Genomic DNA, 269608 nt, shown 5'->3' with positions numbered 1-269608 from the left:
TGGCTCATAAAACGGGAATTGCTCCAGCTGGGAGGAGCCCTCATCCCATTCCCATCCCCGTTCCCATTCCCATTCCCGTTCCCGTTCCCATTCCCATTCCCATTCCCATTCCCATTCCCGTTCCCATTCCCATTCCCATTCCCATTCCCATTCCCATTCCCGTTCCCATTCCCATTCCCATTCCCGTTCCCATTCCCATTCCCATTCCCATTCCCATTCCCATTCCCACTCCCATTCCCACTCCCATTCCCTGCCTCCAGGTTGATCTCCTGGTGCAGAGCAGCTGTTCCCAAACCTCTGGCACAGCTTTTGGAAGTGCTGAGGATATCCGGAGGGAAGGGCTTGGATCCCAGGGGGATGCAGACAGAGCCTGGACCTTCAGGAAAATTCCAAAATCAGCTGGAATCACTGAATCCAGGGGGGGCACACAGGGATGCCATGGGAAATGCTCTGATCCCAAAGACAGGCAGATCCTACATGGATGCGGCAGCTTCCCAACGATCCCACACAAAATCCACAGGCGGGCATGGGTGGGCACGGAAAAGCTGCTCCCAAGGGAATTCTGCTGCCCTAAAACCAGGAATTGTGGCTGTTACCACCCATTCCCTCCTTCCAGGCATCTTTCCACACTCTGAGCCCTCATCGCTGAGTGCTGTGGGAATGGGAAGGATCCCGGAAAAACCCCGGAACAAACGGCACCACCAGGCTTTTCAACGAGGCCTTTTCGATCTTTTTATGCCAAATCCCCCAAAGACTCGATCCCAATTCCCCTTGAAATGGGCAAACCAGAACATTGTGGAATTGTGGTCGTGGGAATTTGCCATGGATCCGAGATGGATTGAGCTCCTCCATCCAGCAGCGGAGCCTCCTTTTACAGGGAATTTATCGGTGCCATAAATTCCTCCAGCTGGGATTGCAGCGAGTGCCATAACGCATCCTCCAGCCAATCTTTTACCCATCAGCCTTTGTCCTGCTTTTTTTGGGGAATATTTATGGACTAGGAGATGTTCCGGGAAGAGGGATCTCTCCTGAGGGCCTCTCCGGCTCTCCCTGGCCATGGATAATTCGCAGGAATGCTCAGCCCTGCTCCAGGCTCTGCTTTTGAGGATTTTTGAACTTAATTCAGGCTCAAAATTTGATTTCAGGGACTCCCGGAGCTCCTGTTTTCCCTAAAAAATAACTTCATGGAAAGGGGGCTCCTAAAGCTCCAACTAATCCCGGCAGGAGACTTTAAACCCCATTTTCCTGCACTTTCCTTGGATGGGAAAAGGAAATGGACTTGGAATGGGTGAACAGAGAGAGGAATTTTCCCGGATTGCAATTCCCATTCCCGTGGCTCCGTCCCAAGGCTCCTGTCTGGGAAGAGGAACAGAATCCAATCCGAGCATGGCTGCTTCCATGAAAAGGAAGGAGAAATCCGGCTGGAAAAGCACCCAAGGCTCCCAAAATTTAAATTCAAGCTTCTCCTTGCAGCCCTGTCAGCAGCCAGGGAGCTCCATCTGCTCCCGAATCCCGCCTGGAGTCAGCTGGCAAATCCCACCTTCCTTCTCCACGGCAGGTGCCAGGGCTAAAAATATTCCCAGAATTGACCCTTTCCTTGGCAGCCTCCGGAAAAGCTGGAACTGCAGCAGGATGAAGTCTGGGAAGGAGCTGAACTGGAGTTTTTAGTGGGATTGTGATCCAAGATTTTCCCTGCTCCTGGATCACTTTAATTAATTCCAGTGAATCAACAAATCCCATCAGGAATAAACAACCCCAATCCCAACCCCAGTGCAGTATTCCCAATGATCCCGGAATGTTTTCCGTGTTCCCATCAGGAATTAAAGCTGGATGGCTGCTGAGGGAGGAAATCAAATTTGGGATTGATTGATTCGAAGTTTGGGGGAATGAGCTGTTCCCACACGGACTCCGGATGATCCCTGGAAAAAATCTGGATTCCCATTTTCCAGCCAGGCCGAAATAACTGGGAAACGTGGGATTTCCATGGTTAAATAAAATAAAACATCAAATAAAATGGAATAAAATGGAATAAAATAGAATAAAATGGAATAAAATCAAATCCCTGGACTTGCTGCTGCCTGAACCATCAGTGTTCCCGGGAGTGAGATCCCTATCCAAGGAAAGTGAGAGGTTTTGGCTGCACAAATTAGATTTCCCCAGGCAGCAGCTTAATTAAAACTATCGAGTGTTCCCAGCTTTTGGAAATTAACTTGGAAAGTGTTTGGATAAAAAAAAAGCCTGGATAGGTTTTTTGTTCCTTTTCTTCTCCCCAGAGTCAGGTAAAAAGAGAAAAAATGGGATTTTTTCCCTCCCGGATTCTTTGGAGGGCAGGAAGCAGCAAAGTGGGGGACAGTTTTTATTGGGATAAACTCGGATTTATCAGGATCTTGGGTCAACCTTCTCCAAAATATTTTATTTGGAGCTGCTTGGATTTTTTGGGATGGTTCCTCTGGTTTTAATCCTTACCCCGTGCTCCAGAACACCGCGAAAATCCCTAAGGAAAAATAAAAAACCAGTGGGATAACGCAGCCAAAACCTGATCCAAACAAGAGGAGACAGGAATAAAAATAAGAGGGAAAAACCACTCGGCAGCGGAGCAGGAGCCATTAGGGAGCATCAGGAGGAATCAGATCCGCCGGGATGAGGAGGCTGCTCCAAGGAAACAGCAGCAGGATGATCCGGAGCGGAGCCATGGCCTCCTTCCCTTCCCACGGGAATTCCCGGCAGGTTGGAGGTGAATTATTCCCAGCTGTGCTTCCTCGGCTCCGATTTCACGGCCTGGTGGTGATGGAGCTGCTGATATTCCAGAGGGGGATGTTCCCACCTGGAGACTCTGTGGGAAGGAGGATGTGGAAGTATTCCATGGCTGAACACACCATGGATGGATCCCGGTGGGGATTTATGGGATAAAACACATCCAAAGGAGCCTGGGAAAGAGGAGCAGGGAATGCTGATCCCACGGAGGGATCCTGGTGGGGATTTATGGGATAAAACACATCCAAAGGAGCCTGGGAAAGAGGAGCAGGGAATGCTGATCCCACAGAGGGATGCCGGTGGGGATTTATGGGATAAAATGCATCCAAAGGAGCCTGGGAAAGAGGAGCAGGGAATGCTGATCCCACAGAGGGATCCTGGTGGGGATTTATGGGATAAAACACATCCAAAGGAACCTGGGATGGGGATGTGTCACTGGGAATGCTGATCCCAGCGGGATCACCCTGGGAATGACCAAGGTTTGGGACAGCACCGGAATCTTCTCAGTGCCAATGTGGATGGGCTCCATGAGCCTCAGTTTTCCCAAAATCTCACCCCATTCCCTTTGGGACGGGACACTTCGGAGTGTCTGGCTGTCCCTCCATCAGCATTCCCAAATCCCAGCAGGGATGCAGGGAAGGGGCTGGAATTCCCTCCCAGAGGATCCCACCCAACACAGCCCCAAATCCCAGGAAAAAAGAGGTGATTTTCCACCATTTCCCACAGGGAAAAATGCCCAAATCCCAGGAGATTAAACCCAAACCCCTTCCAGCACCCACTTTCCATGGGCACCCACCTGGATCCAGCCCCAGCATTCCAGGGAAAAGATAAAACCAGCAGCAGGGTCGGATGGAGGGAACAGAAGTGGGAAAGGAATATTAATAAAAAAATCCTTGGATAAAACAAAATCTCCTCCCTGGAGGAGGATTCCAAAGCCATTTTTAATTAACTCCGTGTTCCGCCGGAGCTCAGCACGGAATTATTGTCCATTAAATAAACAGCGGCTGATTATTGGGAACACATTCCCAGGGCTGCAGGTCACGGCTGCAAGCTGCTCCCGCCGCTTGTTCCCGGGAATTCCTGCTTTGCTTTACGTTTCTAGGGAAAAGGAGCCAGTTTATGGGGAAAATCAATCCCTGATCCCGGGAAACCTCAGGATCTCCCTCTGGCACAGGGGCAGGGTGGGAAAGGAGCCGGTTTAGGGGGGGAAAACCATCCCTTATCCCAAAAATCCTTGGGATCTCCCCCTGGCACAGGGACTGAATGGAAAAGGAGGAAGTTTAGGGGGGAAAACCATCCCTGATCCCAGGAAACCTTGGGATCTCCCCCGGCACAGGGAGTTGGATGGAAGAGGAACAGTTTTAGGGGGAAAACCATCCCTGATCCCAGGAAACCTCGGGATCTTTGCCTCCGCAGCATTTTTCCACAAGCCAGGGAAAGGAGCTTTTATTTTTTTCCCCTTCCATAAATTGTAATTGATTTCTTTTTTAATGGAATATTGTAATGGAATATTGTCCAATGTGCTCAGACTCCCAGGATAAATTATTCAGCAGCACATTTTTAAATAATGCAGCCGCTTCCTGCTCGGATTTCCTGCTCCTTAAAACTCGGGATGGGAAGGAACCTCCACCTCTGGAGTCTCCATGGCTCCATGCTCTGAACGAAGCTGTTGGGAATTAACAATTGGAAAGGTGAAAATTCATTCAGGTCATTATCCAGAGTCTGGATTCACTCCTTGCTCCAAGAGCTGGGGGTGGGAGAGGAGCAATTCCCGCTTTTCCAGAGGAATGCTGGATCCAAGCATGAGGGTGGCGAAGAGGAGATGGAAGTGGAGGAAAATCCAGGCAGGTTCTGGGTGGAATCCAAGTGAGGATGAGGTGATCCGTGGAGAGGGAAAAACCCTGTGTGGGAATTCCTGACTCCTGGAAATTTGTTGTTATTCCAAATTCCCGTCAGTTATTCCATGAGGAGCAGTGGGAAAATGGGGGATTCCGGGCACGGGAGATTCCCACACCCCTCGGATGTTCTGGGAATGCTTCACTCCCTATTTCCCAGCCCCTTCCTGTGAACTTCCCAGAATTCCAAGCCCAGGGCTGAAATTCCCTCCACAGCGGCCTGAAGGTGGGGGTGGGGGCAGATTCCTGTCTCATTCCCACATTTTCCAGACCTGGATATTCCCATGATCCACATCTGCCTCAGTTTCCCCTTTCTATAATCAGGGCATTTCCTGTGATCCCTGGATCCAGGTGCCACCATTCCCACATGGAAAAGAGCTCTGGGCTGCTTCAAAGGCTCTCCCACATCCCAGGAAGATCCTCGAGGAAAAGGCACTGGCGCAGTCCCAGGGAATTTGCTCCAAACCCCCCAAATCAATGGATTCAATCCCAAATTTTCCTGCTGGGACACTCTGAGCTCCAGCACATCCCAAGAGATGAGTTCTGCTCGTTCCGCTCCCCTTCCCAAATCCAATTAAATCCCTTTATTGGTTCCCTTTGGACACAACTCCTGGCACAATTATGGAATCGTTTCCAAGCACAAAATAATTGCCTCGTTCCATCCTCCCTCTCCAAAGATTTCAGCTTCCATCCCACTTCCCCTTTGTTTTCTTTGGGATGGAGAGGGAGGAGGAACTCGCCCAAATCCCTAAAAATAAGGGGGAAAACCCAGCTGGGAGCTCTGGAATGGGGCTGGAGCCTGTGGAAGGGAAGAGCTCCAGCAGGATGCGGGAACTGGGCTGTGATCCCGGATATCCAGGAGCTTCCAGAGCTCCTCTCCTCATCCTGAGGTACAAATCCCTCATTTCCTCAGCTCCCAAGGACCTGGCTTGGCTTCGGTTCCCTGATTTTAAGCGAATTCCAGCTTTTGGCTCCTCTGATTTTGGTTCCTTTTGGATCCTCTGGATCCACCTGGGCTGTCCTGATGGATCAGGGACTTCCCAACCAGCACCCGTTGGATCCCTGATCCTCATTCCTGGTTTTGCCCATCCAGGCACATTCCAGCTGCTTTTCCAACAGGATTTTTCCTCATTACCACCCCACATCCACCGGGATTCCGGGTTGGACACGGAAGTCGATGCCACCTGTTCCCTCTGACAGATTCCTGAAGCTCCAGGGATTCAATCAAGGGAAGAGACATAAATCATGTTAATTAAAGAATTCCCAAACCCCTTCCGCAGCCCTCGGAGTCTGGCCATGGAATGGGAATGTGCCCTCGGCATTCCAAGCACTGCATGCTGGCTCCTAGAATATGATCAAATATTCAAATCCTTGTAATAATTGATTTCCTGGGCCCAATTTTTATGGATGTCACAGCCCCGGGAGCATCGGAGCAGGGTCGGATGGGTTTAATCGGCAGCCCTTTTTTGGGAATTGTGGAGTCATGGAACTGGGAAGGGATCTTAGACCCCATCCCTGGAAAAGGACACCTTCCCTATCCCAGGATCTCCAACCCGACCTTGGACACTTCCAGGGATGGCAGCAGGAATCAGGATCCGCTATGTTTTCCCGGGATCTCCAGCCGTGTCTTTGGTGATCCAGGATCCCGTCTCTTGCTCCTTAAATCCTGGGAATCTGGGTGTTCCGGAGCATTTTTAGGGATCAGAATCACAAACTGATGGCTGGGAGGGAATTCTGCTCCCCAAGGTGGTCGGAGGAGCTTTGGCATTTGGAATGTGGGATGTGGGGTTTGGAATGAGGGATGTGGGGTTTGGAATGTGGGACGTGGGGTTTGGAATGAGGGACGTGGGGTTTGGAATGAGGGACGTGGGGTTTGGAATGAGGGACGTGGGGTTTGGAATGAGGGACGTGGGGTTTGGAATGAGGGACGTGGGGTTTGGAATGAGGGATGTGGGGTTTGGAATGAGGGATGTGGGGTTTGGAATGAGGGATGTGGGGTTTGGAATGAGGGATGTGGGGTTTGGAATGAGGGATGTGGGGTTTGGAATGTGGGATATGGGGTTTGGAATGTGGGATGTGGGGACATCCCTCGGCCTGGAGCTCCCCCAGCCACACCTCCATGGAGCTCCGGGCTGGATTTTTGGGATTGTGGTGGGATTATCCTGCTCTGCTCCTCCCTGGAATGCCATCAGGCCTGGCCGTGTAATGAGCTTGCAAATCCATGGGAAAAAAAGCCGGGACAAATCCAAGGCTGCTCCAGGATTTCACCGGCGGCTCTGATGGGATGAATCCCAGCCTGAGGGAGACCTCCCGAGACTTGGACTCCGAAGCCTTCCCGGGATGGGGCAGCCACAGCTTGGGATCCTCCTCTCCAAGTTTTTTCCCTTTGTTTTTGTGTTATTCCCAAAATTTCTTCCCTCTCACATTTGGGAAGCTCCTCAGGGCTGGGAAATCGAGGTCGCCTCTGGGATCCCACGCTTCCAACTGGCAGCAATCCCATCCAGGGATTAGTGAGGGATTTGGATGTGGAACAGGACTGATAATTAATTAATGAGCAGGAGGGATAATGAGAACCAGCAAGCCGGGATCATCCGATCCAGGTTTTTAAGGGAAAAAAAAAAAAACATTGGAAAAGTTCTGCTGGCCCCTCATCCCTTTTGTTCCCCTGCCTCCAGAGCCAGATCCTGCCACCATTCCCTGCTCGATAAACAGGGAATAATCCCACAAGGAACGTGGTGATTCCAAAGTGGAGCGGAGATCGGAGCCTGTGGGATGCAGCTCCAAGGGGATTCCAGGGATTTGTAGGAATCCTGAGGCCAAAATCCAACATCCTCCAAATTTTGGGACACACACAGGTGACAGAGATGTCGAGAGCTTCTGCTCCGAGGATGGGAAGTGAAGAACCCCATTCCCGGTGGGAATCCCAATCCCAGCTCCCCACAGAGTCCGGGACAGTGAGGAAAAGCAGGAGGGGAGCAACGCATGGGAGTTCCTGGGAATGGCTCCACAGGATCCAGGAATTCTGCTGGAGACACTGGGCTGCCTAATTTGGATGGATCTGCCACCAAATCCCAGTGAATTTGGATGGATCTGCCACCAAATCCCAGTGAATTTGGACGGATTTGCCAGTGAATTCCTGTAAATTTGGGTGGATCTGCCACTGAATCCCAGTGAATTTGGATGGATTTGCCACCAAATCCCAGTGAATTTGGATGGATTTGCCACCAAATCCCAGTGAATTTGGATGGATCTGCACCAAATCCCTGTGAATTTGGACGGATTTGCCAGTGAATTCCTGTAAATTTGGGTGGATCTGCCACTGAATCCCAGCGAATTCTGATGGATCTGCCACTGAATCCCAGAGAATTCTGATGGATCTGCCACCTAATCCTGGCACTGCTGGAAGAGACAGGAGCTGGAGAATTTCCCACTGGAAAACTGCACCTTACGCAGGAATTCCTGGGGCTCAGAGCCTCCCTGCTCCTGCAATTCCTCTCGGGAGTGAGAATTCCAGAGCCCAGCAGGAATTCATTATCCACCCACCCGAGATCCATGGGGTGAGAAGGGCTGATCCCGCCTGGAAAAGAGCAGAGCTGAGTATCCACCTTCTCCTAGTGGGAAAAATAATCCCCAGCGCATGGAAATAATCAGGGAGAAACAGAATTCCCATGTTCCAGCTGGATCTGGCTCCAAAAGGACAATTCCCATCCCAAACATCCAGCCCTAGCCATCTGGATCCAATTCTTTTCCTGGAATTTGTCCTCCAACACATCCCAGGAGTTTTTTTCCCCTGGCCCCACAAGCTGCTCTTGCTCCTGGTTTCTCTCTGCCCTATCCCTGTTTTTCCAGCTTATTTATGGAATCATCACACCATTGATTTCCTGACAGCTGCCCTGACCTTTAGGATTTTATAAAATCCAGCTTTTTCCACAGCTTTTTTCCCTGGGCCTTGGCAGCCCGGCAAAGGTGACGCAGGGAATTATTGTGGATTTTTCCGGCTCCTGGGAAGCGACAGGATCCGTGTGGGAAGGGACTGGCAGCGGGAACAGCATCCATCACCTTTTCCAAGCTAAGGGCGAGCGGCGGGAGGTGGATGGAGCCCTGCTGGGACGCCAGTGAAGCAAAATATTCCCTGGAAAAACAGCTTGCACGTGGAATTAACAGGGAAGGTGGCAGCTCCCTCGGCACAGATCGGCCGAGTGGTTTGATCCCAAAAAAAGCCCCATCCAGGCTCCAGGAATCTTGCTTTGCTCCCACTTTTCCTCTCCAGGAGGACTCTCAGGGATTCACAGGGAATTTTGCCCCTGGAAAAGGGAAAGCGGTGGAAGATTGAAGGGAAAGCAGAGCCAAGGGAAAAGGAATTAAATCAGCTCCATATGGAAAGGTTTTTTTTCCCAGAATTAGGATTCCAGTGAAAACACATGGAAACAGCCACAATTCCCAGCCGTGCGGAAAACCACAGCGCGGGAGGAGGGGGGAGAAATCCCCCAATCCCACTTTCCCTGCTGGTGGCTCAGCAGGAAATCGGGAATGACGCCAGTGCCGGGTGATGGACAGGGAAGGACAGGGGGTGGTTTTCCAGCCTCTGGAATCATGGATTTCCTGGGATTTCTGGGAGCCTCCAGCACAGCTCTTTGGGGATCCCAGGAGCGGCTCCGTCAGGTTGGAAATCCCTGGAATAAATCAGGATGGCACCTCTGAGCAGCAGGAATTGCACGGGCGAAATTAAAATTGATGCTCAGCTCCCGGCTCAGGGAGCTGCTCCTGACCCACTTCGAGCTAGGAAGAATCCTGGGAAAGGTTTGGTGGAGGTTGGAATTCCTGCCAGACTTCAGCTGTCCCTGTGGGGAGGGGACCTGTGCCCAGAGCTGTCCCCAGTGCCACCAACCCCTGGAGATGGTTTGGGGTGTCCCCAGTGCCACCAACCCCTCCGTGGGGAAGGTTTGGGGTGTCCCCAGTGCCACCAATCCCTCTGTGGGGAAGGTTTGGGGTGTCCCCAGTGCCACCAACCCCTCCGTGGGGAAGGTTTGGGGTGTCCCCAGTGCCACCAATCCCTCCGTGGGGAAGGTTTGGGGTGTCCCCAGTGCCACCAATCCCTCCGTGGGGAAGGTTTGGGGTGTCCCCAGTGCCACCAATCCCTCTGTGGGGAAGGTTTGGGGTGTCCCCAGTGCCACCAACCCCTTGCAAAAGCCACTGACCCAGCTGCACTCGCCCTTTGAGCCAACCCAAAATTCCTTCCCTCGCTTCCCCCTCTCCCCCAGCTTTACCCTTTGGATCTCTCCAGGATTTTTGTGGACGAGCCCCACCCTCCCCTGATGAGCAGTGCTAATTACGGATCTCCATTAACCCAGGAGCAGCTGGGGCCGGCTCTGACCGCTCCGCTTTTCCCTCTCTCCAAAATCCCATTTTTTTTTCTCCCTGCTCAGCAAAACATCCAAGAGCGATCCGCAGGGCCCCGTGGAGAGCGCGAACCTTCCCGTAATTGCCCGTCCTTCCCGGGGCTCTTAAAAGCTTTTCCGAGGAGGAGAACAGAGGCTCCCTGTCAGCCAGCAGCCATTACCTGGCTGAGAGCGGCCGCCCTCCCTCGCCCGCCGCCTTTGGCCTCTGGAAATGTTGGATTTTCCGCTCGTTCCAGAGGCTTTCCTGCCAGGAGAGGCGGCTCTGGGGGGAGCGGGCCAGTGACAGCAACCCCTGCATGGGCAGGGGACCAATGGCTGGAGGCATCCCCAATGCCACCAACCCCAACTTCTGGAGGGGACCAATGGTCAGAGATGTCCCCAGTGCCACCAACCTCTCCATGGGGATGGGAACAACGGTTGGAGATGGCCCCAGTGCCACCAAAGTCTCCATGGGGAGAGGACCAATGGTCGGAGATGTCCCCAGTGCCACCAACCCCAAATTCCGGAGGGGAGCAATGGCCGATGTCCCCACTGCCACCAAAGTCTCCATGGAGAGGGGACCAATGGCTGGAGAGGTCCCCACTGCCACCAACCTCTCCATGGGGCGGAGATCCATGCCCAGAGATGTCCCCAGTGCCACCAACCCCTGCATGGGCAGGGGACCGATGGCTGGAGATGTCCCCAGTGCCACCAACCTCTCCATGGGGTTCACATTCCCGACCCCTTGGGAGGATCAGGGCAGAGCAGGTGTGGATTTTAAGGGATAATTTTAGGGATATTTGAGATTCACACCCAGAACCCCTCAGGCACACCAAACCTGGGCTGGACATTCCTGGAGGGGATTGGGAAGGAGCTGGAGCAGCTCCAGGTGGGAATGATGGCATGGGATGGCTTGGGGTCAGTGACAGCGCCATCCCAAGCATCCCATGGAGTTGGGAATGTGAACCAAAAGGTTTAGGATGCTTTGTTTGGAAAGACTGAGGGGCTTTGGGATGCTCCAGGAGCCTCATTTGCAATCACAACCCATCCTCACCCATGGGATGGAGGGGCTGGAACGGCTTCAATCCAAACCCTTTTCCAACAACTTCAATCCAAACCCTTCTCCAGCATCTCCTTCCTCGTGTGCCTGAGATCAAACTATTGCTGACTCACAACGCCTCATTAACGATTCGCTAGCAATTAATTTATCTCTTGATGCTGCTGGGTCACTCCTGGGTTGTTTGCATCCCTGGATCAGCGCTGATTGCAGCCCCGCACCCCCAGCCCTGCCAGGAATGCGCTGATAGGACAAAAATCCGCATTTTCCCTCATTTTTCCTCATTTTTCCTCATTTTTCCTCATTTTTCCTCATTTTCCTCTTTTTCCTCTTTTTTCCTCTTTTTCCGCTTTTTTCCTCATTTTTTGCTCCAAGAGCTGAGCCCAGAGACCCCCAGGGCTGGGGGATGGGGCTGATCCAGCCTGGAACCGCTGGGGCTGCTCGTATCGGGCACCATGAGGCAAAGGAAATCGGGATTTTTCCCTCTGGAGGAGCTTTCAGGAGCGGGCGGAGGCGCCAGATGGGAAAGTTGTTGCGTTCTCCCTGGAAAACGGGAATTGGGCCATTCACGGAGCTGCAAAGGCACCGGTGCTCCTTTGCCAGCCCCTTGGAGCAGCCTCTCCAGGCAGGAAAGCCTCTGGAATGAGCGCTGGGGCGGAAAAGCTGTGCAGGGCAGCCCCAAGAAGCAGCGGGAAGAGAGGAGGTGAAGGGGGATTTGGAAACCCCCAAGGTTTCACCAGCTGGGCCTGAAAAATTGGGAATTTTGGGATCAGGGGAGGAGGAAAACAAAGGGGAAGCAGAGTTGGAGCAGTCAACAGGGGGAAAACTGAGGCACAGAATAATTCTGTGTAGAAATGCACGTTTTAAAAGCTCAAATCTGGTAAAAATTGATCCCAGCGGAGCAATTCCAGTCCCTGTTTTGTCCTGGGATATTCAGCCTACGGCAGATCCAGTTAGGGTTTGGAAAACTCTGACAAAATTCAGATTTAGGGCCGGAAAGGACCGGACAATGTCCCTTTGTCCCTGCTGCTGTCCCCGGAGGAGCTGGCAGTGAATCCAGGTCCTGTCTGATTCCAGCGGAGGAAATTTCTCTCGGCCTGGAATTGCCTCCATTTCCCTGCCTGATGCTTCCCGAAGGGGTTTGGTGGGAAGGGAATTCCAAGGTGGGCTGGGACAGCCATGGGAATTGGGGGAAGGGAAGGCAAAAACACAGGAAAAGTGATCCAAGGGATGCTCCAAACCCAACATTCCTAGCTCCCAGGGATTTTCCAAACCCAACATTCCCAGCTCCCAGAGATGTTCCAAGCCCAACATTCCCTGTCCCCATGGATGCTCCAATCCTCACATTCCCGGCTCCAAGGGTGCTCCAAGCCTGACATTCCCAGCTCCAAGGGGTTATCCAACCCCAACCTCCCCCTTTGGATGCTCCAGCCCCATTCCCAACCCCTCAGTTCCCAGTGGGATCCTCTTTGCAGGGTCAAGCACCTTCCCTGCAGTCTTTTCCCTGTTTTTTGGGGGGTTTGGGATGAGAATTGCACTCTGTAAGAGCCTCAAGCTCTCCCCTCCTCCTTTCCCCACCAGCCACCCCCATTTTTCCATATTTTCGTGCCCTTCCTTTGTTCCGCCTCCTCCTTTCACACTTCCCCCACTTTCCCCCCCAAATGTCACTTCAGGAGAAGAAAAAGTTGGGCTGAGAACCCAAAAGACTCAAAAGCAACAGGAAAAAACCCAGCCAGGATTATTTTTAACAGGAACAGGAACAATTCCTACCCTAACGATTAGCTTGGATTTTTTTTTCCTACCAGGAACAGCTCCTGGGATAAGGGAGAGGAGCAAAACCAGCAAGGAAAGGGCAGATTTTCCCAGATTTTAATTGGATTTTCCTGCAAGTTTCAGCTGGATCCAGCAGCTCCTCATGTTCCTCTGGAGTGGTGGCACTTCCCATTTTTCCTGGGAATTTTGCTTTGGGCTGGGAGAGCCCCCAGCAGGGGAAGATTTCGGGCTCTGTGGTGGAGGATGAGGGAACTGGGATCATTCCCAGATTTTCGCAGAGCTGGGTGGCCTCAATCAGCTCCCTTCCATCCTGGATCCCTCTGGAAGGCCTCAGTCATCCCTGGTACCTCCCAGATGAAAAGGAACGGGATAAGGACAGCGGGAAAATGGGATGGGATGAACACAATGGAATGGGGATTCAGGATGGGAGAGGCTGGAGGGGCCACAGGCCCCCCAAAAAACCACACTCTGCCTTCCCATGGAAATTCCAGGCTGGAAATACATTCCCAGTGCCTGGAGATCATCAGGGATGTTATACTAAACTGGGATAACACATTCCCGGTGCCTGGAATGTTAAACCTGAGCCCCTAAACCGAGATAACCGAGGGTTCTACATCCAAGGATCCCAAATCCAGGCTCATCCCTCCCTTCCCGTCCCCACTCCCTCATCCTGACCTCCCTGCTCCCGCTTCTCCCGCGGCTCAGCACTTTTTCCATGTGAAATAAATGTTATTTTCTCCCCGGCCGGAGCCCAATTCATCTTCTTGTCAGGGGGAATCACGGCGAGAGGGCGAGAGCAGAACCAGCGAGTGCTTACACACGGAAAAATGGGATAACACAGCTCCCAGAAATCCTCCCTCCCCTGCTTAATCAGCCCCGAGCTCAGCTTGGCAGAGAATTTAACTGGAAAAAAAATTTAAAAATGAAACTGGAGGTGGAAAAAGTGATCCCCGTCCCCTCTCCGGCCCCTTTTGTTTCGGAAAACCCTGGGAGATTTTTATCTTTCCATAAAGTTTTATTGGAGCTGAAGGCGGGAGGGCAATCCAATTAAACTCCCCCTAATCCTGCTCTCAACTCCACAGCCCCGGTGGGAGATCGGGAATGGATCAAGGTGACAAATGAGGGGAGATAAATGGGGGCAGAGCAGGAGGAGGGAGGGCATGGAAAAAACGGGATTTAACTGGAATGTTGATACCCCGGAACTGGGGGTTCTGGCTTTCTGCAGTGGGAGATGGGAAAGCTGGAATTAAACATATCCAGGGATTTTCCTGCTGCCAGGTGGGGACAGGGACGCCCCAGGTGAGCTAAAATAGAGTAATTAATAGATTCTTAATTAATATCTTTAATAGAATTAAAGTTTCTAAGATGCTTCTCTGGGGTCTCACCCCCCAAGGACCGGAGCAAACAAATCCAGGGATGTGTTTATCCAGCTGTGATCATGGATCCATGGCATTCCCAAATCCAGCAGCCCAGCCCTTCCTCATCCTGCATGGAAGGTGAAGATCAAGGAATGAGGGAACACTTTGGGTTGGGAGGGACCTAAATCCCACCCAGTTCCAATCCCAACACTTCCCACTATCCCAGGTTGCTCCAGCCTCACCTTGGACACTTCCAGGGATGGGACAGCAGCAGATCCTATGGGAATTCCAGGATTCCCTCATCACCCTCCCAGAGAGGAGTTCCTTCCCAAAATCCCATCTCACTGCTCCCTCTGGGAAGCCATTCCCTGTGTCCTGGCACTCCAGACCCTGCTTCCCAGCAGATTCCCAGTGTCCAGGGCTGTTCCTGCAGTACCCACTGATGGATGGGAAAACAAAACCATGGAATGGTTTGGGTTGGAAGGACCTAAAATCCCATCCACTTCCAGCCACAACACCTCCCCCCACCCCAGGGTGCTCCAGCCTGGCCCTGGACACTTCCAGGGATCCAGGAACAGTCACAGCTTCTCTGGGAATTCCACCCCACTTTGCCTCACACCCCAACCCCGCGCTCCAACTTTTCCAGAAAACCCTGGGAAGAGGGAAAATGAGGTGAATCCCCCCCAAAGCCGCTCGGGGCCGGTTTCCTGGGAACAGCTTCCCTGCAATCCACGTGCTCCCCTCCCATTCCTCGGAGCAGAACTGAGCTTGGCCTTGAGCAGGAGCTGCTGCTTTTAATTCCCTTCCCACTGAGTCACCCTTCCCTTCCCTTCCCTTCCTTCCCAATCCGCGCGCGGCACTCCAACGCACCGCAGCTATTTTGACACGCTGAGCAAATATCAATTAATTCGCCTCTCGGAGAGGAAAAAAAAATAAAACCCCCACAAAACACACACACAGAAAAAAAACCCTGAAAAGAAAAGCTTAATTGAAAAAACTCCCGGGCCAGATTGGCAGCCTGGCGTTTGCTGCGGTTTCGGGCTCCGCTGTTCCGCGAGTGCCGCGGATTTTGCAGCTCCCCCGAGGAAAAGCTTTCTCTGGAGGAGCTGCGTGAGTCACCCGAGTCAGAACGGGGGGAAAAAGGGGGAAAAGAGGCCCTTCCAGAAGGGTCTCACCTCCCGCTGGCTGATCTGGGATAAGGGAGGTCATGGGAGGACCCCAAAGCTGGGATCCATCCCAAGGAGGAGGCAAAAGGATGAGGACACGGATTTGGGGACCGGGGACGCTGCAGTTGTTGGGTTCCTCCCCAAACAGCCCCAAAACCCCAAATCCACCCCAAACCTCGGGGGTCCGAGCAGCTTTTGTGGGCTCGTCCCCGCATCCCCTGGCAGGAGCTGCAGGAATTTAATGGGAATAACCAACCCCCAAATCCTCAGCCCCCGCAGAAGGATGGGATTGAGTCGATCCACGGCTTTGACTCACAGAATTATTTTGCTGTTAAAGCTCAATTAACTGACGGCTCTTGGCTTTGTTTGGGGGCTTTTCCTCTGCACCAGCACCAGGAGGGGACACAGACACTCCTGGCCCTCCTGCCAGTGGATTTTTGGAACAGGAAAAAGCACCAGGAATGAAATTTCAGAGTGATTTGGGTGGGAATGGACCTTAAATCCCATCGTGTTCCACTGGGCCACTTTCCATTATCCCAGGTGATTCCAACCTGGCCTGGGACGCTTCCAGGGATGGGCCAGCCACAGTTTTCTCTGGGAATCTCCCAAAATCCCATTGATCCCTGCCCTGTGGCGGTGGGAAGCCATGCGCCTCATTCCGAGCACGATCTGCTGCTAACCCCCACCCCCCAAAAAAAACCCTGCGGTGGGAAAATGGGAATAAAAAATCCCCACACCCCAAAACAATCTGTTCACGCTCCGACACCCTTAATTAGGGCCACCCTTGGAGCAGCACAGGAGGGATTTTGAATTCCAAGGAAAAGGCAGAACGTGCCAGACTCGCCGTATTTTTAGCCGGCACAACCCCACACTTCCCACCCTCCCCTCCCGCCCTCTGCTCTTCGCAGCTGCCCCGAGCCGGAACGTCAGCGCTTCCCAAGTGAGAACGGGAGCAGGGAAAGGTTATCCAAGCTGTCAGGAAGGGTTTTTTCCCGTCTCCCAGAGATGGGAAAACAGCGGAATGTGTTCGGCGTTGGTGCTAACGAGGAGCCGGTCCTGACGCTGAGCGCGGGTGACACCGGGGATGGCCCTTGGTGGCAGCGAATTCCCGTGGTGCCTGAACGGATTATCCCAAGTGTCTGGCGCTGGAAAGCTGCACTCAGGGAATATTCCAATGGTTCGAGCTCGGCTCGGCATCCCAGCATGGTTTGGAGAGGGGAATTCCAATGGGAAGAGAGGGATTTGGGATGTTTCCTCACCAGGTACTTATGAAATGACTGGGAAAATTTTGGTCAGATTCCCATTAAATGTTTGTTCCTCAATTTCAGGGATTCGTTTTCCCTCGAACTAAAATCCCCCAGAGCTTGGTGTCAGAGCAGGAATTTGTGGTTCCATGTGGGACCTTGGAATGGTTTGGGTTGGAAAAGGCCTTAAATCCCACCCAGTCCCATGGGCAGAGACACCTCCCACCACACCAGGGGGCTCCAAGCCCAGGAACAGTGTCCAAGGAACAGCTTGGACAAGGAATTTGGGATGTCGGGGGATGGGCAGCTCAGTTTGACCCAGAAATCCAATGGAGTCCTGGGATGAGCAAAGACTTGGAGTTGCTGGAGAAGGGAAGGATCCAGGGAGAGCTCAGAGCCCTTTCCAGAGCCTGAAGGGGCTCCAGGAGAGCTGGAGAGGGACTGGGGACAAGGGAGGGAGGGACAGGACACAGGGAATGGCTCCCACTGCCAGAGGGCAGGGATGGGTGGGATATTGGGAAGGAATTCCTGGCTGTGAGGGTGAGGAGGGGCTGGGATGGAATTCCCAGGGGAGCTGTGGCTGCCCCTGGATCCCTGGAAGTGTCCAAGGCCAGGCTGGAGCAGCCTGGGACAGTGGGAGCTGTGGTGGCTGGAAGTGGAGGGGATTTATGGTCCCTTCCTACCCGAACCACTCCGGAATTCCATGACTCCATGATTCTCCCTGAGCTGTTGACATCCAGGCTGCCACTCCTCTATCCCCGACCCCACATCCCTTCTCCAAATCCCATTTTTCCAGGCACTGGAAACAACTCCCGGGCACTGTTCCTGCTCCTGTTCCCGGATTTCGGAGCCCGTGGGCAGCTGCGATTTCCCAGCTTTTCCCACACGGCAGCAGGTGGTGCCAGGGAGGATAAAGGATAAACAGGGATAAATATGTACACAGGAGCCTCTGGAATTCGCCCGGATCCAGGAGCTCCGGCCTCCAGGCTCCGCTCTGGAATGTCACCAAACCCAGCATTTAAACCTTTCCTATCCTTGTCTTATCCATTCGGAATTAAGCCCAGCCACAAACTCAGTATTTAAACCTTTCCCATCCCATCCAGAATTAAACCCAGCACCAAACTCAGCATTTAAACCTTTCCTATCCATCCAGAATTAAACCCTGCACCAAATCCAGCATTTAAACTTTTCCCATCCTGTCCAGAATTAAACCCAACCCCAAACCCGGCATTTAAACCTGTCCTAACCCTGCCCCACCCCTCCAAAATGCGGCCCAGGAGCCAAACCTAATATTTAAATTTTGATTACCCCGACTCCCAACCCTGATTACTTTTAATTCCTTTTCCATTTGTGCTACTGGAGACTTTCTCCTTTTGTTGGGAATTAATTTGCTCTAATTTAGGAAAGCGTTTTTGATTGCTTTTGATTAAGTTTAACAAGCAGGGAGGGAAAAAAAAAGAAAAGCTTCAGCTTTAGACATCAAAGCAAACAAATCCTTGGGCTGGGCTTAATTAATAACGGCTGGCACTCCCCGAACAGGGAATTTATCCATTATGGAACAAGAAATTCCGTGTTGGAATCATTAATCCACACAAAAACACGGCCTGGGCAAATCCACGGATTTCTGGACGGCGAAGGCGCGTGTTGGTTTAAAATCTGGGATTTGGGGTGACACTCAGGAGTTCAAAAAATGGGAATTTTCTATCAGAGAGGAGAGAAGCCACACACGGTTCCCACTGGAAGGACAGAAATTCCTGATTTTTCCTCTTCCCTGCAGTCCCAGTTCCCTGCTGTCCATGAATCCTTTTATAACTCCCAATGTAGGGCAGGACAGAATTCCAGGCTCAGTTCTGCTCCAGCCAGGAGTGGGAAGCAAAAATCCCAGTGTTCCAACACCTTTTTTTTTTTAGGAAAACCTCCCATAACCCAGGCTGGTTCCTAAATGGGGAATTGGATCCTACTCTGGGAAATGGATCCTTACCTGGGAAATGGATCCTTACCTGAGAATTGGATCCTAAAATGGGGAACTGGATCCTAATCTGGGAAATGGATCCCAACCCAGGAATCAGATCCTAACCCAGCTTCTCCCAGAATAAGGCATGGAAGTCTCTGGAAGCTGCTCCTCGTAATTACCCTAATTAGAGGAGAAGCTGCCCCAAATGCTGCTTTTCTATCTTTCCCAAGGAAATCTGTGGATTGATCCCTTTGCCATTGGATTTTATGGATGGAGAGAGTGGGAAATGGTGGATGTGGGGGAATAATCTCCCAAGGCAAATCCTGGAAAAAGGGAAAAGCCCCGGAGAGCCGGCACCAATTCCAAGCACATGGAATATTTATGGGCCTCACCTGTGAGGAGCTACAGATATTGAGCAGAAGCTTTTTCCAGGGAATCTGAAATGGAGAGGGACGGAGGGGAGGGTTTATGGGGAGCCGTAAATCCGCAGCTTCCAGGAATTTTATCCCCCTGGACCCATCCCACTGGATCCATCCTGCTTCCATTACATCCCATTTCCACTGGATCCAGGTTTTATCCCCCTTTTTTTTCCCAACTTCCATGGCCCAGAGATCCCTTGGAATGCTGGGGGGACCTTTCCGAGGAGAAACCGAGCTCTTGCCTTGGTTCTTCCCCTTTATTCTTCTCCCCCACCAGTTCAGCAGATGGAAAATCCCTTTCAAACACTCCAAGGAATCCCCAAAATCCCTTTCAAACACTCCAGGGAGTCCCGACATCATAGGCAGCTCTTCCAAGAGATTTATTCCCAATTTTCAACCTGGGACAGGGTTTGGGAAAGGGAAACCATGGATCTGTTCATGTTTTGGGAGCAGGAGCATGATTTGGGAAGGCAGCTGGGATAATTTGGGATAAATCCCGGGAAACCCAAGACTGTGGCATGTGGATGCCTGGCCAGAGGTTGAGGAAGGAATTTTTTATTCCACGTAAGGAATTTTCGGTGCTTTTTAATTCAAGGAATTGGAGGGGGAGCGAAAACAAGGGGGGGAAAGTCGGGAGAGAGGGAATGGGGAGAATGGAAAGGGAAAGGGGGAAGGAAAGGAGGGGGAAGGAAAAGGAGATGAACAAACAAACAAAAAAAAATTCCCAAATCCACCCGAGCGGAGGCTCCAAAACAAATTAACGTTGCCGTGGCAACGGGGGCTGTGTGGGCAGCTCCAACGCACGGAATTAAAACCGGCGTCATATTCAGCGCTTAATTAAACCCCGGCCCAGCGCTGCCTCCCCGGGACACCGGGAATTCGGGAATTCAGGATATCGGGACACCTCCACACTGCCGACGCCAGGAATGGGGCTGGGAACGCATCTCAAATCCTCGGGATCAGCACCAGGGTTGATTCCCAAATGCTCTGGGTTGCGGTTGATGCTTGACCCCCGGCCCCATCCAGGCACAGAGAGGGGTTGGGAGCAGATCCAGTGGGGAAATTCCAAAGTTTTCTCCCCCTTCCCGCTTCCTATCCACTTGATTTTCTCCAGGAGTGGCTGCGCGAGGTCATCCAGAGGACCCCAGGCCCCAGGGCCGATGGAGACAGCGGAGCCCTTGTTCCCACCCAGGCTCCTCAGGGATCAGCCAGGGCCTGGAGCATCCTCTGGAAAATGCTGCCTTTATGCCTCGAGGTCTGGGAATGGGGCCGGGAGAATTCCTGGAGCTGAGGGATCCGACCCCATTTATCATCCCCGAGAAAAACAGGGAGCAGGACACCGTGACCAGTTCAGGGCCAGCCTGGGGGGAATTCCCTCTTTGGGAGCACTGGGAAGGAGTTTTCCATGCTGCCCTAGGGAAGTCGGGATGCTTTTGGGTTCAGGAATTTTCCATGCTGCCCCAGGGAAGTCGGGATGCTTTTGGGTTCCATTCCAGAGGGATCCATCAGCTTTTCCGTGCACGGGTTTGAAATCCACCTGTGACTTCCCAGCTCCTGGCTTAATCCTCCTTGACATCCCAGCTACTGCTGCCGCTTCCATAATGAATATCCAGACAGGGAATTAGGGCTGGGATTCATTTCACCCACCGAGTCTAATTAATGGATGCAAAGATGCAGAGCTGGAGCGGGAGGCAGGGATAATTCCAGAATAATTCCTGAATAATTCCGAAGGACACGGAAAAGGCTCCACGCAGGCCTTGCCCCGGCCATGACAGCGACACCTCCCCCTACAGAGGCTTGGGAGAACTTTCCCGGTTTTCCAGCCCTTTAAAAGGGACCCAAATCCAAGGAATTGGAAGGCAGCGCCCTGGGATCGTGGGAGGTGTCCCTGCCCCTGGCAGGGGTGGGATGAGAGGAACGTCAAGGTCTCTCCCAACCCCAAGCATTCCATGATTCTGTGAATTCCTCTCCTGGAAAAGGCTGCCGCTTGTGCCCCCACTCCCACTCCGGGGTAGCGTCCCAGCTGGCAGGGAATTACTGCCGGCACATTCCAGGATTTGCTTTATTTAACCCCGTGTAAATCCCGGGAGCTTTTCCTCATCTTCGTGGGTTTCTTCCCGTGGCCGAAGGTTAAACGGGAGCTCTTCCATAGCTGTCATTTCTCCTGGGTTTTTATTTTCCAAGGAGCCTCCAGAGAGGGATTTTACTGGAATTTACTGGGATTTGAACCTCCTCCACTGGAAGGTTTGGTCTGTCCTGTGAAGTTGTTGGAAGAAGAGATCATGGAATCCTAGAATGCTTTGGGTTGGAAGTGGCTTTAGGGATGAGCCACTTCCAGCTCTGACAGCTCCCACTCTCCCAGATTATCCCAGTCTGGCCTTGGACATTCCAGGATCCAGGAGCAGCCACAGCTTCTCTGGGAATTCCATCCCAGCCTCTCCCCCCCTCCCAGCCAGGAATTCCTTCCCAATATCCCATCCATCCCTGCCCTCTGGCAGCGGGAAGCCATTCCCCGTGTCCTGTCCCTCCATCCCTTTTCCAGCTCTCCTGAATTCTCTGGATCAAAATCCAGCCATGCTCCCCCTCCAATCCCAAACAGTTGCAAACCCTCCATCCCTCTCCCACATTTTCACCCCTTTTCCTTGGATTTTCAGGACTTGAAGCTGCTGGGAGAAATCCCAGAACACCAAGACCCCCTCCAATCCTGCAATGAATTGATCCCAATTTTCCAGAAAATTCTTTCCCCCCTGGTCTGAGGCTCCCTCCTGACGTCTTCCCAGATTTCTCCTCCAAAGATCCTCTATTTTTAAAACCCTCCCTAAAATCCTTTTCCATCTATTTTTTCCTCCCTGCTCCCACTGCTTGGCATTTCCTCCAAGGAGCACGGGGACTTTTTAACCGCTCCAAAAACCTGGATGCAAAAAAACTCCTGGAATATTCCCTTTGGAAGGGCTGGGCTGGGATTTACAGCTCTGGGAAGAGAGAGAAGGAATAAAAACACCTGGAGAGGCAAAAATTCCTTAAGGAGACAAAATTCCCAAGTGTTCCTGGCTGCTCCCAGGAATCTGGGCATGGCCAGGAGGGAAAAGATTGGGAATTCATGTAGAGTATTCCAGGAAATGCTTTGCTTTCCAAAGAGGTTAAATGGATTTTTATTCCCCTTGGAATTGCTGCTCCAAGGAATGTCTGGGAATGGGGGATTCCAGGTGGGAAATGGGGGAATTCCTCATGGAATTATCCATTGTAATTTGAGGATTTGCGGGAGTTTTGGAAGAGGCACCACAAAATGACCCCAGCGACACAAAATATTCCTTTAAAGTCCTCCAAAATTCCAAATGATCCCTCAAAAAAGCCTCACTTCCCAGCAATTCCTCCTTGGAGCAAACCCTGTGACATTCCCACTCCAGCTGATCCATCCTAGAAATCCCAGAATTCTCCTTTTAGCCCCAAACCCAACATTCCAAGGACAGGAGGGCGATGCCAAACTGGAATTCTGGAGCATTAACTGGGATTTATCCTCTCCTTTATCCCAGGAAGGAAAAGTTCTCCCAGGAAAAGCTTGAGTGGATTTTTTTCCGTTATTATTTTTTGCCGTGTCCCAAAAAAAAAAATAAAAACTGTGTTTTCAGCACTTTCTCCTATCGGGAAAGTAATTGAGTCCAAATGAAGAGGGAATTATCTCCGGAGTTAATTATCCATCCCGGCAGCCGGGGTTTTACATCCCAGCATTTTCCACTTCCACACAAAGCACGGGAATTCTCCTCTCCTGTAATTAACGTGCTGGGAATGTGGCATAGGAAGCACCAGGGGCTGGGTTTTGGGTGGAGTTGGGGAGATTTTGGGAATCTGAGCGGAGAGAGGATGGGAAGGACTCCAAACCCCGGCACAGAGAGGTGCTGGAGTCGCCATTCCTGGAGGGAATATTGGATCAAGACCACACTTCCCGTGCTGGAACAGCCATTCCTGGAGGGAATCCTGGAATCACCATTCCTGGAGGGAATCCTGGAGCAAGTCCTCATCCTGGAGGGAATCCTAGAGCAAAACCCACTTCCAGTCCTGGAATCACCATTTCTGGAGGGAATCCTGGATCAAGACCCCGTTCCCAGTTCTGGAATCACCATTCCTAGATGGAATCCTGGAATTGCCATTCCTGGAGAGAATCCTGGAGCAAATCCCCATTCCCAGTAGTTCCCAGTAACCCCAGGATCTCCACAGATCACAGTGGATAACTCCGGAGCAGGGAATACTGGGAATACTGGGAATACCGGGAATACCGGGAATACTGGGAATACTGGGAATACTGGCTGGTGCCCAGCTGCTGGATGGAGACGCTTTCCTGACCTTCCCAAGCAGTTCCTACTCCTGGAAAAGCCCGGTGCGCACTCTCAGCTTTCTCAAGGAAACACCCAGGGATCCACACTGGATTTCCAGCCTCTTTCCCAAGGAAACCCGGCAGTGCTCAGGGCTCCAAGCCCAAACTGGGAAAGCTGGGAACACCCGGGATTGGGAATCACCCCCAGGAGCAATCCCAGATTGTGCTGTGCAGCTCCCAAATCCCTTTTTTCGGCCGCCCCACACCTGGCTCTGGCTCAGATCCATCCCTTCCAGGGATGGAAGGAATTCCAGGAGAAATAGGATTTATGTTCCCAGTGCCAAATCCCACATCCCCGCCATTGAACTTTCCATGCTGGGAAAGGGAATGTTCATCCCTCCCTCCCCTCTTCGTCAGCTCCAGCTCCAGCTCTGGGATCCTTCCATGCCATTTTCCACATCCCTGGAATGTCCAAGGCCTGGCTGGAGCAATCTGGGATAGTGGGAATTGTCCCATGGCAGAGGCTGGAATGAGATGATTTTAGGCTCCATCCCAACCCAAGCCAGTCTGGAATTCTGTGTTTCCACAATTTTACCATCCCCAGGCTCCCAAGATTCCCAAAATCCCTTTTTCCTTGGGCACAGCTGGATGGGAATTGACATTGCTGCTCCCAAAACATCAAAATAAATAAAAATCCCAAATAAATAAAAAATTCCGGACCCTCGCTCTTCCTGTGTCCCAAATCCCAACATTTCCAGCACTGCCAGGTTTTCTTGGGAGAAAAAATTTCCCAACCCCATCAAGGGAGGGGATGGAATTTGAAACCTGAAATTCTTGTACATAAAAATTCCCAAAATACCACCAAAAATTGGGAATGTGGCAGCTCCTTGGGAATGTCTCCCTGTTTGTTGTCTCCTGCAGGAAAAAAAAAAAAGCCAGGAATTGTTGAATTCCAACCCAAATTTTGGTATTTCTGCAGCTGAAGGATTCCCGTTTCCCCCCCCACACCGGATATCAGGATTTTTATGGAATCTTGGATTTTGGGGCTGTTTCATTTCTTGGTTTGTTCTCCTTGGTTTATTTTGGTTTGTTTTTTGTTTTTTTTTAACATTATAGACATCGTTAAAAAAAATAAATTTTCCAAGAATACATTTGGAAGTTGTGGGAATCGTAGGAATTGAAAGAAACAAACAAACAAAAAATAATTTAAAAAAAAATCAAGAAAATGAAGAGAAAAATGGGAATTAAAATCCACAGGATGGGTAGGGTTATGTATATGGGAATATCCGTATGTTATGTGTATATAGGAAATAAAGTGGAGAGGGAAAATAGGGAATTCTGACCCTGGATGGGTCAAAATCCACTCCCAACCCAAATTCCAAATCTGAAAAAAAAATAGAAAGAAGGAGAATGGAACCTCTCCCCCGGAATGATTGAAAACATCAGCACAACCTCACACGTTTCACACCGGTTTCTTTTCTCTTCCATTCGGAAACTCTCCGAGGAAAAATCCCAACCAAAATCCCCCAAAAACCAGTGGGAAGAGCTCTGGGAGTCCCCTCCAGGTGGCTCCCGATGGCACCTTCATCCTCCGGGATGTTCCCATGCAGAATCCTCGTTGTCCCTGTGGTCACCCCGGTACAAAAAATCCTGAAATTCTCCTTTCCCAAAGCTTTTCTCCAACATTTTTTCCCTCCCCGGTACCGTTGGCAGCTCCAGACCCCAATTCCAAGCCCTTTCCAAGGAGTTTTCCCAGGAGCCTCTCCGGAAAACCGACCCAGAAAAGACCAAAACCAAACAAAACTGGGAAAAATGAAAAGTAGGAAGAAAACCACCAAAGTTTCCCAGCGTGGTGAGGGCTCCTCCTGCCTCTCCGGATCTCGGCATTCCCGGGATTTGGGAGCGTTCCAGTCTCCGGCGCAAGCGCGGCACCGGTGGGCGCCGGTCCGAGCGTCCCCGTCCCACCGGCCGCTCCTTCCCGCCCCTCTATAGTCCCAAGGCCGGGATCAGGATGGGAATGAGGAGCAGGATCCGGCTCTCCCGGCGCCGGCTGCTTCCCCCCTTGGGATCCATGAAAGTCTTCTGGTCCGGCATCACGTCTGTGGTCAGCTGGGCCTGGGAAGGAGGGACAGGGATGGGATTTTAGGGAAAAGCATCCCAAAGTTGGAAAACACCTCCAGGCGGTGAAGCCGGGATGTCGTTCCCAAGCTGTTTGCTTTGGGATGGAATTCCCGGCCCCGGGATCCCCTGAGTACCTCGGAGTAGCACAGGCTCTGCTCCTTGGATTTGTTGGGCTTCAGGCCTTGTTCCTGGCAGGAGAAACGGGAATGGTTAGGGTGGGAATGTGCCCCTGGATTGGGGAGGTTTGGGGTCCCAAATTTCCCTGCAGGAATCAGATTGGAGAGGGTGATGGAGCTCAGGGAGATTTGGGAAAGGCTCATCCCATCTCCACAGGCAGCCCAGGGGCTTCAGTAGATCCCGCTTCACTCCCACTGTGGTCCTGCCTGGAATCCTGCCTGGAATCCTGCCGGGAATCCTGGGACACCCCACCAGTCCCCATCCCACTCCTCTGCACTCCTGGAATATCCCCAGCCATTCCCCAGTCCCATTTCCCTCCCATTCCTTTTCCACCCACGGAGCAAAACATCGATGCCCAAGCCCAGCGCTTGCGGATTTTCCAGATTTCCCAAAAAACCCATGGAATTCCAGCTCCCAAGCGAGGAGCAGTTGGCCTCAGGGAGTCACCTCAGCAGGTGAGGGGGGAAGGTGGGTGGGGAATCTCTCCCTCCCCATTCCAGACCCCAACCAGTGCCCAGATCCTTCCGGCCCTGGGATGAGTCGGACATTTTCCCATCCCATGGGATGCAGCCGATGTCCCACCAGTGCTCCCAGTGCTCCCAGTCTGGGGCCGCACCTGGAGGGAGGTGCAGGTGCTGATGACGCTGGTGTCGTACGCGGTGTTGCTGTCGTTGACGTCGTCCGGCAGCACCGGGCTCTTCTCCGCCTTCGGAAGCACCGTCACTGGATTGGGATTTTTGGGAGCCATGTTCACGTCGGTGCCGTTCCCAAAAGCTTGGATGGCGTTTCCTGGGAGCGGGGTGAGATTTAGGAAGGATGGGGGCGATAAAACAGGGTGAAAGGAGCAGGGCAGGGAAGCGCCTTACGGAGACAGGGATTTTCCGTGAAATCCCGCAGGAATTTCTCGCACTCCTCCTCCATATTCCCGCTGCCTTTGCAGGAGCACCAGGGCGAGATGGTGATGCTGGTGGTGCTGGCGTCCACGTAGTTGGGGGTGATGTCAAATCCTGGTGAGGAGGAGGAGGGAGCAGGAATGAAATCCCAGCGGGAAAAGCCATTCCCGATCCCGACTCCCGGCACTCACCGATGAGCCCCGCGTAGGAGCCCAGGCACGCCTGGAAGTTGTCCCCGGGACAGCTGGTCAGGGACTGGAAGGTGGCCTGGCAGTTGGTGTGGAAATCAGCCAGCCGGGATCTGGAGAGGAGGAAAAGTGGGAAAACAACGGGATTTCAGCACCGCCTCCACAGACAGAAGGAATTTTTGAACGGAATAAAAGGGCCCCATTCCCAACATCCCCACGCAGGCTGTGAAATTCCAGGGAAATTCGGGCTCTTTGGCTGGGTTGTCCGAGTGCTCCCAAGAGGAGACAGGATCCAGGGAATGGCCGTGCTCATCCGCACCTCAGATCCCAATTAAACACAGCCGGAATCTCCTCGGGAAGGGAGGGAATTGGGGTGGGTTTGAGGGGCTGTGCCATGATGGGGATGGGAGGATGGGGAAGGAGAAAGAGCTCGGGATAAAGCAGAAATTCCAGGAAAAACCAGGATTCTGCAGCTCTGCTGTGGTGCACAAGGCAAGGAGGAAACTTCCTCCCTCTCCTTCCTGGAAATAAAACTCCCTCATCTTGAGAGCGCTGTTTCCACCTTTATTTTCCTTCCTTGAGACTCGGCCCATGGAAAACTCCCCACAGAGCTGAGAGGGTCTGGCAGCTCCCATCCCACTCCCATTCCCAGGGCAGATTCTCAGCTCCTGGATGGGGATTTTCCTCACACAAATCCCTGAAAAGCTTTCCCAGGGTTTTTTTTTTGAGGGGGATGCTCCACCCTCCCTGCAGCCAAACCTCAGCTCCAGGGTGGGAATGGCAGAAATCCAAAAACCTGCTCCTTCCCCAGCCTCTCCACGGGAGAGGAATAAAACTTTCTGACAGCACTTCCCTCTCTTCCCAAATCCGAGGCGAAAGGACGTCAATTCCCCGCAGGAAGCGCGGCGAGTTCAGCACTGAGCACCAGCAAAATTTGTCACCGCTGCTCCCTGGGGCTCCGCTCCCAGCCCGGAGCATCCTCTGAGGCAAAAGTTATTCCTTCCATAATCCATGAGGATGCAGCTGGGAAATCCTTCAGGAATATCCAAGCCAAACGCCACCCTTCCCGCTGGACTTTGGGAGCTGCTGGATGGGATTCGCTGCCAGGAACAAAGGCTCAGCCTCAGCACAGCAGATTTTGGCTTTTTAAAGGCTCCGAAGAAATGAAAAATAGGGAAAGGGAAGGAGCCAAGTCCATCTTAGCGGGAACACGGAGGAATCGGTGCCAAATTGCTGCTGGCAGCTGGAGGAGGCAGGTGGGGATGGCCTGGAAAGGTTGGGAAGAGCCGGCTCTGGATGAGGGATGGGGGAGGAGGACTTTCCTAAGAGTTACCCCAAATAAAAACCTGAAAAACCCCCAAAGGAGTGGAAAAGGGATTAAAAAAATTAATTCTGGGCATTGTCCCATCCCAAACCCTCTCCAAGGGCTGGATTCCCAATTAGGGGCTTCCAAACTGCTCCTCTTGGATTCCCAGAGGAAAAGTGCCAGGAAAAGCAGCCCCAGGATCCCAAGGTTTAACAGGCCCTGCTCCCAAATCCAGGCGCTTCCCAAAGATCCCTGCAGGGCACCTGGACTTCAATATCCTGAATTTAGGAGCCTTTTTAATTCCATACTTGTATTCCCAGTGCATAAATCCCAAATTTAGGGGACTTTGTGCATTCCTACACATACACCTGGTGCAGATATCCCAAATTTAGGGGACTTTTTGTGCCTGTAAATATATTCCAGGTGCCTAAATCCCAAATTTAGGGGCTTTTTGGTACCTGCACATTTATCCCAGGTGCATAAATCCCAAATTTAGGGGATTTTTACTCCTGTCCTCCCACCCCCAGCACACATATCCCAAATTTAGGGCACTTCAAGCATCCCCTACAGGGACCACCTGCTTCCAACTCCTCTCCCATTCCCTGTTTTCCTGCGGGAATTCAGCACCACCAAAACCCCACTGGCTCTGACATCAAAATTTACCAAACACGGAGGTTTTGGTGGGGGTTTTTTTGGTGATTTTTTAAGCGCTTAATTGAGCGTTAATTACTCCCATCCCCCCGAGCCGCGGTGATAACTCAGCACGCATCCAATCCAACAGCATCCTGCTCCTGAATATTTCATGGAAAAGACGCCGGGATTCCTCCAGAGGTGGAAATTTTTTTTTTTCACGGGCAATTTACAGGGGCTGAAGGGATTTTTTTAAAAAAAAAAGCTGGGAAAAATCCGCTCTCCCTCTCCTGCCGAGCTGAGCATGTTCAGGAAGCTGTGACAACACGGAAAAAACTCGGCGAGACACAAAAATCCCGCTGGGCATCGCCCTCCCAACATTCCCGTCCTGCTGGAGAGGGATTCTTTTGAAGCCGGGAGATGCTGAGATTAAAAAAAATTCCCCTCAAACGCTCCCAGGTAAATTCAAAGAGTCCCAGGGAGCTGGAGCAGCTGAAGGAATGAGGGAAGCTGGAATAAAACCCGGCTTTTGTGGATGACCCGCTGCCAAATCGAGCAAGGAGTTCACAGGGGAGGGAGAAAAGATCAATGGATGGATTTGTTTTATCCAGGAAAAGTTGTCTGGGGAGAGGAGTCACCTGTTCTGGGCTGAGCCACGGAGGCTTTGAGGGAAAAGGAATTCTTGTCGTCATCCTGAGGCTCTCGGCCTAAATTCCAGAGGAATTTCCTCGTGGAAAAGGGGTCAGGATTTGGAAGGAGCTGCCGGGGGGGGGGGGGGGGGGGTTTGGAGTCGCCATCCCTGGAGTGTCCAGGGAGCCCCTGGAGGTGCCCAGGGAATGCCTGGAGGTGTCCAGGGAGCCCCTGGAGGTGCCCAGGGAATGCCTGGAGGTGCCCAAGGAACCCCTGGAGGTGCCCAGGGAACCCCTGGCAGTATCCAAGAAGTCCCTGGAGGTATCCAAGGAACCCCAGGGGTGCCACTCAGAGCTGGGCTGGGGACAAGGGGGGGATCCAAGGCTGGACTCTGATCCAGAGGGCTTTCCCAACCTCTGGAATGTCCATTCCTTGCTCAGGGATACGGACACAGCAGGAAAAATCCAAACCCACAACAAACCAACTGAAAAATTCCCAAAGCAGAGGAAACCCAGCGAGAGGGAAAATAATTAAGACAAGAACCCAGCACAACCTCCAAGTTACTAATTAACAATTCCCTTCTCCGTGCACGGTTCCGGCCGCCGCGTTCGGACCCTGGGCGCCTCAAAGGCGTTTTTTGGGTGGGATTTTTTTAACCCTGGAGCCCCGCGGCTCCCCGGGAAGGGGAGGACGGAGCGAGGCGTGGTTTGATTTTAATTGCGGGCCCGTTCTGTGCCATTGAGCCGCTAACTGAGCCCAACAGGAGATGGTGTTTACACAGCAAAGCCCGGCTCGAGCCAGACTCGCTGCTGTCACATGAAGTCAATACTTGGGAAGCCTCTCGAGTTAATTATTCAGCGAGGATTGATTGATTCTCGTGCTAAGAGCCTGGCAAGCCCGCAGGGAGCTGAGCCCGAGCCCAGCCGCCTCCTGGTGCTGGGGAAGCCCCGGGTGCTGCCCCTCCGCTTCCCAAATCCAGCGGATTTGGGGGTTTTCACTGATTCCCCAATCCCAAACCGGCTTTGGAGGCTCCTCCACTCCCTGTCCTGTCCAAACCCGAGCTCTCCCAGATCCCATTAAATCCAGGAGCAATTTTTCCCTGCTCCTTCTTCCTTCCCCTGCTCCTTCTTCTCCCCCAGCCACCTCCACACATGGGGGACCCTCCGGTGCTGCCTCTCCGCTTCCCAAATCCAGCAGATCTGGGGGTTTTCACTGATTCCCCGGTCCCAAACTGCATTTGGAGACTCCTCCACTCCCTGTCCTATCCTAGCCCAAGCTCTCCCGGGTCTCAGAAAATCCAGGAGAAATTTTTCCCTGCTTCTTCTCTTCTTCTTCCCCAGCTGCATGCTCATGTGAGGGACCCCCCAGTGCTGCCCCTCCACTTTCCAAATCCAGCACATTTGGGGGTTTTCTCAGATTCCCCAATCCCAAACTGTCCAGCAGATTTGGGGGTTTCCACAGATTCCCCAATCCCAAACCGGCTTTGGAGGCTCCTCCACGCGCTGTCCTCTCCGAACACGAGCTCTCCCAGCTCCCATTAAATCCAGGGGCAATTTTTCCCTGCTCCTTCTCCTTCCCCGGCAGGCGAGCGCTGGGCTCTCGTTCCAGGGAGGAATGGGAAAGTGGAGCTGCTGTTTATCCAGGGAACATCCATCGCGGCTGTTTGCGCTAAACAAAGGCCGCGTTCTGTTCCCGTGTTTGGCGTTCCGTCAATTCCCAGCCAGCCTGAATCCCGTTCCTTCCTTCCCGAGCCAAAGCTCCAGCCCAGCCCTGGCCAAAATCCTTGACAAACAAATATCCCGGGAGGGGCAGCATCCCTGGCCCCCTCAGCTAAAGCTAAACACAGCAAAAACTGGGATAAAAATCCGGGAAATGACCCAACACCCCCACTCCAACCCCGGACAAAATTCACGACTCCCAAATACCCCAGGGAGGAGGAGCATCCCTGACCCCCCCTGGATTTAAACACAGCAAAAACTGGGATAAAAACCCGGGAAATGATCCAACATCCCCACTTTGGATGCCAAGGAGCTCCAGCCAGTGGAGGCTGGGAATTTCTTCGGCACCGGCACCACTGGAGCGTGTAAGAGCAGATTATTTGTGTTCCCGACTTGCTGATGCAAGATGAAAAATCCAGCGAGCTGCAGCTGCTGAAATCAGCTCTTTTCTCCCCTTCCCTTCCCTTTCCCCTTCGCTGAGGTTTGTGCTTTGCCAAAGGTTTTTGTATTCCGGGAGCTAAAACCTGTCCCTTGCAATCAGCCGCAAAAACTCCGGGACTTTGTCAGGCTCCTGCGAGCTGGGAAAAGCTTCCTGAGCTGGGAAAAGCTGGGAAAAGCTGGGAAAAGCTTCCCGAGCTGCACAAATCACGGCTCGATTGCTCCAGGAGTCCTGGGGCAGCTCCCGCGGGATTTGTGGCCAGGTCAAGGCTGCTAGAATGGATTTATATAGAGCAAAAAACCTGGGATTTCAGCCCAGGATAAGCCAGATCCTGCACTCCAAAGGTCCTGTGCCCTTGGCAGGGTGTGAGTTCTTGAGGGGACACGAGGAGGGACATCCTGGAGTCTCTGGAAGGACAACAGGGAATGTTGTCCCCTCCTGCATCCAGAACATTCCACATCCAGAGCCATTCCCGGCAGGATGGAGCATCCCGTGGCTTCCTTGTGACCTTTGTGGCCGAGGGGACAGGGCTGGTGTCCAAGCCCAGCAGCCCCACACAGCTGGAAAACAGCACGGAGGGCCAGGAAAAGCTCTGGAAGGGCTGTTTTCCATGCTGGAATAATCGTTTTCCCTCTCCTCCAATGCCTCTGCTTCTTTTAGGGGTGGAAGTCTTGTCCTGCAGGAGCAGCAGCTGCTGGATCGACCTCCATGCAGGAAAAATCCCTCTGGAAAATCTTATCCCGGCACAGAGGGTTTTCCCTCATTAGGCTTTGAGCCAGGAGGGTTAATTAATTACCCTGGCAGGTTAATTACTCTGGCAGGAGAATTATCTCATCTCCTGTCACCTCCGGCTCTGGGAGCACTCGGGATCTGCTCCGGCTCCAGTGCTCTCGCCAGGCCCCTGTCGGATCGGGATGAGCATTGGGCTGGGATGTGGGATTGAGAAACTCATGGATAACGGGAAATGCCACGGCACAGCCTTTTCCTTCGGGATGAGGAGACACGGAGGGGTTTTGTGTCCCATCATTCCCAGCAGCCGGAGAAGAGCGGATAGGATGGGACTTTCTCCTGAAAACCCAAGGAGTGCATCCATGCCCCATCCCAAGGAAAAAAATATCCCGGAAGTTACAGCAAAACCAACACAAATAAATCCCAGATTTGGGTATTTTCCAGAGCAAGAGCCCCCATCCAGCTTCTCCCATGCTTCTCCCAAAAAAACCCCACATTTCCACCTTGGAGCAAACGCTCCCAGCAGCTGCCGCCCTTTCCCCCTTTCCCTCCTTGTGTGGGGATTTCATTCCATGCAGGAATTAAAGCTCGTGGCCTCTGCAGCCCCCCCAGCCCCGTTATCCCTCTCCAAGCGCTGATGGAGAGGAGCTGCCATTCCCGGGTATCTTTTATTCATGGACACCGGCTCCTTGGATTACTTTTTGATAAAAAGCCACATTCCCACATTTCAAACATCTCCACTCGCAGCCCGAGGAAAACCCGGAGCTCGCATTTATTTCCCTGCCGAGCGCCAGGAAACTCCATCACCTTGATGGGAGAAAGATCCCGCTGCCGGCAGGAGCCGGAGCCGTCGGGAAGCGGATCTGGCTGCCGAGGGGGGCGGGAGGGGTTGTGCCCTGTGACAAATGGGTTTCATAAGGAACTGGAGACTCGGCTCCCAGCTCTGCGCTTCCAACGGGGAATGAGCAGGAATTCGGCAGCCGGGGAAGGTTTTGGGGGATGCAGCTCCATCCCTGTTTCCTGGGATTTTCCCCGTGGATCTCCCCAAGGCATTGTCCCGGTGCCGCTTCCCAAGGAAATGCAGGGTAAAACAGAGCTGGGGGTGACACCGATGCTGGGGGGGGTGACATTGATGGGGAAGGTGACATCAATGCCAGGAGGGTGACACCAACGCCAGGGTGGTGACACCAACGCCACGGTGGTGACACCAATGCCAGGCTGGTGACACCAATGCCAGGGAGGTGACACCGACACCAGGGTGGTGACACCGACACCAGGGGGATGACACCAACTCCAGGGAGGTGACACCAACGCTGGGAGGATGACACCAATGCCAGGGAGATGACACCAATGCCAGGGAGGTGACACCAATGCCGAGAGGGTGACCCCAACACCTGACCCATGCCAGAAGAACCCCCCCGCACCCTTTACCTGCACAGGTGATCCATCCGGCAGGCACCGCGCAGGTCCAGGCAGTTGGGCTTGTCCTTGTCCTCGTAGGAGCAGGAGGGGACGATGGTCTGGCGGCGGCGCTCGGCGCACGCCGGGTCCTTGCAGGAGCAGAAGAGCAGGCGGAAGGTGAACTCGCCGGGCACGCGGTCGAAGAACTGGCGCAGAGCCTTGTGGCACTTGCGGCGGCTGCAGGGCTCGGTGGCCGACAGCTCCCGGCTGCAGGTGGAGATGTAGCCCGAGCGCAGGCGCTTGCAGTTGTCGTTGAGGTTGCAGGCCTTGGCCGCGTCCAGGCAGTGGTTGCTCTTGGAGGTGGTGGCCGGGTCCATTCCTGCCCGGGGACACCGAGGGAGACGGGTCAGGAAGGTGGGGACGGAGGGGTGGGACGTGGTGGCAAAGCTGGGGAGGTGCCCTCAAAGGTGGGAGGTGGTTTGGGATGATGGGGTTGAGGTGGGGGAAATGCTCTTGTCCCCAGGAGATGTCCTCGAGGCTGAGGAAATGTCCTTAAGGCTGGGGAGATGTCTTCGAGGCTGGGGAGATGTCCTCGAGGCTGGGGAGATGTCCTCGAGGCTGGGGAGATGGTGTCCTCAAATCTGGGGAGATGTCCTTGAGGCTGGGATGGGAAAACTGCCTTGAGCTGGGATTGGGAGATTCCCTCAAGGCTGGGGAGATTCCACCAAAACTAGGATGGGAAGAAGCCCTAAAACCTGGGATGGGAAACACTCTTGACACTGAGATGGAGAGAATTCCTCATACCTGGGGAGATGCCCTCAAAACTGGGATGGGGAAATGCCCTTGAACTGGGATGAGGAGAAACCTTCAAACCAAGGGAGATGTCCTCAGACCTGGGGAGATGCCCTCAAAAGATGCCCTCAAAACTGGGATGGGAAGAAGGCCTCAAATCTAGGAAAAATCCCTAAAACCTGGGGAGAAGCTCTAAAACCTGGGATGGGAAACACCCTTGAGCCTAGGATGGGGAGAATTCCTCAAAACCAGGGTGGGGAAATGCCCTGGACCTGGGGAAGATGTGACGGCACCAGTGCCACCCCTCTGGCATCGGTGTCACCTCCCTGCACCTCCAGCCCAGCCCGGGATTGATCCCATCCCATTCCAGGCACAATCTGTAGGATCAACACCCCCCAAGCCCTCTGGGCAGAATCCAGGCTGTGAATTTGCAATATTTCTTTCTTCTTGTCAATTCTTCAAAGAAGAATTAATTATTAATTATTAATTAATAATTATTCAGCTCCAAAAGCAGAATAATCAACCCAACTCTGCTGTGGCCCCCACAGCCCCTCCTGGGGCTCCCCAAAACTGGGACAGCTCCAGACAGGGATGAAAGGGATGAGAGGATCAATCCCGTATCCATCCCGGGAATTCCTTCCCTCAGGAGAGGACGGACGAGGCCGAGCCCCAGCCTGGAACAAACGCTGAATTTTCCTTTTTTTTTTGCTCAGGATGATGGATCACGCTCCGTGGCCCAGGTGCTGCTGCTGCAGCCACCTCATCCCTCATTCCCTCCCCTCCACAGCCCAATCCATGGATTCTCCTCCGCCGGCTCCCAGCTTCTGCTGGCTCCTAATTGGCCTAATTGCAGGGTGCTGCTAATTAGCAAATGGCAAATCCTGGGTGTCCCCCAGCCACCCTGAAGGGGACAGTGCTGGGGAGGGGGCTTTTGTTCCTTTGTCCCCAAGCTGAGAGCCATCAGCACAGCCCTGCTGGGGATACCGAGGGTCCAGGAATCCTGATGGATTCAGGGATCCCGAGGATTCAGGGATCCTGAAGGATCCAGGGATCCAAATTAAAAGGCAAAGCCCCTTCCTGGTGCCATCCCGACCTCCTGCTGCCCCTGGGGGACATTTAGAGTTTTTTGAGGCTCAGTGCCACCAGTGCCACCCCACGCTGTGACACCAGAGAGGTTCCCCTGTCCCTTCACCCAGGCTGTGCTGCCAGGAGATCCCAAATCCAGGGGGAAAAGCTGTTTGGAGACAGCCCTGGATGTGCCAAAGGCGCCGTTCCAGAGCTGCACACCCCTGGAGATGTTTGAGGGTTCACCCCTGCCCTGGCAGCCAAACCCCAAATCCGGGAGGGCGCAGGGATGGATGGTTTGGATTTTCTCCAGAGGATGGAAAGAGCTGGAGGGGAAAAAGGGGATTGAAGAGGTGGGGAAAGGAGGATTGAAGAGGTGGGGAAAAGGAGGATTTAGGTTGGGAAAAGGGGGATTTAAGAGATGGGAAAAGGAGGATTTAGGTGGGAAAAAGGGATTGAAGAGGTGGGAAAATGGGGATTAAAGAGGTGGGGAAAAGGAGGATCTTTAGGTGAGGAAAAGGAGATTTAAGAGATGGGAAAAGGGGATTTTAGAGATGGGAAAAAGGGATTTAAGAGGTGGTGATATCTGGCTCTCTTCACTTCCCCTGGTTTTGGGGATGCATTGAGCCCTCCCTGCAGCCCAGATCACCCCGGCCCCGAGCCCTGGGAATAGCGAGCAGATTTCCGGCACAAAGGCGGGATTTTGGGATCCGTGGGAAGCTCCAGCCCTTGTCTCATCCTCGGGAGCATCGCTGCTGCCCTGCCCGAGACCTGCAGGGACGCGGTTGCATTTTAATGAAGCCGCGGCTTTGGAAGCTCCGCGCTCCTGGGGAGCTCATTAATAAAGCACGAGCATGAAAATTTCATGAGCACAGAAGGAAACGGGGCCCGAGGAGCGGGGCCGGGGGCTGGGGCCACCAGCTGTCCCCTCTGAGGGTCCCCACGGCCGCCGGGGACAGCGGCAGAGGAGGAGGAGGAGGAAGCGCTGGATGCTCACCCAGAGCTTGGGTGTGGTGCCCGCAGGGAGAATTCCCAACGGGAGCTCGACAGGCTGTGATTTCCTCGGGATTCACATCCCGGGATTCTCTGCCCCCGCTGCCTGGGGCGGGTGATCCGCGCTTTTTACACGCTGGTTACGCAGGGGTTACACGGGGGTTACACGGGGGTTACACGGGGGTTAAGCACCTCTTAAATCTCCTTTTTCCCACCTAAATCCTCCTTTTCCCCACCTCTTAAATCTCCTTTTCCCCACCTCTGAAATCCCCTTTTTCCCACCTAAATCCTCCTTTTCATCACCTCTTCGGTTCCCTTTTCCCACCTAATTCCTCCTTTTCCCACCCAAAACCTCATTTTCCCCACCCAAATCCTCATTTTCCCCACCCAAATCCTCATTTTCCCCACCTAAATCCTCATTTTCCCACCTAAATCCTCCTTTTCCCCACCTAAATTCTCCTTTTCCCCACCTAAATCCTTTTTCCCCACCTAAATTCCCGTTCTTCCCGGCAGCTCCAACGTTTTCCTGACTCCAATGTAATCCCAAAAAGGAGACGGGAGAGGGGGGTGGCAGCGTCATCCCAAAAACCCGCTGGAAAATTCACCTGGAAAAGCCGGGAAAATTGATGGAGGGGCCTGAAAGGCAGCGGAGGGAGGTGCCAGCCCCGCTCCGAGCCGTCCCCAGCTGAGCTGGGGTTGTCCCCAGGTAAGCTGGGGGTGTCCCCAGGTGAGCTGGGGGTGTCCCCAGGTGAGCTGGGGGTGCTCCAGGTGAGCTGGGGTTGTCCCCAGGTGAGCTGGGGGTGCTCCAGGTGAGCTGGAGGTGCTCCAGGTGAGCTGGGGTTGTCCCCAGGTGAGCTGGGGGTGCTCCAGGTGAGCTGGGGGTGTCCCCAGGTGAGCTGGAGGTGTCCCCAGGTGAGCTGGAGGTGTCCCCAGGTGAGCTGAGGGTGTCCCCAGGTGAGCTGAGGGTGTCCCCAGGTGAGCTGAGGGTGTCCCCAGGTGACCTCGGTGTGCCCCAGGTGAGCTGAGGGTACCCCAGGGTGAGCTGGAGGTGTCCCCAGGTGAGCTAGGGTTGTCCCCAGGTGAGCTGGAGGTGTCCCCAGGTGAGCTGGAGGTGTCCCCAGGTGAGCTGGAGGTGTCCCCAGGTGAGCTCGGTGTGCCCCAGGTGAGCTGAGGGTACCCCCGGGTGAGCAGGGGCTGTCCCCAGGTGAGCTGAGGGTGTCCCCAGGTGAGCTGGGGCTGTCCCCAGGTGAGGCAGGGGTGTCCCCAGGTGTGGGGACAGCAGGATCCCCCCCCCATCCCAGCGTTGGGAAGGGTCAGGAGGAGCGAGGAGCAGCCAAGACAGCGCCCTGAGGATTTGGGAAGGGGCTGAGGGGTGACCCGGGAACGCCGTCACGGGAATGGGTGGGAAAAACAAAGTTCCCGGTGGTGGCGGAGTTTGAGTTCCCTGGAAGAGGAAACCGGGATGCTCCAAAGGGCTCAGGGATGCTCCAAGGGGATCAGGGATGTTCCAAGGGGATCAGGGATGTTCCAAGGGGATCAGGGATGTTCCAAGGGGATCAGGGATGCTCCAAAGGATTCCAAAGGGCTCAGGAATCTTCTATGGGGCACGGGGATGTTCCAAGGGGACGCTGGGATGCTCCAAGGGTTCCAAGGGATGCAGGCATGCTCCAAAGATTCCAAAAAGGCTCAGGGATGTTCCGAGGGACATTGGGATGCTCGAAAGGGACACTGGTATGTTCCAAAGGGTTCCAAGGGACACAGGGAATGCTCCAAGGATTCCAAAGGGACACAGGGATGTTCCAAGGGACACGGGAATGCTCCAAAGGGACACAGGGATGCTCCAGGGGTCTCAGCACCCCTCTCCCAGCAGAATTCCCAGAGCTGGGCTCGAGGCTGCTGCCCCAGGCAGGGAATGGGACCCCCCCAGCCCCACCCCATCCTGAGGGTCCCAAATCCTCCGGAATTCCGCGTGGAACAGGAGCAGCTGCACCCCGCTGGAGCTGGGGCTGGGGTTGTGCAACACGGATTAAGGGAATTCTGGGAATTCCAGGTTTTCCAGCAATTTTGTATAAACCCAACCTGGCAGCAGCTGGGGCCAAGAGATAAAATCCTAAATCCTGGCCTGAAACAGAAAGAATCCACCCCAAAATGCATCCAAGCCCCAAAAATTATTCTGGGGAGCCCCAGATCTGGGGAGAACGGGAGAGAAGGAGAGGCTGGAGGAGCTGGAGGAGCGAGGGATGAAGGCCGGGGAGGGAGGGGGAGGTTTTCCCTGCCTGGGAACGGCTCTGCCTCGGCAGCAGGAGATAAAACACGGCGCTTTTATTACCTGAGAAAATTGAAGCGAGTCTGAATATATCAGAGAGACGAGAGGTGACCGGCTCGTACGGGGAGGCTTCATAAAATTCCTCTCCTTCGGTGGGAGGAAAAGAAGGGGAAAAAAAAGGGAGGAAAAAGCAAATTAAAGCTGGCGGTGAATAATCTCGGGCGGCTCCAGGGACAGGCACCCCCCATCCTGCCCCGGTTCCTGGGGAGGGGAAAGCAAAATGGGTCGGGAATTAAAGGAAAAGGGGATTTGGGATTGGTTTGGGGGATTTGGGCTGCTTGGGAGGTCAGGGCTGTGTTCTGACACAGGGTTCCGGGAGCTGAGGGAACTGGGATTGGGAATTCCATGGGGATGGGCGCTGAGTTCCAGGCTGGAAGATTTGGGGTTCACACTCAAGTCTGGGTTATTTTATTGTTACAAAATTCCCTAAAACCACTTAAAACCTAAAAAAAAACCCCTAAAAACCTAAAAAAAAACCCTAAAAACCATTGTAAGTACCTAAAAACCTAAAAAAACCCCTAAAAACCTAAAAAAAACCTCTAAGAACCTAAAAAAAACCCTCTAAAAACCTAAAAATACCCCTGAAAACCTAAAAAAATCCCCTCTAAAAACAAAAAATATCCTAAAAACAAAACAAAACAAACCCTAAAAACAAAAAAAATCCCTAAAAAACTAAAAAGCCCTGACTGCAGGATGGTTTTCCACCCCATTCCTTGGGAAAATGGGAATATTTCCGTGCCCCTCACCACTGACCCCTCAGTTGGGTTTATCCCAATCCACCCCTTCCAGAAGGACCCTGATCCAGGCAGGAGAAAAATCCGCCCCTCTCCCACCTTTGATTCCAGGGTAAATCCAGCGGGTTTTGCTGGGTTTAACTCCAGGAAAGAATTGGGAAAAATCGGATTTCAGGACAAGGAGCTCTCGGGGGAGGAAAGGCTCTCCCCAAACCCCAGCAGCCACAGAAAAATCGTAAATAATGGAGATAAAAATAGAAATACACAAATAAATAATCGTTGGCTGGACTTTGAAAGCTCCAGCTTGGAGGCTGCTGGAATATCGATCCCGCTCTTCCAGGCATGCCTTCCCCAGAATCCCTGCATGGATCCCAGATGGTCCCAAATCTTCCAGAACACAAAAAATTCCACGTGGAGTGGGAAGGGCTGGATCCTGCTGGAGCCAGAACTGGGATTGTGCCTCCCCTTCCTGCCCGCCCTGGTGCTGGGGATAACGGGAATTCCGGGAATTCCAGGTTTTCCACAAAAAGGATCCCGGAGTTGTCGTTGTCCTGAGGCAGCAGCGTTTTTCCTGCAGAATTCGGGGATCACTTGGAAACCATCATGTGGGAAAGGAGAGGGGGAGCAAAGCGGAAGGGTTTGCTCCGAGCCCAGCGACATTCCCGGGAAATCTGGGAGGGAAAGATCCCGCTGGGATGTCCCCATTCCCCATGGGATCCCAGCGGTGTCACCGCTGCTCTCAGGGAGATGGAATTTGAGAATTTGGGAGTTCGTGAATTTGGGAATTCAGGAATTCGGGAATTCGGGAATTAGGAACAGCCTCAGGGTGGCTCCGGACACTCCTGATCATCACTGTAATGGGAACAGGATGCAAATCCCGCTCCGCAGCAACATTCCTGGGAAATCTGGGAGGGAAAGATCCCGCTGGGATGTCCCCATTCCCCATGGGATCCCAGTGGTGTCACCGCTGCTCTCAGGGAGATGGAATTTGGGAATTTGGGAATTTGGGAATTTGGGAATTTGGAACAGCCTAAGGGCGGCTCTGGCTGCTCCTGATCATCACTGGGAATGGGAACAGGATCCAAATCCCACTCTGCAGCAACATTCCTGGGTAATCTGGGAGGAATCTGGGAATCTGTGGGATCCCAGCGGTGTCACTGCTGCTCTCAGGGAGATGGAATTTGGGAATTTGGGAATTTGTAACAGCCCGAGGGTGGCTCCATCCACCCCTGATCATCACCGGGAACGGGAGCAGGATCCAAATCCCTCTCCAGGCCATTCCCTCTGCCCTCTCTGCCTTTCCCACTTTATCCAAGCGCGTTCAGGCGGCCCCGTGCCCTCCCCTCCATCGCGGCCATAAATAATGGAACACCCGCTTGACTCCTGCTGCTCGCCAGGGAAATTAGCGAGCGTTGGAAGGGCACCGGGCCTGCCTGGAGCTCAATTAACCCCCAGGAATGAGGCTGGAGCTTCCCAAACAGCAGGGAGAGCTCGGATGGCAGCGGGGGAACCCCGGAATTGCCGCTAAAAGGCCCAAATTTGGGTTCCCGGCGGCTTTTCCTGGTTTGTGTAAAGGATCGCAACAGAGCTTCCACCTCTCCTTAATCCCTGCCCTTTCCTCCTCCTCCAGGTACAATTCCCATCCTTGTTCCCTCATTCACTCCCGAAAAACCCTGGGAAAAGGTTGTTAATGAGGGGGAGAAAACAATTAAGGCATAATTCCCGCTCTGGGCCGGGTTTGGGGCTCGCTGCTTCCTGCGCTGACCCAGATTGGGAGGGAATTGTGCCCAGGGGAGCTCAGGTACAGCTCCCACACATCCTCTGGAACAGTTTTCCCACTCTCTGGAACAGTTTCCCACCCTCTGGAACAGGTTTCCTACATCCTCAGGCACAACCCCTTCATCCTCAGGTCCAGCTTTCCCATCCTCAGGCACACCTTGCCCATGGAATTCCAGAATTCCCAGCCTGCTTTGGGCTGGGAAGGGGCTTAAAAATCTCATCCCAACCCCCCTCCCACCTCTTGGGGCAGTGCAGGGGATTTTGGCACAACCTCAGGTGGATTTGGGGCTCCCCAGTGCTGAGTCTGAGGTGCCCATCTGAATTTCCTGGGGGTTTCATTGGAATTTCTTGGGGTGTTCACTGGAATTTCCTGGGATTTTCACTGGAATTTCCAGGGGTGCCCATTCCTCTTTCCTGAGGTGTTCATCTGCCCTAGCTGAGCTGCTCACCTGGGGTTTTAAATCTGAATTTCCTGGGGTTTTAATCTGAATTTCCTGGGGTTTTAATCTGAATTTCCTGGCCTGCTCACCTGCCCTGCCCGAGCTGCCAAACCACGCCTCACCCCATTTCCCCCAGCTCACCCAAACCCCTTCCCCATCCCCACCACCCCCAGGGTGCTCCCTTGGGGACCCCTCTGTCCTGGGGTGACTTTTCCCGAGCCAGCCGGGAGCGGGGCCGCTTGATTCTGATTTTTAGAGGTGCCCCGTTGGAATTTTCCTTCCAAATTTGTCCTAAACCAGGACAGGACCCCTCTCCCCATCCCCATCACCCCAAGGCTCATCCATTGGGTTCTCCCCATCCCCAATCACCCCGGAACTCTCCACTGGGGACCCCTCTCCCCATTTTCAAGCCCCTTTCCAAGGCTCTTCAGCAGGACCCCTCTCCCCATCCCCAATCACCCCAGAACTCTCCACTGAGGATCCCTCTCCCCATCACCCCAAGGCTCTCCATCAGGCTCTCCCCATCCCCATCACCCCCAGGGAGCTCCATTGGGGTCTCCCCATCCCCACCACCCCACAACTCCTCACTGGGACCACTCTCCCCTCTCCCCATCCCCAGAACTCCTCACCAGGATCCCTCTCCCACCCCCACCTCCCCAAAACTCCTCACCAGGACCCCTCTCCCACCCCCACCTCCCCAGGCTGCCCCGCCGCGCTCTGAGGTACCTTCGGTCAGCCCCAGGTGGATGCTCCAGTAGATCTGAAGGCACTGCAGCTCCTTCTTCATGCCCCTCTTGCAGCGGCAGTGGTACAGGGCGCTCTCCTGCAGCACCTCCAGGGCCGCCTGGCACTCCTTGTTGGCCAGCATGGTGTTCCTGTCGCGCCCGGCCAGGCACTGCCGCAGGGTGCGGTAGCGGGAGCTGCAGCCGGGCTCGCCCGCGCACAGCTCGTTGGCTCGCACGCAGTCCACGGGCACTCGCCAGCCCGGCGGGGCGGGCGCTGGAGGCGAGGGGGGCCCGGCCAGCGAGCGCAGGATCTCATCTGGGCCGGGGGGAGGCGAGGGAGGGACAGAGAGAGGGAGAGAGAGGGCACAGGTGAGGGAGGAAGGTGAGCGCCGTCTTTCAGGAGCAGCCTCACCTCCTGATACCTTCCTTCAGGAACATCCTCACCTCCTGGAACATCCTCACCTCCTGGAACATCCTCACCCCTTGGAACATCCTCACCTCTCTGGAACATCCTCACCTCCTGGAACATCCTCACCCTCAGGAACATCCTCACCTCTCTGGAACATCCTCACCTCCTGACACCCTCCCTCAGGAACATCCTCACCTCCTGGAACATCCTCACCCTCTGGAACATCCTGACCTCCTGGAACATCCTCACCCTCTGGAACATCCTGACCTCCTGGAACATCCTCACCCCTTGGAACATCCTCACCTCTCTGGAACATCCTCACCTCCTGACACCCTCCCTCAGGAACATCCTCACCTCCTGGAACATCCTCAGTCTCTGGAACATCCTCACTCCCCGGAACATCCTTACCCTCAGGAGCACCCTCATCTCCTGGCACCCTCCCACAGAACTCCCCCAGATAGGGCAGATGTGGACCCCGGTGAGAAAAAAATGGGCACCCCAGGAAATTCAGATGAAAACGCCACAAAATTCAGATTAAAACCCCAGGAAATTCAGATTAAAACCCCAGGAAATTCAGATTTAAAACCCCAGGTGAGCAGCTCAGCTAGGGCAGATGAACACCTCAGCAAAGGGGAATGGGCACCCCTGGAAATTCCAGTGAAAATCCCAGGAAATTCCAGTGAACACCCCAAGAAATTCCAATGAAACCCCCAGGAAATTCAGATGGGCACCTCAGACTCAGCACTGGGGAGCCCCAAATCCACCTGAGGTTGTGCCAAAATCCCCTGCACTGCCCCAAGAGGTGGGAGGGGGGTTGGGATGAGATTTTTAAGCCCCTTTCCAGCCCAAAGCAAGCTGGGAATTCTGGAATTCCATGGGCAAGGTGTGCCTGAGGATGGGAAAGCTGGACCTGAGGATGAAGGGGTTGTGTCTGTGCCTGGAGGTGGCTGAGATTATTCACCACAGGTTTTAATTTGCTTTTTTCCTTCCTTTTTTCTCTCTTTCCCTCTACCATAGGAGAGGAATTCTGCCAAGGATCCCGCCCCGGCATCCCACTGGTGTCACCTGAGGTCAGCCCAGCCTGGCTAAACCCGGCCTGGGAATCTTGGAATTGTCTGGGTTGGAAGGGATTTTAAAGATGGAGCTGAAAGCCTGGGAATGCCACGGAATCTCAGGACAGTTGGGCTTGGAAAGGGTTTTAGAGGTCAAACTGGAAGAGCCTGGGAATGCCACGGAATCTTGGAATGGTTGGGCTTGGGATGGGTTTTAAATGTTGAGCTGGAAAAGCCTGGGAGTGCCAGGGAATCATGGAATTGTCTGGGTTGGAAGGGCTTTTAAAGGTCGAACTGAAAGAGGAGAAATTGAGGTTGCAGAAATTGAAGGAATTCCTCTCTGGGAAGGCGGGGAGGGGCTGGGATGGAATTCCCAGTGGAGCTGTGGCTGCCTCATTCCTGGAAATGCCCGAGGCCACCTTGGAGAAACCTGGGCTGGTGGAAGGTGTCCTTGCCCATGGAGCGAGATCCGACAACCATGGGACGCTTTGGGTGGGAAGAGACCTTAAAACCACCACGGGCAGGGACACCTTCCCTATCCCAGGCTGCTCCAAGCCTTGTCCAGCCTGGCCTGGAGCACTTCCAGGGATGCCACTGGCTCCTCCGGCAGCTGAGATTCCCAGGTGTGGGCTGGGAAGGAGCGGGGTTAACCCCACACCTCCGCTCCGGGATCTCGCGCTCCATATTCCATCCAAACAAATCAATAACCCGGCGCGTTCCCGGCGCTCTCCGGAGTCACGGGAAGCAGCGAGTCCATCCCAATTCCCTGCACACGCCGCTCTTCGGCTTGGATTTGGCTGCTCATCGTTTTCAGCCCCGTCACGGGGTTTTTAGGGCGTCTGACTCATGGCTTTTGGAGCGCTCGGCCTCGCCAGGGCCGCTGGGCAGCTGCGGCTCGGAACAGGCTCTTCCCTCCGGGATGGCACCGGGCCAGCCCCGTCCCCTCCTGCCCCCCGCATTCCCACAGCTCTCCCACCATTCCCATCATTTCCGTGTTAGTTTTTCCTCCTGGAAATAGATTTCTGCTAAATCCAGGACCAAGCCTGGCTTGTCGCCTCTCGGGGGAATTGGGGACAGGCAGCGCCTGGGCAGGAGCCGCTGTCACTCCTGGCCCCCCTCCTCCACCCTCCAGCTTCCAGGGAAAGCCCTGGAGCAGCAAAAATGGGAATGACAAGACCCGGAGGGGACCCTGGAGGGGGTGATGGGGAGGGGACCCCGCTCTGTGCCCGCCCTGGTGCCCCCCGAGGGCGGAGGACAGGGGTGACCCCTCGGTGAGGGTCCCTGGGAGCCCCGTCCCAGTCCCCTCCCGCCTGGCACCATCCCGGCCACCGCCGGCAGCCCCTTCCCAGCCCGGGTCTGGCAGGGGGACAGTGACACCTACAGGAACGCGACAGGGGCCACCCGTGTGTCCCCCCCTGCCACTCCCGGGGCTGGGCACACGTCTCTTCCCTGTGCCCCACGGGAGCGGGTGGCACTGGGGCTGGTGGCACTGGGGCAGGTGGCACTGGGGCCCCGCTGTGCCCCACAGGAGTGGGTGGCACTGGGGCTGGTGGCACTGGGGCAGGTGGCACTGGGGCTGTCCCTCCCTGTGCCCCACAGGAGCAGGTGGCACTGGGGCAGGTGGCACTGGGGCAGGTGGCACTGGGGCTGTCCCTCCCTGTGCCCCACAGGAGCAGGTGGCACTGGGGCAGGTGGCACTGGGGCAGGTGGCACTGGGGCAGGTGGCACTGGGGCTGTCCCTCCCTGTGCCCCACAGGAGCAGGTGGCCGTGGCCAGCTCTGCCCACCTCGGCTGCCAGGGGAGCTTTGAGGAGGGACAGGGCTCAGGTGGGGACACCTCTGCTGGCTGCGGTCACTGCGCGGAGCAGATCCCAGAGATCCCAGAGATTCCAGAGATCTCAGAGATCCCAGCGATCCCAGAGATTTCAGAGATCCCGGCAATCCCGGTGTTCAGCCGATGTCCCCAAACAAACCCCGCTGGGTTCCGAGAGGTCTGGAGAGCGTCCAGGAGCCCCCACATCCACGTTAGATCCAGTCCGGAGCAGCAGATTCCCCTCGGGAAGGCCAGGCCTGGCCCGCCAGGATTATATTCCACACAGGAGGCAGGCGGGATCCATGGCAGGATCCGGGATCCATGGAAGGACATTCCCGGCACACCGGAGGAGACACAGGCACTCCCAAAGGCTGATCCCGGGGGCGGGAACGCCGGAGCCTCGGCACACCATGGATGGTGCTTTGGGATGAGCCTTTGGAACTCTGCGCCTTCACAGGCCGGGAAATCCCATCCCGAGGCATCCAGCTGGGAAAACCCGATCCTGACACAGCTGTGGCCACAGGGAAACCGCTCCAGGGCCTTGGAGACATTCCAGAGTGATCCACCGGGCACAGAGAGCTGTCCCAGAGTGATCCACTGAGCATGGAGAGCTATCCCAGAGATCCACTGAGCATGGAGAGCTATCCCAGAGATCCACTGAGCATGGAGAGCTATCCCAGAGATCCACTGAGCATGGAGAGCTATCCCAGAGTGATCCACTGAGCATGGAGAGCTATCCCAGAGTGATCCACTGAGCATGGAGAGCTATCCCAGAGTGATCCACTGAGCATGGAGAGCTATCCCAGAGTGATCCACTGAGCATGGAGAGCTATCCCAGAGTGATCCTGCAGGCATGGAGAGCTATCCCAGAGATCCACTGAGCATGGAGAGCTATCCCAGAGTGATCCACTGAGCATGGAGAGCTATCCCAGAGTGATCCACTGAGCATGGAGAGCTATCCCAGAGTGATCCACTGGCCATGGAGAGCTATCCCAGAGTGATCCTGCAGGCATGGAGAGCTATCCCAGAGTGATCCACTGAGCATGGAGAGCTATCCCAGAGATCCACTGAGCATGGAGAGCTATCCCAGAGTGATCCACTGAGCATGGAGAGCTATCCCAGAGTGATCCACTGAGCATGGAGAGCTATCCCAGAGTGATCCACTGGCCATGGAGAGCTATCCCAGAGATCCATCTGGAACGGAGAGCTATCCCAGATCTCCTTCGGGAACAGAGAGTTATTCCAAAGCTCCACTGGTCTTGGAGAGCTATCCCAGAGATCCATCGGGCATGGAGAGCTATCCCAGAGATCCATCGGGCATGGAGAGCTATCCCAGAGATCCATCGGGCATGGAGAGTTATTCCAGAGCTCTTCCAGACATGGAGAGCTATTCCAGAGATCCACTGGCCATGCAGAGCCATTCCAGAGTGATCCACTGGGCTTGGAGAGCTATTCCAGAATTCCATGGACATGACAAGTTATTCCAGAGCTCCACGGACACAGAGCCTTTCGAGAGCTCAGCTGGGTGTGGAAATCCATCCCACAGCTCCACCAGATACAGAGATTCATCCCTCAGCTCCAGTGGGCGTGGAGAGCCATTCCAGAATTCCATGGACAGGGAGAACCATTCCAGAATTCCATGGACACAGAGAACCATTCCAGAATTCCATGGACACAGAGAACCATTCCAGAATTCCATGGACATGGAGAACCATTCCAGATCTCCAGTGGACACGGAGAACCATTCCAGAGCTCCACCCGGTGTGAAAAGCCATTCCAGAGCTCCAGCAGACACGGAGAACCATTCCAGAGCTCCCCCACATTCCATCCTCTCCCAGCTCCAGCCGTGCTTGCCCCAAGCCAGCTCCCAGCTCCACACTTCTCCAGAAATCCCAATTCTCTTCCCAAAACTCCCCTCCTCTGGCCGCATTCCTGTCTCCACAGGCACAGACACATCCTTGCCCTGATGCCCGAGGACTACCTGGAATATCCTTGTGTGTCCTCAGCAGCACATCCCGGTGCCAGGACTGGGAATGCCACGGTAAATCCACCCTCTGGAAGCAGCAGGGATGGGCTGTGTGGCCCCAATCCCGGGCTTTTGCCGTTTTTTCCACCTTTCTCCCACAGTTTTGCAGGGAACAGGGTCTGGGAGCATCCGGCACTATCAGGGGCAGATCCTGGAGCCGGGCACATCCCGCTGGAGCAGGAAGGGCAGGCACAGCCCTTTGTCGTGGGGCCCCCAAATCCCGCAGGAATCAGCCCGGGCTGGGGGATTTTCCCGGAGCCCCCTGCTCCTCCTGCTCTGCATTCCCGGCGAGGCTCCAGAGGGGAGTTTGGATGGAGGGGGAAACTGAGGAGGGGCATTTTCTATCCCCAAAAATCCCCTCCCGGCAGAGCCGCCCTCCCCGAGCTCCCCACGCTGAAACATCTGCAGAGAATTCCCGACTAATCCTCGGCAGGCTCGGGGTGCCGGAGCACGATGAGGATTTGCAGGAGGCTGCACAAGGCCATGGCCCCTTTTCCTGCCTCTCCCACAGCTTCTCCCGGCTCCAGCCGCCTCTTCCCGAGCTCTAATCCATGTTCTCCTGCTCTGCTTCTGCCGGAGACCTTTGGACACCCAAAGGCAGCTTCAGAGGGAATTATTTCTCCTGGCGAGGATTGCTCCGGAACACGCAGCTCCCCAGCCAGGAGCAAAGGGATTTTCTGGCTTCCCAGGAATGATCCCAGATGGGAAGAGCTGGATGTTCCCTGCTCCAGGATCCTCACCTCGAGGCCACACCATGGAAAGTGCCGTGGTCACCTCATCCCTAAACCTGGGGGTGCAGGGTCCCTGCTCGGGGTCCAGCTCCTCATGGTCTCCCTGCGACCACAGAGCCAGGGGGACACCCGGGAATGGTGTGGGGGACACCCGGGAATGAGGGTGTGGAGGGACACCGTGTCCTGCTCCGATGCCAGCCCCACTGTGAAAGTGGGTGGGCCCCAGTTTGGATGCCTGAGGTGGGGTGACCCTGTCCCTGCACCCCAAATCTCTCCATGAGCCATCCAGCTGTGCCTGGACACGCGTCCAGATGCCCAGCTGTGCCCCCAGCCAGGCTGAAGCACCTTTTCCCCCACTCTGTCCCCACTCGTGTCCCCACCCCGCCCCACGAGCACCCCTTTCCCACTGTCTGAGGGCACCGCCCGAGCCCCCCGACCCCGGCACCCCCCGGGCAGGGGCTCCCCCCACCCAGAGCTCGACCCCCGCCTGCTCAGCTCTCTGTCCTCCCCTCCCCAAAGCTTTGGGGCGCACGCAACCCCCGGGCACCCCCTCGAGGGTACCCCCACCCCTCCGGGTGCCCCCTCCCCGTTTCGGGTGGAGCCGGGAGCAGGGCAGAGCCCGTGCCCCCCCATTCCAGCCGGGAGCAGAGCACCCCCAGCCCCGCGTCCCTCTGGAACGAGGCCGTGCCAAGCTCCGAGCCTTCCCCGGCGGCCTCGTGTCCCTGTCCCCGTCCCTGGTGCCCGTCCCTGGTGCCTCGTGTCCCTGTCCCTGGTCCCTGTCCCTGTCCCTGGTGCCCGAGCCAGGCCGGCTCCGCAAAGTTCTCCGGGCGCTGCAGCGAGCTGGGATAGCTTCCCAGGCAGCCGCGGGATGCGGGAGCCGGGAATGGCACCGGGAGCGCGACACGCCCGATCCGCGGAGGGCAGAGCCCGAGCATTGCCCATTTCCTCTCCTTTTCACCCCAAAGGCAGCGCGGGCTGCGGGCGCTCCCCTTTCCATCGTCTCCTTCCAGAGGAGACTGCCCCGGGAATTGGGAGCGTTCTCCCGGCACAAAGCTCCTCCTAGCCGAGCCGCCCGCGGCTCCGGCGCGATCCGGGCGCGATTCCCCAGCGCAGGCACCCGAGCCACGAGCTCAACTTTCCCAGCCGAGTCTCCACGCCGCGTTCCCAACCTCTGGAATGGCGCGGAGGGGTGGGGGGGAGCAGCCAGGATGGAGGGCAGCGGGAGACACGGGGGAGAAGCGGGGAGATCTCCCCCGAAACGCCGATCCGTGCCGGTTTACCGAGGGGAGAAGGGAAGGGAGACGGGCAGGGCTCGGCTCCTGGGCGATCCGGCCCCGAGGGGGGCGGCTGGGCTTGTGTCCCCCGTGTCCCCCGTGTCCCCCGTGTCCCCCTCCCCATTTCAAGTTGCCGGGGAATAGGAAATGAAGTTAAAACCCTCTCCGTGCCCCTCTGGTGCCGCAGCGCCCGTGCCAGCTCGGAGGGGCTCGCTCGCTGGCTCAGCCCCTCGCCCCGGGGGGGACGCGCCACCTCGGCCAGGCGACAGCCGCCACCCCCCTCCGGCACCCCCGCCGGGGCCACTCACCTACGAAGAGGACGATGCAGAAAGCGTTTGCCAAGATCATGGTAGGAAATCCACGCGCTCCTCCACGTGTGCAAAAAAAATTAAAAATGTTAAAAATCGGGCAAAAAAAAAAAAAAAATAAAAATCAGAAAAAAAAAATTAAAAAGGTAGGGGGGAACAATAAAAAAAAAAATTAAAAATTAATAAATCCCAAGGCGGTCAGGTAGATCCCAAATCCGGTGGCCTGGAAGCGAAGGGAAGGGGGGTGTGCTCCGCCCGGCGCGGAGCCGGGTCCTCAGCCGCTCGCCGCCTCCCGCATCCCTGCCGGGCTCCGCTGCGCGCTCCGGGATCGGCGGCTCCGCCGGGCTCCCGCCGGCTTCTGCCGAGCTCCGGCTGCCGGGGAGGGGGCGCGGCGAGGGGCGGCTGCGCTCCGCCGAGCCCCGGCGAAGGGGCAGAGCCGGCGGGGGCGCCGTCCCCTCCCCGCCCCTGCCCCCGCCCGCCCCTCCGCCGGGGCCGCCCTTCCGCCCGGGGCGGGGGTCGGGGAGGCTCCGCGCGGACCCCCCGGTTCGCCGTCCGCCTTATCCTCCGTCTCCATCTCCCATCCGTCCCTCTCCTCGCTGGGATGCACCTGCCGGCCCCTCCGGGGACCCCCGGCGCTGCCGCAGAGGCGAAGGCGAGACCCCCGCCCGCCCCAAATTCCATCCCCGGGGTTACATCCGAGGGAGGGGGAGAGGAGGGTGGGGTGGGAGGGGGGCACCGGGGGGGCTGCGGGGACACAGTGCCACAGCCCTGGGTGGGTGACGGCCACGGGAACGGGGGACCGCTGGGGTCGCAGGGGGACCCCACCCGTGCCAGGGGGACCCCACCCGTGCCAGGGGGACCCCACCCGAACGGGGGCACCCAGCGGGTGCTGCGCCCTCCCCACTGCGGGGTTTTATTTTGGGAGGGTCACACCCACATGTGACACGCCCCCAGCCCAGGGAACCCAAAATTCCCATCGGAAATTCCGTTCATCCTTCCCAGTCCCAACCCCTCTACGCCACACCGGGAATGGGGTCACCACCCCACTGCAGGAACACGGTGCAGCCTCCCCGGCTTCCTCCTCCTCATCCTCCAGCCCCCATGGGGTGCCCGAACATCTCACCCCTCTCTCTGTCCGTGATTTGGGATCAGGACGCCACAAGCCCCGGGGATGGTGGATCCTATCCCGGGAAGCAGGAATGGGGAGGATTCTCCACTTGGATCACCCCACAAAGGGGCTGGGGAGCAGGAGGGCGTTTGGGGAGCTCTCCCCATTCCCGGGGTGGAGCCGGCAGTGACCGGGCTCCTTGTTCTGGGTGTTACACCCGTCCCCCTGCAGGCAGAATTCCCAGCAGTGCCATTCCCGGGACGCGGATCCCGCTCTTCTCCCTCCCCTTCGTGCTCTGATGCGACCCCAGGAACAGCGGGAGCTGCTTCGGGCCATGCCCAGGGCCCTCTGCCCTTTCCTCAGGAGAGCAAATTCCTGCTCGTTCCCTGCCGGGATCCCTGGATCAATCCCACCTGGATCCCCGGATCAATCCCACCTGGATCCCTGGATCAATCCCACCTGGATCCCTGGATCAATCCCACCTGGATCCCTGGATAAATCCCATCTGGATCCCTGGATAACGCCTGCCTGGATCCCTGGATCAATCCCACCTGGATCCCTGGATCAATCCCACCTGGATCCCTGGGTAACACCCACCTGGGCCCTGGATCAATCCCACCTGGATCCCTGGATCAATCCTGCCTGGATCCCCGAATCAATCTGCCAGGATCCCTGGATCAATCCTGCCAGGATCCCTGGATAAATCCCACCTGGATCCCTGGGTAACACCCACCTGGGCCCTGGATCAATCCTGCCAGGATCCCTGGATCAATCCCACCTGGATCCCTGGATAAATCCCATCTGGATCCCTGGATAAATCCCATCTGGATCCCTGGATAACACCTGCCTGGATCCCTGGATCAATCCTGCCAGGATCCCTGGATCAATCCTGCCAGGATCCCTGGATCAATCCTGCCAGGATCCCTGGATCAATCCTGCCAGGATCCCTGGATCAATCCCACCTGGATCCCTGGATCAATCCCACCTGGATCCCTGGATAACGCCTGCCTGGATCCCCGGATCAATCCTGCCAGGATCCCTGGATCAATCCTGCCAGGATCCCTGGATCAATCCTGCCTGGATAAATCCTGTCTGGATCCCTGGATCAATCCTGTCTGGATCCCTGGATAAATCCCGCCTGGATCCCTGGATCAATCCTGCCAGGATCCCTGGATCAATCCTGCCTGGATCCCTGGATCAATCCTGCCTGGATAAATCCTGTCTGGATCCCTGGATCAATCCTGTCTGGATCCCTGGATAAATCCCGCCTGGATCCCTGGATCAATCCTGCCAGGATCCCTGGATCAATCCTGCCTGGATCAGTCCTGTCTGGATCCCTGGATCAATCCTGCCTGGATCCCTGGATCAATCCCGCCTGGATCCCCGGATCAATCCCTCCTGGATCCCTGGATCAATCCCACCTGATTTTCTCGTTAATTCCTGTCTCCGTGGCACCTCGGAGCCAGGGAGAGAATTCCCAGAGCAGGGATCCGCTCCTGTCCCAACTCCTCGGCCTCTCCATTCCCTCCCTGCCCGGCCTTCCCAGGCCCAGGGCAGTGCCAGGGGGAACCTCGCCCCCCCCAGGTGACCCCTGAGCTTTTTTGTCCCCTCAGCGGCTCCACTCGGCTCCAGCCGCCCTTTCCCTGGATTTTATTCCCTCAGAGCCTGCTGGGGGTGGGAACAGCGGGATCCAGCGGGAAATGCCCCCCTCTAATTACCTGAGCACATTAATTGACTCTGCCCGGGAGGGAGGGGTGGCACGGGGTTAATCCCGGAGCGTTCCCAGCTCGGGACTGATCGCGGCGCCTCAGCAGGAGCAGGCGGCTTCCTGGCCTCTCCTTTGGGATTTATTCCAGCCGAATTCACATCCCGGGAGCATCTGGGATCAGGGGCAGCACCCCTATGCCCATCCTCGCTCCTCACGCGGCTTCTGTGGGAAGGGGAGGTTGGATTCTCCTTCGGGAGAAGTGAGGATGGTGCAGGAGGGCTCGGGGGACGGTCCGGGCCCTTCTCAGCCCTGCCGGCACAAAGAGGGCTCTGTGTGGAGCTGCTCAGAGGGAAAAGGGAGGGATTAGGATGGGATGCAGAGGGGTTTGGGATCAGAGGACATCGGCAAGGCCTCGTCGTGCCGGGGGAGAGCAGCGAGCGCCCACAGAAATACTCGGATTTGGGGGGGAGGGAAAAACAAAACACCCAAGAAACTCCACAGCTTTATTGGCGGCCTTTTGGGGATGACAAGGTTAATCAGCAAAGCCGATTGCAGGGACACAGGCAGCTCCCAGTGCTCCCAGTGCCTCCGGCAGGGACGGGCACCCCTGGAGCACTTCCAGAGGATCCCGCTCCAGCATTCCCTGCGGGATGGAGACCCCTCCGTGGCGCGGCTTTGCTCCCGCACAGGAGTTGATTCCTCCCCTCGCTCCCTTTAAATCCCGTTGGGATGGGCTGGATTTGCTCTCCCTCCCGGCTCCGGGCTTTAATTCCGATCCCATTAACGGCGGCCGAGCTCGTTCCCGTGCTGGATTAGGAATGAACAGTGTTATCCACAGGGACAGAGCCGTGCTCCTCGTCCCAAAAGCACCGGGAGGAGCCTCAGCACCTCGGCTGCGGGCTGGCTTTGTCCCCGGCAGGGTCACCGGGACGAGCAGAGGGGACATCCGCACCCCGGGGCCGCTTCCCCTGGCTCTGCCCTCCAGGAAATGCCCCATTTCGGGCACCTGCAGCAGCCTGAGCCTCAAGTGGGGTTTTTATAGCACCTCTGGGAGTTTTTAGGGTCTCAGGGATGGCTGGAAGGCCGAACCTCACCTCTGCTCCCAGTCCCAGGGCTCCTGAATCCCAGGGATGGAGCGGGACCAGCGAATCGCCTCCCTGAGCTGCTGCTCCGTTTGCAGAGCCCAGTTTGGGGCTGGGAATTCCAGGATCAGGGCTTTGCCCTCCCGGGATGTGCAGCAAACCGAGCCCCCTCTGATTATTCCCTTTGAGCTCCAAAACCCTGGAATTCCGCCCATTTTAGACCCACTTGGATTGGAAGGGACCTTAAAGCCTTAAAGGCACCCCTGCCATGGCAGCGACACCTCCCACGACCCCAGCCCGGCCTGGAATTAATTTCCTGCCCTTGCAGATGCGGCTCCAACATTTTCCATTCTTTTTCACTCTGGGCAAGGTTTGCCCCAGCGCTGGCAGCGCGGAGGGCACGGCGAGTTCACTGCGGGCACAAGGACACCCTTGGGGACATTCCCTCCCCCTTCCCAGAGCTCCTCCGCACTTCCTGCTGCCGGGGAACCTCTCATCCTCATCCTCATCCTCATCCTCCCTCCAGGGCCCGGCCAGGGCTTTCCACTCGCACTTCCCGCGGGTGATTCCTCAGGGATCGCGTTCCCAGGAGGAGCCAGCAGCCGCCTCGTGGCGATGGGAGTCCTTGGAACACCCCGACACTGATGGACCCCGACAGCTCCACGCAAAGCCGAGGCTATTTTTGCCCTCGCTGCTGTTTTCTGAGCTGATTTTGCCTCTTTAACCTCTGCCGGGGAACCCAACCCCTTCCCTGATGCTTCCTGGCGGCTCGGGAACCACGGGGGAAGAAGGAGCCGGGATGAAAAGGAACTCGGCTGATTCCAAACCCCCTCTGGATAAAGCCCAGGGCTGGGGGGAGCTCCCGGAGGTGCCGGCTGGGTTTGGTGGCTCCCACCCCAGCCCCGGCCTGCCCGGGAGCACCTTTTGGGAATTCGGGATTCTCCTGCCCATGGAATGTTCCGGCACGGGGCCCATCCGGCTCCGTGAGCGTGGCAGGCCCTGCCCTGCCAGAGATTCCCAAACCTTCCCTAAAATTCCACCTCTCTGCTTCCAGGAGGGACAAAGGCACATCCCACAGATTCTGCCTATCCCAGCATTCCAGCACCAAACTGGGACGGTGCCACCAGTGACGGTGCCAGGGGATGTCGCAGCCACCTCCTCCTGTCAGTGAAATTTTGGGAATTTGAGGTGACTCCTGTCACCGAATTTTCGGGAATTTGCGGTGACCCGCACACGGCAGAGCCAATCCCCTGGTGGCTCTGAGAGGGGACAATCCCAGTGCCACCAGAGGCGCTGCAGCGACCCCCTCCTGTCACCAAATTTTCGGCAATTTGAGGAGAGTCCTGTCAGTGAATTTTGGGGAATTTGAGGTGACCCGCACACGGCAGAGCCACAGCGCTGGTGGCTCTGAGAGGGGACAGTCCCAGTGCCACCAGGGATGCCCCAGCCACCTCCTTCTGTCACCGAATTTTTGGGAATTTGGGGTGACTCCTGTCAGTGAATTTTGGGGAATTTGAGGTGACTCCTCATGTTCGGAATGTTCGGAATTTTTGGGAATTTCGGGTGATCCGCACACAGCAGAGCCACTCCCCGGTGGCCCAGGGAGGGGACAGTGCCAGTGCCACCAGGGATGCCGCAGCCATCTCCTCCTGTCAGTGAATTTTCGGGAATTTGAGGTGACTCCTGTCACCGAATTTTCGGGAATTTTGGGTTACCCGCACACGGCAGAGCCAATCCCCTGGTGACCCCGGGAGGGGACAGTCCCAGTGCCACCAGGGATGCCACAGCCACCCCCTCCTGCAACCGAATTTTTGGGAATTTGAGGAGAGTCCTGTCAGCGAATTTTTGGGAATTTGAAGTGACTCCTGCCACCGAATTTTCGGGAATTTCGGGTGACCCGCACACGGCAGAGCCGCTCCCTGGTGGCCCGGGGGAGGACAGGCGCAGCCCCTCCCCAGGGAGCGGAGCTGTCACCTCGGCTGCTGTCACCGCCGTCAGCCCCAAATCGCAGCTGACATTTCCAGCCCAGCCCTCGGCACCTGAGCCAGACGCCGCTGCTGGAAGGGAAGCGCTCGGGAATTTTTTGTGCCAAGGAACAGATTCCTGCTCGCTCTGCCCTCGGTGTCCGAACGCGGATCCAGCCCCGGAGCCCCACGGCGGGAATTCAGAGAGGGGACGGGCGGGATTTGGGACCAGGAGCCTCCTGGGATGGACTGGAAGAGCCTTCCATGGACAACCAGTGTGTTCCCATGGGATGGAGGGGGCAGGGATGGGGGAAAGGAGAGGGAATTGTTCCTGTTGGATTGAGGGAGCAGGGATGGAGGAAATGCAGAAGGAATTGTTCCCATCAAACAGAGGGACCAGGGATGGAGGCAAAGGAGAGGGAATTGTTCCAATCGAAGGGAAAGAACAGGGATGGAGGCACAGGGAATTGTTCCCAGGGGATGAGGACACAGGGATGAGGGCACAGGGAATTGTCCCCAGGGGATGAGGACACAGGAAATTGCTCCCAGGGGATGAGGGCACAGGGATGAGGACACAGGGAATTGTTCCCAGGACAGGGAAGCTCGGGAATGACGCAGGAGCAGCTGTGGAGCGGGACCGGCTCCAGTCCCGCACCCGACCCAGGCAGCGAGCGCAGCAAATCGAGTTTCGCTAAAAGCTCGGCCGGGGCTGGGCGGCCGCTCCCGATGCCGGGAATGAGATTTCCATGCACTCCCGGGATGTTAAGTGAGTAATTGCGGGAGCGCTGGGCTGGACGCGGCGTCCTTGGCTGCTCTTCCCGAGCCTCCACGGCTCCAGTGGAACAGCAGGACTGGGAAATGTCTGGAAAAACGTGACATTCCTGTGTATAGGCAGAGGAGGATCCATCCATCCCCTCGTTCCTTGGGGTGCCAGGAGAGGATCCCCATCCCATGGAAAATGGGAATTAGGTGCTAGAAATCCTTCCCTGGGAGGGTGGTGGGATGGAATTCCCAGAGCAGCTGTGGCTGCACCATCCCTGGAAGTGTCCAAGGTCAGGCTGGATCCAGCGGGATGCTGCGAGATGTTCCCGGCCGTGGCAGGAACGGGATGGGTTTAAATCCCTTCCAAACAAAACCATTCCACGATTTCCATGGATGCCACTTCCCAGCAGCGTCTGGCAGCTTCCCACCTCCCACCGGGGAAAGAGCGAGGAAAACCCTTTGGAAAATGGGGATGGGCAGGATCGCATCCTCGGGAAAGGCCGAGGCGGGAGCTGCCAGCCCGGGGTGAGACACCGGCTTCAGATCCTGGGAAAACACCTCGGGAAGCGCCAGGCGGGAGCTGCCGCAGCCTCTCTGGCACCGAGGAACTTGGCGAGATCCCCAAATCCCTTTGGATCTGTCTCATCCCGGCAGGAACACTTGGAGCCGCGGGATCTGCTCCTGCCCAGCGCTCCAGGCTCCTCCAGCAGCCGCTTCTCCTCCCCGGCCAGCTCCGTGATCCTCATGGAAAAACATTCCCGGGGCCTGGAGCAGCGCTGGGGACGGAGAATCCCTTGGGAACATCCCGAGGGGAGGCACAGGGCAGGGATGAGGTCGGGACTTTGGGGATTTGCCGCTTTCCTTTTCCAGTTTAATTTGGGATGTTTTGGTGCTGGGAGTCGGGAGCGCTGCTCCCATCTCAGTCCTCAATGGGAACGGGTTGGATCAATGGGAAAAATGGGACTTAAGGAGGCTGATCCCATCCCCAGCACGGGAGCTGCTCCATCCTCTTCCTCAGGGAGGCAAATTCCCATGGCTTGGGGTGTTTTTCCTGCTCTTTAGGCCGTTCCCAAGGGAAAAGAATCCATGGGGAAAGCATGGAGAGCTGGGTTGGGCACAGGGATGTTCCAAGAGCTCAAGGAATTCATCCAGGCCTCCATCATCCCCATCCCAAATCCAGCCCCATTCCCGTCTCCATCTGAGGCAGGAAATCCCTGTTGGAGAAACCTTGGAAAATTCCTCCCTTTCCACAGAGCAAAGGCTCCACATCCCAGAGCTCACGGGTGGGAAAATCCTGGGATTTTCCTGTCACTCCTGGGTTCCGCTGAGGAACGTTCCAGGAGGACAAGAGGAGGCAGTGAGAACATTCCAAACCCTCCTGGAAAAGCAGATCCTGCAGCTCTCTGCCACTCTCCCTTGGGAATGACGTTTCAAGCATCATCCAAAAGTTCAAACCTGTCTTTTCCAGGAGAAGATCCCTTCCCAAAGGAAAACTTGGCTAAAAGTTAAAAAAAAAAACAAAAATACAAACAATTCCCTGTGGATGCCAGAATGGAATTTCCATTGGAAGCTGAATCAATCCATCCTTCCTTCCTTCCTTCCTTCCTTCCTTCCTTCCTTCCTTCCTTCCTTCCTTCCTTCCTTCCTTCCTTCCTTCCTTCCTTCCTTCCTTCCTTCCTTCCTTCCTTCCTTCCTTCCTTCCTTCCTTCCTTCCTTCCTTCCTTCCTTCCTTCCTTCCTTCCTTCCTTCCTTCCTTCCTTCCTTCCTTCCTTCCTTCCTTCCTTCCTTCCTTCCTTCCTTCCTTCCGCCACTTCCTTCCTTCCTTCCTTCCTTCCTTCCTTCCTTCCTTCCTTCCGCCACTTCCTTCCTTCCTTCCTTCCTTCCTTCCTTCCTTCCGCCACTTCCTTCCTTCCTTCCGCCACTTCCTTCCTTCCTTCCTTCCGCCACTTCCTTCCTTCCTTCCGCCACTTCCTTCCTTCCTTCCGCCACTTCCTTCCTTCCTTCCGCCACTTCCTTCCTTCCGCCACTTCCTTCCTTCCGCCACTTCCTTCCTTCCTTCCTTCCGCCACTTCCTTCCTTCCTTCCGCCACTTCCTTCCTTCCTTCCGCCACTTCCTTCCTTCCTTCCGCCACTTCCTTCCTTCCGCCACTTCCTTCCTTCCTTCCTTCCGCCACTTCCTTCCTTCCTTCCTTCCGCCACTTCCTTCCTTCCTTCCTTCCGCCACTTCCTTCCTTCCGCCACTTCCTTCCTTCCGCCACTTCCTTCCTTCCGCCACTTCCTTCCTTCCTTCCTTCCTTCCTTCCTTCCTTCCTTCCTTCCTTCCTTCCTTCCTTCCTTCCTTCCTTCCTTCCTTCCTTCCTTCCTTCCTTCCTTCCTTCCGCCACTTCCTTCCTTCCGCCACTTCCTTCCTTCCGCCACTTCCTTCCTTCCGCCACTTCCTTCCTTCCGCCACTTCCTTCCGCCACTTCCTTCCGCCACTTCCTTCCGCCACTTCCTTCCGCCACTTCCGCCACTTCCTTCCTTCCTTCCGCCACTTCCTTCCGCCACTTCCTTCCTTCCTTCCGCCACTTCCTTCCTTCCGCCACTTCCTCCCTCCCTCCCTCCCTCCCCCCAATCCCAGGTCCCATTTGGGATCCCCTCCCCTTTAATCCCAGTTTGGGATCCAGGTTGGGATTTTAATCCCAAACTCTCCCGTTTTTCCTGGAATGGATAAATTGGGATCCTTGGAGCAGCTGGGGGTGGCTGCACCCGGCCTGGGGCTGGCAGCTCACCGGACAGGCCCTGGGGGTGTCCCCAGGAGTGTCCCCAGTGTCCCCGGGGGTGTCCCTAGTGTCCCCAGGAGTGTCCCTGGGGGTGTCCCCAGGAGTGTCAGGAGTGTCCCCAGTGTCCCCAGGGGTGTTCCAAATGTCCCCGGGGGTGTCCCCAGTGTCTCCGGGGGTGTCCCAGTGTCCCCAGGAGTGTCTCCAATGTCCCCGGGGGTGTCCCCAGGAGTGTCCCCAGTGTCTCCGGGGGTGTCCCCAGTGTCCCCAGGAATGTCCCCGGGGGTGTCCCCAATGTCCCCGGGGGTGTCCCCAGTGTCCCCAGGAATGTCCCCGGGGGTGTCCCCAGTGTCCCCACAAGGGCAGAGCCGCTGGCCGTGGCCCAGCCGCTGACTCCGGGTGAATTCTGCCGCTGCTTTCCCTGCAGGAGCGGAGGCTGCAGAGTAATCGAATTAGGGAAATATTATGGGCAGGAAAATGGGCAGATAAGTGGCTTAAAGTGATCGAAATGACCTGGAGGTGCCCGCGCAAATGGTCTGGAAAATATCCTGGAACAGCCCTGGCCAGGCAGCTCCCGGGAGCCGGAATTCCAGGAACAGGGAATGCGCTGAGCCTCTGCCTCCGTGTCCTGGCCCCTCCGGGCGGGGGCTCAGCCCTGGGACCCCCTCCCCGTCCCCGGGCACAGGGAATTCCATCCAGCCCTGGAATGGGGGATTTTACTGCTGGGATGGTTTTTCCCCCCGATCCGTGGATTCCCCTCCCCAGGGATGTTCACGGGATCGGGCTCAGCCGGACACCGCATTCCCAGCTCCTGGAGATCCCAGAGATCCCGGAGATCCCGGCGGGGATCAGTGCGGGCTGGAGCAGGCCGAGAGCTCAGCCCCGCCCTGGGGTGAGGGAAGCTGGGCAGCAGGAATTCCAGGCACATCCCAGGATGGGGCTGGAAGCCGTTCCCATCCCGCTCCCCGCAGGTTGGGAAGCTGCGAGCTGTGGGAGGAGGCGTTAAAAATAAAAATAAAAATAAAAATCATCCTTTCCCCAGCGCGAAGGAGCCAGAGCCATCAATCCCCGCTGGCCCCGGGAGGGGTGGCACCGGCAGAGAGGCCCGGGGACCTTTTCCCTCCCGCCGTGCTGGAAATCCAGAGGAAACCGCTGGAATTGGAGCAAAACCAGCGGTGGCTGCAGACGTTTGTGTGACAGTGGCTGCCGTCACCCCCCGGGGACAATTTTCCTGACAGCATCCCCTGCTCCACCGTTGGGGTTTTTTTGTCGCTGGAGCATCCAGAGGTTGGCAGGTGGCTCAGGTGGGAGCCTGAGCTCTGCCAGCATCCCAAAACAGCAATTCCAGCGTCCTGCTGGAGCGAGGCACAGCCAGGACAGAGCGTCCCTCCTGTTTTTTTGGGATTTCTCACATTCCCAGAGCTTCCCAGGAGGGATCCCGGCCCCGCGCCCGGAATTTTTGGGTTTCCATAACGATGTAACCAGGAACAGCTCCTGGAAACGGGGTCGGATTGTGCCGCTGGATTTTTCATCTTTTAGGGGAAACCGAGAGCATCAAAACCCACCCCAAAAGTGATTTGTTAAAAAGGCAGGAATGATCCATAATCCAAAGTGCTTGGAGAAGCGGCTCTTGAAGGAGATTGACTCTGACAGCCCAATAAACGTCAGCTCGGCTCCGGGATGAATATTCCCAACTTTAATTGGAGCCATGATGCTCCCATTACCCGGGACAGCGAATCCCCACCTCCCCATTGATAAAATTATCCTGGTTTTTATCCTCTAATTGATGGCAAGGCCGCTCTTCCCCCGGAGAATCGGCTCCAGCAGCCTCGGAGGGGGATGGAAAGGTCCCAGCGCAGCGTGGGGAGGGGCGGGGGGCACAGACAGACCCCCAAATCCTTCAGGATCCTCGGCTGCTTCCAAGGAGGAGGAGGAGGAGGAGGCAGAGCCCGCCAGGAGGGATGGGAAGGGAAGAGGGAGCGGGGAGAGCGTGGCAAAAAGGAGCTGATAACATCTCCCTCCCCGCCTGGCGTTATCCTGCCGGATTTAGGGAGGCGGATTTGGGATTTCGATCCCGCTCGGCAGCAGCTGACAGGAGCAGATTAAAGAGGTTGAGCCGGGGCCGGGCTGGAGGCTCCAACCTCCATGGGTGAGGGGAAAAGGGGATTTGGGATGGGAAAGGGAGCGGGAAGAGCGAGCACCGGCACCGCTCCAGCCTCTCGGATTCCGGTTCTCGCTCCCGTTTATCCCTCCGGAGGAGCGGGAGCCGCCCCGGAGCTCTGCCCGGAGCCAGGACGGGGAAGCGGCCGCTCCTGCTCCGGGCTAATGGTCCAGATTTGCTTTTCGCTCTCCATTTTCCCATCTGAGCCCATCCCGGCTCCTCTCTCCTCGCCGCTCCCGCCAGCGATTATTGCCCGTAATTTACATTTAATGATAAGGCTGGGATGTCGGGGAGATGTCCCCGCGCTGCTTTAACAGCGACACGAGGGAAAAGGGACAGAGGAAGGGGCGGGACGGGATTCCAGGTGGCAGCGCTGGGGTCCCTATGGCGCATCCATGGGATTGGCACCCGCGGTGCCACCCCCCCCACAGCGAGGCAGGGCTCATCGTTAATGATTTATCCTTAATTAGCTGTTCTGGCCAGGGCCAGCATTCCCTGGCATCCTCGGCTCCGAGGGTCTGGGAGCAAGCGGGGGTGGCAGGAATTCCCTCCTCTCACTCAGGAACAATCCCGCAGCCCCTGGGGCACCTCGGGTTCAGGGATCTGTTTTGTCCACCGGGCTTCCGATTCCAAAACGCTGCCGGTAACGGATCCACGAAATCGGGGATTGGGAAGATCCCAGGGAAGGCTCTACACCCCCGAACTCCTCGGTGGGAAGCGGGGGCCTTCAGCACCCCCGGGAGAGCAAAACCCCCCGGAACGCGGGCTGGGAGCTGCGGGGGGAGCCTCAGACCCGAAATGTTGGGAAATGAGGGGGGAATGACCCCAAATGTTCCCTGACAGCCCCTGGGCCCGTTCGGGGTTGGTCGTTAATGACCCTGGGATTAATTGCGGGGAGGGAGCGCCCGGAGCCCTTCGAGGAGCGGGGTCAGAGCGGCTGGGAGGGCTCTGCGGAGCCATGGGATGGACTGGGAACATCCCAGTCTCCACCACAGAATTCCAGAGGCAGCAGCTCTCCCACAATTCCCATTCCAGATGCAATTCCTGGGGAGCTCCCTGCTGCCCGAGGCCACAGCTGGGCCTGGCGGTCCCCGAGCTCCGCTGAGCCCTGGCCTGGCTCCAGGTGCTGGAATTCTGATCCTGGAATTCTGATCCTGGAATTCTGATCCCGGGAGCAGGAACAGCAGAGAGAGGCTCCCTGCAGGACCCGCTCCCATCCGTGCTCGTCCGTCAAATCCGGGATCCTGGGGGGATCCGGGGGTCCTTCCCCCTTCCCAGAGCTGTGACATTTCCTCCTCTTCCAGCGGAACCGGATTTTGGGGTTCCTTCCACTCCCCCAAGGGCCTGAGGGTCCCTTAAACCCCCCAAACCTGTGACATTCCCCTGAAATATCCTTTTCTGACCAGGCTGACTCCTTTTTGGGGAGTTTGGTGGATTTTGGGGGCTCCTTCACCCCTCTGAATGTCTGGAGATCCTTTAACCCCTCCCACCCCCGAGACATTCCCCTAGGAGATGTTCCTCTAGTGTTGACACCAGTCTGATTTTGGGGGGTTGCCTCCACTCCTCCGAGTGTCTGGAGATCCTTTAATGCCCTCCCAAACCTGCAACATTCCCCTGAAGGATCCTTCTCTAAGCAGTCTAACTCCATTTGGGGGAGTTTGGTGGATTTTGAGGGATTCCCTTTGCCCCTCCGAGTGTCTGGAGATCCTTTAACCCCTCCCAAGCCTGTGACATTCCCCTGAAGGATCCTCCTCTGACCAGGCTGACTCCATTTTGGGGAGTTTGGCAGATTTTGGGGGGGGTTCCCTTCACCCCTCGAGGATCCGAAGATCCTCTAACCCCTCCCAACCCCTCTCCAATTCCCTTCCATCCCCTCCCACACCAGCACAACCCCCGAGCCCTCCCAGGCAGCTCGGGACCCCCAACCCCTCCCCGTGCGGGGGCTCAGCGAGGCGGGGACAGCGCGGGGGGAGCTCCCGGTGGCCCCGGAGCCCCCCGAGGCGGCGCTGGCGGGGCCGGGCGGCGGAGCAGCTCCTGCGGGTGACAGGTTTATGCAAGATGAGTTATATAAGCCTCGCCGAGCCCGAGTCAGCCGTAATGAGACGCCTGTGAAATCTTGCAGCGATCTGTGTCAGTGCCCTAATCGCGGGCGACAGCCGGGCTCTGCGGCTGCTCGCGGATGATAATATTAATGTCAGGAAGCATCAAGCGCAGGATGCGCCTTTCAAAGAGGGGATTACGCTGCTCGGCGGCGAAAAGGAAACAGCCCTAATCTTCCCTGCCGCATCCCGGGCGCTGCCGGGGGCCTGCGGGAGCAGCGCAGGGGTGCGGTGCTGGAGGGAGAAGCGGGGTGGGAGCGCAGGGCGCTGCCTGTCTGCGGTGGGAAGGGGAAAATCCGCTCTGAACCCCATTCCTGATTCGCCTTCCACACAATTCCTTCATCCCACATTCCGTGTTCGAGGTGGGAACGGGAAAATCCGCCCCGAACCCCATCCCTGCCTCACCTTCCACACAATTCCTTCATCCCGCATCCTCTCATGCCCTGTCCTGTGTGAGCGCCCTCAGCCTTCCCCAAACCCCATTCCCGGCTGGTTTTCCCCCATTCCCGGCTGGTTTTCCCCCATTCCCGGCTGGTTTTCCCCCATTCCCGGCTGGTTTTCCCCCATTCCCGGCTGGTTTTCCCCCATTCCCGGCTGGTTTTCCCCCATTCCCGGCTGGTTTTCCCCCATTCCCGGCTGGTTTTCCCCCATTCCCTGCTGGTTTTTCCCCATTCCCGGATCCCACAGCCCCACAGGAGCTCTCCGGGCCCTCGCAGCGGATCCAGGTGGGGCCGCCAGGTTCCCTTTGTGATTCCAGCCGCTTTTCCCTGCTGCGGGTGCCGCTGCCGCTCCGGAATTGATTTGCATTCATTCCGCTCCCGTCTGGGGTGCGGGGGGAGGCCGAGCTGCCAGGCAGCGCAAACAAACAAACTCCAGCGGCGCGGGGAGCCTCGGCATCCTCAGCGATCCCAGAGCTGGGAAAAAAACCCCAAAGATCCCGATTTCCGCCTTTTTCAGCAGGCTCCGGCAGGCTGGCGGTGCTGGCGGAGCCCCCCGGGCGTCCCTGGGGGTGACACCGGGGGGTGGCCGCGGACAGCCGGGGTCGCTGCCACCATCCCTGCCCCTGGAGCTCAGCCGGGAGCAGCTCTGCATCCCAAATCCCAAATCCCAGCCCTGGGACACCCAGCTGCGGGCACCGAGGAGTTGGGGAGGAGTTAAAATTAAAGGAATTTCATTTTGGAGAGGAGTTAAAATCCCAGTGGAGGGGTTCAGGCTGCTTCGGGATTTCTGGGGTGTGGCAGGGTGGGTTCTGGAAATTTCCCCCCGTTTTCCAAAGGAAACGCTCCCAGCACTGGTGAAACCCGCCAGGGTTTGTCTGGAGCTGTCTCCTCTCCTGCTCTGATCTTCGCTCTCCAAATCCTGGAATTCCCAATCCTGGAATTCCCAATCCTGGAATTCCCAATCCCGGAATTCCCAATCCCAGAATTCACAATCCCGGAATTCCCAATCCTGGAATTCACAATCCCAGAATTCACAATCCCAGAATTCACAATCCCAGCCCTTCCTGCTCCTGTTGGATGCAGCCGGGAGGGGGGAATGCCGTGGGAATGTTGGGATTGGGGGGATTTGGGATCAATGATCCAGCAGGAAGAGAGGGAGGAGCCCTGGAAGGGCCTGGAACCAGCGGGGCTTTGGGAATGGGAAAGGGACGGTGGCTGCGATGGTGGGATATGGGATATGGGATATGGGGTATGGGATATGGGATATGGGGTATGGGGTATGGGATATGGGATATGGGGTATGGGATATGGGATATGGGATATGGGGTATGGGGTATGCGATATGGGATATGGGGTATGGGATATGGGGTATGGGATATGGGGTATGGGATATGGGATATGGGATATGGGATATGGGGTATGGGATATGGGATATGGGATATGGGGTAAGGGATATGGGATATGGGATATGGGATATGGGGTATGGGATATGGGATATGGGGTATGGGATATGGGATATGGGATATGGGATATGGGGTATGGGGTATGGGGTATGGGATATGGGGTATGGGGTATGGGATATGGGATATGGGGTATGGGATATGGGATATGGGGTATGGGATATGGGATATGGGGTATGGGATATGGGATATGGGGTATGGGGTATGGGATATGGGATATGGGATATGGGATATGGGGTATGGGGTATGGGATATGGGGTATGGGATATGGGATATGGGATATGGGATATGGGATATGGGGTATGGGATATGGGATATGGGATATGGGATATGGGATATGGGATATGGGATATGGGGTAAGGGATAAAGTGCCATGAGGGAGCACTGCACTCTCCGGGAAAAGTGGGATTCAGCTCCTGGGCCTGGAAGGGGCAAAGCCGGGCGGGGCAGGCTGGGGATGGGAATGTCGGGCAGCAGGAGCAGCTCGGCTGTTTCCTGCAGGAGCAGGATTCCCTTTCCAGGCTCTCCTCATCCCCACGGGGCGCGGGGGGTTCCATCGAACCTCGGGCACGGCCTGGGGTGGAGGGAGGGGTCCCTGTCCGGGTGGGGTCCCTGCCCGTGGGATTGGGGCTCCGTGCTGTTATTCCATGATTCTGCTCCCCGCTTTCCCTCGGGGCTGGCACGGGGTGAGGATGATGAGAACACAAATCACCTCGGCACGGGGCCAGGAGAGCCGGGCTAATTGGAAACAGGCGGGAGTCTGGGGTGTCCGTGAGCCGGGAATGATGGAAAAGCGCATCTGGGAGCCGCTGATGGAGTTTTTAACTCGATTACTGCGGGTGCTGGTGGCTCATCCCGGCCCTCCCGGCTCCCTCCCGAGCAGCTCCGTCGGGATAAACGCGGTGCTGCCGCTCCCGCTCCTCCATCCCTCCCTGGATCCAGCGGGATCAGCATTCCATGGCCCGCTCCCTTCCCCGGGCGCTCCTCATCCCAAAACCAAGGGCGCCCAGAATCTCAGTTCCCGTTTTCCCTGGGTTGCATCTTCCCAGGAAAAGCGGGAGCTGGAGGGAAGGCGGTGCCGAGCCCTGAGGGATGTGGGGGAGAGCCGGGAAGGTCGGGAGCTGCGGCCGCACTCCATAAATCCCGAGGAGACGATGGATTTGCTCCATCTCCATTACTGCTTCCTTCTGCATAAACGCGCGGCAGCGCCGGGGCCGTGAATCATCCCCGGGCTGGCTCAGCAGGATCGGGAGCTGCTCCATGGATCTCCGAGCCCTCCCTTCCCTCCCGGGGCTCAGGAAATCTGGGATCGGAGATTTTGGAGCCTCCCGCCTCGGGGATTTGGTGCGATGAGTTCCCCCCGTGCTCAACGCTGGGGCGAAGCATCGGATCCTTCAGGCTCAGAGCCCGCCGGGATCCCCCGGGAAGGGTTGGGAGCCGGGCAGATCCAGGGAAAAGCAGGGAAAAGGCAGATCCATCTGGAAGCTGCCTCAGATTCTGCTCCTTTCACGCCCCGATATTTCTCCTGGGCCTCTCTCAGCCGCTCCTCTCCCCACTGTCGCACCCTGACGGGACCGAAATCCCGAGGTTTTCCCGGGATCAGGAGCAGGAGGGAGCCGTGCCCATCCCCCCTCCCCCGCCATGGATCTGCCCCCCACAGCCCCGTTCTGCTCCTCCCAAACCCTCTTCTTCCTCCTGCTCTTCCTCGTTTTCAACTGGAGCAGTCCCGGGTGGGAAGCGGGGCCTGGCATTCCAGACTCCCGGAGCGGGCGGGATCCATCCCGGGATGGAGGGCAGGGGGGTGCCAGGGCAGCCCAGGGCGCTGAGGTCTTCATTAAATTTGGGGTCCTCATTAAATTTGGGGTCTTTATTAATTTGGGGGTTTTCATTACAAATGGAAATGAAAACAACGGCTCCGTCCCCCGGTGTCAGCTCGGCTGGCAGGGCTGGAATTCAGATGTTGATGCTGTTCTTTCCCTGGCACGGAGCAGCTCCTTCCTCCTCCTCCTCCTGCTCTTCCTCCTCCTCCTCTTCTTCTTCCTCCTCCTCTTCCTCCTCCTCCTCCTCCTCCTCCTCCTCCTCCTCCTCCTCCTCCTCCTTCTCCTTCTCCTTCTCCTTCTCCTTCTCCTTCTCCTTCTCCTTCTCCTTCTCCTTCTCCTCCTCCTCCTCCTTCTCCTTCTCCTTCTCCTTCTCCTTCTCCTTCTCCTTCTCCTTCTCCTTCTCCTCCTCCTCCTCCTCCTCCTCCTCCTCTCCCATCACCCTGGTGCCCTCAGGGACACCCAGCGCTCCCATCCCCTCTGGATTTTCCTTCCCAAGGCTCCGGATCCCGTCGCTCCATGCTGGGAATCTTCCTGCCGGTGTCAGCCCAAGCCCTCATTAAGTGCTGGAATAATTAATTATTCCTATTTATAACGAGCGCTGGGCCCTGCCCTTGACAGAGCCCGGCTGCTCCCGAGGCCGCTGACACGGAGTTATTTTTACCCCTCTTCCCTGGAGAGGTTTCGCTCCCGATTCCAGCGAATCCCTGGGATTTAAAGGGCCACTGACGATCCCTGCACCCCCTTCCCGGAATTCCGGGGGGAAGAGCGGGAAGGGCTCCATGATTCCAGGAAATTCGGGAGCTGCTCTGGGTGCAGGATGATGCGGGATCGGTAATCCCGACATCCCGGATTGATCCTGCCCTGATCCCACAGGATCTCTGGTGCCCCTCGAGGAATTCCATCTATCGCTGTCTCCCAGAGATGGGGAAAAGTGGGAATTCAGGGAAATCGATGCAAAATTCCCAAGGAAAAGGGTTGGAAGTTGACGATGGAGATGCCCAAAGGAAAATCCCTTTTGGAGAGAATCTGTGTCCAAACGAGTCCCTGATCCTGTGAATCCCTTTTTTCCCTGGATTTCTGCTCCTGCCCAGGGTCAGGACACAGAATGGGTGCCAAGGGATCCCGAGGCACCAGCTCCCAATTCCCAGGAAAACCAGAACCCATCCCTCACTTCCACTCCAGCTCCTTGGGATGTGGCTGCTGCGATCCAGGAGGAAAAGCTGGATTCGTGTTAATGCCTCTCCCGGGGATTCCCGTGGATTCCCATGGTTCGGGAAGCGCAGCAGAATTCCCGTGTTCCACAGCCTGGGTGCCAAAGGGCTCCCACAGGGCTCTGGGAATCCAAGATTCCTGCTGGGAAAGGCTTTGGGAATCCAAGATTCCCAATGGGAAATGCCCCACACAGGTTTGGAATCCAAGATTCCCAATGGGAAATGCCTCACATGGCTTTGGAATCCAAGATTCCCAATGGGAAAAGCTTTGGGAATCCAAGATTCCAGCCGGGAAATGCCCCACATGGGTTTGGAATCCAAGATTCCCAATGGGAAATGCCTCTCTGGGCAGGGCAGAAAGGAAAACAATCCAGCTTTTATGGGAATGTAAATCCAGGGAATCTCATCAGGGAGCAGGGCAGGGAGAGTTTCACATCCCATGGGATGCTGGTGGGATCTGCTGGGACAAAACCTTCCCTAATTAACTTTTATCAGCACATTTATCCTTCCAGAACATTCCTTATCATCCCTGGGGATCTTCCCGCTTTCTGGAGCCTCCACATTCCCATTCCCCGCCTTTGGGGACACCGGGATGTTCATTCCCACCGAAACCCTGGGCTGGGTCCCTGCGGGGAACGTTCCCTTCCCTCATCCCCTCCAGCAGAGATCATTCCCGGCAGGAATCTTTCCCGGCACGAATCATTCCCGAGGCAGGCTGAGCCATCTGGATGGGCCGGGGCTCAGCATATGCTGGCTCGGAAATTCCCGATCATTCCCAGCTCTCGCCAGCTGCTGGGAATTGGCTCCCGCTCGGAGGAGAGAGCCGGGAAATTCCGCCCTTCCCGGCTCCAATGGATGGATGGATCCCGGGAAAGGTGAGGCCGGATCCGTGTGCCCGGTGCCAGCGGGATGGGATCCCCTCGGGAACGCCGGGCAGGGAGCGGATCCAGCCCGGAGCACACTGGGATGGGAAGGGTCTGGAATGGTTTGGGTGGGAAGAGACTGAAATCCTGTCTGGTTCCAGCCCCCGCTGTGGGAGGGACACATTCCATGATCCCAGATAATCCAAACCCGGCCTTGGGCACTTCCAGGGATCCAGGAGCAGCCACAGCTTCTCTGGGAATTCCATCCCAACCCCTCCCCACCCTCCCAGCCAGGAATTCCTTCCCCAAATCCCATCCACATCCCTGCCCTCTGGCAGTGGGAGCCATTTCCTGTGTCCTGGAATTCCAGGAAATCCCAGTGTCCGTGGTTCCTCCTCCTCCTGCAGCACCCCCAGAGCGATGGGGAAACAAAACCCTGGAATGGTTTGGGTTGGGAGGGAATTTAGGGATCTGCCGGTCCCAGCTCTGACACGTCCCGCTATCCCAGATTATCCCAACCCAGCCATGGGCACTCCCAGGGATCCAGGGGCAGCCACAGCTCCTCTGGGAATTCCATCCCAGCCCCTCCCCACCCTCCCAGCCAGGAATTCCTTCCCAAAATCCCATCTCACCCCATTCCGGGCAGTGGGAAGCCATTCCCTGTGTCCTGGCACTCCAGACCCTGCTTCCCAGCAGATTCCCAGTGTCCAGGGCTGTTCCTGCAGTACCCACTGATGGATGGGAAAACAAAACCATGGAATGGTTTGGGTTGGAAGGACCTAAAATCCCATCCACTTCCAGCCACAACACCTCCCCCCCACCCCAGGGTGCTCCAGCCTGGCCCTGGACGCTTCCAGGGATCCAGGAACAGCTTCTCTGGGAATTCAGGGCCTCTCCACGCTGCAGAATTCCCGGCATTCCCAGCAGTGCCGAGGGTGGAACTGTGAATCTCCGGCTGCAGCCTCAGCCCGGGCAGGTGGGTGTTGTGGATATTTATATTTTACATTTCTATTTCCTGACAAAATCCGCCCGCGGAGCAGCTCTGGGAAGCGCACGGAGCAGGATTTTGGTCCAAACATTGCGGATTAAGGCAAAGGAGCACAGGAAACTTCCACTTCCATGGAGACTTGGGAGAGCTGAAGGCTTGGAAAAATCCCGGGATTCAAGCCAGGCTTTAAACCCTGAGATGGGGGAGCAGGCTCTGGAATTTGGGATTCGGACACATCCTGCCTTCGTCATTAGGGTCTGGATGATGCTGTTAATGAGGTTCCCATAATTAATTCATTAACGGAGAGTTGGATGCATGATCCAAAGAGCTCCAGAGTTTTCCCAGGCTCTGGACAGAGCTGTCCTCACACAGCTGGAGCCTCCACTGCTGGAATTCCACATGGAGGGATTTGGGGTGGGGACCCTTCCCCTGCTCCCATGAACCCCCAGCCCAGCGAGGGGATCCCCCCAAAACCTGGATCTGGCAGCAAAATCCCATAAAAGCAGCAATTCCCTGAACCAGAACCAGCCGGGAATTGCCTTTCCAGAAGCTTCTCCACACCTTGGAACGAGCCCTCCTCGTCTCCTCCTGTTCCCAGCAGGAAATCCGGCTGCTCCTTTGATCCAGGTTTTCCTTTCTCCACTCTCCCATCCCCTGGGATCTCACATCGGGATCTCATCCCCATCCCTCAATCTCATGGATTCTCCCCAAACATTCCCTCCATCCCTGCATCCCTCAGCAGGGAATTTGGTGCTGTGGGATTTGGGATGTGCCCCTTGCAGCAGCAGCTGGGGGGTGTTTGGGCTTCTTTTTCCCAAAAAACAGCCATGGGAAATATAAATATAAATATAAATATAAATATAAATATAAATATAAATATAAATATAAATATAAATATAAATATAAATATAAATATAAATATAAATATAAATATAAATATAAATATATATAAATATATTAATATAATTTTTCCCAGATATTTATATGGACAGGAAGGAAAGGGAAGACAGAGGAATCTGGGAATTTGGTCCCAGCATGAGCAGGGGGTGGGGATGCTCCGGGCTGGGATTGGAATGGGAATTTACTCCCAGCAGGGCTCAGGGATGCTCCAGGCTGGGATCAGAGTGGGAATTCAGTCCCAGCAGGGCTCAGGGATGCTCCAGGCTGGGATTGGAATGGGAATTCAGTCCCAGCAGGGCTCAGGGATGCTCCAGGCTGGGATCAGAGTGGGAATTTACTCCCAGCAGGGCTCAGGGATGCTCTGGCCCTGCCCAGGTGCCGGGATCGATGCCCAGTTGGTGCCCCCGGCTGCTCCGTGGGCAGCAGAGGCCGCGGGATCGATGTGGGATGAAGGAATTATGGCTCTGGCCTTTTATGGCTTCCTTCCCACCGAAGTCCGGCTTTAGGGACTCCCGTCGCTGCCAAGGAATTCAGCTGGGGCAGGACCAGCCCAGCTCCTGCAGGACAGCCATGGACCTGTTTTTTCCCAGGTCTGGAATGCTGGAATTCCCAGGAATAACCGCTCTGGGAATCCTCAAACTGCCGAAAGGATGAGGAAAAGCAGGATGGATGATTTCAGAATTCCCCTCTGTCACCTCCACCTTCTCCTCACTCCCACCCATCCCACATCCCGAGAAGCTCCAGGAACGAGACAGGCAGAGACAATCCAGACCTTCCCAATTAAGCAATTTTTTCCTGAATGAAGAGCCCTGCTCCTGCTGGCTCCGGGAATGGGATTTCCATCAATCCCGGCCTGACGAGCTCCTCGTCACTCAGCACCTCTAATAAGGCTCCCTAATTCCGTTAGGGGCTCCTCGGCATGGCTCTAATGCGGTTTCCAGCTCCTGCTGGCGCCTGGGATTCGGCCGGAGCGGGAGAGCGAGCGCATCCCTAATCCGAGCAGACAGTAATGGGAAAACGAGCTGGGCCGCGGGAAAAACGGGAGCGGCGTCTCTGGGCCATGGGAAGCGCCCCCATCCCGCTTTTCAGTGGGTTTGTTCCTTGTTTCACCCATCCTGGAGATCCCTGGATCTTTCCGTGTCCTGAGCAATCCAGGCCTTGCCAGCCCAGCTTTCCCTCGGGATTATCCCAGATTTTTCCACAGGGCTGCGTTCCTGGTCTGTTCCCAATCCAAATTCCCCATCCTCTCCATTCCCACACCCCTCTTCCCGTGCCTAATCCAAGCTGGCCCAGCTTTCCCTTGGGATTATCCCGTTTTTTTTCACAGGGCTGCACCCCTGGTCTGTGCCAACTTCCCCATCTTTAATTCCCGTTCCTCTCCATGCCGGAGATTCCCACACCCCTCATTCCTCATTCTGCCCCTCCAGCCCATCTTTTCCTTGGGATTATCCCAGTTTTTTCCACAGGACTGCATCCCTGATCTGTTCCCAATCTTTATTTCCCCTTCCTCCCCATCCTGGAGATTCCCTCATTCCTCTCTCTGCCTCTCCAAGCTCTCCCAGCCCAGCTTTCCCTTGGGATTCTCCCACTTTTCTCCCCAGAGCTGCATTCCTGGTCCATTCCCCATCCTCTCCACCCCGGAGATCTCCTGATCCCACTTTCCTTGCTCTGCTCCAAGCAGCCCAGCTTTCCCTTGGGATCATCCCGGTTTTCTGCCCCAGGGCTGCATCCCTGCTCTGCTCCCAGGCCCAATTTTCCCATCCCAGATCCCATTTTTCCTTGCTCTGCCCCCTCCGAGCATTCCCAGTTTTCCTTTGGGATGCTGCTCTGCCTCTCCTCCGCTCGGGAGCCCCTTGGAGCTCGGAACAAATCCATGCTCCCATCATCCCTGCTCCTGGATGATTCATAACCAGCAGAATTCCATCAGGACAGAAATTCCCAAATCAGATTAAACCTCTCCGTTCTTCTGGAGCTTTGGGCTTCCAGCTCTTCCCTCCCTCTTTTCCATTCATTTTTGCCCAGCCCAGCCCTTCGCTGAGCTTTTCCAAGGGTTTTTCCAGCTTGGAATTCTCCAGGCTCTTTTCCACTCTAAACCCCATCTGCGGGGGCGGGGCAGGCAGGGGATGCAATTCCAGAACCAAAATTCCAGGGATTTCACCCAAGCCCTGCTGCTGCCTCTAAAACTTGATTGGTTCCATTCCCAATGATCCCTGCCCGCCACTGCAAATCCCACAGGACTGGGAATTTTTGGGAAGTGTTTCCATGTTTTTACAGCGCCATTCCCGGTGATCCCTCGTTCCCTGGCTTCCCATAGAACTGGGAAATCTGGGAAGCATTTCCATGTTTTTACAGCATCATTCCTGGTGATCCATCATTCCCTGGTTTCCCATGGAACTGGGAAATCTGGGAAGCATTTCCATGTTTTTACAGCATCATTCCTGGTGATCCATCATTCCCTGGTTTCCCATAGAACTGGGAAATCTGGGAAGCATTTCCATGTTTTTACAGCATCATTCCTGGTGATCCATCATTCCCTGGTTTCCCATGGAACTGGGAAATCTGGGAAGCGTTCCCATTCCTTGGGTTAAGGCAGGAAAGCCGGGAGGAGCAGGGATGCAGCAGGAAGCTGGGCTGGAGGAGGGAGGGTTGTGTTAACACCAATTAATAATGAATAAGGCCCTAATGAGTGTTAATTAATTAATAATAACATGTGCTCAAGCCATCGATTCCCTATGAACGGCCCCAAGCTGCCAGAAGTCCCCAGCTCGGGAATTCTCCTGGATTTCCCCGGCTCTGGGGATGGGAACCAGCCCGGCCATGGACAGGACCATCCCGTTTTTCCATAGGAATGGGAAAAGGGAAAGGATGGGAAAGGTTGGGAAGCATCTCCTGCCCCTCAGTTCATCCTAAACCCCTTCCAGCTCCACCCTGCTCCGTGATTTTCCTTAGTCCCACGTGGAAAATCCTGCTGGAAGCTTTTCATTCTGGACCGACCACCTTTAGGTGTTTCTCCCTGTGTGATCCCGCCTGGAGCAGGATCCCACTGGAGCAGGATCCCATTGGAGCAGGATCCCTGGAGCAGGATCCCTGGAGCAGGATCCCATTGGAGCAGGATCCCTGGAGCAGGATCCCATTGGAGCAGGATCCCATTGGAGCAGGATCCCTGGAGCAGGATCCCTGGAGCAGGATCCCATTGGAGCAGGATCCCACCTGTGCATCCCATTCCCTTCAATCCCGCCCGTGATGCAGCCATGGATCCAGAGCTTTAATCAGCATCTCTTATCAAAACCACTTAATTTGGCTCATTAAAACCTGCCAGATTCCCAGGATCCAGGAAATGAACCGGAGCACCTGAGCGTCGCCTCTGATTGGGAGAGGTTATAAATAATTCATGGAATGTCTGCGCTTTCCATGGAAAACCTGACGGGAGAAGCTGCGATCCCAGGGTGCGGATGGGGCTGGGGGGGGTCTGAGCTGGGCCCTGGGCACCGACGGATCCCGGGAAATTCCATGGGGAATTGGGATGGGTCTGGCTGAGGGGCCGGATGTCCCCGAGGAAAGGAAAGGCTGGAGGTGGATGGGAAGAGGAGGGGGAGGAAGATGAGAAGGAAGGAGAAGGGGAAGGGGAAGGGGAAGGGGAAGGGGAAGGGGAAGGGGAAGGGGAGGGGGAAGGGGAAGGGGAAGGGGAAGGGGAAGGGGAAGGAGAAGGAGAAGGAGAAGGAGAAGGAGAAGGAGAAGGAGAAGGAGAAGGAGAAGGAGGAGAAGGAGAAGGAGAAGGAGAAGGAGAAGGAGAAGGAGAAGGAGAAGGAGAAGGAGAAGGAGAAGGAGAAGGAGAAGGAGAAGGAGAAGGAGAAGGAGAAGGAGAAGGAGAAGGAGAAGGAGAAGGAGAAGGAGAAGGAGAAGGAGGATGGCCCAGGGGCTGTGTACTGGTTTGTACTGGTTTGTACTGGGAGGACTGGAGCCAGCGGTGAACATCTCCATGGAAATAAAGCCCAGTTTTCCATCTGGAATTCCGAGGGGCTGGAAAGGGGCGCTCTATGGGGAATTCCAAACAATTGGAGCAGCCAGAATCTGAGATTGCTGAGCGAGGAGCAGGAGGGAGCTTTGGGCAGGGAAGGAGCGGCTCTGCCAGGGCACTGGAACATACTGGGAGCACTGGGGGCTGTGTGTGGGCACGGGAGGGATCCGTATCCCTGGAATGAGCAGCGTCCATCCCATGGGGTGGGATCTGCATCCCTGTGGGATTTGGGATGTCCATCCTGTGGGATTCGGGATGTCCATCCCTGGGAATGAGCATTGTCCATCCTGTGGGATTCGGGATGTCCATCCCTGGGGAAGCGCATCCAGCTGAGCCGCCCAGGCCCATTCCTGCTCCAGGCGCCTCTGGAAGCGCATCCCAGGAGGATGGCCGGGGCAGAGCCGGGACTCCAGGGTCCGAGCGGGGCCGGGGCTCCCGGGGCCGGAGCGGGGCCGGGACTCCAGGGGCCGGAGCAGGGTCTGAGCGGGGCCGGAGCAGGGGCTGAGCGGGGCCGGAGCAGGGGCTGAGCGGGGCCGGAGCAGGGGCTGAGCGGGGCCGGAGCAGGGGCTGAGCGGGGCCGGAGCAGGGGCTGAGCGGGGCCGGAGCAGGGGCTGAGCGGGGCCGGAGCAGGGGCTGAGCGGGGCCGGAGAGCGGGGCCGGGGCTCCCGGGCACGGTCGCTGCGCGGGCTCGCACTGCCCTCCAGCGGCACGGCTCGCTCCCGGGCTGCCAGCTGGCACTGCCACCCTCGGCTGCCTCCTGACAACCCCAGGTGTCCCCTGCCACCTTTCAGGTGTCCCCTGCCATCCCCGGCTGTGCCACCCCGCTGCCCAGATGTGTCCCCATGGCCCAGAGTCAGACCGGGGCATTTGTGGTGTCGCCCCCTCCTCTGTCCCCGCTGCTCCTCACTGCAGGTTCCTCCTCCTGGCCCCCCTGAGGGCCACGTTGTCGTAGTCGCAGTGGCCGAGCCGCTCCGAGCCGGGGAGCAGGAAGGATCTTTTGGGGACGGCGTAGTCGTCGCTCTGGGCGTTGTAGGGACACCCCAGCCCGGGGGGCTCCTCGGGGGCCGCCTGCAGCCTCCAGGCCTCCCCCTTCACCTCCTCGGGCTCGTCGTAGAGCGCGAGCGCCGCGAGCCCCTCGGGCTCGTCATAGATGTGCTCGGCTTTGGGGGCCGGGGGGCGGCCGGGGGGCTGCCCACCCCCTCCTGCATCCCTGGGGACCCTCGGGAGCTCGGGGACCTCCTCCTGGGGCCGGTCCAGGCCACCGAACCGCCGCGCCAGGAAGGCCTTGGCCACGGCGTCGAAGGGAACGGCGTACTCGGGCTCCACCTCGGCGCCGTCCGGCCTCAGCCGTGGGGAACGGCGGGGCTCGGCGTGGGGAAAATCCACACCCCGCGAAGGCTGGAGCGGCCCCGAGCGCTCCCCTGCCCCGGGGGGCATCGCCGCCTTGGCCTTGAGCCCTTTGGCCTCCCCAGAGGGGCCCTCGTGCTCCTCGCGGCCCTGCGCCCGCCCGGCCGGAGCGGCCCGGTCAAGGCCCTCGTCCGCGGGGCCTCCCCGGCGCGGCTCCTCGGTGCCGCGGCCCCGCTGGAGCTCGATGGCCGCCTCGATGGCCGCGAAGATCTCGTTGCCTTGCCTGGTGTCGAACTCGAAGTTGCCCTCTCCGGACTCGCAGCGCCGGCCAGCCTCGAAGGAGAAGGTCACCTGTGGAGGGAAGGCAGGGCTCGGTCCCCGCGGTGCCCAGGCCAGCCCGGGCCGGGCTCCCCGAGCACCGCTGACCTTGTCGCGGCCGAAGCGGCGCAGGAAGCGGTAGGGCCAGCGGAACAGCGGCTTCCGGCTCCTCGGATGCCGCAGCTCCAGGGATTCCTCAGCGGCCCGCAGGATGCAGCGGCCCCGGAGCTGGCAGCGCTGCGACGACGGCGTCGGCCTCACTGTCACCTCGAACTCCTGCTCCAGGCCGGCTGGGGAGGGACACGACATCGGACACAGTGCCACGGCACACAGGGGCTGGGATGGACTCGGTGCCACGGCACACAGGGGCTGGGATGGACACAGCATCGGACACGGTGCCACCCCACAGAGAGGCCAAGAGTGACCCCCAGGCCAGAGGCTGGGATGGACATGGTGGACACTGGCCATGTGTCCCACCCCCCAGAAGGGCTGTGGATGACCCCTCCAGCCAGGCCAGCAGTGACCAGCCGATAAGGGCTGGACAGCTCCCGCCACTGCTGATAGCGCAGCCAAGGCAGCCCCACAAACCACAGCAGGAAGAGGAGAAGGAGGAGCAGGAAGAGCAGGAAGAGGCTTTTGGGGGGAGATTTCCCCACCCCGCAGCAGCCCCAGTCCCGCTCCCACCTTTGTCCCGTGAGCTGTACAGGGAATTTTCCTCCATGGAAAACTCTCCCTCCGTGCCCGGCGAGCTCAGCGATCCCTCCTTGGCCACTCCCGGCTCCTCCTGGCTCCTCTGCCCGGGGGAAGAGTGGGAGGCGAGGGTTCCACCCATCCCAGGGGATCCCATCCATCCCAATGGATCCCATCCATCCCAATGGATCCCAACCATCCCAGGGATCCCATCCATCTGAATAGACCCCATCCCTCCCAACAGATCCCATCCATCCCAGGGTTCCCATCCATCCAAACAGATCCCATCCATCCCAGGGATCCCATCCATCCCAACGGATCTCATCCATCCCAATGGATCCCATCCATCCCAATGGATCCCATCCATCCCAGGGATCCCATCCATCCGAATAGATCCCATCCCTCCCAACAGATCCCATCCATCCCAGGGTTCCCATCCATCCCAACAGATCCCATCCATCCCAGGGATCCCATCCTTCCCAACGGATCTCATCCATCCCAATGGATCCCATCCATCCCAGGGATCCCATCCATCTGAATAGATCCCATCCCTCCCAACAGATCCCATCCATCCCAGGGTTCCCATCCATCCCAACAGATCCCATCCATCCCAGGGATCCCATCCATCCCAACAGATCCCATCCATCCCAACGGATCCTATCCATCCCAGGGTTCCCATCCATCCCAACAGATCCCATCCATCCCAGGGTTCCCATCCATCCCAACAGATCCCATCCATCCCAGGGATCCCATCCATCCCAACAGATCCCATCCATCCCAGGGATCCCATCCATCCCAACAGATCCCATCCATCCCAACGGATCCTATCCATCCCAGGGTTCCCATCCATCCCAACAGATCCCATCCATCCCAGGGTTCCCATCCATCCCAACAGATCTCATCCGTCCCAGGGATCCCATCCATCCCAATGGATCCCATCCATCCCAGCAGCTCCCATTTCATACCGGGAACGCCAGCTCGCACAGCCGCCGGATCCACTCGTCCGCCTCGGCCGCGGGAGCAGCCAGCAGCACGCGGCGCTCGGCCGTGTCCAGCAGGATGGGGACGGTGTCCCCGGGACAGGAGGTCTCGGTCCCCGCCGGGACCACGCGGACGCAGTCGCGGAGCCGCAGCGGGCGCCGGGCGGGCTCGGCCTTGCGCGGCCGCTCGGGGCCGTCCCGCAGCTCCAGGTGCGCCGGGGACCCACGGCTGTCCCGGTACAGCACGGCCCAGAGCTTCTTCCACCTCTGCCGCGGGGAGAGCACCGCGTCGGCATTCCCGGCACGGCCTGGCCTGCCCGGGGGCTTGACCTTCCCAGGGATTTGTGTCTTCCCGGGAATTTGTGTCTTCCCGTGAATTTGTGCCTTCCCGGGGATTTGTGTCTTCCCGGGAATTTGTGTCTTCCTGGGGATTTGTGTCTTTCCGGGAATTTTACCTTCCTGGGAATTTTACCTTCCCAGAAATTTGTACCATCCCAGGAGTTTGAACTTTCCAAGGTGTTTTTACCTTCCCAGGAATTTTTGCCTTCCCAGGTGTCTTTACTTTCCCAGGTATTTTTACTTTCCCAGGAGTTTTTACCTTCCCAGGAGTTGTTTTTTTTCCCAGGAGATTTTACCTTTCTTTGGGTGTTTTTATCTGCCCAGGATTTTTTACCTTTCCTGACGGTTTGACTTTTCCTGGAGTTTTTACCTTCCCAGGAATTTTTACCTCCAGGAGTTTTTGCCCCCTTGGAATCACGCAGGAACCCAAGGCAGGACAAAGCCCCTCACCACACCCAGGAGTGATGGAAATTGGGATTTCAAAATCCCTGGATAAACATTCCCACCCTGCAGCGAGGCCTTCCCAGCCCCGGCCTCACCCAACCCCATTCCCCCACAAGCCGCCAACAACTTCCAGCTCCCGTTTTCCCTAAAATCCCCCAACTTTTCAGCTCAGCAGAAGCCGCAGCAGTTCCGGGCTCGGGGTGCGAGGGAGGCCCCACGGCGGAGGGGAAGTGGGGGCAGGGAAGTCACCCCAAAACCGGCCTGGGGCTCCCTTTTCCCGGGATGCGGTTTTGGGATCGCTGCCGTTCCCGTGGGGTGGATCCCCCAGGAATGGGCTCTGTGGGGAGGAAGAGAAGGGAGAGGAGCAGGAGAGGCCCCTCAGCTCCTTCCCCTGGGCAGCCATCGCCCAACCCCGGCCGTTATCAGAGCCGGAACTGCGCGGCTTTGGGGCCTCGGCCACCTCCCCCAGCTGGAGCTGTCCCCAGATGGGGCTTTGGGGTCATTTCTGTCATCCCCTGAGCTGGAGCTGTCCCCAAATGGGGCTTTGGGGTCATTTCTGTCACCCCCTGAGCTGGAACTGTCCCCAAATGGGGCTTTGGGGTCATTTCTGTCATCCCCCGAGCTGGAGCTGTCCCCAGATGGGGCTTTGGGGTCATTTCTGTCATCCCCTGAGCTGGAGCTGTCCCCAAATGGGGCTTTGGGGTCATTTCTGTCACCCCCTGAGCTGGAACTGTCCCTGTATGGGGTTTTGGGGTCATTTCTGTCACCCCCTGAGCTGGAACTGTCCCCAAATGGGGCTTTGGGGTCACATCTGTCAGTCCCAGGTCACTTCTGTCACCCCCAACTCTGCAGGGTCTCTCTTGGGGGGTCTCTATAGAGTGTCCCCAGCAGCTCCTGTCCCCCCGCCGTGGATGAGGGACAGTGGAGCATCCAATGGCTGGGATCACCCCATTCCCACAGGATTCACCCCATTCCCACAGGATTCACCCCATTCCCACAGGATTCACCCCATTCCCACGGGATCCACCCCATTCCCATGGGATTCACTCCATTCCCATGGGATTCGCTCCATTCCCAAGGGATCCACCCCGTTCCCGTGGGTTCCACTCCATTCCCACGGGATTCACCCCATTCCCATGGGATCCACTCCATTCCCACGGGATTCACCCCATTCCTGTGGGATCCACTCCCCTCCCGGACCCCCGAGCCCCCTGACCTTCCCGAATGGCTGCTGGAGCTGCAGGTAAATCCAGCCCTGCTTCACCACTGCCTCCTCCATCCCGGCATGTCCGGAGTGTCCGGAGCGTCCAGAGTGTCCGCAGTGTCCGGGGTGTCCGCAGTGTCCGCAGTGTCCAGGGTGCCCCCGGGGGTCCGGCGGGGCCGTGTTCCCCCCGCAGTGGCAGCGGGGCCGGCTCAGCCTGTGCCACTCCCAGCCCAGGCTCTGCCGCTTCCTCTGCTGGCGGTGGCTTCCTGTGAGCGCCGCGGGGACAGCGGCACTGCCGCGCGGAGGGCGTGGCACTGGGTGTGGCACCAGGTGTGGCACTGCGGGTGTGGCACTGGGTGTGGCACTGCGGGTGTGGCACTGTGGGTGTGGCACAGGGTGTGGCACTGCGGGTGTGGCACTGTGGGTGTGGCACAGGGTGTGGCACTGCGGGTGTGGCACTGGGTGTGGCACTGCGGGTGTGGCACTGTGGGTGTGGCACTGAGGGCAGGAGGGCGTGGCACTGCGGGTGGCATTGTGGGTGTGGCACTGGGTGTGGCACTGGGTGTGGCGCTGTGGGCAGGAGGGTGTGGCACTGTGGATAGGTGGGTGTGGCACAGTGGGTGTGATGTAGTGGGCATGGCACAGTGGGTGTGGCACTGCCAGACACACCCGTGTGTCACCCTGTGGTGCTGATGGGCACTGGGCAGCACGGCCGGACCCTCGCACAGGACACTGAGCACTGCACAGGGCACCGGGGACACCGGGGACAGCAGTGACACTGCTGGCACCGCTGGCACTGCTGATGCTGGTGGCACCGGTGGCACTGAGGGCTCTGGTGGCGCTGGTAGCACCAGTGACACCGGTGGCGCCAGTGGCACAGGTGACACTGCTGGCACTGCTGGCACTGGTAGCACTGGTGGCACAGGTGGCAGTGGTGGCACTGGTGGCACTGGTAGCACTGGTAACACCGGTGGTGCTGGTGGTGCTGGCGGCACTGGTGGCGCTGGGTGCACAGGTAGCACCGGTAGCAGTGGTGGCACTGGTAGCAGTGGTGGCACTGGTTGCACAGGTGGCACAGGTGGCAGTGGTGGTACTGGTAGCACTGGTAGAACTGGTAGCACTGGTTGCACAGGTGGCACTGGTAGCACTGGTAGCACTGGTGGCACAGGTGGCAGTGGTAGCACTGGTGGCACCGGTGGCACTGCCCGTGCAGGTGTCGCTGCTCTCAGCGCTGTACCCACTGTCTCCGGGGTGCGCGGCCCCTTTAAGGCGGTGTCAACAAACCGAGCTCGCGCCCCTCCCTCCTCCCCCCGCGCCGCGCCGACGCCGTGACGTCAGACGCAGCGCGCCGCGGGCGCACAGGGGCGTGGCCAGACCGTCATGGGCGTGTCCCTCCGTCGCGCGCAGGCCCCAGACAGACACGTGGGCGTGGCCTGAGCTGGATGGGCGTGGCCTGAGTTGGACGGGCGTGGCCTAAGCCAGCGCTCTCGGAAGAAGGGGCGTGGTTTACGCCGCGTGGGCGTGGCTCACCCCTGGGGGGCGTGTCCTTTGCGCGCGCGCAGGCGCCGGATAGGCGGGGCGGGCGCGGAGGGGGCGTGTCCCGCGCGCGCGCGCAGGCGCAGGAGGGGCGGGGTCGCGGCGCGGCGCATGCGCGGTGCGGCCGGCGGCGCGGGGGGACGCGGTGGCGCCGGGCCCGGCGCAGGCGGGGGCGGAGGCGCGAGCGGAGCATGAATGGGGCAAGATGGCGGATCATGTGCAGGTGAGCTCCGGCTGCAGCGCGGGGCTCGCCCGGGCCCGCTCGCCCCCCTCCCGGCACCCCCGCGCCGCCCCCCCGGCCCGCGCGGCCGAGCCCCGCACGGCCAGGCCCGGCCAGGGCCGGCGCGGGCCAGGCGCGCAGGCCGGGCTTGCCGGGGAGGGGGGGCCGCCGCTGCGCTCTCCCCGTGTGGCTCCGAGTGTCCCCGGTCTGGCTCCGAGTGTCCTCCGGTGTCTCTCTATGTGCACTCGGTGTGGCTCCGTGTGTCTCCCGGTGTGGCTCCGAGTGTTCTCCGGTGTCGCTCTATGTGCACTCGGTGTGGTTCCGTGTGCTCCCGGTGGGGCTCCGTGTGTCCCCTGGTGTCGCTCTATGTGCCCTCGGTGTGACTCCGTGTGTCTCCCGGTGTGGCTCCGTGTGTCCCCGGTGTGGTTCGGTGTGTCCCCGATGTGGTTCGGTGTGTCCCCGGTGTGGCTCCGAGTGTCCCCGGTGTGGCTCCGAGTGTTCCCGGTGTGGCTCCGAGTGTCCCCGGTGTGGCTCCGAGTGTTCCCGGTGTGGTTCCGTGTGTCCCGGGCGCTCCTCCCGGGCTCTGCCCGCGGCCCTGCCGGGTCCCCTCGGGGCTCTGTCCCCGCTGCTCTGCGGGAACCCCGCGGGAAGGGCGGCAAAAGCTCGCTCAGGTCCCGTTTTCCACTTGGAAGCAGAGGCCGGGGCACCCCCGGTGCCTGCGGGCTCCTGACAACGGGGCCCGGCGGAGCCGCTCCCGGCCCCGGCCCCGGCCCGGGGAGCCGCGGGCTGGGCAGCCGGGGGATCCCGGCCGGGCTCGGCTCCTTCCCCAGCCGGGTCTGGGATCCTTCTCCAGCCGGGTCTGGGATCCTTCTCCAGCCGGGTCTGGGATCCTTCTCCAGCCGGGTCTGGGATCCTTCTCCAGCCGGGTCTGGGATCCTTCTCCAGCCGGGTCTGGGATCCTTCTCCAGCCGGGTCTGGGATCCTTCTCCAGCCGGGTCTGGGATCCTTCTCCAGCCGGGTCTGGGATCCTTCTCCAGCCGGGTCTGGGATCCTTCTCCAGCCGGGTCTGGGATCCTTCTCCAGCCGGGTCTGGGATCCTTTCCCAGCCGTGGGAGCTCTCCGAGTTGGGGAAAGCTTTTCACGGGTGTTCCGAGGGAATCCCAGCGTGGAGAAGTTCATGGGGTGGGAGCCAGCAGGGAAATCAGGGATGGAAAAGTTCCAGGTTGGAGTGGAGGGGACAAAACCCCTGGGAAAGAGCCCGAAACCCTCTGGAAAGGACCAGAAACCTCTGAGGGAGGGAAGCGAAGGCTCAGAGTGGGCTCAGAGCCCTCTGAAGGAACCCAGACCCCTTTGGGAGAGTTCCTGACGTCTAAACCCCCTGGAAGTGACCCCAAACCCCCTGGAAGTGACCCCAAATCCCCTGGAAGTGACCCCAAATCCCCTGGAAGTGACCCCGAACCCCCTGGAATTGTCCCCAAACCCCCTGGAAGTGACCCCAAACCCCCTGGAAGTGACCCCAAACCCTCTGGAATTGACTCCAAACCCCCTGGAAGTGACCCCAAACCCCCTGGAATTGTCCCCAAACCCCCTGGAAGTGACCCCAAACCCCCAGGAATTGTCCCCAAACCCCCTGGAAGTGTCCCCAAATCCCCTGGAAGTGACCCCAAACCCCCTGGAATTGTCCCCAAACCCCCTGGAAGTGACCCCAAATCCTCTGGAATTGTCCCTGACGCTCTGGAATTGTCCCCAAACTGCCTGGAAGTGACCCCAAACCCCCTGGAATTGTCTCCAAACCCCTGGAATTGTCTCCAAACCCCTGGAATTGTCCCCAAACCCTCTGGAATTGTCTCCAAACCCCTGGAATTGTCCCCAAACCCTCTGGAATTGTCCCCAACGCTCTGGAATTGTCTCCAAAGCTCTCGAGGCGCAGCTGGGGACGTTTTCCATCAGATTTTGGTGGATTTGGATTTGCACGGAGCCCAAAACCTGGGATAAAGCGGAATTCCCGGGAATTATTTATTATCTCTGGAACTTCGGGATCAAATCAATTCCCGGGAATTGCGAGGGCAAGAGGAGAGCTTGGGAGTTCCACAGGGAATTGAGGAAAATGGGGATCAGGAACAGGGATTTCCATGGGAAAAAAATCCTCATTTTCCTTGGAATTCAGCTCCAAATCCGGGATTTCCGTGTGAAATCCGGGATTGAGCGAGGTGGGAGTCGGGAAAGCCGGAGCTGGAGGGGCTGGGAATGCTGAGCTCGGCGGGGTTAAAGTTTAACTCAGAACTTCGGGAATTTTTCCACGGCTGGAAAAGGGATTTGGGAACTCGCAGGAATTCCAGGAATTCTGGTGAGGATTGGGAAGGTTTGGAGCAATGGGAAAAGGGGTTGGAAGTGGGAGAGGTTTGGATGGGACTTTGGGATGAAATCCTCCCGTTATTCCAGGTTATCCCAACCTGCTCTTGGAAACTTCGGGAATTCCATCCCAAGCAGGAATTCCTTCCCAAAATTCCATTTAAATCCCCCCTTTTCCAATGGGAATCCATTCCCTGTGGCCAGCCCACCTCTCCTGGAAGCGGCTCCAGGTTTTCCCTGGAATTTCCCTTTTCCGGGAGAACATTCCCAGCAATCCCAGCCTGGCTCCAGAGGCGTTTTTAGGGAATATTCTCTGGGAATGCTTGCTTTGGGAATTTGGGAATAAATCCCAGCTGGCAGCAGGGGTTGGGAAGTCGGGAAAATCCCTCTGGAACTTCCCAAGAGCTTTGGTTTGGGTGGAAAAAAATTCCCAGAGGAATTTCAGGAATTGCGGCAGAGCCCAAACGGATTTTCCATGGATTTTACTGGATGTGATGGAGCCTGAATTGGTTTTTTATGGATTTTTCCCGACGTGTTGAAGCCCCAGAAGATTTTTTATGGATTTTTTCTGGAATGACAAAGCCCAAATCCGTTTTTTTGGGAATTTTTCCGGGTTTGGTGAAGCCCAAAAAGATTTTTTGATGGATTTTACCTGGAGTGAAGAAACTTCCAAAACGTTTTATGGATTTTTCCTGGAATGAAGAAGCCCAGACCCATTTTTCCATGGATTTTACCCAGATTGATGAAGCCCAGATTAATTTTTCATGGATTTTTCCCGGTGTGAAGAATTCCCAGACCTTTTTTTTTATGGATTTGGACCCGGAATGGTGAAGCCCAAATGCTTTTTTTATGGATTCTACCTGGTTTTCATCCCAAAAAATCCAAAATTCTGGGAATTGCGAGCGATCCCTTTGGGTTTTCCTGGGAATATCCCATTTTTTTCCCCTTGGGAAGCAGATTTTTCCTTGGATTTTTGGATTGAAAACTGAAATTATAGAAATGATGGATGAAAATTCCCAAATTATGGAAATTTGCTGGAAATGATGGGTGAAAACTCCCAAAATTTTGAGGGATTACAGCTTTTCCTGGGATTTTTCCCCCCATGGGAATTCTGGGTTTGAATTCCTGCGTTCCTCTGGGGATTTTGGGAATTGATCCCGGATCCAGGGAAAGGCGGCTCTTCCTTGGGAGAATTCCTGGGATTCCTGGGAGAACCTCGATCCCGGCTTCTCCTGGAATTCCTGCAGAATTCCTGGAAATTCCTGCTAAATTCCAGGAAATTCTTCCAAAATTCCTGAAAATTCCTGCTAAATTCTCAAGAATTCCTGCAAGATTCCTGGAAATTCCTGGAAATTCCCGGAAATTGTCGCTGAATTCCTGTAAATGTTGGAAAATTCCTGGAAAATTCTTATAAAATTCCTGTAAAATTCTTGCAAAATCCCTGGAAATTTCTGCAAATTCCTGGAAAATCACTGGAAATTCCTAAAAAATCCCTGGAAATTTCTGGAAGTTTTTGCTGAATTCCTGTAAATATTGGAAAATTCCTGGAAAATTCTTGCAAAACTTCTGAATTTTTTTTTAAATTTCTGCAAAATTCTTGGAAATACCTGTAAAAGCCTGGGTTTTATCCCAGAGCCGGAATTTTGGGAATTTTGGGCTGTGCTCTCTTCCTGGCCCGAGAAGGAAAGGATTTGGGAAGGGAATGAAGTGACACACTCAGGGCAGCGTTTTCCAGGAGTTTATTCCCAGAGAAATGGGAATTCCAGGGAATTGCGGCTCTGAAACGGGATCCCGAGGAGAGGGAGGTTCCAGAGGGAATGTTGAATTCCCAAATTCCCGAATTCCCGGTGCTTTGGGGCTGGAATTGCTGTGCAGGGAATGTCCCAGGTGTTGGGATCCACCGGCTCATCCCGAAGGAATCCGATCCCGAAAGGGAATCTCTGGAAAAGGGGAATCCTTGGAAAAGGGAGAATCCACTGGAAGAGGGGAATCCTTGGAAAAGGGGGAATCCTTGGAGAAGGGGAATCCATTTGAAAAGGGGAATCCTTGGGAAATCCCCACTTTGGTGCTTCCCATCCCAAACCGCTCCTGGATTCCAGGAATCCCAGCCCAGGGAACGGGAGCTGGGCCTGGGAGGAGTTTCCAGCCCAGGAATTTGGGATCTTGGGATGGAATTCCCTGGGATGGGGGAGGTGTCCGTGGCCACAGAAATGGGAATGGGATGGGATTTGAGGATCTTCCGGGGAAAAACAGTCAGAGATTCCAGGGAAAAGCTGGGAATGAGAGGAATGGCTGGGGAGGGAATGTGGGAGTCTGGTGGGGGGGAGGGGAAAAGGGAAAGAGGGAAGGGAAGGGAAGGTGCGGGAAGGGAAGGGAAGGGAAGGTGCGGGAAGGGAAGGTGCGGGAAGGGAAGGGAAGGGAAGGGAAGGGAAGGGAAGGGAAGGGAAGGTGCGGGAAGGGAAGGGAAGGGAAGGGAAGGGAAGGTGCGGGAAGGGAAGGTGCGGGAAGGGAAGGGAAGGGAAGGGAAGGTGCGGGAAGGGAAGGTGCGGGAAGGGAAGGGAAGGGAAGGGAAGGTGCGGGAAGGGAAGGTGCGGGAAGGGAAGGTGCGGGAAGGGAAGGTGCGGGAAGGGAAGGTGCGGGAAGGGAAGGGAAGGGAAGGGAAGGGAAGGGAAGGGAAGGGAAGGGAAGGGAAGGGAAGGGAAGGGAAGGGAAGGGAAGGGAAGGGAAGGGAAGGGAAGGGAAGGGAAGCTGAGGTGAGGTCTCGGCAGTTCCGCTCCCCGTGCACACAAACACGGCCCCCGCTGTCCCCCAATCCCGTTTTTCCCACATTTTCCGTGTTCCCCGTTTCCCCACATGTTCCCTGTTTCTCATTCCCTGTTCCCCATTCCCTGTTTTCCCATGATTTTCCTGTTTCCCCATTCCCTGTTTCCCATGTTTTCCCATCCATTCCTGTTTGTGTTCCTGGTGTTCCCATTCCCGTTTTCCCACCATTCCCATTCTCGGTGTTCCTGGTGTTCTTGTTCATTCCCATTCCCGCTGTTCCCGGTTGTGTTCCTGGTTGTGTTCCCTGTTTTCCCACCATTCTCTGCTGTGTTCCCTGTGTTCCCATTCCTGTTTTCCCACCATTCCCATTTCCCGTTTTCCTGGTTGTGTTCCCGGTTGTGTTCCCGGTTGTGTTCCCGGTTGTGTTCCCGGTGTTCTCATTCCCGGTTGTGTTCCCGGTTGTGTTCCCGGTGTTCCTGGTGTTCCCGGTGTTCTCATTCCCGGTTGTGTTCCCGGTTGTGTTCCCGGTTGTGTTCCCGGTTGTGTTCCCGGTGTTCCCGGTTGTGTTCCCGGTTGTGTTCCCGGTTGTGTTCCTGGTTGTGTTCCCGGTGTTCCTGGTGTTCCCGGTGTTCTCATTCCCGGTTGTGTTCCCGGTTGTGTTCCCGGTTGTGTTCCCGGTTGTGTTCCCGGTTGTGTTCCCGGTTGTGTTCCCGGTGTTCCTGGTGTTCCCGGTGTTCTCATTCCCGGTTGTGTTCCCGGTTGTGTTCCCGGTGTTCCTGGTGTTCCCGGTGTTCTCATTCCCGGTTGTGTTCCCGGTTGTGTTCCCGGTTGTGTTCCTGGTTGTGTTCCCGGTGTCCCTGGTGTTCCCGGTGTTCTCATTCCCGGTTGTGTTCCCGGTTGTGTTCCCGGTTGTGTTCCCGGTTGTGTTCCCGGTTGTGTTCCCGGTTGTGTTCCCGGTGTTCCCATTCCCTGTTTCCCATCCGTTGTTCCCGGTTGTTTCCGGCAGAGCCTGGCCCAGCTGGAGAACCTGTGCAAGCAGCTCTACGAGACCACGGACACGGGCACGCGCCTGCAGGCCGAGAAAGCGCTGGTGGAGTTCACCAACAGCCCCGAGTGCCTGAGCAAGTGCCAGCTGCTGCTCGAGAGGGGCAGCGTGAGTCACAATTCCTGAAATTCCTGAAATTCCCGGAATTCCTGATCCCAGACATCCCCCAATCCAGGGAATTCCCTCCCATGGATAGCCAGTGCCAGCTGCTGCTCCAGAGGGGCAGTGTGAGTCATGCTTCCCAGAATTCCCGGAATTCCCAGAATTCCTGATCCCAGACATCCCCAAAAACGGGGAATTCCCAATCCTGAACATCCCCAATGCCATCCATGGCATCACTTATCCATGGATCCCTGGATAGCCAGTGCCAGCTGCTGCTCGAGAGGGGCAGCGTGAGTCAGAATCCCCGGAATTCCGGAGACTCCCAGAATTCCCGATCCCAGACATCCCCAAAAACAGGGAATTCCCAATCTTGAATATCTCCGAAAGCATCCACAGCATCGCTTATCCATGGGTCCATGGATAGCCGGTGCCAGCTGCTGCTCCAGAGGGGCAGCATGAGTCATCCAGCCCGGAATTCCTGAAATTCCCAGAATTCCTGATCTCAAATATCCCCAAAAACAGGGAATTCCCGATCCCAACATCCCCCAATCCAGGGAATTCCCTCCCATGGATAGCCAGTGCCAGCTGCTGCTCCAGAGGGGCAGTGTGAGTCAGAATCCCTGGAATTCCTGGAATTCCTGAAATTCCCAAAATTCCGGGAATTCCTGATCCCAAATATCCCCAAATCCAGGGAATTCCCAATTCTGAACATCCCCCAGTCCAGGGAATTCCCTCCCATGGATAGCCAGTGCCAGCTGCTGCTCGAGAGGGGCAGTGTGAGTCATCCAGCCTGAAATTCTCGGAATTCCTGATCCCAGACATCACCAAAAACAGGGAATTCCCGATCCTGAACATCCCCAATCCCATCCACGGCATCGCTTATCCATGGATCCCTGGATAGCCAGTGCCAGCTGCTGCTCGAGAGGGGCAGCGTGAGTCAGAATTCCTGGAATTCCCAGAATTCCTGATCCCAAATATCCCTAAATCTGGGGAATTCCCGATCCTGAACATCCCCGAATCCAGGGAATTTCCTCCCATGGATAGCCAGTGCTCCAGAGGGGCAGCGTGAGTGATCCAGCCTGGAATTCCTGAAAATTCCCCAAATCCAGGGAATTCTCGATCCCAAACTCCCCAAATCCATGAAATTCCAGATCCCAGACATTCCCAAATCCAGGGAATTCCAGATCCCAAACTCCCCAAATCCAGGGAATTCCCTCCCATGGATCCATGGACAGCCAGTGCCAGCTGCTGCTCGAGAGGGGTAGTGTGAGTTCATCCTGAAATTCCCTGAAAATCCTGGAATTCCAGGCTTGGAGAAAGGAATTCCAATGATCCCAAGTATTCCTGGAAATTCCTGCAAAATTCCTGCAAAATTTTTTAAAATTCCCTCAAAATTCTTGAAAATTCCTAAAAAATTCCTGTGAAATTCCTGCACAGTTCCTGTAAATTCCTGAAAAACTCCTGCAAAATTCCAGAAAATTCCTGTGAAATTCCTGCAGAAGTCCTGGAAATACCTGTTAAATTCTTATGAATTCCTACAATATTCCTGGAAATTCCGGAAAAAATCCTGCTAAATTCTTGCTAAATTCTCACGACTTCCCACAAAATTCCTGTAAGTTCCTGTAAAATTCCTGTAAATTCCTGCAGAAATCCTGGCAATTCCTGCTAAATTTACAGGAATTTTTGCAAAATTCCTGTAAATTCCTGTGAATTCCTGTAAATTCCTGCAAAATTACTGAAAGTTCTTAAGAATTCCTAAAAATTCTTAAAAATTCCTATAAATTCCTGCAAAATTCCTGTGAACTCCTGTAGAATTCCTTAAAAATTCCTGTAAATGCCTTTAAAATCCCTGTAAATCCCTGTAAAATCCCGGAGCCGTTGGAATTTCGAGCTGTTCCCCCTCCCCCTCCCAAGGCATTCCCCTCCTCCAGCTCCAATTCCTGGGGGATCCTTTCCCTGTCCTGGGTCAGGATTTTTCCCGATCCCGGTTTTTTTATGGATCTTTTCCCGTTTTTCCCACTTTTCCAGTCCTCGTACTCGCAGCTGCTGGCGGCCACGTGCCTGAGCAAGCTGGTGTCGCGCAGCAGCAACCCCCTGCCCCTGGAGCAGCGCGTCGACATCCGTGAGTATCCCGCAATTCCCGCTGTTCCCGGCGTTCCCGAGCCATTCCTGCCATTCCCAGCTTCCTGCTATTCCCGGTGTTCCCGGCGTTCCCGAGCCATTCCTGCCATTCCCGCCATTCCCAGCTTCCCACAATTCCCGCTGTTCCCGGCGTTCCCGAGCCATTCCCGCCATTCCTGCCATTCCCAGCTTCCCGCAATTCCCGCTGTTCCCGGTGTTCCCGAGCCATTCCTGCCATTCCCGCCATTCCCAGCTTCCCGCAATTCCCGCTGTTCCCGGCGTTCCCGAGCCATTCCCGCCATTCCCAGCTTCCCGCTATTCCCGCTGTTCCCGAGCCATTCCCGCCATTCCTGCCATTCCCAGCTTCCTGCTATTCCCGCTGTTCCCGGCGTTCCGAGGCCTTCCCGCCATTCCCAGCTTCCCGCCATTCCCGCTGTTCCCGGCGTTCCCGAGCCATTCCCGCCATTCCCAGCTTCCCGCTATTCCCGCTGTTCCCGGCGTTCCCAAGCCATTCCCGCCATTCCCAGCTTCCTGCTATTCCCGCTGTTCCCGGCGTTCCCGAGCCATTCCTGCCATTCCCAGCTTCCTGCTATTCCCGCTGTTCCCGGCGTTCCCGAGCCATTCCTGCCATTCCCGCCATTCCCAGCTTCCCACAATTCCCGCTGTTCCCGGCGTTCCCAAGCCATTCCCGCCATTCCCAGCTTCCCGCTATTCCCGCTGTTCCCGGCGTTCCCGAGCCATTCCCGCCATTCCCAGCTTCCCGCTATTCCCGCAATTCCCGCTGTTCCCGAGCCATTCCCGCCATTCCTGCCATTCCCAGCTTCCTGCTATTCCCACTGTTCCCGGCATTCCCGAGCCATTCCCGCCATTCCTGCCATTCCCAGCTTCCTGCTATTCCCGAGGCATTCCCGGCATTCCCGAGGCATTCCCGCCATTCCTGCCATTCCCAGCTTCCCGCCATTCCCGGTGTTCCCGGCGTTCCCGAGCCATTCCCGCCATTCCCAGCTTCCCACTATTCCCGCTATTCCCGCTGTTCCCGGCGTTCCCGAGCCATTCCTGCCATTCCTGCCATTCCCAGCTTCCCGCCATTCCCAGTGTTCCTGGTGTTCCCGAGGCATTTCCGCCATTCCCAGCTTCCCACTATTCCCGCTATTCCCGCTGTTCCCGGCGTTCCCGAGCCATTCCTGCCATTCCTGCCATTCCCAGCTTCCCGCCATTCCCAGTGTTCCTGGTGTTCCCGAGGCAGTCCTGAGGCATTTCCGCCATTCCCAGCATTCCCGAGGCATTCCCAGCTTCCCGCCATTCCCGATGTTCCTGCCATTCCCAGTGTTCCCAAGGAATTCCCAGCATTCCCGCCATTCCCGAGGGATTTCCGCCATTCCCGAGGGATTTCCGCCATTCCCGAAGCATTCCCGCTATTCCTGAGGCATTCCCACCATTCCTGCCATTCCCGAGGCATTCCCAGCATTCCCGCTGTTCCCACCATTCCCAGAATTCCCGCCATTCCCAGTGTTCCTGCCATTCCCGCGGGATCCCTGCCCATTCCAGGCTCTCTGTGGGGTGTTTTCAGTGGAGTTCAGGGCTAGATTTTTGGGATAACAGGGAATGGGATCCATGGATTTGGGAGTGAACCGCTTGGATTTGATCAGTTTTCCTTGGAATGTAAAATTGGCTTTTCCCAGGATGCGGTCGAGACTGAAAGTGGCCGGAAAATCTCTGGGATTTTGGGATTTTGGGTGTCTGGAATATCACTGGGATTTGGATTTTTGGGATTTTGGGTGTCTGGAATATTTCTGGGATTTGGGATTTTTGGGATTTTGGGATTCAATCAGTCCCGCTCTCCTTTTCCCCAATGATTTTCCCAAGGAAAAGTTGGGAATGTTTGGGTTCCAAAGGCTTTCCCAGCCTTGGATCAGGTGGAATTCCCATCCTGGGAAGTGCAGGAGGCCCCTGGGCCTTGGGGGGCTTTTCCAACCTCCAGAATTCCAGGATTTTTGCAGCTGATGGAGCTGATGGGGCGAGGTTTGAGGGTGGGAACGCGACCCTTTCCCAGGGCAAATCCAGGGAAAATCCAGGGCAAATCCAGCCCTTTCCCAGGGGTATTCCAGGGTAAATCCAGCCCTTTCCAGGGATGTTCCAGGGCTAAATCCAGCCCTTTTCCAGGCTTAAATGCAGTTCTTTTCCTGGGTAAATCCAGCTCTTTCCCAAGGGTATTCCGGAGCTAAATCCAACCCTTTTCCAGGTCTAAATTCAGCCCTTTCCCAGGTGTATTCCAGGGCAAATCCATCCCTTTTCCGGGTCTAAATCCAGCCCTTTTCCAGGTCTATTCCAGAACTAAATCCATCCTTTTCCCAGGTGTATTCCAGGTCTAAACCCATCCCTTTTCCAAGTCTATTCCAGAACTCCATCCTTTTCCAGCACCTCCAATTCCCCCATCACCCCACATTCCTCTCCCCTTCCCTCCCTCCACCCACGCCTCCCCAAACTCCCTTTCCCTTCCTCCCTTTCCCCCCTGGGGGTTGGATTTTTCCCACAGCTCCAGCTTTTCCATCTTTTCCAGGGAATTACGTGCTGAACTACCTGGCCACGCGGCCCAAGCTGGCGACGTTTGTGACGCAGGCGCTGATCCAGCTCTACGCCCGCATCACCAAACTGGGCTGGTTCGACTGCCAGAAGGACGAGTTCGTCTTCAGGAATGTCATCAACGACGTCACGCGCTTCCTGCAGGTCCAGGGATCACATTCCCGGAATTCCTCCAAATCTGGGAATTGCCGGGTGTGAGGGGTTTGGGATTTCCCTGTTGGTGATTTGCAGTGGGGGCTTCTGGGGGTGAGGAGCTCCTTAAAAATTCAGGGAGCTGGGACTTGTTCCTGGGTGCTCCCAGCTTTAGGAACCAGTGGTCAGATCCATCTTTTCCTTGCTCAAAATTCCCAGGATTCCACAAAATCCCGGAATTCTCAGGAGGAAAACGAAGGAATTCATGAAGGACTTCAGGATTTTGGTGCTTTGCAGTGGGGGCTTCTGAGGGTGAAAACTCCTTAAAAATTCAGGGAATTGTTTCAGGGAGCCAGGATTTGTTCCTGGACGTTCCCAGCTTTAGGAATCAGTGGTTGGCTCCATCTTTTCCTTTTCCAGAATTCCCGGGATTTGCCAAAATCTGGGAATTGCCGGGTGTGAGGGGTTTGGGATTTCCCTGTTGGTGATTTGCAGTGGGGGCTTCTGGGGGTGAGGAGCTCCTTAAAAATTCAGGGAGCTGGGAATTGTTCCTGGGTGCTCCCAGCTTTAGGAACCAGTGGTCAGATCCATCTTTTCCTTGCTCAAAATTCCCAGGATTCCACAAAATCCCGGAATTCTCAGGAGGAAAACGAAAGAATTCATGAAGGACTTCAGGATTTTGGTGCTTTGCAGTGGGGGCTTCTGAGGGTGAAAACTCCTTAAAAATTCAGGGAATTGTTTCAGGGAGCCGGGATTTGTTCCTGGACGTTCCCAGCTTTAGGAATCAGTGGTTGGCTCCATCTTTTCCTTTTCCAGAATTCCCGGGATTTGCCAAAATCTGGGAATTGCCGGGTGTGAGGGGTTTGGGATTTCCCTGTTGGTGATTTTCAGTGGGGGGTTCTGGGGGTGAGGAGCTCCTTAAAAATTCAGGGAGCTGGGAATTGTTCCTGGGTGTTCCAAACTTTAGGAATCAGTGGTGGGATCCGTCTTTTCCTTGCCAGAATTCCCAGGATTGGCCAAAATCCCGGAGTTTTCAGGAGCCTTGAAAGGGTTTGGGGCTTCTGAGGGTGAAGAGCTGCTTAAAAATTCAGGGAATTGTCTCAGGGAGCCGGGAGTTGTTCCTGGACATTCCCAGCTTTAGGAATCAGTGCTAGGATCCATCTTTCCCTTCTCCAGAATTCCTGGGATTCCCCAAAATCCAGGAATTGGGGGATGTGAAGGAGTTTGGGATTTCCCTGTTGGTGATTTTCAGGGGGGGTTCTGGGGGTGAGGAGCTCCTTAAAAATTCAGGGAGCCGGGAATTGTTCCTGGGTGTTCCAAACTTTAGGAATCAGTGGTGGGATCCATCTTTTCTTTCCTCAGAATTTCAGGAATTCTGCAAAAATCCTGGAATTTTCTGGGGGTGTGAGGGAGTTTGGGATTTCCCTGTTGGTGATTTGCAGTGGGGGTTTCTGAGGGAAAACAGCTCCTTAAAAATCAGGGAATTGTTTCAGGGAGCTGGGAATTGTTCCTGGGTGCTCCCAGCTTTAGGAACCAATGGTCAGATCCATCTTTTCCTTGCTCAAAATTCCCAGGATTCCCCAAAATCCCGGAGTTTTCTGGAGCCCTGAAGGAATTTGGGATTTCCCTGTTGGTGATTTTCAGCAGGGGAGGGCAAACAGCTCCTTCCAAATCCCGGAGCAGGGAATTTTCCCGGGATATTCCCATCTTTGGGATCCAAACTCAAATCCACCCCGCGGACGGATGGAAAATTCCGGAATTTTTTGTTCCCTTTTTCCCGTTCCCATTGATCCCACTCCGTATTCGGATCCTTAAAATCTTCAGCCAGCAGGGAATTCCTTTCAAATCCCAATTTTCTCCTCCATCTTTTCCAAAGCTTTGGATATTCCCGGGATTTCTTTCACTTCCCGCGTTGATTCTTTCAAACCTTTCATAAATTCCTCATTTTTCTGTTTTAATTTGGATTTTTAAGAAGGATTTTAAGCTTTTCTAGGCACGATTTTTTCCCAAAAAAAAGGAGGGATTTTTCCCAGAAAACGGGGGAATTCCCAAGGGATGAATTCCCGGGAAAAGCCGTGTGTTTGTCTCCGCAGGACAGCGTGGAGCACTGCATCATCGGCGTCACCATCCTGTCCCAGCTCACCAATGAGATCAACCAGGTCGGTGCTTCCCCACCCTCCCCTCTCCCACCTTTTCCCGAGGTTTTTTTGGGAATTTCGCTCTCTGGGAGGGATTTTTTTGGGATTTTGGGTTTGGTTTTCTCTTTGTTCCCTTGGTTTTTCCTGGGATGAGAACGGGATAAGAAAAACTGGGTTAAGGAATTGTTTAATGTGGGAATTTCCTGGTGGGAAAATCCCGAATTTCCCGTCGTCATTGAATGGTTCCTTTCATCCCGGATGGAATTCCGAGGGGATTTCTGGGATAAAATTCCCAGGAATGCTGCTGGATTCTCCCTGAGTCCTGGCCCAGCTTTTCCAGAGGGTTTAGGATCCCTGCGGGGCTGGGCTCTGGAATTCCCTCTGGAATTCCCTCTGGAATTGCTGCTGGAAGTTGGGATCGGCACCTTCACCTGCTGTATCCCGCGTCCCGTGGGTTTTCCATGACTTCCCATGTTTTTTCCATGATTTTCCAGGTTTTCTCCATGGTTTTCCTTGGTTTTTCCATGGTCTTCCCTGTTTTTCCATGGTTTTCCTTTTTTTTTCATGGTTTTTCCATTATTTTCCCATGGTTTTTCCATGGTTTTCCTCGGTTTTTCCCTGTTTTTTCCATAGTTTTCCCATGGTTTCTCTATGGTTTTTCCATGTTTTCCTGTGGTTTTCCTTTGGTTTCTCCATGGTTTTCCCATGGTTTTCTATGGTTTTTCCATGATTTTCCTTGGTTTTCCCATGTTTTTTCCATAATTTTCCAGCTTTTTCCATGGTTTTCCATGTTTTCTCATGTTTATTTCATGGTTTTCCCATGGCTTTCCATGTTTTTCCATGGTTTTTCCATGCTTTCCCCTCAGCCAGGCCGATTGTCCCGCAGTGTTTGGAAAAGTCTCTGATTTTCCTTAAAAAACGCAGCTGGAAAATCCCTTTGGGTTTGGCTTTGGTTTCCCTGGGAAGCAGCTCCAGCTTTTCCCGGGATGTTCAGGAATCCAGAGAAATCCTGGCGGGATCCGGCTGTGCCAGACCTGGAAAGGGAGGAGCCAAATTCCCGGATTTAATCCAAGTTCCCAGATTTAATCCAAATTCCTGGATTTAATCCAAATTTATGGATTCAAACCCAATTCCCAGATTTAATCCCAATTCCAGGATTTTATTAAAATTCCAGGATTTAATTAAAATTCCAGGATTTAATCAAAATTCCAGGATTTAATCCAAATTCCAGGATTTAATCCAAATTCCCAGATTTAATCCAAATTCATGGATTTTATTAAAATTTCCGGATTTAAATAAAATTCCGAGATTCAATCCCAATTCATTGATTTAATCCCAATTCCAGGATTTAATCCAAATTTCTGGATTTAATTCAAATTCCCAGATTTAATCCAAATTCCTGGATTTAATTAAAATTCCAGGATTCAATCCCAATTCCCTAGGGAATTTTCCATCCTCCCAAGGCCTTGGAACAGGAATTTCATCCCCATTCCTGGAGCTCCCAGCGCTCAGAGCCGTTAAAATTCCTGAAAATTCCGGGATCCATTGGAGCTTTTCCTTGTCTCCTTCCATGGAAAGAACGGGAATTTTGGGATCCTCCATGGAATCGTTGGGAGAAATCCAACCTTGGATTCCAATTCCAATCCCGGAGGAAAGGTTTGGAGCTGGGAATTGGAGTGAGGAACAGAAAAGCGGGAATTTTTCCCAGCGGATATTCTGCTGGAATTCTGCATCCCGGATATCCCAGACAGGCGCAATTTTCCTGGGATCCGTGGTAAAAATGGGAATTTTTCCTCGTTTTCCCCCTTTTTCTGGGGAATAAAAAAGGAATTTTGCTGTTTCCCAGCTCTGGGATCCGGTGGCAGATCTGGGATTGGGATTTATCCCAAAAAACAGCAAAATCCCGGAAAACTCCTGAAATTCCCTTTGGCTGGAATTTCAATTCCTGGGGTTTATCCGTGTCTGTCCAGCAGCTCCAGGGGGGATTGAACCCTTTAGAGCTGGAAATTCCCATTCCCAAAATCCCCAAATTCCCCATTTTTGGCAAAAATTGAAGGGAACCTGGGAATAAATTGGGAATGAAACACCAGGAACATGAATTTCTCCATGGAAAAGCTCTGGAATTGCTTCCTGCTGATTCTGAGCGTTCAGAACCCTTTGGAGCTGGAAATTCCCATTCCCAAAATCCCCAAATTGCCCATTTTTGGCAAATTTTTGGCAGAAATTGAAGGGAAACTTGGAATAAATTGGGAATAAAGTCAATAAAACTCTGGGAATAAAATTCCAGGAATGTGGATTTGTCCATAGAAAAGCTCTTGAATTGTTTCCTGCTGGTTCTGGGGGTTCAGAACCCTTTGGAGCTGGAAATTCCCATTCCCAAAATCCCAAAATTCCCTGTTTTTGGCAAAAATCAAAGGGAAACTTGGAATAAAATGGCAACAAAGTCAATAAAACTCTGCGAATAAAATTCCAGGAATGTAAATTTCCCAATGGAAAAGCTCTGGAATTGCTTCCCAACGGTTCTGGTGGGTGAGAATCCTTTGGAGCCAGAAATTCCCATTCCCAAAATCCCAAAATTTGAATCAGAATCGAATCAAAACTTGGAATAAATTGGGAACAAAGCCAATAAAACTCCAGGATTGGAGCTCCAGGAGCGCGGATTTCTCCATGGGGAGGGCGGGCCGCGATTCCCGGGATTCCCGAGCTTTTCCCGGATTTCCGAGCGCGCTGTTCCGCAGGCCGACACCTCGCACCCGCTGACCAAGCACCGGAAAATCGCCTCCTCCTTCCGCGACTCCTCCCTGTTCGACATCTTCACCCTGTCCTGCAGCCTCCTCAAACAGGTGGGGACGGCCTCGGGAATGTCCGCGGGAATATCCGCGGGAATGTCCGCGGGAATATCCGCGGGAATGTCCGCGGGAATGTCCGCGGGAATATCCGCGGGAATATCCGCGGGAATGTCCGCGGGAATATCCGCGGGAATATCCGCGGGAATGTCCGCGGGAATGTCCGCGGGAATGGCCTCAGGAATATCCGTGGGAATGTCCGCGGGAATGGCCTCAGGAATATCCATGGGAATGTCCGCGGGAATGGCCTCAGGAATGGCCTCAGGAATATCCATGGGAACATCCGCGGGAATGGCCTCGGGAATATCCGTGGGAATGTCCGCGGGAATGGCCTCGGGAATATCCGCGGGAATGTCCGCGGGAATGGCCTCAGGAATATCCATGGGAACATCCGCGGGAATGGCCTCAGGAATATCCGCGGGAATGGCCTCAGGAATATCCGCGGGAATATCCGCGGGAATGGCCTCAGGAATATCCGCGGGAAGGGCCTCGGGAATGGCCTCGGGAATATCCGCGGGAATATCCGCGGGAATGGCCTCAGGAATATCCGCGGGAATATCCTCCGTGGGAATGGCCTCTGGGAATTGGGAATGGTGGCTGGTGGCTCGGGAGGGAATTCCCACCTGGAATTCCGGGATTCTTCCCTGTTCTGCGTCTTCGCGCTGTGCTGCAGCGGCCTCAGACACCGGGGAAAGGGTGGGAATCTCTCCTGGGAATCTCTCCTGGGAATCTCTCTGGGAATCTCTCCTGGGAATCTCTCCTGGGAATCTCTCCTGGGAATCTCTCTGGGAATCTCTCTGGGAATCTCTCTGGGAATCTCTCCTGGGAATCTCTCCTGGGAATCTCTCCTGGGAATCTCTCTGGGAATCTCTCTGGGAATCTCTCTGGGAATCTCTCCTGGGAATCTCTCTGGGAATCTCTCCTGGGAATCTCTCCTGGGAATCTCTCCTGGGAATCTCCCTGGGAATCTCTCCTGGGAATCTCTCCTGGGAATCTTCCTGGGAATCTCTCTGGGAATCTCTCTGGGAATCTCTCTGGGAATCTCTCCTGGGAATCTCTCTGGGAATCTCTCCTGGGAATCTCTCCTGGGAATCTCTCCTGGGAATCTCTCTGGGAATCTCTCCTGGGAATCTCTCCTGGGAATCTCTCCTGGGAATCTCTCTGGGAATCTCTCCTGGGAATCTCTCCTGGGAATCTCTCCTGGGAATCTCTCCTGGGAATCTCTCCTGGGAATCTCTCTGGGAATCTCTCCTGGGAATCTCCCTGGGAATCTCTCCTGGGAATCTCTCTGGGAATCTCTCTGGGAATCTCTCCTGGGAATCTCCCTGGGAATCTCTCTGGGAATCTCTCCTGGGAATCTCTCTGGGAATCTCTCCTGGGAATCTCTCCTGGGAATCTCTCTGGGAATCTCCCTGGGAATCTCTCCTGGGAATCTCCCTGGGAATCTCTCCTGGGAATCTCTCTGGGAATCTCTCCTGGGAATCTCCCTGGGAATCTCTCCTGGGAATCTCTCTGGGAATCTCTCCTGGGAATCTCCTGGGAATCCTGGAAATCTTCCTTGGGAATATCCTCGGGAATATCCATGGGAATATCCTCAGGAATCTCCTCTGGGAATTGGGAATGGTGGCTGGTGGCTCGGGAGGGAATTCCTGCCTGGAATTCTGGGATTCCTGTCTAATGAGAATAATAATGGCTATAATAATAATAGTAACAATAATTGCAAAATAATAACAATAATAATATTTATGAAATTACTAATAATGGCAGCAGTGATAATAATAATAGTGGTAATAGTAATAATAGTAACAATAATTATAAAGTAATAACAATCACGAAGACAATAATAATAAAAGTAATAATAGCAATAATAGCAACAATAGCAATATTAATAATGTTAATGATAATAACAGTAATAGTAACAATAATAGCAACAGTAATTACAAAATAATAATAACAACAGTAATAATAATGGTAACAGCGATAATAGTGGTGATAGTAATAGCAATAACAATAATTAGAAAATAATAACAATCATAAAACAATAGTAATAAAAACCGTAACAATAATGATAACAAAAATAATAAGATAGTAATGAATAATAATAATTACAATGGCAGTAATAACAATAATAGTCATAATAACAGCAATAGTAACAATAACAAAGCAAATAGTAATAATAGTTATAATAAGAATAATAATAATGGTAGTGTAACAGTAACAATAGAAACAATAATAACAATAACAATAATAATAGAAGCAGATAATAATAAATAATAATGACGACCATGGTAATAGTAGTAATAGTACTACTAATAATAGTAATGACAACAGCAATAATAATAGTAATAGCAAAGCAACAAAATAAAAACAATAATTACAATAAGAATAAGAATAATTACAATAATTACAATAGTAACAACAATAATAACAATAGCATAACAATAACAATAATAATAGCAGCAGATAATAAGTAAAAATTACAACCATGGTAATAGTAATAACAGTACTACTACTAATAATAATAATGATGACAACAGCAATAATAATAGCAATAACAAAGCAACAAAATAATAACACTAACAATAATTACAGTAAGAATATCAATAATAACAATAATAATAGCAACAATGGCAACAATAATTATACTAATGGTAATAACAATAATAAAAGTAACATAATAATAATAGAAACAATAATAACAATGATGGAAATAATGATAATAATAACAATAACAATATTAATAGTAATAATGATACTAACAATAATAATAACACTAAAAAAATAATAAAAGTAACATAATAATAATAGAAACAATAACAATAATAGTAACATAATAATAATAAAATTGTAACAATAATAATAGCAATATTAATAACAAAATAATAATAGCAATAATAATAGCAATAATAATATTATCAACAATAATGATAATAATAATAATATGATGATGACAATAATAATAATAATAGTAATAATAATAATAATAGTAACAACAATTCCAGTGAGGATTGCAGCAGTGTTAATTAGCACTAATTGATTGCAGGCGTCGGGGAAGGCTCTGAACCTGCACGACGAGAGCCAGCACGGGCTGCTGATGCAGCTGCTGAAACTCACCCACAACTGCCTCAACTTCGACTTCATCGGCACCTCCACCGACGAGTCCTCGGACGACCTGTGCACCGTGCAGATCCCAACCAGCTGGAGATCAGGTGAGCAGAAATCCCGGGAAATCCTGGGAAATCCTGGGAATGGGAAATCCTGTGCACCGTGCAGATCCCAACCAGCTGGAGATCAGGTGAGCAGAAATCCCGGGAAATCCTGGGAAATCCTGGGAATGGGAAATCCTGTGCACCGTGCAGATCCCGACCAGCTGGAGATCAGGTGAGCAGAAATCCCGGGAAACCCTGGGAAATCCTGGGAATGGGAAATCCTGTGCACCGTGCAGATCCCAACCAGCTGGAGATCAGGTGAGCGGAAATCCTAGGAAATCCTGGGAAATCCTGGGAATGGGAAATCCTGTGCACCGTGCAGATCCCAACCAGCTGGAGATCAGGTGAGCAGAAATCCCGGGAAATCCTGGGAAATCCTGGGAAATCCTGGGAATGGGAAATCCTGTGCACCGTGCAGATCCCAACCAGCTGGAGATCAGGTGAGCAGAAATCCCGGGAAACCCTGGGAAATCCTGGGAAAATCCAAATCCTGTGCACCGTGCAGATCCCAACCAGCTGGAGATCAGGTGAGACATCCAAATCCTGGGAAATCCTGGGAAAATCCATATCCTGGGAAAGTGAAATCCTGGGAAAATCCAAATCCTGGGAATGCAGATCCCCACCAGTTGGCAATCAGGTGAGGGGAAATCTTGGAAAAATCCAAATCCTGGGAATGTGAAATCCTGGGAAAATCCAAATCCTGGGAGTGCAGATCCCAGCCAGCTGGAGATCAGGTGAGAGGGAAATCCTGGGAAAATCCAAATCCTGGGAATGTGAAATCCTGGGAGTGCAGATCCCGACCAGCTGGAGATCAGGTATGGGGAAATCCTGGGAAAATCCAAATCCTGTGCACTGTGCAGATCCCAACCAGCTGGAGATCAGGTGAAGGGAAATTCTGGAAAATCCTGGGAAATCCTAGGAAAATCCAAATCCTGGGAAAAATCCAAATCCTGGGAATGCAGATCCCCACCAGTTGGAGATCAGGTGAGGGGAAATCCTGGGAAATCCTGGGAAATCCTGGGAAAATGCAAAGCCTGGGAATGTGAAATCCTGGGAGTGCAGATCCCAACCAGCTGGAGATCAGGTGAGACGGGATTCCCAGGGAAAATTCCCGAGAAACACCAAATCCTGGGAAATTTCATAAATAAACCTGAATTTTAACTCTGCTCTAATTCAGTTTGGGGGGATTTTATCTTTTCAAATCCCTTTTCCAGTCTCACAGTGAGGAAAAATAGATTAATAAGAAAAATTAGGGAATAACTTCCACGTGGAAAATGCTGAAATCCTTGGAATTTTTATAAATAAGCCTGAGATTAAACTCGGTCCTAATTAATTTTTAGGAGATTTTATAATTTAAAATCCCTTTTCCCTTCCACTCTTTCAACTCTGGTTCAACCAAGCAGGAGAAATGGATTTTAAATAGAAATTAGGGAATAACTTCCACCTGGAAAAGGCTCAAATCCTTGGAATTTTCATTAAAAAACCCCAAGGTTAAACTCAGTCCTAATTAATTTGGGGAGATTTTATCTTTTCAAATCCCTTTTCCCTTCCAGTGTTTCACCTCTGGTTCCACCCAGCAGGAAAAAAGGGATTTAAGGAATTTCAGGAATACCTCGTCCCTTTTCCCACATCCCGGATTTTCTGCCTTTCCCAGGTCTCCGATTCCCTAAATCCCATCCCTGCCCTTTTCTCCCGGCTCCGATTCCAGGGAATACCAAATCCCAGCAGAGATTTTCCCGGGATCGCGGCTCTTCCGTGGGACAAATCCAGGCGGATAAAAGCGGGATAAAACCGTGGGAATCTGGGAATGGGGATCCAATCCTGTTTTCTCTTGCAGCTTTCTTGGATTCTTCGACCCTTCAGTTGTTTTTTGACCTTTATCATTCCATCCCTCCTTCGTTCTCTCCTCTGGTGAGTGCCAGATTTCTTTTCCTTCATTTTTTTGGGAATTTTCTGGGAGATTTCCCGGGAATGTGGAGTAATGTGGTGCTGCCGAGGGTTTTGAGGCATCTCAAGGTTGGATTTTTTTTGGCTGGAATTCCGACCTCCCAGGAATCTCCTGTTTGTTCGTTCCCTGGAGGGAATAATTCCCAATATTCCTAAAAAATTCCCTAAAAAAGCACAGCGGGAATAGGGAGCAAAACTGGGAGCACCCCAAGGATTGGGATTTCTCCTTCCACCATTTCCAAACCCTTGGGATGAGAGAGCACAACGGAGCTAAAATGGGAATTATTTCTTCTGGAAAAATCCAAAGTTGGATTATTTTGGAAAAATCAAAAATTGGATTATTTTATCTGGAAAAATCAAAAGTTGGATTATTCTGGAAAAATAAAAAATTGCATAATTTTTTCTGGAAAAATCAAGAATTGGATATTTTCTTCTGGAAAAATCCAAATTTGGATTATTCTGGAAAAATAAAAAATTGGATTATTTCTTCTGGAAAAAAATCAAAAGCTGGATTTTTCTGAAAAAATAAATTGGATTATTTCATCTGGAAAAATCAAAAGTTGGATTATTTTATCTGGAAAAAAACAAAAGTTGGATTTTTCTAGAAAAATAAAAAAAATTGGATTATTATGGGAAAAAATAAAAAATTAGATTATTTATTCTGGAAAAATAAAAAGTTGGATTATTTTGGAAAAAATCAAAAGTTGGATAATTTCTTCTGGAAAAACCAAAAATTAGATTATTTGTTCTAGAAAAATAAAATATTGGATTATTTTATCTGGAAAAATCAAAAAATGGGATTATTTCTTATGGAAAAAAATCAAAAATTGGATAATTTCTTCTGGAAAAATAATTTTAAAGAGGCCTTTCAGGCATTTATCCCTGAATTAAAGCTCAGTGAAAACAAGGCTGAGCGGGAAGGGCCTTCAGAAGGAATTTTTCCATGGAGATTCCATTTATTCTAGTGGAGAGTTAATTCCTAATCCTGAATTTCCAGCCTTAAATATTCAGGAGAGTTTTGAGGGGTGAAAATCCCTTTATTTTTTTAATGGAAATGTGAAATTCTTCCCTCGGGATCCAGGATTGGGATCCCAATCCCAGGAAAAGTCTGGATGTGGCACTCGGAGCTCTGTGCCAGGGTGGGGATCAAAGGTTGGATCTTGGAGAGTTTTTCCAACCTCTGGAATTCCATAATTTAGGGAATTTCCATAATTTAGGGAATTTCCATAATCCTGGGAATTTCCATAATCCTGGGAATTTTGGGCTGGAGTTTTGGGCGCTGGGATTTCATTCTCTGTTTGGGAGCAGCAAACTTCAATGGCCGCTGGTGCCATGAGGGGAAAATTCCTTCATTTCCTCGTTCTCATCCCGATTTTTTGGGGCGATTCCCATTTTTCCGTGGCCAGGTTTTATCCTGCTTGGTGCAGATCGCCTCCGTGCGCCGCTCCCTGTTCAACAACGCCGAGCGGGCAAAGTTCCTGTCCCACCTGGTGGACGGAGTCAAGCGGATACTGGAGAACCCCCAGGTGAGTATTCCAGCTGGGAATGGAGGCTCCGCGTCCTCTCCGTCGCGTTTCATCCCAAAAAATTCCCGCTGGTGTCCCCTTGGGAAAGGGGAGGATGGAGCGGCCTTGGCCGGATCTTCGCTTTTCCCGCCCAAGGGAGGCTCCTGGTGGAGATTGGGAAGGATTCCTCCGTTGGAAGAGGATTTAAGGATTGGAAGCGTCCCTGGAAATGCCCAAAAAATGGGAAATGTGGCTGTTCCTGCCCTGGTTTGATTTGGTGGGAGTTTGGATTTGTTCCTGGAGCTGTCTCCAATTCCATGATCCGAGCCCGTGGCAGGAGCTGCTCCTGTAGGAGGAAGTTTTCCATTGGAAGAGGATTTCAAGTCTGGAACCATCCCTGGGAGTGCCCAAACCAGGAGATATGGCAATTCCTGCCCTGGTTTGGTGGGATTTGGTGGGAGCTTGGACTCGTTCTCTCCCATTCCATGATCTGATCCCATGGGAGGAGCTGTTCCTGTAGGAACAACTGCTCCATTGGAAGAGGAGTTAAGGACTGGAACCATTCCCGGGAATGCCCAAACCAGGAGATGTGGCTGTTCCAGCCCTGGTTTAATGGGATTTGGTGGGACCTTGGACTGGTTCCCGGTGCTCTCTCCCATTCCATGATCCCATCCCGTATCAGGAGCCATTCCTGACCCCTCTCCCGTTTTTATCCCCTCAGAGTCTGTCAGACCCCAACAATTACCACGAGTTCTGCCGGCTGCTGGCGCGCCTCAAGAGCAATTACCAGCTGGGGGAGCTGGTCAAGGTGGAGAACTACCCCGAGGTGATTCGCCTCATCGCCAACTTCACCGTCACCAGCCTGCAGGTACCGCCCAGCCATTCCCAAATCCCACATCCTGAACGGAATCCCCGTGGTTGGTGGATTTTCCATATCCTGTTTGTAGGATTTGGTTAGGATTGTTCAATATCAGCAGCCTGCAGGTACCGCCCAGCCATTCCCAAATCCCACATCCTCAGTGGAATCCCGGTGGTTGGTGGATTTTCCATATCCTGTTTGTAGGATTGGTTAGGATTGTTCAATATCAGCAGCCTGCAGGTACCACCCAGCCATTCCCAAATCCCACATCCTCAGTGGAATCCCGGTGGTTGGGGGATTTTCCATATCCTAGCGGGGAGTTATAAAAATGAGGTTGATTTTTAGGATTTGGTGGGGATTTGTTAGGATTGTTCAATATCAGCAGCCTGCAGGTACCACCCAGCCATTCCCAAATCCCACATCCTCAGTGGAATCCCTGTGGTTGGTGGATTTTCCATATCCTGTTTGTAGGATTTGTTAGGATTGTTCAGTGTCAGCAGCCTGCAGGTACCGCCCAGCCATTCCCAAATCCCACATCCTCAATGAAATCCCCTTTGAAAGAGGAGTTGTTGGATTTTCTGTATCCTAGCAGGGAATAGGAAAAGAAAAAATAGTTGTGTTTAATGAGGTTTATTTTTAGGATTTGATGGGGGTTTATTAGGATTGGTTTTAGGGTTAATTGGATTGGTTTCTTATTATTTTTTTATTTAATTTTATTTATTTTATTTATTTTTATTAGTATTATTAGGATTATTTTTGGGATTATTAGCATTATGTTATTTATTATTTATTTTTGGTTTTGTTGTTTCATTTATTTATTCTTTATTTAAGTTTTATTATCAGGACTATTTCTAGAATTATTTTATCCATTTATTTATTTATTTAATTGATTTTAATTTTATTTGTTATTTTATTCTGTTTATTTAATTAATTTATTTTGTTATTTATTTTGTTTTTATTATTAGGATTATTAGAATTATTTTTAGGATATCAGGATTCATTTATTAATTTATTTTTATTTTATTTATTATTTTAGTTATTTTATTTTTTTACTATTAGCATTATTTTTAAGATTTTCAGGGTTATTTTATTTATTCAGTTAGTTACTTTAAATTTTTTTATTATTTTATTTTTAAAACTTTATTATTTTTTTTATTTTATTTTTATTATTAGGATTAATAGGATTATTTTTAGGATTTTTAGGATTAAATTAGGATTTTTTTTTAGGATATCCAACACAGTCCCAGGGATTGGGAGTAATGGGAATATCATGGATGTTCCCACTGGGTTTTCCAGCTCACAGCCCTGCCAAGGAGAGGCTTTAAAAAGCAAATTCCTTTGTGGAACTGGAATTCCTGGGAAGCAGCTGAGAGCTGTGTGTGGGAGCTGGGTGAGGGCTGGGATTCAGCTCCATGTCCCGGGAATTTGGGATAATCTCCCGGTGTTTTCTGAGTGCTGGGAATGGCTCTGATCCATGAAATTCCTGGGTCATTCGGCAGCCGGGCCATTAAAGATGTTGGATGGTGCTTAAAACCCTTCCAGCCCAAATTCTGTGGGAAAAATTTGAATTAAACAGCACAAATCCTAATTCCCTGCCTTGTTTTCCATGTTTTTTCCTCTGGAAGTGCTGGGAATTTGCTCCTAACAACGTTCCTTGAAATTCCTGGTTAATTTGGCAGCCAGGCCTGCAGCAGAAGGTGGAATGAGCTGAGCTTGAAACCCCTTCATTCCAGGGCAAATTCTGTGGGAAAAACTGGAATCAAAGCACACAAATCCTAATTCCTTGCCTTGTTTTCCATGGTTTTTCCCTCTGAAAGCACTGGGAATTTGCTCCTAACAATATTTTCTGAAAATTCCTGGTTAATTTGGCAGCCAGGCCCCAGTGCAAGGCCTGGTCAGTGAAGGAGCTGAGCTTGAAACTCCTTCCAGGCCAAATTCTGTGGGAAAACCTTGAGCCAAAGCACACAAATCCTAATTCCCTGCTTTGTTTTCCATGTTTTTTCCCTCTGGAAGTGCTGGGAATTTGATCCTAACAATGTTCCTTGAAATTCCTGGTTAATTTGACAGCCAGGCCAGTGCAAGGTAGAAGGAGTTGATCTTGAAACCCCTCCCAGGGCAAATTCTGTGGGAAAAACTGGAATCAAAGCACACAAATCCTAATTCCCTCCCTTGTTTTCCATGTTTTTCCCTCTGGAAGAGCTGGGAATTTGCTCCTAAGGGTGTTCCTTGAAATTCCTGGTTAATTTGGCCCCTAGGCCAGTGCAAGGCCTGGTCAGTGAAGGAGCTGAGCTTGAAACCCCGTCCAGGCCAAATTCTGTGGGAAAACCTTGAGCCAAAGCACACAAATCCTGATTCCCTGCCTTGTTTTCCATGTTTTTTCTCGGGAAGCACTGGGAATTCGCTCCCAACAGCGTGCACTACCTGCTGAGCCTGTGGCAGCGCCTGGCCGCCTCGGTGCCCTACGTCAAGGCCACGGAGCCTCACATGCTGGAGACGTACACGCCCGAGGTGACCAAAGCCTACATCACCTCCCGCCTGGAATCCGTGCACATCATCCTCAGGTCAGGCTCCTCCCGCTCATCCCGCGCCTGGGAAAGCTGGGAAAAGCGGGATCGTTCCCCCTGGGAAAGCTGGGAAAAGCGGGATCATTCCCCCTGGGAAAGCTGGGAAAAGCAGGATCGTTCCCCCTGGGAAAGCTGGGAAAAGCGGGATCGTTCCCCCTGGGAAAGCTGGGAAAAGCGGGATCGTTCCCCCTGGGAAAGCTGGGAAAAGCGGGATCGTTCCCCCTGGGAAAGCTGGGAAAAGCGGGATCGTTCCCCCTGGGAAAGCTGGGAAAAGCGGGATCGTTCCCCCTGGGAAAGCTGGGAAAAGCGAGATCGTTCCCCCTGGAACGGCGGCTGAGGGCCGGCGGCTCCGGGATCGCTCAGCGGAGGTCGCGATCCCCTTGGGAGAGGAAACATTGGAGTGGAGCCGCTGGGATCTGAGGGAAAAATGGGAATGAGCCCCCCTGGGAGAGCTGGGAATGTGCAGCCGGAAAGGGGAAATTCCAGGGAGAGCTTCCAGAATATTCCAGGGATGAAAGGGGCTCCAGGAGAGCTGGAGAGGGGTTTGGGACAAGGGATGGAGGTAAAGGAGCCAGGGAATGGCTTCAGCTTGGAAAAGGGATAGGATGGGATTTTGGGAAGGAATGGGAGGGTGGGGAGGGGCTGGGATGGAATTCCCGGAGGAGCTGTGGCTGCCCCTGAATCCCGGGAAGTGCCCAAGGATCAACCTGGGATTGTGGGAGGTGTCTCTGCCTATGGCAGGGGTGGAACAGGATGGGATTTAAACTCTTTCCAACCCAAATCCTTCCATGATCCTGTAAATTCCAAACGGGATGGGATTTAAGCTCTTTCCAGCCCAAATCCTTCCATAATCCTGTAAATTCCAAACGGGATGGGATTTAAGCTCTTTCCAGCCCAAAGCATTCCATAATCCTGTAAATTCCAAACGGGATGGGATTTAAGCTCTTTCCAGCCCAAAGCATTCCATAATCCTGTAAATTCCAAACGGGATGGGATTTAAGCTCCTTCCAACCCAGATTTTTCCACAATCCCATGAAATCCAAAGTGGGTGGGATTTTAACCCTTTCCAACCCAAACCATTCCACGACCCTGCCAATTCCAAACATCTCTAACACCCCTGGAGCAACCAAACCACAGCGACCGTTCCGGCGCTCCCAGGACTCCCCGGATCCATTTTTCCGTGTGTTTTTTGCAGGGATGGGCTGGAGGACCCTCTGGAGGACACGGGGCTGGTGCAGCAGCAGCTGGATCAACTGTCCACCATCGGGCGCTGCGAGTACGAGAAGACGTGCGCACTGCTGGTGCAGCTCTTCGACCAGGCCGCCCAGTCCTACCAGGAGCTGCTGCAGAGCGCCAGCGCCAGCCCCATGGACCTGGCCGTGCAGGAAGGTCAGCTTTCCCGGGAATTCCCATCCCATCCCAAATCCCATCCATCCCAAATCCCATCCCATCCCATCCCATGGATCCCATCCCATCCCATCCCATGGATCCCATCCCATCCTATCCCATCCCATGGATCCCATCCCATCCCAAGTGCCCGTGCCAGCCCCATGGACCTGGCCATGCAGGAAGGTCAGCTTTCCTGGGATTGTAGCTCCTGGGAATTCCCATCCCATCCCATCCCAAATCCCCTCCCATTCCATCCCATCCCATCCCATCCCATGGATCCCATCCTATCCCAAATCCCATCCCTTCCCCCTTTTCCCTGCTCTGGGCTGTGGCTGTAAATTTGTCCCATTATTTTGGGGAAAAATGGATTTCTTTGGGAGAGAAATGGATCATTTTGGGGAAACCTGGCTTTGTTTGGGTATCCTGGATTTCCCTGGGAATCCCATCTCTCTGGGAATCCTGGATTTCCCTGGGAATCCCGTGTCTCTCTGGGAATCCCATATTTCCCCAGGAATGCCGGATTTCCCCGGGAATGCCGGATTTCCCCAGGAATCCCATATTTCCCCAGGAATGCCGGATTTCCCCGGGAATGCCGTATTTCCCCGGGAATGCCGTATTTCCCCGGGAATGCCGTATTTCCCCAGGAATCCCATATTTCCCCGGGAATGCCGGATTTCCCCAGGAATCCCATATTTCCCCAGGAATGCCGGATTTCCCCGGGAATGCCGGATTTCCCCAGGAATCCCATATTTCCCCGGGAATGCTGTATTTCCCCGGGAATGCCGTATTTCCCCAGGAATCCCGTATTTCCCCAGGAATGCTGTATTTCCCCAGGAATGCTGTATTTCCCCGGGAATGCCGTATTTCCCCGGGAATGCCGTATTTCCCCGGGAATGCCGTATTTCCCCGGGAATGCCGTATTTCCCCGGGAATGCCGTATTTCCCCGGGAATCCCATATTTCCCCGGGAATGCCGTATTTCCCCGAGAATGCGGATTTCCCTGGCACGCGCCGTTGCTCGCAGGGCGCCTGACGTGGCTCGTGTACATCATCGGTGCCGTCATCGGCGGCCGCGTCTCCTTCGCCAGCACGGACGAGCAGGATGCCATGGACGGGGAGCTGGTCTGCAGGTCAGCCACATTCCCAAAAATCCCACCGGGAATCCCGGGAAAACCGTGCCCAGAGAGCTGGGAAAGGCGGAATCAGCTCCCACCTGGTGCCGGCGGGAACTGGGGCTCTGGGATGAGGGGAGAGGGAATTGTTCCTCTGGGATTGGGTTGGGAATGGTGGAGATGGGAATTCTGGGAGTTACTGGGAATGCTGGGAGTTATGGGAATGCTGAGTTATGGGAATGCTGGGAGTTACTGGGAATGCTGGGAGTTACTGGGAATGCTGGGAGTTACTGGGAATGCTGGGAGTTACTGGGAATGCTGGGAGTTATGGGAATGCTGGGAGTTATGGGAATGCTGGGAGTTATGGGAATGCTGGGAGTTATGGGAATGCTGGGAGTTACTGGGAATGCTGGGAGTTATGGGAATGCTGGGAGTTACTGGGAATGCTGGGAGTTACTGGGAATGCTGGGAGTTATGGGAATGCTGGGAGTTACTGGGAATGCTGGGAGTTACTGGGAATGCTGGGAGTTATGGGAATGCTGGGAGTTACGGGAATGCTGGGAGTTACTGGGAATGCTGGGAGTTATGGGAATGCTGAGTTATGGGAATGCTGGGAGTTACTGGGAATGCTGGGAGTTATGGGAATGCTGGGAGTTATGGGAATGCTGGGAGTTACTGGGAATGCTGGGAGTTACGGGAATGCTGGGAGTTATGGGAATGCTGAGTTATGGGAATGCTGGGAGTTACGGGAATGCTGGGAGTTACTGGGAATGCTGGGAGTTATGGGAATGCTGGGAGTTACTGGGAATGCTGGGAGTTACTGGGAATGCTGGGAGTTATGGGAATGCTGAGTTATGGGAATGCTGGGAGTTACTGGGAATGCTGGGAGTTATGGGAATGCTGGGAGTTACTGGGAATGCTGGGAGTTACTGGGAATGCTGGGAGTTACTGGGAATGCTGGGAGTTATGGGAATGCTGGGAGTTACTGGGAATGCTGGGAGTTATGGGAATGCTGGGAGTTACTGGGAATGCTGGGAGTTACTGGGAATGCTGGGAGTTACTGGGAATGCTGGGAGTTACTGGGAATGCTGGGAGTTACTGGGAATGCTGGGAGTTACTGGGAATGCTGGGAGTTATGGGAATGCTGGGAGTTACTGGGAATGCTGGGAGTTATGGGAATGCTGGGAGTTATGGGAATGCTGGGAGTTATGGGAATGCTGGGAGTTACTGGGAATGCTGGGAGTTATGGGAATGCTGGGAGTTACTGGGAATGCTGGGAGTTACTGGGAATGCTGGGAGTTATGGGAATGCTGAGTTATGGGAATGCTGGGAGTTACTGGGAATGCTGGGAGTTATGGGAATGCTGAGTTATGGGAATGCTGGGAGTTACTGGGAATGCTGGGAGTTATTGGGAATGCTGGGAGTTACTGGGAATGCTGGGAGTTATGGGAATGCTGAGTTATGGGAATGCTGGGAGTTACTGGGAATGCTGGGAGTTACTGGGAATGCTGGGAGTTACTGGGAATGCTGGGAGTTACTGGGAATGCTGGGAGTTATGGGAATGCTGGGAGTTATGGGAATGCTGGGAGTTACTGGGAATGCTGGGAGTTATGGGAATGCTGGGAGTTACTGGGAATGCTGGGAGTTATGGGAATGCTGGGAGTTATGGGAATGCTGGGAGTTACTGGGAATGCTGGGAGTTATGGGAATGCTGGGAGTTACTGGGAATGCTGGGAGTTATGGGAATGCTGGGAGTTACTGGGAATGCTGGGAGTTACTGGGAATGCTGGGAGTTACTGGGAATGCTGGGAGTTATGGGAATGCTGGGAGTTACTGGGAATGCTGGGAGTTATGGGAATGCTGAGTTATGGGAATGCTGGGAGTTACTGGGAATGCTGGGAGTTACGGGAATGCTGGGAGTTACTGGGAATGCTGGGAGTTACTGGGAATGCTGGGAGTTACTGGGAATGCTGGGAGTTATGGGAATGCTGGGAGTTACTGGGAATGCTGGGAGTTATGGGAATGCTGGGAGTTATGGGAATGCTGGGAGTTACTGGGAATGCTGGGAATTACGGTAATGTTGAGAGTTATGGGAATGGTGGAGATGGGAATGCTGGGAGTTATTGGGAATGCTGGGAGTTACTGGGAATGGTGGAGATGGGAATGCTGGGAGTTATTGGGAATGGTAGAGATGGGAATGTTGAGAGTTATTGGGAATGGTGAAGTTGGGAATGTTGGGAGTTACTGGGAATGTTGGAGATGGGAATGCTGGGAGTTATGGGAATTCTGGGAGTTGGGAATGCTCAGAGTTATTGGGAATAGTAGGCTTGGAAATTTTGGGAATTACTGGGAATGTTGGACTTCGAAATATTGGGAATTATTAAGAATGTTTGGCCTGGAAGTATTGGGAATTATTGGAAATATTTGGCCTGGAAATACTGGGAATTATTTGGAATGTTGGGCCTGGGAATTAATTGGAATAGTGGGCTTGGAAATTTTGGGAATTATTTGGAATATTGGAAATACTGGGAATTATTGGGAATGCTGAGCTTGGAAATACTGGGAATTCCTGGGAATAGCAAGCTCGGAATATTCCAATTTTCTGCTGCCAGTAACTGGATCCTGGGATTGAAATCCAGCGGGAATCTGGGTTTCGGCAGAGAACGGGGGGAGCAAGGAGGGAAGAGGGAATTGTTCTCCCCCTTTTCCATCCCTTTTCCCCATTTTTTTCCCCCTTTTCCCATTCTTTTCCCCCTTTTTCCATTTTTTCCCATTTTTTTCCCCATTTTCCCATTTTTTTCTGCTTTTTCCCATTTTTTTTCCCATTTTTTCCCAAATTTCCTATTTCTTTTCCCAAATTTCCCATTTCTTTCCCCCTTCTCCCATTTTTCCCCCCTTTTCCCATTTCTTTTCCCATTTTTTCTCAATTTTCCCATTCTTTTCCCCCTTTTCCCCCTTTTCCCATTTCTTTCTCCCCTTTTCCCATTTTTTTTCCCATTTTTTCCCCCCTTTTCCCATTTCTTTTCCTCCTTTTCCCATTTTTTTTCCCATTTTTTCCCCCCTTTTCCCATTTCTTTCCCAAATTTCCCATTTCTTTTCCCGTGTCCCAGGGTGCTGCAGCTGATGAACCTGACGGATTCCCGGCTGGCGCAGGCCGGGAATGAGAAGCTGGAATTGGCCATGCTCAGCTTCTTCGAGCAATTCCGCAAGATTTACATCGGGGATCAGGTGCAGAAATCCTCCAAGGTAACGCAGATCCCGGGAATTCCGCCCTTTTCCATGGAAAACCGGCCTCAATCCCTTCACCCCTTCATTTCTCCTCCTTTCAGCCGGAAATCAATCCCGTTTTCCAGGATTTCTCCCTTTATTCCCAAGTTTTGGCTTTCCCAGTGTTGAGCTGAGTTGGGAATGTCGGGAATTGGAGGCCTGGATTTGGATTTTCCCAGTTGTTTTTTATTGTTGGGATCATCCCAAACACCCCCCTGATCTTCCCTGGCTTTAAAATTGGGATAAATCCAAATTTCCTTCATCCCAAGGGATTTGTAACCGTGGCTCAGGAGGTAAAAATTCCTTTTCCAATGAAAAAAAACTGGGAATGTTGCTCTGGGATTGAGTTCTGTTCCTTCCTGGAGGAAAAATTGGATTGGTATCAAATCCATTCCCAGGGATTTGGGAACTGCTGAGAATTCCAGAGAAATCCCCTCTGACCCTGGCTGTGTTTGGAAGTGGAGCGCGGTTAAATCCCGTTTTTTCGGGAATTTTCCCGGGAATTTTCCTGGGAAAAACCAAATCCTCCTCCTTTAGCTTAGAGTGACCCTTCTGGAACAAAGGAAAAACAGGAAAAATCAGGAAAAACTCCAGATTAGGAACAATCCCCGGGAAAACCCCTCCTCCCAGCAAGGGCAAAGCGGATTTCTCGGGATCATTCCCGGTTTTCCTGGCGGTTTGGAATCCTTTTTTCCATGTTTTTTTTGGGCAGCTGTACCGGAGGCTCTCCGAGGTGCTGGGGCTCAACGACGAGACCATGGTGCTGAGCGTCTTCATCGGCAAGATGTGAGTGCTCCGGAAGAATTCCAGGGATTTCCCGGAATTCCCGCCGGGAAAAGCGGGATCCCAGAGATCCCAGAGATCCCAGGGATCGGGCTCAAGAGGAAAACCTGGAATTTGGATCCTTGGGATTCAGGGAGCTCAGAGAGTTCTGGCTGGAATTTTCCAAATTCCACAATTCCGTCCTTTTCCCGGGATGGAATTTCTTCCCGAAATTCCAGAGTGGGGGAGGGGCCATTCCCGGACACATTCCGGCTGGGAAGGGGCTCAGAGCTTTTCCTTGGAATTCCATCCTCGGAGATCCATCCATTTCCTTGGAATTTTCCTTGGAGTGTTGCAAATCGGCCTCTTCTCAGGATCCAGCCTGGAATTTTATCCCATCTTTTGGCCATTTATCCATTTTATCCAGTTTTTATCCATTTTTTAATCCATTTTATCCATTTTTAATCCATTCTATCCATTTTTATTCCGTCTCATCCATTATTTTATCCATTCAATCAAGTTTTTTATTTGTATTTTATCCATTTTATCTATTTTATCCAGTTTTTAATTTATTTTAGCCAGTTTTTATCAATTTTTTATCCATTTTGTCCAGTTTTTATCCATTTTTAATCAATTTTATCCATTTTAATCCATTTTTTATCCATTTTATCCAGGTTTTAATCCGGTTTTTCCCTTATTCATTATTTAATAATTTTTTAATCCATTTTATCCAATATTTTATCAATTTCATCCATTATTTTATCTATTATTCTACCTATTTATCACTTTCTAATGTATTTTATCCAGCTTTAATCCATTTTATCCATTGTTTAATCCTGTTTTAATCAACTTTATTCATTGTTTTATTGATTTTATCCAGTTTTTAGCCATTTTATCCAATTTTTCCGTTATTTTATCCATTTTATCCCATATTTTATCCATTATTTTATCCCCTTTTCCCAGTTTTTATCCATTTTATCCATTTATTTATCAATTTTATCCCATTTTCACCAATTTTATCCATTTTTCCCAGATTTTATCCATTTTATACCGTATTTTATCCCTTATTTTATCCAGGTTTTTTTCCAGTTTTTATCCATTTTATCAATTTTTTTCCATTATTTAATCCTTTTTTCCCAGTTTTTATCCCATGTTTTATCCACTTTTATCCTTTATTTTATCCCATATTTTATCCCTTATTTTATCCCTTTTTCCTCTTTTTTACCCATTTTATCCCATTTTTTATCTATTTTTTCCCAATTTTTATCCATTTTATCCCATTTTTAATCAATTTTTCCCAGGTTTATCCATTTTTCCCAGTTTTTATCCATTTTATCCCTTATTTTATCCCATTTTTATCAATTGTATCCATTTTTCCCTTACTTAATCCATTTTATCCCATTTTTATCCGTATTTTATCAATTTTTTTCCATTATTTTGTCCATTTTTCCCAGCTTTTATCCATTTTATCCCATATTTTATCCATTTCTTTCATTATTTTAACCATTTTGCCAATTTTTTTCCATTATTTTTCCACTTTTCCCAATTTTTACCAATTTTATCCATTTTTTCTATTATTTAATCCATTTTTCCCAGGTTTCATCTGTTTTATCACCTATTTTATCCATCTTATCCCTTATTTTATCCAGTTTTTTCCCAGTTTTTATCCATTTTTATTCACTTTTATCCCTTATTTTATCCATTTTATCCTATATTTTATCCCTTTTTCCCATTTTTTATCCGTTTTATCCCATTTTTTATCCATTTTTTCCGTTATTTTTTCCATTATTTTATCTATTTTTCCTGGTTTTTATCCATTTTTTCCCAGTTTTTATCCATTTTATCCCTTATTTTATCCCATTTTTATCAATTTTATCCATTTTTTCCATTATTTAATCCATTTTATCCCATTTTTTATCCATTTTCCCAGTTTTTATCCATTTTATCTCGTTTTTTTATCCATTTTTTCCCAGTTTTTATCCATTTTTTCCCAGTTTTTATCCATTTTATCCCTTATTTTATCCCATTTTTATCAATTTTATCAATTTTTTCCATTATTTAATCCATTTTATCCCATTTTTTATCCATTTTCCCAGTTTTTATCCATTCTATTCCTTATTTTATCCCATTTTTATCAATTTTATCCATTTTTTTCCATTATTTATTCCATTTTTGCCCATTTTTATCCCATTTTTTTATCCATTTTTTCCCTTTCCCAGCAGCCTCTGGCTCTTTTGGATCCAGTCCAGGGCGAATTTGGGAATTCCAAAGGGCTGCAAATCCCACAGAATTCCCGGAGCAGCCGATCCCTCACCGGGAATTCCCAAAAGAGAATTTCCCTTCCCAGAAATTCCCCCAAAAATTAAAAAAAAAACGGGGATTCCATTCCCAATTTTCTGCCGTGTGCTCCTGGGCATAAAATCCACCAAAATTCCTGTGGAAATGATGGGAAAAGCGGGAAAAATCCCGGGAAAAGGCGCGTGATCCGTGTTTTTCCTTGGCAGCATCACCAACCTGAAGTACTGGGGCCGCTGTGAACCCATCACCTCCAAGACTCTGCAGCTGCTCAACGACCTCTCCATCGGATATCCTTCGGAAAGGGCTCCGGAGCGCCCGCATTCCCGGGAATCGCGCCACGGGATGAGCGTTTTGTTTGGGATGGGAATTCCCGCCGGGGCTCGGCATCCCCCGGGAAGGGTGTGCTGTGTGGGGTGGTTTTCTGGGAATTCCGGGAGTTCTTGGAGTTTCAGGAGCTCCTGGATTTCCAGGAGTTCATGGAGCTCCAGGAATTCCAGGAGTTTCTGGATTTCCAGGAGTTCCTGGAATTCCAGGAGTTCATGAAATTTCAGGACTTCCAGAAGTTCCCAGGAGTTCCAGGAGTTCATGGAATTGCAAGAATTCCTGGAGTTCCTGATGTTCCTGGAGTTTCAGGAGTTCATGGAATTCCAGAATTTCTAGAAGTTCCTGGAACTCCAGGAATTCCAGGAGTTCCTGGATTTCCAGATCCTGAATTTTTCCCCAAGATTTGCGCTTGGGTCGTCCTTGAGAAACCAGAATTCCCAATTTATTGAGAACCAAACAGGATTCCCAACTTCCCGAATTCTCCAGGCACAATCCCCTTCTCCCAGCCTGGCCCTGGATGTGATTTTCCAGGAATTCCAGGAATTCCAGAAGTTCCAGATCCTGAGTTTTTCCCCAACCCGAGATTTTCACAATTCAGGTTTTCCTTGGAAAAACCAGAATTCCCAATTTATTGAATAATCCAGGCACGATCCCATTTTCCCAGGATGTCCCTGGGAGTGGTTTTCTGGGAATTCCAGAACTTCCAGAAATTCCAGCCCCGGAGTTTCCCCAAGCTGAGATTTGCACAGTTCGGGTTTTCCTTGGGAAGAAAAAACCAGAATTCCCAGCTTTCGGAATCTTCCGGGCACGATCCCATTTTTCCAGCCTGGGTTTGGATGAGATTTTTCAGAATTCCAGAAATTCCAGAAATTCCACACATTCCAGACCTGAGTTTTTCCCCAGAAATTTGGGGTTTCCTTGGAAAAACCAGAATTCCCAATTTATTGAATAATCCAGGCATGATCCCGTTTTCCCAGGATGTCCCTGGCAGGGATTTTTCCAGGAATTCCAGAAATTCCACAAATTCCAGACCCTGGGGGGGTCTCCCCAAGCCGAGATTTTCACAATTCAGGTTTTCCTTGGAAAAACCAGAATTCCCAATTTATTGAATAATCCAGGCACAATCCCATTTTTCCAGCCTGGCTCTGGATGTGATTTTCCAGAATTCCAGAAACTCTGGAATTTCCACAAATTCCAGACCCTGGGGGGTCTCCCCAAGCCGAGATTTCCACAATCTGAGTTTTCCTTGGAAAACAAAACCCCCACAATTCCCAACTTTGAACCCCTGGGGCCCCATCCCGTTTTCCCAGGCCGTCCCTGGGAGTGTTTTTTTCCGGGAATTCTGGGAATTGTGGGAATTCCTTGACGGCCGGCACGTACAGCAGCGTGCGGAAGCTGGTGAAGCTCAGCGCCGTGCAGTTCATGCTCAACAACCACACGGTGAGCGCTCCCTTTTCCCGGGAAATCCCCTCCGGAAACCTCGGGAATTCCGGGATTTGGGGGGGTTTGGTTGGAATTCTTGGGGTGGGAGAGGTTGGGATTTGGGAATCGTTCCCGAGGGGTTTCTGCTCTCTGGGGAATCCGGCCTCGTTCCCGGGAAATCCCTGGGGGAGGAGAGGAGTGAGGGGCATTCCCGACATTCCCAGCATTCCCATATTCCGTGATGTTCCCATGGAGCTGGGATTCCCTCGGGAATGAGAGGAATTCCTGCAGGTTTTCCAGGCATTCCCAGGGTGTTTTCCTGGAATTCCTGGAATTCCTGGAGTTCAGAGGTGATTTCCAGGCATTCCTGGAGTTCCCAGGATGTTCTTCAGGCATTCCCAGGATTTTTTCCTGGAATTCCTGCATCTCCAGGAGGTTTTCTGGGTACTTCCAGGGTGTTTTCCTGGAATTCCCAGGGCCTCCAGCCCCAGTTCCCATCCTGGAATTACATTTTTCCATGGAAAACAGCCGGGAATCAGCCTGAAGGGATTCCCCTCCCAGAGGCAGCGCCAGAATTCCCCCAGGAATTCCAGGGGGAGGGAGAAGAGCGGGATTTACCAGCTCCGGGAATTCCAGCAGATTCCATCATGCTTTAAAATCCTCTGGATTTTGGGATCAGCTGGGAATTGTGGATCCCAAGGATCCAATGGGAATTCCAGCAGATTCCATCATTCGTTAAAACCCAGCGGATTTTGGGATCAGCCGGGAATTGTGGCTCAACTCCATCCGCTGCTTCCCGGAATTCCCCAGCAGATTTCCCACCCCCCCACATTGCTCAGGGCAGCTTTTCCAGGCAGGAATTTTTTTCCTGGGGAGGCTCTTCCCGCTTTTCCCATCCCGGTTTTTTCCTTTTCCAGAGCGAGCACTTTTCCTTCCTGGGAATCAACAACCAGTCGAGCCTGTCGGACATGCGCTGCCGCACCACCTTCTACACCGCGCTCGGCCGCCTGCTCATGGTGGATCTGGGTAATTCCCGGCAATTCCGGCAATTCCGGCAAATCCCCAACCTCCCGGGAGCTGGATTTGGGCATTTTGGGAAGGTCGGGGCTGGGAAAAGCCCGACGGGAAAATGATCAGGATTCGGGAATTGAGGAGAAAAAATGGGGAGGGATTTTAACGGCTCGAAATTTGGGATGGATTTTTTCTGTCCCGCTGAGATTTGGGATCAACTTTTCCATCCTAAAATTTAGGATCAGTTTTCCAGCCCACCAAAATTTGGGATTCAATTCTTCCATCCCACCAAAATTTGGGATTCAATCCTAAAATTTGGGATCAGTTTTCCCATCCTGAGATTTGGGATCAATTTTCCCATCCTAAAATTTGGGATCAGTTTTCCAGCCCACCAAGAATTGGGATTCGATTTTTCAGTCCCAAAATTTGGGATTCAATTCCCAAAAGTTGGGATCAATTTTTCCATCACACCAAGATTTTGGGATCAACTTTCCCAGTCCCAAAATTTGGGATCAGTTTTCCAGCCCACCAAAATTTGGGATTCAATTCTTCCATCCTACCAAAATTTGGGATTCAATCCCAAAATTTGGGATCAGTTTTCCATCGCGCCAAGATTTGGGATCAGTTTTCCCAATCCCAAAAATTTGGGACCAATTTTTCCAGCCCAACAAGAATTGGGATAATTTTTTTCAGTCCCACTTTGGATTGATTTTTTTCATCCCACCAAAATTTGGGATTCAATCCTAAAATTCGGGATCAATTTTTCCATCCTGAGATTTGGAATCAATTTTCCCATCCTAAAATTTGGGATCAGTTTCCCATCACACCAAGAATTTGGATTTGATTTTTCAATCCCAAAATTTGGGGTCAATTTTCTGTCACACCAAGAATTGGGATCAACTTTCCCAATCCCAAAAATTTGGAATCAATTTTTCAAGCCCAACAAGATTTGGGATCATTTTTTTAATCTCAAAATTTGGGATTGATTTTTCCATCCCACCAAAATTTGGGATTCAATCCCAAGACTTGGGATCAATTTTCCCATCCCACCAAAACTGGGAATAAATATTCCCATCCCAAAATTTGGGATCAGTTTTTCCAGCCCACCAAGATTCTGGGATCAATTTTCCCATCCCCACATCCCAAATTTTTCCTCCTGGATCCGGGGTCATTCCCAACCCTCTGGAAGTTCTGTTCGGGAAGGACCCGGCTCCACCTGGATCCCTCCGGCTCCGTGGGGCCGCCTGGCCCAGGAGAACGGGGATTCCCAGGGATTTTCCAGGGATTTTCCAGGGATTCTGTGATTTTTTTCCCGTTCCAGGGGAGGATGAGGATCAGTCTGAGCAGTTCCCAGGGGGTTTCCCATGGAATTTCCATGGATTTCCCATGTGTTTTCCATGGATTTTTCAGGGGATGACAAGGATCAGTACAGGCAGTTCCCAGGGGGTTTTCCATGGGTTTTCCATTATTTTTTCTGTGTTTTTCCAGGAGAAGACGAGGATCAGTACGAGCAGTTCCTGGGGGGTTTTCCATGGGTTTTCCATTATTTTTTCTGTGTTTTTCCAGGAGAAGATGAGGATCAGTACGAGCAGTTCATGCTGCCGCTCACCGCTGCCTTCGAGGCCGTGGCTCAGATGTTCAGCACCAACTCCTTCAACGAGCAGGAGGCCAAGGTCAGCTGGGAGAAAATTCCCAACTTTTCCTGCTTTTCCGGGATTTTTCCCGTGGGACTGGGGGGTTTTAGGGAGCGGGGAGCTGTGCTGAGCTCCTGGAGAGAAACGGGAATGGTGGGAGCTTCCCAAGGGGGCTGGGGGTGCCTGAATCCCTCGGGATCAGGTCGGTGGGAATTGGGGGTTCCTGAATCTTTGGGATCAATCCAGAGGGAATTTGGGATTGATCCAGAGGGAATTGGGATCAAACCAGAGGGGATTAGGGGTTCCTGAATATTTGGGATCAATCCAGAGGGAATTGGGGGTTCCTGAATCTTTGGGATCAATCCAGAGGGAATTGGGGATCCCTGAATCTTTGGGATCAATCTGGGGGGAACTGGGATCAATCCAGAGGGATTTGAGGGTTCCTGAATCTTTGGGATCGATCCAGAGGGGATTGGGGATTCCTGAATCCCTCAGGATCAGTTTGGTGAGAATTGGGGGTGCCCAAATCTTTGGGATTAATGCAAAGGGAATTGGGGGTTCCTGAATCTTTAGGATCAATCCGGGGGAACTGAGATCGATCCGGAGGGGATTTGGGATCCCTGAATCTTTGGGATCATTCCAGGGGGAGCTGGGGGTTCCTGAATCCATTGGGATCAATCCAGGGGGAATTGGGATCCCTGAATCCATTGGGATCAATCCGGAGGGAGCCGGGGGTGCCGGGGCTGGGCTGGATTGAATTGTTGCGCTCGATTCTGTTCTTTATTCCGTGTGCTGCATTTCACTGATGGCATTTCGTGTGTCCATGTGTCCGTTCCGTGTGTCCGTGTGTCCGTGTGTCCGTTGTTCCGTGTGTCCGTTGTTCCGTGTGTCCGTTGTTCCGTGTGTCCGTGTGTCCGTTTTTCCATGTGTCCGTGTCCGTGTGTCCGTTGTTCCGTGTGTCCCTGTGTCCGTTATTCCGTGTGTCCGTTGTTCCGTGTGTCCCTGTGTCCGTTGTTCCGTGTGTCCGTTGTTCCGTGTGTCCGTTGTTCCGTGTGTCCGTGTGTCCGTTGTTCCGTGTGTCCGTTGTTCCGTGTGTCCGTTGTTCCGTGTGTCCGTTGTTCCGTGTGTCCGTTATTCCGTGTGTCCGTTGTTCCGTGTGTCCGTTGTTCCGTGTGTCCGTGTGTCCGTTGTTCCGTGTGTCCGTTGTTCCGTGTGTCCGTGTGTCCGTTATTCCGTGTGTCCGTTGTTCCGTGTGTCCGTTGTTCCGTGTGTCCGTTGTTCCGTGTGTCCGTGTGTCCGTTGTTCCGTGTGTCCCTGTGTCCGTTGTTCTGTGTGTCCATGTGTCCGTTGTTCCATGTGTCCGTTGTTCCATGTGTCCGTTGTTCCGTGTGTCCGTTGTTCCGTGTGTCCATGTGTCCGTGTGTCCGTTGTTCCGTGTGTCCGTTGTTCCGTGTGTCCATGTGTCCGTGTGTCCGTTGTTCCGTGTGTCCGTTGTTCCGTGTGTCCGTTGTTCCGTGTGTCCGTTGTTCCGTGTGTCCATGTGTCCGTTGTTCCGTGTGTCCATGTGTCCGTTGTTCCGTGTGTCCGTTGTTCCGTGTGTCCATGTGTCCGTTGTTCCGTGTGTCCGTTGTTCCGTGTGTCCGTTGTTCCGTGTGTCCGTTGTTCCGTGTGTCCATGTGTCCGTGTGTCCGTTGTTCCATTGGTTCCGGGTTCCATTCCGGGTTCCGTTCCCGGTTCCGTTCCCGGTTCCGTTCCCGTTTCCCAGCGCACTCTGGTGGGGCTGGTGCGGGATCTTCGCGGCATCGCCTTCGCCTTCAACGCCAAGAGCAGCTTCATGATGCTCTTCGAGTGGATGTATCCTTATCCCTAAATTCCCGCAATTCCCGTCCTGCTCCGGGATTTATCCCACAGTTCCCCAGCCCAGAGTACCCAATCCCAACTCCCGGCACTCAGCAATGTCAACTCCCAATCCTCCCGGATCCCGGCATTCCCCCAGTCCCAAACTCCCAGAATTCCCAGCATTCCCAGAATTCCCAACTCCCTGATCCCAAAATTCCCACAATCCCAGTTCCCCAATCCCAGAATTCCCACTATCCCAGAATTCCCAGCATTCCCACAATCCCACACTCCCATCGGTCCCTCCATGGGAACACCCCCAGACATTCCGCCTGCCTGGGAATTCCCGGAATTTTCCTGGGAATTTCCCTGGTATCCACAGGATTTAGTGTCCTCCATTCCCAAAAATCCCTCTTCCCAGGAATGCCCTGAATTTCCCTGGGAATTCCCTTGGATTTATGGGATTTAGTGTCCCTCATTCCCAAAAATCCACTTTGCCTCAAAAAATTGGGATTTTCCTCTTCCCTTTCCTTCCAAAAAAACCTTTTTGGCTTCTGGTTTCGCTTAAAAATTGGGATTTCCTTAAAAAATTTGGGATTTCCTTAAAAAAATCGGGATTTCCTTAAAAAAATCATGATTTCCTTAAAAAAATCATGATTTCCTTAAAAAAATTGGGATTTCCTTTAAAAAATTGGGATTTCCTTTAAAAAATTGGGATTTCCTTAAAAAAAATTGGGATTTTCTTTTAAAAATTGGGGTTTTTTTAAAAAATTGGGATGTCCTTAAAGAAATTGGGATTTCCTTAAAAAAATTGGGATTTCCTTAAAAAAAATTTTGATTTCTAAAAAAAAATTGGTATTTTCTTGAAAAAATTGTGATTTCCTTGAAAAAATTGGGTTTTCCTTTAAAAAATTGGGATTTCTTTAAAAAAATTGGGATTTCCTTAAAAAAATCGTGATTTCCTTTAAAAAAATTGGGATTTCCTTTTAAAAATTGGGATTTCCTTAAAAAAAATCGTGATTTCCTTAAAAAAAATCGGGATTTCCTTTAAAACATAGGGATTTCCTCGAAGAGAAATGGGATTTCCTTTAAAAAACAGGGATTTCCTTAAAAAGAATTGGGATTTCCTTAAAAAGAATTGGGATTTCCTTAAAAAGAATAGGGATTTCCTCAAAAAAAATCAGGATTTCCTCCAGAAAAACTGGGATTTCCTTTAAAATTTGGGATTTCATTAAAAAAATCGGGATTTCCTTAAAAAAATTGGGATCTCTTTAAAAAAAATTGGGATTTTTCTTTTCCTTTTCTTTCCAAAAATAAAAAAAGGAAAACAAAACCAGGACCTTTTCCCAAAAAAATCCCTTTTGGGCTCCCGATTTTACCATAAAAAATTGAATTTTTTTCTTTGGGATCCTCCCAAAAAAAATCCCTTTCGGATTTCTGGTTTCCTATAAAAAACATCCAGGATTTTTCCTTTGGATTTCCCCACACCTTTGATTTATCCCAGGATGAAACAATTAATTCAAAATTTAAAAAATTCAATTAATTAAAATTAATTTAAAACCAACCCCAAATTCCATCCTCCGGCGGCGTGGCGCGGTCCCTCTTTGGGATATGTTCCTATTTATATATTTGGGATGTATTCCGCGATACTCCCGTGGGATTTTGGCTCTGGAAAATTGGGAATTCCTTAATTCCATCGGCAGTTATCCCTCGTACATGCCCATCCTGCAGCGCGCCATCGAGCTCTGGTACCACGACCCCGCCTGCACCACGCCCGTGCTCAAACTCATGGCTGAGCTGGTCCACAACAGGTAGGAATTCCCAAAAATCCCTGCAATTCCCAAAAAAACCTGGAATTCCGTCAGCCAACGAGAGATTTCGGCCCTCGGGGTGCGGTTGTTGCCCCAAAAACTCCTCAGTTTTCCTCAGATTTTCCTCATTTTTTCCTCCCCAATTCTCATTTTTGTCTCATCTTTAGTCCCAGTCTTCATTTTTCCTCCCAAATCCTCATTGTTCCCTCATTTTTTCCTAATGTTTTTCTCATTTTTAGTCCAAAATCCTCGTTTTTCCTCATTTTCCCCTCATTTTTTCCTCCAAAATCCTCATTTTTCCCTCATTTTTTCCTCATTTTTCCTCATTTTTTCCTCCCAAATCCCCAATTTTCCCTCATTTTTTTTCTCATTTTTCCTCATTTTCTCTCATTTTCCCCTCATTTTTTCTTCATAATTTTTTCATATTTCCTCATTTTTCTCTCCCAAACTCCAATTTTTTCCTCCCAAATCCTCATTTTTTCCTCATTTTTTCCACATTCTTAGTCCCAAATCCTCATTTTTTCCTCCTAAATCCTCATTTTTTCCTCATTTTTTCACACTTTTCCTCCCAAATCCTCATTTTTTCCTCTAGTCCCAAATCCTCATTTTTCACTCATTTTTCCTCATTTTTTCCTTCCATATCCTCAATCTTCCCTCATTTTTCCCTCATATTTTCCTAATTTTTTTCCCACTTTTCCTCCCAAATCCCCATTTTCCCCTCCTAAATCCCATTTTAGAACAGGCAGGAATATCCTTAACATCCAGGATTCCATGGAATTCTGCTTGGGAGGGGTTTGAAGCCAGCTCAGTATCCCAGGGGAGGGAAAGGTTCTCCTGATCCAGGGGCACTCCCAGGGATCCCTGGAATTCCTTGGGAATTCCCTGTTTTGCGAGCTGAAGGCATTCCCTGGCTCCTCTCCCTCCATCCCTTGTCTTCTCCAGCTCTCCTGGAGCCCTGGAATGTTCTGGAAGCTCTCCCTGGAGTTTCCCCTCTCCTGGGGCTCATTCCCGGGGCTCATTCCCAGGGCTCATTCCCAGGCTCATTCCCGGGCTCATTCCCAGGCTCATTCCCGGGGCTCATTCCCAGGCTCATTCCCAGGCTCATTCCCAGGCTCATTCCCAGGCTCATTCCCAGGCTCATTCCCAGGCTCATTCCCAGGCTCATTCCCAGGCTCATTCCCGGGCTCATTCCCGGGGCTCATTCCCGGGGCTCATTCCCAGGGCTCATTCCCAGGCTCATTCCCGGAGCTCATTCCCAGGCTCATTCCCGGGCTCATTCCCGGGGCTCATTCCCAGGGCTCATTCCCAGGCTCATTCCCAGGCTCATTCCCGGGCTCATTCCCGGGCTCATTCCCGGGCTCATTCCCAGGGCTCATTCCCGGGCTCATTCCCGGGGCTCATTCCCAGGCTCATTCCCAGGGCTCATTCCCAGGCTCATTCCCGGAGCTCATTCCCGGGCTCATTCCCGGGCTCATTCCCAGGGCTCATTCCCAGGCTCATTCCCAGGCTCATTCCCAGGCTCATTCCCAGGGCTCATTCCCAGGCTCATTCCCGGGCTCATTCCCAGGGCTCATTCCCGTTTTTCCCTCAGATCCCAGCGGCTGCAGTTCGATGTCTCCTCTCCCAACGGGATCCTGCTTTTCCGTGAGACCAGCAAGATGATCACGACCTACGGTGAGGATCCCGCCCGGCAGGGCAGAGAGATCCAGGAAAAATCCTGGAATCATCCGGGAAACATCCTGGAAAAATCTTGGAAAATTCCTGGATTTGTTCATGGATAACTTCTGCATTCATCCCGGAAAAATCCTGGATTCATTCCTGGATAAGTCCTGGATCATCTGGGATAAATCCTGCATTCTGCGGGATGAGCTGCTGGAAGCTCGGAGCACAGGGAAAAAACAGGAAAACCAGGGAAAGGCAGAATCGGCAGCCCCAGGGGCAGGGAGAACATTCCCAACCTCGGGATCGCTGTTCCCACGTGGATCAGTGCCCTCCTGTATTCCCAGGAAAATCATGGAATGCTTTGGGTGGGAATGGCTTCGAAATCCCAGACTGTGGGGGTTGGAATGGGTTTGAAATCCCATCCCAATTCCCAGATTTGGGGTTGGGAATGGCTTTGAAATCTCATTCCAATCTTGATTTGGGGTTGGAATGGATTTGAAATCCCAGATTTGGGTGAGAAATGGCCTTGAGATCCCATCCCAGTTCCAAGATTTGGGGTGGGAACGGATTTGAAATCCCAGATTTGGGGTGGGAACACTGGGCTGGGATGATTCCAAGGTGGAATTCCGGTAGGGAACCGCATTCTGACGCTGGGCGAGATGCCGAAGGAGCAGGTGTACGCGCTGAAGGGAAGGGAATGCTGGGGTGGGAATGGGAATGCTGGGGTTGGAATGGGAATGCTGGGGTGGGAATGGCTTCAAAATCCCAGATTTGGGGTGGGAATGGCTTTGAATTCCCATCCCAATTCCTGGATTCCGGGTGGGAATAGCTTTGAAACCATCCAGTTTGGAATTCATGGGATCATGGAAGGGTTTGGGTTGGAATGGATTTGAAATCCTGGCTTTTGGGGTGGGAATGGATTTGAAATCCCGTCCTGTTTGGAACTCACGGGACCACAGAACGGTTGGGGGTGGTAGTGGATTTGCAATCCCAGATTTGGGGTGGGAATGGATTTCAAATCCCAGATTTGGGGTGGGAATGGATTTGAAATCCCATCCCAATTCCTGGATTCCGGGTGGGAATGGATTTGCAATCCCAGATTTGGGGTTGGAATGGGCTTGAAATCCCATCCAGTTTGGAATTCTTGGAATCATGGAAGGGTTTGGGTTGGAATGGCTTTGAAATCCCAGATTTGGCGTGGGAATGGCCTTGAGATCCCATCTCAGTTCCCAGATTTGGGGTGGGAATGGATTTGCAATCCCCGATTTGGGGTGGGAACTCCGGGCTGGGATGATTCCAAGGCGGAATTCCGGCAGGGAACCGCATCCTGACGCTGGGCGAGGTGCCGAAGGAGCAGGTGTACGCGCTGAAGGGAAGGGAATGCTGGGGTGGGAATGGGAATGCTGGGGTGGGAATGGCTTCAAAATCCCAGATTTGGGGTGGGAACGCTGGGCTGGGATGATTCCAAGGCGGAATTCCGGCAGGGAACCGCATCCTGACGCTGGGCGAGGTGCCGAAGGAGCAGGTGTACGCGCTGAAGCTGAAGGGAATCTCCGTCTGCTTCTCCATGCTGAAGGCGGCGCTCAGCGGCAGCTACGTCAACTTCGGCGTCTTCCGGCTCTACGGGGACGACGCGCTGGACAACGCCCTGCAGACCTTCATCAAACTGCTGCTCTCCATCCCGCACAGCGACCTCCTGGTGAGCCTGCGGGAACAACAACGGGAATAACGGGAATAACGGGGTGTCTGGGAATGCCGGGAGTCACGGGGGAATGGGGATCTGGGATACAGAGAGTCATGGGGGGAGTGGGATGTCTGGGAATAGAGACCCGCTCTCCATCCCGCACAGCGAGCTCCTGGTGAGCCAGCGGGAACAACGGGAATAACGGGAATAATGGGAAAAATGGGAATAACGGGGGAATGGGAATGCTGGGAGTCATAGGGAAAAACAGGGTGTTTGGGAATACAGAGACCTGCTCTCCATCCCACACAGCGAGCTCCTGGTGAGTCTGCGGGAACAACAACGGGAATAACGGGGAAAATGGGAATAACGGGAATAACGGGGTGTCTGGGAATGCCGGGAGTCACGGGGGAATGGGGATCTGGGATACAGAGAGTCATGGGGGGAGTGGGATGTCTGGGAATAGAGACCTGCTCTCCATCCCGCACAGCGACCTCCTGGTGAGCCTGCGGGAACAACAACGGGAATACGGGAGAATGGGAATAACGGGGAAAATGGGAATAACGGGAGTCACGGGGGAATGGGGATCTGGGATACCGAGAGTCACGGGGAAGCGGGATGTCTGGGAATACAGAGACCTGCTCTCCATCCCGCACAGTGAGCTCCTGGTGAGCCAGCGGGAACACCAACAGGAATAACGGGAATTACAGGGAAAACAGGAATAACGGGGTGTCTGGGAATATGGAGAGTTACAGGGAAAAACGGGGTGTTTGGGAATACCAAGAGGCCCAGGGAAAATGAGGTGTCTGGGAATGCAGAGACCTGCTCTCCATCCAGCACAGCGACCTCCTGGTGAGCCGGGAATAATGGGAAAAATGGGGGAAACGGGGTGTCTGGGAATGCTGAGAGTCACAGGGAAAATGAGGTGTCCGGGAATACAGAGAGTCACAGGGGAATGGGGATCTGGGAATACCGAGAGTCACAGGGGAATGGGGATCTGGGAATACCGAGAGTCACAGGGGAATGGGGATCTGGGAATACCGAGAGTCACAGGGGAATGGGGATCTGGGAATACCGAGAGTCACGGGGGAACGGGATCTGGGATACGGAGAGTCATGGGGGAACGGGATCTGGGACACGGAGAGTCATGGGGGAACGGGATCTGGGAACACCGAGAGTCCCAAGGAAATGGAATCAGGAATACCGAGAGTCACAGAGGGAATGGGATCTGGGATACTGAGAGTCCCAGGGGAATGGGGATCTGGGAACACCGAGAGTCCCAGGGGAAACAGGGATCGGGAATACCGGGAGGTCCAGGGGAAATGGGGATCAGGAATACGGAGAGTCCCAGGGGGGACAGGGTGTCTGGGAATGCCCAGAGTCCAGGGAAGAGCTGGAGTCTCCAAAAGGTGGAGGCTCCCTGGAATGGCCGGAGCCTCCCGGGACAAAATGGAGCCTCCTGGGAAAAGCCGGATACTCCCAGGAACGGCTGGAGCCTTCCAGGAATGGCCAGAGCCTCCTGGGAGCAGCCAGAGCTTCCTGGGAACGGACAGAGCTTCCCGGGAAATCCCGGCTTCTCCCGGGGACTCCGGGAACAGCCGGAGCACAGGGAGGAGCGCAGAGCTGGGAGGGATTCAGGAATTCGGGCAGGGACAGGAACAGGTGGCACAGCCAGGGCAGGGAGAGGGACCATGGGGAGAATTCACAGATTTGGAGTTGGAATGGATCTGAAATCCCATTCTAATTCCCAGATTTTGGGTTGGAATGGATCTGAAATCCCATTCTAATTCCCAGATTTTGGGTTGGAATGGATCTGAAATCCCATCCCAATTCCCAGATTTGGGGTGGGAATGGATTTGAAATCCCATCCAGTTTGGAATTCATGGGATCATGGAACAGTTTGGGCTGGAATGTTGGAATGAGGGAATGGGAAATGTGTGGGAATGGGAGAGGAGGAAAATGGGAAATGTGTCAGAACATCAATTTTCTGGGATAGGGAATTCCTGGTTGGTTCCTCCTGGGAGATCCATCAGCACATTCCAGGCGATTGACAAAAGGTTGGATTTAGGAATTCACCGCTTTCCAGGAAAACCACCGAGCCTCACCAGCGGATTTTTCCGGCTTTTCCCGCAGGATTATCCCAAGCTCAGCCAATCCTATTATTCCCTGCTGGAAGTTCTGACCCAGGACCACATGAACTTCATCGCCAGCCTGGAGCCTCACGTCATCATGTACATCCTGTCCTCCATCTCCGAGGGCCTCACCGCCCTGGGTAATTCCCGAGGATCTCTGGGAGTCGGGATGGGAGCGGGAAGAGATCGGAGTCGGAGCCTCAAATCCCGTTTTCCGTGCCGGCGTTTGTCCCGCGGCGCCAGGCGGGATTTCGGAGGGAGGGGGAGGTCGGAGCGCTGATCCCTCCCGGAATTCACCAAGCCGGGGATTTCTGGGATAGTGGAATTTTGGAATGCTTTGGGTAGGAGGGGATTGGAATTCCATCCAGCTCCAATCCCAGTCCCGGGAACGCCTCCCCCAATCCCAGCTGATCCCAACCTGGCCTTGGACACTTCCACTTTTTTTCCTCCCAAACTCCGTTTTTCCCATTTTCCCTCCTAAACTCTCATTTTTCTCCATTTTTCCCCATTTCCCCTCCAAACCCATATTTTTATCCCATTTTTCCCCATTTCCCTCCCAAACCCCCATTTTCCCCCCTTTTTTTTCCCCATTTTCCCTCCCCAAAATCCCAATTTCACCTTATTTCCCCATTTTCCCTCCCAAACCCCCATTTTTTTCCCATTTTCCCTATTAAACCCACATTTTTTTCTCTCAAACCCCCGTTTTTTCCCAATCTATTTCCCCAAATCCCCATTTTTTCCCCATTTTCCCTCCCAAACCCCCATTTTTCCCCACTTTTTCCCCCTTTTTTTCCCCATTTTCCCTCCCAAACCCCCATTTTTTCACAATCTATTTCCCCAAATCCCCATTTTTTCCCCATTTTCCCTCACAAACCCCCATTTTTCCCCCTTTTTTTCCCCATTTTCCCTCCCAAACCCCCATTTTTCCCCCAAACCCCCATTTTTTCCCAATCTATTTCCCCAAATCCCCATTTTTTCCCCATTTTCCCTTCCCAACCCACATTTTTTCCCCAAATCCCCATTTTTTTCCCCATTTTCCTTCCCAAATACCCATTTTTTTCCCCATTTTCCCTCCCAAACCCCCATTTTCCCTCCCAAACCCACATTTTTTCCCCAAATCCCCATTTTTTTCCCCATTTTCCTTCCCAAACCCCCATTTTCCCTCCCAAACCCCCATTTTTTCCCAATCTATTTCCCCAAATCCCCATTTTTTTTCCCCATTTTCCCTCCCAAACCCCCATTTTTTTCCCAATCTATTTCCCCAAATCCCCATTTTTTTTCCCCATTTTCCCTCCCAAACCCACATTTTTTCCCCAAATCCCCATTTTTTTCCCCATTTTCCTTCCCAAATCCCCATTTTTTCCCCATTTTCCCTCCCAAACCCCCATTTTCCCTCCCAAACCCCCATTTTTCCTCCCAAACCCCCATTTTTTCCCAATCTATTTCCCCAAATCCCCATTTTTTTTCCATTTTCCCTCCCAAACCCCCATTTTCCCTCCCAAACCCACATTTTTTTCCCCAAACCCCCATTTTTTTTCCCCAAACCCCCGTTTTCCCCCGTTTTCCCCCGTTTCCCCGTTCCCGCTCCCCGACGCGTGTCCGTGCCCGCAGACACCATGGTGTGCACGGGCTGCTGCTCCTGCCTGGACCACATCGTCACCTACCTGTTCAAGCAGCTCTCGCGCAGCACCAAGAAGAGATCGACACCGCTGGCCCAGGAGAGCGACCGCTTCCTGCACATCATGCAGCAGCACCCCGAGATGATCCAGCAGGTGCGCCCCAAAAAACTCCTGGGGGGCCCAGAAATCCTCCTCTGGGGCCCAAAAATCCTCCTCTGGGGCCCAAAAAACTCCTGGGGGGCCCAAAAATCCTCCTCTGGGGCCCAAAAAACTCCTGGGGGGCCCAAAAACCTCCTTTGGGGCACAAAAACTCCTCATGGGCTCCAAAAACTCCTCACAGGTCCCTGCACATCGTGCAGCAGCACCCTGAGATGATCCAGCAGGTGCACCCCAAAAAACTCCTGGGGGGCCCAGGATCCACATTTGGGGCCCAAAAATCCTCCTTTGGGGCACAAAATCCTTTGGGGCCCCAAAATCCTCCTTTGGGGCCCAAAAAACTCCTCAGGGGCTGCAAAAATCCTCCTTAGGGCACCAAGAAGTCCTCAGGTCCCTGCACATCATGCAGCAGCACCCCGAGATGATCCAGCAGGTGCACCCCAAAACACTCCTGGGGGGCCCAAAATCCTCCTTTGGGGCCCAAGAAACTCCTCAGGGGCTGCAAAAATCCTCCCTTGGGGCACAAAAATCCTTTGGGGCCCCAAAATCCTCCTTTGGGCACCAAAAACTCCTCAGGACTCCAAAAACTCCTCAGGGGTCCTTGCACATCATGCAGCAGCACCCCGAGATGATCCAGCAGGTGCGCCCCAAAAAACTCCTGGGAGCCCCAAAAAACTCCTGGGGGGCCAAAAATCCTCATTTGGGACTCAAAAATCCTCCTCAGGGGCCCAGAATCCTCCTTTGGGGCTCCAAAAATCTTCCTTTGGGGCTCAAAATTCCTCAAGACTCCAAAAAACTCCTCAGGGGCTCCAGAATTCACCTGAGGGGCTCCAAAAATTTCTGGGGGTCCAAAAATTCCTGAGGGGCTCCAGAAGGACCTCAGGGGCACCAAAATTCCCCAGGGGAGCCCCAAAATTCCCCAGGGGAGCCCCAAAAGGCCCCTGGGCACCCAAAGGCTCGGAATTCCCTCCTTGCCAGCGCTTGGAGCCTCCAGGAGATTCCCAACTCCCAGCGATGGGATTGGGGTTTATGGGATGGGATTTATGGGATCGGGATGGTAATTGGGATTTGGGATTTGGGCTGGGATCCATAGGATGGGCTGGGATCCATGGGATCAGGATGGGATCCATAGGATGGGATGGGATCCATGAGCTGGAATCTATGGGATCGGGATAGGATCCATGGGCAGGGATCCATGGGATCCATGGGATCAGGATGGGGTCCATGGGATTGGGCTGGGATCCATGGGATGGGATCCATGGGATGGGATCCATAGAATCAGGATGAGATCCATGGGATGGGTTCCATGGGATGGGATCCATGGGATGGGATCCATAGAATCAGGATGGGATCCATGGGATGGGTTCCATGGGATGGGATCCATTGGATTGGGCTGGGATCCATGGGATGGGATCCATGGGCTGGGATCCATGGGATGGGATCCATGGGCTAGGATCCATAGGATCAGGCTGGGATCCATGGGCTGGGATCTGTGGGATCCATGGGCTGGGATCCATGGGCTGGGATCCATGGGATGGGATCTGTGGGATCCATGGGCTGGGATCCATGGGCTGGGATCCATGGAGGCGCTGCGTTAACCCCTGGCTGCCCATGCAGATGCTCTCCACGGTGCTGAACATCATCATCTTCGAGGACTGCCGGAACCAGTGGTCCATGTCCCGGCCCCTGCTCGGCCTCATCCTCCTCAACGAGAAGGTACGGACGGATCCATCCCGCGGGATCCGCCTGCGGCGGGCTGGAGAGCGATCCCAAAAAGCCTTGGGGTGATCCCATGGCCAGGATGATCTTCGGGGTGATCCCATGGCCAGGAAATCTCCTTGGGGTGATCCCATGGCCAGGAAATCTCCTTGGGGTGATCCCATGGCCAGGATAATCTTTGGGGTGATCCCATGGCCAGGATAATCTTTGGGGTGATTCCATGGCCAGGATGATCCTTGGGGTGATTCCATGGCCAGGATGATCCTTGGGGTGATCCCACGGCCAGGAAAACTCCTTGGAATGGTCCTGTGGCCAGGATGATCCTTGGAATGATCCCTCAGCCAGGATGATCCCAGGATAGTCCCATGGCTAGGATGGTCCCTGGAATGTTCCCAGGATGATCCTGGGATTATCCCTGGAATGATCCCTGGATGATCCCTGGAATGATCCCAGGATGATCCCTGGAATGATCCCAGGATGATCCCTGGAATGATCCCAGGATGATCCCTGCAATGATCCCTGCAATGATCCCGGGATGATCCCTGCAATGATCCCGGGATGATCCCTGCAATGATCCCAGGATGATCCCTGCAATGATCCCTGGATGATCCCTGGAATGATCCTGGGATGATCCCAGGATGATCCCAGGATGATCCCTGCAATGATCCCAGGATGATCCCAGGATGATCCCTGGAATGATCCCGGGATGATCCCTGCAATGATCCCATCAATGATCCCAGGATGATCCCTGCAATGATCCCGGGATGATCCCAGGATGATCCCTGCAATGATCCCGGGATGATCCCTGGATGATCCCTGCAATGATCCCTGGATGATCCCTGGATGATCCCTGAGCCAGGAAAGCCCCTCGGAGCTGCTCAATCCCAGCTCCATCACCCAAAACCCAAAACCCGGGATGTTCCCTCCTCGTCCCCCGTGGGGTGGGGGTTGGGATTGCTCCGTGCCCAATCCCGAATCCCGCGGGAACGGCTCCGGAACGGCTCCGTGTGTTGGCAGTACTTCTCGGACCTGCGGAACAGCATCGTGAACAGCCAGCCCCCGGAGAAGCAGCAGGCCATGCACCTCTGCTTCGAGAACCTCATGGAGGGCATCGAGCGCAACCTGCTCACCAAGAACCGCGACAGGTCAGCCGGGAAACGGGGAATGAGGGAATGTGGGAATGTGGGAATGAGGGAATGTGGGAATGTGGGAATGAGGGAATGCAGCGGGAATGAGGGAATGTGGGAATGTGGGAATGAGGGAATGCAGCGGGAATGAGGGAATGCAGAGGGAATGTGGGAATGAGGGAATGTGGGAATGAGGGAATGCAGTGGGAATGAGGGAATGTGGGAATGTGGGAATGCAGCGGGAATGAGGGAATGTGGGAATGAGGGAATGAACACAGTGGGAATGTGGGAATGTGGGAACACAGCAGGAATGTGGGAATGAACACAGCAGGAATGCATTGGGAATGCAGCGGGAATGCAGCGGGAATGAACACAGCAGGAATGCATTGGGAGCGCAGCAGGAATGTGGGAATGAACACAGCGGGAATGTGGGAATGCAGTGGGAATGCATTAGGAATGAACACAGCAGGAATGCATTGGGAGTGCAGCGGGAATGTGGGAATGAACACAGCGGGAATGTGGGAATGAACACAGCGGGAATGTGGGAATGAACACAGCGGGAATGTGGGAATGAACACAGCGGGAATGTGGGAATGAACACAGCGGGAATGTGGGAACGCAGCGGGAATGTGGGAACGCAGTGGGAATGTGGGAATGCAGTGGGAATGCAGTGGGAATGTGGGAATGCAGTGGGAATGCAGTGGGAATGCATTAGGAATGAACACAGCAGGAATGCATTGGGAGTGCAGCAGGAATGTGGGAATGAACACAGCGGGAATGTGGGAATGCAGTGGGAATGCATTAGGAATGAACACAGCAGGAATGTGGGAATGCAGTGGGAATGTGGGAATGCAGTGGGAATGCATTGGGAATGAACACAGCAGGAATGTGGGAATGCAGCGGGAATGAACGCAGTGGGAATGCAGTGGGAATGCGGGAACATGGGAATTCAGTAATGTGGGAATGCAGGAATGAGGGAATTTGGAAATGTGAATTCAGGAATGCGGGAATGCGGGAACATGGAAACTCGGGAATTCAGAAACTCAGGAATTCGGGAATGCAGGAGTTTGGGAATGCAGAACTCAGGACTGCACGCGGGACAGGCAGGAACTCAGGAACGCAGGAATGTGCATGGGAATTTGGGAACTCGGGCAGGAATTTGGGAACACATGCAGGAATTTGGGAACACGTGCAGGAACTCAGAAATGCTCACAGGAATTTGGGAATTTGGGAATTCAGAAATGCTCACAGGAATTTGGGAATTCAGGAACGCTCGCGGGAATTTGGGAACTCAGGCAGGAATTTGGGAACGCACGCGGGAATTTGGGAATTCGGGAATTCAGGAATGGGATCAGCCCAGGGATGATTTGGGTGGGGAGGGAGGTGAAGCATTCCCGCCGTGCCGGGGGATCCAGCCTGGCCTGCCCCACTTCCAGCTGCAGATTTTCCTCTGGGAATTCCATCCCAGCCCCTCCCAGCCTGGAATTCCTTCCCAAAATCCCCATTTCAGTCTGAGAATTCCCACGGGATTCCTTCACGGATTCAAGGATGGGCTCACGGAAGGGTTTGGGTGAGAAGGGACTGGAATTCCCACCCAGAGCCGTGGGGCCCTTCCATGGAAGCAGCCATGGACAAATCAGGGATTTTCCTCTGGGAATTCCATCCCAGCCCTTCCCCACCCACCCAGGCAGGAATTCCTGGATTCATCCTGGAAAACTCCTAAATTCATTCATGGATAAATCCTGGATAAACCCTGGATAAACCCTGGCTCTCCCCATTCCGGTGGGATCCAAGCCCTTCACGGAGGTGCCGGATCCCCGCCCTCGCTGCAGCGCCAGCGCCGAGCTTTGGGTGGCATCCCCCGGAACCCCCCGGAACCTCCTCAGAACCCCCCAGAACCCCCTGGAATACCCCCTAGAACACCCCCAGAACCCCTTGGAATCCCATGGAATCTCCCTGGAACCCCATGGAAGCCCCCAGAACCCCTCAGAACCCTCCGGAACCTCTCCCCCCGCCCAGGTTCACACCGAACCTCTCAGCATTCCGGCGGGAAGTCAACGACTCCGTGAAGAACTTGAGCTCCCCCAGAACCCCCCCAGAACCTCCTCAGAACCCTCCAGAATCCCCCCAGAAACCCCCAGAACCCCTTGGAATCCCATGGAATCCTCCAGAACTCTTCAGAACCCCCTGGAATACCCCCTAGAACTCCCCCAGAATCTCCCAGAACCCCCCAGAATTCCATGGAACCCTTCAGAACTCCCCAGAACCCCCTGGAACCCCCTGGAATGCCATGGAATCCCCCCCAGAACCCCTCAGAACCTTCTGGAACCTCTCTCCCCGCCCAGGTTCATGCAGAACCTCTCGGCGTTCCGGCAGGAAGTCAACGACTCCATGAAGCTCCCCAGCTCCCCCATGACCCCCCTGAACCCCCCTTAGAACCCCCTCAGACCCCTCCAGAACCCCCTGAACCCTCCAGAACCCCCAGAACCCCCCCTAGAAGCTCCTCAGAACCCCCCAGAACCCCCTGAACCCTCCAGAACCCCCAGAACCCCCCCTAGAACCTCCTCAGAACCCCCCAGAACCCTCCAGAACCCCCTGAACCCTCCAGAACCCCCCCTAGAACCTCCTCAGAACCCTCCAGAACCCCCTGAACCCTCCAGAACCCCCTGAACCCCCCTAGAACCTCCTCAGAACCCTCCAGAACCCCCAGAACCCCCCCTAGAACCTCCTCAGAACCCCCCAGAACCCTCCAGAACCCCCTGAACCCTCCAGAACCCCCCCTAGAACCTCCTCAGAACCCCCCTGAACCCCCTGAACCCTCCAGAACCCCCCTAGAACCTCCTCAGAACCCCCCAGAACCCCCAGAACCCCCCCTAGAACCTCCTCAGAACCCTCCAGAACCCCCTGCACCCCCCCGAACCTCCTCAGAACCCCCCAGAACCCTCCAGAACTCCCTGGAATCCCCTTGAATCCCATGGAATCTCCCAGGAACCCTTCCAGAACCCTTCAGAATCCTCCCAGAACCCCTTGGAACCCCCTGGAATCCCATGGAATCTCCCTGGAACCCCCCAGAATCCCATGGAATCCTTCAGAACCCCTCAGAACCTTCCGGAACCTCTCTCCCCCCCTCCCAGGTTCACGCAGAACCTCTCGGCGTTCCGGCGGGAAGTCAACGACTCCATGAAGAACTCGAGCTACGGCGTCAACAGCAACGACATGATGAGCTGACAGCTCCGAGCCTTCCTCCTCCTCCTCCTCCTCCTCCTCCTCCTCAGCCAGGCCGGGCTCACCTGGGCAGGCGTTTTCCCACGGGAATGGCACGATCCAGGTGCAGGAATTCCGAGGTTTTATTATTTTTATTTTTATTTTTTGGGGGTTTTTTTGGGGGGTTTTTTGTTGTTTTGTTTTTGGTTTTTTTTTTGGTGGCGCCGCGTCGGGAAAAGCCTGCCTTGTATAAAAATATGGAAAAAAAACAAAAAACAAAAAAACAAAAGCAGAAGAAAAAAAAAATGGAAAAAAAATAACATGTACATTTTTTCATAACGTTTTGGAGCGAGGTTTATATTGAGTTTCAGAAAAATGAGGTTAAAAAAATTATCAAAAAAAAATAAAAATATTTAAAAAAAAAAAGGATAAAAAAGATGAAAAAAAGATAAAAAAAAAGATAAAAAAAAAGATAAAAAGGGTAAAAAACAAAAAAAAAAAAATACACAAAAAAATAGATAAAAAAAAAGACAAAGACAAAAAAAATTTTAAAAAAAGACAAAAAAAATAAAAGGTGGGGAAAAAAAATCACAAAAAAATTACAAAAAAAATCATAAAAAACCCACAAAAAACAAAGATAAAAAAAAAAGACAAAAGGATAAAAATACAAAAAAAAAAAATACAAAGTGTGATTGAAATTTTTACAGAGTCCTGGTGTGAGGATGATGAATGTGAGTGAGGAAAGCGTGGCCTGAAGCTTTACTGGGCGAGGGGGTGTGAAAGTGCAGAGATTATTAAAGAGAGAGAGAGAGAGAGAGAGAAGCGAAAACTCAAACAAACGCTTAAAAAAAATAAAAAAACCACAAAAAAAAGAATTAATAATAATAATAATAATAAATAATAATTAAAAAATTTTAAAAAACACAGCAAAAAAACACAAAAACCACAAAAAAACCCCAAAAAAAAAGCGTTGTAAAATTCCAAATGTATATTTTTTCTTATTAAGCCCCTCTGAGAAATGATCATTTCCCAGCCCCGGTTGTCGGGAACTCGAAGCCATGACGTGACCCCTCCGTTCGTGCTTTGCTCGTGGCTCCCGTCCCCTCCTTCCCCTCCTTTTTATTCCCAGTTTTTTTTTTGGGATACGGATGGATCCGAGGGAAACTCTTGGATTTCCCCACTCTCGTTGCTGCTACTCGTGTGCATCCTCCTGCTCAGCTCCCCCCAAAACCTCTCGGCCCTTTCTTCTCTTCCCACACGCTCTTGGAATTTGCTTTTGGAATTTGAGTTTTGGAATTCTGTATTTTCCCTTTTTTTTTTAATCTTTTTTTTTTTCCTTTTTTTATTTTGCTTTTTTTCTCCTTTTTTTCCTTTTCTCATTTTTCTTTCTAATTTCCTTGTCTTTATTTTCCTTTTTCCTTTTTTTTCCCCTTTTTCTTTTCTTCTTTCCCCTTTTTTTTTTCCTTTTTTCCCATATTTTCTTTTTCTTTTCTCCCTTTTTTTTTCCCTTATTTTTCCTTTTTTTCCCCTTTTTTTCTTTTTTCCCCTTTTTCTTCTTTCCCTTTTTTTCCTTTTTCCCCCTTTTTTTTTCATTTTTTCCCCTTTTTTTCCTTTTTTTATTATTTTTTCCCCCTTTATTTTTCCCCCCTTATTTTCCCCATTTTTCCCCCTTCTTCTCCATTTTTCCCCTTTTTCTTTCCCCTTTTTTTCCTTTTTTTCCCTTTTTTCTTTTTCTCCCTTTTTTCCCCCTTTTTTTTCCTTTTTTCCCCTTATTTTTTTTCCCCTTTTTTTCCTTTTTTTTTACCTTTTTTATCCTTTCCCCCCCCTTTTTCCCCCCTTTTTTCCCACCCTTTTTCCCCCTTTTTTTCTCCCTTTCCCCCCATTTCTGCCTTTTTTTCCCCATTTCCCCCCATTTTTCCCCATTTCCCATTTTTCCGTGCCGGTTCCGGCGCTGTTCCGGAGGTTCCCGTGCTGGGTTTGGGTTTTTCTCTCCCTGCTGGTGTGTGTGGGCTCCTTTCCCGTCGGCAGGCGCTGGTTGGTGTCGGGTGTTTGCTGCAATCCGTGTAAAAGCATCGTGACTGCAAATAAAACTCCGTGGTTTCTACTCCGCCGGCTCTGCTGCGCCCGAGAGCCCCGAAATTCACCCCAGAATCCATCCTGGAGCCCCAAATTCATCCTGGAGCCCCAAAATTCACCCCAAAATCCATCCTGGAGCCCCAAAATTCATCCTGGAGTCACCCCAGAGCCCCAAAATTCATCCCAAAATTCATCCTGGAGTCACCTGAGAGCCCCAAAATTCACCTGAGAGCCCCAAAATTCATCCTGGAGTCACCTGAGAGCCCCAAAATTCACCCCAAATCCATCCTGGAGTCACCCCAGAGCCCCAAAATTCATCCCAAAATTCATCCTGGAGTCACCCGAGAGCCCCAAAATTCACCTGAGAGCCCCGAAATTCATCCTGGAGCCTCAAAAATTCATCCTGGAGTCACCTGAGAGCCCCAGAATTCACCCCAAATCCATCCTGGAGTCACCCCAGAGCCCCAAAATTCATCCTGGAGACACCTGAGAGCCCCAAAATTCACCTGAGAGCCCCGAAATTCATCCTGGAGCCCCAGAAATTCATCCTGGAGTCACCTGAGAGCCCCAAAATTCACCCCAAATCCATCCTGGAACCCCAAAATCCATCCTGGAGTCACCCCAGAGCCCCAAAATTTACCCCAGAATTCATCCTGGAGCCCCAAAATTCATCCTGGAACCCCAAAAATTCATCCTGGAGTCACCTGAGAGCCCCAAAATTCACCCCAAATCCATCCTGGAGTCACCCCAGAGCCCCAAAATTCACCTGAGAGCCCCAAAATTCATCCTGGAGTCACCTGAGAGCCCCAAAATTCACCCCAGAATTCATCCTGGAGCCCCAAAATTCACCCCAAAATCCATCCTGGAGCCCCAAAATTCATCCTGGAACCCCAAAATTCATCCTGGAGTCACCTGAGAGCCCCAAAATTCACCCCAAATCCATCCTGGAGTCACCCCAGAGCCCCAAAATTCACCCCAAAATTCATCCTGGAATCACCTGAGAGCCCCAAAATTCACCCCAAATCCATCCTGGAGTCACCCCAGAGCCCCAAAATTCATCCTGGAGTCACCTGAGAGCCCCAAAATTCACCCCAGAATTCATCCTGGAGCCCCAAAATTCACCCCAAAATCCATCCTAGAGCCCCAAAATTCATCCTGGAACCCCAAAATCCATCCTGGAGTCATCTGAGAGCCCCAAAATTCATCCCAAAATTCATCCTGGAGTCACCCGAGAGCCCCAAAATTCACCTGAGAGCCCCAAAATTCATCCTGGAGTCACCTGAGAGCCCCAACATTCATCCTGGAGTAATCTGAGAGCCCCAAAATTCACCCCAAAATCCATCCTGGAGCCCCAAAATCCATCCTGGAGTCACCCCAGAGCCCCAAAATTCATCCCAAAATTCATCCTGGAGTCACCTGAGAGCCCCAAAATTCATCTGAGAGCCCCAAAATTCACCTGAGAGCCCCAAAATTCATCCTGGAGTCATCTGAGAGCCCCAAAATTCATCCTGGAGTCACCTGAGAGCCCCAAAACTCATCCTGGAGCCCCAAAACTCATCCTGGAGTCACCCCAGTCACCTGAGAGCCCCAGAATTCATCCCAGAGCCCCAAAATTCACCACAAAATTCATCCCAGAGTCACCTGAGAGCTTCCCAGCGTCACCCCAGAGCCCCAAAATTCACCTGAGTTCCCCCGAGCCCCCCTGTACCCCAACAGTCACCCCAGAGCCACCTCTGCACCCCAAGAGTGTCCCCAGAGTCACCACAGAGCCCCCAGCATCACCCCTGCACCCCTAGAGTCCCCCCACAACCTTGAGAGCCCCCCCAGAACCCTGAGAGTTCCCCCAGCACCCCAAATCTTCCCCCAGCACCCCAAATCTTCCCTCAGCACCCCAAGATCTCCTCCAGCACCCCAAATCTCCCCCAGCACCCCAAATCTTCCCCCAGCACCCCAAATCTTCCCCCAGCACCCCAAATCTCCCCCAGCACCCCAAGATCTCCCCCAGCACCCCAAATCTCCCCCAGCACCCCAAGATCTCCCCCAGCACCCCAAATCTCCCCCAGCACCCCGGGATCTCTCCCTAAACCAAGTTCTCCCCAAGAATTTGGATTTCTCTCCCAATTCCAAGATCTCCCCCTGAGCTCTTGCCCAGAATTCCCAACATTTTCCCCGGCACCCCAAAACCCCCGTGAGCTCTCCCTCTTCACCCCAACACCCCCAGCCCTTTCCCACAGGGAAAATCCCAAAAATCCCCAAAATCCCAAAGTTTCATTTGGGGGGATCCTCGAGCCCTGACCCAAATCCACCTGGATTTGGCCCAAATTCCCCGAATTCCTCCCCCATTTTAGGGAAGGACCCCCCAACACCTGCCAGGGAAGGGACCCCCAAACAGGGATTTGGGATTTTCCAAGGGGGATCCCAACACCAGCATTGGGATTTTAAAATATTTATTTACAGCAGGAGGAGCCGCAGCCCCTCCGAACTTCCAGAGCTTTCCCAAACCCTGGGAATGATCCTGGAGCGGGGCTGGGGGCTCCTGCCCCCCAAAAATCCAGGCTGGGGGTTCCTGCCCCCCTCATCCTTTCCCAAATTCCTGATCTTTATCCCGATCTTCATCCCTGTTTTCCCTGCGGAAAACGGCGTCGTTGCAGCCTTCCCTGTTCCGGGCGATTTCGATGGCGAAGAATTGGATCCTGGTGGCTGAAAAAAGGGGGAGAGGGATCAGCTCCAGGGCGGATCTGTGGGATTGGGGTCCCCTCCAGCTCCCTGCACCCCATTTCCCACTGAAAATGGCGTTTTCCCACAAAAAAATGGCGTTTTTTCCCCACCAAAAACAGTCTTTTCCCACCAAAAATGGTGTTTTCCCACCAAAAATGATGTTTTCCCAACAAAAATTGTGCTTTTTCCCAACAAAAACGGTGTTTTCCCACTGAAAATGCTGGCTTTTCCCACCAAAAATGGTGCTTTTTCTCACCAAAAACAGTGTTTTTCCCACCAAACGTGGTGTTTTCCCACTGAAAATGGTGTTTTTCTCACCAGAAATGGCGTTTTCCCACCAAAACCGATATTTTTCCTACCAAAAATGATGTTTTCCCAACAAAAATTATGGGTTTTTCCCACCAAAAACAGTTTTCCCACTGAAAATGGTGCTTTGCCCAATAAAAATGGTGGTTTTCTCACCAAAAACAGTGTTTTCCCACAGAAACCAGGGTTTTTCCCACCAAAAATGGTGTTTTCCCAACAAAAATTGTGCGTTTTTTCCCAATAAAAAGTGTTTTTCCACCAAAAATGATGTTTTTCCCACCAAACACAGTGTTTTCCCACCAAAAATAGTGTTTTTCCCACCGAAAATGGTGTTTTCTCCCCAAAAATGCTAATTTTTCCCACCAAGACAATGTTTTTTCCCACCAGTAACAGTGTTTTCCCATTGAAAACAGTGTTTCTCCCACCAAAAATGATGTTTTCCCAACAAAAACTGTGGTTTTTCACACAAAACCAGTGTTTTTCCCACCGCAGATGCTGGTTTTTCCCACTGAAAATGCTGGTTTTCCCACTGAAAATGCTGGTTTTCCCACCGAAAATGCTGGTTTTCCCACCGAAAATGGTGTTTTCCCACCGAAAATGCCGTTTTTCCCACCGAAAATGCCGTTTTTTCCCACCGAAAATGGTGGTTTTCCCACCAAAAATGGGGTTTTCCCACCAAAAATGCTGTTTTTCCCACCAAAAATGCTCTTTTTCCCCACCAAAAACAGTCTTTTCCCACCAAAAATGGTGTTTTCCTCGGTGTATTCCCGGCGGGAATCCAGGCGCAGCAGCGTTCCGTAGTTGAAATCCTCCACCACCCCCTCGAAGCGGAGACAGAACGGGCGCCACTTCTGGGGAGGGGAGGGAATGAAGGGGTTAAAACCACCCTCAGCACCCCAAAAAACCCCAGGACACCCCAAAAAACCCCAGGAAAACGGGGGGACCCCCCCAAAATCCCCCCAAACCCCCACCCACCGCCTTGGCCGGCTCCGACTTGAGCTCCTCGGGGTCCAGCAGGTCGACACGCAGGTCCCGGAAGCTCCGGCGGAATTCCTCGTAAATCCGGTCGTCCACCTTGGTCAGGTTGAGGAATTTGGGGTCCACGGAGGAGATGAGCTGCACGGGGAGGCCAAGGATGAGCTGGGACCCCCCAAAAACCCCCCAAAACCCCTTCAGGATCCCCCAGACTCACGTTGAAGTAGACCTGGGCGTGCTGGTGAGCCTTGATGGCCCAGGCCAGCTCCAGGCGGGGCTGGACACGGAGCGGGGACAGCTGTGACACCCCTGGGGACAAACGTCCCCTCCGGGGGTCCCTCTTCCCGTTTTGGGGACCCTCTCCCCCTTTTTGGGGGTTTTCTCCCCGCTTTCATGGGGTTTTCCCTCCCCTTGGGGTTCTTCTCCTTCTGGGGGATTTTCTTCCTTTTGGGGTTCTCCTCCTCCTCCCAGACCCCCCAAAACCGGGACCGAGACCCCCCCCAAAACCGGGACTAAGAACCCCTAAAACCGGGATTGAGAACCCCCAAAACCGGGACTGAGACCCCCCCCAAAACCAGGACTGAAACCCCCCCCCAAAACCGGGACTGAGATCCCCCCAAAACCAGGACTGAAAACCCCCCCCCCCAAAACCAGGACTGAGACCCCCCCCAAAACCAGGACCCCCGCCAAGGATTGGGATCATCCTGGATTGGGGAAACCCCCCCAAAAACACCTCCCAGGACTGGGATGTCCCCCCTGAGGACGGGGATCCCCCAAAGCTGTGACCCCTCAGCTCTGTGAACCCCAAAATGGGAACCCCAAAACTGAGACCCCCCCAGGACAGAGACCCCCAAATCTGAGACCCCCCCCCAGGACAGGGAACCTCCTCTATGGACAGGGACCCCCCAAAACTGTGACCCCTTCCCAGGGCAGGGACCCCAAAAGCTGAAACCCCTCAAATCTGGGACCACCCCCCATGAGGAAAGGGACCCCCAGAGCAGGAACCCCAAAATCTGAGACCCCCTCCCAGTAAGGCTCCCCAATCTTCCAATCCCCCCCAGTTCCCACAGTTCCCCCCAATGCCCCCCAGTCCCCCCAGTCCCCCCCCAGTCTCCCCCAGTCCCCCCCAGTGTCCCCCCAGTCTCCCCCAGTTCCCCCCAGTTTCCCAGTCTCCCCCAGTCCCCCCCGTTCCCCCCAGTTCCCCCCAGTTACCCCCAGTCTCCCCCAATTCCCCCCAGTCTCCCCCAGTTCCCCCCAGTCCCCCCCAGTTTCCCAGTCTCCCCCAGTTCCCCCCAGTCCCCCCCAGTTCCCCTCACGTCGTTGCCGAACGCCTCCGCGGGCAGCGCCAGCGCCTGAGCGGCCGCCGCGGCCTCACCGGGGCCCTGCGGGGAACACGGGGCTGTGACAGCGCGGGGACACTGGCCCAGGGCCCCACAGAGACCCCCAGGGTCCCCCAGGATTCCCCAGAGTCCCTCAGAGCCCCCCAAAGCCCCCCAGAGCCCCCCACAGCCCCCCGGGCTCACCAGCCCCGCCAGCCCCGCCGCCGCCACCGCTGCCCGAAGAGGAGCCGCGGCTCCGCCCACTGGAACGGGGGAGACGGGGGGGAACGGGGGGGGATGGGGGGGACACAGGGGGGGACACTGGGGGGGGGACACAGGGGGGGATGGGGGGACACAGGGGGGGACACTGGGGGGGGGACACAGGGGGGGATGGGGGGACACAGGGGGGGACACTGGGGGGGGGACACAGGGGGGGATGGGGGGACACAGGGGGGGACACTGGGGGGGGGACACAGGGGGGGATGGGGGGGAACGGGGGGGAACAGGGGGGACACGGGGGGGATGGGGGGACACGGGGGGGGACACAGGGGGGGACACAGGGGGGGATGGGGGGGACAAAGGGGACCGAGGGGGATTGGGGGGGGACACAGGGGACTGAGGGGGACACAGGGGGGGACACAGGGGGGACACAGGGGGGACACTGGGGGGACACAGGGGGGGATGGGGGGGACAAAGGGGACCGAGGGGGATTGGGGGGGGACACAGGGGGGGACATGGGGGGACACAGGGGATTGGGGGAACAGGGGGGATTAGGGGGACACAGGGGGGGACAGAGGGGGATTGGGACCGAGAGGGACAGAAGGGACAGAGGGGGGGACACGTTGAGATCAAGGGGGACGCGGGTGGGACATGGGGACAGAGCGGATATGTGGGGCGGGGGGGAAACGAGGGGACATGCAGGACCCGGGGACACGGAGTGACACAGGGGTGACACGGGGGGACATGGAGGGACACGGGACAACCCGGGGGGACACGCGAGGCACGACACGGGGACATGGGAGATGTGAGGGGACACGGGGGTGACACGGAGGGGATATGGAAGGACACGGGCAATGTCAGGGGACACGGAGGGACACGGGGGGGCACCCACGGCACGAGGTGCGGTCCCCAGGGATGTCACCGCACCTGTGACACGTCGGGGGGGACAGGGGCTCCCACGCTCATTAGCACCCCCACCTGAGCGGGTAATTAGCTAATTAACAGCGCGGCTGCCGCTTAATTGGCAATGGGGTGGGCGGGGCTGCTGTGCCCTATAAGCGCCCGCTGTGGGGCGGCCCCGCTGTCTCTGGGGTTCCCCTCGGGCTGAGATTTGAGGCTTTGCTCTGTGTGAGTGTTTTGGGGCCGGGGGAGCTTTGGGGGTGCTGTGAGTTAAGGGGGGTGTCCCACAGTTGTTGGTGTCCCCCCAGGCTGTGCCACCCCCAGCCATGTCCCTGACGGACAGCACCGACAGCAGCTGCGAGAGAGCCGTGTCCATCCTTTGGGGTGAGTGCCCCCGGCCCCAAACCCCCTCCCCAAACCCCGGGGGTGCCCCCCGGGACCCCCCGGCACCGCTGTGTCCCCTCCTGTCCCCGCAGGGTGCGAGCTGAGCAGCGGCCGGAGCTCCTTCACCTTCCAGGTGCCCGAGGACTGGCGCTGCGAGCAGCAGCTGGTGCTGCGCACGGTGCGTCACCCCAAAGACCCCCCCCAAAAAAATCCCGAAAGACCCCCCCAAAAAAAACTCAAAAAATCCCCCCGAAAAAACCTCAAAAAATCCCAAAACCCCTCCCAAAAATCCAAACCCATCTCCATCCCCGGGATGAATTCCTGTGCATTCCCTGTGCTGGATGCGCAGGGTGATGCCCTCAGCCCCAAAAAGATCCCCCGACCTAAAAAAAAAAAAAGACCTCCAAAAAATAACCCCCAAAAATAAACAAACAAAAAAAAAAAATCCAAAAATAAACCCCAAAAAAATCCAAAACACCCCCAAAAAGTCCCCCCTAATAAATCCCCAAAAGCGGGGGTTGCTGGAGGAGCAGCTGGACTTTGTGCAGCCCCTGAGAGGATTTCCTGCCTTTCGCCCCCGTCCAGATCTGCCTGGGGGAGACGGCGCGGGATGAGTTCCACGTGGTGGAGGTGGTGACCGAGGACGGCGGCGGCCGCCCCCCGGTGCCCCTGGCCACGCTGAAGCCGTCGGTGCTGCCCACGGTGAGTGTCTGGTGCCCGGTGCTGCCCGCGGTGAGTGTCTGGTGCCCGGTGCTGCCCGCGGTGAGTGTCTGGTGCCCGGTGCTGCCCGCGGTGAGTGCCCGGTGCGTGCCCGGCCCGGGGGCTGCTCCCGCTCCGGGAACGGTCGGGAATTGTTTCCATTCCCGTTTTCCAGGCCACGCTGGCGGGAGTAGAACTGACCCCACCCGTGACTTTCCGGCTGCGAAGCGGCTCCGGTCCTGTCTATGTCAGCGGCCAGCACGTGTCCCGTGAGTGTCCCCGAGTGTCCCTGTCCCTCCTCGGGTGTCCCGTGAGTGTCTCCAACTCCCCTCGGGTGTCCCGTGAGTGTCCATGAGTGTCCCCAACCCTCCTGTGAGTCTCCCCTGAGTGTCCCTGTTCCCCCTCGGGTGTCCCCGAGGTCTGGGGGCTCAGCCGGGCTCTCCCGCAGTGACAAACTTCAGCTCGGAGGATGAGGATGAGGAAGAGGAAATAGTAGAGGAGACCCCCGAGAAGCCCCCCAAGGCCTCGAGTGGCCGGAAAGGCGGCGCCACCAAGGTCAGCACCGGAGGGGTTTTGGGGTCCCTGTGGCACGGGGAAGGGGGGCAGGCACCCCAAATTCCTCTCCAAGGGGATGAGCCATGGCCTTCATCCCTCAGGGAGGAAGAGTCCTCATCCTCCATCTCCGTCTCTCTCCCGTAGAAAAGGAAGCTGGAAAAGGAGGATGAGCCGTGAGTATGGAAATCCTGGAGCGGGAGGATCCCCCAGTGCCGGGACCCCAATCCCAACGCTCCCCTTCTCCCCCCAGCAGGAACAGCCTGGCCCGTGAGGATCCCCTTCCCCCCAAGGTAGGAGCTGCTCCCCGTTATCCCTTGGGATTATCCCACAGAGCTCCTGGCCGGGGACAAGGACCCAAAAATGGGGGAGAAGCTCGGTTTTGGGGCCCCCTCCCCACCTTTAGCCCCTCCCCGTTCCCGCAGGGGCGCGGGGCCGGCCGGGGCAGGAAAGCAGCACCGAAGAAATAACGGGAATTCCATCGGAGCCGGGCCAGGTGAGGATTGGGATGAGCAATCCCGGAGCTGGGAGAGCCCTGGGGGGTGGCTCCGTCCCCACCGCGGGGTCTCCAGGGTTTCCCTGCGGGTAAATCCCATTTTTCCCTCCTTCCCTTCCAGGTGCGGCCGAGGCTGGAGCAGCAGCAGCAGCCGGTGGTGGTGGTGGTGTGGTTCCCTAATAAAGCACATTTTGCACTCCTGGCTCCCCGCGCTGCTGCCGGGGGGGATTTGGGGGCACCCCCCCACCCCGGCTGGAGCTGCTGCCCTGGATTTGGGGGCCAGCGCTGCCCCCCGGCCGTGGGGTGCTGTGAGAAGGGCACGGAGGGGGATCGGGGGAGCAGCAGCGACAGGATCGGATCCCACTGACCCGGCACCGGGATTTGGGGGGGCCCCGGAGCCCCCCGGGTGTCACAGAGCGGACCCGAACCTCTCTCTCCAGGGCTGTCCCGGCTGTGGGGCCGCCATGGGGCGGTGGGGGAGTTGATCCCTCTTGGCACCCCGGGATGGGGCAGTTTGGGGGGGTTAACCCTGCTCTGCACCCCGGGCTGGGGTATTTGGGGGGGTTTAACCCCGCTCCGCACCCTGGGCTGGGGCTGGGAGCCGCCGCGGTGGATCCGGGGGGCCCCGGGGCCGTTCCTGCCCCACGGCAGCGCTGCCGCTCCCGCCCGTGCTCACCCCCGGGGCTGCCCGTGTCCCCCGGGATGTGCCCACAGCTCCCGGGGGCGCAGCCCGGGGGTGCTGGGGGGCTCGGCTCCATCCATCATCCCCCGAGGTCTGGGGGTCCGGGCCGGGAGGGGTTCCCAGAACGGGGGCGTCCCCATTTTGTGGTTTTGGGGGGCAGCAAAGTGAGGTTGGGCTGGGGGCGGGGGGCTAACTTGGGTTGTTTTTATGGAATCAGACCCCTCACCCTCCTGCGGATGTGGGGTGGGCTCCCTGCTGCTCCCCCTCCTGCCTGACCACCCCCCCCTTGCACCGAGAGGGAAACTGAGGTACGAGCTCGGAGGCAGGTGAGCTGTGAACGGACCCCCCTCCCTGTCCCTCGGGGACCCCCCCAGGGCTGTTTGGCCCCCGCGGGGGTCCCCCCGCTCCCTGCCGGGGGCTTTATCAGGCATTTCGCACCTCCCTGGAGCAGCAAACGGCGCCTGGGGGGGGATCCCCGGCCTCCCCCCATGGCCCTGCCAGGGGCGGGGGTCCCCGGAGCCCCCCCAGCGCTGCAGCAGCGGCCGAACCCCTCCTGTCTCAGCCCAGGGCTGTGCTGGCACCTGGTGACGGGCAGGTGACAAAAACCCCGCTGTCCCCAGGCCTGGCACCCTCACGGCGTGCCCCAGGGTTGGGGCGGGGTGGGGGGGGAACACCCAAAGCCGAGCCCACCTCCCCCGTCCCCTCCTCCTGCCCCATCCCCGCCCGGCCCGGCCCCTCCCTGCGGGGCTCTCCCACCTTTAAGAGCCGCCCCCGCATCCCGTGTCCCCCTCCGGGCACGGCCGGGGCTCCGTGGGGCGGGGGGCTGCGGGCACCGCCCTGCCCGGGGGCACCGGGCCCAGCACTGGGGGCTGATGGGGAGGGGGCGCAGGGGACAGGACGGCGCTGGATGTCCCCCGGGTGTAGAACACGCAGCCCCCAGGGCCGCAGGACGAAGAAGAGGAGGAGGAGGAGAAGCCCCCCGGCCCCGCTGCCTCCCCCATGAGCCGTCGCTGCTGCGGAGCTTTGGGCATCGCGCGTGGGCTCGGAGCACCCCGGGATTCACCCGCTCGTCCCGGGAAGGAGGCGACGGGAGAGTTCCCAGCGCTGCCCGGGGGGCTTCGGGCAGCGCCATGCAGCCCCTCACCCTGCAGAACCTCTCCATGTAAGCCTCGAGCTCCCGCTGCCGTTCCCAGGGCTCTCCCCGGGTTATTCCCGGTTTTCTCCCCGGGTTGGGGGGGAAGAGGAACCGCCCGGCTCCCACCGAAACTTCCCGGTTTTTCCCTTTTTCCCGCAGATGTTTCCAGCTGCTCATGTTCTCCTGTCAGACCCAGGTAGGCGCAGGGGCTCTGCTGACCCCGGGGTGGGCGAAGGCGGCCGTGGTGACCCCCAGAGCCGCCCCTTGGCTTTGGGGGGTGCCCCGGGAGTTGGGGGGGTACCCGGGGGTCCCATCCCGAGTGGCTCCGGGCAGGGATGGTGCCCGTGGGGCCGTGTCCCCTCTGGAGGGGGGGGTCAGTGCTGGCCGCCCCCCAGCCCCTCCGGAGGGTGCGGGTGACGCTGGCACGGAGCCCGGCCCGGCCAGGGAGGAATTCCCGGAGCCCCCGGGCTCGCCCCGAGGGGGTTAACGGGGTCCGGCCGCTCCTGGCGGGGGGGGGTGCGAGGTTCGACACCCCCTCCCCTCTCCCCCACACCCTCTGGGGGCTGCTCACACCTTTTTTTTTTTTTTTTTTTGTGAGCTTTAGAAAAGCGGCAGCTTTTAAAATCCACTGTTCCATATCAGCACCCTCTGCTCTAGCGCCCGAACAAAACCCCCGGGGCTGCGGCCCCCGCGCCATTAAAACATCCTCGGGACCTTTCTTCTCCTTTTTCCCCCTCTCTTTTTTTGTTTTTTCCCCCTTCCAAAGGTAAACGCTTTTATTTCTTTGAAAATGAGAGAGGAAGGGAAGCGCCTTTGATGGAGAGGGCCCCCCCCCAATCCCATCCCACCGACCCCAAAGGCTTTACAGCAGATCCCGGCAGCGCACGAAGGTGCTGGGGAAGGATTTGGGGGGTCGGGCACTGTCCCCCGCCCTCCCAGGGCTGGAGAACCTCTGGGAAATCCCAAATTCCGCATCCTGGGAATGCGGGAGGCAGGTCCTGACTCCCCCGAGGTGACACCGCGCACCCCAAAGCGGCGGTGGGACCCCGAATGTGCCCCTCTCCCAGCAGGAGATGGCACCCCTGGATCTCAGCTCCTTCAGGGCTGCTTTTGGGATCCCGCAGGTGCTGCCCCAAACGCCTCTCGCACCGGGATTGAGTCGAGTTTTCCCTTGGGATGTTCTGGTTGGAGCTGGGAGCGGGGACCCCAAATCCCCCTCTTCACCTGCCCTAAACAGCTCCGCTTTTCCCCCAAAAATATCTCGCGTTTAGGAAAAGCCACCGAGCCGTTTCGGGATCCCAGGAGCGTTTATCCCATTCCCAGGGTGGGTTGGGAGTGGGTGGCTCCGCTCCCGGGATTTGGGGAACCCGGGATTTGGGATATCCAGCTCCCGGGGGATTTGGGGCACCCGCTCCCGGAATTTCGGGTATCAGCTCCCGGGGGATTTGGGGTATCCAGCTCCGGGGATTTGGGGCACCCGCTCCCGGGATTTTGGGGGTGATTTAGGGCTCCACACCCCCCGTGTGGGACCCACCGGGTGTTTTCCCAGCTCAGCTCCCGCTTCCCAGCGCGTCCCAAATTCCCGCTGAGCCACCCCGGGGCGCGCGAGGGGCAAATCCTTCCTCTCACTCCCGCTTTGCTTGGAAACCGGGAAAAGTTCGCTTTTCCCACCCCAAACTCCCAAAAAGGCTCCACCACCCCGCTCCCACCCTCTCCTTCTCTTCGCCATCCCAAAAAACGAATTGATCCCATTTTTTCCCTTGGAAAACGAAGGGGGAGAACCAACCGTCTCCTAATTTTAACCAGTACGTGAGGGACCAGGGGGCCATGACGGACCAGCTGAGCCGCCGCCAGATCCGCGAGTACCAACTCTACAGCCGGACCAGCGGCAAGCACGTCCAGGTCCGCGGAAAAAGGATCACGGCCACCGCCGAGGACGGCAACAAATTCGGTGAGGAGCTGTCCCGACCCCGGCCGGAGCTCAGGGAATCACCCGGGAAGCGCCTCTTCCCAAATTGTTCTCTAAGTGAGATGCGGGAATTCCGGCTCCGCCTAAAAAATCCGCGTAAAAAACAAAAAAAAAAATTATAAAAAAAATTGGTTTCTCTGGGAAAAGTCAGCTCTGACCTCAAAAGTTCCAAAATCGTGGATTTCTCCGGTTTTGTGCAGTGTTTATAATTCCCAGATTTAGGGGTTGGTGCTTTGTAATCCCTTCCTGCAGACAAAACAGCTTTTCCCAGAGAAAAATCCTCTGATCCCGGCATCCTCCTCCTAAATATCCATCACTAGTGGGCAGATCCCAGCTTTTATTTTTTACTTTTCCCTCGTTTTTTTTATTTTTCTCCCCTGCATTTATTTTTATTTTTATTTCACCCCTCGCATTTTTCCCCTTTTATTTTTATCCCCCACTTTTATTTTCTCCCCCCAGTGTTTTTGTTTAAATTTTTGTTTAAATTTTTGTTTAAATTTTTGTTTAAATTTTTGTTTAAATTTTTGTTTAAATTTTTGTTTTTAATTTTTGTTTTTAATTTTTGTTTTTAATTTTTGTTTTTAATTTTTGTTTTTATTTATTTTTATTTACTGTTTTCCCTGGATTCTCCCGCCCGCACTCCCAGATTTCCATGCAACTCTGGAGCCGGGAATGCTGTGGAGGAATAATGGGGAAAAGGAGCCTGGTGGGTGCTGGGTTTGGTCTGGTCCTGGAGAATCCACAGAATTCCTGGAGAATCCACAGAATTCCTGGAGAATCCATGTAATTCCTGGCAAATCTACTGAATTCCTGGCGAATCTGCAGAATTCCCGGGGCTGTGCCTTCATCACCCGCCCAGTTTGGGTTTCTTTGGCATCACGGATAGGGAAATTCCCCGGAAAATGAAATTTTTTGTTCCCCTGAGGAGTCTCAGAAGGATCCAGATTCCTCCAAGAGACAAAAATAATCCCGGGAAAAACTTCCTTGGAGGAACCTGGGGCAGCCCAGAGCCGCGGAAAGGAACGACTCCTGCTTTTCCCAAAGAAATCACATTTATTTTTCCCCTGGTTTTTTTTTTTTTTGGGAGAGGGAAGCAGCGGGGATGGGGATGGCAACAGGGGGGATTTTGGGTCTGGGGGTGTCGCAGCCCCCCGGGACACGTCCCCTCCCCGCAGCCAAGCTGATCGTGGAGACGGACACCTTCGGGAGCCGCGTGCGCATCAAGGGCGCCGAGAGCGAGAAGTACATCTGCATGAGCAAGAGGGGGAAACTCATCGGGAAGGTGAGTCCTGGACACCCCAAATCCCCGGGGAGTGGCCGGGGGGTCCCGGCTGGGCTGATCCCCCCATCCTCGGGGTCTCTCGGGGGGCTCCCTCGTCCTCCCTGGAGGCTGCTGGGGAGGATCCAGGGAGCGGCTCCCGGTGTCCGGGGCTTGAATCCATAGGGAATGGGGTGGGGATAGGTTTGGTGTGGTGAAGGTGGGTTTGGGGGTGATCAGGGTGGGTTTTGGGGTGATCAAGGTGGGTTTTGGGGTAGTGAAGGTGGGTTTTGGGATAGTAAATGGGGTTTTGAGGTGATCAGGGTGGGTTTTTGGGGTAGTGGAGTTGGGTTTTCGGGTGATCAGGATGGTTTTGGGGGGATCAAGGCAGGTTTTGGGGTGATCAGGGTGGTTTTGGGAGGTGGCAGGGGCAGGCTGGGGGTGACACGAGCTGGGCTGTTCCAAAGATGGTGACAAAGGTGACCCAGGGAGTGGCAGGGATGGGATGGAGGTGACACAAGACAGGGGCTGGGGTGACGCAAATGGGTTTTAGAGGTGACAAAATGGGCCTGGGGGGTGGCAGGGGTGGGCTGGGGGTGACAGGGATGAACTGGGGACATCAGGGACAGTGACAAAACCAGGCTAGGGATGGCAGAGATGGGTTTGGGGTGATAAAGGTGGGATTGGGAGGTGACAGGGATGAGCTGAGGGGTGTCGGGGTGGTGACAAAGATGGTCTGCGGGGTGCCAGGGTTCAGCTGGGGCTGGCAGAGATGCTCTTGGGGGGTGTCAGGGATGGGCTGGAGGCCACCAGAGATGGGCTGGCTCATTCCAACCCTTCTCAAGTCCCACCCCAACCCCCTCTCTCCTCCTCCTCCTCCTCCCGCAGCCCAACGGGAAGAGCAAGGACTGCATCTTCACCGAGATCGTGCTGGAGAACAACTACACGGCCTTCCAGAACGTGCGCTACGAGGGCTGGTACATGGCCTTCACCCGCCGGGGCCGGCCCCGCCGCGCCTCCCGCAGCCGCCAGAACCAGCGCGAGGCTCATTTCATCAAGCGCCTCTACCGGGGCCAGCTGCCCTTCCCCAACGCCGAGCGGCAGAAGCAGTTCGAGTTCGTGGGCTCCTCGTCCCCCACTCGCCGCTCCCGACGCACCCGGGGCCCTCGCACGTAACCCCCGGCCTGGCTGGAGCCGTTCGGTTCCCTCAGTGCCCGTTCAGGTTCCCCTGGTGCCCGTTTGGTTCCTCCAGAGCCGTTCGGTTCCCCTGGAGCCCGTCCAGTTCCCTCGGAGCCGTTTGGTTCTCTCCAGAGCCATTCGGTTCCTCCTGCAGCCCATTCGGGTCCCCTTGGCCTGGCCAGAGCTGTTTGTTTCCCCCCTGGCCCAGCTGGAGCCCGAGCCCGCTCGGTTCCCCCCAGAGCCCGCTCGGTTCCCCCCAGCCCAGCCGGAGATCTCCCAGTTCCCAGAGCTGGGATTTTCCTCATTTTATTAAAAATGGTTTGGGTTGGAAGCGCCCCCAGGGTGGGGAGGGCACGGATTGGGGGTGGGATGTGATGGGGGTTGGGAATCCCAGGGTAGCCAGGGAACTTGTGACTCCCCTGATCCCGGGGTATCCAGGGAATTTGTGATGTGCTCAGGGGTGCTCAGCGAGTCCTGAATCCTGGAGTATCCCAAAGTGTCCAATGCCCTCAGGGGTCGTCAGTGGGATCCCAAATCCCTGGAGCATCCCGTGGAATCCACGTTCCTCACCCAGTGTCTTTGTCCCCTTGTCAGCCCCCCTGTGTCCCTGTGCCACCACCCCCGGACACGTCCCCACTCCCCCCGGGCCCAGGGATGGGTTCTGGGGATGGTCAAGGCCAGCCCCTCTGGGGAAGAGTGTCCCCTCTGGGCTGGGGTGTCTCCTATTGGGGGTGTCCCCTCCAGGCTGGGATGTCCCCTCTGGGGCGGGGTGTCCCCTCTGGGGGGTGTCCCCTATTGAGGATGTCCCCTCTGGAGCAGGATGTCCCCTCCAGGCTGGGATTCTGTGCCCGCAGCCCCCTGGGCCAGCACTTGTGTCCCCCCGAGGGGTCCCCCCGTTATTTATTGAGGAGAAGGGTCCGTGTCCCCTCCTGGCGGCGCTGCCTGGGCCAGGGGCGCTGTGGGTGCCACCAGGCCAGAGAGAAGCCACCTTTCACTGATTTTTATTTTGCTGCCGATTGTATTTTGTATTTTGACCAATTCTGTTGTTTATGAGTCGGTTTTAGGCCTAAACCTTTAGACTTGAGAGTTTCTTGGTGTAAAGGAGGAAACCCCAAGGAAATAAAAGTGAGTGTCCAGACTTAGGGGCCTTTTCCAGACTTTTGCTTCCCGTGCCTGTCGGGATGGGGGATCCCCCCTGTGCCACCACCCCGAGCTTGGGGACAGAAGCAGGAGGGTGAAGGTGGCGGCTGACGGGGACTCCCCTGGATTTGGGATCCTGAAGGTGGCTGCAGCACCCTGGGGACAAGGACACCACGCCCAGGGTGGCACCTGCTGCTCCCCTGGAGGGGTTCACACCCCACACCCCATTTTACCCCACAGAACATCACCCCTGATGTGCCAGCGGGGGGTGCCCAGTGTTGTCCCCACCCTGAGCCGGTGCCTGTTACAGTCCCCAGGGTGTCACCCTCACAGTGGTGTCCCCATTGTCCCCACCCAGGGCCGGTGCCCATCACAGCCCCCATGGTGTCACCCTCAGAGTGGTGCCACTGTGGTGTCCCCGTTGTCCCCACCCAGGGCATCACCCGGTACCCGCTGTGGTACCCAAAGCTCCCCCAGAGCATCGCCCTGGGCCCTGCTGTCCCCCTCACCTGCCCTCACCTTCGGGGTGGCACACCCTGTTCTCCACACTCAGGGCATCACTCTGGTACCCTCTGATCCCCACCCAGGCCTCCCCCCTCATCCTGTTCCCCCAAATCCCACCCCCCTCACCCTGTTCCCCCTATTCCCCCAAATCCCATCCCCTCATCCCATTCACCCCCAAATCCCACCCCCCTCACCCGTTCCCTCTGTTCCCCCAAATTCCATCCCCTCATCCTGTTCCCCAAATCCCACCCCCCTCACCCGTTCCCTCTGTTCCCCCAAATTCCATCCCCCTCAGCCTGACACTCCCAAATCCCATCCCCCTCAGCCTGACACTCTCAAATCCCATCCCCCTCACCCTGTTCCCCTTATTTCCCCAAATCCCCTTCCCATCAGTTCATTCCCCCAAATCCCATCCCCTCATTCCATCTCCCCCAAATCCCATCCCACTCATCCTGTTCCCCCCCTAAATCCCATTCCCCTTACCCTGTTCCCCCAAAATCCCACCCCCTCAGCCCATTCCCCCCCAATTCCCACCTCCCTTACCCTGTCCCCCCCGTCCCCCCAAATCCCATCCCCTCATTCCATCTCCCTCAAACCCCCCCCCCCTCACCCCATTCACCCCCAAATCCCACCCCCCTCACGCTGTCACCATCACGATGCCCCCTCTCCTCCCTGCCGGACCCACCACCCCGGCCGCCCCCTCCCCACCTCACCGCTGTCCCCCTCCCCATAATCACCTGTGACAATGCCCTGGGAGGTGGCACCGGACCCTGGGGGGGACCTAATCCCCGAACCGGGGCTCCCCCAGCCCCTACAAAGCCGGCCCGGGCTGGGGGGAGCAGTGGGGACAAAATGATAACAGTTTGAGTTCAGTGAGGCTTTAAAGGATCGGGGAAATGCAACAGCCCGCAATTAAGGCCGAACAAAGCGCCGCTGCCCAGGTGTGGCGGCCGGAATTAACCACGGTGATTTGATTCTCTTCCCCTCCCGTTTCCTTCGGCCCCACAGCCTCGGCTCCTTGTTCCTGCAGGAATTCGAGACATTCTTGAAAGGAGAAGGCTTTGAGAAAGGAGCCGACTGGGTCCGGACCCTCCCTGCCCCCGCCGCCCCCTCCTCAATTTAGCCAAAGCTTCAAAGGTAGAGGAGTTCCCTTTGTGTGATCTCCGCTTTAATTTTTCCCCTGTCCCTTTTTCTTTTTTTTTTTTTTTTTCTTCTCTCTTCTCCTTCCCAAGCCCTTCCTCTCTTTTCTTTCAGGGTTTTTCCCCTTCCTCCCCTCTCTTTCTTCTCGACCTCCCTGGATAGAAAGGGCTCGGAAGGGTGAGTCCTTTTTAATTATGGCTGGAGAAGGAGAGAGAAAAAAACCCCTCGCGCTGTTTCTTTCTTGTTTTTTGAGGTGAGACCTGGGGCGGGGGGCGGAGGTGGGGACAGGAATGTCCTCTGTGCAGAAAGTGCACTGGAGGGTGTCTGCTCCCAGCCTTTCCCAGGGGCTGGGGATGCCCTGGGGGGTCCGAGGGGGCCGTGCAGGCAGCGGGGGCGCCTCCCCAGAGCCCCCCTGGCCTCAGAGGCGCTGGGTACCCCAAACCATCGCGGCCACCCCAAACCATCGAGGCCACCCCAAACCCCCTGCTCCTTGCCCTCGGCACGCGACAGAGGGGTCCCCTGGGAGGGGGATGAGCTGGCCCGGGGGTGACAGGACTGGTGTCCCCTGGGGGTGTCCGGGTGCCCTCGCAGCATGGAGGTCACCGGGATCCTCTGAGTGTCACCCCTGCAGGGAGGCCCTGGGGGCATTTTGGGGTCAGGCAGGTGCTGCACAGAGGGGGCGCAGGGGTTGTGCCCCCTGGGACTGCGGGAATGCTCCTTGGACCCATCCCACAGGGTGGGGAGACCGAGGGGTGCTCCTGCACTTCCTCCATCCCTCAGTGAATCCAGAGGATGCTCCTGCCCCACCTCCATCACTCCCCAAATCCCGATTCTCCTGCACATCCTCCATCCCTTCCCAAACCCCGATTCTCCTGCCCACCCTCCATCCCTCTCCGATCCCGGGGGCTGCTCCTGCCCTCCCTCCATCCCTCTCCGATCCCGGGGGCTGCTCCTGCCCACCCTCCGCGCTCCATCCCGGGCGCCTGCGGCGGGAGGCGGTCGCTGTGGCAACGTGCGTGCGGCGCAGGGGAGGGGATGCTGGGCTCGGGGATGGCTCCCGGCGGACACGCAGCGCTGCCCGCGGCGGGCCATGGGCTCCCCTGAAGGTAGGGCCCGATCCCCCTGCCCCACACCCCGCGCCCCCCAGCACCCCCTCGGGGCTCCGGCTTTGACAAGGGGTGGCCGGGGCTCTGGCGAGCGTGGCCGGGCTTGGCTTTGAGTGCGTGCATGAGCGGGTTGGAGCCGGATCGGGGCGTCCCCAAACTCCTCCCGCCGTCCCCGCGGGCACCGCGGCGCTCTGGGTCGGGAGGCCGAGCCTCGGTGGGTGCCACCGCCGGGTCAGGCACCCGAGCGGCCCCGGGCGCAGGTGGCAGCCGCCGAGCAGCCGCTGCGATCGTCTTCATGCTTGAGAAACTGGGTTAGAGGCGGCCGCAGCCTCGATTATTCACGGGCACGGCCCCGGGGGGCGGCTGGGCCGGCGGAGCCCCCTCGGCGCGGCGGAGCCCAGGCCGGGATGCTCCAGCGAGCCGGGCTGGCCCTGGCGTCAAGGAACACGAGTGTGAATCCCCTGGGGGTGGATCCCCGCCAGGTGCTCACCTCTGGGCCTGTAGCCCCCCCAGATGTGCGGCCCTGGGTGTGCTCCTGCCCAGATGTGCGGCCCGCCTGCCCATCCCTGGACGCTGCCTTCCCCCCGCGTGTCCGTGCCCCTCCAGATGTGCGCTCCTGAGCGCGCACCCGCCCCAGATGTGCACCTAGAGGGGTACAGCAGCCCTTTCCTGAGCCGGGTGCGGGGAAACAGAGGCAGCAAGGAGCAGGAGCAGCGAGGAGGAGCCCCGGGAAGGGAGCTGCTGTCACCAGGCAGCGCTCCCACACAGAGCCGGGAATAGACTCTGGATCCCGGCTCTGCGGCACCAACGCAGCCCCGCCGCCCCCGGCGGGGTCCGGCCGCGGCTCCGCTGCCGTGCCGGGATGCGGGATCCCGTTCCGAGCGGCTCCGGAGGGATGGAGGTGCCACAGCCTCCCTGCCCTGCCCAGCCCTTCCCCCAGCCCGGGGCTGGACCGCGACCCCCAGGGCGTGGGGGGCTTGGCGTGCGGGGGGAATCAGCTCTCGCCGCCAGAGCCCAGTGCTCCATTTTGACAGATTTCCAGCCCCTCCCAGCCTTCCCTGGGCTGCGCTGGTCCCGCGGATGGAAATTCCCGCTGGATTTCCCCTCCCAGGGCAGCGAGGGGTGGGTGCGGTGCCCCCAGACCCAGCCTGGGGGTCGGGTTGTGCGGGAGGTGCCCCCCGCTCTCTGTCGCAGCCCCCTGAAGTGCTCAGCCCCCACCCCGAGAGGGGCTGGGAGCTGCCAAAACCCCTCCGAGGAGCTGCGGGGGGGAGCGGGGGCTGCCGCGCCCGATGCCCGGCGGGGGCTGGGGGTGTGCTGGGGGTCCGGGCTGTCCCTGGCAGCGGCTCAGGCCGGGTTATTCCCGTTTTCCTCCCTCTTTGTGCCGGGGAAGCGAGAGGAGCGGCAGCCAATACTGCTTCGTCATGATGCCGGCTAATTCTCCTCTTGTTGGGAAAGGGTCCGAGGCAGCAGCGAGCTGGGGGGAGGCACCCACGCGGCCACCCCCCCCCCCCCGGGCAGCCACGCACTCCTCCACCCTCCCACCCAGCGCTCCACGCAGCCTCCCCCGCACGCCCGCCCGCCCGCCCAGCCGCGGTTATCGGGGCTGGCGGGGGCAGATAGAGGCTCGCTCGCCCTCTCGCCCGCCCGCTCGCCCGCCCGCGCCCCCCTGTCACGCTCTCGGATGCGCCGCAGCCGCAGCAGCCCCGGGAGCCCAGGCGCGAGTCGGTGGCCGGGCGAGCGGAGCAAGCGCAGGGCAGCCCCCCGCAGCCCCCCGCGGCCGCAGGGATGCGCTGCCCCCGGCCTTAGGTGAGTGCGCGGCCGCGGGGCTCGGCTGGGGACACGGCTGGGGACACGGCTGGGGACAGGACACGGCTGGGGACACGGCTGGGGGGCACAGGCCGCCGGGGAGGAGCGGGAGGGCCGGTTCGCGGCGGACCGCTTTTCCTTTTCCCGTCGCTTTTCGGTGCAGCCGCTGGCAGGGGGAGCTGGGAGGGGCTCGGGGGTGCCCCACATTTTGTCCCCCCCCCTTGTCCGGCGCTGCTGCCGTTGTTGGGGGGCCGCGGGGATGGGAAGGGCGGGGACCCGAGGAGGGGGACGCGGGGACAGCGGCTCCAGCGCTGAGCCCTCCCCGAGCTCCCCCCGCGGCACCGCAGCGCTCCCAGCGCCCCCCAGCCCGGGACACCCCTGTCCCCCTTCCTTGGGGACGCTGGATTTGGATTTGGATTCGCGGATCCCAAGGGAGGAGGCTGGGACGGCCCAGCCCTTCCCAGCCGCACCTGCGGAGTGAATTTGTGGGGTCTCACCGCTGTTGCTGGGGGGGGCGCCCCCCAAATCCTCCCCCTCCGTGAAGGGTTTGATGCTCCCTGGCTGTGGCGGTCGCGGTTTTGCCGCGGACACGGAATTTTGGAGCACCCCAACCCCCCTGGCAAAGCCCTGAGGGGCCAAATTCCCATTCCCCCACCGCCATGGAGCATCGGGGGCTGATTTAGAGGGAGAATATGGGGCGCAAAGCGCGTCCCCCCCATCTCTTGGCCGTGGATGGAGCCGTCTCCGGGGGGGTTCAGCTCCGGGCTGTGGCCGTGCAGGGTGGGTGGCCAGGCTGGGCCAATTCCAACCTCTCCCAGGCAAACCTGGGCCAGCCCCCGCCCCCTCGGGACCCCCCGGCCAGTCCCGGGTGTCCTGTGGGGTGCGAGCCTCGCTGCGCTGGCCCCATGAGCGGAATTGGGGTGCCCGGGTCCCCCCACCCCGGGGTACCCAACGCCGTGGGGGCTGATCCCAGGGCTGGCAGAACCGGGGGGATCTGGGGGGCGCGGGGACACCCCCAAACCCCCAGCGGGAGCCCCGGGGGGCGCGGCCTCCTCACACATCCCCAGCGGGTCCCTCCGCGTGCGGGATGAGCAGGCTAATCCCGCTTTAATCCCAGATTAGGAGCCACGTGAGGCGCGGCCCAGAGCGGGCTGCGGGGTGGCTATCGGGGCAGGGGGGCCGGGAAAAGACCCCCCACAATCCCCCCGAGTTTTGGGGTTCAGGCCACGTCTCCCCCCAGTAAACCTGAGGGGCTCGGAGCCTCCTGGCAGGGCTGGGGGTAGCTGCGTTGGCCCAGATTCCACGGATGGGAGGAACCGGGGAGGTGGAAATGCCTCCTTCACCTCCATCCGCTCCGGGATGCGGTGGGCGGATTGTTCCTACTCCCCCCACTCCCCATCCACCTCCCATCCCGGGAAACTGAGGCACGGAGCATCCCTGCGCCCTCGGCAGGATGCACCGTCCATCGCAGCCGTGGAAAAACGCCCGGGGCTGGCAGCTGGTGGCTTTTAAGGCCACCGAGGTCCCCGGGCAGGACGCGGCGGCTCGGAAGCGATGGGCAGTCAATAGCCCCGGGGAGCGGAACAAACAGGACAAAGGAGGAACCGGACACCGGCGAGCCGCGGCTCGGGGACCCGCGTGCTCCCCGGGGCTGTCGCTGTCGCGATCAAGTTGCCGGTGGGGCCCCGCGTGTGGCGGTGCCTCGGTTTCCCCGGTGAGCGGGGAGGATGCTCCGGGCCTGGCCTGCGCTGTTTGTTTGGAGCTTGTGGTGGGAGGAGGAGGAGGAGGAGGAGGCCGGGGCTGGGCTGGGAACACCGGACACCGTTCCCAGGGCTGGCGGGAACCTTCTGTTCGGGGAACTTGTGACCCCGGGTGTCCCCCCGCCTTTCACTGCTGGCTGCGAGCCGCGCCAGCCGCGCCACAATTCGGGCAGGGAAGGGAGGCTGAGGAGGACAGCGATGGGAGGAAGGCTGGGGGTCCCCTCCCGCTCCCCCCCGGGCGGTGCCGGGGGGGTTCTCACGGCCTGGCCCCTGGCCCGGGGCCGGGCACTGATGGCTTTGGCGGCTGCGAAAAGTCAAATCCGGATTTCCTCGGGGTGGGGAGGAGGGAACCGGCCTCTTCCTGGCCCCACCGGCACGGGGGGGCACCGGCACCCCTGAATCCCGGTGAGCCCCGCACGTGTCCTGTCCATCCATCCATCCATCCATCCATCCATCCGTCCAACCATCCAACCATCATCCATCCTCCATCTCTCTCCCTCTTCCCACGCTTCCTGCCCGGCTCTTTTCCTTCCCCGCGCCCTGGGTCCCCCTCAGCATCGCCCCGAGAGTGGGACCCGCTGCTTTCCGCGCTCCTGTCCCCGCTCCCCCTCGCCCTCCCGGCCAGGAAAATCCCAAACACGCCGAGCCGCCCTTATCTGGGCCCACGCGGGGACCTGGCCGCGGAGCCGCGGGGAGATTGGAGGTTGCCATGGGGAACGCGGCTGCCATCGGGGCGGTGGCTCTCTGCCTGAGCCTGATAAGCTGTCCCCGCGTCCCCAGAGCTCGGGGAGGGGCGGGGGGGGGGGACCGTGACCGAGCTGCTTGTGCAGCTCTCGCCGGTTTTGTGGCGTCTCTCCGCACCCCCGGCTCGGGTTTGTTTTCCTTCCCGGCCGGCCCCGCACCCACCCTCCCGCCGCTGCCGTTCTCCGCCATCGCATCCATCTGCTCGCTGTCACCACGTCCCCGCCGGGGTCCCGAGGCGCGGGGCAAGGCTGGCTCCGGCCCTGGAAAGTGTGAGCTCAGGGCTGTGCCCTCCCGGACAATGTCACCCTTGTGCCGAGCCCGTCCCAGCCGTGCGCCCGCCGGGAGGGCGGGGAGGTGCTGGCGGTGGGGCTCAGAGCGTTAAACCCCGTCCCGGTGACAAATCTGGGGGTCCTTTGTGGCCGGGGGGGCTCAAGGGAGGGGACACGGAGCTCTCTGCTCCAGGATGCTCCCGGATTTCTCCGACCCGCTCCTGCTCCATCTCTGCGTCCCACGGGAGCGAGTTCTGTGCTCTTGGGAGCCGCGGGGCTGGGGGACAGCGGGGTCGGTGTCCCCAGAGGCGCTGGCACCCCTTCACCCCCTGCGGGCTCGGGGCTCCCCGCGCCGGCACCACCACGAGCTTTTCCCTCCTGAAAGGAGAAGTTTGGAGGAGAATGGGGAATTTTCCCCTTTGTGTGCGGCTTTGTGGGTTGAGAGCGCAGCCAGGCCCGGGGGCTGTGGGGGGCCGAGCCCGTCCCGCTGCCGCTGGAGCCTTCTCGAGGCCGCGGGACAAAAGGGCGTCAGCGCCGCCGCTCCGCTCGCCAGCACCGTCAGCAGCCCCCGGGCAGCGGCAGCGGGCACGGGGGACCGCGGGGACAGCGTGGGGACAAGCGGTGGCTTCACCAGTCCCCTCTGTGCTGTCCTTGCAGAGGGAAGATCGGAGCCCCAGCGCGGTGGCGGAGCCCAGGGGGATGTGGAGGCACAGAGGTGAGCGGGGGATCCCCGCCCGTGCCCTGCCCGGGGAGGGGGGACAGTGGCACCTCGATATTGGGCAGCGGGGACGTGCGAGCCTCGCGCTACCTCAGTGCCCGGAGTGGGGGGGGGTTTCGGGGCTCCGTGCCGGGAGGGCGGTGGGAGGGGGGCCCCCGAGCCCGGGGGGGGCTCTGTGCCCACCCTGACGGTGCCCAAAGCCCGCTGTGCCCGCAGGACCCTGTGACTGACACAGCCCCGCCAGGCGCAGCTGAATGGAAAGACTGCAGAAGGTAAAGGAGGGCTGGGGGAGGGGGCTGGGGGGTCCCGAAAAGGTGTTGGGGGGTCCGGGGAGGATATTGGGGGTCCGGGAGGGTGCTGAGGGTCTGGAGAGGGTGCTGGGGGTCCCGAAAAGGTGTTGGGGGGTCCGGGGAGGATATTGGGGGTCCGGGAATGTGCTGGGGGTCTGGAGAGGGTGCTGGGGGTCCCGAAAAGGTGTTGGGGGTCCAGGGAGGGTGTTTGGGGTCCGAGGAGGGTGCTGGGGGTGCAGGGAGGGTGTTGGGGGTTCGGGAAAGATGTTGGGGGTTCGGGAAAGGTGTTGGGGTACCGAACAAGTTTCTGGGGGTCCAGGAAAGGGTGCTGGGATACAGAACAGGGTGCTGGGGGTCCAGAGAAGGGTCTGGAGCTCCAGGGAAGGGTGCTGGGGGTCCGGGAAAAGTTCTGGGAGTATAGAACAGGGTATTGGGGGTCCGGGAATGTGCTGGGGGTTCGGGAGGGTGTTTGGGGTCCAGAGAGGGTGTTGGGGGTCCGGGAGGGTGTTTGGGGTCCGGGGGGGATTGTTGGGGGGCCAGGGAAAGCGCTGGAGGTGCTGGGGTCCTGGCAGGGTGCGGGACGATGGGGAGCCCTGCAGGGAGGGCACACGGGGCTGGTGGCCAAGGGCTGGGGCAGGCATGGGCTGCTGTCAGCAGGACCCTGCCTTCCTCCTCCTCCTCCTCCTCCTCCTCCTCCAGCCCGGCCTGGCAGCACCATCTAGTGGCAGCGTGTCCTGGCCAAGCCGCTGTCACCTCCCGGCTGTGCCCCGCCCGCCCGGGGAAGCTGGGATCCATAGGGGTGTCCCCTGCCCCCCTGCCATGCCCCGAGTCTCTTCCTGGGCTAAAATCTCCCTTTTTCCGTCCAGCAGCCACTGACCTCCCCTGGGAGCGTCTGTTCTTCCCGCGGATCCAGCGTTCCCGGATCTCCCTCCAGCATCGTGGTAACAATCCATTCCCACCTTCCCACCGCATCCCTCAATCCCCGGGGTCGGGACGTGCCCCTCTCCACCCCTCTGTCACTCCCCATTCCCAAAAATCCCCTTCTGGCCCCAGCTGAGGGCGTTTTCCCTTCCTCCCAGGCCAAAATGGACAACGAGGTCCTGGGCTACAAGGACCTGGCTGCCATCCCCAAGGACAAAGCGATCCTGGACATCGAACGCCCCGACCTGATGATCTACGAACCTCATTTCACCTACTCGCTCATGGAGCACGTGGAGCTGCCCCGGAGCCGGGAGGTGAGGGGACATTCCCTGTTTTTTTTTTGGGAGAATCCCACCTGGATAGAAGGATCACAGAGCTGGGGCTGCTGGGAAAAAAATACCAGCATAAAAATACCTAAAATTCATTAAAATTCGTGCTAATTCATAGCACAGCTCATGAAGGTTATTAAAATGGTTAAAATTCGTTTTGAAAATATTAACATTAATTAAATCCTTGCCTTCTGCAGCGCTCCCTGTCTCCCAAATCCATGTCTCCTCCTCCGTCTCCAGAGGTGAGTACCGGGCTGGGGGAGGAGGGGGCGATGCTGAATTGGGGAGGGGTCTCGCTGATCCCCGATCCCGTTTTCCCGCAGGTTATCCGGGAGTGGCTGGAGAGCCGCCCCCCCAGCAGCACCCCGCTGCCCCCCTCGCGCCAGGGCACTGCCCCGACCCGCAGCAGCGTCCAGCACTTCCACCGACCCGGTAATGGCCCCCCGGCCCCAAAGCAGGACCCCCAGAGCTGCCCGAGCCCCCCAGGGTGTCCTGGAGCCTCTTCCCAATCCCACAAACTCCCATTCCCAACCCCACAAACTCCCATTCCCAACCCCACAAACTCCCATTCCTAACCCCACGAGCTCCCAGCCCCAACCCCACAAACTCCCATTCCCAACCCCACAAACTCCCATTCCCAACCACACAAATTCCCAATCCCAACCCCACGAGCTCCCAGCCCCACAAACTTCTATTCCCAATCCAACAAGCTCCAATTCCCAGCCCCATGAGCTCCCATTCCCAATCCCACAAACTCCCATTCCCAACCCCAAACCTGTTTTTATCTCCAGAGACCGACACGACAGAGCTCAACATTTACAAGAAGCCCCCGATCTACCGGCAGAAAGGTGAGTCTGAAGGGGGGGTCTATCCCATGGGATGGGTTATCCCGGGATTCTGTCTCACCCCCCCGTGCCCCCCAGACCACCATTCCAGTGCCCACCACGGCAAGCACCTCATAGAGGATTTGATCATCGAATCCTCCAAATTCCCGGCGGCGCAGCCCCCGGATCCCAACCAGCCCGCCAAGATCGAGACCGACTACTGGCCCTGCCCACCCTCGCTGGCCGTCGTGGGTAGGTGGGAACTGCGGCTTTTCCCTCCTGGACGCTCCAGGGAAGGCTGGCAATGGCGGGAATGTTCCCATTTTTCCCGCAGAGACGGAGTGGAGGAGGCGGATGGCGTCCAAGAGAGGCGAGGAGGAGGATGAGGATCTGACGGAGGAGATGAAGAACCTGCGGGAGCTCCAGCGGCAGGAGCTGAGCAAGGTCGGGGCAGGGCGGCAGCTCGGGAGGGGCTGGGGAGGCGCTGGCACCGATCCCAACCTGTGTCCCCTCATCCCCAAGGTCACCTCCAACCTCGGGAAGCTGATCCTGAAGGAGGAGATGGAGAAGTCTCTCCCGATCCGCAGGAAAACTCGCTCACTGCCGGACCGGACACCTTTTCACACATGTGAGTGGGACGGTTCTCCCGGAATGCCGGCCCTGTCCTTCCTCACCTCTGGCTGCCTGTACGCCCCTCTGTCCCCCAAATCCCGCCTGCACCTCCCAAATTCCATCTGTGCCTCCCAAATCCTACCTGCACCTCCCAAATCCTGCCTGAACTTCCCCAAATCCAGCCTGTGCCTCCCAAATCCCACCTGCACATCCCAAATCCCACCTGCACCTCTCAAATCCCACCTGCACCTCCCAAATCCTGCCTGCACCTCCCAAGTTCCATCTGTACCTCCCAATTCCCACCTGCACCTCCTAAATCCTGCCTGCACCCCTGTCTAAAGGTCCCAGTCCATCCCTGATGGTCCCAGATCATCCCAGTCCATCCCTGCCCATCCCTACCCATCTCCAGAGGTCCCTAAAAGTCCCCAAAGGTCCCTAAAAGACTCCAAAGGTCCCTAAAAGACCCCAAAGGTCCCAAAAGGACCCCAAAGGTCCCTGTCGGTCCCTGACGGTCTCTGCCTCTCTCCCAGCCCTGCACACGAGCTCCAAGAGCTCCTCCCTCCCCGCCTCCGGCCGGAGCACCCTCACCCGGGTAAGTGGGTGCCAGCTGTCCCCCCACCCTACCGGGGTCACCCCCACCCCGCCCCGGGGTTTGGGGTCACCCCTGTGACCCTGTCCTGTCTCCCCACCCTGCCGGGGTCACCTCTGTGATCCCGCCCCGGGGTTTGGGGTCACCCCTGTGACCCCGTCCCTGTCCCCCCGCAGCTGCAGTCGGCGGAGTTTGGCTCGGCAGGGAGCGAGAAGGGCAGTCCTGGTGCGGCTCAGGGCATGGAATGGGGGGATCCCGGGAATGTGGGGGGGTCCCGGGAATGTGGGGGTGTCCCGGGTGATGTGGGAGGGTCCTGGGGATTCTGGAATGTCCTGCAGAGATCTGGGAGTGTTTTGGGGGATGTGGAGGTGTTTCCCGGGAATGTGGGGGTGTCGCTGGGAATGTGGGGGTGATCCCGGGAATGTGGGGTGTCCTCGGGACTGTGGGGGTGTCCCCGGGAATGTGGGGGTGATCCCGGGAATGTGGGGGTGTCCCTGGGAGCGTGGGGGTGTCCTGGAAGGATGTGGGGATGCCCTGGGGATGTGGAGGTGTCCCAGGGGATGTCCCCAGGAATTTGAGGGTGTTCTGGAAGATGTGGGGGTGTCCTGGGAGTTTCCTGGGACTGGGAGGGGTGGGACGAGCCCGGGCCTGGCAGGAATTTGGGGAGGGGGAGCACAGCGGGGTCCCCAGGCTGAGCCTCGCTCCTCTCCTTGCCCAGCCCTGCAGGTAAGAGCTCACCTGGCTGCGGACGCCGCGACCCAGCGAGAGGGTGACGTACGGGGGAGGGGGACACGGGCACCGGGGCCAGCCCTGGCACCGTCCCTGGGGCTGGGAGGGGGGGTCTGGAGCCCCTCACCGAGGGGGGAATCCTCCCTTTGGGGGGGTCGGGCTGAGCCCAGGCTTTGTCCCCCCAGAACGGCCAGCGCGGGCGCATGGACAGAGGGAACTCCCTGCCCAGCATGTTGGAGCAGAAGGTGAGCGGGGCTGGGGGGCTCGCGCGGCCTTGCTGAGGTTCGCGAGGGACCGGGGGGGCTTTGATGGGGTCTGGGGGGATCTCACAGCCCCGTGCCCCCTCGCCTTTCCCAGATCTACCCCTATGAGATGCTGATGGTGACGAACCGAGGCCGAGTGAAGCTCCCGCCCGGCGTGGACAGGACCAGGCTGGAGGTGGGGGCTGTGTGAAGCTCGGGGGGCTCCGGGGGGGCTCCGTGCACTCTGTCACCGCCCTCTGTCCCCTCCCTACAGCGACACCTGTCCCCCGAGGACTTCCTGAAGGTGTTCGAGATGTCTCCGGAGGAGTTCAGCAAGCTGGCCCTGTGGAAGCGCAACGAGCTGAAGAAGAAAGCCTTCCTCTTCTGAGCCCTCCTCGGCCCCAGCTCAGTCCGTGTCGCGCCGTGTAACCGCTTTAGGGCTCTCAGCCGGTTTTTATTGGGGTCTCCCCCCATTTCCCCGCACCCCCAGCCCCCCAGATCTGCCCCCCAGATCTGCCCCCCGGCTCGTTCCTCCTGCAGGGAGCGGGGCTGGGGGGCTCGAGCCTGCCTGGCCGTGGGGTGACGGGGCTGGGGCAGCCCCCGGCCAGCAGCAGGCACGGTTCAGCCAGGACGGGAGGTTTGGGGGGGTCTTTGGGCTTTGTGCCCCCCTCTTTTCCCCCTGGAATGTGCCTGGCTCCACTGGGGGGGCACCGGGGGGTTCCCTCCTCCCTGGGGGTCCGCTGCCCCCAGCCCCCCACCCCGGGGCGCTCCTGTGCCCCCCAAGCTGCCCCTGTCCCCCACCCTGAGGCTTGGGAAGAGCCTGGGGGCCGACACTGCCAGAGCCAAATCCCACCCTAACCCCCTGCAGCCCCCCAGGTTTGTCCCCACCCTCAGCCCCGCTCCCTCCTGTGCCAGGTGCTGCAGCGAGGAGCCCAAGGACACTGCCAACCCCACCGGCCCCGGGCTGGGCAGAGGGGCAGGGGGAGCACCCTGGGGCCGGGCAGGGGGTGGCAGGGTTGGGGTGGGGGATCCCTGGGGCAGCTCCTGGTGTGTTTCCAGCTGCGGATGCGGGGGGATGCACTGAGGGGTGCAGGGGGGCGCTTGGGGCGATGATGTGGGGGTACAGGAGGGCACTGAACTGGGATGATGAATTGGGATGATGAACTGGGGCGATGGATTTGGAACAGGGTACGGCTCTGTGGGCACGGCGGCCACTCACTGGGGCCTGGGCACTGTCCCTGTCCCCTCCCGGGGCTGAGCACTGTCCCTGTCCCGGGGCTGAGCACTGTCCCCTCCCGGGGCTGAGCACTGTCCCTGTCCCCTCCCAGGGCTGAGCACTGTCCTTGTCCCCTCCAAGGGCTGGGCACTGTCCCTGTCCACTCCAAGGGCTGGGCACTATCCCTGTCCACTCCAAGGGCTGGGCACTGTCCCTGTCCCCTCCCGGGGCTGGACACTGTCCCTGTCCCCTCCCGGGGCTGGACACTGTCCCTGTCCTCTCCCCTCCCGGACAGGGCTCAGCACCGGGCCGCACTTTCCCTTCTCCCCCTCTCCCCTCTCCGGGCACACGATTTGGGCAGGACCCCTCCTCTCTCCCCGCACCCCCCGGCCCCTCCACGCTCCCCGGGTTTTGTTTCCAGCCACTTTCCAGCCGCTAGACCTTGTTGGGATGTAAAGAATGTAATTTATCTGGAATTCACTGGCCCATACTTGCCTTTCACTGCTACAAACGACATATCTATAAATATATCTATAAATATGGGTTGTTTTGGACTGGAATACAGTGATTCACTTTCTCTGTTTTTGTTAGAGTTTATTTTATTTGCTGGTGTCGGAGAACCCGCGTGAGAGTGATTTTTTGCTTACAATTAAAGGTGAAATGGCTTTATCCAGCCCGGCTCCGCAGCTTTGCTTCCTCCCCCTCCTCCAGAAACTCCCCCGGGCTTGTCCCCGAGCCCGGGTCCCTGCAGATGGCGGTGCTGCTCCGAGGAGGATGCGGAGCCCTTCCCCGCCTTCCTCCCGCCCCGGCCGGGCTGTGCTGGGGGCCCGCAGGGCGTGTGCGAACCGAGCCGGGCCGGGACAGCGCTGCCCCGATTCCGATCCCGGACTCGGACCCGGACCCGGACCCGGACCCGGACCCGGACCCGATCCCGATCCCGATCCCGATCCCGATCCCCATCCTCATCCCGATCCCGATCCCGATCCCGATCCCGATCCCCATCCTCATCCCGGACCCGATCCCGACCCCGATTCCGACCCCCATCCCGATCCCGATCCCGGCGCGATGTGAGCGCTCCCGCACCATGTCCCGGCAGCGAGGTACGGCGGCTCCGAAGGGATGCGAGGCTCTCGGGGGACAAACAGAAAAGGGGGAAAAGAGGGTTCCGTGGGGGGGGAGGAGGCTGCGCGGGGGTGTCCACGGGGGTGCGGCTGGGTTTGGGGTGCCCGTGGGGGCGTGAAAGGGAAAAGGGGGTTCGGGAAAAGAGGAGAGGGTGGGAAAGGGGTGCTGGGAGGTGCGGGGGGCTGCAGGGGAAGGGATGAAAGTGAGGGGACAAGGAGGGACGCGGTGTCCCCCCCTCCCCGATACTGGGGTGCCATGGTGGGGTGGGGGGGACACAGCGCCCTCCCAGCGGCAATTTGGGGGTGCAGCAGTCGTGGGGGGAGCGTCCCCACCCTGCAGCCGCGGCCTGGAGCCTCCGCACATGACGAGTCACGCTGTGGCCGCGGGCAGCTCCCCGCAGCCTCCTCTGAGTCATCCCACGCTGGGCCAGAGCCACCCCCGGGGTCCCCCGGGTCACCTCCACACCCCCGCAGCCCTCGGACACCTCATGCCACGGGGAAAACCCGGCGTGGAGCCCGAATCGCGGCCCGCGCTGGCATCACCCGGGCATTGCGCGTTCCCATGGCATCTCCGGGGAAGCGTCCTTCCTCCTCCTCCTCCTCCTCCTCCTCGTCCCCCGAGGATGGCACGAGGATGAGGATGCCGCCGTGCTGGGACACGTCCCTCGGGAGCGGGGGGGAGCTGTGCTAAGAGACGCTCTGTGTGTGTTTGGGGGGCGTTTTCCTGGAGACCGAAGCAGATGTTTTCCATCGCGGCCGCTCTCCCTTGGCACCGCAGAGGGCAGCGGGCACCGCGCCACGGCTAAGGGCAGCCCCTGCCCGCCCCGCACCGGCTGCGGGCACGGCTGGGCACGGCTGGACACTGATCGCTGCCCCAGAGAGGGCACCGCGGCCGGGGGGAGCACGGGGGGGCTGCGGAGAGGGCAAAAGGGTGACTGGACGGAGATGTCATTGCCGAGGAATTCGGCCTGGGCGGAGGAGAGGAGAAAGGGAGGGAGGGGAAGAGCCAGGCCCCACTGGCCAGCGGGGGACAGTCCCCGTGTGCCCCACACCGCCCGCAGGTCCCTTCAGCCAGCCCCTGCCCCAGCCCCACCCCGCTTTTCTCGCACGGAGATGTTCCCCCCCTTCCCTTCCCCGGTTTCCAGGGAAATCCAGATGTTTGGGCCCAGCTCCGGCGTTGCTCAGCCGGACCGCGCTGCCAGATGTTTCCTCTCCCCCGGGCAGGGTGTGTGCTCCCCGGCCGGGGACACCGCGGAGGGGACGGGGGTCCCCCCGTGCCAGCACCTCCGGGAGAGGGGGGCTTCACCTCCAACCCCTGGCAGCTGGGGCTCCTTCCCCCGCCTGCCCTCGCCTCGCCCAGGGGGTGCCACCTCCTTTTTGGGGTGCGCCGCATCTTCGCTAAGCCAGAGAAATGCGGGATTCGGGGATTCGGAGGATTCGGAGGATGAGGAGGATGAGGAGGATGAGGAGGATGAGGAGGGTCGCGGTCACCTGGGCCACTGCAGAAGGAGCGGCCCGGCTGGAGGCGGCTTCACCGGGACTGTCCCCCCCAGCCCGGAAATGGCAGGGGGACACTCGAGGGATACTCAGGACGGGCTGGGGACAGCTGGCACAGTCAGACCCGGGCCAGGAGGTGCTGGGTCCCCTCAGCGGGTCTGGAATGTTCGATCCCAGCTGGGAGCAGCGAGCAGAGCCGGGAGCGGGGCCTGGCAAAGCAATTCCAGATGTGCGGCAGGAAGGAGCCCGGGGGGAGCCGGGCAGGGACCCCGGGGCTCTGGGGGACATCCGCCCGCTCCTGCGGGGGCAGCTGGAGGTGCCCAGGGCGGGGACAGGGGACAGGGGACACACTGAAGCTGTTCCTGGCCCGGCTCTGCAGCACCCGCGTGGACCCCAAACCGCCCCCACAGGGGACAGGGGGAGGCTCTCCCCGTGCCCGGAGTCTCTCGGGGGTGGCGGCGGTGCTGTCCCGGCTCTCCCGTTGTCCCCGCTGAGCTCAGAGAGGCTCCTTGTCCCTCCCTGTCCTTCCCGACCCCTGTCCCTGCCCTCGAGGGGGCGGTGGGTGAACACCCGGCGTTTCAGCCTTCATCAGCTGCTCCGGGTTGCCAGGGCTCCTCTTCCTCCTCCTCATCCTCCTCCTCCTCCGCACGTGGAGGAGCAGCAGCCCCGGCCGTGGCTGCCCCGGCCCAACCGCGAACAAACCGGCACTGTGAGTGCGCACAGAGGGGCCTTCATCCCCCCAGACCCCTCTCCTCATCCTCCCCCGGTCCCCCCGAGCCCGTCAATGGCCGGATTGTGCCCGGCCGGGGCAGGTGCTGGAGCGGGGCAGGGCCGGTGAGACCGGGCACGTACCCGCTGTGAAACTGGGGACACCTCAATGGGATCAGGGACACCCCATGGCATCAGGGACACCCCCATGGCATCGGAGACACCCCCATGGGATCGGGGACACCCTCCATAGGATCAGAGACACCCCATGGCACTGGAGACACCCCCAATGGCACCAGGGACACCCCATAGAACCGGGGACACCCCATGGGATCGGGGACACCCCAATGGCACCGGGGACACCCCCATGGGATCGGGGACACCCCCATGGCACTGAAGACCCCCCATGGCACCGGGGACACCCCCATGGGATTGGAGACACCCCCATGGCACTGGGGACACCCCCATACAACTGGAGACACCCCCATGGGATCAGGGACACCCCCATGGGATCAGGGACACCCCCATGGCAGCGGGGCCCACCCAGCCCTGCCCAGTTCGGGGTTAGGGATGGGGACCCCTGGCACCCCGTCCTCTGGAGGCTGCGCTGGCACGTGGCTGTCCCCGCAGACCTGGACAAGCTGCTGTCGGACCTGCGCTCCTTCCTGCTCATCCTGGACCGCGAAAGCCTCAGCGCCGCAGCTCGGGCCAAGAAAAAATCCGTGTCCGACCTCCTGTCCCGGCTGCAGAGCCCGGCGTGTGAGTGCGGGTCTGGGGGCGGGGGGAGACCCCCGGCCGGTGCCCGGTGGGCTGCGGGGGAGGCTCGGGGAGAGGGGCCGTGACCCCGCGCTGCCCCCGCAGCAGAGGATGCAGAGTACATGATCATGCGCTGCCTCTCGCCCTCCCCGGGGACCCCGCAGGGCCAGACCAGCCCGGGTGAGTCCCACGCTCCCACCCACCCCCCATCTCCTCCTCCACGCCTGGTTTGGGGGGTCCCCGAGCCCTCAGCACCCCGGCGCTGCCGGTCCTGCTTTTCTCCGCAGGATCCCGGACGGTGGATGCGGGGGGAGGCTGCGAGCGCCGCCCGGGCAGCGCCCCGAGCCCGCCCCGAGCGGTGAGAGGGGGCGGCGGGGCCCGGGGGGCTCAGGGGGTGGGAGAGGGGCCTGGACATGCCAGGGATGGCACCGGTGGCCAGTCTTGCCCTCGGGGGCGGGGGGGGGCGTCCAAGGGAGTTTTTTTGGTGCCCACCCGCTCCTGGCAGAGCCCCCCGGTAGTGACCTGGGGACCCTGCGAGGTTTGGAGCACCCTTTGCACCCCCAGAACAAGGCGCCGGCTGTCCCCCCGTCTCCCCCAGCCGACGACTCCTACGAAGACGCCGATCCCCCCGGGCAGGGCAGAACCGGTGAGGTCTCCCCACGCCCCCTCCCCAGCTCCCCCGAGCTCCCCCCGCCCAACTCCCTGACCCCATCCCGGCTCCCAGGCGGTGGCGACAGCGACAGCAGCCATTACGAGTCGTACGGAGAGGAGGAGGAGGAGGAGGAAGAGGGGGTGACGGACCGAGCCCATTACCTGCGCTGGCCATCGGCCACCAGCGCCGAGGCCGAGCCCCCCGGGCGCCCCGAGGCTCAGCTCTGCGGCTTCCTCTGGAGGAAGCGCTGGCTCGGGCAGTGGGCGAAGCAGCTCTTCATCGTCCGGGAGCACGCGCTGCTGGTGAGGGCCTGGAAAGAGCATGGATAAAGGGATGGGAGGTGGGAGTGAGGCTCCGAGCCCCCCCTGACCCCTCTGTGCCCCCCTGTCCCCTCTGTGCCCCCCCAGTGTCTCAGGTGTCCCCCTGACCTCCCCGTGCCCCCCCAGTGTTTCAGGTGCCCCCCTGACCCCCCCGTGCCCCCCCAGTGTTTCAGGTGCCCCCGTGCCCCCCCAGTGTCCCAGGTGCCCCCCTGACCCCCCCGTGCCCCCCCAGTGTTTCAGGTGCCCCCCTGACCCCCCCGTGCCCCCCCAGTGTTTCAGGTGCGCCGCTGACCTGCAGCCGGTGCTGGAGCTGGACCTGCGAGGCTGCCGTGTCACCTACAAGGACAAGCGAGGCAAGAAGATGCCGCACGCCCTGAAGGTGACAGGGACGGCCGGAGAGGCGCTGGTCATCGGCTTCCAGAGCCGGCAGCAGGCTGAGGACTGGAGGAAGGTTTGGAGGTGTTGCAGCCGGGCAGGAGCGGGGTGGGCAGGGGGAAATGGGGGCACAGCCCCACTCCGGTGCTCCCGGGAGGGGGCTGCGGATGATCCTGTCTGTCCCCAGTTCCCTTCTCGGGGTCGTGTGGAGCTGTTTTAGACGGGCAGCTGGAGCCCGGGGAGCAACGCTGCCCGTTTCCCTCGGCAGGTGATCGAGGAGGTCAGCAGCGATGGCCCGAGCGGGCTGGCAGCCCTCGGTGTCCCAGCGTCACCTTCCTCGAGGCTCAGCAGGGTGAGTTTGTCCCCCGGGAAAGCCAGGAACAGGTCAGGAATACCCCCGATCCCATATCCCGGAGTCCTTCTGTTGCCTTGCGGAGGGTTCAGGGTGCGGGGGCTGAAAACCCCCTGGGGCTCTCCCCATCCCCACCCTCTGCCTGCCGCATCCCAGGTCGGCAAGGAGGAAGAGGATGAGGAGGAGGAGGATCGCTCCCGGCAGAGCCCTGCCCGCAGCCCGCGGACCGGGGAGGATTCCAGAGGAGGTGGGGGGGAGAGGGGCCCGGATGAGGGGGTGAGAGGGGTCAGGGTCAGAGGGTGAGAGGGGTCAGGGTGAGTGGGTGAGAGGGGTCAGGGTCAAGGGGGGAGAGAGGCTGGGGTCAGGGGAGGAGAGGGGCTGGGGTCAGGGGAGGAGAGGGGCTGGGGTCAGGGGGTGAGAGGGGTCAGGGTGAGGGGGTGTGAGGGGCCGGGCTCAGGGGGTCTGAGGTATCCCCGGGCTCAGGGGGTGTGAGGTGTCCCCGGGCTCAGGGGGTGTGAGGTATCCCCAGGCTCAGGGGGTTTGAAGGGTTGGGCTCAGGGGGTGTGAGGTATCCCCAGGCTCAGGGGGTTTGAAGGGCCGGGCTCAGGGGGTGCTGCCCCCCGTGCCCACTGACGGGGCTGCCCGCAGGGTTCCTGGCTGTGAGGCTCCGCGGGCGCTGGCAGCGCCTGTGGTGTGCGGTCCGGCACGGAGCCCTGCGCATGTTCCCGGAGCCCGGCACTGCCCAGCACCCCGTCTGTGCTCTGCGCCTGGACGGCTGCGAGGTGTCCCCGGGGGCGGCCGCCAGCTCCCCCCAAAACCTCCGGATCCGCATCGCCCAGCGCGGCCGGGAGCTTGCCCTGCTGCAGGTGAGTGACTGCTGGGGCACCCCCTGGGCCTGGAGCCTGTCCTGGGGTCACTCTCTGAGCCCAGACCCTGATCCAGGGCACCCCCTGAGCCTGAACCCTGTCCTGGGAGCCCCCCCTGAGCCCAGACCCTGCCCTGGGAGCTCCTCCTGAGCCCAGACCCTGTCCTGGGAGCCCCCCCTGAGCCCAGACCCTGCCCTGGGAGCCCCCCCTGAGTCCTGACCCTGCCCCACGCCAGGCCCGTTCGGATGAGGAGAGAGAAGCCTGGCTGAAGACCCTGCAGGCCAGGGGAGGAGGAATGGAGCCAAAGAAGGGTGATGGCCCCCCCCCGAGACCCCCGAGGCCGAGCAGCCGCCCTGCTGCCGGGTAAGGCCTCTGCCCCCCCCCCCCCCCCCAGCCCTCCCGCTGCGCTGTGGGGTCTGGGAAATAATGGGGTCCCCTCGTGCTGGCAGAGGGCTGCTGCTGCGCCGTGTCCCGACCCCAAACACCTACATGGACGATCCCTTCGGGCAGCCCCCGCCAGCTGAGACCCCCAAACAGCTCTACTCCAACGCCGAGCGGCTGCAGCAGCTGGTAACCTCTGCTGCTGATCTGTGCCCCCCACTCGCGACCCTCAGCGTGGGGGGATCCACTCTCACTGTCCCCTCGCCCTCGGGCCTCACCACCCGCTTGCCCACGGGCTTCTCCCGGCCTTCCTCCGCAGCAGCAGAGCCTGGACCGGGCAGCGCAAGGGCAGCGCCGGAGGCCGGTGTCAGCCCTGCCCTCCTGCGGCCACGCCCCGGGCCCTGCCCGGCCCCCGCAGCCAGGTGAGAGGGGCTGGGCACCCCAGGGCTCCAGCGGGGTCTCCCCACATTCCCCAGCTCCGGGTGCTGCGATGGAGGCCGCGGTGTGCACGAGAGCTGGGATTTCTGTGTCCTTCCCATGCCCTTCCTCCCCAGCATTCCTCATCTTCCTCCTGATCATCCTTCCTCTTCCCTTCCTCCTGATCATCCTTCTTCTTCCTTTCCTCCTGACCATCCTTCCTCTTCCCTTCCTCCTGATCATCCTTCCTCTTCCCTTCCTCCTGATCATCCTTCCTCCTCTTCCCTTCCTCCTCTTCCCCCTGACCCTTCCTCCTCTTTCTTTCCTCCTGATCATCCTTCCTCTTCCTCCTGACCCTTCCTCTCTTCCTCCTGACCCTTTCTCCTCTTCCCTTCCTCCTGATCACCCTTTCTCTGCTCTTCCTCCTGACCATCTTTTCCCTGAACTCCCTTCCCCTGCCCTTCCTCCTGACCGTCCCCTGCTGTCCCCTGTGTCCCCAGGGCCACCGGCTGCTCTCCGGGCCCGGCCTGCCAGCGCCCAGCTGCCAAAGGACAGCGCCAAGCTCCCGAGCGAGGATTGTTCCGTGTCCCAGCACACCCTGACACTGCCCGGGAGGAAGGGGCCGTGGGATGGGCTCGGTAGGAGCGTGGAGGGGCCGGGTCCTGCCCGGAGAGCCGGGGGGGTGCTCGGCTTTGGCAGCGCTCCCGCTGTCCTTGCAGGGAAAAGAGCTTTTCCCAAGCTGGAGGAGAAGGTGGGACAGCTGGAGAAAGGATGCCCTGGGAAGGGCAGGATGAAAGCCGGCTCCGAGATGAACCTGCTGGCCCTCGGGAGGTCACTCAAGGGCCACATCACCGCCAGCTCGGGCGGGTCCGAGGTGGGCGAGCCCGGAGAAGGGGTGAAATGCAGGGAGAGCGAGGTTTGGAGGGCACCCCCCAGCCTTTCCCCGCTGCTTTTCCCGCAGGGATCGTTCCTCAGGCCGCTGCTGAAGCGCAGCACGTCAGCGAGGAGCGCCCTGAGGCCGCCCCCGTCCCCGCTCATGGCGGGGAAGGGAAATGTGATGAGGAAGACAAAGGTAACTCCAGGATCCGGGGGAATGGGAAGGGCTTTAGGCAATCCCAGGGCTCAGGGAAATGAGGGATTGACCCCCCCAAATTCATCCAGGAGTGGGAGATGAAATCCGTGATGTGAGCATGGAGTGGGAGTCTCCCAGAGAACATCGGGCTGCACGTGGATCGTGCAGGACCAGCCTGGAATCAGCCTGGAATTTGACTTTTATCCATCACTATCAACGCTACAACTACGCACATCTATTTTTATATCCAGATATATCGATACACACATATCAGCTCTCCAGCCGTGGGCTGTCCCCACTGCATCCCCACCCATCCCAGCAGCTCATTTTTGGGGTACAGAATTCCCGGGTAATTCAGGAACTGCTGGCTCTGTCCCAAATCCATCAGCAGTTCCCCAATCCCCCTCCCAGGACCCTAAATTTGCAGGGATGGGTGTGGATAAACTCTGGATCCAGCAGGAGTGGGGGGCAGAGATTTGGGAGGCATCCGATTGTCCATTCCCTGGAGTCAGCGGGACCCGGGCTGGGCCCTGGGCTTTTCCAGCAGCTGAGCTTGGCAGGGCTTGGTTTGAATTGGAGAAATGTTATTTTTTTTAAGGATTAAAAAAAAAAAATTGTCATAAAACTTGGGTTGTGCTGTGGGAAAGGGAAAGGGGGATGCCCTTGTCCTGGTCCTGGTGAGTGTAGGCTGCATCCCAGTGAAGGGGTTTGTGGGGTCAATCCCATGAAGGAGTTTGTGGGGTCAATCCCAATCCCAGGAAGGGCTTTGTGGGATCAATCCTAATCCTGGTGAAGGAGTTTGTGGGGTCAATCTCAATCCCAGGAAGGGCTTTGTGGGGTCAATTCACCCCGGTGAATTCGTGGGGTCCATCCGGGCTGTGTTGATGCCCCACCCTGGTGCTCGGGGGGTTTGTTGCCCTCCAGGTGCCCGGGGTCCATCCCCATCCCGGTGCCCGGGGTCCATCCCCATTCAGAACTGCCTTCCCTCCCCTCCCCGGAGCACTTTTAGGGCTAAGGCACCTTCCCAACCGCTCCGCCCTCCCCTCCGCTCCCTCCCGTCCCGCCCGGAGCCGCCGGGAGCCGTCGGGGGAGGGACGGGCGGGGGCGGTGCCAGAGGCGGGGGCGGCACCGGGAGCTGCTGCGGGCTCCGTGCCGGTACCGGTGCCAGTCCCGGGAGCTGCTGCGGGCTCGGGGCCGGTACCGGGAGCTGCTGCGGGCTCGGGGCCGGTACCGGGAGCGGCTGCGGGCTCCGTGCCGGTACCGGGAGCTGCTTCGGGCTCGGTACCGGTGCCAGTCCGGAGGTCCCAGCCATGCTGAGCCGTCTGGGAGCGCTGCTGCAGCAGGCGGTGGAGACGGTGAGCGGGGCCGGGAGGGGACGAGGGAGGAACGGGACCGGGACCGGGACCGGGAACGGGGCGGGACCGGGAGCGGGGGGTTCCGTGCCCCCCTGACCCCGATCCCGGTGGGAGCAGCGGGAGCCCAGCGTGGACCTGCTGGAAGCCTTCACCGAGCACTGGAGGGGCATCACCGGCTACTACCTGGAGGCCACAGGCAAGTGGGGTCTCCGTGTCCCTTGGGGTACTTTTTCCCTGTTTCCCGGGTGAGGTCTCTGCCATGTGGGAATAAAGTGTGGGGACAGAGCTGTCCTGTCCTAGGAGAGCTCCTTGTACCCTAAAATGGGCTGTCCTACAAATGGGAATAGGGCCCCTGTGCCCAAGGAAAGGGGGGTGCAGGGCTCTAGGAGGGGACCCCATTCCCTGGGACACCATCCCATAATCCTGGGAGGGGACCGCGTGTCCTGGGAGAGGGTCCCGGGTCCTAAAACGGGGTCCCCGGCCTGGGAATGAGATCCCTGTGCCCAGGGGCAGGCTCAGGGGACATGTCCTGGGACAGGACCCCTTGTCCCGTGACAGGACCCCTTGTTCTAGGACAGGACCCCATATCCCGGGACAAGTCCCTGCAGCCCGGGTTGGGACCCCAGGCCCTGGGACAGGACCCCAGGGCTGCCCTGGCACCGGGCACAGCCCCTTCCCAAAGGCTGGCAGCATTTCCCCACGCGGGGCTCTGTGCCCTGCCCAGCCCCGAACCCCCGGCACCGCGGTGGGATCTGCCGGCAGCGCCCCACAGGCTGCCACACGAGCCTTGGGAGAGCCCCCCGCCCCAATTCCCGGCGGGACATCGGTCCGGGCCGTGCCGAGGGGTCTCCGGTGCCCACCGGGGGAGGAGCGGGATGTCCGGCAGCGCCCTAGGCCGGAGCGGAAGCGGCTGCTCCATCCTCACATTGCCATCTAGCGACATTCCCGCTCCGGAGGAGGAGCAGCAGGATTTGGGGACGGAGCAGGGAAAAGCCCTGGCGGAACCTCAGCGGCACGGCCGGCACCGCACCGGGGCATCCCTGCGGCAGCTCCCCGTCCATGGATCCCTGAATCCATGAATCCCCGAATCCCTGAATCCATGAGTCCTTGAATCCATGAATCTATGGGTCCTGGGATCCCTGAATCCCCAAATCCCTGGATCCCTGAATTCTCAGATTCCTGGATCCTTGAATCCCCAAATCCCAAAATTCAGTATCCCTGAACCCCTGGATCCCTGAGTTCCCAGATCCCAGTATCCCTGAATCTGCAGAATCCTGGATCCCTGAATTGATAGCCATGAATCCCCAAATCCCAGAATCCCCAAACCCCATATCCATGAATCCCGTAATCCCAAATCCCCTGATCCCTGAATCCCGTAATCCCTGAATCCCAGAATCCCCATATCCCCGAATCCCTGAATCCCATAATCCCCATATCCCTGGATCCCAGAATCCCCATATCCCCGAATCCCTGAATCCCATAATCCCCATATCCCCGTATCCCAGAATCCCCATATCCCCGGATCCCTGAATCCCATAATCCCCGTATCCCAGAATCCCCATATCCCCAGATCCCTGAATCCCATAATCCCCATATCCCCTTATCCCAGAATCCCCATATCCCCGGATCCCTGAATCCCCATATCCCCGTATCCCAGAATCCCCATATCCCCAGATCCCTGAATCCCATAATCCCCATAATCCCCGGATCCCAGAATCCCCATATCCCTGAATCCCCAAATCCCCGGATCCCCAAATTCCTGGATCCCGAATCCCCATATGCCCATATCCCCAAATTCCCATATCCCTGAATCCCTGAATTCCCGCATCCCAAATCCCTGGATCCCCATATCCCCATATCCCTGGATCCCAATATCCCAGTATCCCGAATCCCTGGATCCCGAATCCCGGTGCTATCCGCAGACGAGAGCACCCCAGCTCTCCGCACGGACATTCCGTGGCGGCTCCGGCAGCTCTTGGACATCCTGGTGTACGAGGAGCGGCAGCGGCCGGCGGGAGAACCGGGACCGTGCCTGGAATTCCTGCTCCAGCACAAACTGCTGGAAACCCTGGCAACCTTGGGAAAGGCCGAGGTGAGCGGGGGATCGGGAGAATCCCTCGGGAAAGGCCGAGGTGAGCGGGGGATCGGGAGAATCCCTCGGGAAAGGCCGAGGGGAGCGGGGGATCGGGAGAATCCCTCGGGAAAAGCCGAGGGGAACGGGGGATCGGGAGAATCCCTCGGGAAAGGCCGAGGGGAGCGGGGGATCGGGAGAATCCCTCGGGAAAGGCCGAGGGGAGCGGGGGGATCGGGAAAATCCCTCGGGAAAAGCTGAACCCGCGGCCTTTCCCAGCTGCTTTATGTGGATCCCCTCAATAATCTGAATTTTGGAGCATTTTTATTGGGAACGGGAGTTGAAGCGTGAGATGGTCACGGGGCTTGGGGCTTTTATTGGGGTGGAAATTGGATTTTATTGGGGAAAATTGGCTTTTTTTGGGGGGAAATTGGCTTTTTTTGGGGGGGAATTGGCTTTTTGGGGGGGAAATTGGCTTTTTTGGGGGGAAATTGACTTTTTTTGGATGGTAATTGGATTTTGGGGGGAAAAACTGGCTTTTTTTGAGGAAAATTAGCTTTTTGGCGGAAAAAGTGGCTTTTTTGGGAGAAAATTGGCTTTTCTAGGAGGGAAAATTGGTTTTTTTGGAGGGTAATTCACTTTTTTGGGGGAAAATTGGCTTTTTTGGGGAAAACTGACTTTTTGTGTGGGAAATTTGGATTTTTTGGGAATGTCTTGGATCATTCAAGTTCCCCACCAGGATCTTTTCTGGAATCTTGCACCCCAGCACATCCCTGCTTACACAAAAAGGGTTTTTTATTAAAAATAAAAACACACTGCTTTTTTTTGTTAAAAATTTGGCACTTGGCTTTGCAGGATGAGGCGCCAGGTGCAGAGAAAAGTAAATATTGCCCAAATATATAACAAATATAATAATTCTGCCATCCTTTTGTTGCTAAAAATAGCAACAAGGCCCCCAGAAATAGATTTTTATTGAAATAGAAGCGGAACTGCGCCGCTCTTTTCACACCCGTGAGGATTTGGGGGTTTTTGGGTGCTGGGGTTTAACTCCCTGATGCTGGGAAATGGGAAATAATTTGAATTATTTTAATAAGAATTCGATTTTAATTCAAATTGAATTATTTATATCAATTTAATTAACTGCCTGATGCTGGGAAATGGGAAATAATTTTAATTATTTCAATAAGGATTCAATTCATTTTAATTATTTTAATAAGAATTCAATTCATTTTAATTATTTTAATAAGAATTCGATTTTAATTCAAATTTAATCATTTAATTATTTATATCAATTTAACTCCGTGATGCTGGGAAATGGAAAACAATTTTAATTATTTTAATAAGAATTCAATTAATTTTAATTATTTTAATAAGAATTCGATTTATGTTAGTTATTCTAATAAGAATTCAATTTTAATTCATTTTAAAATTAAAAAAAATTAAAATTGAATTTTAATTATTTAAATATTTCATTATTTAATACTGATTCAATTTAATTTAAAATTAATAATTAATTATTATTATGATAATGATTATGATGATGATTATGATGATGATGACGATTATGACTATGATGATGATGACGATTATGATGATGATAAACTATTAATGATTTATTATTATACTTATTGTTTATTATCAATTATTAATTATAATTATTAAGCATAATTTTTATTTATCTATTATCTATTATTTATTATCTATTATATCTTATTTATTATAATTTATTATTTATTATTTATTTATTATTCTTATGTGTCTTATTAATTTTTTATTATTAATTATTGAGGTTTTTTGGGGTTTTTTGGGTTTTTTTGATGGAGCGAATCCCCGTGGAAGGTTTGGGATGTTTGGGGTGGGAATTGGGAATTGGGGACTGGCTCTGATCGATGTCCTCGTGTCCCAGTACCCCCCCGGGATGAGGCAGCAGGTCCTGCTCTTCTTCAGCCGCGTCCTGGGGCAGCTGCAGCAGCCTCTCCTGCACTACCTGAGCGTGCACCGGGCCGTGCAGGTGAGCTGCCAGCTGTGTCCAGCTGTGGGCAACAGGCTGCAGAACCCCCGGAGCCCCCACATCCCCAGCCCTGCCTCCCCAGAAACTGCTCCAGCTGCAGAACCCCCGGAGCCCCCACATCCCCAGCCCTGCCTCCCCAGAAACTGCTCCAGCTGCAGAACCCCCGGAGCCCCCACATCCCCAGCCCTGCCTCCCCAGAAACTGCTCCAGCTCAGCGGGGACCGCCTGGGATCCGGCACCGACAAGGAGGAGCTGCAGCTCGCAGCCGTGCTCTGCTCCAAAATCCAGCAGGACCCGGGGCTGCTGCACAACATCCTGGAGGTGGGAACGTGGGGGGACCCTTGGGGGTTTGGGATCCTGGGGCTTGGGATTTTGAAACCTCTTCCCTGCCAGAAAGGTCCTCGGGGGGCAGGAGGAGGAGAAGGAGAAGGAGAAGGGGAGAAGGAGGAAGAAGAGCAGGAGGAGGAGGAGGAGGAGGAGGAGGAGGAGGAGGAGGAGGAGGAGAAGGAGAAGGAGAAGGAGAAGGAGAAGGAGAAGGAGAAGGAGAAGGAGAAGGAGAAGGAGGAGGAGGAGGAGGAGGAGGAGGAGGAGAAGGAGAAGGAGAAGGAGAAGGAGAAGGAGAAGGAGAAGGAGAAGGAGAAGGAGAAGGAGAAAAGGAGGAAGAAGAGCAGGAGGAGGAAGATGAGGATGAGGAGGAGAAGGAGGAGGAGGAAGATGAGGATGATGAGGAGGAGGAGAAGGGGAGAGGAGGAAGAGCAGGAGGAGGAGGAGGAGGAAGGTGCTGCCTACAATACACACCATAAACCACACAGGTTTTCAGTGCTGTAAGCAGCTGTCACAGGAGTGCCTCCAAGAAAAAATGTAAAAAAAAACCAAAACCCAAAAAACCCAAAACATTTAAAAAAATAAATATAACATTAAAAAAAATAAATGTAACATCTATTTTTACCACACTTATGTTTAAATTTACATACTTTATTAATTTATATATAACACAAAATATATTAAAACATATTCCTCTCCAGGTAAAGAGCATCCTGGATGGGAGCAGAGCCCCGGAGCCTCCGGACAGCCCCAGGGAGGAGTATTTGGAGCATCCCCCGGGCACCGCTGCCAGCTCCCCTCCAGCGCAGCTCTCCCCGGCCCGCAGGGACAGGAGCCTCGTCACCTGCCTGCTGGGGCTGTGCCAGAGCAAGGTGCGGCCGCAGGGGCGGCACCTCAGGGCCAGCGGGCACTGCCAGCCGTGTGATGACCCCTCTGTCCCCGTCCTGTTCCTCGCAGAAGAGCCGGGTGGCGCTGAAGGCTCGGGAGAACCTGCTGCTGCTGGCGGGGCTGCGGCAGGAGGCGGCTGCCAGCTGCCTGGTGAGGGGCAGTGCCCTGTGCCAGCTGCTCGCGGGACACCTCTGTGACCTCTACAGCGCCGTGCCTGCTGGCACCGACCCCGCCGATGTCCTCGCCATGGACAGGGGCAGCTGGAGGTGAGGGGGCGCCGGGCTGGGGGTCCCGGGTGCCCCCCAGGCCGTGTCACAGCCCTGCGTTCTCCGTCCCGAGCAGGGCACAGGGGGACGGTGCCGGGGACGGGGCTTTTCCCGGGAAGGAGAGCCTGGCTGAGTTCCTGAGCTGGCTGGACTTCCTGGATGAGCTGGTGATGGGCGCCCACCCGGTGAGAATGGCGGAGTTAATTAATCCTGGGATTAATTTGTGCCCGATCCCCGCCTTGTCAGCAGCCCAGTGCGCTGAGTGCCGCGTCACCTCCAGGGATGGGAATCCACCGCTCCCCTGGGCAGCCCCATTCCAACATCCAGTCACCGTTTCTGTGAAGAAATTCTACCTAATCCAACCTCAGCTTCCCTGAAGACGGGGCCCTCTTGTCCTGGGGGGTCCCCACTCTCAGCCCCTCCCTCCCCCGCAGCTCGTGGCCGATGCCATCACCGAGGCCGTGGAGGAGAAGTTTTTCCAGGGAATCCTGCAGCCGCAGCTCCTGCAGATGTGAGTGACTGCGGCCGGGCTGTTCCGCTCCTCAGGAGCCTCCCTGGAGCCGGGAACAGGGGGTTCCCGTTTTTCCATGGATTCCCACCCCCTGCCCCCCCGGCAGGTCGGAGCTGGCCGTGCTGGGCACCACGGCTGTGCTGACGGGCACGGTGCGGCAGCTCCGCTCTCCTGCCCTGCTCCACCGCCTCGTCCTCTTCCTGCTGGGGCCCCAGCGACACCCCGAGACCCCCGGGGACACCCCCCACCCCCTGCGGGCCCAGCTCATCGACCGCTGCGACCACCTGTGCGACGAGGTGAGCTCAGCTGGGCCGGCCGGGACATTGCGGGTGGCAGTGCTGGGGGTGGCAGTGCTGGGGGTGGCAGTGCCAGGGGTGGCAGTGCCGGGGGTGGCAGTGCCAGGGGTGGCAGTGCCGGGGGTGGCAGTGCCGGGGGTGGCAGTGCCAGGGGTGGCAGTGCTGGGGGTGGCAGTGCCGGGGGTGGGGTGGCAGTGCCGGGAGTGGCAGTGCTGAGGCTGGCAGTGCCAGGGGTGGCAGTACTGTGGGGTGGCAGTGACAAGGGGTGGCAGTGACAAGAGGTGGCAGGGCTGGGGGGTGGCAGTGCGAGGGGGTGGAAGTTCCGGGAGGTGGCACCACCAGGGGGTGGCAGTGCCAGGGGGTGACAGTGCTGGGGGTGGCAGTGCCAGAGGATGGCACCCCCAGGTGTTGGCCGTGCCAGGGCTCTCACCCTGCCGGCCGTGCCCAGATCAGCCTGGCCAGCCTGCGGCTCTTCGAGGAGCTCCTGCGGAAGCCTCACGAGCACGTGGCTCACAACCTGGTGCTGCGGAACCTGGAGGCCAGGGCTTACCTGCAGCGCGGCCCCCACGGGCCCGAGGAGCGCGGGGCCCCCGAGACGGAGCCCGAGGAGGACGGGCTGTGAGCGAGGGGGGCTGGGGCAGGGCGAGGGGGGCGGCCCCGCTCCGCCCACCCCGCTAACGCTGACCCCGCGCAGGGACCTGGAGGAGGATCCCTATTTCACCGACGGATTCCCAGACGACTTCGGGGCGACAAAAAATCCTTCCCCGGCGTCGACCCCGTCGGGGAAGGGGCAAGCGAGCGAGGTGGTGAGCAGGTAGGGGTTCGGAAGGGCTGGGCTGGAATGGGGGGGCTGCATCCCGTTCCCCATCCTCTCCTCCGTCTCTTCCAGCTTCCTCTGCCTGGTCCCCGAGGAGGCCAAGACCTCCTCGTGCATGGAGGAGGGCGGATACGACACCTACGTGCACGATGCCCTGGCAATGGTGGGTGCCTGGGGGGGTCCCCAGCCGGCCGGGGGCTGTCCCCGCTCTGGCTCTCAGCCGCTGTCACCCCCCCGGCCAGGTCCAGGCGTGCCGTGCCAGCGCGGCCCCGTGGGGGTGGCCCTCGTCCCCCCGGCCCCTGGACTCCTGTCAGCCCGCAGTGGCTTTTTACGAGGGACACTTCCTCAAGGTGCTGTTTGACCGTTTGAGCCGGATCCTGGATCAGGTACCAGGGACACACCTGGGTGCCCAGCGGGCTCTGCCCTGTGCCAGCCCAAGGACCCCCATGATGGGGACAAAGTGGCCAAAGGCATCGGCAGCGCTCGGTGGGGACGGGCTCAGAACAAGGGGATGTTGGGGGGTCACCCCCACACCGGGTCCTGAGCGTCCCCCCCGTTCCCATCCCAGCCCTACAGCCTGAACCTGCAGGTGACCTCGGTGCTGTCTCACCTGGCCGCCTTCCCCCACCCCCACCTCCATGAGTACCTGCTGGACCCCTACCTCAACCTGGCCCCCGGCTGCCGCTCGCTCTTCTCCGTCCTCGTCAGGGTAATGATGTCACCCGTTGGGGTGTGGGGACATGGAGACACCCCCTGGGCATGGGGTGACTCTTTCCTCCCTCCCCAGGTGATCGGGGACCTGATGCAGCGGCTCCAGCGCGTGCCCCACTCCAGGGCCAAGCTGCTCCTGGTGCGCCAGCAGCTCCTGGGGCTGGTGCCAGGAGAGCAGTGAGTTCTGAGGGGAGGGGGCAAAATGCCCTTTTGGGGAGGGGCCGGACCCCACAGAGCCCCTGCCATGGCTCGTGTCTCCACAGGATGGATCACACGGTGCTGTTCAAGGGGGTGGTGGTGCTGGAGGAGTTCTGCAAGGAGCTGGCTGCCATCGCCCTGGTCAAGGGACCACCCGAGGGACCACCCTGAGCCCCCCTGTTTGGCCGGGCTGTGGTGGCCACTGGGGATGGCCCAGCACACGTTCTGGTGGCCCTGCAACAGCCAGGAGCGGCCGTGGCACTGCAGGAAGGACCTCACAGGAGGACAAGGAGGAGCCGAGTCCTTCGTTGTGGCTTTGGCCAGCCCGGAGGTGATGCTGGGTGCCCGTGCTGGGCGCGGAGCCGTGGCTGCTGTGGCTCCTCCTGGGTGGTGGTTCCTGCTCCGTCCCCATGCTGTCAGAGCTGCCCCGAGCCCCTCAAGGCTCCAGCAGGGAATTTTTAGGCAATAATGGGGGGTGTGTGGGGCAGCGCCCCTCCCTCAGCTGCAAGGACTCGATTGTCCCCTGCCCTGGCGCTGTGGCAGGGGGAGTGTGACACGTGTGACGTGTGTGTGATGTGTGTGTGGTCTGGTGGGGGTCTGTGCCCCCCAGGCCCTGCCTAGCCCCTCCCCAGGGTGATGGGACTCTGCTCCAATAAAGCCGTGACTCAGCACCACCTCCTGTGCCTCTTCCCAAACACCCCAAAACCCCGCTCCCCATTTCCCCCAAGCACCCCAAAACCCCGCTCCCCATTTCCCCCAAGCACCCCAAAACCCCGCTCACCATTTCCCCCAAGCACCCCAAAACCCCGCTCCCCATTTTTCTCCAGACACCCCAAAACCCTGCTCCCCATTTCCCCCAAGCATCCCAAAACCCCGCTCCCCATTTTTCTCCAGACACCCCAAAACCCCACTCCCCGTTTTTCTCCAGACACCCCAAAACCCCACTCCCCGTTTCCGTTTCCCCCAAAACCCCATTTCCCCCCCATATCCCACTTCTAACCACAGCCAGGGACATGGAAGAAGCAGCAGCAGCAGCCAGGTTTATTTTATTTCTGCTCTCAGCACCCCGCGACCACCACCCAACCCCTCGTGTCCCTCTCAGCTCCACCCTATTCCCAAATCCAGCTTTTTTGTGCCCTAACTCCTGACGGGCACCGTGGCCCGGATCCTCTGCAGGATGCGGCCCCGCAGCCGCTCCTCCCGCACCGGCCACCAGCGCAGCGCGGCCCCGCGGGGCTCGGGGGGCTCATCCCGCTGGCTCCCCGGGGGGACGCTCAGCACCACGTTAAAACAGATGCCGTCAGTGTCCCCAGCGCCGGCCGGCCGGTGCTGCAGCCCCAGCAGCCCCAGAGCCGCGGGCTGAGGCTCCCAGGCCAGGCAGTCCCGCAGCAGCCTCAGCAGCGGCGGGCGCAGCCCCGCTCGCAGCTCGGAGGGGGACGTGCCGCAGGCCACCACGGGCAGGTGCGGGGTGCCGGAGGTGGCCAGCAGCAGCCACAGGTCGCCGGCGGCGTTGGAGAAGGGCAGCAGGAGCCTGAGGCAGAGCGGGGAGCAGGGCAGCTCCCGCGGCAGCGTCGGGGGGTGCGCGGGGCTCCGGCGGTAGCGGGCGGCCAGGTCCAGCACGGGCAGGATGTCCAGAGAGCGCAGCGGCAGCGAACGGGGGTCCCCGGGCCACCACGTGGCTTGGAGAGACTCGGCATCGGCCTCCTGTAGGGTCTTCAGGGTCCCACCTGCGCCCACAGGGATGGCCCGGAATGGGGGGACAGCGGGAAGAGGCTGGTGGGGGGTGGAGACCCCCGAGGTGGGGCTGAGGGGACGCTGATGGGGTTTGGGGGGGTGGCGGCTGGGGACAGCGATGTCCCGGCACAAAGATGCTAAAATCCAGCACGGGGATTGCAAGGGGCACCGGTGAGCTGGCACAAAGGTGGCAGGGGACACTGAGGGGTGGGCACAGGGGTGGGGACAGGGACAGCCACCACGGGGCTGGCAGGGGACAGGGATAAACTTCATGGAACTGCCAGGGGACAGGGATAACCCATCACAGGGATAACCCATCACGGGCACAGGGATAACCCATCATGGGGACAGGGATAACCCATCATGGGCACAGGGATAACCCAACACAGGCACAGGGATAACCCATCATGGGCACAGGGATAACCCATCATGGGCACAGGGATAACCCATCATGGGGACAGGGATAACCCAACACAGGGATAACCCATCATGGGGACAGGGATAACCCATCACAGGTACAGGGATAACCCATCATAGGAACAGGGAGGGATAACCCCTCACAGGGATGCCACTTCCCATCACAGGGCCAGATGGGGACGGTCCCACCAAGCTCCCGCGCCCCTTGGAGCACCAAAGGACACAAACCTGTGGCCCGTGCCAGGAAGGAGAAGCGGATCCAGGCTGGGCCCTTCTCCTCCAGCGCCAGCAGCGTGAGGGGCTCGCACTCCAGCCCTGACTCCTCCTTCACCTCCCTCCGCAGAGCAGCCACGATGCCCTCGCCGGGCTCCATGCGGCCCGCGGGCAGGTACCAGCGGCCATGGCACTCGGGCTTGGCCTCCTGCACCAGCAGCAGCGAGTCCTGCAGGGAACTGGGGGGTACTGGGGGCAAAGCGTGGCTGGACTGGGGGGTACTGGGGAGAAAGGGATGGATGGACTGGGGGGTACTAGGGAGAAAAGGGTCATTGGACTGGAATATACTGGGAATAAAAGGATGGATGGACTGGGAGGTTCTGGGGCTACTGGAGTTGCTGACTGGGGGTTTTGAGGGGAAAGGGTGGCTGGACTTGGGGTACTGGGGGGAAAGGAGTGGCTTGACCCAAGGATACTGGGGAGAAAAGGGCAGCTGGACTGGAAGATACTGGGGGGAACGGGTGGCTGAACTGGGGGGTACTGGAGTTGCTGGACTGGAAGATATTGGGGAGAAAGGGCTGACTGGACTGGGGGGTACTGGGAGAAAGGGATAGCTGGACTGGGGGGCACTGGGGGAATGCCCTGGCTGGACTGGGGGGCACTGGGGCTGGGGGCTGCCTCACCTCCTGGTTGAAGAGCACAGCAAGCACGACGTAGCAAACGTTCCTGCCCAGGCGGACGGGCCCGGGGGGCGCGGGGGACCCCTCGAAAGTCGTCCCCACATCCCAAGCGCCTCCATCCAGCAGCGCCTCCAGCTCCGGCACCGGCGCGTCCCCCATGGGGGCGGGGGTCCCGCGGCAGCTGGGGACGGCAGCGGGGCCAGCTCAGGGTGTGGCGGGGTTTTGGGGCGGCGGGGGGACCCCCCAGACGTGCAGGCGAGGGGACAAAGAGCCGCGGCGCCGGGGGGGCTGCAGGGGGTGGTGAGGGAAGGGATCCAGGGATTGTGGGGTGCACGGGGAGGGGGGCTGAGGGGTGCTGGAGGAGGGGAAAGGTCTGCTGGACTGGGGAATGTGCAGAGGGGTGTAAATGGGGAGGGGCCTGCTGGGCTGGGGGGGGACGTAGCAGGGGAAGAGCTCGGTGGCCTTGGCGATGCAGGGGGGGGGGCAGAAGGGGAAGGGGCGGCTGGACTGGAGGACCCCCAGGGGGGAATAGGCGGGGAAGGGGAAGGGGTCGCTAGGTCTGGGCAGCCGGGGGGGGCTGCGGTAGGACAGGGGTTGGCTGGACTGGGGCAGACATGGTGGGGCACAGCACGGGAAGGGCTGGCTGGACTGAGGGGGGCACAGGGGGCTGGCCGGGAAAAGCTGGCAGGATTTGGGGAGCCGGGGGGGGCTGCGGGACGAGAAGGGCTGGCTGGACTGCAGGATGCACGGGAAGCTGAAGGACGTGAAGGGCTGGCTGGACTGGAGGATACTGGGAGGAAAGGGGTAGCTGGACTGGTGGTTACTGGGGGGAAAAGGCTGGCCGGACTGGAAGATACTGGGAGGAAAAGGCTGGCTGGACTGGAAGAGATAGCGGGAAAAGGGCTGGCCAGACTGGGGGGCACTGGGAGGAATGGGCTGGCTGGACTGGAAGATACTGGTGGGGAAGGGCTGGCTGGGCTGGGAGGCACTGGGAGGATAGGGCCGGCTGGACTGGGGGATGCCCGGGCTGGGGTAGAAGAGCTCGCTGGGCTGGGGGGTGCCGGGGGGGCTGGAGCTGGGGGGGGATTGGGGGTCCCAGGGCTGCTCCCAGCCTGGGGGGCACGGGGGGCACGGGGCGGGGGGCAGCGGGGGCGAGCTGGGCTGCAGGGTGCACTGGGGGGGGCTGGGGGTGCGCCTGGGGGACTTGGGGGGCTACAGGATGGGTCTGGGGGGGCTGTTGGGTGCAATTAAGGGAGGGTTTGGGGGGCTACAGGGTGCAGGAAGAAAATGGGTTGGGGAGCTGCAAGAAAGGTTGGGGGGGCACAGGGTGCTCTAGGGAGGCTGCAGTAAAGATTTGGGGTCTGCAATGGGGGCACGGTTTTGGGGGGGCTGCAGCAAGGCTCGGAGGGCGCAGTAAGGGTCGGGGGGCTGCAGTAAGGATGGGGGGGATGCAGAAAGAGTCGGGGGGCTGCAGGAAGGGGTGGGGGGCTGCAAGAAGCATCGGGAGGATGCAGGAAGGATGAGGGGGGCTGCAAGAAGCGTCAGGAGGATGCAATAAGAGTCGGGGGGGCTGCAGGAAGCCTCGGGGTGACGCAATAAAGCTCGGGGGGTGCGGCAGGAGCGGGGCGGCTCTCGGGGGTCGCCGGGCAGGCTCCGGGGCCCCCCCGCTCCCCCCCGCCCCGCGCATGCGCCGCGCACTCACCGCGCCGGGGCTCCGCCGCGCCGGCCCCGCCCCCTTGCTCGCTGCCTATTGGCCGTCCCGCCAGAGCAGCTCGCTGCTCATTGGTTCATCCTGTTGCCACTCATACCGGGCGGGACTCGGCCTTAAAGGGGCCGCGTGGGACCGTGGCGCAGAGAGTGTGGCGCAGCGTTAATTATGCGGGGTTAATTAGGCGGTGCTGATTCCACGGGGGTCGTCGCGTGGTGCCCAGGCCTCTTGTTCATGGCACGGTGCCCATTGCACAGCGCCCTTTGCCCAGTGCCCGTTGCCCGGTGTTAATTAATTGCCCTATGCCTATTGCCCGGTGTTAATTAATTGTCCCGTCCTAATTGCCCCGGTGGTGTTCAGTCGTTTTCCTACATCGGACAGGACGGAGCAGCACCCTGGATTCCCCCCCCCCCCCAGCCTCTGGGCAGCGCCATCCAGCTGTTCCCAGCTGTGCGTGAGCCCGGATAAAACTCATACCCGCGGTGCCCTCCGCCAGCTGCCGAGCGCTGGACGGGACCGTGCCACGCTGCCAGCCCTCGGCTCTGCCCCTCACCCCACCCCGGGACACCGGAGCACCCCTCATCCCCGTGGGATGGGGGTGGTGACACTGGAGCAGCCTCGGTCCCGATGGGATGGAGGGGGATGAAGGGAAAGCACCCCTGACCCCGATGGGATGAAGGGAAAGCACCCCTGACCCCGATGGGATGAAGGGAAAGCACCCCTGACCCCGATGGGATGAAGGGAAAGCACCCCTGACCCCGATGGGATGGAGGGAGACCACCCCTGACCCCGATGGGATGGAGATGGATAAAGAGAGATCACCCCTGACCCTGATGGGATGGAAGGAATGAAGGGAGACCACCCCTGACCCGAATGTGATGAAGAGGGGGATGAAGGGAGACCACCCTGGGTCTGTGATGAAGGGAGACACCGAGGTGGGTGCTGGTGGTGCCAGCGGCCCTGCCATGCTCTGGACACTTTATTCCTCCTGCCCCGAGCACTCCCGGGAGCTCTCAGAGCAAAGCCCCGAGCAAAGGGCTCCCTGTCCCGGCTCCCCGCGGTGTCCCGGCCGTGGCCGTGACCGAGGCTCCCGGTGTCCTCCCGTCGCTCCGTGGCCTCAATTGCAGCCCCGCAGGACCCCCAGGGCCTCCCGCACGGCGGCGAAGATCATCCCGTCCAGCTGCCAAGGCGCAAAGAGGGGGCTCAGCACCGCTCACCCCACCCTGGCACTCCCCAAATTTCCCCCAGAACACGCACCTGGGCGCGGAGCTGGCGCGGGGTCCCGGCGGGCTCGGGGCCGAGGTGGCGGAGGCGGACGGCGCTCTCCGGGGACAGGAATTGCTGCTCCACGCTGATGGTGCCGCTGAGGCTCTGCACCTGCCCGCGCACATCAGCGTGCCTCAATTTCCCCAGGGGGCTTGGCACAGCCTCTCGGGGAGGGGTTCAGGGCCACCTACCTGGTGGGGAGCCCCGGCGGGGACCAGCACGGCGTCCCCCGGGAACTGGAGGAGGCTCCAGCCGCTCACCCCGCACTCGTCCCGCAGCCGCCGCCGCAGGCCGGGGTCCAGGTAGCGGCCGGGGGGCTCCGCCGCGGCCTCCCCGTCCTGCCCCGGCTCCTCGGATGCCTGTGGGGTGCCAGGGGTGAGCGGAGCCGGGGCCCGGAGCGGGGCCGGGGGTGGTGGCACCCACCTTCCGCAGGAAATCCCGGATCCGCCCGGCATCCTCGGCACGGAAGATGTGCCACAGGACCCCGGGCCGGCCGCTGTCCCTCAGCCGCTCCCGCAGCGCCGCGTCCAGCTCATCCGTGTCCCCTGGCAGGAGCACCTCTGCGGGCACAGAGGGGTCAGGGGGGTCCTGGGCAGGGGGTCGGGATGGGGGGACCCCCGCTCTGCCCCCCGTACCCCGCGCTGCCGGCGCTGCGTGGGTCAGGACGCTGATGGAATCGGCCGCTTCCACCGTCAGGTTTTTGGTCCCGATGTTCCGCTCCTGCGGACGCACTCCTGGAATTGGGGCGGGGGGTGAGTGTCGGGCATCAGCGTGGGCGGGGGGAGCCCGGGTGCCCCCCAAAGCTCCGGTACCGCACTCACCGTAGGCCACGCGGAGTCGCGGGCGCAGCCAGCGCTGGCCCTGCTGGCCCCGCTGGCCCCGCAGGTAGGTGGCCAGGTTGAGGCGGCCGCTGGCCCCGCAGTACTCGGGCAGGGGCAGGCTGGCCCGCAGGTTGGTGGTCCTGTGGCACAGAGGGGTGCGGTGACACTCAGGACCCCCCCTCAACCCCACTGAGCCCCGCTGGCCCAGCTGGCGTGAGGAGGGGACATCGGGGTGATGCCACCCTGTGCTGTCACCTACCGGCTCAGCTCCGTGTCCCCAAAGCCGCTCTCCAGCTGCAGCAGGTCCCCGCTGCTCTGCTCCTGCTCCGGGGACGCTGTGGGAGGGATCCCAATGTCCCACCAGGGACGGAGCCGGGGTGCACAGCCTGGCTCCTTCACCCCTAAATCACACTGGGGACCCCGCAGACTCCCCGTCCCCTCACCTGTGCTGGCGGCAAAGCCATCCCAAAACTCCCGGCTGCTCATGCGGACTCGGCTCCGCGGTGCCCGCAGGTTCACAGCCTCCACCTCCTCCTCTTCCTCCCCCGAGGGCTGGAAGGATTCGGGCGCCCAGAGCCGCCCCTCCAGCCTCTTCTGCAGCCCTGAAACCAGGACAGGCTGCCGGGGCAGCCGGGGTTCAGCGGGGTGGGGGAAGCTGGGAGGGCTCCCAGGGATGGGGGGGCTCACCTGGCCCTGCCGCCAGTGCTCCTGGAACACTTTGTAGGTGCTGGCGTGGCCGGGATCGTGCAGCCAGAGCAGCCCGCTGGGGACCAGGACGCAGTGGGACGCGGGGGGGTCCGGGGAGCTGGGGGGGCTCAGCTCGGCCCCCGCCTGCCTCTCCTGGATCTTCTTCTCCACCACTCGGGCGATGATGCTGTCCAGGATGCTGGTCAGGCGATTGTCCTGGGGGAGGGGGGACGCAATTGGGGAGCCCCTCAGCCCACGCTGACCACCCCCGGCCTCAGCAGAGCGGGGTGGGCAGCAGGGGCCGGGGTGGCCCGGTGGCCGCGGGACTCACGCTGGGCAGGGCAGGTGCCACGGGGGCGAAGGCCATGCGCACCCCGTCCTGCCCCAGGCACAGCTTCACGGCGGTGGAGGCCAGGAGGTCGCAGAGGGTGGTGGTCTGCACGGCCCCCCCCCGCGCCAGGGGCTGCCCCGGGGACGGCGGCCCCACCTCGGGGCTCTCTGCTCGGGGGAGAACGCGGTCAGGGTTGCCCATGCCGTCCTCTGCGTGTCACCCCCAATACCCGGCACCCCAAAAGGGGACGGAGTGCAGCATCCCTGACCCCCCCGGAGCGGGGCCGTGCCCGCGGCGGGGGGGTCGCAGCCGGCCCTACCTTCCTTGATGGGCCGGGCGGGGTCGGCTGGGCCGTGGCTGCGGGGTGGCAGGGTGGGCACCGCGGCCCCCGGCGGCTCCTGAAACAGCACAGGTCAGGTGGGGATCCAGGCGGGAGCCACATCCCACGCCCCAGACGTGTCCTGTGCAGGACTCGGGGTGCATCTGCACCCCATTTTCGACAGCATCCACGGCCCCCCCGTACCTGCCTGCCCGGGGGCTCCGCCAGGCTCCCCTCCCCGCAGGGACAGTGGGACTCGATGCCAAACTTGACCCTGACCTCGTGCAGGAGCTTCCAGAGGCGCGTCAGGACTGGGGACAGATGGGGACAGGGCTGTCAACCCTCCAGCAGTGCCCAAAGGGGGGTTCTGGGGCTGGGGGACACACTCACCACAGGTGGGGACAAACTGCGTGGGGACCAGGGAAGACGCGTGGTGGTCCCGCCCGGGGGTGCACTCGGGTGGCATCACCGGACCCCCTGTGTCAGAGAGAGGCTGCGTTTGTCCCCTCTGAGGCCCCATGGCTGACACCCCCTTTTCCACCCCTCCCTGTCCCCGTACCAGGGCCACCGTCCTCCCTCCTGCTGCGGTGGCAGTCGGGGCACAGCTGGAAGCCACATCTGGCGCAGCTCCAGTGGGAGTTGAAGAAGCCACGCTGGCAGGCGTCACAGAGCCGGGGGGCTCCTTCCGCCCGCCTCCAGCCCGTCACCCCTGCGGGAAACACAGCCTCAGCCTCCGCGTGTCCCTGGTGTCCCCAGTGTCACCCCCAGCCTGGTCCCTGCTTACCCTCGGGCCCGCCAGGGGCTCCCGGCCACGTGTCCCTGTCCCTGCGCACGGCGTCGCAGAAAGGGTCCCCCAGGACCTGCAGCAGGTACTTGGCCAGGCAGAGACTGCTCCCCACGTTCCTGCTCCCCACGTTCCTGCTCCCCACGTTCCTGCTCCCCACGTTCCTGCCCCCCAGCTCTAGCTCCCCCTCGGCCTCCCCCAGGGTGCAGAGGCCGTCAACGCTCAGCTCCCCGTTGTCACCCAGGGCGAACCTGCGGGGAGAAGGGACAGAGTTGGGGGGGCGGGAGGGTGCTCCAAATGGGGTGAAAAATTGGAGTGGTGAGAGAGGATGCTGGAAAGCGGCAGGACAAGGAAAGGATGCTAAAAAGTGGGGTGAGAGGAAGGGATTCTCTGAAGTGGGGTGACAGGAGAGGGTGCTCCAAAATAGGGTGACAAGAGAGGGTGTTCTGAAGTGGGGGGACAGAGACTGGATGTCCCAAAGAGGGGTGACAGGAAGGGATGCTCCAAAGTGGGGTGAAGGGAGGAGTGACAGGAAGGAAATCCTCTGAAATGGGGTGACATTCCAAAGGGATATTCCAAAGAAGGGGATGCTCCATTGCCCCCTGACGTGTCCTGCTGGACTCCCCCACCCCGTGAGCTCACCCCGGGCTCACCTGCGGAAGTGCATCAGCCTGCAGGTGTTCTCGGGGGGCTCCTCCTCATCCTCCTCTCCCTCGGGGTCCCCCCCGGCGCGGGGGGCACAGGCACAGCAGCGGGGGATGCTCGGGGGCAGCACGGTGCAGGGCAGGCCCTGCAGGCACCACGGCTCTCCCGCACTCCTCGGCGGCTCTGGGGACACAGGAGGTGCTTGGGGACACTGCGGAGCCCCATCCACGCCAGCTGGGAGGGACTGGAAGTGTCCAAGGCCAGGTTGGACGGGGCTTGGAGCAATCTGGGATGGTGGAAGGTGTCCCTGTCCATGGCAACCATGGGACTGGATGGGTTTTTTTAAGGTCCCTTCCAACCCAAACCATTCCAGGGATTTCTGGGATCCTGTGACTGGCACGCTGTGGCGGGGGCTGGAAACTGGGCCAGAAAGTAGGGCTGGAAAGTAGGGCTGGAGCTCGGCAGAGGTCAGGGCTGGGATGCCAACACCTCCCCGAGGAGTCACTGACCCAGCCACAGCACTTCCAACCCCCGGGAATCCCACCCGTGGCTGCCACACTGCCCCAAAGGGACATTTCGATCCGTGCCCACCCTGGGAATCCCTGCCAGACCCCGTCAAGCCAGGAAAAAAACCCCAGCACAGCAGGTTCCGCAGCCCACACGTGTTCCCGGCTCGTGTTGTGGGCGCCGGGAACCGGGATGCAAAATTCCCTGGGGATCGGGTGCTGCCCCCGCCCTCTCCCCGGTCCCGCTGCGCATCCTGTGCATCCTCACCTCCGTCTCCCAGCTCCATCCTCCTCTCCTCGGTGTCCCCCGCTCTCTCCGTGCCATCACCCGGGCCCGCGGTGGCCTTGGTGCCCCTCTTGGCTGCCCCGGCGCCCTCGCCAGCAGCGCGGGGACCATCGGCGGTGCCGTGGGGGCGTTTGGCCGAGCGCTTGCCCTCCCCGGGGGGCTCGGGACCCCCATCCCGCCGGGAAGCTTTGGAGCGAGGCAGCGACTGCTCCGAGTGCCGCGTCAGCCACGTCTTCTTCAGCTTGGTGTGGTTGCTGGGGGGGCATGGAAAACGCCCCCCGGCCATGCCCAGGGTGGGCTCGAAGGGGTTGGGCACCCCGCAGCCCACCCCCGGGCACCCATCGCAGCCCGGGGTGGGGCACAGACAGCCCGGGGGAGGCTCCGGCTTGGCCAGAGCCGCTGGGTAGTGCCCGTCCGCCAGCAGAGGCGACGGGTTGGGCTCCCCGCATGCCGGGGGCGAGCCGGGCTGGGCGCTTTGGTAGCCCAGGCGCTCATCTTTGGGCTCCGAGGGCCGGCCCGGCGCCGCGTCCATGGAAAAATCGGCGCCGTGGGGCCGTGCGCCCACCCAGGGGCCTCCGCAGCCCCCCGAGCCGCGCTGCAGGAGGAGGACGGGGTGGCTGGCGCTGGGGGGAGGCGTGCGGGGATGGGGGGCGGGCACCGCCGAGCTGCCCCCCGCCCCGCCATCCCTCCACGGGGCTCCCGGCAGCTCCGGCAGCGCCGGCTCCCCCTCCCCGTCTCTGTCCTGCCCTGCTTGGCTCTTGCCCAGCAGCTGCGACGCCGCGTGGTTCTTGGTCGAGGAGTGGAACCCGGGCTCTTTCTTGCCGTAGAACTCCTGGAAAGGAGCAGAGGGGCCGGTGTAACCCCAAGTGTCGGTCCCCGTCCCTCTTCTGTCACCCACATCCCTTCCAGGGGGTGTTGAGGAGCATTCCGTTCCCCTGCCTCAGTTTCCCCACCCCCGTGCCAGGCTGGGCAGCCGCCCGGTGCTTCCCGGTGCTGGGTTTTGGGGTGCCCGTGTCCCCCCGCTGCCAGCGTGGGAAAGGAATGGGGAGCCTCAGCGGCACGGGGTGCGACGGGCGCGCCCAGGGCTGGCACCGCTGCCTCCCGCCGCCCCCGTGCCGAGGCTCTCTTCGCCGTGACTCAGCCCCGGGGGTGGCATCACCCGCAGGGACACCGCGGAGCGCAGCATCACCCCAGCGGAGCATTGTCCCAGCGCTCGGGGGGCTGGGACCCCCGTGCCGAGCTGTGGGGGGGAGCAGAGGGTCTGTGCCCCCTCTGGGGTGCTGCCAGGCCCTGCCCCGGCTGCGGGTGCATCGCCTTTCGCTGCTCCCAGCCGGGTTCGGGTGAGGCTGGAGCCGCTGTCACCTCCGGGGGGCACCGGGACCCCCGAGCATCCTCGCTCCGGAGCCTCTCCAAGGTTTCCTACCTTGTTCCCTGAGCTGGAGTAGTCGTCGAAGGGGGTCAGAGCCGCCTTGCACCTCGGCGGGACCCCCAGGTAGAGGGGCTGTCCCCAGGCGGGCGCGTAGGAGCCCAAACGCCAGTCCGGGCCGGGAAACCGCCCGTCCCCCATCGGCCCCGGCCCCTCGGTCCCCGGGCCGCCGAACGGGGGCTCAGCCGGGGGTCCGGTGGGCAGCAGCGAGGACAGCAGGAAGGGGCTGTGCTTGGCCTCCACGAGGAAGGGGCAGTGACGGAAAGCCGGGGGGTCTCCGGCCGTGTCCCCCGCCGCGGTGCGAGGCTTGCCGGCGGTGCCGGGGCGCGGAGTGTCCCGCCCCGGCACGGGCAGGGGGTAGCGGTGGTACGCGTGACTGTAAAGGGCCAGCGGGGCCAGCACGGCCTCGGCCCAGCGCGGCCCCGGGCGCTCCTTGCAGGGCTCCCCCCAGCCTGCCTTGGGCTGCCCGTTCCTGGGGGGCAGCAGCGGGGGGAGCTCGGCTCCGTCCTTGGGGCGGCACAGGGCGTCCCGCAGGCACGGCGGGGCCGGTGGGTAGGGGCAGCCCCGGACGGGTCCCAAACATCCCTCGGAGCTCCTCCAGGGACATCCTTTCTCCATGCCGTAGCTCAGCTTGCCGGGCTCCGGGTAGCCCGGGAGTCCCAGCTCGGCAGCGGCGCTTCGGGATAAAAGCATCCCGGTGCTCTCCATCCCCCGGGAGTCCTGCACTGCCTCCGGGGCTCTTCTCCACCGTGCCGGGGTCTCCCCCATCCTCGCGTCGCTGGCCATGCTGCTCCGACTCTCATGTGGTGCTCAGCGCCGTCCCGAGCAGGCCGGATCCTACGGGCAGGGACAGGGACATCAGTGAGGAACCGCAGCCGCCCCTGCTCGGGCAGCGCTGCGGGGAAACTGAGGCACGGCGATGCTCGGGGGTATTGCTGGGGGGGCTGCCTTCAACCCCCCATCTCCATCCTGCCGTGTTTGGTGGGAGGTTCCCCGGCACGGCGAAGGGATCCACGGCTCCCCTGCCCCCGGCATCCGTGGGGACGCACGATCCTGGCGGACACGTGTCCGGGCCGTGTGTCCCCGTCCCTCGTGCGCCCATCCCGGCGGGGCTGGGGGCCGGGACGCACCTCGCGCCCACCATTCCCTCCGCACCCAGCCTGGCCCCGCGCCCGGCCGCTGGCACCCAGCGTGGGGAGGCCGTGCCCCGCGCAGGTATTTGCCTCCGGCCAGGGCTGGGCTGCGCTTCTCGGGAGGGCTTCCAGCGAGGGGGGAGCTCCCCGCTCGCAGGGGCCCCTCCTGGGAGAAATGCCTGGGGGGATTTGCAGGATTAACCCTCCTTCGGGACCCGGGCCACACGCAGACGCGGGGTGCGGAGCCAGACCTTGCAGCGCCGGCGGTCTCATCCCTTCCCCGAGTCCCCCAACCCTCCCTGTCCGGCGGCTGGAGCAGCAGAGGGAGACAGACCCGAGGTCACCCAGTTCCCGGCCCTGCTGCGGGGTGGGACAGAACCGCCCCGAGGGCCGGGATGGGGACAGGAGGAGGGTGAGGACAGGAACGTGTGTCCCCAGAGCCGCCTGTTCCCGTCACATCCACAGAGCGGGCAAAGTCGCCGTTCCCACGCTGCTGGGGATCATCGCGGGCCACCCTGGGGCACAGGGACACCCTGGGGACACCCACCCAGGGCTCAGGACCCAGCCAGGCTCTCCCATCCAGCCTCATTTCAGGAAGTTCTCCCAGCACAGCTCCCCAGTGCCCCGAGGCTGCCTCGCCGCCTGCCATCCCCGCCGTGCCCCCCAGCAGCCCCAGGGTGACATTGTCCCCCGTCCTTCATCCCATCCGGAGCGCACGAAGCTGGTCCCGCTGCTCGGCGAGCGTCCCCACGGCCCCACAGCTACCTGGAGGGTCCATCAGGGACCCCGGTGCCGAGGACGAGCGGGAGTCTCCGCCGGTGACACCGGGTCCCGGAGAGGCAGAGCCGGGCGGGCGGGAGCGCCTAAACCCACAGGCTGAAGGGGTCCGGCTCCGGGATCTGGAGGAGGCAGAAAGCCGCCCGAGCGGCCCTGGGGATGTTCTTCTCCTCGTGCTGGAGCTGCAGTTTTTGATCCATTGGCTTGGGAAGCTCCGTGCTCCTCCTGCCTATCGTCCCACGAGCTGGGGGTCCCGGCGGGCTGGGATTTGGGGACAGGGGCACCCGGGGAGCAGCGGCAGCACCAGCGGGACCTTCCCCCGGCTCTAGGCAGCCTTGAGCATCCTGGGGCTCTGCCGGCGGGACGAGGCAGTGGCAGTGGCTCTGCTCCCCACGAGCGTGCAGCCTCCGCCGGCTCCGGCAGCGACTGGGCGGACGGGAGGGATGCTGGAGCTGCTGACGCCCGGGAACCGGGAATCGGCGCGGTGCCGGCGGTGCCGCCCAGCCCCGGGGGCACCGGCGGCGGTGCCAAGGCGGGCAGGTGTGCTCTGCCCCGTGCGGGTGAAGAAAGCGCCCTTTGTTCGCCAAGGCTGCCCCGTCACCAATGAAAGGCTCCAGCCGCCCGCTCCGGGCGAAACTGGAATGGGAGAAACAGCGGGATGGGCCAGAAGTCCCTGTCCTGGTGCTGGGGAGCGGGTGGGGGCAGGTCCAGCATGGAGCGTGTGGCCATCCTAAAGCATGGGAGTCCCCAGGACCCCAAAGCCTTTCAGCTGTGGCCGAAGGTTGCGGATCTGGTCTCGAGTCACAGTCCAGAGCAGAGTCCATCCCTCCTCCAGCTGCCTGGGATGAAGGCAGAGCTCCTCTACCTCCCTGCAGACCTCACAGCAGGCAGGTGGGAAGAGCAGGATGTGCTCCAAGGGGTGCAGAGGGGCCTTGTGGAGAGCGGGGATGCTGTGACAGCATCGCGATGGTGCTACCCTGGCCAGGGGTGAGGAGAGAGTGCCTGGGGCCACTCGTCCCTGCCCTGCAGCCCACCAGAGTCAGATCCCAACTGTGCCCACCAGAGTCACACAGATCCCAGCTGTGCCCACCAGGATCAGAGATCCCAACTGTGCCCACCAGGATCACAGAGATCCCAGCTGTGCCCACCAGGATCAGAGATCCTAGCTGTGCCCACCAGGATCACAGAGATCCCAGCTGTGCCCACCAGGATCATAGAGATCCCAGCTGTGCTCACCAGGATCAGAGATCCCAACTGTGCCCACCAGGATCACAGAGATCCCACCTGTGCCCACCAGAGTCAGATTCCAACTGTGCCCACCAGAGTCACACAGATCCCAGCTGTGCCCACCAGGATCAGAGATCCCAACTGTGCCCACCAGGATCACAGAGATCCCACCTGTGCCCACCAGGATCAGAGATCCCAGCTGTGCCCACCAGGATCAGACAGATCCCAGCTGTGCCCACCAGGATCAGACAGATCCCAGCTGTGCCCACCAGGATCACAGAGATCCCAGCTGCTCCCACCAGGATCACAGAGATCCCACCTGTGCCCACCAGGATCAGAGATCCCAGCTGTGCCCACCAGGATCAGAGATCCCAGCTGTGCCCACCAGGATCAGACAGATCCCAGCTGTGCCCTCCAGCCCACCAGGCAAGATCTGGGACCTTGTGGGTGCCTCCACACTGTCCCCAAGCCTCAGGACCCCCAGCACCAAGGACACCCTGGCCCCAAACCCACCAGTACCCACTGCCCGCTCCTGCGGACAAGCCCTGGGGAGCGGGGAGCAGATCCAGGGGGGTCCCCCGGGTGGGCCCCCCATTGCTGGGCTCCCAGGGAGCTGCTGCCGATGCCAGCAGCGCCGTGCGGGTTTATGTAACCCGCGTGTGTCCCCGGGACGTGCCCGCCTTACATAAACCCCGTCCCCCGGCACGGCTCGGCAGCGGGGGCCGGGCGGGCTGGGGGCACGGGAGAAGGGCTGAGGGCAGGCCAGGGCCCGCGGGAGCGAAGAGCCGAGCACCGGCTGCCTCCGGCTCAGCGGCTTCCTTGCGCTCCGGTCCCGCTGGGAGCTGGCAGTGAGGGTTAACCCTTGCTGGGCACGGCTCGGGGCACCGCGTGTCACCGGCATCACTTGGCCGTGCCAGGGGGTGACAAAGGCCAGAGAGGGTCGAGCCACAGCGGGACCCTCCCCCGGAGCCCTGCTCGCCCACGAGGAGAGGGTTTGGAAGGTTTGGGGGGTTCGGGGGGCCGCGGCGCCCGGGCGCTGCTCACTGCACCCAGTGGGTGCCACGGAACAGGGAGGGGACCCAGACAGGGCTCGGGGCGAGGGAGAGCCCGCGCCTGCCTGCGATGAGAAGGTGCTGAAAGACGAACTCTTCCCGTTCCCTCCCTCTGTTCCTCAGGAATGATGGATCCGGAAGGGCTGGGACGGAGCTGGCAGCCGGCAGGGACCCCAGGGAAGGGTCTGCGGTGTCCTGGCGGTTCTGGGGGTGCCCGGGGATGTCACGAGGGAAGGGACAGGTGGGAAGAGGGATGGAATCACCACGCTGAAAGCCCCAAGGAGGGTCCGTGGCAGCCATCGCTGGGGTAAGGAGCAGGGGGATGATGGAGGGACAACAGAGAATTTCCCACCATGCACTGGGGCAGCATCCCTGGCCACTGTCCCCTCCCCACGCCAAGCTGCCCTCGGAGCCTGAGGCCCTGCTGAAGCCTTCCCAGGGCCAGTGCAGTCCCAGCGGGGCAGCCACGCTGTGGGACCCTCTGGTGGGACTCAGCCGCTGCCCCCCCGTGCCAGGATCCGTGCCTGCTCCCACAGCCCCGACCCCTGCCCGGGGTCCCTCCACTCGCTGCCTGTCCCAGCACAACCCACAGAGGGTTCCCAGGGGTGAACCGGAGGAGTCCAGGCTGGGTTTGCGTTCCACCAGCTGGGAGATAATTCCCGGGGGGGTTCTGCCTCGCTGGCTTGGCACAGAGCTCCGAAATCCTTGTTTTTCCCTGAAATCAGAGGGCGAGCAGAGGCAACACCCAGGAGCCGAGCGCTGGCCAGAACGCCGCTGCTGGAGACTGGAAACAGCCGAATTAGAACCTCTGGCATCCCTGGCCCACTCCACGCCAGGGCAGGGGGGGACGCTGTGGGGACATGGGGGCGAGGGGCTCTGTCCCCACCGTGTCCCCTGGGATCGTGGGGCACACGCGGGATGGGATTCCCAGGATGATCCAGCATTGGGGGAGGGGGCGGATGAGGGTCCGGGTATTCCAGAAGCTCCCAGCTGATGTCCCGGCAGGATCCTGCCAGCCCTGTCCCACAGCACCTGCCTGGACCAGGGCACCTCCAGCCCCTCCAGACCCACAAACCGCCTCTGCCTGGGGAAAAACCCAAAATCCAGCTTTTTCCTCATGCAAAATGGATCCCCGCTGCGGCTTGCCCGGAGCGCATACACGAACCTCAGCCCTTCCTCTTCCTCCTCCTCCTTCCTCCTCCTCCTCCCAGCCCCGGCACAGAGCCCGGCACGCACCTACCTGCCTCCACCGCGGCGCAGGTGAGGAAGCTGAGGAAGCTGAGGAAGCTGAGGCAGAGGAAGCAGCCTCGATTCCCACCCCCCCGAGCCCAGCACCGGGCGCGATGGCAGCGAGAGCTTTTGTTAATCTGCACCCGGCGCTTAAATATATAATAAAAAAAAAAAAAAAAAAAAAAAAAGGAAGAAAAAAAAAAGGAAAAAAACCCCACGTCAAACCTTCAGGAGTCTGAAGGCTGCGGCGGAGCGGAGGGCACGGGAGGACACTCACTCCCACACGAGCAGCTTTCTGGGAATTAGGGCCACAGCCCAACTGCTCTGGCAGCCTGCGCTCCCCTCCAGCCCTGGCTGCCGGTGCGGCGGGGCCTGGGCAACCTCCCCGGTCCCGGTGCCGATCCCGGACAGCCTCACGGCCCCGTCCGGCCCCGCCGCCGCAGGGTCGGACACTTCTCCCGACCCTAATCTCCCGCTTTTCCCCAGGGAGGTGAGTAAGCATCGCTAATCCCGCTCGCTTGGCTGCCGGGGGCACACGAGCCGCTCCCCCCGGGGCTGGGGCTGCCCCCCGGCACCCCCAGCGCTCCCTGCCCAGCCCGGGCCGTCCATTCCCCTGTGCCTCACGGTGAAGCTAGGGACGGACGGAGCGAGCAGAAGGAGCGGCTGGTCCCCGTCAGAGGGCACCGCGGGATGTCGCAGCCGTGTCCCACCTTTGCCGGTGTCCCCCATGTGCCTGTGCCAGCCCCGAGCGCGGCCGGGGGATGCCGGGGGGGCCGCGGGACGACCCGGAGGTGATGGATGCTGCCGGATGCCGCCGTCCCCGCATCTCTCCTTCCCGCCCCGGGGGAGGACGAGCCGTCCCGGCAAGCCCCGGTGCCGGGGCACGGTGCCCGTCCTGTGCCACCCCCCGGCCCCCCCTCCACGTGCCCGGGACTCCTGTTTACCCAGCGCCAGGAACCGGCATCAAATACCTTGATGTAATTAAAAGCTCGCCCCCGGGGCCAAGGGCTTAGGACGGCAGCCAGGGACACGGGCAGCCCGCTGCCACCTGCGTGCGGCACAGGCTGGGCTGGCAGCGCCCGCGCTCCTGGCAGCACCCACCTGGCAGCGGCCGGGGGCTCCTGTCTGCAGCCCGGGTCCCTCCCAGGGTGCCCCGCCGACGGAGAGCCGTGGTGATGGGCGGGTGATGCGGTGACACGGATCCCGGCGCAGGGACACGGGGCAGGAGAGATGAGCAGCCCCTGCTCGCTGCCTCAGTTTCCCTTGGCGGCTGGAAATGTTCTGCCTCAGTTTCCCGCGGTGGCCGGAGATGCTGCGCGGTTCCCAGAGCGGGGTCCCCAGCACGCCCTGAAGGTGGTGCCCGGCTCCCCGCGAGCCTGGGGGTCGCGCTCCCCAAAAATCCTCAAGCCCGACGCCCGTGGTGTCACGGCAGGGACGCGGAGCGGGAGCCTTCTTCGGTGCCAGCGCGGGCTGGCTGGGGACAGACGGGTCCCCGGGGGGACAGGCGGCTGCGGGGAGGAGCGGGGGGATGCAGAAGCGTTCCTTCAGCCGTGTCCTCCCACACTCCCGTCACCTCGAACGCCCTTTTCCCGACCCCTCCCGCCACCGCCGTGCTTCCCACCCGTCATCCTCTTCCTCGCCATCCTCCTCCTCCTCCTCCTCCTCCTCATCCTCACCAGCGGCTCACCGGCAGCCCGGGGGCATGTGCGCGCTTGAGGGCGCGGTGTGGGGGCGCAGCAGGAGCCCCCCCAGATGGAGGAGGGGAGGTTTTACCTGCACGGCAGCGCTGGGGAGAGAGGGGGGGAGAGTCTCATCCCCCCGCCCGCGGTTCCTCATGCCGCCCTCCCTGCCCTCTGCGGCGGGAGGCAGCTGAGAGCTCCCGGGGCTGCCAGAAAAGAGGCTGCGTTTAAACAACAGACATAATTATGCTTTTGATACCGTCTGCTAAAAATACAGCGCGGTGCCGCGCGGGGAGCCATGTGTGCGCGGCCTCACATGGCTCCCGCCCCGAACAGCTGACTCAGGCAGCGGACAGCCGTGGGGGGAGCCCCGTGGGGATCAGGGGGGTCACAGCCTCACCTGGGACCCCCAAACAGCCGGTTTGAGGCTGCTGAGGGCAGCCCAGGCGTGGCAGGAGCGTCGCAGCGGGTTGGTGCAGTGGGGTGAAATGAGCCGGGAATGGGGCAGAGAAGGAGGGGGGGTGTGCAGGAGCGTGGATGTCACTCGGTGTCACCAGGGTGGGTTTGGGGGGGCTCAGTCTGCTCCCAGCCCCTACAGCAGCACGGCGGGGGGGGCGGGGGGGTGAGGGTGATGCTGGGAGTGCAGGATTGGCACCCCAAGTACCCAGCAGCTCGCCGGAGAAGGTAAATCCCGTTCGGGAGTAATGACCCCAATTTCCCTGAGACCGCACTGCCCGGGGGAGACCCACGGGCGCCTGCCACTCCCGGCCGTGGCACCCCCGGGCACCGGCTCCTGCAGCTGCTGCCCTCCAGGAACGGGCAGTGCCCGGCCCGGGGGCACCACGGCCCGGGGTTTGCATCACAGCATCAGCCGCGTCCCTGTGCGCTGGCAGAGGGAGCAGCTCTGCGTCACCAGCTCCCCTGCCAGCTCCCAAGGATGCAGGCAAGGAGCCATTCCCTGTGTCCTGTCCCTCCATCCCTTGTCCCCAGTCCCCCTCCAGCTCTCCTGGAGCCCCTTCAGGCCCTGCAAGGGGATCTGCGCTCTCCCTGGATCCTTCTCCTCTCCAGGTGAACATTCCCAGCTCTCCCAGCCCGGCTCCAGAGAGGCTCCAGCCTCGGAGCATCCCCGCGGCTCCTCTGGACTTGCTCCACCAGCTCCCTCTGATATTGGGACCCCCGAGCTGCAGGTGGGGTCTCATCTGAGCAGAGCAGAGGGGGAGAATCCCCTCCCTGAACCGGCTGGGGATGCAGCCCCTGAGCCCCCTCCATTCTGTCACCTCCTACAGACCCCCAGCCCCACCGTCCCCCCACCCCACTGATCCAAACCCTGCCCGGGGGGGCACAGGGGGTCCCCACAGCGGTGCCAGCCCCGGCTCAGCCTGGCACCCCCTCCCCGGAGGGGACCGTGGCAGCGGGCGAGCTCAGGTCAGGCGCTTAAAGTGCGGTGCTGGGGCGGTGCCAGGCGAGCCGGGGGGGATTAGGGCTTTGCTGATGCAGCCTGGCACTGGCCCGTGCGCTGACACAGCTGGGATCAGCGCTGGCACCGCCGGAGCTGCCTCGGCCCCGGGGGGACGGGCTGTGCCACCCCGCCCGGCTCCTGCCCCCTCCTTGGGTTTCAGCCCCTGGGGGACGCACGGATTTACCAAAGCAGGACACCAAAACTCTTTGTTCCTTCCCATAACCCCACTTTTCCCCCTTTGGAAGGCGCTGGGGTCGTGCCTCAGTTTCCCCAAGCTGGGAATCCCTGAACCCGCACCCTGGGGACACAACACCGAGGCTCCAGCGCTGCTGCCCCCCTCTCAGCACACCTGGGAGCACCCCAAGACGGAAGAACCCCCGCTTTGACCCCCAGCTCGCCTCAGCAGCCTCCCTGGGCCGTATCCTTGGAGGAACCGCGCTGCCTAAGCGGCTTTAGGGGGATTACAGGCAGCCCCCTGGCCCTCGCTGTCCCCACCCAGCCCTTCCTTCTCCGCTGCTTTAAGTAATCGTCTCGCAGGCAGTTTTACGGGGCTAATCCAGCCACCTCCACCTAATCTGCTCCAACACCCCTGCCTGCCCCGGGCCGCCCCGCCGAGCCCGGCCTGCCCAGAGGCCGGGGCTGCTGCCCTGGGAAGACCCCCGAAATCGGGCGGCAGCCAAGGGCTAAAAATACAGCTGGCCCCAGGGGCGAGGGCAGGGAGGATTGGGAGCGAGGGGATTGATGCCAGGGGCACCGTGGGACACGCGGGCGGCAGGAGGAGGCGACAGTCACCTTGTGCCACCCCCCTGCCGCCTGGCCGGGTGGGGGATGAGCCGCCCCCGGGAAGGAGTCGGGATTCCCGGTGGGCGAGGGGACGGGCCAGGGATGTCCGGCTGCATCCCGGGTGTCCCGGAGGGGCCGAGGCTGCTGCTGCCACGCCGTGGGGGATGCGGCTACTGCAGGGATCCCGGGAAGTTTGGGAATGCCACCGGCGGCCTCAGGGAACATAAAACGGGTGGCAAAAGACCCTGGGAGATGCCCGTGAGGAGCACGGTATGGATTCCCAAGGATGGAGTTCCTTCCAAATGAGGAAATCATCTCAGGAAGCTTCCCTGGAGGAGTTTGGGGATGTTATCCGGGATTCTGGAACCTCAAATATGGGGGAAAGGCTCTGGGAGATGCCTGGAGGGAGCCTTGGATGGATCCCTGAGGGTTCAGCTTCCTCCAAAGGAAAAAGGCTCAGGAAGCTTTCTTGGAGGAGTCTGGGGCTGCTGCCTGGGATCCTGGAACAGGGGTGAAAAGACTCCGGGAGAGGCCCTGGAGGAGTCTCAGATGGATTCCAGAGCTTCCTCCAAGAGAAAAAAAACATCTCAGGAAGCTTCCTGTGGAAGGGGACAGCACCAAAGTGTGAAACAACCTTTATTTCTCCATGTACAAGACCCCCTTTTTGGGAGAGGGGAATGTTAAAAGCCGTGTGCTGCCCGGCGCTCCGGGTGTCAGTCTGTGTCTGAGTCATGCCTTTGGCTTCAGAGGGACAAAGCACATCCACTCCTGGCTCCCAGGGCAACGGGAATGTTTGGAATAAGGCACCATGGCAGCAGGAGAGGGGGGGAGCGTGTAGTGCTCACAGGATGGGGGAAAAGGAGGGGCCAGACCCCACCTGAGAGGCGCCAGCGCCAAGCTGGGGGGTCTGGGGAGGGGGGATGAGCTGCTCCCCCCTCCTCGAGGCACCACAGAGGTCACGGAAGGGATTTACAGAGTGAGGATCCCCAGGGATGCAGGAGCCACAGCTCCCTCCTGATGCAGCAGCAAATTCCTCTCCAGCCTCCTGGCAGAGGTTTCCCGGGATTTTTAGCTGTCTTGCTCCGACAGGGCCGCTTTTCTCTTGGCTCGGCTGCGCAGGAGCCGGGAGGAGACCTGGGCAGGGACAGGGACGGGTCAGGACCCCCTCACGCAGCCCCACACACCCACCTCGTGTCCCCCTCCCACGGCACCTCCTTTCCTGGGTTCTTCCTCAGGGATCGCAGGCTCTGGCTGCGGGACAGGGGTTTGGGATCCCGGCGTGGCGGCGCTGGGGGGGACAACTGCGAGTCCGACCACATTTCCTCATCGTCCGTGTCACTCTCGTAGCGGCGGCCGGTGCCGTAGGCTGGGGACAGGGGGGACAAGCCAGCTCCAGCACGGCCACCATGGGCTTTGCTGCAGGCCCCCCTCGCTGTGACCCCCAGCTCCTCACCCAGGGGTTGCCGGAGGCTCTCCTGCTCCTCCAGGTACAGCGGGTCCTGGAAGTGCACGGGGACCTGCTCGGGCAGCGAGCGCAGGTCCTGCATGCTGAAGCTGCGGAGCCGCCCGGCCAGCGCGCCCTGGCTCTGCAGTGGGGGACACAGAGCGGACAGGACAGTCAGACCCCAATCCAGGGGACATCTCCCTCTCCTGTCACCTTGCTGGGGTGGGGTTTCCTCCCCGGGTACCTTGGTGGCCGCCTGGACGGCGGCGGTGGCTGCCAGGTTGAGGCCCCTCTTGCCAAAGCGCACCATGGTCTCGTAGCCGCGCTCACGCGCCTGGACCAGGAACGTGTCGATGTCCTGAGAGACAGACGAGGGGGTGGTGCTGGGAGTGCAGCGTGCTGGCCTGGAGCACTGTCACCTCCCAGGGTCCTCCCAGTGTCCCTGGGCATTGTCATTTCCCAGGGCATTGTCACCTCCCCAGGAAATCACCATGTTCTGAGGCATCACCAAGTCCCTGGGCATTGTCACCCCCAGGGACATCACAACAAGCCTGGGCATCATCACCATCCTGGGGCACTGCAATATCCCTGGGCACTGTCACCCGCCAGGACATCACCATGTCACAGGGCACTGTCACCTCCAGGGACATCACAAGAAGCCTGGGCATCATCACCATCCTGGGGTACTACAGTGTCCCTTGGTCATTGTCAGCTCCCAGGGCAATGCCATGTCCCTGAGCATTGTCACCTCCACAGTGCATCACCATGTTACAGGGCACTGTCACCTCCAGGGCACTGCAATGTCCCTCGGCACTGTCACCCCCCAGGACATCACCACATCCCTGGGCACTGTTACCCCCTAGGACATCACCACATCACAGGACACTGTCACTCCGCAGGACATCACCACATCCCTGGGTGTTGTCACCTCCCAGTGCACTGTCACCTCCCTGAGGCATCACCATCCCAACTCAGAGGGCTGAACCCCCCAGGCTGGGCAGGGAGGACCCCCCAAATCCCAGGAATTTTGTACCTTCTCCCTGCGGGCCAGCGTGGGGTGCACAAAGCGGCGGTAGAGCAGGCTGGCCCCCCGCGTGTACGGGGACAGCAGCCAGATGACAAAGGCCATCTTCACCTCGTAGTAGAAGGGGAACCTGGCCAAGACAGGCAGGAGATGGGGGGGAGTCCAAAGGCACCTCCTGTTCCCCCCACACATCAACTCTGGGGACATGGGGACACCCAGAGTCCCAGGCCAGCCTCACCAGGAAATGAGGAGGTCAGTGAAGGTCTCTGTGGCCATGAAGAGAGCGAAGATGATCCAGTACATCATCCATCGGACCTGGGAGAGCCATGGGGGGCCATCAGAGGGGACTTGAGCATGGGAAAAGGGTGCCTGAACCCCAGAAATGGGGACTGGAGACTGGGAAAGGACAGGACTGGGAAAGGAGGGGACAGGACCCTGGGGAAGGAGGGGATTGGGGCCCCGGGGAAGGGCTCCCCAGGCACTTGACTCACGTATTCTCGGATGTTTTTCGTCTTCACAGCCTTGTAGGAGGCATAGGCCGGGTAGAGCATCCCGAAGAGCAGCCTGTAAGGCAGAGGAGGGGTGAGGCAGCGCGGCCACCCCGCGTACAGCAGCAGGAACAGGGACCAGCACAGCTGCCGGCCCCAGCGCCGGACCCTGGCCTTGACCCCCTCCAGCACCATCCCGAGCCCGGAGAGGCCGGGAAAAGGCTCCGGGATCCTCCGGGGAGGCTCAGCCATGAGCACAGTGTCACTCCCACGTCCACGGGACCGGCCCGACCTGTCGGGGCAGGGCAGGGGGCGGTGGCAGGACACGGGCTCGGTCCCTGCGGGCTCGGTCCGGTCCCCGGGCACCGAGTGAGGTGCCACCAGCCCCAAACCTCGTGTCCCGGTGACCTCCTGCGAGCCCAGGCAATGTGGGGACCCTCTGAGCAGCGACCCCCTGGGATGGTACAGGGGCTCCTCCAGGGCCATGGGGGATGCAGGGGGACCCCAGGCCGTGCTCACCCCCCCAGCAGCTGCTCAGGGATCCATTTTCGGGGAGTAGCATGTTTGGGGGGGAGGGGGGTGCTGGTCACCCCCATATAAGAAACCTGAGATCGCCCCCCCAAACCCCGCCCGGGGCCTTTCCGAGGAGCCCCCGCTGCGGGCCCAGCACGGGGAACCCCATTAACGGGACCCCAGGAGGGGGGACAGGGGATCGGGGGTCCCTGTGCCCCCCCCCCCCCGGCCCTGCAGCCCCTCCCCCGTTACCGCCCGGACCCCACTCACTCAATCACCCGGCTGAGGATCCAGGACACCATGGTGCGGCCGGGGCTGAAGGCCCCGGCAGTGCCGGGCGGGAGGGTGGGTGCTGTGCCCCCCTGGAATTTCCAAATCCCCCCCAAATTTCCCCCGAACCCCGAGGCAGGGAATCCGAAAACTTGAAACTTGCAGCAACCCAGGCGCGCAGGCGCGGCGCGGGCCCCACCAACCGCTCTTAAAAGGGCAATGCGCTTGAAAGGGCAACACAATCTCTTAAAGGGGCAATGCCCTTAAAAGGGCAACAGAGCCCCTTAAAAGTGTGGCGCGGTCTCCACATCAAAAATAAAATAAAATGTTTATAAAATAAAAACATTTTAAAAATTCCCTAAATGGCCTTTCCTAAACATACCTAAAAATGTAGTGGTTAAAATGCTCCTAATGTATTGAATAGTACTATATTAACATATCAAATGTTAATATGTTAATACCCTGTATATGGATATAAAACAAATATTAAATATTCCCTAAGACATAAAAATTATTTCTCATATATATATATATTTCTATATTTAAACATACAATTTTTAAAGCAGTTAACAGGTAGGGAAGGGATGGGAGAGCTTCTTTGACTGATGTTAAAGAATAATTTTTTTGGTCTGGAGGGGACATGATGTTTTTTTGGTGCTCTGATGGACGATGCAGAACACTCCACTGCAGTGGAGCCCTGAAAGATGCTCCTGAGGAAAATAAAAGCTGCTTGAATCGCCTCTCTGGGCCACCTCCCCCTTGGCACTGTAGCCCCAAGACTGATCCAGGCTTTCCCAAATTCCCCATCCCCGTCATGGCCTCCATGGAAGCACCAGAATCTTCCCTGTGCTTTCAAATCCGTTTTTTTCTGCCAGGGAAACTGAGGCAGGGACACGTGGCAATGCCCTGGGAGAAGCCATCCTGCTCCTCAAACCCATCCATGCCCCAGAGGTGCCTGTTACCCGCGAGAGGATCTTTATTTGATATTTAATTGGTGGTTTTTCACATGCATATTTGTACACCTGGGAGCCAGGGAAGAGCTCCCCTTGGAAAACCAGTCCAGTGGGGACTCCCCTCCCTGGGGAAACACCTCCTGCTTCCCACCCTCACAGTGGGCCGAGGTTTCTGCTGGAGAAAACCCCGTGTGCGGGGCCTGGAGCACCCTGAAATGAGGAATTCCCGCTCGCTGGTGCCATGGAATGCGGGATAGGGCGGGCACGCCGTGGCTGGAAGGACACAAGGGCAGAGCTGGGGGTCACAGTGTGTTTATTGGGGGGTTTTGGTGGGCACGGACGCTCCGGGCACGCTGGGTCCTGCCTGGCAGCGGGGCCATGGGCACAGGGAGCTGCTGGACATGCACGGAGAGGGGCAGGAGCTGCTGGCCTGGAGCATTGTGCTGTCCTCGGGGCATCACATCAGCATCCGCCTCGGAGCATCCATTGTCCTCAGAGCTTCCATCATCATCCTCAGCATCCCATCTGCATCCGCCTCAGAGCATCCTGGAGCATCCTGGAGCATCCCATCATCCTTGGGGCATCCATCATCATCCTCAGCATCCCATCTTGCATCTACCTCAGAGCATGCTGGAGCATCTCATCGTCCTCGGAGCATCCATCATCATCCTCAGCATCCCATCTGCATCTATCTTGGAGCATCCTGGAAGATCCCATCGTCCTTGGAGCATCCATCATCATCATCCTCAGCATCCCATCTTGCATCCACCTCAGAGCATCCCGCTGGTCTTGGAGCATCCATCATCATCCTCAGCATCCCATCTGCATCCACCTCGGAGCATCCTGGAGCATCCCATCATCCTTGGGGCATCCCACCCCACCCACCTTGGCCATCCCATCCACTTTGGAGCATCCCAAAGTCCCTCAGGGTCCTGGGAACCCCCCATCCCTCCTCCCACATCCCTGCCCGCCATCCCCCCTCCTTTCCTGCCACCAGCTCCCAGCCCATGGCTCGAGCAGACAAAGACCCCCCCCCCCACCCATCCCCTCCTCCCTCCCTGCATGCCACAGGGTGAAACCGGGAGCACCGTGGGGAAACTGAGGCACCGTGAGGCTGGGTGAAGGTGGAGGGCTGGGACAGGGAGTGCCCAGGGAGGGAGCAAGGGATGGTGGGCACATGCATGTCTGGCGGCTCCCCGGCTACAGGCTGAGGTCCACCACCACGTGCCGGTACACCAGCGTGTTGGCCTTGAAGCTGGGCGCCAGCAGCAGCTGCACGTCGGCCGCCGGCACCGCCCGGAACGCCCGCGGCGCCTGCACCGACAGCTCCTGGAACTTGGCGAACTTCTGCTTCTCCTCTTCCCACAGGTACACGTGGGTGAAGGAGAAGTCGCTGCCCAGCGCCAGGTACTGCCGCTGCCCCACGGCAAAGGGCTGCATCACCATGGAGCCGCGGGATGGCAGCGTCTGCACCTCCACGAAGCGCTGCCCTTCCCAGCGCACCACCTTGGAGTCACCGATGTAGCGGCTGAGGCAGAGGAACTGGTCCCGTTTGGCCCTGAAGTGCTTGACCATCTGCACATCCAGCATCTCGCCCACCTCGCCCTGAGGCACGAACTGCTTCTGTGCCCGGCTCCACTGGTAGATGACAGGGGCCTGGGAGCTGCTGGAGATGATCAGCCGGGGTTTCCCGTCGTTCTCCACGTATTCCACGTCGGTGTCGCGGTGCCAGGCGTGGAGGGCTTGGTGGGAGTAAAAGCCATTCTGGTTGAGGCGGTAGAGGCTGGTGGAACCCGCCTTGGAGCTGTCAGCGATAACAAAGTACCAGTCGCCCTCAATCTGGAAGGCCTCAATGTCGTTGGGCTTGCGGATCTTCTGGCTGTCGATGTCCTGGATCTTGATGAACTTGTCCACGGCCGTGTCCCAGCGGTAGATGTAGGAGCCACCAAAGAGCTGCGCCACCACCACGTAGAGCTGCTCCTGTGCCACGATGGGCTTGCAGTGTACTGCCGAGTGAGCTGGCGACAAAACCGCGTCACGCCGGGGCTGAGCCCGCCCCGGGTCACCCCAAATGGGCTGCCCACCCAGGAGGGGACTCCAAACCCAATTCCTCACCGGGGATGCGGTCGAAGTCGCGGAGTTTGCGCTCCACATAGTCCCACTTGAGGATGGAGCAGCTGCTGGCGCTTGGCTGTGCCAGGGCCACGTACAGGTCACTGGCGTAGGTGAAGGGCTCGGCTGACACCGCCTGGAAGGGCAGGACCTGGTGCATCACGAAATCTGGAGCAGGGAGAGGCGGCAGTGAGGGTGTGAACACCCAGGACGGAGGTGACGTGTGACAGGTGACTGTGGCGCCTTACCTGTGGTGATGCACTGGAAGTCACCGAGCGCCAGGTCCCGGATCCGCTGTCCCTCGAACTGCCCGGGGCTGCTGCAGAACACGGCAGGGACTGTGGTGTTGGTGTTCTCCAGCCACTCCACCAGCCACTTGATCTTGCAGTCACAGGCCAGCGTGTTGCCACGGAGGTCCCTGCCAGGGATGGCACCGGGTCACCCCCAGCGCCCACCAGGATGTCACCCTGCCCCCAGCTCAGTGTCCTGGGGGCCCCTGCCAGCACACGGCACCCTGCCCTAGCCCCTGGGATGTCACCCTGTCCCCAGCCCTGTGTCCCCGGGGGTCCCCGATGCTGTGGCAGTCTCACAGGTCACTCAGGATGTCCAGCGGCTTGAAGAGGTCCCGTGGCAGCGTCTGCAGGTTGTTGTTGGCCAAGGACCTGGGGGACAAGAAGGGTTGTGGAGGTGACATGTCCCTGACGGTGACAAAGGGACAGGGCCAACCCCGCAGTGTCCCCCAGGTGCTCACAGGTGCGTCAGGGACTTGAGGCCGCGGAAAGTGGCCTTTGAAAGCGCCTGGATGTCGTTGTTCTCAATGAACCTGGAACGGGAGCAGACTGTGACGGGACCATCCCGAGGATCCCCACGCCCTCCCCGTCCCCGTGTCCCCGTGTCACCCACAGGTACTGCAGGTGCGAGAGCCCGGCAAAGGCGTTGTCCCCGATCAGCGTGAACTTGTTGGAGTTGAGGAGGCTGCAGAGAGAGAGGGGGGAGGCGTCAGCGCCGGGCTGGGCGGGGGGCAGCGAGGGGAGCTCCGGGGGCCGGGGGCACGGGACACCTACAGGAACTGCAGGGACGGGATGTGGGCGAAAGCTGCCTCGCGGATCTCCGTGAAGGCCGCGTTCACCATCGTCCTGCGGGAGAGACGGAGCTTCAGCCGAGGGGACGGTGGCACTGCCACCCCGGCTCTGGGTCGCCGGCTGGGGTCTGTCCTCTGCCACTGCCACCCCCGTGTCCCCCACACGGGCTCTGGGTCACCTGCTGGGGTCTGTCCTCTGCCGGGGCAGCCCACGAGGGGTCCGCAGGGACCCCAGCAGCCCCTGCCCCGTGCGGGGACACGGAGGGGACGAGGTGCAGGGGGCTGGCACCCACCGCAGGCTGCCCACGGCCTGCTGCAGCCCCTGGCCCTGGGCCATGTGCAAATACACACGGGTGTAACTCACACACGGGTGTAAACACACATTAATGGGTGTGTAAACACATACACACAGGTGTAAACACACACTAATGGGTGTGTAAGCACATACACACGGGTGTAACTTACACACGGGTGTAATACACACAGAACGGGTGTGTAAGCACATACACACAGGTGTAGCACACACACAGGTGTAACACACACAGGTTTAACACAGTAACGGGTGTGTAAGCACACACACAGGTGTAACACACACTAACGGGTGTGTAAGCACACACACACAGGTGTAACACACACTAACGGGTGTGTAAGCACACACACACAGGTGTAACACACAGGTGAAACACACACTAACAGTTGTGTAACACACAAACGGTTGTGTAAGCACATATAAACAGGTGTAACACACACAGAACGTGTGTGTAAGCACATACAAACAGGTGTAAACACCCACATCTGCCACACGCCCCTGTGCCAGGCTCCGGGAAGCAGCCGTGTCCCCAGTGACCCTCCATCAGGACCACCCCCACAAGTCGTGTCCCCCTGGGGCTGCGGTCCCCAAGGTCACAGTCGTGTCCCCTGGGGATTCTGGTCCCCAGGGTCACAGCTGTGTCTCCGTGGGAGTTCTGGTCCCCAAGGTCGCGGCAGCGACAGGCTGCAGCCCTGCTCTGCCTGGCACTGATGGATGGCTGCGTGTGCCAGCGCCGCAGAACACACATACAGGTCCTGGGCTGTCCGCAGCCTCCTCCTCGCCCCAGAGCCCCCCACACTGACCGAACCCCGCCCTGCCACGTGTTTGTCCCCCTGTGCAGCACAAACGGGGTGTCTCTGCCCCTCCAGGACAGCCAGCAGCCCCTGCCAGCCCTGCACTCCTGGGATGTGACGCTGTCCCCATCCCTGTCCCCACCCCCGGTACTCACAGCGAGATGACCTCCGGGGGAAGGTTCTTGGGCACAGCCTTGGAGTCCACGCAAAAAGCCGTGTCCCGGGTGCAGGAGCAGGTCGGGGGGCAAGGGGGAGGCCGGGGGGGGCGCCGCCCCTCCGCCGGCAGCCAGAGCCAGGCCACGGCGAGGAGGAGGAGGAGGCGAGCAGGAAGCTGGTCCCTCAGCATCCTCCTCCCTCGCCGCAGCTCCATCGCTCCCTGGCCTTATCCCCGTTTGATCCCGGGAGCTGCTCCCAGCGCCGCTGTGTCCGGGAGCTGTGGAAAAGCCTTCTTTAAATTTTTTTCTCCCTGGGGATGTCAGTGTGGAGGAGAAGCGGCGGAGGCTGCGGGCGCCTGACCCGCGGCTCTGCAGCACAGCATGCCCGTTGCTGCGGGAGGGAGGAACGGAGGGACGGAGGGAGGGAAGGAGGGAAGGAGGGAGGGATGCGGCTGAGTGACAGCGCCAGCATCCCCGTGCACGCGTGTCCGTGCGCGCGTGTCCCTGGCAGCGAGCACACCCGGGCTTCCACTCCGCTTCCACCGGCGGCTCTCGGGGTGCGCAGAACTGGGGGTACAGGGCGGGGGTGACACCCTGCAGTGCCTCCCCCGCCTCGGCGCTGCCCGCGCCCGCCGTAGCTGCAGCACCCCGGGCACCCATCCACGCCAGCCCGGGCACCCGTCCGTCCCAGGCACCCATCTCTCCCATGCCATCTGCGCCGTCCCTGGCACGGAGGCCCCGGGAACAATGAGTGCAGCCAGCTCCTTCCCCGCCCCGGGGGGGGCACGCACAGCTGCCCGTGCAGAACCAGGGGTGCAGCCCCCCCGCCCCGGGAACGTGCTGGGGTGCTGGGGCCCCTCCTGCCACAGCCCGGGGCTGGGTGTGGAGGGCGGACACTGCCCACTGTTTGCCTTGGCACCTCCACCGCTGCCGGACAAATGCCAGGGAAGGGCCCTCGGAGGTTTTGTGTCCCCTCCCTGGCTCTTCTCGGGGCTCAGCAAACAGCACAAGTGGCACCTCGGCAGCTGGAGTGGCCCCAGCCTTCCCCGGCCACTCGAGATCCTATAAATGCCCGCGGCTGCGGGCTAGCAAAGGGACGGGAGCACACGGAGAGATGGACGACAGCTCCAAAGAGGCGCTGATGGAGGAGGCACCTCCGGTAAGTAGCACCCATCACCCACCCTGGGCGCGGGGCTGAGCCCCGCTGCCACCCCCGGCGGCTCAGCCGGGCGTCCCCCTGTGTCCCCAACAGAGGTACACGGAGTCCCCGCGCCTGCCCTGCATCCCCAACGAGCTCAGGAGCCTCCTGCTGCTGGTGGCCCTCGTGGTGGTGGCCCTCGTGGTGGTCAACATCACCTTCCTCCTGCTGGGGCTGCACCTCAGCGAGTCACACGCCGAGACGGTGAGGGCAGGAGGGGACCGCGGTGCCAGTGGCTCCGGGAGCACGCCAGCTCCATAGGGACGGAGCTCGGCCCCCGCGGAGCTCCCTGAGCCCTCTCCCCCATGGCAGGTGTTGAGAATGACCATCCACGGGCTGGATGGTGAGGGGACCCCCCAGCAGCTCGCCATGAGCAAGAAGGAAAGGACCGGGACGTTCGCGGTGCGGGACGGGCTCAACGCCTCCGCCACGGTGGTGTTCGAGTACAGCAAGGTGCGAGGGGACCTGGGGACGGGCGCGATGGGGACAGGACGGTGCTGAGCTGAGCCGGCTCTGTCTGCAAACAGCTGCTGGTCGGCTACAGGTCCTGGCGTCACCGCGCCTGCTACATCACCCGAGTGGACAAGGACAACTTCCCGGGGCTGGACGCGGTCACCGAGAGCTTCCAGCGCCGGCAGGTGAGTGGCGACCACCCCGCTGGGACGGGGGTGCAGCCGCTCCGGGCTCAGCGCAGCCCAAGCCCTGCATCCTGGGAAATGTGGGGCGGGGGTTTGTCCCCTGTGGAGGGGACGCTGCGGCTGCCGAGGGTGGCGGCCCCTGCTCCGTTCTCTGTCCCGCAGGATGAGGGCGATGGGGACGAGGCCGTGCCCCTGGCTGACCGCTCCATCCTAGGCACCACCATCAACATCCTCTGCAGCACCGTCCCCGTGTTCTGGGTGTAGGAGGCTCCCAGTGGGATGGGACATGGGGGTGTCACTGTCCCCCACGCTGCCTTCCAGGCGGGATGCCCGGGAATCTCTCTCCTCCACCTCGTTCCCATCCTGGGGGCAGCCACCCTGCCACAGGGTGCTGCGTCCACTGTCGCTTGGCACTGCGGCTTTCCCACTGCTCTCGCCATAAAAAACAAAGTGGGATTTGCTCTGGGATTTGCTTCTGTCTACAAAGTAAAGCCTGTGCCCCCGGCTCCAAGTGGTGTTCTTGCCTTTTCTGGGTGCTGGGGACAGGGACACGGTGTCCCAGGGGTGTCCCCTTGTGGGGTGCAGGGTGGGGAGAGGAATCCCTCAGGTTGGGGTGAGAGGAGTTCAGGAGGGATCAAAGACGGGGTGCAGCAGCACAATTGCACACCATGCTCCCATTGTCCCTACCTGTGCCCCCCATTGTCCCCATCTGTGTCCTCCCACTGTCCCCATCTGTGCCCCCCACATTGTCCCACCTGTGCCCTCCCATTGTCCCCACCTGTGCCCTCCCACTGTCCCCACCTGTGCCCTCCCACTGTCCCCAGCTGTGCCCTTACATTGTCCCACCTGTGCCCTCCCACTGTCCCCACCTGTGCCCCCCCAGTTTGGAGGATAGAGGGTGAGGAGCAACCTCTGCACTTCCAGACCTTCAGGAGAGTCCCCGGGCAGGTGGGGACAGAGGGACTGTGACGTCCCCAGTGGGAACCAAGCCCTGGGTTATCCATGGACACCACAATCCCCTTGCTCCAGCTCCCCCCATCCCCATCCTCTCCCTTTTCCCATCCATTCCAGCTTCTCTTGCCCCACATCAGCTCTGGGTCCACTTCCAAGTGCTGCGCCGAAAATCAGGGAAGCAGCGTGCCTGGGAGGGGAAAAAGAGACCCCTGGAAGTTGATTTGATCTTTCCAGAGCTACAAACTCCATGCTGTCCCCAAAATCACTGCCGTGGGTGGGAAGGAAGGAGGGGTCACAGCTCCAAGGGGTGACACTTTGCTGGGAACAGGAGGTACATTGCACGTTCCCATGTGCCAACTTGGAGCCAGTGGCTCTGCTTCCCAAAAAACCCTCAACCATGATAAGGAGCTGAGTCAAGAGGGTGCCATGGGCCAGGAAAGGTGCTAAGGGCTCACACAGTGACTGGGAACAGCCAGGAGCCACTCGAGGGACTCTTGTGGCCCTTGACACTCTGGGAAAACAGGCAGCATTCAACCCCCCAACACCTGCCTGTGGGTTTTGGGGGTCTCAGGTATGCCCGGGGGGTCCCAGTTGCAGAAGGGGCTTGTGGATGGGCAAAACCAAGGCCCAGCAGTGTGCCCCTGTCACCTGAGGGGGACAGGTCAGAGCTGGGACCCCCTCACCCCAAAAAAATCCACACTGTGGGCACCTCTGCCAGCCCCAAACCACAAGCAGTGGTGTCCGAGCGGCCTCGGGACCCAGAATGAGGGTCAGGGACACTTCCCCACCCCATTCCCACCCCATCTCTGCGGATTACAGGAAATCTTGAATGTCCTGTTTGTTCCTTGCCACATCAAGCAGCTCCAGGTGCCCGAGCTGGCGAAGGGACATGAGCCAGGTCTCACCACGGCCAGATGCTCCACCCTGGAGGGTTTGCTTTGGCCCTGCCACCTCGCTCCTGGGCAGCAGAGAAGTCCCCAAGCCTGGGGACAAGGGTCCTTGACCCAGTGCCCTCGGAGCTCCTCGAGCAGCAGGTTCCCAGGGGGATCCAGCTGGGAGTGGGCGCTCAGCAAACACGGGTGGAGTGGGTCACATGCCAGAGCCCGACTGCACCCTGGGGCCACCAAACCTTCACAGGGGCCGCTCCTGTCCCCACCCCAGTGCCCCAGTATAAAATTCCCAGTCCCGGTGGCCAGGCTGGGCTGGGAATGGGAGGAGGCAGCAGCCATGGAGAGCAGCATGAAGCAGGTGATGCTTGAAGAGGAGGTGAGTCCCTGCCACACCGGGGTGTCCCTGCAGCCAGCGAGGCACAGGGCTTTGCCCAGTTTATCCCAGCGAGGCACCAGCGCCCGGGATGGGGGTTTGGGCCATGGGATGCTGCATTCCCAGTGTCTGGGGGCAGCGGGATGCCGGGGGGCAGCAGGATGAGACCCCCAACCCCTCCTGCATCCCCCAGCTCCCACCTCCACCCCTCTGACGGCATCTCCCCCCGCTTTCCCGCACCCCCAGGACTCGGGGAATGGCTGCTGCTTGCCCTGCGCCACGTGCTGCGCCAAATGCTGCACCAAATGCAGCTGGTGCTGCGCCAAATGCTGCTGCCTGCCCAAGTGCTGCCAGTGTCCCAAGTGTCCCAAGTGTCCCGGCTGTGCCGGCTGCACCAGCTGCTCCGGCTGCCTTAAGAAGTCCCTGTGCTTCGTCCCTCGGCTGCTCTGTTCCCTGCCCCGCAAGCTCCTGAGCTGCGGCTGCGGCCGCCTGCGCTGCCTGCTCATCGCGGTGGTCGTGGTGGTCCTGCTGGTGCTCATCATCGCCGGCGCCCTGCTGATGCGGCTGAGCATTGACCAGCGCCACGCCGACACCGTGAGTGAGGTCCCCCGGTGCCAGCAGAAGGACCCCCCCGATGCCCGGGGGAAGGGGCTGTCGGAGCCTCTGAGATCCCCCCTCGTCCTCTCCCAGGTCCTGCGGAGCGGGGTGTGGACTGGGACAGTCTGGGAAGAGGACGCGGCCACTTTCTACCTGGACAGCGGGGACGGGAACGCGGCCACTGTCGTCTATGATTACAGGAATGTGAGTGGGGGGTCTCTGGGGAACACGGGGAGGGGGAGATGAGATGGAGCTGACCAGGGTTTTGCTTCCAACAGCTGCTGGTGAGCTACAGACCCCGGCTGCACCGCGCCTGCTTCGTGACCCGCGTGGACAAGGACAACATCCCGGGGCTGGACACCGTGGTCGAGACCTTCCAGCGCCGGCAGGTGAGGACCCGGCTGGGGCAGGGGGCGCGTGGGGGGCTCAGGGTCCCCCGCGATGAGGAATGATGATGATGATGATGATGATGGTGATGGTGATGATGATGATGATTATGATGATGATGAAGAATGTCCCTGTCCAGGCTGAGGACAAGATCTCCATGCCCCTGGCTGACCGCTCCCTCCTGGGCACCACAGCGAGCATCCTCTGCAGCCTCCTCCCTGTTTACTGGGCTTAGAGCCCGCGGGGTGGGCAGGGGGGCTGCGGGACCCCCGCCCACCCGGCAGCACCCTCACAGCACCAGCTTTGCCTTGCAGCATCCCCAACAGCCTCGCTGGGAGCATCGGCGACTCCTCCGCGACCGCCCCCGCGCCGCCCACCCCGATTTTGGGGTGCGGGGGACTCGGAGGGGTCAGGGGGTCGGCGCTGGAGGGGCCGCAGGCGCGGGGCCGGGGGCGGGGCGGGGGTGTCTGCGCTGCGCGGGGGGACAGCTGGTTTGTCACTTAAGTCTTCTCAGCTTCGCCAAAACCCAAGTGCAAAAATGAGCTTAAAAAAACATGACATTTAAAGAAAACACAATTCTCCGTTCCAGTTCCTCGCTCCCGCCAGCTCCCGCCTTCCCCCTGCCTTAAAAATGCCTTGAGGGGCTCCGAGCTTGATTTTTGGGGGAATTTCTGTCGCAGCCACAGCCTGGGGGCTCACGGGAGAGCCTCCCCAGAGCGTGGCTGCCTGACCTGAGCTGCCCCGTCCTGCTGCCAGAGCCAGGCTGGCCTGAAAAATGGGTCTGTCCTCTGCCAGGCTGGAATAAAGGAGAAGGGCAGGAATCAGGTCTGGGAGCTATTCCTGGAGCCAGGCTGTGCCGAAAGCAGCCACGGCCACCAGCCGCTGCCCAAGGACAGGGATCATTAGCACTGGGATGATTTAGGACAGGGATGCTGTTGGGATCAGGAGTTATCAGGATCAGGCATTGCAAGAACTGGGAGTTATTAGGATTTTTGGGATGAAGGAGCTGCTGCTGGGTTCGGGCTTTATTAAGCTCAGGTGTTATTAGGAGCAGAATGCTGGTAGTATTAGGATCAGGAATTATTAGGATCAGGATGTTGGTGTTATTAGGGTCAGGGGGTGTTAGGACTAGGATACTGGTGTTACTGGGATCAGGTGTTACTGGGATCAGACTTTATTAGGCCTGAGATGCTGGCACTATATGGATCAGGAGTTACAAGGAGCAGGATTTTAGTAGGATCAGGCTTTATTAGGATGGGATTCTGGCATTATTAGGACCAGGAGTTATCGGGACCAGGACATTGGCCTGGAGCTGACAGGAGGAACATGGAGCAGCCCATCCAATCCCCCAGGAATGGGAGCCCACCAGTCCCACAGCGGCCTCATGCCAGCCCCAAAATGGGGACCACCAGCCCCCACACCTGGATCCAGCCCCTTTCCCCACTCCTGGCACCAGGGAAGCTGCTCCTGCCAGGAAATTGCAGCTGCAGCTGGCTGGGATGTGGGACATCCATCCAAGACCTCCTGCAGCTCTGGGGTGTCCACTCCCAAACCCTCCCTGACCCCCAGACCCCCTCAGCCTCCTCCTGAAGGCCAGAGCAGATGGGGGAGGCGACAGAAAGTTGGCAGAACCCCCAGGAACAATTCCAGTATCCCAATTTCCAGAGGTTTGCGGCACAGTGGGGACCTCGGGGGTCCTGGCAGGGGAAACCAGAGTAAAACCCCCAGTAGATGCTGGGATTGGGGGATCCCATCCCCGGGAAGGTGCTGGGAGAGGGGGATCCCACCCCTGGGAAGGGGAGGTGCTGGGATTGGGGGATCCCACCCCTGGGAAGGGGAGGTGCTGGGATTGGGGGATCCCACCCCCGGGAAGGGGAGGTGCTGGGATTGGGGGGGATCCCACCCCTGGGAAGGGGAGGTGCCACCCTCCAGCCACCCTGGCTGGTGCCACTGTGGCCACAGGGGACAATCCAGTGCCAGTCACTCACTGCACAGGGGTCGCCGAGGGGCCGCTGGTCCCAGTTCCGTGGGGGAAAAGATCCTGGGAACACCCTGGGCTGCTCTTTGCTGTGGAGGTTTTGGGGATGGAAGCCACAGAGAGCTGAAGATGGGATCCAGGAACGCTCCTGGCAGCTCCCAGTGTCCCCCAGCCTTACGGCTGTGCCAGTGCCAGGCCTCGGCATTGCCCACCTGCCGCTCCAGGATGCCCTGCGGGGTGGGCAGGCCGAGGTGGGAGCACTGGAATCCGTGTGCCCGTGCCGGGTGACATCCACCCAGGGCTCCTGGGATAAGGACATTCCCAAACTGATGCTCAGGCTGGGTGGGATGCTCAGCTCCTCTTCCAGGTTGGAATGCCGGTGGCCGGTGACCTCCAGGGCCACCAGCACGGTTGAGAGGGAGCCGGATCCCAGATCCTGGGAGCCGAGCCCGGCGTGGGAAAGCCGGGCTGGGAAAAGCCTCCTCGGAGAGCCTCGGCTCCCCAGAGCGCTCCGTGAGAAAGGGGCGATCTCAGGGTGGAAACCAATGGCTGGATCCTGAGATCATGGATTTACATCATCCAGGGACTCAGCCCGCAAACATCCTCCCAGGATGAAAACAAAAAGTATTCCAGAGCCTCGCTTGTTTGTTTTCTTGGGAGACCGGCTCGGGGCTGGAGTTGGTTCCAGAGGTTGCTCCCCAAATTCCCATCCCTGGGATGTGACGTGAGGGCCGGGGGCAGAGCGGGGACACGGAGTCAGCCCCGTTTTCCGGGGTTTATTTATCTGCTTTGAGGAGGAAAGTTTTGCTGGATGTGGGTTTTGCAATAAGGGAGAAGGAGGAAAACATCCTGGGATGATCCTGATGGGGGAGGAAAACAACGGCAGAGATAACGGGTGAAGGAGACTCCGTCATTCCTGGTGGGAACGAGCCAGGCCCTGGATGCAGGGGAGCCCCAAAAGTGAAGGGAAAGAGGATTTAGGGGAGGGAGCAGAGCCTGGATGCCGGTGTCACCCAGTGTGTCCCTGTGCAGCTCATCGGACACAGGGAACACTTAAAACACTTAAAATGTTAAAAAATGAAGTTACCACAATCTCTGGGAGTGCTGTGAGAGGATGGGGATGGGTTTGTAGGAGCGGCATGGGATGAGCCAGATCCTCTCAACCCCATTCCCACTGCAGCATTCCCAGGCTGGAACGTCCCAGGCAGGGACACTGCGAGGGGACGGGGCTGTGTCTGCGCCTTGGCATCCTCGGACACCCTCGGATCGCCCTGGGGGGCTCACCCTGCTCCCCACTGGGGGGCTGACCCAGCTCATCCCCATCCCGGGCTGCTCGCCCACCCTCCCCGAGGTGCTCATCCTGATCCTGGGGTGCTCGAACCACTTTTGGGGTGCTCATCCCACTCCTGGGGTGCTTGCTCAGCTTTTGGGGTGCTCATCCTGATCCTGGGGTGCTCATACCACTTTTGGGGTGCTCATCCCACTCCTGGGGTGCTGGTCCCACTTTTGGGGTGCTCATCCCGCTCCTGAGCCCCTTGCCCACCATTCCCAGGGTGTTTTTCCAGTTCCTGGGGTGCTCATTCGGTCCCTGGGGTGCAGGATAAGGGGTAAAGAACCAGGGATTCAGGATCGGGAGTCCCGGACCGGGGGATTTGGGGTTGGAAAACGCGGGGACTGCAGGAGCTGGGATGTGGGGTGGGAATTTGGGGAGCAAGAGCGGGACCCGGGGTAATGTGGGGGTGTGGGGTTGGTGCTGGGGACACGGGATGGCACCGAAGGGATGGATCGGTGCTGGAGGATGTGGAATTTTGTGTCCTGGGAGTATCCAGGGGGCCGGGATTGGTACCTGGGAATACCAGAAGGGACCGAGGGGTGGCAGGAACCGGGCTGGGGGCACCAGAGGGGAGCGGGTGGGGAACGAGGATCGGACTGGGAATACCGGGAGGGACCGGATGGGGCAGGAGAAATATCAGGGAGTGGGATCAGTTCTGGGTGGTGGGATTTGGACTGGGGAGAACGGAACGGGACCGGCGGAGAGCAGGATCGGTACCGGGGGATGTGTAGGGCAGTACCGGGGAGGGCAGGATCGGTACCGGGGGATGTGTGGGGCAGTACCGGGGAGGGCAGGATCGGTACCGGGGGATGTAGGGCAGTACCGGGGAGGGCAGGATCGGTACCGGGGGATGTGTGGGGCAGTACGGGGGAGGGCAGGATCGGTACCGGGGGATGTGTAGGGCAGTACCGGGGAGGGCAGGATCGGTACCGGGGGATGTGTGGGGCAGTACCGGGGAGGGCAGGATCGGTACCGGGGGATGTGTGGGGCAGTACCGGGGAGGGCAGGATCGGTACCGGGGAGAGCAGGATAGGTACCGGAGAACACGAGATGGGACAGGAGAGGCTCGGCAGGATCGGTATCGGGGGATGTGGGGCGGTACCAGAGAGGGCAGGATCGGTACCGAAGAGGGCAGGATCGGTACCGGGGGATGTGGGGCAGTACCGGAGAGGGCAGGATCGGTATCTGGGGATGTGGGACGGCACCGGAGAGGGCAGGATCGGTACCGGGGATATGGGACGGTACCGAAGAGAGCACGATCGGTACCGGGAAACACGAGACGGGACCCGGGGTGTGCAGGACGGGACGGGACGGGACAGCCCCGGCCCAGGGGGTGCAGGAGCGGCCCCGGGGGCGGCGGAGGGGCAGGAACGGGGGCTGCGGGCCAGGTCCCCGCCAGAGCCCGTCCCCGCCACCCCCCCGGCGCTGGCCCCGCTCCCAGCCCTGCGCCCGGGGCTGCAGGGGCCGAGCTCCGCGCTTGAACCCGCCCCCGCCAGATCTCATTTCCCTAAAAAAAAAAAAAAAAAAAAAAAAAAAAGAAAAGAAAAAAAAGGAGAGAGAGCGGGGAAAAAAAAAAAAAAAAAAGAGGGAGAGAGAGCGAGAGGGAAAAAAAAAAAAAAGCGAAGAAGGGAAGGAAAGAGGGAAGAGAGGGAAAAGAAACCTCGGCCGAAGCCATGGCCGGGCTGCGGAGCTGCGGGCTGCTCCTGTGCCTGCTCCTGGCCCGGGCCCTGCGCTTCCCGGACTATTCCTACGTGCTGGAGGAAGAGGAGGAGGACGAGGAGCCCCTGGACTACAAGGACCCCTGCAAAGCCGGTAGGAGCTCTGGGGGGATGCGCGGCGGACAAAGGGGAGCGCGGGGGGGCCGCGGGTGCGGGAAGGAGCGTGGCTGAGCCCCGCACACACTTCGGGACTCTGCACGGCCGAACTCGGCTCCGCCGCCCGGGGCCGGGGAGTCCTGGCCGCCCGGGATGGGGGGACGGGAGGAGCAGAGGCCGGTCCCGCTCCGGGATGCATCTGGTTGTACTTAGGGTGAGGAGCAGGGGGGGCTGGCCCGGAGCCCCCGCTTTCTGTCCCCGCTCTGGGCTGCACCGGCAGCTGTCAAAGGCGGCGGGGAGCCCCCAGCCCCCCATCCCAGACATCCCCCTCCATCCCATCCCACCACAGAGCCGGACCCATCCTGCACCCCCATCCCACCCCCCATCCCCGAACCCACACTCTGCACCCCGGGGCTTTCTCCCTCTCCCGCAGCCCGCGGCCAAAGCTCGTCCCAAAGCCGGGACACCCGCGCCGGGCTTGGGGTCCCTCTGAGCCGGGACAGCGGGTCCGGAGCTGCTCCCCAGTTTTGGAAGGGCTGGGAACAAACTGGGCTCTGCGTGGGGGGGAAATCCCTGTCTCCCAGCGCGAGCTAAAGCGGATGGAAGGATTTGGGGAGGGGGGAAACTGAGGCACGGGAGGGCCGTGCAGGGCTGAGCCCGGCGCGAGGGCCGGGGTCTGGCGGGGGATCACGTTTCTCTGTACTGGCATTGTCTGCGCTGCGAGGCGGCTGTTGATATAACTCTGTCTACACGAGGGCTTTTTTCTGGCCAAAAATCCTTCCCTTCCTGCCCTCCCGGGCTGAAACAGCAAGGCTTGCAAAACCGTCCGGGCAGAGCCGGCTGGAGCCTTCCCTCCTCTCCCGCTTCCTCCTCCTGAGCGGCGGAGACGAGGCTTCACCCGCATTAATGAGCGCTGTCCCCTCCTCGCCCCGCACCCCAAGACCCCCCGCACCTCCCGGGGCCGGCTGTTGCCCCCTTTCCCATTCCCGTCCTGCCTTTATGGGATCCTGATGGGATTTAATGACCGGAGCTCTTCCTGCGGAGCCGGGGGGGATGGGGGGGGGGGGGGGATCAGGCCGTGCCACTCCGGGGATTCACCCTCGTTTGGCTCCACAGGACCGAGATTATGAAATTCAGTTTTCTGGGAAGCCGGAACCCCCTGGAATCCTCCTGACCTTCCCCGTGGCTTCCCCCTGACCCCCCGCTTTCCCCCCGGCATCCCATGCGAGGGTTTGGTTCAGTTTTGGGGTGTTGAACCCCCCCTCCCAAGCTCTGGGCAGTGCAAGAAACAGCCATGCGCCGAAATTTTGCCACCGCCGTGGCTCCGGGAAGGGAAAGCCCTGGGAGAGGGATTTGTGCTCCTCATGCCAGAGGTATCCTGAGGCCAGCGGCTGCCCGCGGCTCGCCGGCCACCCCGGTGATGCCACCCGGTGCCAGCGGAAGGGGAAGAGCCTCCCGTGCAGCCGCGTCGCTTCCAAGGATGCCAAAACGGGAGAGCGCTGAATCCAGGCCTTGGAGCAGCCCCCGGGGAGGAAGGAATCGGCCCCGGTTTTCCTTCACCCTTCACACAGCCAGGTCTCGGTGGCCGGAGCAGCCGCCGGGTCAGATCCGGGTCGGATCTCCGGTTGGGAAAGGCGGCTGGAATCGCTCCCAACACCCCCAGCTGTGCTGGGACAGCGGCCCCAGAGCTCGCTCTGCCTCATCCCGGCCGAGCCGGGGGGGTCGCCGAGCAAATCACCCACTGTGATGGGGGCTGGGACCCCTTGGGTGCCCCCAGCACCCGGAGCAGTGGGGTGGAACCCATCTTGCACCCCGGGTTAACTCCACATCCACATTTTGGGGTGCTTGGCTAAACTGGGGGGCTGAAACCCCCCATTCCATCCCCCTGCTCCATGGGGAGAGGCACACGGGGGTGCAGAGCCCCTGAGGATTCACACAGCCCCCCCAAAGTGGGTGTTTGGGTGGGATCTTCTCTCCCAAACTCCCCTGGGGAGCTCAGCATCACCTGCACAGCAGAACCACGGGACACACGGATGGGGCTGGAGGTCTGAGCCCCCTTTCCTGGGCGTAGAAGCTTCCCAGCAGTGCCTGGAGTTCTCCAGCCGCCGGGATTTCACCTAGATTACACTTTCCAGGCGTAGCCAGCCCAGGCTACTGGTTGCAGTCACACTTGTCAAGCTGCCCAAAAATATTTTCCAGCCGTTATATGTCACTTATTCATGCAGGGTAAAAAATCCACCCGCGGAGCCGGGGCCGGCGGGAGGCCTGCGGTTCAGGGCTCGGCAAACCTTGGAAATCTCAGGCCGATCCCGGGATTTGCTTTATCTTTGTGTAATCACCCGTTCGGAGCGGCGGCATCCTCCGGCGGGGCCCGGGGTGCCACGGCGAGGCCGGGGGGGCTCGTTCCTCGCTGCCCTCCCTTCCCCGGCTCCTGGGAAAAGCCTCGGCTGCTGATTCACGTCGTGCCCAGGGGGGAGACGGCGCTTCCTGAGACTTTATCCGCCGCCGAGCCGGGGCTGGGAAACACATGGCTGGGAGGGACGGGGCGGCCCCGGGGAGACCCGGGGAGGACAAAGCGGCCGGGGGGGGATGCGGGGAGAGGACGGAGAATGGCTCGCCGTGGGGTTTCCCCAAATTTTTTTTCCCGGGGAAGGATATTTTCCGGGCAACAACGCGTCCTCCTGCTTGCCTGTGGCTTTGCTGAGGATTCTTGGAGGTCTCTGGAGAGAAAACGCTGCATCCCGCAGAGCCCTGGGAAGCCGAGGTCCAGCTCGTCACCTGGCCCAGGGCCGCAGGAGGTCACTGCGGGTGGAATTTGCGTGGCAAACCGCGCTCCACGCAGGGGGGAAGACAGTGGGAGCATCCCGAGCCGTAGGAGGGTTCATCAGGGAGCTGGGAAGGGGTTAAGGTGTGCCAGGAGGGGGGATGTTTGCAGCCAGGGCCCTGGGGAGGACGCCCAGAGCTCGGGGAGCCCTTGTGAGCCGGTGTCCTTTGGCAGAGCCGGAGACAGGGACAGGAGAGCCTGGGATGCCCCACGAGTGTGGAATTGGGTGTCAGGACCCATCCTCATCTCCATTCCCTGTTCCCTCTGCCTCCAGGCTCCTCTCCAAAGTGACAACAACCCCCCCCCCGATATCTCCTTGGCAGTGCAGTTCCCAAATATTTTCCTTTCCAGCAGCTCTCCCTTTCACAGGGACGTCTTTTCCTCGGTGACCTGGCTTTGGAGAGCGGATGCAGGGAGACCTCGCTCCCTGCACACGGCTCCTTCAATCCCGGGGCTCTGGCACACCTCAGGTTTGGCATCCTCCACGCCGAGCCCTGGAGGAGGCTTTTCCTCCTTTTGCTGTCACGGAAGAGGAGCAGAAGGAAAACTCTCCCCTGGAGTGATCCAACCATCCCTCCTACTCCCAACCTGCCCCCGGATGGACGCTTCCTGCCCCTGGAATTTGTTCACTGCCCGGGATGTTTATTAGAGGCTCCACGGTGCTTATTTCATGGCCTGGAGCAGGAAAGGGCTCGGAGCCTGAACGCCAATGCCCAGGGCTGGGGAGGGAATTCGGCTCTGGGTGCTCAGGGAAGCGTTGGCGGAGAGGATGTGCCTTGCGCCAGCGGGAATTCGGGATTGGAATTATCCCTCCACCTTGGATGCCGTGCTTTAGCCTCTCTGTCTTCCCCAGCTGCCCCAGTGCCAGGTGTTGGAGCAGCCCTGGGCCTCCCAAAAACACCAGCTGGGATAAGGATGCTCCAGCTGGGAAGCAGGAGGTGGGGGATGGCGGTGACCGAGATCGCAGTGCTGGCTCTTGGGGGGGTGCCCCGTGCTGCTGACTGGCTCAATCCCCCCGTGCCTCAGTTTCCCCACTGGCTGCACGGGGGCCGTGATCTGGCCTGGCTCCCAGCCTGGCCTCCGAGGTTTGAATTCCAGCTTTGTGCCCGCTGTGCTGCTCGGAAGGTGCTCTGGGAAAGCAAATATTCCTCGCCCCGGCCTTTACAGGCTGGCTGCTCCCTCTCTCCTGCCGCCGGCGAGGGGCACCGGGAGAGGGGCAGCGCCGGTGCCGGGGGACAGGAGAGGGGCTCCGGGGGTCTCCCAGGGCCACTGCGGGGACTCGGCTGCTCCCACCCACCCCTAAAATCCCGGGATGCTCCGCATCCTTCCACCTGCCCCACGCCGAGCTCTGTGGGCAGGGCAGACCCCCGGGGCCGGAGGGACCCCCCAGTGCAGAGGGGTCCCCTCTGGTCGTGCCGCGGCCCCGGCGTGTTTTGCAGTGCAGCTGGGCCGGCGTGCGGGGGCGAGGGGCGGTGCGAGGAGCATTCCTCACATATTTAAGGGCTCTGAGAGCCAGTGGGATGCTGCTCCTGTGGCTCCGCAGCTTCACAGCCCGGCTGAGGCCCGGCTACACCTATTTTAAATCTCGCTTTCATCCCGGTCCCGACTAGGAGCAGTTCAATCCTTGCTTCCTTGCACATCCCAAACCCTGCCTGCACCGGGAGTGATGCTCGGGACTCCCAAGAGGACTCGGAATGACGGGGATGGAGCTGCTGAGCCGCTGAGGGAATGCGGGGCTGGGCGGCTGCTTCCCATCCTGCGCGGTACCGCTTGAGAGCTCCTGGGACCCCCGCAGGGATTAAAATCCCTCCTGCTCAGGGCATTTCCAGCACTTGTGGGACCTCAAAAGGGTGAGGGTCTCTCCCTTTGGTGGGATCTTCACAGGGCTGAGGGTCCCCCCTGCCCAGTGTCCTTCAAGGGCTGCCGAGACCCACAGGAGGTTGAGGATCCTTCCCAGCTGAGGGTCCCTCCAGCCCTGCACCATGCTCGGAGCCTCCTCTGCCCCAGACTGACCTGGAATCTGATCCCGTCCTGTTTATCTGCAGCCGGCTCTGCCAAGGCTTCCCCACGGCTCTGTTTGCTTTTCCCGGCTCACCAGAACATCGCGTTCACGCCCCTTCCCACCGCTCGTTTTATTGTGCTTTCCCTGCAACACCGTTCCCAACCTTGGTGGGGCCCGAGGTCAGGCTCATCCCAAAATCCCAGCGACGCCGGAGAGCTCAGGCCGTGGCTGCCCCCTGCTCACCTTGCCCGGGGGGTGAGGGATGCTGAGCTCCTGCATCCCGGGCAGGGAGGACAGGGACCCTACAGGGGATCCACAGAGCCATCAGCGGCCAGGAGGAGCCTGTAGGATCGGGATGGGGGTGTTGAGGGGTTTGGCCCGGGTCCGAATGAAAAACCTTGTTTGTCTAAAACTTCAGCCCCGGCGTTACGTCACCGTTCCAAGAAGCCGAAAGAAAACACTGCACAAAAAGTCAAACAACAGAGGAGGGCTGAGCTATCTCCCGGCTGCGGGGGGGGAGGGAAGAGCTCCGTGGGAGCAGCTCCCAAAGGGCTGGTTGTGTTCTGGGAGGTGGGAGGGATGTGCAGGGATGGAACTGAGATGATTCCCCTCTCCCCTTCTTCACTCTCGGCTGCTCCGTGCCCCACGCCTGGCCTTGGAGCTGGCGTCCCTCTGGCACCGCATCCGCCCCTCTGGCACCGCATCCTCCCCTCTGGCACCGCATCCTCCCCTCTGGCACCGCATCCTCCCCTCTGGCACCGCATCCTCCCCTCTGGCACCGCATCCGCCCCTCTGGCACCAGCACGGCTCGGACCTTGCCCCCAGCGCCTCTGTGGCTGAGCAGGGGGCAGCCCCTGAAGCACAGCCCGCGGTCTCCCGGGCTCAGGGACACCATGACACCTCCGGGGGTGTCTGGGGACCCGTGTCCCGTGCTTTGGGGTCTCTTGGGCACCGTGCCCTGGCGGGGTGAGGGGATGTGCTGCAGGTGCTGCGGGTGTGACCCCTCGGGGGTTGTGTCCCCCTGCTCCAACCTGCCCTGGGACTGGGACCTTTCCTGACAAGAGACCCCAAAGTTTGCAGAGGGTCCCCCTCACTTTCAGGAAGCGCCCCTCACTTTCAGGAGGTGCCCTTCACTTTCAGGGGGTCCCCTCACTTGCAGGGGGTCCCCTCCACCTCTCTCACATGAACAGGGAAGGAACAAGTGGCAGCAGCGTGGCAGTGAAGCCCCTGGGGGAGTTTAACAGTGTTTGGGGGCTTCTGGTGAGCAGAGGCCCCCCCTGCCCCCACAAACTACCCCACATGTCACCTCTGCTGCACAGGGAGTGAGTGGGAGGAGGACGTGACCGGAGCCTGAACCAACCTGGAAGTTTCTCAATCCGACAATCTGGGCTTGGCCCCGACGTGTCCGTGCAGGGATCGCTGCCGGGGCCCCCCCATGGCCCCGCTGACCCCTCCGGGAGCCCCCACCCACCGTCCCCCGTGGGCTGCGGGCTTCTGGGGGAGCCTAGCTGCCTGAAACCTCCAGGAAAAGCAGCCCCCCATCCCCGGGCTGGCCTGCCCGGCTCTCTCACGTCTCACAAATCCCTCACATATGGTTTCTATATCACTTGGCTCCACCGGCTCTTGCTCGGCTGTAAGCGAGCTTACTTTCCCTTGTCTTTCCATGCAGCTCTTGGCACGGGATGCTGGTCCTTCTCCCCTGCCCTGGTCCTCCCCCGCGCTGCCCGTTCGGACACGTCTCTCCCGGCCCCGGGGAGGGTGTGGGGAGGCCGGGGCCGTTCCTGCCTCTGCTCTGCCCTCAAATTGCAGCCTGGCCGTGCCAGCCGCGGGTCGCTGCCAGGGGAGGTGCCGGCCCCGGCTTGTTTGCTCTTCCCTCGGCGCTGCCACAGGTCTGCTCTCCATCCCGGAGCTTCCCCCGATGGGATTCACCCACCGGTCAGTGCTGGGGACAGCCCCAAAACGTGGCTCTTTCACCCCAAAGCACTCCACACCACTGCTGGAGCGAGGTTTGGGCTAGGCGCCATGGAATGGGATGGGATCCAGTCTGCTCCTCTGATCCCATGGCTGTTCCTCCCACCCCGTGCCGGCTTTCTGGACCTCTCAGGGTTATCCTAATTGTCCCGCCTCGCCTTCATAATTAGTGGCTCTTTTGGGATCCATTCGCTAAGTGCTTGGAGCGCGACCTTGGCTCCACTCGCCCTCATCCCCTGAGCTGCTCCGGCCACCCCGTTCCCGACCACTGCCCTTCCCAAGAGATGGAGAGTCCAGGGGGTTCCAGGCACCCTCTGCTCTCCCCAGCTCCCCCCAAAACTGGTGAGGAACCCCGCTCCCACTCCACCCCACTGCGGCCACCTCCGGAGCCGCGGCCTGACCTCGGCCAGCCCCGGCGTTTCCTCGGGAGCAGCCGCGTCCCCGGGGCTCGGGGCCGGCCAAGCCGCGCGTGTCCCGCGGCCCTGAGTCACGGAGAGGCCGTGGAACGGAAGACAGAGAGGAGGAGGAAGGGTTCTGTGCCGGGTTATGTCCCCGGTGCTGGAGGGGGGGTCCTGGCCCCGGCAGACGGCCGGCTCCGTTCCTGCGGGCGCTGGGCGCAGCGGGAGCTTCCCGGCCCATATGGCTCCGCTCCGAGCTGGGAGATGACTCAGAGGTCGCGGCTTGGAGCATCCTGGGGCTGTCGGAGCTCGCTCCGGGCTGGGCGGCAGGAGCCGGGCAGGAAGGGGGTCCTAAAAAAAAAAAAAAATTGGGGGGTAAAAAAGGCAGTTTTGCAACACAAATAATAATAGAAAGCTTAAAAAGTGATGGATGGATTTTATGCGATCCAGATGTGAGACCAGGGCTGGCTCCAGCTGCTGGGGAGTGGGGGGAGCCCTGCCAGCACCACGTTCAGTTGAAGGAGAGAGAGAAGAGGAGGAGGATGAGGAAGGGTTTGCCTTCATCTTCCGTGCTTGCCAGGTGTGGAGGGGCTGGGGAGAGTCACCCTACGGGGTTTGGGATCCACAAAGGAGGGTTCACACCTTCTCTTCCCTTCCCAGCCGCCTTCCTGGGTGACATCGCCCTGGACGAGGAGGACCTGCAGCTCTTCCAGGTGGACCGGGTGGTGGACCTGGCACGTCACACCATCACCCGCCTGCCCTCCAACTCCTCAGGTACCGCTGTGCCCCCGCTGGCCCTGCCCGCCTGCATTCCCGGGGGACGCCCCTGCTGACCCCCCATCCCCACAGGCAGCAACGCCACCAGCAGCCCCTGGCCGGGACACGCTCAGCGCAGCCGGGGCCGGCAGCGGGCCCGGAGCCGCCGCGCAGCCACGTCCCGGCCGGAGCGAGTGTGGCCGGATGGGGTCATCCCCTACGTTATCAGCGGCAACTTCAGCGGTGAGTGACAGCCAGCCGAGGGGTGTCCGGCCCCGCCGTGCCTCAGTTTCCCCGCCGGGCTGACCCCCCCGCCGCCCCTCCGCAGGCAGCCAGCGAGCCATCTTCCGGCAGGCGATGCGGCACTGGGAGAAGCACACTTGTGTCACCTTCCTGGAGCGCAATGACGAGGACAGCTACATCGTGTTCACCTACCGCCCCTGCGGGTACATGCAGGGCTGCTCCACCGCTTGTCCCGGGCTTTTGGGGCTCGGTTTTGTGGGGGGACGTGTCCGTTTGGGGTCCAGGAGGTGCCGGAGCTCGGCTCTCGCTGCCGGGGGATGAGGTCGGTGGCGCGGCATCGGCCCGGGCTTGCAGCGGGGCTGACGCCAAGGGAAACAGGGGTTTGGACGAGCTCAGCGTCTTCACGCGTCAGGGCACGGCCCTGGCCAAGCACATGGTGGTTAGGAGAAGGATTTCCCCTGGAATGGGAGCCCCTGCGTGGGCGCAAACCCCGAGGCCGGGTCCAGAGCACGCGGCTGGAGCGGCTCAGCTGCAGGGCAGGGGCAAGGATGGCTCCTGGGAGCGGGACTGGCACCCACGGGAGCAGGACCACGGGATTTGGGGCCGGTGCAGCCGTGCCACGCCGTGCTGTGCCATCCCATGCCAGCAGCTGAGCTCTCCCAGTTTCCAGGCAGAGCTAAGGCTCAAGTTCCTCACCTGGGCAGGATGTTTGAAGTTCCTGCATCCAGGATGATTCCCACGTGCTTTGTGGAACCCCCACCCTGATTCTCCTGGCTGGGGAACACTAGGATGTCCACGGCACCCCCCAGAGAGCCGGGAATCACCTGGTTCATCCCCTCCAGGTGCTGTTCCTACGTGGGGCGCCGAGGAGGGGGACCCCAGGCCATCTCCATTGGTAAAAACTGCGACAAATTCGGCATCGTGGTGCACGAGCTGGGCCACGTCATCGGCTTCTGGCACGAGCACACGCGCCCCGACCGGGATGACCACGTCTCCATCATCCGGGAGAACATCCAGCCAGGTGGGGATGAGCTTCCCTCCTCTTCCTCCTTTTCCTCCTCTTCCTCCTTTTCCTCCTCTTCCTCCTCTTCCTCCTCTTCCTCCTCCTCCTCCTTCTCCTCTTCCTTCTCCTCCTCCTCTTCATCCCCGCGGTGGGGTGCTGCTGAAGTTGAGCTTTCCCTGGCAGTGTCCAAATCCTGTCCTCCACAGGGCAGGAATACAACTTCCTGAAGATGGAGCCAGAGGAGGTGGAGTCACTGGGGGAGACCTATGACTTTGACAGCATCATGCACTATGCCAGGAACACCTTCTCCAGGTACAGCCCGGGGTGTCCCCTTGTGTCCCCTCACACCCTGGGAACAGTGGTGCAGTGTCCCAAACCCTGGGGACGATTTCCAGCTGTGCACAGGGTAAATTCCCTCGGAAAGGGCTCCCCTGGGTGTGTAGGGCGGGATGAAACCCCTCAGCATCCCTTCCCGGAGCAGGGAATTGCTGTCCCCGCGGTCACCTCCACTGGGGACACGTCCCCGCTGACTCACCGGCCTGCAGGCTTTAATTAGCCGGGCTGCTTTTAATTAGCCAGGCTGTTTTTAGCATCCTTCCCCCGGTGGCAGCGGCACCACAAGGCCGGTTATTCCCACCCGGCTCATCCCTTTCCTGCCCCAGGGGCATCTTCCTGGACACCATCCTGCCCAAATACGACGTGAACGGTGTCCGTCCCGCCATCGGCCAGAGGACACGGCTCAGCAAAGGAGACATCGCCCAGGCCCGCAAGCTCTACCGCTGCCCAGGTAGTGTCACTGCCCCAAGCACCCCCGGGGCTGTATTTCCCAGGAAACACTCAGTTTCTCCCCAAATCTTGGCAAAAGCAGCGTCATCCTAGGTGGATTCCCTGTTTCCAGGGGTTTTGGGGTCCTTCATGCTGTGGGATTCACTAAAGAGCATTCAGGGTGCCTTCCTCCATCCACGGAATTTTGGGGGTCATGAGAAGAATCTGTGTGAGGGTGTCCTCTGCTGTCCTCTCTTCCCACTCCTCCGAGAAAAGAGCATCCCCCCCAGAGCGTTATCCCAAAAAATCCTCTCTGGAGCATCTTCTAGGAGCAGCCCTCAAAAGAGCATTCACCAAAAGCATTCCCAAAAATAACCCCCAAAGAAATCCCCAAAGGGCATCCTCCAAAAACATTCCCCAAAAATCATCCCCCAAAGAAATCCCCCAAAGAGCACCATCCAAGAACATGCCCCAAGAGCATTCCCCCAAAAAAATCCCCCAAAGAGCATCCTTCAAAGAGCATCTCCGAAAAAACATCTTCCAAGAAAAAATCCTTCAAAGAGCATCTCCCCAGAGGATTCCTACAAAAGAATCCTTCGTAAGAAGAGCATCCCCCCAGAGGATCTTCCAAGAGCATCCCCCTGACAAATCCTCCAAAGACCATTCCCCAGGAGCACCCTGCGAGAGCAGAGCATCCCCTGACCCCAAAACACCCTTGGAGAGCGAAGCCTCCTCGGAGCATCCTCCAAGAGCTTCCTCTGCACTCGGAGAGGTTTGGATGAGGTGGGACGGGACATTCCACCAGATCCCGCTGGGGCTGGAGCGGATCGTGACCAGATGTTGTCACCTGGAAGGGCTCTGGGACGGTGGTGGTGGCATTGTCCCAGGCACGGGGTGGCTGGCACGAGTCCCCCGACAGTGGGCACGTGCTCTGGGGCTGCGCTGGCAACATCTGCAAGGAGTTTGGCTCCTGCACACTCCTGCTTAATTCCAGAAACTAATTAGCAGCCTGGAAGAGGGACGCCTTTGTGAGGGGCCCCACGGCAGTGCCGCCTTCAGGGGAGCAGGAAAAGTGATTAGTTTGGAGCAAGGAAAAGCAAAAAAAAATAAAGAAAGGAGAAGCCCCCACACCACCCCAAAAAAGCCTCTCTGGATCACAACTTTCCCTTTTTTGTTTCCACTCTAAAGCAAGGAGGGGAAAAAAGGCAGCGAGCCCAGATTTCAAACGGCCTTTTTTGCACCGTTTCACCTTTCATCTCGTGCCCCCCTGCTCCGAGCGGGAGGGTGGGGAGGGGGGCGGCCGCCTTGGCCCCCCGACAGCGGCAGCGGAGCTCCGTGTGCCGCGGCCACGGCGTCATGTGGCTTCCAGATGGCAGCGCTGGGCCAGCTCCAGCCGAGGCTGCCGAAACCTGCCCGGAGCTCGGGCGGCGAGCCGGGCCCCGCGGCGCGGCACGGCACGGGGGGCCGGCAGCGCTCCTGCCCCCCGGCCACGGTGTTGGAGGGGTGCCACGGAGCCGGGAGCCGCTCCAGGGAGCATTGGGAATAGCGGTGATGCGGTATTTTTTTTTTTTTTTGGTCCTCAGGGCTGGGAATTTGGATGGGAAAAAGAAATCAAGGCTTGGCGGGGTGAAGGTAGAGATGCCCTTCCCGCTGCTTGGGGTTTCCCTGAGGGGTCTGAACCCCGCTTTTCTTCCTTCGTAGCCTGTGGGGAAACGCTCCAGGACAGCCAGGGCAACTTCTCCTCCCCGGAATTCCCCAATGGATACTCTGCCCACATGCACTGCGTCTGGAGGATCTCCGTCACTCCCGGAGAGAAGGTACTGACTGCTGGGCCGAAGGCTCCCACCCCCTCCCAGCCCTCCTCTCCCTCCTCCCAGCCTTGTTTTGGGGTGTCCCGAATCCCAGCATCCCGTTATGGGGTGGGATCCTCCGGGCAGAGCGGGTCTGGGTTCCACCAGGTTCCCCCTGGCTCCCGGCAGATGGGGTGTGGGGAGAGCTCACCCCACGCTCTTCCTGCTCCTCTCAACCTTAGATCATCCTGAATTTCACCACTCTGGACCTGTACCGAAGCCGGCTGTGCTGGTACGACTACGTGGAGGTGAGAGACGGGTTCTGGAGAAAGGCCACGCTGCGAGGTAACAACCCGGGGCCTCCTGCCCGCTCCTCCTGCCCGCCGGGGCCGGCAGCGGGGCCGGGGGATTCCCTCCGCCTCTCTCCCTTCCTGCCTGATATTCCAAAGTCCTGGGGAGGAGGGAAATACACCCCAGAGGGGTTATTGGGGTGAATGGAGCTCCCAGTTTGGCCCACACCAGTGAAACCAGTCTGGATGATCCAGCTGGCTGGCACATCTCTCCCCAGGGAGTGCCAGGGTCCCGCTCCCACCTCGAGGAGCTGGATGTTCCCCAGGGAGATTCCAGCGTCCTCGTCCCATCCCTGTGATGTTCCCCAAGAGATGCCAGTGTCCCGGTCCCACCCCGAGGAGCTGGATGTTCCCCAGGGAGATTCCAGGATCCCAGGCCCATCCCCATGAACTGGATGTTCCCCAAATCCCAGCTGGGCCTGGAATCAGCAGTTTAAGTGAAACAGCCAGAAAAGCCGGAGGGGACGGGGCGGGGGACAATCAGGAAGAAGTGGGCTTTGGCTCTAGGCTGGAAAGGGGCATCGGGGGGCACCAGGAGGAGGTGGCCGTGAGGAAGAGGAGGTGGTGAGGAGGAAGAGGAGGTGGTGAGGAGGAAGAGGAGGTGGTGGTGAGAAAGAGATGGCAGTGAGGAAGAAGAGAAGGTGGTGAGCAGGGAGAGGAGGTGGCTGTGAGGAAGAGGAGGTGGTGAGGAGGAAGAGGATGCAGTGGTGAGGAGGAAGAGCTGGTGAGGAGGAAGATGAGGTGGCAGTGATGGAGAGGTGGTGATGGTGAGGAAGAGGAGGTGGCAGTGAGGAAGAAGAGGTGATGGTGAGGAGGAAGAGGTGGTGGTGAGGAACAGGAGGGGGTGGTGAGGAAGAAAAGGTGGTGAGCAGGGAGAGGAGGGGTTGGTGAGGAAGAGGAGGTGGCAGTGAGGAAGAGGAGGGGGTGGTAAGGAGGAAGAGGTGGCAATGAGGAAGAGGAGGGGGTGGTGAGGAAGAGGAGGGGGTGGTGAGGAAGAAGAGATGGTGGTGAGGAAGAGGAGGGTTCCAGCATGGCAGCCCAGCACGCCTTCCTCCCCAGGCAGGTTCTGTGGGAACAAGCTGCCCGAGCCCATCATCTCCACCGACAGCCGCCTCTGGGTGGAGTTTCGGAGCAGCAGCAACTGGGTGGGCAAAGGTTTCTTCGCCGTCTACGAAGGTAGGGGGGAGCAGTGGGGCCCAGGGGTTGGCAGGAGGCCTGGGGGGGCTCAGGCTGCTGCTCCTCCTTTCCAGCCATCTGCGGGGGGGACATGAAGAAGGACAACGGCCACATCCAGTCCCCAAATTACCCCGATGATTATCGGCCCAGCAAGGTGTGCGTCTGGAAAATCACTGTGTCCGAGGGCTACCACGTGGGATTGACCTTCCAGTCCTTCGAGGTGGGTCCGTGTCCCCCCGAGGATGGGGAGGGGTCATCTCCTCATCCCAGGGCTCCCTCAAGATGGGCTTGGGGCTGCTGCATCCCTCGGCACGGCCTCCGTGCCTCAGTTTCCCCACACAACAGGGGCAGAAAGGGTTTGGGGGTGCCGGGACAAAGCCGCCCCTGTTCTACCACCCCCCACCAGATCGAGCGTCACGACAGCTGCGCCTACGACTACCTGGAGATCCGGGATGGGAGCAGCGACTCGAGCAGCCTCATCGGCCGCTACTGCGGCTATGACAAACCTGACGACATCAAGAGCACCTCCAACAAACTCTGGATGAAATTTGTCTCCGATGGCTCCATCAACAAGGCCGGCTTTGCCGTCAACTTCTTCAAAGGTTTGGTGGCTGCTCTGGGGGGTGCTGGGGGTGGTCGCAGCCCCCTGGCCGCTCACCCCCCTTGCCCTGCCCAGAGATGGACGAGTGCTCCCGGCCCAACAACGGCGGCTGCGAGCAGCGCTGCGTCAACACCCTGGGCAGCTACAAGTGTGCCTGCGACCCTGGCTACGAGCTGGCATCCGACAAGCGCCGCTGCGAGGGTGAGTGTCCCCTGAGACCTCCCAAACCACCCCCCCAGTGCCCCTTGTGGTGTCCCCAGCCCTGTGGAGGTGACTGGGTGGTCCCGCCCTGCAGCTGCCTGCGGAGGTTTCCTCACCAAGCTCAACGGCTCCATCACCAGCCCGGGCTGGCCCAAGGAGTACCCCCCGAACAAGAACTGCATCTGGCAGCTGGTGGCCCCCACCCAGTACCGCATCTCCCTCCAGTTCGACTTCTTCGAGACCGAGGGCAACGATGTGAGTCGAGGGGAGCAGCCCCTCTCTGCCGCTGGTGGCCCCCGGGGTGGCACCGCCGCATCCCCAGCCCCGTGTCACCCCCCAGGTGTGCAAATACGACTTTGTGGAGGTGCGCAGCGGGCTCACAGCCGACTCCAAGCTGCACGGGAAGTTCTGCGGAGCCGAGAAGCCCGACGTCATCACCTCCCAGTACAACAACATGAGGATCGAGTTCAAGTCCGACAACACCGTCTCCAAAAAGGGCTTCAAAGCCCATTTCTTCTCAGGTAGAGCTGCCCGCTCCCAGAATGGGCGTCCCCTGCCCTCCCTCACCCAGCCCACCCCCCCGCGCCCCCAAACCGCTGCTAACGCTCCCCTTGCCCACACCGGGGGTGCAGCCCCCGGTCCCAAAACCCTGCAGCCACAGGCAGTCCATCTGGCAGCACATTTTGGGAGGTTTTCTCCTCCTTTGGGGGACAATTGGCTCCTACTTCAGAGGTGGGGTTGCTCTCAGGGGGTCCTCAAATGGCCAGGGGATCCAGCTGGGCACAGGGATGTGCTAGGGCGCGGGTGCTGCACCCCTCGGGTGGCATTCCCAGGGTGGGGGGACGGTGACACCCCGCTCTGCTGCTGCTGCTTCCCGCTCTGCTGCACGGCACCGGCTCCCTCCGCTTCCCGGGCAGGGCGCTCCGCATTCCGGCGTCAGCATCCAGCCACGCCTGAGCTCCTCGGAGCGATCCCTCCTCCCAAAAAACCATCACCCGCCTCTCCCTGTCTGCCCCACGGTCCGCTCTCCTCTCCCGGGCCACCCCACCAGGACACGGTGTCACCTTCGGACGGGTCTCGTGGGTAGGGATGGGGACACGGAGCGAAATGCTGGAGGCAGCCGGGGCTGGACCCTGGGCTGGGGGCTGCCACGGGACCCTCGCTGTGGCACAGTGCCCCGGACACCACCCCGGCTGTGAGAGACTCGCAGTGCCTCCCGGACCCCACCGTGAGCCTCCCGCTGCGTTTTGGCTCCGTCGAGGACATTTTTGAGGGGCAGCGAGGCTTCAGGAGCAGCGGGACCGGCGTTCCCCGGAGCCCCCCGGGATTTCCCGGAGCGGCAGAGCCCCGCGGGGCCGAGGTTCGAGTGTCTTTACTTTATTTGTTTAATTAAAACCAAGGCGAGTAGGGCGGCCCAGGGGGCCCAGCCGTCGTGAGCCGGCACCCTCCACAAAGTGATTCCTCGGGGAAGCCCGGCGGCCGAGCGGGACCACGGGGCAGCCGGGTGAGTCTCCCCCCGAAGCGCTTCGGGCTCCTTCCCTCTCCCCTTTTCCCTCTTTTCCCTCATCCCACTGGGATGTGCGGTGACCGTAGACCACCGAACGCTCTCCTCCACGTTTCCCTGCTCAGGTCTCGGGCTTTCCCGGCAGCAGGACCACCCTGGAGGACTTGGCCACAGCGGGGTCCCTCCTCTGGTGCCCCCAGGGTTGCTCCCTGGGCAAAAACCTCTCCCGTGCGGCCCCTTTTTGGCCGCGGAGGGTCCCCGTGCTCCGGACGGGCCCCGTCCCTCGGTGCCGCGGGCAGCCTGGAAGTCTGGGCGCCCGTTTATCCCCGGTGAAGACGTGACCCCTTCCTCCTCCTCCTCCTCCTCTTCCTTCTCCTCCTCCTCCTCCTCCTCGCGGGCCGGGGCTCCGTCGGCTCGCGCGTAAGGATGTGCATTCCGCCCGGGAATCCGCCACCGTGTCGGCATCCAGGTAGGTCCCCCCGGCTCTCCGCCGAGCCCCGCCCGGCGCTGGGGGGTCCGCAGCGGGGGGAGAGGCTCTGCCGGGGGCTGCGGGGCGGTGAGCAGCCCGGAGCCGTCGGATGCCCGCGGGGGAGAACGGTGAGCGCACGGCGATGCCGGGTGGCGGCGAGCAAGCTGGTTGGAATAAAGGATTGCTAAAGACACCGACCCGGTGGGCTTCTTTCCGCTGCCAACTCTCTCCTGCTCTTGTCTCGCCCGCCCAGGCTCCCTCCGTCCCGCCAGCTCCCCCCGCGGTGCTGGAGCTGCTCTGAGCACAGAAGCCCCTTCCCATCCCCAAACGGGCCTTTCCGCCTCGCTTCCTCCTCCCTCACACCGAGGAGACGTCAGGTTACAGCCTCCGCTTGAGAGGCGGCCGCGGGGCCGGGGGGCCGGGGCAGGACCCCCCTGGCCGCTGGCTCCTGGAGGGATCCCGGCTCCTCTCCGGCATCGCTGTGAGCTCGGAGCGGGACGCTGGGGGGACTGGTGCCCGCTTGCTCCTGGCTTCCCCCCGCCGCGGCCCACCCCCCAAAACACCGCCCCGTGGGCAGGGGGAGCGATGGGACGTGGAGGGGTCTTTGTGGGGGGATGCTCGGGGAGGGGCTGGCGAGCCCCGACCCCGGCGGTAGGGAGCTCGGGCAGGTGGTGGGAGGTAAGTCCGGCCAGCTCGGGGTGATCCCAAATCCCTTCACTGCCATTCCTAGGCTGAACACCCCTAGGAACCCACCCAAAGCACATCCTCATCCTTCCGGACCCAGCCCGGTGCCCCCTCCTCCTCCTCCTCCTCTTCTTCCCCGCAGAAGCTCTCACCCCGGCCGCAGAGGGGCTCCCGGGGGTCCCCTCGCTGCTGCTTCCTCGGCTGCCCCTCCGCATGCCCCCGCCGCCCCCGCCGCCCCCCGCCCCCCCATCGCTCCCCCCCTTCTCTCCCTCTCTCTTTGCAGAGAAGAAGCAGCAGCTGCAGCCCCCGAAATCTCGCCCGCCCGGCCTGAAGTTCCGCATGCAGAAGCGGCCGCGGGGCCCCTCCTGAGCCTCTCCATCCTCTCCGTCTTTCTCAGGAACGCCGCGGCCCCGGAGCCGTGCCGGGAGCACGGTGGGACCAAGCCGAGCCGTGCTGCCGGCCCCGGCAGCCTTTTGCTTGACAGAACTGGTTGTTGACCTTATTTTATTTTTTTTTTTAACTTTTTTTTTTTTTTAACTTTTTTTTTTTTTCTTTTGGTTCTAAGCACCCCACCCCCTTGGTTTTGTCCTTGAGCAGCTGACCTTGTGGGGTTTGTTTTTGGTTTTTTTTCCTTCCCCCTCAATTTTTACCGTGTCTGTGACATTTCCTATCGATGAGTAAAGAGGGACTCCCGCGTCCTGGTCTTTCTTGTGCATCCTTGGTTGTCACTGTGTGTTTTTCTGCCTCCCCCGTCCGTCCCGGCAGCAGGTAATGGTGGCACCCATGGGTGAGCCCACGGGAGAGGAGGAGCCGTCCCGTCCCCCCGCGGGGGCTGGAGCTGGAAGCGGGATGCTGGAGCTGCTTGCTGCTGGCCGGGGGCGCTTGCTTGGCTGGAGGGCAGCGGGGCTGGGGGCCAGGGGCCACGTTGGGTTGGAAATGCACCATTCCAGGCTTTCCCAGCCCGCTCAGCCATCCTTCTGCTCTCTCCCAGACAAGGATGAGTGCTCCAAGAACAACGGGGGCTGCCAGCACGAGTGCCTCAACTCCTTCGGCAGCTACGAGTGCCAGTGCCGCAGCGGCTTCGTGCTGCACGACAACAAACATGACTGCAAGGAAGGTGGGTCCATCCCACCCCCCATTCCCATGGGAGCCCCCCATCCATGCTGCCCTGACCCTCCTCGCTGTCCTGGCAGCTGGCTGTGACCACAAGGTGACATCGGTCTCGGGGACCATCACCAGCCCCAACTGGCCCGATAAATACCCCAGTAAGAAGGAGTGCACCTGGGCCATCAGCACCACACCGGGACACCGCATCAAGCTGGTAGGGGTTGGGGGGTGGGTGGCACTGGGGTGTCAACCCCTCTGCCGAGCCTCCACCTCACCCAGAACCTCCACAGACCTTCTCGGAGCTGGATGTGGAGGCGCAGCAGGAATGTACCTATGACCACCTGGAGATCTTCGATGGGAAGGACGCCAAGGCCCCGGCACTCGGCCGCTTCTGTGGGGCCAAGGAACCCGAGCCCATCATCTCCTCGGGTAACAAGATGTTCCTCAAGTTTGTGTCTGATAACTCCATCCAGAAGAAGGGATTTGAGGCCACCCACAGCACAGGTACCTCTGTGGGGCTGGGAAATGGGGTTATGGGGTGGGGAGACAGCGTGAGTGCCCCTAAACATGGGTTATGGGGTGGGGAGAACAGCGTGGGTGCCCCTAAACCCACATTATGGGGTGGGGGGCAGCGTGGGTGCCCCTAAACCTGCATTATGGGGTGGGGGGACAGCGTGGGTGCCCCTAAACCTGCATTATGGGGTGGGGGGACAGCGTGGGTGCCCCTAAACCCCAGCTTCTCTTGCAGTGTGTGGGGGCCAGGTGCGTGCTGAGGTGAAGACCAAGGACTTGTATTCCCACGCACAATTTGGGGACAACAACTACCCGGGGGGCTCGGACTGTGAGTGGGTGATCATGGCCGAGGAGGGCTTTGGTGTGGAGCTCATCTTCCAGACCTTCGAGATCGAGGAGGAGGCCGACTGCGGATACGACTACATGGAGCTCTTTGACGGCTACGACGGGACGGCCCCGCGCCTCGGCCGCTTCTGCGGCTCCGGGGTGAGCTTGGGGCGGAGGGGGACGTGGGCTGGGTTGGGGTGGTGGGTGAGGAGTGAGGGTGCAGGGTGATGATGAGGCCAGAGCAGCGCAGAGAAATCCCCACGGGAATTTGGTCGGGTGCGATGATTCCCACCCTCCACGCTGCAAATATTCCCACCTGCAATGCGGACTCACCCTGGGGATGCTCGTGGATCTGAGCACCCCCTGCCTCACCCCCGCAGCCCCCCGAGGAGGTCTACTCGGCAGGAGACTCGGTGATGATCCGCTTCCACTCGGACGACACCATCAACAAGAAGGGTTTCCACCTTCGCTACACCAGCACCAAGTTCCAGGACACGCTGCACACGAGGAAATGAGAGCCGGGGGTCCCGGCCCCTCCGCGGGCAGGGGAGGAGGAGGAGCAGAAAGAGGAGGAGGAGGAGGGCAGGGAGGATGGTGGGGAGGGCTGCCCCGCACAGACTGCACGGAGGAGGAGCACACAGCCAACCTCAGCACTCAAGACACGCTCGCACGGGGCCCCGGGGCTCGGGCGCCCACGGCACGGGGGCACAGGGGAGGGGTCCCCGCTGGCAGCAGCCCACCCCGGTGCTGGGGGGGCCGAGCAGGACCCGCTGCCCTCCCCTGCCCCGGCCAAAGCTCTGAATGTACAAACCAGTAACCGGGAAGAGCCCAACACACACAAGGTGCTGTCTCTCTCTTGTACCCATGAAATAAATACCCTTGTACTTGGAGCGGGGGCAGCCCCGGCCTCTTTGCTTCCAGCCCAGCAAAACAGCTTCCAAAATGGGGCTGGTCTGGGGGGAAAAGCACCCAGGACCTTGCACAAACCCCCATCCTAAGGGAAGACCCCATCTTTGGGGTTCTGACAGAGCAGAGCCAGGAACTCCAACGAAGGAGCAGCCAGACCATCTCCCGGGGACAGTGGGTGGTGGCCTCGGAGCCCTCTGCCCCCCCAGGACTCTGCAGGTGGGTTCTCTCCCCACACCTTTATTTTGAGGTGTCTCTGAGCCAGAAGAGCACCCGCTGTGGGGTGGGTGGGTGCCACGTGCTGCACCCACCGCGTGCTCCAGCGCGTCCCCGCGCCGGCGGTGGCAGATGGCGGGTGGGCTGTGACACGGCCCCCGCGCCCACCGCGTGCTCCCGCGTGCCTCGACCCCTCCTGCATCCCGTGCTCGCTGCTGCTGCCGTCGGGAGGCTCCTCTTCCCTGTTTGTGCCAGGCCTGGGATGCTCCGCAGGGGCTGTGCCTGGACAGAACTGGGATGAGCACGGGGGGTTTTTGTCCAGAAGGGTTTTCAGTCTCCACGGTGAAAAGGAGGTGCGGGGTTCGGGGAACTTTTCAGTGACAGGACGAGGAGCGATGGCCGTAAACGAAAACATGAGTTCCACCTCAACATGAGGAAGAAGTTATTTCCATGAAGGGTGGCAGAGCACTGGGACAGCCCCAGGGAAGGGTGGAGTCTCCCTCTCTGGCGACATTCCAAACCCACTTGGATGTGCTCCTATGTCACCTGATCCAGGTGACCCTGCCTGGGCAGGTGGGATGGACCTGGCGATCTCCAGGAGGGCCCTTCCAACCTGAACTTTTCTGAGAGCTGGCGAGAGCCACCCTGTCTCCTCCCAGTCCCATCCCCCTTCCCATGAGCTGGATCGGGGGTGGGGTGGGGGGGTTCTGAGCCACTTCTTGGGGTCCCGTGGGGGACAGAGGCGCGGTGACACGGCCGGTGGCGACCGCACAGAGTTTATTGAAACACCTCCAGCACAGCACAGGGATGCTCGGGGACGGGGAGCCGGTTGTTGTACAGCGTGCAGGGGGGACACAGAGACGGGGGGCGGGCACCCCGGGGGGGCCGCACGCAAGCGCCATGCTGCCGACGGCTCATGCGGGGGGCGGCGGGTTGGGGGACACGGGGAGGGGGGGTTCAGATCCGCTCTCCCCTTCCCCGGCTCCTCCGGCTGCCTCCGGGGCCGCGCATTCGAGCAGAGAGGGACAGGACACGGAGGCACGCCCAGGGTCCCCCACACCGCTGCAGCCCCGCGCCAGCGGGAGCGGGGGTCCCTGTCTAAGCACCCCCCGTCCCCGGGAGCAGTTCAAAACCGGGGGGTGCTTCCAACATCTCCCTGAACCCCCTGGAGTGGCCGGGGAGCCCCAGTCCCGGCTGGCAGGGCCGGGGCTCCCTGGGAGCTGCGCGAACCTGGGGCGGGGGGATGAGGGGAACACCGGAGGGGAAGGGGGTCCCGCAGCGGCTGCGCGGAGCGGGGCAGAGCGCGGGGCTCACGCCAGCGAGGATGCTGCTGGTCGGCCAGTCCAGGAGATGAAGGCTTCCTCCCTCGGGGCGCACAGCGGCGCGGGCTCTGCCTCCTTGATGGGCCAGCGTTCCGCCAGCTCCTTCCTCGGGGCACCGCCCGGATCCCCCGGGCCCACCGGTGCCCTCCACCCACCAGCGTCCGTGGGAGAAGCCCCCGCGGCGAGCGCCCGTCCCCCTGCCCGGCCCTGCCCGCCTTCGCCCCTTAACGCCCCACGCTGATGTTGCACGTCTTGCAGCTGGGGTCCTTTTTGGCGTTGGCGGTGGAGAGGCTCATAAGCTGGTGGCCGCTGATCTCCCCCAGCACGCCGAGGCTCAGGTCCACCGGCTCCGTGTAAATGACCTCCAGGATGCTGTCCTGGGCGTGGCGGTACACCAGCTCGCCCTCCTCCACGCAGCACGTCAGGAACTTGTTGGAGGAAATGTCCAGCTGGGGAAGGCGCTCCCGGCAGAAGAGATCCCCGGAGGATCCCTTGGGCGCCAGGACCAGCACGACGTAGTGGTAGGCGGTGTACATGCAGTAGAAGTCCGCGAAGTAGAGGTTGGTGTTGGGGTTGAAGAGGCGCTGGGCCGGGATTTGGAAGCGGTACCGGCCATAGGGCGAGTCCTGCGGGGGCTGCCCGGTGTTGAACTCGGTGTTGCAGCTGAAGAAGATGCCGTGCAGCATCCCGCTGGTGGGCGAGCCGTGGCTGCCGCTGTTGTCCTTCAGCGACGGCTTCATCACGTTCCCGCAGTGCATCCTGCCACGAGGAGGAGGAGGAGGAGGAGGGACACACAGACAGGCACAGGCAGGGTCAGGGAATGCGCTCTGGGAGCGGGGAGCGTGGGGAATGGGGCTGGGGGTACCTGACGTGCTGGAAATACTCCTTGTGCTGGTTGCGGTAGAAGACGGAGAAGCGCAGCATGCGGCCGGCGATCAGCTCCGCTTTCTCCTGCAGCTGGGCCAGGTGCTCCTTGGCGTAGTCTGGGGACAGGCACGGGGACATCAGGGCGTCTCCATCCCCCTCCAGCAGCCCATCCCTGCCCGCAGCTCCCCGCACCTTCTGCCTCCCACTCATCAGCTGCCGCTCCAACCGGCCCGGCTTGTGCCAGCTCCCGGCATCGCCCCCGTCCTCCTCCGGGCTCCCAGCTCCCAGCATTTCCCCCATCTTCCTGGAACTGGCCCCATCCTCTCTCCCGGCTCGTGGCTCCCGGCATCACCCCCGAGCTCCCTCGTGGCTCCCAGTACTGACCCCCCACTTGCTCCCAGCTCCTGGGGTCGCCTCTGTTCTCCCTCCCTGCTCCCAACTCCAGGCATCCCCCCCGTCCTCCCTCTCAGCTCCAGGCATCGCCCTCGTCCCCCTTCCACCTCCCAGCTCCAGGCATCAACCCCATCCTGGCTCCCAGCTCTGGGCATTGCCCCTGTCCTCCTCATCCTCCCGGCTCCCAGCATCGCCTCCCGGCTCCTGGGATCGTCCCCATCCCCCTTCCCAGCTCCTGACTCCAGGCATCAAATCCCGTCCTCCCTCCCGGCACCCAGCATCGCCCCCGTCCTCCTCCCAGCTCCTGGGATCGCCCCCATCCTCCCTCCGGGCTCCCGGGAACGCCCCCATCGTTCCTCCCGGCTCCGGGCCGCCCCGGTCCCGCTCACCCCCGGTGCAGAATTCCACGGTCTCGCTCCAGCCGGACACCAGGTATTCGCCGTCGCTCTGTTTGACCGCCGTCTGCACGGCCACGCTGTACTCGGTGCGGGGGCTCAGGAACCAGTGGCCCCGCACCGTCATGGGCAGCGGCACCGCCTTGGCCACCAGCTTGGTGGGGACATCCTGTGCCGAGTGCTGAGGGTCAGGAGGGACAGCATCCCATCCCCCCGCCCTGTCCAGAGCCGCGGGGATGCTGCCGACTACCGCAAGCCCCAAAATATCCACCGAGACCCCCCAAAACACCGCGCTGACACGTCTCGGGCTGCCCCACCCCGGCAGTGCTCCCCTGTCCCTGTCCCCCTGTCCCTGCTGCGACAGGGACACAGGGTCCCCAAGGTGGGGGTGGTCTCGGGGACCCCCCGCTCCCGGTGGCATCTCGCGGTGTCAATAGGCCACGGAGCAGCTCCGCAGTGCAGAGCTGTTTCTGTGGCAACGGCGGATGCTGAAGTCGGGAGATAGAGGGGAAAAAAATATCCCACCCCCCACCCCCCCACCCCTTATTATTGGGGAGGAGAGAAAAAAAATAATGTTAAACATTAAATAGCATCACCGTGGCAACGGCGCTGCTAAAAACGGCCCGAATTAGTGACTCGCAGCACGGGGTGGGGGAGCAGGAGCAGCTCAGCTCCCCCGCGGGGGCTCAGCGGGGTGCGCCACCCCCCGATCCCCATCCCAGTCCCCTCCGCCAGCGTGTCCCGTGAGGGGAATGATCCAAATTCAGCACGAGAGAGGGCTAAGAGCCAGTTCCTCCCTCCCAGCCGCGTCTCCTCTCCCCGGGCAGGGGGTCCCGCGTCCTCCCCCGGCTCACCCGGTGCTTGAACTTGTTGGAATTCTTGTTCTCCTTCTTGTTGAGGTCGATGAAGTAGTGGGTGACCCTCTCCAAGTCCCCCTTCTCCATAGCCCAGGAGATGCGGAAGGAATCGCAGGTGATGTTGTTGATCTCGATGTTTTTGGGGGTGGAGAGCAGCTCCATGGCCGGAGGGGCTGAGCTCCTGCGGGCACAGCGCGGGGTTTGGGGGTGCCGAGTCCCCTCTCGCTGCCCACGTCGGCAGCTGCCAAGGCCGCCCGCGGCGGAGCAGATGGCACCGGGGTGGAAAAGCGGCCGGGAGCCAGGAATAGGCAGCGCAGGCAGGAGCAGGCAGCGGGACGCCGGGAACAAGCCCGGTCGGGTGCGGGGGCCCCGGCCGCTCCCCCGGGTGCCGCGGGGCCCCGGCGCGACGCCAGCGGGCGTTTCGGGGTTTGCTCAACACCGGGTGGGGAAAGAAAAACAAGGGGAGAGCCGAGGGAGTTGCTGGGAGAGGGGAGGGTTGGACGCGGGCACTGGAAAAGCTGGATCCGCCTTTGCCCCGGCCAGTGCCTCAGTTTACCTGCGCCCCACGAAGGCGCTCTGAGGGTGGGCGATGCCCGCGGAGGGGGGACACGGTGTCACATCCACGGCACGGGAATGGGGGGTGCTCCGAGGGGGGCTGGAGGCGACGGTGCCCCCCACCCTTCACCCCGGGTTTGTGCGGGGGCAGCCGTGGCACCGCGGGGCTGCCAACGTGCCGCCCCCCCCCGTGTGCCCGCGGCCACCCCCGCCGGGCTCGGTGTCCCTGTCACTCGGCACCCACGGACACCCACGGCCACGTGTCCCCCCCATCTGCGCAGACCCCCAGCCCCCCCTCCCTGCACCCCCAGGCACCCCAAAGCCGCTGTCATCCCGCGCGTCCCCGCCGCCAAAGTCCTCGGGCACGGCAGAAGGTCACGGCGCTGGGGACAAGGTGCCACCTCGCTGCCCCATTCCCGTGCCCGGCAGTGGCGCAGGAATTCTGCACCGGGCTTGTTCCAGCTGGATCGTGTCACCGTGTCCCCGTGTCCCCAGCACCTCACGTCCCCTAAGAGCCCTGAGCCATGCCCCCCGCGTCCCCCCGCTCCCCGAGCATCCCTCAGCGGTGCCGCCGACGTGTCGCCCCAATGCCACCGGGATCTGGTGGCTGCTCCGGTGTCACGGTGCCGGTGAGGCCCTTACCTGGCCGTGCCGGAGGGCTGCCGGGAGGCGCGGGGATGCCGGTGGAGCGGCAGGGCAGGAGGAGGGAAGGGAGGGCAGGACAGAGAGCCCCGGCGGGGCTGAGCCAAGCGGGAAGGACGGAGGATGCCGGAGGGAGCGCGGTGGTACCCGGCGATGCCGCGTCGCTGCCTGCGGCTGATGCGACTGGGATCCTCCCAGCCAGCTCGGAAATAGCAAACACCCTCCAGAGGAGGGAGAGGAGAAAAAAAAAAAAAAAAAAGGGGGAAAAATAGATATCCAAGGAGCTGGGAGAGAAGGGGGAGGAAGGAAAAACCTCCCGGTTCTGCCAATGGGATGGAGGGACGCGTGCGGCGTCAGGTGATGGAGGCAGAGTGGGATGTGGGTGCAGATTGGGGGTGGGTGGTGGGCAGGTTCTGCCTGTTCCCCCCATTTTTGGGGCCGGGGGGGGCGTCCCTGTTGTGCCACTTGAGGGACAGCGGGGACACCCCCTCTCGGGCCCAAAATTGGGATGGATGAGGTGCTTGGGGTGCTGGTACCCACACAGGACCCCCGCAGGAATGGGGGTGCAGAGCCCAAGGGGATCAGACGGACGGACTTTTGGTTTTGCACGTAGTGAACACCTTTCTTGGAGGGACAAAGCTTTTATCGGGTGGGCGGGTGTGAGAGCTCCCCAAAAACCTCATTGCCCCCCAAATTTCTGCGAGGGGATACCCACCCATGAACCCCCTCTGTGGGGATACCGGCTGCGAGGCTGCAGAGGGCCCTGAGGGGGTGGTTGCACTGCAGGAATCCCGTGAGGGTGTTAAATGAAGGACCCCCCAAAAAATGTCCCCCCAGCGCTGCCTCCGGTCCCAGTCCGGAGAACCGGGCACTGCCCGTCACAAAGATGGCGCCGCCGCCTTCACGTAGGGTTGGGCAATGCCAACCACAAAGATGGCGGCTCATTGCCCAGCCCGCCGTCCCCTCAGCAAAGATGGCGGCGGCAGCGTCACTCCAGGAAGAGCGCGCCGTGCGTGACGCATGCGCAGAGGGGGCGGCGAGCCCGTGGCTGCCCGGGCAGGGTAAGGGGCGGCGTGGCGGGGAGGATTTTGGGGGGGTCGGGGGGGTCCTGAGGGGTGCGAAGAGGGGAGTGAGACCGCTGAGGAGCGGAGGGAGAGTGGGTCCTGATTGGGGGTGTATAGGAGGGTGAGAATGCTGGGGAGAGGGGTGAGAGTGGGTAAAGGGGACAAGGAGGGGCCTGAGACCCCTGGGGAGGGGGCGCAGGGGGCCCCTGGGGGTCTGAGGCCCGTGAGGAGGGGGCTGCGAGTGACTTCTGGGGGGTGTGAGTGGGTAATGGGGGTCTGAACCCCTGGGGAGTGGGGGTAAGGGGGTCCTGGGGGGAACGGGGGGGACACTGAGACCCTCTGGCAGGGGAGAGCAGGGGGATCGCGGGGGCTGAGACCCCTGGGGAGGGGGCGACAAACGGGCCCTGTTTGGGGGTGTATGGGGGGGCTGAGAAAGCTGGGGAGGGGGGCACAAGTGGCTCCTGGAGGGTGCAGGGGGGACACGACCCCTCAGTGGAGGGGGCTACACGTGGACCCTCTTCGGGGGTTCATTATTTGGGCTCTGTTTGGGGGTGCAGGACCCCCCCTCGAACCCCCCGGGTGTCCCTGAGCGTGTCCCCTCCCCCCAGGATGGCCGAGGGGGGCTCTGGCAGCTCCGGCCCCCCCGGCAGCCTCCGGCCGGGGCTCCCGGGGGCCCGGGGGGTGCTGGGCAGGCGCCCCGCAGCCGCCCCCCTCAACCCGGGCCGCCTGCCCTCCATCCGCTCCCGAGACCTCACCCTGGGGGGCGTTAAGAAGGTGAGTGTCACCCCCCCACCCCCTCCCCAAATTGGGGTCACACAATGTCCTGCCCTGGCGAGGCTGGGGGTGGGTGCTGAGAGACCCCGGGCACGGTTTTGGGAGTGACTTTTTCTCTCTGCTCTTGGCCACAGAAAACCTTCACCCCCAACATCATCAGCAGGAAGATCAAGGAGGAGTGAGTGGCCTTGGGATTGTTTCCAGAGGGGGCGGGGGAGGATTTGCCAGCAAGCGGGTCCCCGTGGGTAAAATGGGGGGCACAGGGATGATTTGGGGTCTGGAACATCTCTCTGAGGAAGAGACTGTGGGAATTGGGCCTGGCTGGTCTGGAGAAGGGAGGAGTGAGAGGGGATCCCATTGATCCATATAAAAATCCCAAGTATCCATGGGAATGTCTCAGACACCCATATAAATATCCCAAATATCCATGGAAATGCCTCAGACACCCATATAAATATCCCAAATATCCACATAAATATCTCAAATATCCATGCAAGTATCTCTGGGTGATGTCCAGAGGTCTCTTCCAAAACAATCCATGTCCTGGGATGGGCTGGGGGTGATTTGCCACCTCCCTGCCCCACAGGCCCCGGGAGGACGTGTCGGTCAAGAAGGAGAAGAAGGAGCGGGAGCGGCAGCGGGATGGGCACAGCCGGGGCCGGGGCCGGCCCGAGGTCATCCAGTCCCACTCCATCTTCGAGCAGGGCCCTGCTGAAATGATGAAGAAGAAAGGTAAGGGGAGCTTCCCTCTGCTTTTTGGGGGGATGGGGGTCCCACCTGGGGTGACCCTGGGCTGCTCCTCTGTCCTCCAGCAGGCTCCTGGGACAAGAATGTGGACATGTCTGACTTTGGCCCTTCCCACATCATCAACATCAAGAAGGAGAAGCGGGAGACAGACGAGGAGACGAAGCAGATCCTGCGGATGCTGCAGAAGGACGATGTCAGTGGGCAGAGAAGGGGGTGGCTTTGGTGCCACCGGGGTGGTGCTGAGTGTCCCCTGTCCCATCAGGGCAATGCTGAGTGTCCCCTGTGCCACCACAACCGTGCTGAGTGTCCCCTGCCTGTCCCCACAGTTCCTGGATGACCCGGGACTGAAGAACGACATCCGGAACAAGCCGGTGCAGCTGCCCCTGGCACACTCGGGGTGGCTCTTCAAGGAGGAGGCGGCAGAGCAGGAGGACACGCAGCCATGGCTCCCTGGATCCAAGGAGGAGAAGATGGAGCTGGACCCACCAGTGGTGAAAGGTGGGCTGGGGAGGGCTGGGGACACAGCGGGGACAAGCTGGGGGTGTCCCCCTTTTCCCCGTGCCCATGCACCACCTCTGCAGTGAAGGAAGAGCCGTGTGAGGAGGATCCCAAGCCGGCTCAGCCCAAGGGCCCCCCCGGATTCCCGCGGGATGTGTCGGCGGCCGAGCTGCTGCAGCGGCTGAGCCTGGCGGCCGAGGAGGAGCTGGTGTTCCTGCAGCTTCCCGACACCCTGCCCGGGCAGCCCCCCACCCACGACTCCAAACCCATCAAATCCGAGCTGCACAACGAGGACGGGCAGGTGGTGGTGGTGAAGCAGGAGAAGAGCCAGGTAGGGGCTCGGTGGGGGTGTCCCCTCATCCTGGGGTGGGATCCCTCCTTTGGAGTCATCTCCCCCAAGCCCATGAGGATGTCCCCTCATCCTGTGGTGTCCTTTCCACCCCATCCTGTGATGTCTCTCATCCCCATCCCATGATGTCCTTTCCACCCCATCCTGTGATGTCTCTCCATTCCATGGTGTCACTGTCCCCCGCATCCCGTGGTGTCCTTTCCCCCACATCCCATGATGTCTCCCCCTCATCCCATGGTGTCATCTTCCCTGGTCCCGTGGTGACTTCCCTGCTGTCCCATGATGTCCTCCCCCATCCCATGGTGTCCTTTCCCCTCCAATCCTGTGCTGTCCCCTCATCCCATGGTGCTGTCCTCCCCATTCTATGGGGTGATCCCAGTCCTATGCTGTGATCCCAACCCCATGGTGTGATCCCAGTTCCTTGGTGTGACCCAGTCCCTTGGGGTGATCCCAGTCCCTTGGTGTGACCCAGTCCCGTGGGGTGATCCCAGTCCCACTGTGCCGTGGCAGGAGGCGAAGCAGGCAGAGAACACCTGCACCCTGGCCGATCTCCCCGAGGGGCAGGTGGGGAAACTGCTCATCCGAAAGTCAGGAAAAGTGCAGCTGGTGCTGGGCAAGGTGACCCTGGATGTGACCATGGGCACCCCCTGCTCCTTCCTACAGGTATGGAAGGGACACTGGGACCCGATTTGGGGGGTTTCACCCTGAGGTAACCCCCCATGGGGTCGTGCTGGCTCTTGGGCATCCCTTCCCTGTGGTCACGGTGGGGAAGGCTCCTGACGGCCCCCTCTGGGGACATCTCCAGGCTCAGCATTGGAATCTCCCAGGGATTCCTGTGGCATTGGGCTGCTCATGGGTGTTTCTCCCGCACGGAACAGGAGCTGGTGTCCGTCGGCATCGGGGACAACCGGACGGGCGAGATGATTGTGCTGGGCCATGTGCGGCACAAGCTGGTCTGTTCCCCGGATTTTGAGGCTCTCCTGGAGCACCGGCACCGGTAGCCGAGGGGGTCCCGGCCCCCCAGCCCCCGGGGACAGATCCTCAGCCCCTCCAGATGTGCCTTTGGGACGTGGGGAGGGGGCTTGTGCAGGTGTGAGCGCAGAGGCAGCTCCCACCACCTTCCAGCCCCGCGGGGTGTCAGGCTGTGTCCCCCAAACCGGCAGCTTCCCCCCAGTGCCAAACGGGGATCTCGGGATGTGTGGGACTGTGGTGTGTCCCCCAGCTTTGCTGGGAGCAGGACACACTGTCCTGGGGGAAAAACCTGGAATAAAACCTCTTTTCCCCCTGCGTGGGGCTGCTCGGTCTTGTTCTGTCACCTTTGCTGAGCCCTGCGAGGCCTTGGGGTCCCTGGGCATGGCTGCAGCGGGTGACCCCCACCCTGTCCTGGGGGGTGACAGGGAGACAGAGTTCCCTGGGTGCCACCAGCCCCTGGGCAGGGAGCAGGGATGGGGGGCACCAACCACCTAGGCAGGGTGATCATGTTGATCTCCCACCCTATCCCATCTTAAACCCTGCTGTTCCCACCGCATCCCGTTTAAATCCCCCCATATCTGACCTTACCCTCCCAATTCCATATTATCCCACACTCCTGCCCCATCACAGCCTGTCCTCCCCATCCCATATTACCCTTGCTTCCCACCCCATCCCCACCTACCCCCAGTTTCCTGGCCCATTTTACCCCTCCAATTCCTTCTCACCCCCTCTCCTGCCCTCTCCCGCCCCATCCCATCCCATCCCCCGAATCCCTTCTTAACCCTCTCTTGCCCATCCCATATTACTCCTGTTCCCACCCCAACCCCCTTTAGTCCCCCAATTCCATCTTCACCCTCCCCTGCCCGTCCCATTTTATCCCCCAATCCCACATCATCCCCCCCACCCCTTCCCGCCCCCATCGCAGCTTCCTTTCCTCCCATCATGCCCACGCGCTAATTTACATAACCACACCCCCCATTTGACCACGCCCCCTTTCGCACCCGCGCCCTTTTCTCGCGCGCTGCCCTCAGGGCCCGCTTCTCGCTCCGCCAGGGGGCGCCGCGGCGTGGGCGTGTCCTCAGCGCCGTCCAATCAGCGCCGCGTGGGCGGGGCCGCGCGTGCGCTCGGGGCGGCGGCGGCGGCGTGGCCGCGGCTCCGGGTGCGCCTCGACGGGGCGATCATGGCCGCGCCGCGGCCCTCCCGCCCGCCCGGGCCCGGGCTCGGCCCGGCCGTCCCCATGGCTCGGGGGCTCCGCGGCCTCTCGGCCTTCTCCTCTCGCCTGCCCTCGCCCGGCCCCGCCCAGCCCCGACCCCCGTCGTCGCCCTTACCCGCGTTGTTCCGCGGGCTGGGCCTGGATGAGCGGCCTCTGGAGAGGCCCCTCGGTAGGTGCCGGTGGTGGGGGGGGGGGGGCGGAGGGCACCAGCCGAGCCCCGGTGCTCACGGTGCCCGTGCTCACGCAGGCCGGGGTGGTGTTGGCGATGGGAAGGCTCTGGCTCGGCCCGGCCCGGTGCAGCAGCAGCAGCAGGAGGACAAAGGGGCAGCACTGGCGGCGCTCCCCACTCGTGGGCAGTGAGTCCATCACACCCCTAAAGCCCTAAATCCTCAGTGCTCACCCTCCTCTGGGTCCTCCTCTCCATCTTCCCTGCCCCCGTTCCTTCTCCCCTTTCATCCCCTCTCTCTTCCCATGCCTCATATGTCCGCCCCGTTCCCTTATTCCCTCTGTCTTCCCCATCTCCGCTGTCCCTCCTATCCCTTTATCGCAAATATTGGCTGTTTTGAGCCCCCCCAGGCTGCTGTGGGGCAGGAGTAGGGGAATTCCGGGGGTCGGGGTCATGGCTGGGGGTTTGCAGCCAGGACAGCCCCGCTGTGTCCCCAGCGTGTGCCAGGGCTCACCCCAGTTCGCCCTGGGGACGCAGGATCCTGTGGAGAGGCAGAGGGGACACGCTGCCCACCCAGCCTGGAAGAGCCGCCGCTGTGCCCGTCCCGTGCCCGCCCGGCCCCCAGCCCTGCCCGACGCCCCTGCCCACCCTGGAGACCCCCCCAGCTGCTGCCAGGCCGTAAGTGATGGCCCCAGCCCCTCGTTTTGGGGTCCGGGTGTTGCTGGGTCGCTGCTGACCCCTGTCCCTCGCAGGACACAGGGGACGAAGCCGGTGGGGAAGGGAGCCCCCGTGTCCGTGGGGCTGAACTTTGTAAAGATCCACTGCCAGAATGAAGCTGTCTACCAGTACCACGTGACTTTCAGGTGATAATGGGGGACCGGGGTCCCCCACAGCCCCTCGAAGGTCCCCCAAAGCTCCTTGAGGTCGGGGTGTCCCCGACTGAGGGCAAAGCCCTCAGTGTCCCTCCTGCTGTCCAGACTGCCATGAGGTGGAGCGGCCCCAGTGCAACAAGGAGCTCTGGGTTTTCTTTGGGGGGGATTTTTGGGGGGCTGAGCAAGGTCTGGGGGAGGCAGAGGAGGGAGAACAGGCCCTGTGTGCCCCCAGCCCTGAGGTGGAGTGCAAGAGTGCCCGCTTTGCCATGCTGAAGGAGCAGTGTGCCGTCACTGGGGACGTGATGGCCTTCGACGGCTCCATCCTCTTCCTGCCCATCCAGATCCCCAAGGTAAGGGGCGGGGCGGGGTCTCACCCAGTTTGGGGGTACAGGGGTGCCCCTGTTTTGGGTTGGAGAACCCCTTCTGGCCCTGCCAAAGGTCAGTGTGAAGGCTCGGAGGAAGAACAACGAGGAGATTTCCATCAACATCCAGATGACCAAAATCCTGGAGCCCAGCTCGGATCTCTGCATCCCCTTTTATAACGTGGTTTTCCGCAGGTGAGAGGCCAAAGAGACCCTCCGTGAGTTCCAGGGAGGAGACTCCTTTCCTCCTTCCTCCTGCCAGTCCTCATCCATTTCTCCTTTTCCTGCTCTTTCTTCCTTAGGGTGATGAAAATCCTAAACATGAGCCTGGTTGGGCGACATTTTTTCGAGCCTGCCCAGGCCACCACTCTACAGAAATACAGGTGGGTGCTGGCATCTTCCTTCCCACAGGATCATCCCTGGAAACTGGGAAGTTTTCCCAGGTCAGCTCTGACTTTGGAGCAGCTGTTCTGAGAAGCTGAAATAAATCCCTGAGTTTTGGGTATTCCTTGGCTGCTCTGGGTTAACCCAGGTCTGTTTCCCTCTGGACACAGCCTCCATATCTGGCCGGGATACGCTGTCAGCATCCGTAGGAAGGACGGAGGGCTCTTCCTCATGGTGGACGCCATCCACAAGATCATCCGCAGCGACTCTGTCCTGAGCATGATGTGAGAGGAGCGGCAAAAACCCCAAAAGCTTTGGGGACGAGGGTGCTGCAAAACGTGCTTTATTTTTGGGATAGGGAGGGGAGGCGTTCCACACTTCTCCTCTTTTCCCAGGCAAACCATCCACTCCCAGAGCCAGAGGACGTTCCAGGATGAGTGCACCAAGCAGCTGGTGGGGACCGTGGTCATGACCCGCTACAACAACCGCACCTATCGCGTGGACGACATCGACTGGGACAAGACCCCCAAGGACACTTTCACCCTGGCCAGCGGCCAGGAGATCACCTTTGTGGAGTACTACAGGTGAGGAGGAGCTGCTGCCTCGTCCCGTGGGAATGGGAAGGGCTCCGTGCTGATCCCAGGTGCGGGAGCAGGGAGGTTTCCCGCAGCCGGGATTTGGGATTGAGTGTTCTGTGAGATCCATTCTGAACCGGCATTCCGGCGTTGTGTGACGATGCTGTTTTTCCAGCCAGACCTACGGGATCACCATCAGGGAGCTGGACCAGCCGCTGCTCGTCCACAAGCCCAAGGAGAAACTGCTGCCAGAGGGGAAGGTGAGCCAGGCATGGAGATCCACAGGCTGCTCTGGGCTCCTCCAGCCCCTGGAGAGCAGGGATTCCCAAGCCCTGGAATGCTGACAGTGCCTGTCCCTCCCTGCAGCGCCAGCTGGAGTTGGTGCTGCTCGTGCCGGAGCTCACCTTCCTCACCGGGCTCTCTGACCTCCGCAAGAACAGTCGGATGCTGAAAGTCAGAGCTTGTCTCATCCCCTCATCCCAGCTTTCCCGAGGGTTTGGGGGGAGCCCCAAGCCCTCCCTCACCCTGCTGGGTGTTCCTGGTGCAGGAGGTGATGTGGGAGATGATCCAGAGCCCCCAGCAGCACTACCGGCGCCTCACCAGCCTCCTGTCCCGCATCCGGGAGACTCCGGACGCTTCCCGGGAGCTGGAGCGCTGGGGGCTGTGCCTGGACACGGATATCTACAGGGTAAGGGCTGAGGGGCTCCCGGCCTTCCCTCTGGGTATGGAGGTGGTGGAGGCAGCTCCGGAGATTCCCGCTCTGCCCAGACCCAGGGTCACATCCTGCCCGTGGAGCGGATCAACCTCCGGCACCGCTCCTTCCTTCCCGCCGAGGACCTGGGCTGGCACCGGGAGGTGACGAAGGAAGTGCCCATCGCCGTGGTGAGCAGCAGCTTCCCCTGCTTTGGGAAGCTGGGATGAGTTTTCCTGAGTGCTGGCATTCTGGCTGAGCCGCTTCCAGCACAAACCCTTCCCTTGTTTATGTTGGATTTGCACTCCAGGCTGTTTTTCAAAGGAGTTGGAGGTATGTGGCTGTGGTGTTGGCTTTTCCACCCCATCCCAGGGTGGAGGGAGCCTTTCACATGCAGGAATTGGATGGAATTTGATCTAAATTTCTCTTGGGCCACTTTTCCTTTCCCAGATTCCCCTCTGTGCTGCAAGTTCCTCTTGGCCCGAATTGCCTCTCCCAAATTTTCCTCTCCCAAAATCCCTGCTGTCCTCCAGCTTCCTCTAGGCCCAGTTTTCCCCTCCCAAATTTCCCTCTGTGCTCCGTGGGTTTCTCCTCTCCCAAACAGGAATGTGCTGCATGGACTGGGAGCTGCAGAAACACCTCCAAACCACGGCCTGTCCTGGCTTCTCTCCCAGATCTCCATCAATTCCTGGCTCCTGATGTATCCCAAGCGGCTGCAGCACCTGGCCAAGGACCTGCTGGTGGCCATGAGGAGCAGCTGTGGAGCCATGGGAATGCAGGTGGGACAGCCCACGGTGCAGGAGCTGCGGGACGACCGCATCGAGACCTACGTCAGGACCATCCAGAGTTCTCTGGGAAGCCAGGTGAGGGGTGGGGACATCCCTGGGGGATCATTGGGAAGGTGGGATGGGAGCACCGGGCCTGGAGTAGAGGGGGCTCAGCGGAACTTCGTTTTTCCCTAAAAATCCGTGACAGGAGGGTGAAGTCAGTTGAGGGTTAGGAACGAAGGACAGGAGGGAATGGCCTCAAGCTGTGCCAGGGGAGGCAGCAGGAGGTTCAGATCCCTCCCAGAATCTGCTCCCAGATGTCCCTGTCCTTGGGAAGGGGGAAATGGGATTTGAGATTTCCAGGAATGGGGATGGATTAGGCAGGAGGAATTTTTTCATGGAAAGAGTTGTTAAATATGGGAATGGGGCAGCCCAGGGAGGTGGTGGAGTCCCCATCCCTGGAGGTGTGGATGTGACACCTGGGCACGTGGGCTATTGGTGACCTTAGGTTTGACTCAATGATCCAGGAGGGCTTTTCCAGCCTGAACAATTCCATGATTCCCCTCAGGACAAGGTGCAGCTGCTCCTGTGCATCATCCCGGGCAGCCGGGACGACATCTACGGGGCCGTCAAGAAGCTCTGCTGTGTGCAGACCCCGGTGCCCTCCCAGGTGGGTTGGGACCCCCATTCCCAGGAATCCGTGGCTGTCTCCAGCCTCACTTTTCCCTGTGTTTTTGCTCTCCGTAGGTCATCAACGCCCAGTCCCTCACGGGCCATCCTGGCAAGATTAGGAGCGTGGTGCAGAAAGTTCTGCTGCAGATCAACTGCAAGCTGGGCGGGCAGCTCTGGGGGGTTGATATCCCACTGGTAAGGCAGGAAAACCCTGGGATGAGCCTGGGAGGGGGTGAATTGGGTGAACCAGCTGGAGAATCAGGGTTGGCTTTTCTTGGGGGTGTGTGAGTCCCTTGGAGCTGTAGGGATCCGAGCCTGGAGGTGTCTGACTTATCCCTTAATCCCACCTGGCTGTTTCTTCCTCTTCCTGAAGCAGCTGAGGGTTGTGGGCATGGACATTATCCCTAAATCCCACCTGCCTTTCCCCCTCCATTATCCCTAAACCTGCCTTTCCCCACCATTATCCCTAAACCTGCCTTTCCCGCTCCATTATCCCTAAATCCCACCTGCCTTTCCCCACCATTATCCCTAAACCTGCCTTTCCCGCTCCATTATCCCTAAATCCCACCTGCCTTTCCCCCTCTGTTATCCCTAAACCTGCCTTGTCCCCTCCATTATCCTTAAACCTGCCTTTCCCCCTCCATTATCCCTAAATCTACCTTGTCCCCTCCATTATCCTTAAACCTGCCTTTCCCCCTCCATTATCCCTAAATCTACCTTGTCCCCTCCATTATCCCTAAACCTGCCTTTCCCCATCCATTATCCCTAAATCCCACCTCTGTTCCCCTCCCCAGAAGCAGCTGATGGTTGTGGGCATGGACATCCACCACAGCCGGAGCCAAGGGATGCGCTCTGTCATCGGCTTTGTGGCCAGCATGAACCAGTACGTGGCTTCCTGGGAAAGGGGGGAAGGCGTTTTCCTGCTCTGCCCTTGGAATCTGGAGGATATCCCATTCCAGAACCCCATTCCTTGGCCAGGAGGGGTGTGAGGATGCTGCTGTCCCTGAGCTGCTGCGCTCAGCAAGGTCTCCCCCGGCGTGTTTGTGTCGGGAATCGCCAGGGAAAGGGCTGGGAATGCTGAACCGGGGACACTTTGGGGTTGCACAAGACCTCAGTGGACTTTGCCTGGAGCTGGGGGGGTTCCTGGTGCTCATTCCTGTTCCATCCCCAGCACCCTCACCAAGTGGTACTCCAGGGTGGTTTTCCAGATGCCCCACCAGGAAATCGCCGACAGCCTCCGGCTCTGCCTCTCCCAAGCCCTCAAGCGCTTCTATGAGGTGAGGCTGACCAAAACCACCCTCCTGTGCTTCCAAATTCCCTCAAAACAAAGGGAAAACTTCCCAAAACTTCTAGCCTGGATACGTGCAGGGGAGCAAAGCTCCCTGGCAGCCTTTGGACTGGATGTGGAGCCGGCACAGCTCATCCTTATCTCGGGAACGTGCCTCGGGATCAGTTTGCTCGGAGGGAAGTGCCGCGTTACAGCTCCCAAAGGCCTGTCCCTTGTCCCCAGCGTGAGAAAAGCAGCCTGTGACAGGGCAAGGGCCAGCAAAAATCCCAGCTCTTGGGATTTTCCCAGAGAAGCTGTGGCTGCCTCATCCCTGGAAGTGTCCAAAGCCAGCTTGGAGCAGCCTGGGACGGTGGGAGGTGTCCGTGCCCATGGCAGGGGGTGGGATGGGCTTTAAGGTCCCTTCCAACCCAAACCATTCCAGAATTCTCTGGCTTTATTTTCTCATCCCTCTGTGGATGCTGCAGGAACAGCCCTGGGCACTGGGAATTTGCTGGGCAGGAGGGCCTGGAGGGACAGGACACAGGGAATGGCTTCCCACTGCCAGAGGGCAGGGCTGGATGGGATATTGGGAGGGAATTCCTGGCTGTGAGGGTGGGGAGGGGCTGGGATGGAATTCCCAGAGTAGCCTCTGGATCCCTGGCAGTGCCCAAGGCCAGGCTGGAGCACCCTGGGACAGTGGGAGCTGTCCCTGCCCACAGCAGGAGGGGAATGAGATGATTTTAAGGCTCCTTCCCCCCAAAATCAGTCTGGAATTCTGTGATTAATGCAAACCCAGCCCTCCCCAACCCCGCCCCCCCCCAAGCTGCATTTTGGGGGGAACTCAGTGTGGGTTAAATTCCCAGCTCCATCCCTGAACACCCAAACCTGACCAGGGGATATTTTCCTGCCTCCCTCAGCTAATCCTGTGCGTGGCAGGGAGGTAAAAACGAGCTGATTTTCCCCCCTCTTCAGCTGAACCACTCGCTGCCCATGAAGATCGTGGTGTACCGGGACGGGGTGTCCGACCCCCAGCTGGACACCGTGCTCAAGTACGAGGTGCCCCAGCTCCAGAAGAGCTTCCATACCTTCCAAAATTACCAGCCCAGCCTCGTGGTGGTGGTGGTGCAGAAGCAGCTGAGCACCAACTTCTACTGCCTGGCAGGAGAGGAGTTCGTGTCCCCTCCCCTGGGCACCGTCATCGACCACAGCGTCACCAGCTCAGGCTGGTGAGAGGCAGAGCTGGGGCTGGGGGAGCTGGGATGGGGTAAAAAACATCCTGGGGAGGGATAAAAAACACCCCCAGGGGGGAAAAAATAACCTGGATGTAAAAAAAACTGAGAAGAAAATGCCCCAGGGTGGAAAAAAAATCCACCCTTGTTGTGAAGGAATGGTTGTAAAACCACCCCAGGGTGCAAAAAAAAAGTAGAAAATAGCCCAGGGTGCAAAAAGAACCTCAGGGTGCAAGAAAAAATCCCAGGGTGCCAAAGAAGTTGTTGTAAAAATAGGCCAGGGTGTTGGAAAAAAACCCACCCCAAGGTGTAAAAAATGGTGTGTAAAAGGCCCCCAAGATGCAGAAAAATTGGTTGTAAAAATACCATAAGGTACTTTTTAATTTATTGTTTTTACAAAATAAGATGCTATGGAGTATAAAAACACCTTGAATGCAAAAAAAAAAAAAAAAAAAAAGGTTATAAAACCACCCCAGGGTGTAAAAAAAAAGCCCAGAGTGAAAGAAAAATAGTGGTAAAAACACCTCAGGGTGAAAAAAAATCTCTGTGGAGTCCAAAAGTGAAACCCTTGGGGTTCAAAACCACCATTCTGGGATGTAAGAAAAAGCCCAATCTGGGGTTCAGAGCACCCTGAGGTACAAAAATGCTCATTTTGGGGTGGAAAAGAATAAACTTGGGGTTTGTTTTGCCCTCCCAGGCAGGATTTCTTCCTGCTGGCCCATCACTCGCGGCAGGGCTGCAGCGTTCCTACGCGCTACATCTGCATGTGGAACACAGCCAACCTCAGCTCTGAGCACCTCCAGAGGTAAGGGGCGGGGTCCTGAGCCCCCCAAAATCCTCCAGAGGGAATGGGAGAGACTCCCTAAATCACCCAGGGAAACGTGCAGGAGTCCCTGAGATCCTACAGTCCCACAAAATATTCCAGAGAGAAGGAGATACCCTCAAAATCATCCAGAGGGAAGGGCAGGGATTTCTGCAGCTACCCAGGATTCCAGGTCCTCCCAGTTCCCTGCAGGGATAACTGCAGGGCTCCTACAAAACCCTAAAGTCCTCCAGAGGGAAGGGGAGAGACCCCCAAAATCACCCAGGGAAAAGTGCAGGAATCCCAGAGTCCCTGAGATCCTACAGCCCCCCAAAATATTCCAGAGGGAAGGGCAGGAATCCCAGAGCCCCTCCAGTATCCCACAGAAGGAAGAACAGCCTTGTGTCAGGGTGGGGACCCCATTGAGCCCCCCCCCAAATTTGGGGTTTTTGTCTCAATCAGCCCCTGGGGCAGTTTGGAGGGGACAGGTCCTTGTGCAGGAACTGGGCTGAGCCTGCTGCTCATACTGGGTGAACTGGGAGGACCTGGATGCACCACACCTGGCTCACCCCATTCCCAACCTTTGGAAGAAACACACCTGGGAGCAGATTCTGGGTGGGATCTGAACTGGGTGCATCGCCATTCCTGGGAATCCCAAATCCCATTTCTCCCTTCCCAGGAACATCTGGGAGGGATCTGGACCTGGATCCATTCCCAGGAATCCCAAATCTCAGTTCTCCCTTCCCAAGGTTATCTGAGAGCAGATTCTGGGTGGGATCTGAACTGGATCCATTCCCATTCCTGGGAATCCCAAATCCCATTTCCCCCTTCCCAGGGACACCTGGGAGCAGATTCTGGGAGGGATCTGAACTGGATCCATCCCCATTCCCAGGAATCCCAAATCCCAATTCCCTCCATGTCCCCAGGTTGACCTTCAAGCTGTGTCACCTGTACTGGAACTGGCCGGGCACCGTCCGTGTCCCTGCCCCCTGCAAGTACGCCCACAAATTGGCATTCCTGGTGGGACAGGTCCTGCACCACGAGCCCAGCGCCCACCTCAGCGAGCAGCTCTTCTTCCTTTAACCTGCCAGGACCCAGGAAAACCAGGATTGAACCCAGAAAAAAGCTGGGATGGCGCTGGGAAAACGGGGATTGCACCCAGAATTCCGCTCCCCACCCGCTGCTGTTTGCCCTTCCCCGCCGAGGGGGATCTTCCTCAATTCCCTGTTTTGGTGTTAATTTATTCTTTGTTGGTTTAGAGGATGCTGGGGATTGCAACAGCATCCCAGGGCTGTGGGTTTTTTGGGAATTATCTCCATGGGGATGAACCCAAAGGAATATCCTGCTGGTTTCCAGCCCTCCCCATAAAGGGGGTTGAATTAATGAGCCCCAAAAGTGCTGCTGCTCCCACAGCTCATCCCTATGCAGGTGCTGGATATAAATCCCAAAGATTTTGGGGTTTTTTCCTCCCCAGTTTCTTGCATTTCTACGCAGGTTTGAAGGTTTTTTTCCTGGGCTTTTTCAAGCTGCTGTTGAACAAACTAGCTCCAGTTTGGCCAGTTCTCCTGTCCTTGAAGAGTCACTGGTTTTCCAAGGAGAATTCTTTGTCGATTCAGGTCATTACCCCAGGGAAAGGTTTGAGTTTTCACCTATTTTGGGTGCTTTTTCTGCCTTAGTCAAGACAAATTGGAATTCCCTGATTTTTCTCTTTACTGTAACCAGTTTTTTAGTTCATTCCAATAAAACCGTTGCTGACAGCTGCTCCCTCGTGGATTTTTGGGGGGATGCTGGTGGCCACATCCTGCCCCTCATTCCCGAGGGATCCCAGGATGGAGCAGGGACGCTGAGGGGAGGATCACAGCACCAGAGCCGTCACCTTGTGCCCTGGGTTAATCATTTATCCCCGTTTATTTGCCAATCCCGGCGGACTTTGGCAGCCGTGGCCCAGCCTGGGATGGGATTTAGGAATAAATCTTGGCCCTGGGGGTGCTGGGCTGGGGATTTTGGGGGTCCCCCAGTTCTGCTTGACCCCCTCCAGCAGCTTTTTCTATCCCAGCTCTGCCTTTTCCTTGGCCCTGAGAGCAACTTGGCGCCGGGAGAGGAGCCAGGATGGGTCTGGCTGCCAGGATTTGTTCTCCCCTGAACCCCCAGGGGTTTTTCCAGGGGGTCCTTGGGGGTCCCCCAGCCCCACCCCAGGGGATGTTTGGTGCTGTGACCCCTGGGGAAAAGGGTTGAGGGATGCTGAGTGCCCCTAAAGGGTCCGTGTGGTGCCCACGGGGGGTGTTGGGGGATCCCTGGGGTCCCTGATGCTCTGGGAGGATCCCTTAGAGGGGTCCTCGGGGGTTCTTGGTGCCCCCAGGGTGGGTG

General features: G+C 58.3%; 19 protein-coding genes and 1 long non-coding RNA gene across 37 annotated transcripts; 12 read left to right on the top strand and 8 right to left on the bottom strand.

Moving 5' to 3' along the window:
• Window positions 1-24832: 24832 nt before the first annotated feature.
• Window positions 24833-50111, bottom strand: GFRA2 (GDNF family receptor alpha 2). Its single transcript, XM_014259548.2, has 9 exons — window positions 50009-50111; window positions 42398-42712; window positions 38722-38805; window positions 33573-33921; window positions 26693-26802; window positions 26475-26615; window positions 26225-26397; window positions 25566-25619; window positions 24833-25425 (listed from the first exon to the last, which is right to left on the bottom strand). Exons 1-9 carry the CDS (start codon window positions 50046-50048, stop codon window positions 25297-25299), a joined length of 1395 nt encoding a protein of 464 aa, XP_014115023.2. The 5' UTR covers window positions 50049-50111; the 3' UTR covers window positions 24833-25296.
• A 25025-nt stretch (window positions 50112-75136) lies between these two features.
• Window positions 75137-80925, bottom strand: DOK2 (docking protein 2). Its single transcript, XM_005530853.3, has 5 exons — window positions 80686-80925; window positions 78672-78953; window positions 77701-77809; window positions 77125-77306; window positions 75137-77049 (listed from the first exon to the last, which is right to left on the bottom strand). The coding sequence occupies exons 1-5, from the start codon at window positions 80746-80748 to the stop codon at window positions 76255-76257; spliced, it is 1431 nt and encodes a 476-aa protein (XP_005530910.2). The 5' UTR covers window positions 80749-80925; the 3' UTR covers window positions 75137-76254.
• Window positions 80926-82332: 1407 nt separating this feature from the next.
• XPO7 (exportin 7) lies at window positions 82333-140864 on the top strand. The gene is made up of 28 exons (XM_088068251.1): window positions 82333-82432; window positions 88551-88697; window positions 90720-90813; window positions 93373-93539; window positions 95621-95686; window positions 98404-98508; window positions 101555-101720; window positions 103558-103631; window positions 105074-105193; window positions 105894-106040; window positions 108420-108592; window positions 109791-109984; window positions 111008-111113; window positions 114206-114341; window positions 115075-115148; window positions 117629-117709; window positions 119123-119186; window positions 120086-120194; window positions 121746-121852; window positions 123579-123667; window positions 125353-125460; window positions 127052-127134; window positions 128607-128821; window positions 130937-131075; window positions 132547-132707; window positions 134328-134426; window positions 135447-135574; window positions 138691-140864. The coding sequence occupies exons 1-28, from the start codon at window positions 82415-82417 to the stop codon at window positions 138782-138784; spliced, it is 3264 nt and encodes a 1087-aa protein (XP_087924377.1). The 5' UTR covers window positions 82333-82414; the 3' UTR covers window positions 138785-140864.
• A 2402-nt stretch (window positions 140865-143266) lies between these two features.
• On the bottom strand, window positions 143267-147339 carry PBDC1 (polysaccharide biosynthesis domain containing 1). The gene is made up of 7 exons (XM_088068200.1): window positions 147301-147339; window positions 146359-146475; window positions 146152-146217; window positions 145053-145112; window positions 144836-144976; window positions 144600-144711; window positions 143267-143536 (listed from the first exon to the last, which is right to left on the bottom strand). The coding sequence occupies exons 1-7, from the start codon at window positions 147337-147339 to the stop codon at window positions 143412-143414; spliced, it is 660 nt and encodes a 219-aa protein (XP_087924326.1). The 3' UTR covers window positions 143267-143411.
• A 106-nt stretch (window positions 147340-147445) lies between these two features.
• NPM2 (nucleophosmin/nucleoplasmin 2) lies at window positions 147446-149600 on the top strand. 2 transcript variants are annotated; one of them, XM_088068427.1, is made up of 10 exons: window positions 147446-147501; window positions 147582-147657; window positions 147750-147835; window positions 148243-148359; window positions 148532-148625; window positions 148805-148911; window positions 149056-149084; window positions 149165-149201; window positions 149334-149404; window positions 149526-149600. In XM_088068427.1, the coding sequence occupies exons 2-9, from the start codon at window positions 147600-147602 to the stop codon at window positions 149376-149378; spliced, it is 573 nt and encodes a 190-aa protein (XP_087924553.1). In that variant the 5' UTR covers window positions 147446-147501; window positions 147582-147599; the 3' UTR covers window positions 149379-149404; window positions 149526-149600. The 2 variants fall into 2 exon arrangements, with proteins under 2 accessions (XP_087924553.1, XP_087924552.1); XM_088068426.1 differs by having other exon boundaries at window positions 149162-149201.
• A 1560-nt stretch (window positions 149601-151160) lies between these two features.
• FGF17 (fibroblast growth factor 17) lies at window positions 151161-155774 on the top strand. The gene is made up of 5 exons (XM_088068409.1): window positions 151161-151248; window positions 151381-151417; window positions 152995-153172; window positions 154366-154472; window positions 155337-155774. Exons 1-5 carry the CDS (start codon window positions 151217-151219, stop codon window positions 155622-155624), a joined length of 642 nt encoding a protein of 213 aa, XP_087924535.1. The 5' UTR covers window positions 151161-151216; the 3' UTR covers window positions 155625-155774.
• A 3651-nt stretch (window positions 155775-159425) lies between these two features.
• Window positions 159426-171235, top strand: DMTN (dematin actin binding protein). Of its 10 annotated transcripts, none has more exons than XM_088068397.1 (17): window positions 159426-159517; window positions 164754-164811; window positions 165031-165086; window positions 165974-166045; window positions 166184-166339; window positions 166552-166596; window positions 166678-166786; window positions 167146-167202; window positions 167278-167430; window positions 167513-167622; window positions 167701-167806; window positions 168321-168382; window positions 168556-168604; window positions 169098-169153; window positions 169294-169353; window positions 169466-169546; window positions 169625-171235. In XM_088068397.1, the coding sequence occupies exons 3-17, from the start codon at window positions 165069-165071 to the stop codon at window positions 169736-169738; spliced, it is 1248 nt and encodes a 415-aa protein (XP_087924523.1). In that variant the 5' UTR covers window positions 159426-159517; window positions 164754-164811; window positions 165031-165068; the 3' UTR covers window positions 169739-171235. The 10 variants fall into 10 exon arrangements, 9 of the variants coding, with proteins under 9 accessions (XP_087924523.1, XP_087924517.1, XP_087924521.1 ...); XM_088068391.1 differs by having other exon boundaries at window positions 165971-166045; XM_088068395.1 differs by having other exon boundaries at window positions 159441-159517; window positions 165015-165086; window positions 165971-166045.
• Window positions 171236-171358: 123 nt separating this feature from the next.
• Window positions 171359-179328, top strand: LOC102114077 (actin filament-associated protein 1-like 2). 2 transcript variants are annotated; one of them, XM_005530857.3, is made up of 17 exons: window positions 171359-171666; window positions 174523-174651; window positions 174754-174828; window positions 174936-175006; window positions 175213-175294; window positions 175373-175602; window positions 175892-176071; window positions 176264-176347; window positions 176504-176594; window positions 176996-177213; window positions 177449-177576; window positions 177663-177783; window positions 177914-178016; window positions 178512-178649; window positions 178731-178885; window positions 178973-179083; window positions 179173-179328. In XM_005530857.3, exons 1-17 carry the CDS (start codon window positions 171651-171653, stop codon window positions 179197-179199), a joined length of 1959 nt encoding a protein of 652 aa, XP_005530914.3. In that variant the 5' UTR covers window positions 171359-171650; the 3' UTR covers window positions 179200-179328. The 2 variants fall into 2 exon arrangements, with proteins under 2 accessions (XP_005530914.3, XP_087924515.1); XM_088068389.1 differs by having other exon boundaries at window positions 178512-178885.
• An 882-nt stretch (window positions 179329-180210) lies between these two features.
• On the top strand, window positions 180211-189203 carry FHIP2B (FHF complex subunit HOOK interacting protein 2B). The gene is made up of 17 exons (XM_005530858.3): window positions 180211-180438; window positions 180556-180634; window positions 182361-182530; window positions 184416-184520; window positions 184719-184841; window positions 185546-185716; window positions 185802-185998; window positions 186075-186183; window positions 186433-186509; window positions 186616-186805; window positions 187254-187423; window positions 187500-187619; window positions 187695-187785; window positions 187865-188008; window positions 188191-188331; window positions 188410-188510; window positions 188597-189203. The coding sequence occupies exons 1-17, from the start codon at window positions 180394-180396 to the stop codon at window positions 188700-188702; spliced, it is 2139 nt and encodes a 712-aa protein (XP_005530915.1). The 5' UTR covers window positions 180211-180393; the 3' UTR covers window positions 188703-189203.
• A 349-nt stretch (window positions 189204-189552) lies between these two features.
• NUDT18 (nudix hydrolase 18) lies at window positions 189553-193310 on the bottom strand. Of its 2 annotated transcripts, XM_005530859.3 has the most exons (4): window positions 193278-193310; window positions 191579-191756; window positions 190911-191124; window positions 189553-190258 (listed from the first exon to the last, which is right to left on the bottom strand). In XM_005530859.3, exons 2-4 carry the CDS (start codon window positions 191732-191734, stop codon window positions 189669-189671), a joined length of 960 nt encoding a protein of 319 aa, XP_005530916.1. In that variant the 5' UTR covers window positions 191735-191756; window positions 193278-193310; the 3' UTR covers window positions 189553-189668. The 2 variants fall into 2 exon arrangements, with proteins under 2 accessions (XP_005530916.1, XP_014115021.1); XM_014259546.2 differs by lacking the exon at window positions 193278-193310 and having other exon boundaries at window positions 190911-191103; window positions 191579-192644.
• Window positions 193311-194313: 1003 nt separating this feature from the next.
• Window positions 194314-206957, bottom strand: HR (HR lysine demethylase and nuclear receptor corepressor). Of its 3 annotated transcripts, none has more exons than XM_088068413.1 (19): window positions 206875-206957; window positions 200352-201191; window positions 198911-199760; window positions 198145-198319; window positions 197492-197742; window positions 197267-197416; window positions 197098-197184; window positions 196912-197018; window positions 196708-196786; window positions 196389-196555; window positions 196058-196273; window positions 195814-195988; window positions 195630-195705; window positions 195371-195510; window positions 195185-195283; window positions 194973-195109; window positions 194741-194908; window positions 194541-194660; window positions 194314-194463 (listed from the first exon to the last, which is right to left on the bottom strand). In XM_088068413.1, exons 2-19 carry the CDS (start codon window positions 201138-201140, stop codon window positions 194401-194403), a joined length of 3849 nt encoding a protein of 1282 aa, XP_087924539.1. In that variant the 5' UTR covers window positions 201141-201191; window positions 206875-206957; the 3' UTR covers window positions 194314-194400. The 3 variants fall into 3 exon arrangements, with proteins under 3 accessions (XP_087924539.1, XP_087924537.1, XP_087924536.1); XM_088068411.1 differs by lacking the exon at window positions 206875-206957 and adding an exon at window positions 206484-206600; XM_088068410.1 differs by lacking the exon at window positions 206875-206957 and adding an exon at window positions 202253-202471.
• Window positions 206958-210296: 3339 nt separating this feature from the next.
• REEP4 (receptor accessory protein 4) lies at window positions 210297-213549 on the bottom strand. Its single transcript, XM_005530861.3, has 8 exons — window positions 213434-213549; window positions 212654-212726; window positions 212401-212477; window positions 212172-212292; window positions 211383-211496; window positions 211148-211280; window positions 210906-211060; window positions 210297-210828 (listed from the first exon to the last, which is right to left on the bottom strand). Exons 1-8 carry the CDS (start codon window positions 213463-213465, stop codon window positions 210763-210765), a joined length of 771 nt encoding a protein of 256 aa, XP_005530918.1. The 5' UTR covers window positions 213466-213549; the 3' UTR covers window positions 210297-210762.
• Window positions 213550-215446: 1897 nt separating this feature from the next.
• LGI3 (leucine rich repeat LGI family member 3) lies at window positions 215447-219470 on the bottom strand. Its single transcript, XM_088068278.1, has 8 exons — window positions 218839-219470; window positions 217563-217634; window positions 217402-217473; window positions 217250-217321; window positions 217089-217160; window positions 216747-216916; window positions 216502-216666; window positions 215447-216404 (listed from the first exon to the last, which is right to left on the bottom strand). Exons 1-8 carry the CDS (start codon window positions 219051-219053, stop codon window positions 215587-215589), a joined length of 1656 nt encoding a protein of 551 aa, XP_087924404.1. The 5' UTR covers window positions 219054-219470; the 3' UTR covers window positions 215447-215586.
• Window positions 219471-219840: 370 nt separating this feature from the next.
• On the top strand, window positions 219841-221180 carry LOC148182420 (surfactant protein C-like). The gene is made up of 5 exons (XM_088068399.1): window positions 219841-219997; window positions 220091-220240; window positions 220349-220489; window positions 220564-220674; window positions 220837-221180. Exons 1-5 carry the CDS (start codon window positions 219953-219955, stop codon window positions 220936-220938), a joined length of 549 nt encoding a protein of 182 aa, XP_087924525.1. The 5' UTR covers window positions 219841-219952; the 3' UTR covers window positions 220939-221180.
• Window positions 221181-222797: 1617 nt separating this feature from the next.
• Window positions 222798-224451, top strand: LOC102107628 (surfactant protein C). Its single transcript, XM_005530825.3, has 5 exons — window positions 222798-222894; window positions 223138-223485; window positions 223582-223692; window positions 223767-223877; window positions 224015-224451. The coding sequence occupies exons 1-5, from the start codon at window positions 222856-222858 to the stop codon at window positions 224108-224110; spliced, it is 705 nt and encodes a 234-aa protein (XP_005530882.3). The 5' UTR covers window positions 222798-222855; the 3' UTR covers window positions 224111-224451.
• Window positions 224452-228741: 4290 nt separating this feature from the next.
• BMP1 (bone morphogenetic protein 1) lies at window positions 228742-248574 on the top strand. Its single transcript, XM_005530863.3, has 20 exons — window positions 228742-228998; window positions 236856-236969; window positions 237045-237194; window positions 237280-237397; window positions 238037-238215; window positions 238404-238509; window positions 238860-238984; window positions 240664-240779; window positions 240995-241097; window positions 242162-242278; window positions 242353-242498; window positions 242685-242880; window positions 242955-243080; window positions 243175-243335; window positions 243421-243601; window positions 246729-246854; window positions 246931-247058; window positions 247135-247348; window positions 247593-247843; window positions 248065-248574. Exons 1-20 carry the CDS (start codon window positions 228860-228862, stop codon window positions 248197-248199), a joined length of 2931 nt encoding a protein of 976 aa, XP_005530920.2. The 5' UTR covers window positions 228742-228859; the 3' UTR covers window positions 248200-248574.
• LOC148182419 (uncharacterized) lies at window positions 243609-245863 on the top strand. Its single transcript, XR_015774737.1, has 3 exons — window positions 243609-244584; window positions 244710-245053; window positions 245307-245863. It is a non-coding gene; the product is annotated as an uncharacterized LOC148182419 (long non-coding RNA).
• Window positions 248575-249566: 992 nt separating the features above from the next.
• Window positions 249567-254064, bottom strand: PHYHIP (phytanoyl-CoA 2-hydroxylase interacting protein). Its single transcript, XM_005530827.3, has 5 exons — window positions 253838-254064; window positions 252638-252821; window positions 251778-251952; window positions 250994-251111; window positions 249567-250887 (listed from the first exon to the last, which is right to left on the bottom strand). The coding sequence occupies exons 2-5, from the start codon at window positions 252800-252802 to the stop codon at window positions 250353-250355; spliced, it is 993 nt and encodes a 330-aa protein (XP_005530884.3). The 5' UTR covers window positions 252803-252821; window positions 253838-254064; the 3' UTR covers window positions 249567-250352.
• A 793-nt stretch (window positions 254065-254857) lies between these two features.
• On the top strand, window positions 254858-258572 carry POLR3D (RNA polymerase III subunit D). The gene is made up of 9 exons (XM_088068440.1): window positions 254858-254898; window positions 255510-255675; window positions 255810-255853; window positions 256262-256407; window positions 256488-256615; window positions 256749-256920; window positions 257004-257251; window positions 257780-257932; window positions 258148-258572. Exons 1-9 carry the CDS (start codon window positions 254858-254860, stop codon window positions 258268-258270), a joined length of 1221 nt encoding a protein of 406 aa, XP_087924566.1. The 3' UTR covers window positions 258271-258572.
• An 842-nt stretch (window positions 258573-259414) lies between these two features.
• Window positions 259415-268998, top strand: PIWIL2 (piwi like RNA-mediated gene silencing 2). Of its 4 annotated transcripts, none has more exons than XM_088068436.1 (21): window positions 259415-259623; window positions 259702-259810; window positions 260158-260298; window positions 260373-260483; window positions 260725-260842; window positions 260931-261049; window positions 261157-261237; window positions 261409-261522; window positions 261634-261822; window positions 261989-262073; window positions 262180-262266; window positions 262361-262501; window positions 262582-262695; window positions 263179-263367; window positions 263840-263941; window positions 264019-264138; window positions 264738-264826; window positions 265115-265220; window positions 266183-266436; window positions 267137-267244; window positions 268168-268998. In XM_088068436.1, exons 1-21 carry the CDS (start codon window positions 259422-259424, stop codon window positions 268322-268324), a joined length of 2736 nt encoding a protein of 911 aa, XP_087924562.1. In that variant the 5' UTR covers window positions 259415-259421; the 3' UTR covers window positions 268325-268998. The 4 variants fall into 4 exon arrangements, with proteins under 4 accessions (XP_087924562.1, XP_087924563.1, XP_087924564.1 ...); XM_088068439.1 differs by having other exon boundaries at window positions 259491-259623; window positions 260118-260298; XM_088068437.1 differs by lacking the exon at window positions 260373-260483.
• The last annotated feature ends 610 nt before the right edge of the window (window positions 268999-269608 follow it).

Source organism: Pseudopodoces humilis, chromosome 30 (assembly GCF_049639895.1).
Source record: "Pseudopodoces humilis isolate 2021_Gansu_Grassland_sample_001 chromosome 30, ASM4963989v1, whole genome shotgun sequence".
In the NCBI taxonomy this organism is placed as follows: Eukaryota; Metazoa; Chordata; class Aves; order Passeriformes; family Paridae; genus Pseudopodoces; species Pseudopodoces humilis.
This window is presented reverse-complemented; position numbering and strand designations above follow the sequence as displayed.

Coding starts and splice junctions, on each gene's coding strand:
- GFRA2 (XM_014259548.2), bottom strand. CDS start 50,048: ATGATCTTGGCAAACGCTTTCTGCATCGTCCTCTTCGTAG. Junction 33,922..38,721: donor ACTCGCTTCAATTTTCTCAG/GTAATAAAAGCG, acceptor GTCCCCGGGCAG/GAATGGACCCGGCCACCACC. Junction 25,620..26,224: donor GCACCTGCACCTCCCTCCAG/GTGCGGCCCCAG, acceptor TTCTCCTGCCAG/GAACAAGGCCTGAAGCCCAA.
- DOK2 (XM_005530853.3), bottom strand. CDS start 80,748: ATGGAGGAGGCAGTGGTGAAGCAGGGCTGGATTTACCTGCAGCTCCAG. Junction 77,810..78,671: donor TGTGCGAGCTGGCGTTCCCG/GTATGAAATGGG, acceptor TCCCCCGGGCAG/AGGAGCCAGGAGGAGCCGGG. Junction 77,307..77,700: donor GTACAGCTCACGGGACAAAG/GTGGGAGCGGGA, acceptor GTCCCTCCCCAG/CCGGCCTGGAGCAGGAGTTC.
- XPO7 (XM_088068251.1), top strand. Junction 111,114..114,205: donor GACGGGGAGCTGGTCTGCAG/GTCAGCCACATT, acceptor CCCGTGTCCCAG/GGTGCTGCAGCTGATGAACC. Junction 127,135..128,606: donor CAAGATGATCACGACCTACG/GTGAGGATCCCG, acceptor GAATTCCGGCAG/GGAACCGCATCCTGACGCTG.
- PBDC1 (XM_088068200.1), bottom strand. CDS start 147,339: ATGAGCGTGGGAGCCCCTGTCCCCCCCGACGTGTCACAG. Junction 146,476..147,300: donor TCCCCCCCGACGTGTCACAG/GTGCGGTGACAT, acceptor TCCCCCCCCCAG/TGTCCCCCCCTGTGTCCCCC. Junction 144,977..145,052: donor ACGCCCAGGTCTACTTCAAC/GTGAGTCTGGGG, acceptor CTCCCCGTGCAG/CTCATCTCCTCCGTGGACCC.
- NPM2 (XM_088068426.1), top strand. CDS start 147,600: ATGTCCCTGACGGACAGCACCGACAGCAGCTGCGAGAGAGCCGTGTCC. Junction 147,658..147,749: donor AGCCGTGTCCATCCTTTGGG/GTGAGTGCCCCC, acceptor CTGTCCCCGCAG/GGTGCGAGCTGAGCAGCGGC. Junction 148,912..149,055: donor GGAAAGGCGGCGCCACCAAG/GTCAGCACCGGA, acceptor TCTCTCCCGTAG/AAAAGGAAGCTGGAAAAGGA.
- FGF17 (XM_088068409.1), top strand. CDS start 151,217: ATGCAGCCCCTCACCCTGCAGAACCTCTCCAT. Junction 151,249..151,380: donor ACCCTGCAGAACCTCTCCAT/GTAAGCCTCGAG, acceptor TTTTTCCCGCAG/ATGTTTCCAGCTGCTCATGT. Junction 153,173..154,365: donor CGAGGACGGCAACAAATTCG/GTGAGGAGCTGT, acceptor CCCTCCCCGCAG/CCAAGCTGATCGTGGAGACG.
- DMTN (XM_088068391.1), top strand. Junction 166,787..167,145: donor CCAGCACTTCCACCGACCCG/GTAATGGCCCCC, acceptor TTTTATCTCCAG/AGACCGACACGACAGAGCTC. Junction 169,154..169,293: donor CGACCCAGCGAGAGGGTGAC/GTACGGGGGAGG, acceptor TTGTCCCCCCAG/AACGGCCAGCGCGGGCGCAT.
- LOC102114077 (XM_088068389.1), top strand. Junction 175,295..175,372: donor CCCCGGGCAGGGCAGAACCG/GTGAGGTCTCCC, acceptor CCCGGCTCCCAG/GCGGTGGCGACAGCGACAGC. Junction 179,084..179,172: donor ATGTGATGAGGAAGACAAAG/GTAACTCCAGGA, acceptor AAATTCATCCAG/GAGTGGGAGATGAAATCCGT.
- FHIP2B (XM_005530858.3), top strand. CDS start 180,394: ATGCTGAGCCGTCTGGGAGCGCTGCTGCAGCAGGCGGTGGAGACG. Junction 182,531..184,415: donor CAACCTTGGGAAAGGCCGAG/GTGAGCGGGGGA, acceptor CTCGTGTCCCAG/TACCCCCCCGGGATGAGGCA. Junction 187,424..187,499: donor GAGCCCGAGGAGGACGGGCT/GTGAGCGAGGGG, acceptor GACCCCGCGCAG/GGACCTGGAGGAGGATCCCT.
- NUDT18 (XM_005530859.3), bottom strand. CDS start 191,734: ATGGGGGACGCGCCGGTGCCGGAGCTGGAGGCGCTGCTGGATGGAGGC. Junction 191,125..191,578: donor CTGTGCTCTTCAACCAGGAG/GTGAGGCAGCCC, acceptor AGTTCCCTGCAG/GACTCGCTGCTGCTGGTGCA. Junction 190,259..190,910: donor CTTCCTGGCACGGGCCACAG/GTTTGTGTCCTT, acceptor CTGTGGGCGCAG/GTGGGACCCTGAAGACCCTA.
- HR (XM_088068413.1), bottom strand. CDS start 201,140: ATGGCCAGCGACGCGAGGATGGGGGAGACCCCGGCACGGTGGAGAAGA. Junction 197,417..197,491: donor AGCCCCTGGCGGGCCCGAGG/GTAAGCAGGGAC, acceptor TGTTTCCCGCAG/GGGTGACGGGCTGGAGGCGG. Junction 195,284..195,370: donor GCGACTCCGCGTGGCCTACG/GTGAGTGCGGTA, acceptor CCCCAATTCCAG/GAGTGCGTCCGCAGGAGCGG.
- REEP4 (XM_005530861.3), bottom strand. CDS start 213,465: ATGGTGTCCTGGATCCTCAGCCGGGTGATTGA. Junction 212,293..212,400: donor ACTGACCTCCTCATTTCCTG/GTGAGGCTGGCC, acceptor TGTCTTGGCCAG/GTTCCCCTTCTACTACGAGG. Junction 211,497..212,171: donor CGCTGGCCCGCAGGGAGAAG/GTACAAAATTCC, acceptor TCTGTCTCTCAG/GACATCGACACGTTCCTGGT.
- LGI3 (XM_088068278.1), bottom strand. CDS start 219,053: ATGGAGCTGCGGCGAGGGAGGAGGATGCTGAGGGACCAGCTTCCTGCT. Junction 216,917..217,088: donor CTGGACATCCTGAGTGACCT/GTGAGACTGCCA, acceptor CATCCCTGGCAG/GGACCTCCGTGGCAACACGC. Junction 216,405..216,501: donor CGACTTCGACCGCATCCCCG/GTGAGGAATTGG, acceptor TTTTGTCGCCAG/CTCACTCGGCAGTACACTGC.
- LOC148182420 (XM_088068399.1), top strand. CDS start 219,953: ATGGACGACAGCTCCAAAGAGGCGCTGATGGAGGAGGCACCTCCG. Junction 219,998..220,090: donor TGATGGAGGAGGCACCTCCG/GTAAGTAGCACC, acceptor TGTCCCCAACAG/AGGTACACGGAGTCCCCGCG. Junction 220,675..220,836: donor AGAGCTTCCAGCGCCGGCAG/GTGAGTGGCGAC, acceptor TCTGTCCCGCAG/GATGAGGGCGATGGGGACGA.
- LOC102107628 (XM_005530825.3), top strand. CDS start 222,856: ATGGAGAGCAGCATGAAGCAGGTGATGCTTGAAGAGGAG. Junction 223,486..223,581: donor ACCAGCGCCACGCCGACACC/GTGAGTGAGGTC, acceptor GTCCTCTCCCAG/GTCCTGCGGAGCGGGGTGTG. Junction 223,693..223,766: donor TCGTCTATGATTACAGGAAT/GTGAGTGGGGGG, acceptor TGCTTCCAACAG/CTGCTGGTGAGCTACAGACC.
- BMP1 (XM_005530863.3), top strand. CDS start 228,860: ATGGCCGGGCTGCGGAGCTGCGGGCTGCTCCTGTGCCTGCTCCTGGCC. Junction 236,970..237,044: donor CCTGCCCTCCAACTCCTCAG/GTACCGCTGTGC, acceptor CCATCCCCACAG/GCAGCAACGCCACCAGCAGC. Junction 247,844..248,064: donor GCCGCTTCTGCGGCTCCGGG/GTGAGCTTGGGG, acceptor TCACCCCCGCAG/CCCCCCGAGGAGGTCTACTC.
- PHYHIP (XM_005530827.3), bottom strand. CDS start 252,802: ATGGAGCTGCTCTCCACCCCCAAAAACATCGAGATCAACAACATCACC. Junction 251,953..252,637: donor CCAACAAGTTCAAGCACCGG/GTGAGCCGGGGG, acceptor CACTCGGCACAG/GATGTCCCCACCAAGCTGGT. Junction 250,888..250,993: donor GAGTATTTCCAGCACGTCAG/GTACCCCCAGCC, acceptor TCCTCGTGGCAG/GATGCACTGCGGGAACGTGA.
- POLR3D (XM_088068440.1), top strand. CDS start 254,858: ATGCGCAGAGGGGGCGGCGAGCCCGTGGCTGCCCGGGCAGG. Junction 255,676..255,809: donor CCCTGGGGGGCGTTAAGAAG/GTGAGTGTCACC, acceptor TCTTGGCCACAG/AAAACCTTCACCCCCAACAT. Junction 257,933..258,147: donor CCCCCTGCTCCTTCCTACAG/GTATGGAAGGGA, acceptor CGCACGGAACAG/GAGCTGGTGTCCGTCGGCAT.
- PIWIL2 (XM_088068436.1), top strand. CDS start 259,422: ATGGCCGCGCCGCGGCCCTCCCGCCCGCCCGGGCCCGGGCTCGGCCCG. Junction 262,267..262,360: donor AGAACAGTCGGATGCTGAAA/GTCAGAGCTTGT, acceptor TTCCTGGTGCAG/GAGGTGATGTGGGAGATGAT. Junction 264,139..264,737: donor GGGGGGTTGATATCCCACTG/GTAAGGCAGGAA, acceptor TCCCCTCCCCAG/AAGCAGCTGATGGTTGTGGG.